At 43.2% G+C, this 288,358-nt stretch overlaps 1 protein-coding gene across 1 annotated transcript; it reads left to right on the top strand.

The window, feature by feature from the left end:
• The first annotated feature begins 63,815 nt into the window (after positions 1-63,815).
• Positions 63,816-226,509, top strand: LOC138665590 (microsomal triglyceride transfer protein-like). The gene is made up of 18 exons (XM_069753202.1): positions 63,816-64,197; positions 86,769-86,956; positions 99,316-99,435; positions 105,089-105,196; positions 109,665-109,781; positions 128,698-128,837; positions 130,187-130,337; positions 186,431-186,588; positions 189,936-190,104; positions 191,493-191,600; positions 198,699-198,911; positions 207,564-207,778; positions 208,003-208,100; positions 208,845-208,966; positions 212,937-213,161; positions 215,666-215,790; positions 218,161-218,331; positions 226,212-226,509. The coding sequence occupies exons 1-18, from the start codon at positions 64,137-64,139 to the stop codon at positions 226,375-226,377; spliced, it is 2,655 nt and encodes an 884-aa protein (XP_069609303.1). The 5' UTR covers positions 63,816-64,136; the 3' UTR covers positions 226,378-226,509.
• The last annotated feature ends 61,849 nt before the right edge of the window (positions 226,510-288,358 follow it).

Genomic DNA, 288,358 nt, shown 5'->3' with positions numbered 1-288,358 from the left:
AGATGGCACGCTCAGGACTGGCACACAAGCCCAAAGGCCAATATTAATCTCCCACTGTTTTTTTTTTTCAGGGAGAATTTATAAAACCAAAAAAAAAAAAATGATTTTTTTAAGGAAGAATTTAGAAAACAAATAAAAAAAAGTGATTTTTTCAGAGAGAATTTAGAAACCAAATAAAAAAAACAAACAAATAGGCTTTCTATGGCCCACTATTTGAGAGAGAGATGGCACGCTCAGGACTGGCACACAAGCGCAAAGGCCAATATTAATCTCCCACTGTTTTTTTTTTCAGGGAGAATTTATAAAACCAATAAAAAGAAATAAATAGGCTTTCTATGGCCCACTATTTGAGAGAGAGATGGCACGCTCAGGACTGGCACACAAGCCCAAAGGCCAATATTAATCTCCCACTGTTTTTTTTTATTTTTTCAGGGAGAATTTAGAAACACCCAAAAAAATGATTTTTTAAGGAAGAATTTAGAAAACAAATTAAAAAAAGTGATTTTTTTCAGAGAGAATTTAGAAACCAAATAAAAAAAACAAACAATTAGGCTTTCTATGGCCCACAATCTGAGAGAGAGAGATGGTACGCTCAGGACTGGCACACAAGCCCAAAGGCCAATATTAATCTCCCACTGTTTTTTTTTTTTTCAGGGAGAATTTATAAAACCAATAGAAAAAAAAAATAGGCTTTCTATGGCCCACTATTTGAGAGAGAGATGGCAGGCTCAGGACTGGCACACAAGCCCAAAGGCCAATATTAATCTCCCACTGTTTTTTTTTTTCAGGGAGAATTTATAAAACCAAAAAAAAAAAAATGATTTTTTAAGGAAGAATTTAGAAAACAAATTAAAAAAAAGTGATTTTTTCAGAGAGAATTTAGAAACCAAAAAAAAAAAAAAAAAGGCTTTCTATGGCCTACTATTTGAGAGAGAGATGGCACGCTCAGGACTGGCACACAAGCCCAAAGGCCAATATTAATCTCCCACTGTTTTTTTTTTTCAGGGAGAATTTATAAAACAAAAAAAAAAAAAATGATTTTTTAAGGAAGAATTTAGAAAACAAATTTAAAAAAAGTGATTTTTTCAGAGAGAATTTAGAAACCAAATAAAAAAAACAAACAAATAGGCTTTCTATGGCCCACTATTTGAGAGAGAGATGGCACGCTCAGGACTGGCACACAAGCCCAAAGGCCAATATTAATCTCTCACTGTTTTTTTTTTTTTCAGGGAGAATTTATAAAACCAATAAAAAAAAAATAGGCTTTCTATGGCCCACTATTTGAGAGAGAGATGGCACGCTCAGGACTGGCACACAAGCGCAAAGGCCAATATTAATCTCCCACTGTTTTTTTTTTTAGGGAGAATTTATAAAACCAATAAAAAAAATAAATAGGCTTTCTATGGCCCACTATTTGAGAGAGAGATGGCACGCTCAGGACTGGCACACAAGCCCAAAGGCCAATATTAATCTCCCACAGTTTTTTTTTTTTCAGGGAGAATTTATAAAACCAATAAAAAAAAATAAATAGGCTTTCCATGGCCCACTATTTGAGAGACAGATGGCACGCTCAGGACTGGCACACAAGCAGAAAGGCCAATATTAATCTCCCACTGTTTTTTTTTATTTTTTCAGGGAGAATTTAGAAACCCCCCCCAAAAATGATTTTTTAAGGATGAATTTAGAAAACAATTTAAAAAAAGTGATTTTTTCAGAGAGAATTTAGAAACGAAAAAAAAAAAAAAAAATAGGCTTTCTATGGCCCACTATCTGAGAGAGAGAGATGGCACACCCAGGAGTCAGGACTGGCACACAAGCAGAAAGGCCAATATTAATCTCCCACTGTTTTTTTTTATTTTTTCAGGGAGAATTTAGAAACCCCCCCCAAAAATGATTTTTTAAGGATGAATTTAGAAAACAAATAAAAAAAATGATTTTTTCAGAGAGAATTTAGAAACCAAATAAAAAAAAAAAAACCAAATAGTCTTTCTATGGCCCACTTTCTGAGAGAGAGAGATGGCACACCCAGGAGTCAGGACTGGCACACAAGCAGAAAGGCCAATATTAATCTCCCACTGTTTTTTTTTATTTTTTTAGGGAGAATTTAGAAACCCCCCAAAAAATGATTTTTTAAGGAAGAATTTAGAAAACAAATAAAAAAAAGTGATTTTTTTCAGAGAGAATTTAGAAACCAAAAAAACAAAAACAAATAGGCTTTCTATGGCCCACTATCTGAGAGAGAGAGATGGCACGCTCAGGACTGGCACACAAGCGCAAAGGCCAATATTAATCTCCCACTGTTTTTTTTTTTTCAGGGAGAATTTTTAAAACCAATAAAAAAAAAAAAATAGGCTTTCTATGGCCCACTATTTGAGAGAGAGATGGCACGCTCAGGACTGGCACACAAGCCCAAAGGCCAATATTAATCTCCCACTGTTTTTTTTTATTTTTTCAGGGAGAATTTAGAAACACCCAAAAAAATGATTTTTTAAGGAAGAATTTAGAAAACAAATTAAAAAAAAGTGATTTTTTTTTAAAGAGAAAATTTAGAAACCAAATAAAAAAAACAAACAAATAGGCTTTCTATGGCCCACCATCTGAGAGAGAGAGATGGCACGCTCAGGACTGGCACACAAGCGCAAGGGCCAATATTAATCTCCCACTGTTTTTTTTTTTTCAGGGAGAATTTTTAAAACCAATAAAAAAAAAAAAATAGGCTTTCTATGGCCCACTATTTGAGAGAGAGATGGCACGCTCAGGACTGGCACACAAGCCCAAAGGCCAATATTAATCTCCCACTGTTTTTTTTTATTTTTTCAGGGAGAATTTAGAAACACCCAAAAAAATGATTTTTTAAGGAAGAATTTAGAAAACAAATTAAAAAAAAGTGATTTTTTTTTAAAGAGAAAATTTAGAAACCAAATAAAAAAAACAAACAAATAGGCTTTCTATGGCCCACTATCTGAGAGAGAGAGATGGCACGCTCAGGACTGGCACACAAGCGCAAGGGCCAATATTAATCTCCCACTGTTTTTTTTTTTCAGGGAGAATTTTTAAAACCAATAAAAAAAAAAAAATAGGCTTTCTATGGCCCACTATTTGAGAGAGAGATGGCACGCTCAGGACTGGCACACAAGCCCAAAGGCCAATATTAATCTCCCACAGTTTTTTTTTTTCAGGGAGAATTTATAAAACCAATAAAAAAAAATAAATAGGCTTTCCATGGCCCACTATTTGAGAGACAGATGGCACGCTCAGGACTGGCACACAAGCAGAAAGGCCAATATTAATCTCCCACTGTTTTTTTTTATTTTTTCAGGGAGAATTTAGAAACCCCCCCAAAAATGATTTTTTAAGGATGAATTTAGAAAACAATTTAAAAAAAGTGATTTTTTCAGAGAGAATTTAGAAACAAAAAAAAAAAAAAATAGGCTTTCTATGGCCCACTATCTGAGAGAGAGAGATGGCACACCCAGGAGTCAGGACTGGCACACAAGCAGAAAGGCCAATATTAATCTCCCACTGTTTTTTTTTTCAGGGAGAATTTAGAAACCCCCCAAAAAATGATTTTTTCAGGAAGAATTTAGAAAACAAATAAAAAAAATGATTTTTTCAGAGAGAATTTAGAAACCAAATAAAAAAAAAAAAACAAATAGTCTTTCTATGGCCCACTTTCTGAGAGAGAGAGATGGCACACCCAGGAGTCAGGACTGGCACACAAGCAGAAAGGCCAATATTAATCTCCCACTGTTTTTTTTAATTTTTTTAGGGAGAATTTAGAAACCCCCCAAAAAATGATTTTTTAAGGAAGAATTTAGAAAACAAATAAAAAAAAGTGATTTTTTTCAGAGAGAATTTAGAAACCAAAAAAAACAAAACAAATAGGCTTTCTATGGCCCACTATCTGAGAGAGAGAGATGGCACGCTCAGGACTGGCACACAAGCGCAAAGGCCAATATTAATCTCCCACTGTTTTTTTTTTTTCAGGGAGAATTTTTAAAACCAATAAAAAAAAAAAAAAATAGGCTTTCTATGGCCCACTATTTGAGAGAGAGATGGCACGCTCAGGACTGGCACACAAGCCCAAAGGCCAATATTAATCTCCCACTGTTTTTTTTTTTCAGGGAGAATTTATAAAACCAAAAAAAAAAAAATGATTTTTTAAGGAAGAATTTAGAAAACAAATTAAAAAAAAGTGATTTTTTCAGAGAGAATTTAGAAACCAAAAAAAAAAAAAAAATAGGCTTTCTATGGCCTACTATTTGAGAGAGAGATGGCACGCTCAGGACTGGCACACAAGCCCAAAGGCCAATATTAATCTCCCACTGTTTTTTTTTTCAGGGAGAATTTATAAAACAAAAAAAAAAAAAATGATTTTTTAAGGAAGAATTTAGAAAACAAATTTAAAAAAAGTGATTTTTTCAGAGAGAATTTAGAAACCAAATAAAAAAAACAAACAAATAGGCTTTCTATGGCCCACTATTTGAGAGAGAGATGGCACGCTCAGGACTGGCACACAAGCCCAAAGGCCAATATTAATCTCTCACTGTTTTTTTTTTTTTCAGGGAGAATTTATAAAACCAATAAAAAAAAAATAGGCTTTCTATGGCCCACTATTTGAGAGAGAGATGGCACGCTCAGGACTGGCACACAAGCGCAAAGGCCAATATTAATCTCCCACTGTTTTTTTTTTTTAGGGAGAATTTATAAAACCAATAAAAAAAATAAATAGGCTTTCTATGGCCCACTATTTGAGAGAGAGATGGCACGCTCAGGACTGGCACACAAGCCCAAAGGCCAATATTAATCTCCCACAGTTTTTTTTTTTTCAGGGAGAATTTATAAAACCAATAAAAAAAAATAAATAGGCTTTCCATGGCCCACTATTTGAGAGACAGATGGCACGCTCAGGACTGGCACACAAGCAGAAAGGCCAATATTAATCTCCCACTGTTTTTTTTTATTTTTTCAGGGAGAATTTAGAAACCCCCCCCAAAAAATGATTTTTTAAGGATGAATTTAGAAAACAATTTAAAAAAAGTGATTTTTTTCAGAGAGAATTTAGAAACCAAAAAAAAAAAAAAAATAGGCTTTCTATGGCCCACTATCTGAGAGAGAGAGATGGCACACCCAGGAGTCAGGACTGGCACACAAGCAGAAAGGCCAATATTAATCTCCCACTGTTTTTTTTTATTTTTTCAGGGAGAATTTAGAAACCCCCCCCAAAAATGATTTTTTAAGGATGAATTTAGAAAACAAATAAAAAAAATGATTTTTTCAGAGAGAATTTAGAAACCAAATAAAAAAAAAAAAAACAAATAGTCTTTCTATGGCCCACTTTCTGAGAGAGAGAGATGGCACACCCAGGAGTCAGGACTGGCACACAAGCAGAAAGGCCAATATTAATCTCCCACTGTTTTTTTTTATTTTTTTAGGGAGAATTTAGAAACCCCCCAAAAAATGATTTTTTAAGGAAGAATTTAGAAAACAAATAAAAAAAAGTGATTTTTTTCAGAGAGAATTTAGAAACCAAAAAAACAAAAACAAATAGGCTTTCTATGGCCCACTATCTGAGAGAGAGAGATGGCACGCTCAGGACTGGCACACAAGCGCAAAGGCCAATATTAATCTCCCACTGTTTTTTTTTTTTCAGGGAGAATTTTTAAAACCAATAAAAAAAAAAAAATAGGCTTTCTATGGCCCACTATTTGAGAGAGAGATGGCACGCTCAGGACTGGCACACAAGCCCAAAGGCCAATATTAATCTCCCACTGTTTTTTTTTATTTTTTCAGGGAGAATTTAGAAACACCCAAAAAAATGATTTTTTAAGGAAGAATTTAGAAAACAAATTAAAAAAAAGTGATTTTTTTTTAAAGAGAAAATTTAGAAACCAAATAAAAAAAACAAACAAATAGGCTTTCTATGGCCCACTATCTGAGAGAGAGAGATGGCACGCTCAGGACTGGCACACAAGCGCAAGGGCCAATATTAATCTCCCACTGTTTTTTTTTTTTCAGGGAGAATTTTTAAAACCAATAAAAAAAAAAAAATAGGCTTTCTATGGCCCACTATTTGAGAGAGAGATGGCACGCTCAGGACTGGCACACAAGCCCAAAGGCCAATATTAATCTCCCACAGTTTTTTTTTTTCAGGGAGAATTTATAAAACCAATAAAAAAAAATAAATAGGCTTTCCATGGCCCACTATTTGAGAGACAGATGGCACGCTCAGGACTGGCACACAAGCAGAAAGGCCAATATTAATCTCCCACTGTTTTTTTTTATTTTTTCAGGGAGAATTTAGAAACCCCCCCAAAAATGATTTTTTAAGGATGAATTTAGAAAACAATTTAAAAAAAGTGATTTTTTCAGAGAGAATTTAGAAACCAAAAAAAAAAAAAAATAGGCTTTCTATGGCCCACTATCTGAGAGAGAGAGATGGCACACCCAGGAGTCAGGACTGGCACACAAGCAGAAAGGCCAATATTAATCTCCCACTGTTTTTTTTTATTTTTTTAGGGAGAATTTAGAAACCCCCCAAAAAATGATTTTTTAAGGAAGAATTTAGAAAACAAATAAAAAAAAGTGATTTTTTTCAGAGAGAATTTAGAAACCAAAAAAACAAAAACAAATAGGCTTTCTATGGCCCACTATCTGAGAGAGAGAGATGGCACGCTCAGGACTGGCACACAAGCGCAAAGGCCAATATTAATCTCCCACTGTTTTTTTTTTTTCAGGGAGAATTTTTAAAACCAATAAAAAAAAAAAAATAGGCTTTCTATGGCCCACTATTTGAGAGAGAGATGGCACGCTCAGGACTGGCACACAAGCCCAAAGGCCAATATTAATCTCCCACTGTTTTTTTTTATTTTTTCAGGGAGAATTTAGAAACACCCAAAAAAATGATTTTTTAAGGAAGAATTTAGAAAACAAATTAAAAAAAAGTGATTTTTTTTAAAGAGAAAATTTAGAAACCAAATAAAAAAAACAAACAAATAGGCTTTCTATGGCCCACTATCTGAGAGAGAGAGATGGCACGCTCAGGACTGGCACACAAGCGCAAGGGCCAATATTAATCTCCCACTGTTTTTTTTTTTTCAGGGAGAATTTTTAAAACCAATAAAAAAAAAAAATAGGCTTTCTATGGCCCACTATTTGAGAGAGAGATGGCACGCTCAGGACTGGCACACAAGCCCAAAGGCCAATATTAATCTCCCACTGTTTTTTTTTTTCAGGGAGAATTTATAAAACCAATAAAAAAAAATAAATAGGCTTTCCATGGCCCACTATTTGAGAGACAGATGGCACGCTCAGGACTGGCACACAAGCAGAAAGGCCAATATTAATCTCCCACTGTTTTTTTTTATTTTTTCAGGGAGAATTTAGAAACCCCCCCAAAAATGATTTTTTAAGGATGAATTTAGAAAACAATTTAAAAAAAGTGATTTTTTCAGAGAGAATTTAGAAACCAAAAAAAAAAAAAAATAGGCTTTCTATGGCCCACTATCTGAGAGAGATGGCACACCCAGGAGTCAGGACTGGCACACAAGCAGAAAGGCCAATATTAATCTCCCACTGTTTTTTTTTTCAGGGAGAATTTAGAAACCCCCCAAAAAATGATTTTTTCAGGAAGAATTTAGAAAACAAATTAAAAAAATGATTTTTTCAGAGAGAATTTAGAAACCAAATAAAAAAAAAAAAACAAATAGTCTTTCTATGGCCCACTTTCTGAGAGAGAGAGATGGCACACCCAGGAGTCAGGACTGGCACACAAGCAGAAAGGCCAATATTAATCTCCCACTGTTTTTTTTAATTTTTTTAGGGAGAATTTAGAAACCCCCCAAAAAATGATTTTTTAAGGAAGAATTTAGAAAACAAATAAAAAAAAGTGATTTTTTTCAGAGAGAATTTAGAAACCAAAAAAACAAAAACAAATAGGCTTTCTATGGCCCACTATCTGAGAGAGAGAGATGGCACGCTCAGGACTGGCACACAAGCGCAAAGGCCAATATTAATCTCCCACTGTTTTTTTTTTTTCAGGGAGAATTTTTAAAACCAATAAAAAAAAAAAAAATAGGCTTTCTATGGCCCACTATTTGAGAGAGAGATGGCACGCTCAGGACTGGCACACAAGCCCAAAGGCCAATATTAATCTCCCACTGTTTTTTTTTATTTTTTCAGGGAGAATTTAGAAACACCCCAAAAAATGATTTTTTAAGGAAGAATTTAGAAAACAAATTAAAAAAAAGTGATTTTTTTCAGAGAGAATTTAGAAACCAAATAAAAAAAACAAACAAATAGGCTTTCTATGGCCCACATTCTGAGAGAGAGAGATGGCACGCTCAGGACTGGCACACAAGCCCAAAGGCCAATATTAATCTCCCACTGTTTTTTTTTTTTTTCAGGGAGAATTTATAAAACCAATAGAAAAAAAAAAATAGGCTTTCTATGGCCCACTATTTGAGAGAGAGATGGCACGCTCAGGACTGGCACAAAAGCCCAAAGGCCAATATTAATCTCCCACTGTTTTTTTTTTTTCAGGGAGAATTTATAAAACAAAAAAAAAAAATGATTTTTTAAGGAAGAATTTAGAAAACAAATTAAAAAAAAGTGATTTTTTCAGAGAGAATTTAGAAACCAAATAAAAAAAAAAATAGGCTTTCTATGGCCTACTATTTGAGAGAGAGATGGCACGCTCAGGACTGGCACACAAGCCCAAAGGCCAATATTAATCTCCCACTGTTTTTTTTTTTTTCAGGGAGAATTTATAAAACCAAAAAAAAAAAAATGATTTTTTAAGGAAGAATTTAGAAAACAAATTAAAAAAAAGTGATTTTTTCAGAGAGAATTTAGAAACCAAATAAAAAAAACAAACAAATAGGCTTTCTATGGCCCACTATTTGAGAGAGAGATGGCACGCTCAGGACTGGCACACAAGCCCAAAGGCCAATATTAATCTCCCACTGTTTTTTTTTTATCAGGGAGAATTTATAAAACCAATAAAAAAAAAAATAGGCTTTCTATGGCCCACTATCTGAGAGAGAGAGATGGCACACCCAGGAGTCAGGACTGGCACACAAGCAGAAAGGCCAATATTAATCTCCCACTGTTTTTTTTTCAGGGAGAATTTAGAAACCCCCCAAAAAATGATTTTTTCAGGAAGAATTTAGAAAACAAATAAAAAAAATGATTTTTTCAGAGAGAATTTAGAAACCAAATAAAAAAAACAAACAAATAGGCTTTCTATGGCCCACAATCTGAGAGAGAGAGATGGCACGCTCAGGACTGGCACACAAGCCCAAAGGCCAATATTAATCTCCCACTGTTTTTTTTTTTTTCAGGGAGAATTTATAAAACCAATAGAAAAAAAAAAATACGCTTTCTATGGCCCACTATTTGAGAGAGAGATGGCACGCTCAGGACTGGCACACAAGCCCAAAGGCCAATATTAATCTCCCACTGTTTTTTTTTTTCAGGGAGAATTTATAAAACCAATAAAAAAAAATAAATAGGCTTTCCATGGCCCACTATTTGAGAGACAGATGGCACGCTCAGGACTGGCACACAAGCAGAAAGGCCAATATTAATCTCCCACTGTTTTTTTTTATTTTTTCAGGGAGAATTTAGAAACCCCCCCCAAAAATGATTTTTTAAGGATGAATTTAGAAAACAATTTAAAAAAAGTGATTTTTTCAGAGAGAATTTAGAAACCAAAAAAAAAAAAAAATAGGCTTTCTATGGCCCACTATCTGAGAGAGAGAGATGGCACACCCAGGAGTCAGGACTGGCACACAAGCAGAAAGGCCAATATTAATCTCCCACTGTTTTTTTTTTCAGGGAGAATTTAGAAACCCCCCAAAAAATGATTTTTTCAGGAAGAATTTAGAAAACAAATAAAAAAAATGATTTTTTCAGAGAGAATTTAGAAACCAAATAAAAAAAAAAAAACAAATAGTCTTTCTATGGCCCACTTTCTGAGAGAGAGAGATGGCACACCCAGGAGTCAGGACTGGCACACAAGCAGAAAGGCCAATATTAATCTCCCACTGTTTTTTTTAATTTTTTTAGGGATAATTTAGAAACCCCCCAAAAAATGATTTTTTAAGGAAGAATTTAGAAAACAAATAAAAAAAAGTGATTTTTTTCAGAGAGAATTTAGAAACCAAAAAAAAAAAAACAAATAGGCTTTCTATGGCCCACTATCTGAGAGAGAGAGATGGCACGCTCAGGACTGGCACACAAGCGCAAAGGCCAATATTAATCTCCCACTGTTTTTTTTTTTTCAGGGAGAATTTTTAAAACCAATAAAAAAAAAAAAAAATAGGCTTTCTATGGCCCACTATTTGAGAGAGAGATGGCACGCTCAGGACTGGCACACAAGCCCAAAGGCCAATATTAATCTCCCACTGTTTTTTTTTATTTTTTCAGGGAGAATTTAGAAACACCCCAAAAAATGATTTTTTAAGGAAGAATTTAGAAAACAAATTAAAAAAAAGTGATTTTTTTCAGAGAGAATTTAGAAACCAAATAAAAAAAACAAACAAATAGGCTTTCTATGGCCCACATTCTGAGAGAGAGAGATGGCACGCTCAGGACTGGCACACAAGCCCAAAGGCCAATATTAATCTCCCACTGTTTTTTTTTTTTTTCAGGGAGAATTTATAAAACCAATAGAAAAAAAAAAATAGGCTTTCTATGGCCCACTATTTGAGAGAGAGATGGCACGCTCAGGACTGGCACACAAGCCCAAAGGCCAATATTAATCTCCCACTGTTTTTTTTTTTTCAGGGAGAATTTATAAAACAAAAAAAAAAAAATGATTTTTTAAGGAAGAATTTAGAAAACAAATTAAAAAAAAGTGATTTTTTCAGAGAGAATTTAGAAACCAAAAAAAAAAAAAAATAGGCTTTCTATGGCCTACTATTTGAGAGAGAGATGGCACGCTCAGGACTGGCACACAAGCCCAAAGGCCAATATTAATCTCCCACTGTTTTTTTTTTTTCAGGGAGAATTTATAAAACCAAAAAAAAAAAAATGATTTTTTAAGGAAGAATTTAGAAAACAAATTAAAAAAAAGTGATTTTTTCAGAGAGAATTTAGAAACCAAATAAAAAAAACAAACAAATAGGCTTTCTATGGCCCACTATTTGAGAGAGAGATGGCACGCTCAGGACTGGCACACAAGCCCAAAGGCCAATATTAATCTCCCACTGTTTTTTTTTTATCAGGGAGAATTTATAAAACCAATAAAAAAAAAATAGGCTTTCTATGGCCCACTATCTGAGAGAGAGAGATGGCACACCCAGGAGTCAGGACTGGCACACAAGCAGAAAGGCCAATATTAATCTCCCACTGTTTTTTTTTCAGGGAGAATTTAGAAACCCCCCAAAAAATGATTTTTTCAGAGAGAATTTAGAAACCAAATAAAAAAAACAAACAAATAGGCTTTCTATGGCCCACAATCTGAGAGAGAGAGATGGCACGCTCAGGACTGGCACACAAGCCCAAAGGCCAATATTAATCTCCCACTGTTTTTTTTTTTTTTCAGGGAGAATTTATAAAACCAATAGAAAAAAAAAAATACGCTTTCTATGGCCCACTATTTGAGAGAGAGATGGCACGCTCAGGACTGGCACACAAGCCCAAAGGCCAATATTAATCTCCCACTGTTTTTTTTTTTTCAGGGAGAATTTATAAAACCAAAAAAAAAAAATGATTTTTTAAGGAAGAATTTAGAAAACAAATTAAAAAAAAGTGATTTTTTCAGAGAGAATTTAGAAACCAAATAATAAAAAAAAAAATAGCCTTTCTATGGCCTACTATTTGAGAGAGAGATGGCACGCTCAGGACTGGCACACAAGCCCAAAGGCCAATATTAATCTCCCACTGTTTTTCTTTTTCAGGAAGAATTTATAAAACCAAAAAAAAAAAATGATTTTTTAAGGAAAAATTTAGAAAACAAATTAAAAAAAAGTGATTTTTTCAGAGAGAATTTAGAAACCAAATAAAAAAAACAAACAAATAGGCTTTCTATGGCCCACTATTTGAGAGAGAGATGGCACGCTCAGGACTGGCACACAAGCCCAAAGGCCAATATTAATCTCCCACTGTTTTTTTTTTTTTTCAGGGAGAATTTATAAAAACAATAAAAAAAAAAAAATAGGCTTTCTATGGCCCACTATTTGAGAGAGAGATGGCACGCTCAGGACTGGCACACAAGCGCAAAGGCCAATATTAGTCTCCCACTGTTTTTTTTTTCAGGGAGAATTTATAAAACCAATAAAAAAAATAAATAGGCTTTCTATGGCCCACTATTTGAGAGAGAGATGGCACGCTCAGGACTGGCACACAAGCCCAAAGGCCAATATTAATCTCCCACTGTTTTTTTTTTTCAGGGAGAATTTATAAAACCAATAAAAAAAAAATAAATAGGCTTTCCATGGCCCACTATTTGAGAGACAGATGGCAAGCTCAGGACTGGCACACAAGCAGAAAGGCCAATATTAATCTCCCACTGTTTTTTTTTATTTTTTCAGGGAGAATTTAGAAACCCCCCCCAAAAATGATTTTTTCAGGAAGAATTTAGAAAACAAATAAAAAAAATGATTTTTTCAGAGAGAATTTAGAAACCAAATAAAAAAAAAAAAACAAATAGTCTTTCTATGGCCCACTTTCTGAGAGAGAGAGATGGCACACCCAGGAGTCAGGACTGGCACACAAGCAGAAAGGCCAATATTAATCTCCCACTGTTTTTTTTTATTTTTTCAGGGAGAATTTAGAAACCCCCCAAAAAATGATTTTTTAAGGAAGAATTTAGAAAACATATTTAAAAAAAGTGATTTTTTTTCAGAGAGAATTTAGAAACCAAATAAAAAAAACAAATAGGCTTTCTATGGCCCACAATCTGAGAGAGAGAGAGATGGCACGCTCAGGACTGGCACACAAGCCCAAAGGCCAATATTAATCTCCCACAGTTTTTTTTTTTTTCAGGGAGAATTTATAAAACCAATAAAAAAAAAAATAGGCTTTCTATGGCCCACTATTTGAGAGAGAGATGGCACGCTCAGGACTGGCACACAAGCCCAAAGGCCAATATTAATCTCCCACTGTTTTTTTTTTTCAGGGAGAATTTATAAAACCAAAAAAAAAAAAATGATTTTTTAAGGAAGAATTTAGAAAACAAATAAAAAAAAAGTGATTTTTTTCAGAGAGAATTTAGAAACCAAAAAAAAAAAAAACAAATAGGCTTTCTATGGCCCACTATCTGAGAGAGAGAGATGGCACGCTCAGGACTGGCACACAAGCCCAAAGGCCAATATTAATCTCCCACTGTTTTTTTTTTCAGGGAGAATTTATAAAACCAATAAAAAGAAATTAATAGGCTTTCTATGGCCCACTATTTGAGAGAGAGATGGCACGCTCAGGACTGGCACACAAGCCCAAAGGCCAATATTAATCTCCCACTGTTTTTTTTTTCAGGGAGAATTTATAAAACCAATAAAAAAAAATAAATAGGCTTTCCATGGCCCACTATTTGAGAGACAGATGGCACGCTCAGGACTGGCACACAAGCAGAAAGGCCAATATTAATCTCCCACTGTTTTTTTTTCAGGGAGAATTTAGAAACCCCCCCAAAAAATGATTTTTTCAGGAAGAATTTAGAAAACAAATAAAAAAAATGATTTTTTCAGAGAGAATTTAGAAACAAAAAAAAAAATAGGCTTTCTATGGCCCACTATCTGAGAGAGAGAGATGGCACACCCAGGAGTCAGGACTGGCACACAAGCAGAAAGGCCAATATTAATCTCCCACTGTTTTTTTTTCAGGGAGAATTTAGAAACCCCCCAAAAAATGATTTTTTCAGGAAGAATTTAGAAAACAAATAAAAAAAATGATTTTTTCAGAGAGAATTTAGAAACCAAATAAAAAAAACAAACAAATAGGCTTTCTATGGCCCACAATCTGAGAGAGAGAGATGGCACGCTCAGGACTGGCACACAAGACCAAAGGCCAATATTAATCTCCCACTGTTTTTTTTTTTTTTCAGGGAGAATTTATAAAACCAATAGAAAAAAAAAATAGGCTTTCTATGGCCCACTATTTGAGAGAGAGATGGCACGCTCAGGACTGGCACACAAGCCCAAAGGCCAATATTAATCTCCCACTGTTTTTTTTTTTTCAGGGAGAATTTATAAAACCAAAAAAAAAAAATGATTTTTTAAGGAAGAATTTAGAAAACAAATTAAAAAAAGTGATTTTTTCAGAGAGAATTTAGAAACCAAATAATAAAAAAAAAAATAGCCTTTCTATGGCCTACTATTTGAGAGAGAGATGGCACGCTCAGGACTGGCACACAAGCCCAAAGGCCAATATTAATCTCCCACTGTTTTTTTTTTTTCAGGAAGAATTTATAAAACCAAAAAAAAAAATGATTTTTTAAGGAAGAATTTAGAAAACAAATAAAAAAAAGTGATTTTTTCAGAGAGAATTTAGAAACCAAATAAAAAAAACAAACAAATAGGCTTTCTATGGCCCACTATTTGAGAGAGAGATGGCACGCTCAGGACTGGCACACAAGCCCAAAGGCCAATATTAATCTCCCACTGTTTTTTTTTTTTCAGGGAGAATTTATAAAACCAATAAAAAAAAAAAATAGGCTTTCTATGGCCCACTATTTGAGAGAGAGATGGCACGCTCAGGACTGGCACACAAGCGCAAAGGCCAATATTCGTCTCCCACTGTTTTTTTTTTCAGGGAGAATTTATAAAACCAATAAAAAAAATAAATAGGCTTTCTATGGCCCACTATTTGAGAGAGAGATGGCACGTTTAGGACTGGCACACAAGCCCAAAGGCCAATATTAATCTCCCACTGTTTTTTTTTTTTTCAGGGAGAATTTATAAAACCAATAAAAAAAAAATAAATAGGCTTTCCATGGCCCACTATTTGAGAGACAGATGGCACGCTCAGGACTGGCACACAAGCAGAAAGGCCAATATTAATCTCCCACTGTTTTTTTTTATTTTTTCAGGGAGAATTTAGAAACCCCCCCAAAAAATGATTTTTTCAGGAAGAATTTAGAAAACAAATAAAAAAAATGATTTTTTCAGAGAGAATTTAGAAACCAAATAAAAAAAAAAAACAAATAGTCTTTCTATGGCCCACTTTCTGAGAGAGAGAGATGGCACACCCAGGAGTCAGGACTGGCACACAAGCAGAAAGGCCAATATTAATCTCCCACTGTTTTTTTTTATTTTTTCAGGGAGAATTTAGAAACCCCCCAAAAAATGATTTTTTAAGGAAGAATTTAGAAAACAAATTAAAAAAAAGTGATTTTTTTTCAGAGAGAATTTAGAAACCAAATAAAAAAAACAAATAGGCTTTCTATGGCCCACAATCTGAGAGAGAGAGATGGCACGCTCAGGACTGGCACACAAGCCCAAAGGCCAATATTAATCTCCCACTGTTTTTTTTTTTTCAGGGAGAATTTATAAAACCAATAAAAAAAAAAATAGGCTTTCTATGGCCCATTATTTGAGAGAGAGATGGCACGCTCAGGACTGGCACACAAGCCCAAAGGCCAATATTAATCTCCCACTGTTTTTTTTTTTCAGGGAGAATTTATAAAACCAAAAAAAAAAAAATGATTTTTTAAGGAAGAATTTAGAAAACAAATAAAAAAAAAGTGATTTTTTTCAGAGAGAATTTAGAAACCAAAAAAAAACAAAACAAATAGGCTTTCTATGGCCCACTATCTGAGAGAGAGAGATGGCACGCTCAGGACTGGCACACAAGCCCAAAGGCCAATATTAATCTCCCACTGTTTTTTTTTTTTCAGGGAGAATTTATAAAACCAATAAAAAAAAAAAAAATAGGCTTTCTATGGCCCACTATTTGAGAGAGAGATGGCACGCTCAGGACTGGCACACAAGCGCAAAGGCCAATATTAATCTCCCACTGTTTTTTTTTTTTCAGGGAGAATTTTTAAAACCAATAAAAAAAAAAATAAATAGGCTTTCTATGGCCCACTATTTGAGAGAGAGATGGCACGCTCAGGACTGGCACACAAGCCCAAAGGCCAATATTAATCTCCCACTGTTTTTTTTTTTTCAGGGAGAATTTATAAAACCAATAAAAAATAAATAAATAGGCTTTCCATGGCCCACTATTTGAGAGACAGATGGCACGCTCAGGACTGGCACACAAGCAGAAAGGCCAATATTAATCTCCCACTGTTTTTTTTTATTTTTTCAGGGAGAATTTAGAAACCCCCCAAAAAAATGATTTTTTAAGGATGAATTTAGAAAACAAATTAAAAAAAGTGATTTTTTCAGAGAGAATTTAGAAACCAAAAAAAAAAAAGAAATAGGCTTTCTATGGCCCACTATCTGAGAGAGAGAGATGGCACACCCAGGAGTCAGGACTGGCACACAAGCAGAAAGGCCAATATTAATCTCCCACTGTTTTTTTTTCAGGGAGAATTTAGAAACCCCCCAAAAAATGATTTTTTCAGGAAGAATTTAGAAAACAAATAAAAAAAATGATTTTTTCAGAGAGAATTTAGAAACCAAATAAAAAAACAAAAACAAATAGTCTTTCTATGGCCCACTTTCTGAGAGAGAGAGATGGCACACCCAGGAGTCAGGACTGGCACACAAGCAGAAAGGCCAATATTAATCTCCCACTGTTTTTTTTTATTTTTTCAGGGAGAATTTAGAAACCCCCCAAAAAATGATTTTTTAAGGAAGAATTTAGAAAACAAATTAAAAAAAGTGATTTTTTTTAGAGAGAATTTAGAAACCAAATTAAAAAAACAAACAAATAGGCTTTCTATGGCCCACAATCTGAGAGAGAGAGATGGTACGCTCAGGACTGGCACACAAGCCCAAAGGCCAATATTAATCTCCCACTGTTTTTTTTTTTTTCAGGGAGAATTTATAAAACCAATAGAAAAAAAAAAATAGGCTTTCTATGGCCCACTATTTGAGAGAGAGATGGCACGCTCAGGACTGGCACACAAGCCCAAAGGCCAATATTAATCTCCCACTGTTTTTTTTTTTTCAGGGAGAATTTATAAAACCAAAAAAAAAAAAAATGATTTTTTAAGGAAGAATATAGAAAACAAATTAAAAAAAAGTGATTTTTTCAGAGAGAATTTAGAAATCAAAAAAAAAAAAAAAAATAGGCTTTCTATGGCCTACTATTTGAGAGAGAGATGGCACGCTCAGGACTGGCACACAAGCCCAAAGGCCAATATTAATCTCCCACTGTTTTTTTTTTCAGGGAGAATTTATAAAACCAAAAAAAAAAAAATGATTTTTTAAGGAAGAATTTAGAAAACAAATTAAAAAAAAGTGATTTTTTCAGAGAGAATTTAGAAACCAAATAAAAAAAACAAACAAATAGGCTTTCTATGGCCCACTATTTGAGAGAGAGATGGCACGCTCAGGACTGGCACACAAGCCCAAAGGCCAATATTAATCTCTCACTGTTTTTTTTTTTTTTCAGGGAGAATTTATAAAACCAATAAAAAAAAAATAGGCTTTCTATGGCCCACTATTTGAGAGAGAGATGGCACGCTCAGGACTGGCACACAAGCGCAAAGGCCAATATTAATCTCCCACTGTTTTTTTTTTCAGGGAGAATTTATAAAACCAATAAAAAAAATAAATAGGCTTTCTATGGCCCACTATTTGAGAGAGAGATGGCACGCTCAGGACTGGCACACAAGCCCAAAGGCCAATATTAATCTCCCACAGTTTTTTTTTTTTCAGGGAGAATTTATAAAACCAATAAAAAAAAATAAATAGGCTTTCCATGGCCCACTATTTGAGAGACAGATGGCACGCTCAGGACTGGCACACAAGCAGAAAGGCCAATATTAATCTCCCACTGTTTTTTTTTATTTTTTCAGGGAGAATTTAGAAACCCCCCCCCAAAAATGATTTTTTAAGGATGAATTTAGAAAACAATTTAAAAAAAGTGATTTTTTCAGAGAGAATTTAGAAACCAAAAAAAAAAAAATAGGCTTTCTATGGCCCACTATGTTAGGGGTCGAGTTCCCGCTTCTGCACTGGGGGAATCTCGAGCCACTTCCGCTGCGGTCTCCCATTCTTGTCCAGCTGCAGTGGAGCCTGCTCAGCAAGGACGTCGGTCCCAGCGTCTTGCTCATTCTCACTCTGTTCAGAGAGTTAGTGCTGCTTCTCCAGTCTCTGCCATTAAAGTCAGTACTGGTCAGCAGCGAGCGGACTTCTCTGGGACTAAGTCCTTGTCTGCATGTACTGAGCATGCCCAGCGTAAGGTCTCCCGTTGGAGATCGAGGGTCATGTGCTCAGGCTCTGCAGCACATTCCATTGGTCCTCTTGGCAGGTCCTAGAAGGGCAAAAGTGCTGTGGCCACTTCCTGTGCTGCTCCTATATAAACTGCGCATGACCGCACGGCCATGCGCTAGTATTGTCTTGTTATTATGTGTGTGTGTAGATGGATGTATGTCGAAGGATGAAAGCTCCTAAATATCCCTCCCTAGTGTTGTTGACTGTTCGCGGATGACGGTAGCTATCTAGCGCCCGACTTGCCATCTACACGATACACACATCTCAGCGTCCTATAGCTGTGCCTGCCTGTACGGCGCCGTGCGCTTGCCTTGCGCTTTCCATACCCGAGTCTGGGTGGTTAGTGGCGTCCGTTAGTGCGGCATCGCTCGCACTCTTGTGCACATATTTGTCCTAAGGTTCTCTACACACCCAGTTGCGGTGTTACGCCAGCAAGGGTCTAATCGGGCTTCAATCCCTTCTGGGGTTAAGTCCGCTGACCACTTGCTCGCGCTCTAGTGCGGTACTGCGGTCCTGTGAGTTAACAGGATCGCTTTCTTCACGCTGGGTGAGGTTTAACCCACGCGTGTATACTTTAGTGTACCGCCATATTGTCTGCCAATTACTAGCAGCAGGTCTCCACCTGCACGGTGGACCCCGGACTGCGAACGCACCTTTATCATCTGTCTTGGTGCGTTCCGCCAGTCCTAACAGAATACTAGCGCCAGGGTCTGGCTAGTAAAATGGCGGACGACCAGCGTTTACAGCGGTACATCCAGCAGCTGGAGGGAAGGTTGGCGGCTCTTGAGCGTACAACCTCAGCTGTGGATGTCACTGCTGTAGCTGTGCAGGCTGCAAGTGTAGCCGTAGCCAGTTTGTCCACTGCCACCCCTGCTCCGACTTTATCCCGTCTCCCACTACCTGACAAGTTTGCTGGAGAGAGCAAACATTGTCGTGGATTCGTGAGCCAGTGCTCTATCCATCTCGAGCTCCTGGCTGCACGTTTTCCTACAGAGCGGGCTAAGGTGGGATTTATTGTCTCGCTGTTGTCGGGCAGGGCGTTGGAGTGGGCTACGCCGCTGTGGGAGCGTGATGATCATGTGGTGCAGAGTGCTCCGTTGTTTCTGGGCACGCTGAAAAAGGTCTTTCTAGGACCTCAACTCACCCATGATACAGCGCTCCAACTACTGGCATTAACTCAGGGTGAGTCCTTGGTCAGCCATTTTTCCGTCCGATTCCGTACTTTAGCTTCCGAGCTGGAGTGGTCGGATAAAGCCCTTATCCCCATATTCTGGAGGGGCCTGGCTGACCATGTTAAGGACGCTCTGGCCACTAGGGAGATTCCTGCCACACTGGAGGAGTTAATATCTATTTCTACTCGTATAGACCTCCGTTTTAACGAGCGGAGGTTGGAACGAGCCCAGTGTAGGCAGAGGTTTCGGCTGGCTCCTACCTTCGCCAAACCTTTGAAATCTCCAGTCCAGGCATCTGAGTCACATGAGACCTTGGAGGTGACACGAGCGGGATCCAAGTCTCAGTCCGCTCGTGCACATAAGGTTCGTCATGTTTGCCAGCAGTCAGGACGTCTTGCCTCCAAGAGTCCTCAGCGGTCGGGGAAACGTCAGCGTCTAGTGGCAGTTGGAGGAGGTACACTAGACACGGCGACGTTTGCCTCAAAGTTGTCCTTCAAGGGGACAATTACTATAGGCCCATCCACTCTCACGGTCGAGCTATGCTTGGATTCTGGGGCAGAGGGTAACTTTATGTCCTCCGCCTTTGCCCAGCGTCACGCAATACCCTTGGTGATGCTCGCCCAGCCAGTGACCGTTCGAGTGGTAAATGGGTCAACACTACCTTCACAGATTACCCATCAAACCATTCCTTTCACCCTATCTGTGTCTCCATCACATCAGGAGATAATCTCCCTATTAGTCATTCCTGAGGGAATTGATGAGGTCCTGTTGGGGATGCCATGGCTTCGCTACCATTCTCCTCATATTGAGTGGTCCTCTGGGAGAATTTTGGGATGGAGTAAATCCTGTGAGGGTAGATGTCAGAGGGAGTGCGTTCAGGTTGCTACTACACAGGTACCCGCAGATCTTTCCTCTCTCCCCAAGCACTATTGGTCCCATGCAGACGTGTTCTCCAAAAGAGCTGCGGTGACCCTTCCGCCTCACCGCCCCTATGACTGTCCTATTGACCTCTTGCCTGGTGCTGAGCCTCCCCGGGGTCGAGTCTACCCGTTATCTCTCCCGGAGACGGAGGCAATGTCCCAGTATATTCAGGAGAATCTGGCAAGAGGATTCATTAGGAAGTCAGTGTCACCGGCAGGGGCTGGGTTCTTCTTCGTACAGAAGAAGACTGGAGACTTACGTCCATGCATAGACTACAGGGGTCTTAACGCCATTACCGTTAAGAACAAGTACCCATTACCCCTGATATCTGAGCTCTTTGATAGGCTACGGGGAGCAAAGGTATTTACAAAGTTAGATCTGCGGGGTGCTTACAACCTGATTCGCATCCGTGAGGGGGATGAATGGAAGACGGCTTTTAACACCAGGGATGGGCACTATGAATATCTAGTGATGCCCTTTGGGCTCTGTAATGCCCCAGCCGTTTTCCAAGACTTTGTGAACGACATCTTTCGGGATATGCTCACCACCTCGGTCGTAGTCTATCTGGATGACATTCTCATCTACTCTCCAGATATAGACTCCCATCGGAGAGATGTTCGCAAAGTCTTCGACCTCTTACGGGCAAACTCCCTCTACGCTAAGTTGGAGAAGTGTGTGTTTGAGCAGGAGTCCTTGCCTTTCCTTGGTTATATCATTTCTGCCCAGGGTTTGGCTATGGATCCTGCCAAGCTACAGGCTGTAATGGACTGGCAGGAACCCCATTCTCTTAAAGCGGTGCAGCGCTTTATGGGGTTCATTAACTATTATCGCCAGTTCATTCCACACTTCTCAACTTTGGTAGCTCCCTTGGTCGCCCTCACCAAGAAGGGAGCAAATCCCAAGTTGTGGTCAGAGGAGGTCTCCAAGGCCTTTCTCTCGATTAAGTCACACTTCGCTAGCGCTCCCATCCTACATCACCCCGATGTAGATAAACCATTCATCTTGGAGGTGGATGCCTCATCCGTTGGTGCTGGAGCAGTCCTTTTCCAAAAGGATGCTCAAGGTCGGAAGCATCCTTGCTTCTTCTTCTCCAAGACCTTCACATCAGCGGAGAGGAATTATTCCATCGGGGACAGGGAGTTGCTAGCCATGAAGTTGGCTTTTTCAGAGTGGAGACACCTCTTGGAGGGAGCTCGCTTTCCCTTCCAAGTCTTCACTGACCACAAGAACTTGGTGTATATACAGACGGCCCAGCGGCTGAATTCTCGCCAGGCTAGATGGTCCCTGTTCTTCTCCCGGTTCCATTTTACTCTCCATTTTCTCTCCGGGGAGAAGAACGTTCGTGCCGACGCTCTCTCCCGCTCCGTAGTGTCATCTGAGGAGGAGGAGGAGGAGCCTCGGCTTATTGTCCCTTCTGAGAGCCTGAGAACTGTAGCTCCGGTTTCGCTAGAGTCTGTGCCCCCGGGCAAGACTTTCGTGCCAGCTAACTTGCGACCGGAGGTTCTCTCTTGGGCTCACTCCTCCAGAGTGGGGGGGCATTTTGGGACCAAGAGGACATCAGAGCTTTTGGCGAGAACATACTGGTGGCCGCATATGGCCCGAGATGTCAGGGACTACATTCAGGCGTGCGTTTCTTGCGCCCAGAATCGGTCTCCTCGGCAACGGCCTGCTGGGTTGCTTTACCCTCTACCGGTGGCAGACAGGCCCTGGGAGATGGTCGGGATGGACTTTGTGGTGGGTCTACCCAAGTCGCGTGGCTGCTCCATTATTTGGGTTGTCACTGACCATTTCTCTAAGATGGTGCATTTGGTGCCGCTTCCTCGGTTACCCTCAGCACGGGCCTTGGCGGTGTTGTTCGTTAAACACGTTTTCCGTTTGCATGGTATGCCTGATAAAATTGTCAGCGATCGGGGTCCCCAGTTCGCATCTCGGTTTTGGAGAGAGCTCTGCCGTTTACTCAGCATAGAGTTAAACCTCTCCTCTGCTTACCATCCCGAGACGAATGGGTTGGTGGAGAGAACCAACCAGACTCTGGTGACATATTTGCGACATTTCGTCTCTGCTAGGCAGGATGACTGGGCATCTTTGCTACCTTGGGCGGAATTTGCCCTGAACAACGCCGTAGCCGATTCCACTGGTCAAACTCCTTTTCTCCTTAATTACGGCCAGCATCCGCGTGTCCCTGTGCCCATGCCCGTGTCCTCCACCGATTCTAGGGTGGCAGACTGGGCGGTGGAGGCACGTGACATCTGGGACCGCACACAGGATGCTATCCGGGCCTCCAAGGAGAGAATGAGGGTTTCGGCTGATACACACCGGCGCCCCGCTCCGGTCTTTGCTCCCGGCGACTTAGTGTGGCTCTCCGCCCGTAACATCAGGCTGCGAGTTGAGTCCACTAAGTTTGCTCCTCGCTACATTGGCCCGTTTAAAGTTCTGGAACAGGTCAACCCTGTGGTTTACCGTTTGGCCATTCCTCCACGCCTTGGTATCACCGATACCTTTCACGTTTCCCTCTTAAAGCCCGTTCGTTTGTCTCGGTTTTCTGAGTCATCTGCTGGGACATCGGGTTCATCCACGGATGAATTTGAGGTGAATGCTATTGTGGGAAGCAAGGTGGTACGTGGCAAAAAATTTTATTTGGTGGATTGGAAGGGTCATGGTCCAGAGGATAGAACCTGGGAGCCTGTGGAGCACATTCGGGCTCCGCAGCTCATTGCTGCCTTTGAACGTAGCGAGGCCCAAGGAGGGGGGGGCCCTAGGAGGGGGGGTAATGTTAGGGGTCGAGTTCCCGCTTCTGCACTGGGGGAATCTCGAGCCACTTCCGCTGCGGTCTCCCATTCTTGTCCAGCCGCAGTGGAGCCTGCTCAGCAAGGACGTCGGTCCCAGCGTCTTGCTCATTCTCACTCTGTTCAGAGAGTTAGTGCTGCTTCTCCAGTCTCTGCCATTAAAGTCAGTACTGGTCAGCAGCGAGCGGACTTCTCTGGGACTAAGTCCTTGTCTGCATGTACTGAGCATGCCCAGCGTAAGGTCTCCCGTTGGAGATCGAGGGTCATGTGCTCAGGCTCTGCAGCACATTCCATTGGTCCTCTTGGCAGGTCCTAGAAGGGCAAAAGTGCTGTGGCCACTTCCTGTGCTGCTCCTATATAAACTGCGCATGACCGCACGGCCATGCGCTAGTATTGTCTTGTTATTATGTGTGTGTGTAGATGGATGTATGTCGAAGGATGAAAGCTCCTAAATATCCCTCCCTAGTGTTGTTGACTGTTCGCGGATGACGGTAGCTATCTAGCGCCCGACTTGCCATCTACACGATACACACATCTCAGCGTCCTATAGCTGTGCCTGCCTGTACGGCGCCGTGCGCTTGCCTTGCGCTTTCCATACCCGAGTCTGGGTGGTTAGTGGCGTCCGTTAGTGCGGCATCGCTCGCACTCTTGTGCACATATTTGTCCTAAGGTTCTCTACACACCCAGTTGCGGTGTTACGCCAGCAAGGGTCTAATCGGGCTTCAATCCCTTCTGGGGTTAAGTCCGCTGACCACTTGCTCGCGCTCTAGTGTGGTACTGCGGTCCTGTGAGTTAACAGGATCGCTTTCTTCACGCTGGGTGAGGTTTAACCCACGCGTGTATACTTTAGTGTACCGCCATATTGTCTGCCAATTACTAGCAGCAGGTCTCCACCTGCACGGTGGACCCCGGACTGCGAACGCACCTTTATCATCTGTCTTGGTGCGTTCCGCCAGTCCTAACACACTATCTGAGAGAGAGAGATGGCACACCCAGGAGTCAGGACTGGCACACAAGCAGAAAGGCCAATATTAATCTCCCACTGTTTTTTTTTCAGGGAGAATTTAGAAACCCCCCAAAAAATGATTTTTTCAGGAAGAATTTAGAAACCAAATAAAAAAACAAAAACAAATAGTCTTTCTATGGCCCACTTTCTGAGAGAGAGAGATGGCACACCCAGGAGTCAGGACTGGCACACAAGCAGAAAGGCCAATATTAATCTCCCACTGTTTTTTTTAATTTTTTTAGGGAGAATTTAGAAACCCCCCAAAAAATGATTTTTTAAGGAAGAATTTAGAAAACAAATTAAAAAAAAGTGATTTTTTCAGAGAGAATTTAGAAACCAAATAATAAAAAAAAAATAGCCTTTCTATGGCCTACTATTTGAGAGAGAGATGGCACGCTCAGGACTGGCACACAAGCCCAAAGGCCAATATTAATCTCCCACTGTTTTTTTTTTTTCAGGAAGAATTTATAAAACCAAAAAAAAAAATGATTTTTTAAGGAAGAATTTAGAAAACAAATTAAAAAAAAGTGATTTTTTCAGAGAGAATTTAGAAACCAAATAAAAAAAACAAACAAATAGGCTTTCTATGGCCCACTATTTGAGAGAGAGATGGCACGCTCAGGACTGGCACACAAGCCCAAAGGCCAATATTAATCTCCCACTGTTTTTTTTTTTTTCAGGGAGAATTTATAAAACCAATAAAAAAAAAAAAATAGGCTGTTAGGAGTCGAGTTTCCTCTGCTGCACAGGGGGAATCTCGATCCGTCTCCGCTGCGGTCTCCCATTCCCCTCCAGCCGCAGTGGAGTCTGCTCAGCAGGGACGTCGATCCCAGCGTCTCGCTCAGTCTGACTCTGTGAGAAGAGTTATTGCTGCTTCTCCAGCTTCTGCCTTTGAAGCCTATTCTGGTCAGCAGCGAGCGGACTTCTCTGGGACTAAGTCCTTATCTGCACACACTGAGCATGCCCAGGGCAAGATCTCCCGTTGGAGATCGAGGGTCATGTGCTCAGGCTCTGCGGCACATTCCATTGGTCCTCTTGGCAGGTCCTAGAAGGGCAAAAGTTCTATAGCCATTTCCTGTGCTGCAGCTATATAAACTGCGCATGACCGCACGGCCATGCGCTAGTATTGTCTTACAATTGATATGTGTGTATGTGTGAGTGCAAGTCGTTCTTGGTTACCCCTTCCCTATTGAATGTCTGTTCGCGGAAGGTGTACGGCTGCTATCTAGCGCCCGACTTGGCCTACTACACTAAACACACATCACAGCGTCCTGTAGCTGTGCCTGCCAGTACGGCGCCGTGCGCCTGCCTTGCGCTTTCCATACCCAAGTCTGGGTGGTTAGTGGCGTCCGTTAGTGCGGCATCGCTCGCGCACTTGTGCGCTTATATTTCTGAAGGTTCTCTACACACCCAGTTGCGGTGTTGTGCCAGCAAGGGCCTAATCGGGCTTCAATCCCTTCTGGGGTTAAGTCCGCTGGCCACTTGCTCGCACTCTAGTGCGGTATTGCGGTCCTGTGAATTAACAGGATCGCTTTCCTCACGCTGGGTGAGGTTTAACCCACGCGTGTTTACTTTAGTGTACCGCTATATAGTCTGCAAATTGCTAGCAGCAGGTTCTCACCTGCACGGTGGACCCCGGACTGCGAACGCATCTTTGTCACCTGTCTTGGTGCGTTCCGCCAGTCCTAACATAATACTAGCGCCAGGGTCTGGCTAGTAAATGGCAGACGGTCAGCGTCTACAGCAGTACATCCAGCAGCTGGAGGGTAGGTTGGCGGCTCTCAAGCGCACAACCTCAGCTGTGGACGTTACTGCTGTCGCTGTTCAGGCTGCAAGTGCAGCTGCAGCCAGTTTGTCCGCTGCCACCCCTGCTCCGACCTTATCCCGTCTCCCGCTTCCAGACAAGTTTGCTGGTGACAGTAAGCCATGTCGGGGATTCGTGAGCCAGTGCTCCATACATCTCGAGCTGCTGGCTGCACGTTTTCCTACGGAACGGGCGAAAGTGGGATTCATTATATCTCTCTTGTCGGGCAGGGCGTTGGAGTGGGCAACGCCGCTTTGGGAACGTGGTGATCGTGTGGTGCAGAGTGCTCCTATCTTCCTGGACGCTCTGAGGCAGGTCTTTCTGGGACCTCGTGTCACCCACGATACCGCGCTCCAATTGTTGGCAATTACTCAGGCTTCGTCCATGGTCAGCCAGTTTGCCATCCTATTCCGGACTCTAGCTTCTGAGCTGGAATGGCCGGATAAAGTCCTTATTCCGGTGTTCTGGAGAGGACTGGCAGATCATGTGAAGGACGCCTTGGCCACCAGGGAGATTCCCGCCACACTGGAGGAGCTTATTACTATAGCTACCCGCATCGATCTCCGTTTTAACGAGCGGAGGTTGGAGCGGACCCAGTGTAGGCAGAGGTTTCGGCTGGCTCCCATCTTTGCCAAACCTCTAGAATCTCCTGTTATGGCGTCCGACTCCCATGAGGCCATGGAGGTTTCTCGAGCGGGATCTAGGTCTCAGACCGCTCGAGTACCTGTGTTATGTAAAAATTGCCAGCAACCGGGACATTTCGCTAATAAATGTCCACGGCGGTCGGGAAAACGATCGCGTCTAGTGTCCATTGGAGGAGGTTCACTGGACACCGCGGCATTTTCCTCAAAATTGTCCTTTAAAGGGACAATCCTGTTAGGCACATCCACTCTTACAGTAGAGCTTTGTGTGGATTCAGGAGCAGAGGGAAATTTTATGTCTTCTGCTTTTGCTCAGCGCCACGCAATACCTCTGGCTATGCTAGCCAAACCAGTAACCGTGAGAGTGGTGAATGGGTCGACACTTCCATTACAGATCACACATCAGACTGTCCCTTTCACGTTAGCCATGTCCCCATCCCACCAGGAGACTATTTCCCTTCTTGTCCTTCCCGAGGGAATGGATGAGATTCTGCTGGGAATGCCCTGGCTTCGTTTCCACTCCCCACATATTGAGTGGACCTCTGGGAGGATATTGGGTTGGAGTGAATCCTGCAAGGGCAGATGTGTGAAAGAGTGCGTTCAGGTTTCCACCACTGAGATACCCGCAGATCTCTCTACTCTCCCCAAACACTATTGGTCTTATGCAGACGTCTTTTCCAAAAAAGCCGCGGAGACCCTTCCGCCTCACCGTCCCTATGACTGTCCTATAGATCTCTTGCCTGGAGCAGAACCTCCTCGGGGACGTGTCTATCCCCTCTCTCTCCCGGAAACGGAGGCTATGTCCCAATACATCCAGGAGAATTTGGCAAGAGGATTTATTAGGAAGTCAGTGTCACCAGCTGGGGCAGGGTTCTTCTTCGTACAGAAGAAGAATGGAGAGTTGCGTCCTTGCATAGACTACAGGGGTCTTAACGCCATCACCGTTAAAAATAAGTACCCGCTGCCCCTGATTTCTGAGCTTTTTGATAGGCTACGGGGAGCTAAGGTATTTACCAAATTAGACCTGCGGGGAGCTTATAACCTGATTCGCATTCGTGAGGGGGACGAATGGAAGACGGCGTTTAACACCAGAGATGGGCATTATGAGTATCTGGTGATGCCCTTCGGGCTCTGTAATGCCCCAGCCGTTTTCCAAGACTTTGTCAACGACATCTTCCGGGATATGCTTTCCACCTCGGTCGTAGTCTATCTGGATGATATTCTCATCTTCTCTCCAGATATTGACTCCCACCGGAGAGATGTTGGCAGAGTCTTCGACCTCTTACGGGCAAACTCTCTTTACGCAAAGTTGGAGAAGTGTGTGTTTGAGCAGGAGTCTTTACCTTTCCTGGGCTATATCATCTCTGCCCAAGGATTGGCTATGGATCCTGCCAAACTACAGGCTGTGATGGACTGGCAAGAACCCCATTCACTTAAAGCGGTCCAGCGCTTTATGGGGTTCATTAATTATTACCGCCAGTTCATCCCCCATTTCTCAACTTTGGTAGCTCCCTTGGTAGCCCTCACCAAGAAGGGAGCAAATCCCAAAGTGTGGTCTGAAGAGGTCTCCAGGGCCTTTTCTTCTACTAAGTCTCATTTTGCTAGCGCTCCCATCCTACATCGTCCCGATGTCGATAAGCCGTTTATAATGGAGGTGGATGCCTCTTCCGTTGGTGCTGGAGCAGTCCTCTTCCAGAAGGATGCTCAAGGTCGGAAGCATCCGTGCTTTTTCTTCTCCAAGACCTTCACACCAGCGGAGAGGAATTATTCCATCGGGGACAGGGAGTTGCTAGCGATGAAATTGGCTTTCTCTGAGTGGAGACATCTCTTGGAGGGGGCTCGTTTTCCCTTTCAAGTATTTACAGACCATAAAAATTTGCTATATTTGCAAACAGCCCAGAGGCTAAATTCTCGCCAGGCCAGATGGTCCTTATTCTTCTCCCGATTCCACTTCACCCTCCATTATGTCGCTGGGGAGAAGAACATTCGAGCTGATGCTCTTTCTCGCTCTGTTGTGTCATCTGAGGAGGAGGAAGGAGAGCCTCGGCTTATTGTTCCTTCTGAGAGCTTGAGAACCGTGGCTCCGGTGTCGCTTGAGTCTGTGCCTCCGGGCAAGACTTTTGTGCCCATAAATTTGCGACCGGAGGTTCTCTCTTGGGCTCATTCCTCCAGGGTGGGTGGACACTTTGGGACTAAAAGGACATCTGAGCTGCTGGCGAGGACGTACTGGTGGCCGCATATGCTGCGAGATGTCAGGGATTACGTTCTGGCGTGTGTCTCATGCGCCAAAAATAAGTCTCCTCGACAACGGCCGTCTGGGTTACTCTATCCCTTGCCGGTGGCAGACAGGCCCTGGGAGATGGTCGGGATGGACTTTGTAGTGGGTTTGCCCAAGTCTCGCGGCTGTACCGTCATTTGGGTAATTACCGATCATTTCTCGAAAATGGTGCACTTGGTGCCGCTCCCACGGTTACCTTCTGCACGGGCCTTGGCAGCGTTGTTCATAAGACACATCTTCCGCCTACACGGCATGCCAGACAAAATTATCAGTGACCGGGGTCCCCAGTTTGCGTCTCGGTTCTGGAGAGAGCTTTGTCGTCTTCTCAGCATTGAGTTAAATCTCTCTTCCGCATATCATCCCGAGACGAATGGGTTGGTAGAGAGGACCAATCAGACTCTGGTCACATATCTGCGACATTTTGTTTCTGCCAGGCAGGATGACTGGGCATCTTTATTACCATGGGCAGAGTTCGCCCTTAATAACGCTGTAGCCGATTCCACCGGTCAGACTCCTTTCCTCCTTAATTACGGCCAGCATCCGCGGGTTCCTGTGCCTATGCCCGTGTCCTCTGCTGACTCCAGGGTGGCAGACTGGGCAGTGGAGGCACGGGACATTTGGGACCGCACTCAGGATGCCATTCGGGCCTCGAAGGAGAGAATGAGGTCCTCCGCCGATGCACATCGGCGCCCTGCCCCGGCCTTTGCTCCTGGCGACTTGGTGTGGCTCTCCGCCCGTAACATCAGGCTGCGAGTTGAGTCCACTAAGTTTGCTCCTCGCTACTTGGGCCCATTCAAGGTCCTCGAGCAGGTTAATCCCGTGGTCTACCGCCTGGCTCTTCCTCCACGCTTGGGTATCACCGACACCTTTCATGTGTCCCTCTTGAAACCCGTATACATGTCCCGGTTTTCCGAGTCATCTGCCGGGACATCGGGTTCGTCTACGGACGATTACGAGGTGAACGCTATTTTGGGGTGCAAGGTGGTACGCGGCAAAAAGTTTTATTTGGTGGATTGGAAGGGTTATGGTCCAGAGGACAGGTCTTGGGAGCCTGCTGAAAACATTCGGGCCCCACAGCTCATTGCTGCCTTCGAGCGTAGCGAGGCCCAAGGAGGGGGGGCCCTAGGAGGGGGGGTAATGTTAGGAGTCGAGTTTCCTCTGCTGCACAGGGGGAATCTCGATCCGTCTCCGCTGCGGTCTCCCATTCCCCTCCAGCCGCAGTGGAGTCTGCTCAGCAGGGACGTCGATCCCAGCGTCTCGCTCAGTCTGACTCTGTGAGAAGAGTTATTGCTGCTTCTCCAGCTTCTGCCTTTGAAGCCTATTCTGGTCAGCAGCGAGCGGACTTCTCTGGGACTAAGTCCTTATCTGCACACACTGAGCATGCCCAGGGCAAGATCTCCCATTGGAGATCGAGGGTCATGTGCTCAGGCTCTGCGGCACATTCCATTGGTCCTCTTGGCAGGTCCTAGAAGGGCAAAAGTTCTATAGCCATTTCCTGTGCTGCAGCTATATAAACTGCGCATGACCGCACGGCCATGCGCTAGTATTGTCTTACAATTGATATGTGTGTATGTGTGAGTGCAAGTCGTTCTTGGTTACCCCTTCCCTATTGAATGTCTGTTCGCGGAAGGTGTACGGCTGCTATCTAGCGCCCGACTTGGCCTACTACACTAAACACACATCACAGCGTCCTGTAGCTGTGCCTGCCAGTACGGCGCCGTGCGCCTGCCTTGCGCTTTCCATACCCAAGTCTGGGTGGTTAGTGGCGTCCGTTAGTGCGGCATCGCTCGCGCACTTGTGCGCTTATATTTCTGAAGGTTCTCTACACACCCAGTTGCGGTGTTGTGCCAGCAAGGGCCTAATCGGGCTTCAATCCCTTCTGGGGTTAAGTCCGCTGGCCACTTGCTCGCACTCTAGTGCGGTATTGCGGTCCTGTGAATTAACAGGATCGCTTTCCTCACGCTGGGTGAGGTTTAACCCACGCGTGTTTACTTTAGTGTACCGCTATATAGTCTGCAAATTGCTAGCAGCAGGTTCTCACCTGCACGGTGGACCCCGGACTGCGAACGCATCTTTGTCACCTGTCTTGGTGCGTTCCGCCAGTCCTAACATAGGCTTTCTATGGCCCACTATTTGAGAGAGAGATGGCACGCTCAGGACTGGCACACAAGCGCAAAGGCCAATATTAGTCTCCCACTGTTTTTTTTTTCAGGGAGAATTTATAAAACCAATAAAAAAAATAAATAGGCTTTCTATGGCCCACTATTTGAGAGAGAGATGGCACGCTCAGGACTGGCACACAAGCCCAAAGGCCAATATTAATCTCCCACTGTTTTTTTTTTCAGGGAGAATTTATAAAACCAATAAAAAGAAATAAATAGGCTTTCTATGGCCCACTATTTGAGAGAGAGATGGCACGCTCAGGACTGGCACACAAGCGCAAAGGCCAATATTAATCTCCCACTGTTTTTTTTTTCAGGGAGAATTTATAAAACCAATAAAAAGAAATAAATAGGCTTTCTATGGCCCACTATTTGAGAGAGAGATGGCACGCTCAGGACTGGCACACAAGCCCAAAGGCCAATATTAATCTCCCACTGTTTTTTTTTTTCAGGGAGAATTTATAAAACCAATAAAAAAAAATAAATAGGCTTTCCATGGCCCACTATTTGAGAGACAGATGGCACGCTCAGGACTGGCACACAAGCAGAAAGGCCAATATTAATCTCCCAATGTTTTTTTTATTTTTTCAGGGAGAATTTAGAAACCCCCCCAAAAAATGATTTTTTAAGGATGAATTTAGAAAACAAATTAAAAAAAGTGATTTTTTCAGAGAGAATTTAGAAACAAAAAAAAAAAAAATAGGCTTTCTATGGCCCACTATCTGAGAGAGAGAGATGGCACACCCAGGAGTCAGGACTGGCACACAAGCAGAAAGGCCAATATTAATCTCCCACTGTTTTTTTTTCAGGGAGAATTTAGAAACCCCCCAAAAAATGATTTTTTCAGGAAGAATTTAGAAAACAAATAAAAAAAATGATTTTTTCAGAGAGAATTTAGAAACCAAATAAAAAAAAAAAACAAATAGTCTTTCTATGGCCCACTTTCTGAGAGAGAGAGATGGCACACCCAGGAGTCAGGACTGGCACACAAGCAGAAAGGCCAATATTAATCTCCCATTGTTTTTTTTTATTTTTTCAGGGAGAATTTAGAAACCCCCCAAAAAATGATTTTTTAAGGAAGAATTTAGAAAACAAATTAAAAAAAAGTGATTTTTTTCAGAGAGAATTTAGAAACCAAATAAAAAAAACAAACAAATAGGCTTTCTATGGCCCACAATCTGAGAGAGAGAGATGGCACGCTCAGGACTGGCACACAAGCCCAAAGGCCAATATTAATCTCCCACTGTTTTTTTTTTTTTTCAGGGAGAATTTATAAAACCAATAGAAAAAAAAAAATAGGCTTTCTATGGCCCACTATTTGAGAGAGAGATGGCACGCTCAGGACTGGCACACAAGCCCAAAGGCCAATAATAATCTCCCACTGTTTTTTTTTTTCAGGGAGAATTTATAAAACCAAAAAAAAAAAATGATTTTTTAAGGAAGAATTTAGAAAACAAATTAAAAAAAAGTGATTTTTTCAGAGAGAATTTAGAAACCAAATAATAAAAAAAAAAATAGCCTTTCTATGGCCTACTATTTGAGAGAGAGATGGCACGCTCAGGACTGGCACACAAGCCCAAAGGCCAATATTAATCTCCCACTGTTTTTTTTTTTTCAGGAAGAATTTATAAAACCAAAAAAAAAAAATGATTTTTTAAGGAAGAATTTAGAAAACAAATTAAAAAAAAGTGATTTTTTCAGAGAGAATTTAGAAACCAAATAAAAAAAACAAACAAATAGGCTTTCTATGGCCCACTATTTGAGAGAGAGATGGCACGCTCAGGACTGGCACACAAGCCCAAAGGCCAATATTAATCTCCCACTGTTTTTTTTTTTTTCAGGGAGAATTTATAAAACCAATAAAAAAAAAAAATAGGCTTTCTATGGCCCACTATTTGAGAGAGAGATGGCACGCTCAGGACTGGCACACAAGCGCAAAGGCCAATATTAGTCTCCCACTGTTTTTTTTTTCAGGGAGAATTTATAAAACCAATAAAAAAAATAAATAGGCTTTCTATGGCCCACTATTTGAGAGAGAGATGGCACGCTCAGGACTGGCACACAAGCCCAAAGGCCAATATTAATCTCCCATTGTTTTTTTTTTTTCAGGGAGAATTTATAAAACCAATAAAAAAAAAATAAATAGGCTTTCCATGGCCCACTATTTGAGAGACAGATGGCACGCTCAGGACTGGCACACAAGCAGAAAGGCCAATATTAATCTCCCACTGTTTTTTTTTATTTTTTCAGGGAGAATTTAGAAACCCCCCCAAAAAATGATTTTTTAAGGATGAATTTAGAAAACAAATTAAAAAAAGTGATTTTTTCAGAGAGAATTTAGAAACCAAAAAAAAAAAGAAATAGGCTTTCTATGGCCCACTATCTGAGAGAGAGAGAGATGGCACACCCAGGAGTCAGGACTGGCACACAAGCAGAAAGGCCAATATTAATCTCCCACTGTTTTTTTTTTCAGGGAGAATTTAGAAACCCCCCAAAAAATGATTTTTTCAGGAAGAATTTAGAAAACAAATAAAAAAAATGATTTTTTCAGAGAGAATTTAGAAACCAAATAAAAAAAAAAAACAAATAGTCTTTCTATGGCCCACTTTCTGAGAGAGAGAGATGGCACACCCAGGAGTCAGGACTGGCACACAAGCAGAAAGGCCAATATTAATCTCCCACTGTTTTTTTTTATTTTTTCAGGGAGAATTTAGAAACCCCCCAAAAAATGATTTTTTAAGGAAGAATTTAGAAAACAAATTTAAAAAAAGTGATTTTTTTCAGAGAGAATTTAGAAACCAAATAAAAAAAACAAATAGGCTTTCTATGGCCCACAATCTGAGAGAGAGAGATGGCACGCTCAGGACTGGCACACAAGCCCAAAGGCCAATATTAATCTCCCACTGTTTTTTTTTTTTCAGGGAGAATTTATAAAACCAATAAAAAAAAATAGGCTTTCTATGGCCCACTATTTGAGAGAGAGATGGCACGCTCAGGACTGGCACACAAGCCCAAAGGCCAATATTAATCTCCCACTGTTTTTTTTTTCAGGGAGAATTTATAAAACCAAAAAAAAAAAAATGATTTTTTAAGGAAGAATTTAGAAAACAAATAAAAAAAAAGTGATTTTTTTCAGAGAGAATTTAGAAACCAAAAAAAAAAAAAAACAAATAGGCTTTCTATGGCCCACTATCTGAGAGAGAGAGATGGCACGCTCAGGACTGGCACACAAGCCCAAAGGCCAATATTAATCTCCCACTGTTTTTTTTTTTTCAGGGAGAATTTATAAAACCAATAAAAAAAAAAAAGATAGGCTTTCTATGGCCCACTATTTGAGAGAGAGATGGCACGCTCAGGACTGGCACACAAGCGCAAAGGCCAATATTAATCTCCCACTGTTTTTTTTTTTTCAGGGAGAATTTTTAAAACCAATAAAAAAAAAAATAAATAGGCTTTCTATGGCCCACTATTTGAGAGAGAGATGGCACGCTCAGGACTGGCACACAAGCCCAAAGGCCAATATTAATCTCCCACTGTTTTTTTTTTTTTCAGGGAGAATTTATAAAACCAATAAAAAAAAAAAAATAGGATTTCCATGGCCCACTATTTGAGAGACAGATGGCACGCTCAGGACTGGCACACAAGCCCAAAGGCCAATATTATTCTCCCACTGTTTTTTTTTTTTTCAGGGAGAATTTATAAAACCAATAAAAAATAAATAAATAGGCTTTCCATGGCCCACTATTTGAGAGACAGATGGCACGCTCAGGACTGGCACACAAGCAGAAAGGCCAATATTAATCTCCCACTGTTTTTTTTTATTTTTTCAGGGAGAATTTAGAAACCCCCCCAAAAAATGATTTTTTAAGGATGAATTTAGAAAACAAATTAAAAAAAGTGATTTTTTCAGAGAGAATTTAGAAACCAAAAAAAAAAAGAAATAGGCTTTCTATGGCCCACTATCTGAGAGAGAGAGATGGCACACCAGGAGTCAGGACTGGCACACAAGCAGAAAGGCCAATATTAATCTCCCACTGTTTTTTTTTCAGGGAGAATTTAGAAACCCCCCAAAAATTGATTTTTTCAGGAAGAATTTAGAAAACAAATAAAAAAATGATTTTTTCAGAGAGAATTTAGAAACCAAATAAAAAACAAAAACAAATAGTCTTTCTATGGCCCACTTTCTGAGAGAGAGAGATGGCACACCCAGGAGTCAGGACTGGCACACAAGCAGAAAGGCCAATATTAATCTCCCACTGTTTTTTTTTATTTTTTCAGGGAGAATTTAGAAACCCCCCAAAAAATGATTTTTTAAGGAAGAATTTAGAAAACAAATTTAAAAAAAGTGATTTTTTTCAGAGAGAATTTAGAAACCAAATAAAAAAAACAAATAGGCTTTCTATGGCCCACAATCTGAGAGAGAGAGATGGCACGCTCAGGACTGGTACACAAGCCCAAAGGCCAATATTAATCTCCCACTGTTTTTTTTTTTTCAGGGAGAATTTATAAAACCAATAAAAAAAAAAATAGGCTTTCTATGGCCCACTATTTGAGAGAGAGATGGCACGCTCAGGACTGGCACACAAGCCCAAAGGCCAATATTAATCTCCCACTGTTTTTTTTTTCAGGGAGAATTTATAAAACCAAAAAAAAAAAATGATTTTTTAAGGAAGAATTTAGAAAACAAATAAAAAAAAAGTGATTTTTTTCAGAGAGAATTTAGAAACCAAAAAAACAAAAAACAAATAGGCTTTCTATGGCCCACTATCTGAGAGAGAGAGATGGCACGCTCAGGACTGGTACACAAGCCCAAAGGCCAATATTAATCTCCCACAGTTTTTTTTTTTTCAGGGAGAATTTATAAAACCAATAAAAAAAAAAAAATAGGCTTTCTATGGCCCACTATTTGAGAGAGAGATGGCACGCTCAGGACTGGCACACAAGCGCAAAGGCCAATATTAATCTCCCACTGTTTTTTTTTTTCAGGGAGAATTTTTAAAACCAATAAAAAAAAAATAAATAGGCTTTCTATGGCCCACTATTTGAGAGAGAGATGGCACGCTCAGGACTGGCACACAAGCCCAAAGGCCAATATTAATCTCCCACTGTTTTTTTTTTTTTTCAGGGAGAATTTATAAAACCAATAAAAAAAAAAAATAGGATTTCCATGGCCCACTATTTGAGAGACAGATGGCACGCTCAGGACTGGCACACAAGCCCAAAGGCCAATATTAATCTCCCACTGTTTTTTTTTTTTTTCAGGGAGAATTTATAAAACCAATAAAAAATAAATAAATAGGCTTTCTATGGCCCACTATTTCAGAGACAGATGGCACGCTCAGGACTGGCACACAAGCCCAAAGGCCAATATTAATCTCCCACTGTTTTTTTTTTTTTTTCAGGGAGAATTTATAAAACCAATGAAAAAAAAAAAAATAGGCTTTCTATGGCCCACTATTTGAGAGAGAGATGGCACGCTCAGGACTGGCACACAAGCCCAAAGGCCAATATTAATCTCCCACTGTTTTTTTTTTTTCAGGGAGAATTTAGAAACCCCACAAAAAAAAAAACAGAATAAAAAATTAGGCTTTCTATGGCCCACTATGTGAGATGGCACACACAGGGATGGCACTCGAGCAGAAATGCCAATCTTAATCTCCCACAGCTTTTTTTTTTAGGGAGAATTAAAAAAAAAAAAAAAACAGGGACTGTCCTACAATTACTATCTCCCTGCAGTAATCTCAGCCAGGTATGACAGGCAGCAATAAGGAGTGGACTGCTGCACAAATTAAATAAAAAGTGTGGACAAACAAACAAGATAGCTGTGCAGAAAGGAAGGAACAACAGGATTTGTGCTTTGAAAAAAGCAGTTGGTTTGCACAGCGGCGTACACACAGCAATGCAGCTATCAGGGAGCCTTCTAGGGCAGCCCAATGAGCTACAGCGCTGAGGGAAAAAAAATGTAGCTTCCACTGTCCCTGCAAACAAAGGTGGTGTTGGACAGTGGAAATCGCTACAGCACAAGCGGTTTGGTGGTTAATGGACCCTGCCTAACACTATCCCTGCTTCTGAAGAAGCGGCAGCAACCTCTCCCTATGCTCAGATCAGCAGCAGTAAGATGGCGGTCGGCGGGAACGCCCCTTTATAGCCCCTGTGACGCCGCAGACAGCAAGCCAATCACTGCAATGCCCTTCTCTAAGATGGTGGGGACCAGGACCTATGTCATCACGCTGCCCACACTCTGCGTCCACCTTCATTGGCTGAGAAATGGCGCTTTTTGCGTCATTGAAACGCGAATTTGGCGCGAAAGTCGCGTACCGCATGGCCGACCCCGCACAGGGGTCGGGTCGGGTTTCATGAAACCCGACTTTGCCAAAAGTCGGCGACTTTTGAAAATGAACGATCCGTTTCGCTCAACCCTAATCACAAGGTCTAACACAATCAATTGTGGCCTGCAGCTTCCCAGGGTCCATCTTAAACCCTTCTACTGACAAAATAAACCCCAAGAAAGATTTCCTGAACAGAAAAAAACATATTTCTCTAATTTAGCAAATAAAGAATTCTCCCTTAATCTCTGTAACACAACAGAGACATGTTCCTGGTGTGTATAAAAATAGGGCAAGAAAATTAGAATGTCATCGAGGTAAATCACTACATATCTTCCAATGCAATCAGAGAAAATATAATTTTTAAATTTTTGAAACACAAGCAGGTGCATTAGATGCTCCAAAAATGCACTACAAGGTTTTCAAATAGATACTCTGACGTTAAAAATGCCGTTTTCCTCTCATCACCCTTCCGTTGCATATGAAATTGTAAGCCTCTCTAAGATAAAGTTTTGAAAACACCCTGGTCTCCAGAAGCTGATTATGTAGGTCAGAAATGAGTAGGAGTGGAAAAGTATTTTTAACCGTGATCTTGTTTTGTTCTCAGAAATCAAGGCAAGGATGGAGACCCCTATCTTTCTTTTAACCCCTTTCTGTGGGGACAAAGAAAATGCCCAGGTCTGAGGACCTTCTCGCAGTAGGGACATGATTATTTCCACCCGTTGGAACTCCTTCCCTGATGACCGCAGGTGCAGGGTAAAAAATACCTACATCTCACCCTGAATACCCTAAACTGGTCTTTCTCTAACGAAATTTTGTCAGGGAGGGATATTACAGGTTCCAGAGAGACCAACTGTATATCGGAGGGTACTGATGTCACAGCCACTGTTGGCAGTGGGGGGCTATGGGTGATCTTTATCAATTTATTTATCTGACCCTGCAACTGATATTGCGATGACTCCAGACTGTCATGGTCTGTATATGAATTCTGGTTTTGTGCTGCAGGGGTTAATGCTTTTGGCCTCTTTCGTTCTGGGAGGGCTTTAAATAGCCTCAATTGGGCTCTGTCCCGTTGTAAGTGATACTTTTGACCTCGGCTTAGTTCCTGACTCCTGTGTATCTGTGGATACTGTCTGCCTGTATATGCTTGCTCATGTATGACCTGGTCCGTTACTGTTTCTGATATTTCTGCCTGACTCTGTACTTGTTTCGCCTCTCTGTTATGACCTTTAACTGTCCATGACCTTTCGTTCCGTTACTCCAGCCTGTACCGCGCTGCTCTCTCTGGTTTCCAGACTCTGATTTGTGACTGACCTTGCCCCTGTCTTGCCCCTCTTGTTCTGTGCCATTTCCTGGTTTAAACCAGCGTCTGTCCGACTACTCTCTGGGCATTCCTAGTCCAAGCGCCAGTCTCTGGAGTGCCGGGGCTTGTCTCCGCCCCAGACACTCCCCGGCAGTTACGTGCTTCAGGTCCTGTTTGCCTGAAGCACGCATCTCCACTGTTGCCACCCCCGCTCCACAGGTATCTTTGAGCATAGTTTGTTCAACTCAGGACACGTGCACTGGCTCAGTGAGCAAGTGCAGTGCGGTGTTCCTGACAAAGACTCTGGCAAGCCTTAGCTAGATCCTGAGTCATCTGCGTCAAATTCGCCACCTGGTCACAAAGCATGTGAACAGGATCCATGTTGACAAAAAAGAAAAACGCATTGGCCAGACAGAATGTAACACTAGTCACTTCTCATGGCTAAGCTAAGTGAGTCAAAATGGTCAATGAGTTCAAGGTCAGAAGCCAGGAGGGCACATCATAAATGGAAGGAGGAGACAAAAGTGTGGTGAGGTAATGTTCCGAGGTCAGAACACCAGGAGAATAATGGATAAGAGCAGAATGGGTTAAACAGAACGAAGTCCAAGGTCAGTCAACAAAAGATCAAGCATACAGAACTTAAGGCACACACAGCACAAACATCACTAGCTATCATAACACAGCTGTCGAGTGACCAGGGACTAGGGGTTCCATTCCTGGCCCTTATACTAGGGGGTGCCCTAGCTCACATGCCAGGGCCCTGCCCTTGCCTTATCTCCTAAATTTGCTCTTCATCTGTCCCCTTCCCCCACCCACGGATGATGGGGCGCTACTGTGCACCACAGTACACCAACCCGACAAACAGGGCAACAAAGACAAGGAGAACATGAAGACTCCACACACACAAAACATTCACTCACATATAATAGAGGAATCCACCAGGGTGTGCAGGAAGGGGAAGAAAGCAAAACAGGGAAAGATAAGGAATTATCAAGCATACAAACCAAACAACAGTTGATTATAACTCCTCCAGCACTCCTTTTCATTCCAATTTCTCTCCCTCCTTTTGTCGTGCAGCAAGAGCTAACTCTGACAAGGACTTGGTAATAGAGCCCAGATTTTTCAGGGAAAAGGAGTGGCTAACAGAGCACAGCTGAACACAGGAATTTCCAACATGGCCGATTAACCTCTGTTCTGCTGGAGAAGTTTAATACACCGGAGAAGTGCTTGTTCTCAGTGGCGGAGTAGGAGCAATCAGACGCTGCAGTCTTCTGGCTCTGCTCCATTGCAGTAACTCTCTGACAGTACCGAGTCTTCTATGAGGGGCCTCCAGAACATCAAGGCCAGGTTTTTTCAGGGTGTGCCACATGAAAGGCCCGAACCAGTCTGGCCGCATGTACGTCAGAAGCTGGTACCCACATCCTCTCCTCGGGACAGTACCACTTCCAATGCATCATAGATTGAAGTGACCGACGAACAAGAGTCTAAGACCTTTGCTATCTGGAACTTCAGATTCAGATTCGATAATGACGGGAGAAGGTGGTAGAGGCAAAGGTACAGCAGATGCCATGTACTTCTTGAGAAGCGAACAAAAAACATTATGGATCTTAAAGCAAGGCGGAATGCTACTGGATTGACGAAGGCTATGATCTAATAAGGACCAATAAACCTGGGACCCAGTTTCCAAGATGGAACCTTCAACTTAATGCTCCTCGAAGGACAGCCACACCAAGTCACCAACACACAGGTCTGGACCCACCAAACAGATATTACAGGTGACCACATACTTATAGCCTTATGAGCACCTGGCCACCAAAAACGCTGAGTAAGTAGATCCATGGTGGCCTTATTCCCAGGACGTCCAGCCAATACGTATCATGATTTTCACTGAGGACTCTAAGATGGAGATTGACTGGAACGAACAGTTTACCAAGTGGACAGATAGAAGGGGCATCCCCCTGAGTGTCAACACCCTCTCTTTCCAGATTGGAGCATATAGATGTCATCACTACCCCTTTTTGAAGAATAGGAACTGGTTTGCACTTATCTCCTCCCCCAGGCAAGCAACGGGACAAGGCATCTGCCTTAACGTTTTTGTTCCCCGGCCTAAAGTTAACAAAAAATGTTAAACCTGGTAAATAATAATGCTCATCTAACTTGTCATGGTGTAAGATGTTTCGCCGATTCCAAGAGTATAAGATTTTTATGATCATTGTTACGCCGCTTTCTCATACTTACCTGTCTGGCCGACGTGCTCCCGATGCTCCTTCCTGCTCTCCGTCTTCCAGCTTTTCCGGCCCTCGTCAATTCTGTGGGCCGCACATGCGCAGACACGCTCCTTTCATCGCTGAAGCTTCTGGGAGGTCGCGACCCGGCGGCTCCGCCTCCAATATGGCGGCGCCCATCGGGTACTTCTTCCCAGCGCCAGCCCTACTCAGACGCCTTTGCGTCTATTGCGTTTGCTGGTTTTTGCCAGCATCTCTGTAGGCTCTTTGGCTCCGGTCCCTGCATCCTTGCTGTGACTCTTAGTAACCCCAGTCCTGTGTTCCTGCCGTTCTAGCCAGTCCCGTGTTCCTGCCGTCCCTGCTGTGTCTTCCAGTCCAGTGTTCCTGCTGTTCCTGTCAGTCCTGCCGTTCCTGCCGTGTTTTCTAGTCCAGTGTTCCTGCCGTTCCTGTCAGTCCTGCCGTTCCTGCCGTGTCTTCCAGTCCAGTGTTTCTGCCGTTCCAGCCAGTCCTGTGTTTCCTGTCATGCCCACCAGTCCTGTGTTCCCGCCGTATCTACTAGCCCTGAGTTCCTGCCGTGCCTTCCAGTCCTGTGTTCCTGTTGTGTTCTGTCAAACGAGTGTTTTCTTCTTACCGGTCAGTACTTTATCTTTGCTGCCGCCATCCGTCTTGTGCCTCCCGTCTTTCCCTCTTTCATATCCTTAGTCGTCCCTTTGGCTTCGGCAGTTGCGGCTTCACTCTCCTTGGGCCTGTACCTAACGCTCCCTGTACAGGGGGTGGCTCCATCTGGTCCGCTCACCCTCGGGGGCTCTGAAGCCATGACCCAGAGGGTCCACTTCTCTAGTCCTCATAATCATGATAACCATCACTGGGTGAACCCCTCCCTCCAAAAAATGAGGCCACTCCTTTAAAGCTCATTTAATGGCTAAAGGCTCCCTATTACCAATATCATAATTTCTCTTAGCTGGTGACAGTTTCTTTGAAAAGTAAGCACATGGTTGCCATTTACCAAGAGACCCACCTTGCGATAATACAGCCTCCACTCCCACCTCAGACACATCGACCTCCACAATGAAAGAGGCATCAGGCTGTATAAGGTTCGGCGCAAAAGAGCAAAACACCTTTTCATCATGTCAAATGCCTCCCTGGCAGGACTGGACAACTTGGAGAAGTCCGTCCCCTTCTTGGGCATAACAGTAAGAGGTTTGGCTACTACTGAAAAGTTCTTTATGAATGTTCTTTATGAATTCTTTATGAATACAGAGGTACCAGAGGATATCGGATGCAACCTGAAATAAAGTTTACAGGTCTCAAGGAATACAACAAACTTCTCATGCCCCCCAGAGAATCTATCCGGTAATGCGACCTTGGGCTCCACAATGGTTTGCCTGGATTGTGAGATCCCCACACCAGATGTAACAGAGTGTTGTGAAACCACTCAGAAGAGGCAATTTGCATAATATACAGGTCCTTCTCAAAAAATTAGCATATAGTGTTAAATTTCATTATTTACCATAATGTAATGATTACAATTAAACTTTCATATATTATAGATTCATTATCCACCAACTGAAATTTGTCAGGTCTTTTATTGTTTTAATACTGATGATTTTGGCATACAACTCCTGATAACCCAAAAAACCTGTCTCAATAAATTAGCATATTTCACCCATCCAATCAAATAAAAGTGTTTTTTAATAACAAGCAAAAAAACCATCAAATAATAATGTTCAGTTATGCACTCAATACTTGGTCGGGAATCCTTTGGCAGAAATGACTGCTTCAATGCGGCGTGGCATGGAGGCAATCAGCCTGTGACACTGCTGAGATGTTATGGAGGCCCAGGATGCTTCAATAGCGGCCTTAAGCTCATCCAGAGTGTTGGGTCTTGCGTCTCTCAACTTTCTCTTCACAATATCCCACAGATTCTCTATGGGGTTCAGGTCAGGAGAGTTGGCAGGCCAATTGAGCACAGTAATACCATGGTCAGTAAACCATTTACCAGTGGTTTTGGCACTGTGAGCAGGTGCCAGGTCGTGCTGAAAAATGAAATCTTCATCTCCATAAAGCATTTCAGCCGATGGAAGCATGAAGTGCTCCAAAATCTCCTGATAGCTAGCTGCATTGACCCTGCCCTTGATGAAACACAGTGGACCAACACCAGCAGCTGACATGGCACCCCACACCATCACTGACTGTGGGTACTTGACACTGGACTTCAGGCATTTTGGCATTTCCTTCTCCCCAGTCTTCCTCCAGACTCTGGCACCTTGATTTCCGAATGACATGCAAAATTTGCTTTCATCAGAAAAAAGTACTTGGGACCACTTAGCAACAGTCCAGTGCTGCTTCTCTGTAGCCCAGGTCAGGCGCCTCTGCCGCTGTTTATGGTTCAAAAGTGGCTTTACCTGGGGAATGCGGCACCTGTAGCCCATTTCCTGCACACGCCTGTGCACGGTGGCTCTGGATGTTTCCACACCAGACTCAGTCCACTGCTTCCTCAGGTTCCTCAAGGTCTGGAATCGGTCCTTCTCCACAATCTTCCTCAGGGTCCGGTCTCCTCTTCTCGTTGTACAGCGTTTTCTGCCACATTGTATCCTTCCAACAGACTTACCATTGAGGTGCCTTGATACAGCACTCTGGGAACAGCCTATTTGTTGAGAAATTTCTTTCTGGGTCTTACCCTCTTGCTTGAGGGTGTCAATGATGGCCTTCTTGACATCTGTCAGGTCGCTAGTCTTACCCATGATGGGGGTTTTGAACCAGGCAGGGAGTTTATAAAAGCCTCAGGTATCTTTTGCATGTGTTTAGAGTTAATTAGTTGATTCAGAAGATTAGGGTAATAGGTCGTTTAGAGAACCTTTTCTTGATATGCTAATTTATTGAGACAGGTTTTTTGGGTTATCAGGAGTTGTATGCCAAAATCATCAGTATTAAAACAATAAAAGACCTGACAAATTTCAGTTGGTGGATAATGAATCTATAATATATGAAAGTTTAATTGTAATCATTACATTATGGTAAATAATGAAATTTAACACTATATGCTAATTTTTTGAGAAGGACCTGTATTTCCCAGAGGAGCATTGCACGGCGAATAAGCCTCCTTACCTTGACAAGCCAGAGATGGTATATCATTCTCCATAAGGAGAAACGATACCCCTTAGACCCCAGTCCAGAGCCTCTCACCTAGCCAAATTAGTTCTCATGCTTCACACTGACGAGGGCCAACAACCCGAAACACCGTGTCTGCGAATTGAGATACTAATTTGGCTTTTATCCTAAGTCATATTGCACGACTCGTTAAAGAGTTGATTGTGACTTGTAGGATCGCTACTTCCAACAGGTGGTGCTTTAAAGTTTAAAGGGACTCTGTCACCTGAATTTGGAGGGAACAATCTTCAGCCATAGGGGCGGGGTTTTCGGGTGTTTGATTCACCCTTTCCTTACCCGCTGGCTGCATGCTGGCTGCAATATTGGATTGAAGTTCATTCTCTGTCCTCCATAGTACACGCCTGCACAAGGCAAGCCCACACACAGCCCCCATATATACCGTATGAGCCCACACACTGCCCCATATATACAGTATAAACCCATACATAGCATCCCATATACAGGATAAGCCTGACATAGCCTCCCATATTCAGCCTGAGCCCCACATAGCCTTGCATATACAGCATGAGCCCATCATCTCCCTATATAACCCCTTCATGACCCAGCCTATTTTGACCTTAAAGACCTTGCCGTTTTTTGCAATTCTGACCAGTGTCCCTTTATGAGGTAATAACTCAGGAACGCTTCAACGGATCCTAGCGGTTCTGAGATTGTTTTTTCGTGACATATTGGGCTTCATGTTAGTGGCAAATTTAGGTCAATAAATTCTGCGTTTATTTGTGATAAAAACGGAAATTTGGCGAAAATTTTGCAAATTTCGCAATTTTCACATTTTGAATTTTTATTCTGTTAAACCAGAGAGATATGTGACACAAAATAGTTAATAAATAACATTTCCCACATGTTTACTTTACATCAGCACAATTTTGGAAACAAAATTTTTTTTGTTAGGAAGTTATAAGGGTTAAAATTTGACCAGCGATTTGTCATTTTTACAACGAAATTTACAAAACCATTTTTTTTAGGGACCACCTCACATTTGAAGTCAGTTTGAGGGGTCTATATGGCTGAAAATACCCAAAAGTGACAACATTCTAAAAACTGCACCCCTCAAGGTACTCAAAACCACATTCAAGAAGTTTATTAACCCTTCAGGTGCTTCACAGCAGCAGAAGCAACATGGAAGGAAAAAATGAACATTTAACTTTTTAGTCACAAAAATTATCTTTTAGCAACAATTTTTTTATTTTCCCAATGGTAAAAGGAGAAACTGAACCACGAAAGTTGTTGTCCAATTTGTCCTGAGTACGCTGATACCTCATATGTGGGGGTAAACCACTGTTTGGGCGCACGGCAGGGCTTGGAAGGGAAGGAGCGCCATTTGACTTTTTGAATCAAAAATTGGCTCCATTCTTTAGCGGACACCATGTCACGTTTGGAGAGCACCCGTGTGCCTAAAAATTGGAGCTCCCCCACAAGTGACCCCATTTTGGAAACTAGATGCCCCAAGTAACTTATCTAGATGAATAGTGAGCACTTTGAACCCCCAGGTGCTTCACAAATTGATCCGTAAAAATGAAAAAGTACTTTTTTTTCACAAAAAAATTCTTTTAGCCTCAATTTTTTCATTTTCAGATGGGCAACAGGATAAAATGGATCCTAAAATGTGTTGGGCAATTTCTCCTGAGTACACCAATACCTCACATGTGGGGGTAAACCACTGTTTGGGCACATGGTAAGGCTCGGAAGGGAAGGAGCGCCATTTGACTTTTTGAATGAAAAATTATTTCCATCGTTAGCGGACACCATGTCGCGTTTGGATAGCTCCTGTGTGCCTAAACATTGGCGCTCCCCCACAAGTGACCCCATTTTGGAAACTAGACCCCCCAAGGAACTTATTTAGATGCCTAGTGAGCACTTTAAACCCTCAGGTGCTTCACAAATTGATCTGTAAAAATGAAAAAGTACTTTTTTTTCACAAAAAAATTCTTTTCGCCTCAATTTTTTCATTTTCACATGGGCAGTAGGATAAAATGGATAATAAAATTTGTTGGGCAATTTCTCCCGAGTACGCCGATACCTCATATGTGGGGGTAAACCACTGTTTGGGCACTCGGCAGGGCTCGGAAGGGAAGGCGCGCCATTTGACTTTTTGAATGGAAAATTAGCTCCAATTGTTAGCGGACACCATGTCGCGTTTGGAGAGCCCCTGTGTGCCTAAACATTGGAGCTCCCCCACAAGTGACCCCATTTTGGAAACTAGACCCCCCAAGGAACTTATCTAGATGCATATTGAGCACTTTAAACCCCCAGGTGCTTCACAGAAGTTTATAACGCAGAGCCATGAAAATAAAAAATAATTTTTCTTTCCTCAAAAATGATTTTTTAGCCTGGAATTTCCTATTTTGCCAAGGATAATAGGAGAAATTGGACCCCAAATATTGTTGTCCAGTTTGTCCTGAGTACGCTGATACCCCATATGTGGGGGTAAACCACTGTTTGGGCGCACGGCAGGGCTCAGAAGGGATGGCACGCCATTTGGCTTTTTAAATGGAAAATTAGCTCCAATCATTAGCGGACACCATGTAACGTTTGGAGAGCCCCTGTGTGCCTAAACATTGGAGATCCCCCAGAAATGACCCCATTTTGGAAACTAGACCCCCAAAGGAACTTATCTAGATGTGTGGTGATGACTTTTAACCCCCAAGTGCTTCACAGAAGTTTATAACGCAGAGCTATGAAAATAAAAAAAAAAATTATTTTCTCAAAAATGATCTTTTAGCCTGCAATTTTTTATTTTCCCAAGGGTAACAGGAGAAATTTGACCCCAAAAGTTGTTGTCCAGTTTCTCCTGAGTACGCTGATACCCCATATGTGGGGGTAAATCACTGTTTGGGCACATGCCGGGGCTCGGAAGTGAAGTAGTGACGTTTTGAAATGCAGACTTTGGTGGAATGCTCTGTGGGCGTCACGTTGCGTTTGCAGAGCCCCTGATGTGGCTTAACAGTAGAAACCCCCCACAAGTCACCACATTTTGGAAACTAGACCCCGAAAGGAACTTATCTAGATGTGTGGTGAGCACTTTGAACCCCCAAGTGCTTCATAGAAGTTTATAATGCAGAGCCGTGAAAATAATAAATACGTTTTCTTTCCTCAAAAATAATTATTTAGCCCAGAATTTTTTAATTTTCCCAAGGGTAACAGGAGAAATTTGACCCCAATATTTGTTGTCCAGTTTCTCCGGAGTACGGTGATACCCCATATGTGGGGGTAAACCACTGTTTGGGCACACGTTGGGGCTCGGAAGTGAAGTAGTAACGTTTTGAAATGCAGACTTTGATGGAATGCTCTGCGGGCGTCACGTTGCGTTTGCAGAGCCCCTGATGTGCCTAAACAGTAGAAACCCCCCACAAGTGACCCCATTTTGGAAACTAGACCCCGAAAGGAACTTATCTAGATGTGTGGTGAGCACTTTGAACCCCCAAGTGCTTCATAGAAGTTTATAACGCAGAGCCGTGAAAATAATAAATACGTTTTCTTTCCTCAAAAATAATTATTTAGCCCAGAATTTTTTAATTTTCCCAAGGGTAACAGGAGAAATTTGACCCCAATATTTGTTGTCCAGTTTCTCCGGAGTACGGTGATACCCCATATGTGGGGGTAAACCACTGTTTGGGCACACGTCGGGGCTCAGAAGGGAAGTAGTGACTTTTGAAATGCAGACTTTGATGGAATGGTCTGCGGGCGTCACATTGCGTTTGCAGAGCCCCTGGTGTGCCTAAACAGTAGAAACCCCCCACAAGTGACCACATTTTAGAAACTAGACCCCCCAAGGAACTTATCTAGATATGTGGTGAGCACTTTGAACCCCCAAGTGCTTCACAGACGTTTACAACGCAGAGCCGTGAAAATAAAAAATCATTTTTCTTTCCTCAAAAATGATGTTTTAGCAAGCATTTTTTTAGACTCACAAGGGTAACAGGAGAAATTGGACCCCAGTAATTGTTGCACAATTTATCCTGAGTACACTGATACCCCATATGTGGGGGTAAACCACTGTTTGGGCACACGTCAGGGCTCAGAAGTGAGGGAGCACCATTTGACTTTTTGAATACGAGATTGGCTGGAATCAATGGTGGCGCCATGTTGCGTTTGGAGACCCCTGATGAGCCTAAACAGTGGTAACCCCTCAATTCTACCTCCAACACTAACCCCAACACACCCCTAACCCTAATCACACCCCTAACCACAACCCTAATTCCAACCCTAACCCTAAGGCTATGTGCCCACGTTGCGGATTCGTGTGAAATATTTCCGCACCATTTTTGAAAAATCCGCGGGTAAAAGGCACTGCGTTTTACCTGCGTATTTTCCGCGGATTTCCAGTGTTTTTTGTGCGGATTTCACCTGCGGATTCCTATTGAGGAACAGGTGTAAAACGCCGCGGAATCCGCACAAAGAATTGACATGCTGCGGAAAATACAACGCAGCGTTTCCGCGCGGTATTTTCTGCACCATGGGCACAGCGGATTTGGTTTTTCATATGTTTACATGGTACTGTAAACCTGATGGAACACTGCTGCGGATCCGCAGCGGCCAATCCGCAGCCAAATCCGCACCGTGTGCACATAGCCTAATTCTAAAGGTATGTGCACACTGCGGAAAACGCTGCAGATCCGCAGCAGTTTCCCATGAGTTTACAGTTCAATGTAAACCTATGGGAAACAAAAATCGCTGTACACATGCTGCGGAAAAACTGCACGGAAACGCAGTGGTTTACATTCCGCAGCATGTCACTTCTTTGTGCGGATTCCGCAGCGGTTTTACAACTGCTCCAATAGAAAATCACAATTGTAAAACCGCAGTGAAATGCGCAGAAAAAAACGTGGTAAATCCGCCATAAATCCGCAGCGGTTTAGCACTGCGGATTTATCAAATCCGCAGCGGAAAAATCCGCAGAGGACCAGAATACGTGTGCACATACCGAAACCCTAACCCTAGCCCTAACCCTACCACTAACCCTAACCCTACCCCTACCCCTAGCCCTAACCCTAGCCCTACCCCTAACCCTAACCCTAGCCCTAACCCTAGCCCTACCCCTAACCCTACCCCTAACCCTAACCCTACCCCTAACCCTAACCCTATTCTAACATTAGTAGAAAAAAAAAATTTCTTTATTTTTTTTATTGTCCCTACCTATGGGGGTGACAAAGGGGAGGGGTCATTTATTATATTTTTTATTTTGATCACTGAGATATAATCTATCTCAGTGATCAAAATGCACTTTGGAACGAATCTGCCGGCCGGCAGATTCGGCGGGCGCACTGCGCATTCGCCCGCCATTTTTGAAGATGGCGGCGCCCAGGGAGAAGACGGACGGGACCCCGGCAGGATCGGTAAGTATGATGGGGTGGGGACCACGGGGTGGGGGGGGACCACGGGGGGGGGGATCGGAGCACGGGGGGGAATCGGAGCGCGGCAGGCGTGGAACGGAGCACGGGGGGGCTGGAACGGAGCACGGGGGGGTGGATCGGAATGCAGGGGGGGTGATTGGAGCATGGGGGGGTGATTAGAGCACGGGGGGAGCGGACAAGAGCATGGGGGGGAGCGGAGCACTGGACGGAGGGGAGCCAGAGCAGTGTACCGGCCAGATCGGGGGGCTGGGGGGGTGATCGGTGGGGTGGGGTGGGGGCACATTAGTATTTCCAGCCATGGCCGATGATATTGCAGCATCGGCCATGGCTGGATTGTAATATTTCACCCGTTATAATAGGTGAAATATTACAAATCGCTCTGATTGGCAGTTTCACTTTCAACAGCCAATCAGAGCGATCGTAGCCCCCTGGGCTAAACTACCACTCCCCCTGTCCCTGCAGATCGGGTGAAATGGGAGTTAACCCTTTCACCGGATCTGCAGGGACGCGATCTTTCCATGACGCCACATAGGCGTCATGGGTCGGATTGGCACCGACTTTCATGACGCCTATGTGGCGTCATGGGTCGGGAAGGGGATAAAGTATGAGCAACACATAGCCTCCTATAAACAGTATGAGCCCCCACATAGTCTCCTATGTACATACAAACATCCCATGCACATGAAAAAAAAACAATATCATATACTCACCTCGCTCCCGGTCTCCCGGCGCTCTGCTCCTGCCTCTGGTGCACTGACTATTCACAGAGCACAGCTGACACAATGAAAAGACATAATTACTTCTTTTGCCTCACACGCTGAGTGGTGGAAGAAAAGTCAGCCTCTCCTCCACCAATGTATTCAACGCTGTCTGCATACTGAAAATGCAGAGAGCGGTGACAGCGGGCGGTAGGTATGGGAGGGCATGGTGCAGCAATTCAGATCTCATCTGGCCATGCAAATCAATGAGTCCCTGAAAGACATCAGACTGCACTCAGATGACATCAAAGTATGTTGCGATTTTCATGGACTGACGATGAAGAAATATATTTTCCATCTTCTCGACATCATAGACTTGCATTGAGAGTTTGTGACCATTAGCTCTGAATTCCGGTCAGAAAGAAGTTGTAGTTACAACATTTATTTATTGCTTTATTTAGCACCATTATTTCCCGATTGGGACTCACACTCTAAATTCCTTATCAGTATGTTTTTGGAGTGTGAGAGGAACACAGAATAGGCTACTTTCACACTAGCGTCGGTACAGGGCCGTCGCCATGCGTTGGCCCGATGTACCGACGCAAACTGCAAAAAAAATGAACAACACATCCGCTGCCCCATTGTAAGGTCCGGGGAGGAGGGGGAGGAGTTCCGGCCGCACATGCGCGGTCAGAAATGGCGGACACGACGCACAAAAAAGTTACATGCAACTTTTTATATGCCGACGGTCCGCCAAAACACGACGCATCCGTCGCAAGACGGATGCGACGTGTGGCCATACGTCACAATGCATCGGCTAATGCAAGTCTATGGAAAAAAAAACGCACCCTGCGGGCAACTTTGCAGGATGCGTTTTTTCTCCAAAACTACGCTTTGCGACGTACGTCAAAAAACGCTAGTGTGAAAGTAGCCATACCTTGAGGAAACCCATGCAAATATGAGGAGGACATACAAACTCCTCAGGCTAGTTTCACATTTGCGTTCGAATCCACAGCGTTCAATCCACATCCGCAAGTGCAGGAAAAAACGCATAGAAACACATACAAATGCAGCGTTTTTTAGACGCATGCGGGAATGCATGCGGTTAATAAAACACCGCGTTTTCACGCTTTTCCATGTGTTTTGTCAAGCGTTTGCGTTTTTTGTACGCATGGTGGAAAATTTTACAGGAGAAAAATCTAGATAACCAGACACCGCCAATGGGACTACAGAGGGCATGTATTATGGGATATATATATATAGACCCTAGGACTGCTGAAATCGTAACAGTGTGCTCCTGTATCCTGTGTCATGATGGATCTTCGCATGGAGAGCTTTTATTTCAACCTGGATTTAAGCATCAAACTGTTTGTTGCCTGTGCGCTTGCTTGGGAGCAACACAGAAACCGTGAAAGATGGAGAAGGACACGGCATAGGAGTTTTTGGCGACACCCCATTATCGAACTACATGAGAGCTGTTGAGCCTATCACACGCTGTATGGCGAGCTTAATGCCAACCCGGACAAATTCCGGGAATATACAAGGATGTCGCAAGACTCTTTCTGGGATTTGCTAGCTCGTGTCCAAGGAGCCATCTGGAGACAGGACACCCAGCTCCGTAGAGCGATTCCACCAGAGGAACATCTGCTGGTTACATTAAGGTACGTAACAATTCTAAACAAATGCCAGTGCTAATATTTGGTGTTTTGACATGTATTCTTTGTATTTTCCTTTATGTCTTTAGCAGAACAACACCATAAATAGAATTGATTGTCATTTTTTTTTTTTTTATTTTCTTCAAGATTTCTGGCAACCGGAGAGAGTTTATCATCCCTCCACTTCCAATACCGGCTTGGAATATCCACCCTGTCCGCAATAGTTGCGGACACCTGCCGGGCTTTGTGGAATGTACTCCGGGATGAGTTTATACCCCTACCCACCGAAGACATGTGGATTGAAATTGCTGAAAAATTCTGGAGTGTGTGTGATTTCCCCAACTGTTTGGGAGCAGTTGATGGAAAGCACATCTGCATTATCAAACCAGCCAGAACAGGATCGGAGTACTTCAACAATAAAAAAATATTTTTCTGCTGTGCTCATGGCAATAACCGATGCGGACTGTCGCTTCATCGCCGTGGACATTGGAGCTTTTGGCCGTGGCAACGATTCCCAGACTTTCAAGAACTCGGATATGGGGCGTCATGTGTATGGCAAAAATTTAAATTTTCCACGGCCACGACCTCTCCCCAGCAGTCAAGGTCCACCGATGCCATTTGTTATGGTTGGGAATGAGGCCTTTCAGATGTGTGAAAACCTACTGAAGCCATATTCCAACTTTATTTTTTGGTATCTTGACCATGCCTCCTATGTATTTCCTCTACAAATAAGGCTGCAGTCACACTAGCAGTATTTGGTCAGTATTTTATATTAAGCCAAAGCCAGGAGTGGGTGATATATGTAGAAGTGGTAAATATGTTTATACTAGCTGAAGAGCCCGGCATTGCCTGGGCATAGTAAATATCTGTGGTTAGTTATCACACCTCACGTCTCTTATTTTCCCATCATGCCTCTCATTTTCTACCTTACACCTCTCATTTTCTCCCTTACACCTCTCATTTTCCCCCTCACTCCTCTTATTTTCCCCCTCACTCCTCTCATTCCCCCCTAACACTTGTCATTTCGACCTCACATCTGTCATTTTCCGATCACTCCACTATTTTCCCTCACTCCTCTCATTTTGCACTCACACCTTTTCATTTTCACCTCAGTATATACATGCTTGTCATCTCCCTTATATATAGTATACACCTGTATGTCTTCTCTTGTATATAATATATACCTGTATGTAATCTCCACTGTAAATAGTATATACCTGCTCTATGTCATCTCCTCCTGTATATTGTATATACCCATGTGTCATCTCTTCTATTATATACCTGTATGTCATCTCTTCTGTATATATTATATACCTGTATATCATCTCCTCCTATATATAGTATATACCTGTATGTCATCTCCTGTATATAGTGTATACCTGTATGTCATCTCCCCTGTATATAGTATATACCTGCTATATGTCATCTCCTCTATATACCTATGTCATCTCCTCTTTTATATAGTATATACCTGTATGTCATCTCCTCCTGTATATAGTATATACCTGTGTGTCATCTCCTCCAGTATATAGTATATACCTAACACAGTAACATAGTTAGTAAGGCCGAAAAAAGACATTTGTCCATCCAGTTCAGCCTATATTCCATCATAATAAATACCCAGATCTACGTCCTTCTACAGAACCTAATAATTGTATGATACAATATTGTTCTGCTCCAGGAAGACATCCAGGCCTCTCTTGAACCCCTCGACTGAGTTCGCCATCACCACCTCCTCAGGCAAGCAATTCCAGATTCTCACTGCCCTAACAGTAAAGAATCCTCTTCTATGTTGGTGGAAAAACCTTCTCTCCTCCAGACGCAAAGAATGCCCCCTTGTGCCCGTCACCTTCCTTGGTATAAACAGATCCTCAGCGAGATATTTGTATTGTCCCCTTATATACTTATACATGGTTATTAGATCGCCCCTCAGTCGTCTTTTTTCTAGACTAAATAATCCTAATTTCGCTAATCTATCTGGGTATTGTAGTTCTCCCATCCCCTTTATTAATTTTGTTGCCCTCCTTTGTACTCTCTCTAGTTCCATTATATCCTTCCTGAGCACCGGTGCCCAAAACTGGACACAGTACTCCATGTGCGGTCTAACTAGGGATTTGTACAGAGGCAGTATAATGCTCTCATCATGTGTATCCAGACCTCTTTTAATGCACCCCATGATCCTGTTTGCCTTGGCAGCTGCTGCCTGGCACTGGCTGCTCCAGGTAAGTTTATCATTAACTAGGATCCCCAAGTCCTTCTCCCTGTCAGATTTACCCAGTGGTTTCCCGTTCAGTGTGTAATGGTGATATTGATTCCCTCTTCCCATGTGTATAACCTTACATTTATCATTGTTAAACCTCATCTGCCACCTTTCAGCCCAAGTTTCCAACTTATCCAGATCCATCTGTAGCAGAATACTATCTTCTCTTGTATTAACTGCTTTACATAGTTTTGTATCATCTGCAAATATCGATATTTTACTGTGTAAACCTTCTACCAGATCATTAATGAATATGTTGAAGAGAACAGGTCCCAATACTGACCCCTGCGGTACCCCACTGGTCACAGCGACCCAGTTAGAGACTATACCATTTATAACCACCCTCTGCTTTCTATCACTAAGCCAGTTACTAACCCATTTACACACATTTTCCCCCAGACCAAGCATTCTCATTTTGTGTACCAACCTCTTGTGCGGCACGGTATCAAACGCTTTGGAAAAATCGAGATATACCACGTCCAATGACTCACCGTGGTCCAGCCTATAGCTTACCTCTTCATAAAAACTGATTAGATTGGTTTGACAGGAGCGATTTCTCATAAACCCATGCAGATATGGAGTTAAACAGTTATTCTCATTGAGATAATCCAGAATAACATCCCTCAGAAACCCTTCAAATATTTTACCAACAATAGAGGTTAGACTTACTGGCCTATAATTTCCAGGTTCACTTTTAGAGCCCTTTTTGAATATTGGCACCACATTTGCTATGCGCCAGTCCTGCGGAACAGACCCTGTCGCTATAGAGTCACTAAAAATAAGAAATAATGGTTTATCTATTACATTACTTAGTTCTCTTAGTACTCGTGGGTGTATGCCATCCGGACCCGGAGATTTATCTATTTTAATCTTATTTAGCCGGTTTCGCACCTCTTCTTGGGTTAGATTGGTGACCCTTAATATAGGGTTTTCATTGTTTCTTGGGATTTCACCTAGCATTTCATTTTCCACCGTGAATACCGTGGAGAAGAAGGTGTTTAATATGTTAGCTTTTTCCTCGTCATCTACAACCATTCTTTCCTCACTATTTTTTAAGGGGCCTACATTTTCAGTTTTTATTCTTTTACTATTGATATAGTTGAAGAACAGTTTGGGATTAGTTTTACTCTCCTTAGCAATGTGCTTCTCTGTTTCCTTTTTTGCAGCTTTAATTAGTTTTTTAGATAAAGTATTTTTCTCCCTATAGTTTTTTAGAGCTTCAATGGTGCCATCCTGCTTTAGTAGTGCAAATGCTTTCTTTTTACTGTTAATTGCCTGTCTTACTTCTTTGTTTAGCCACATTGGGTTTTTCCTATTTCTAGTCCTTTTATTCCCACAAGGTATAAACCGCTTACACTGCCTATTTAGGATGTTCTTAAACATTTCCCATTTATTATCTGTATTCTTATTTCTGAGGATATTGTCCCAGTCTACCAGATTAAGGGCATCTCTAAGCTGTTCAAACTTTGCCTTCCTAAAGTTCAATGTTTTTGTGACTCCCTGACAAGTCCCCTTAGTGAAAGACAGGTGAAACTGCACAATATTGTGGTCGCTATTTCCTAAATGCCCGACCACCCGCAGATTTGTTATTCTGTCAGGTCTATTAGATAGTATTAGGTCTAAAAGTGCTGCTCCTCTGGTTGGATTCTGCACCAATTGTGAAAGATAATTTTTCTTGGTTATTAGCAGAAACCTGTTGCCTTTATGGGTTTCACAGGTTTCTGTTTCCCAGTTAATATCCGGGTAGTTAAAGTCCCCCATAACCAGGACCTCATTATGGGTTGCAGCTTCATCTATCTGCTTTAGAAGTAGACTTTCCATGCTTTCTGTTATATTTGGGGGTTTGTAACAGACCCCAATGAGAATTTTGTTACCATTTTTCCCTCCATGAATTTCAACCCATATGGACTCGACATCCTCATTCCCTTCGCTAATATCCTCCCTTAAAGTGACCTTTAGACAAGACTTTACATAGAGACAAACCCCTCCTCCTCTCCGATTTTTACGATCCTTTCTAAACAGACTGTAACCCTGTAAGTTAACTGCCCAGTCATAGCTTTCATCTAACCATGTCTCGGTTATTCCCACTATGTCAAAGTTACCTGTAGATATTTCTGCTTCTAGTTCTTCCATCTTGTTTGTCAGGCTTCTGGCGTTTGCGAGCACTGTATGTCATCTCCACTGTATATAGTATATACCTGTGTGTCATAGCCCCTGTATATAGAATGTACCTGTATGTCATCTCCCCTGTATATAGTATATACCAGGTTGTCATCTCCTCCTGTATATAGTATATACCTGTGTGTCATGTCCTCCTGTATATAGTATATACCTGTATGTCATCTCCTCCTGTATATAGTATATACCTGTGTGTCATGTCCCCGTATATAGTATATATGTGTGTGTCATCTCCTCCTGTATATAGTATATACCTGTGTGTCATCTCCTCCTGTATATAGTATATACCTGTATGTCATCTCCTCCTGTATATAGTATATACCTGTGTGTCATCTGCTCCTGTATATAGTATATACCTGTGTGTCATCTGCTCCTGTATATAGTATATACCTGTGTGTCATCTCCTCCTGTATATACAGGTCCTTCTCAAAAAATTAGCATATAGTGTTAAATTTCATTATTTACCATAATGTAATGATTACAATTAAACTTTCATATATTATAGATTCATTATCCACCAACTGAAATTTGTCAGGTCTTTTATTGTTTTAATACTGATGATTTTGGCATACAACTCCTGATAACCCAAAAAACCTGTCTCAATAAATTAGCATATCAAGAAAAGGTTCTCTAAACGACCTATTACCCTAATCTTCTGAATCAACTAATTAACTCTAAACACATGCAAAAGATACCTGAGGCTTTTATAAACTCCCTGCCTGGTTCATTACTCAAAACCCCCATCATGGGTAAGACTAGCGACCTGACAGATGTCAAGAAGGCCATCATTGACACCCTCAAGCAAGAGGGTAAGACCCAGAAAGAAATTTCTCAACAAATAGGCTGTTCCCAGAGTGCTGTATCAAGGCACCTCAATGGTAAGTCTGTTGGAAGGAAACAATGTGGCAGAAAACGCTGTACAACGAGAAGAGGAGACCGGACCCTGAGGAAGATTGTGGAGAAGGACCGATTCCAGACCTTGGGGAACCTGAGGAAGCAGTGGACTGAGTCTGGTGTGGAAACATCCAGAGCCACCGTGCACAGGCGTGTGCAGGAAATGGGCTACAGGTGCCGCATTCCCCAGGTAAAGCCACTTTTGAGCTACAGAGAAGCAGCACTGGACTGTTGCTAAGTGGTCCCAAGTACTTTTTTCTGATGAAAGCAAATTTTGCATGTCATTCGGAAATCAAGGTGCCAGAGTCTGGAGGAAGACTGGGGAGAAGGAAATGCCAAAATGCCTGAAGTCCAGTGTCAAGTACCCACAGTCAGTGATGGTGTGGGGTGCCATGTCAGCTGCTGGTGTTGGTCCACTGTGTTTCATCAAGGGCAGGGTCAATGCAGCTAGCTATCAGGAGATTTTGGAGCACTTCATGCTTCCATCGGCTGAAATGCTTTATGGAGATGAAGATTTCATTTTTCAGCACGACCTGGCACCTGCTCACAGTGCCAAAACCACTGGTAAATGGTTTACTGACCATGGTATTACTGTGCTCAATTGGCCTGCCAACTCTCCTGACCTGAACCCCATAGAGAATCTGTGGGATATTGTGAAGAGAAAGTTGAGAGACGCAAGACCCACCACTCTGGATGAGCTTAAGGCCGCTATTGAAGCATCCTGGGCCTCCATAACATCTCAGCAGTGTCACAGGCTGATTGCCTCCATGCCACGCCGCATTGAAGCAGTCATTTCTGCCAAAGGATTCCCGACCAAGTATTGAGTGCATAACTGAACATTATTATTTGTTGGTTTTTTTGTTTGTTATTAAAAAACACTTTTATTTGATTGGATGGGTGAAATATGCTAATTTATTGAGACAGGTTTTTTGGGTTATCAGGAGTTGTATGCCAAAATCATCAGTATTAAAACAATAAAAGACCTAACAAATTTCAGTTGGTGGATAATGAATCTATAATATATGAAAGTTTAATTGTAATCATTACATTATGGTAAATAATGAAATTTAACACTATATGCTAATTTTTTGAGAAGGACCTGTAGTATATACAGTGGGGCAAAAAAGTATTTAGTCAGTCAGCAATAGTGCAAGTTCCACCACTTAAAAAGATGAGAGGCGTCTGTAATTTACATCATAGGTAGACCTCAACTATGGGAGACAAACTGAGAAAAAAAAATCCAGAAAATCACATTGTCTGTTTTTTTAACATTTTATTTGCATATTATGGTGGAAAATAAGTATTTGGTCAGAAACAAAATTTCATCTCAATACTTTGTAACATATCCTTTGTTGGCAATGACAGAGGTCAAACGTTTTCTGTAAGTCTTCACAAGGTTGCCACACACTGTTGTTGGTATGTTGGCCCATTCCTCCATGCAGATCTCCTCTAGAGCAGTGATGTTTTTGGCTTTTCGCTTGGCAACACGGACTTTCAACTCCCTCCAAAGGTTTGCTATAGGGTTGAGATCTGGAGACTGGCTAGGCCACTCCAGGACCTTGAAATGCTTCTTACGAAGCCACTCCTTCGTTGCCCTGGCGGTGTGCTTTGGATCATTGTCATGTTGAAAGACCCAGCCACGTTTCATCTTCAATGCCCTTGCTGATGGAAGGAGGTTTGCACTCAAAATCTCACGATACATGGCCCCATTCATTCTTTCATGTACCCGGATCAGTCGTCCTGGCCCCTTTGCAGAGAAACAGCCCCAAAGCATGATGTTTCCACCACCATGCTTTACAGTAGGTATGGTGTTTGATGGATGCAACTCAGTATTCTTTTTCCTCCAAACATGACAAGTTGTGTTTCTACCAAACAGTTCCAGTTTGGTTTCATCAGACCATAAGACATTCTCCCAAAACTCCTCTGGATCATCCAAATGCTCTCTAGCAAACTTCAGACGGGCCCGGACATGTACTGGCTTAAGCAGTGGGACACGTCTGGCACTGCAGGATCTGAGTCCATGGTGGCGTAGTGTGTTACTTATGGTAGGCCTTGTTACATTGGTCCCAGCTCTCTGCAGTTCATTCACTAGGTCCCCCCGCGTGGTTCTGGGATTTTTGCTCACCGTTCTTGTGATCATTCTGACCCCACGGTGTGGGATTTTGCGTGGAGCCCCAGATCGAGGGAGATTATCAGTGGTCTTGTATGTCGTCCATTTTCTAATTATTGCTCCCACTGTTGATTTCTTCACTCCAAGCTGGTTGGCTATTGCAGATTCAGTCTTCCCAGCCTGGTGCAGGGCTACAATTTTGTTTCTGGTGTCCTTTGACAGCTCTTTGGTCTTCACCATAGTGGAGTTTGGAGTCAGACTGTTTGAGGGTGTGCACAGGTGTCTTTTTATACTGATAACAAGTTTAAACAGGTGCCATTACTACAGGTAATGAGTGGAGGAAAGAGGAGACTCTTAAAGAAGTAGTTACAGGTCTGTGAGAGCCAGAAATCTTGATTGTTTGTTTCTGACCAAATACTTATTTTCCATCATAAAATGCAAAAAAAATGATAAAAAAACAGACAATGTGATTTTCTGGATTTTTTTTTCTCAGTTTGTCTCCCATAGTTGAGGTCTACCTATGATGTAAATTACAGATGCCTCTCATCTTTTTAAGTGGTGGAACTTGCACTATTGCTGACTGACTAAATACTTTTTTGCCCCACTGTACCTGTGTGTCATCTCCTCCTGTATATAGTATATACCTGTGTGTCATCTCTCCTGTATATAGTATATACCTGTGTGTAATCTCCTGTATATAGTATGTATCTGTGTGTCATCTCCTCCTGTATTAGACCGCATTCACACATTATTTGGTCAGTATTTTTACCTCAGTATTTGTAAGCTAAATTGGCAGTCTGATAAATCCCCAGCCAACAGGAAGCCCTCCCCCTGGCAGTATATATTAGCTCACACATACACATAATAGACAGGTTATGTGACTGAGAGCTGCAGTATTTCCTATATGGTACATTTGTTGCTCTTGTAGTTTGTCTGCTTATTAATCAGATTTTTATTTTTGAAGGATAATACCAGACTTGTGTGTGTTTTAGGGCGAGTTTCATGTGTCAAGTTGTGTGTGTTGAGTTGCATGTGGCGACATGCATGTAGCGACTTTTGTGAGATGAGTTTTGTGTGGCGACATGCGTGTAGCAACTTTCTGTGTGTCGAGTTGCATGTGACAGGTTAGTGTAGCAAGTTGTGTGCAGCAAGTTTTGCGGATGGTGAGTTTTGGTCGCGCGAGCGGTCACAGGGGCGGCCGCGCGACCAATCACAAGCCGCAACGTCACCACGACGTCACCGCAAGGTCCTGGAAGGCTGATTCTAAGGAAGGAAGGTTCCCGGTTAATACCAGGGCGTGTCAGAGGGTAAGTATTGCGATATTTTTTATTTTAATTCTTTATTTTACACTAAAATATGGATCGCAGGGCCTGAAGGAGAGTTTCCTCTCCTTCAGACCCTGGGAACCATGGAAACCCAATGCACTGCATTGGGTTTCGGGTTTCGGCCGACCCCGACCCCGACTTTTTTATAGGATCGGCCAATTTCACTCGACCCGACTTTTGAAAAAGTCGGGTTTCGTGAAACCCGACCCGATCCTATAAAAGTAAAGGTCGCTCAACCCTAATAGTACGCATTTTTTTTATTTTTTTTCCCTTTCTAGGATCGATGTGTTCTGGGAAGCCTCGGTGGGCTCATTTGTTGCGGCATGGTCGTGGTGGGTGACCTGTCAGGGTCCGGCTGCACTGTGCTTGTAGAGCATGCAGCCATGCCAGAGTCCATAGTGCTCGTAGAGCATGCAGCCATGTCAGAGTCCATAGTGCTCGTAGAGCAGAAGGCCATGCAAGGGTCCATTGTGCTCATAGAGTGGGCAGCCATACCAGAGTCCATAGTGCTCGTAGAGTGGAAGGCCATGTCAGGGTCCATTGTGCTCATAGAGTGGAAGGCCAAGCCTGTGTCCTGCTGCATCATGGTGGTGGTAGAGCGGAAGGCCATGCCTGGGTCCTGCTGCATCATGGTGGTGGTAGAGCGGAAGGCCATGCCAGGGTCCTGCTTCTGCATGGTGGCGGCAGTGGAGGAAGTCCAAGCAGGAGCAGCAGTTGTCATGGTGGTGGCGGTGGGCTGTCCAACAGCACTCGGCATGGTGGTGGTGCTGTAGTGGTGTCCGGCAGTGCTAGGAATGGAGGTGGCCATGCAGTGGTATGCAGCAGAGGTCGGCATTGAGGTAAAGCGTGACAGTGTAGGCACAGGTGGATATGCCGCCACTGTCTGCTGAAAATACCGACTCTGCTGCATAGCCTGCACGTAAGCAGCATTGCAGGCCTGCATGACACTAAGCTGGAGATCAGGAGTAAGGTGTTCCAACATGCCCTGTTCAATTTGGTTAAAAAAATGAAGTGCTGGCCTCTGGAGGTCGGCTTTTACTTGGTCAAGGCTTTTGGTGACCTCCTGGATACTTGTATTCATATGGCTAATGGCAGTATCCAGTCAGTCACCCAAAGCCTTGAATCCATCGTGAAAAACCGAGCTCAAGTGCAAAAACTCGGGCATGAGTGACCTGTCTGATGCCCTCTGCTGCTGCTGGGAGGAGCCCCCCAAAAAAGGGGCAGAGACAGAGGACAGGGAAAGGGGAAAACCTTATGGACCAGCTTCCTGGTCTCCAGTTAGTGTGGCAGGCCCACTTGCTGCAGCACTGCAGGATGGCTGGGACGGGTCAGTGGCTGTCTGATGAAGGACCGCTCCAGAACCTGGATCAACAGTGCTGCTCCATGTGCTGTGAAAAAAGGAAAAAAAATAATACCAAAAGCTAAAAAAAGCCAACTCCTGTTGAATAGAAACATACAGATTATGGCAATACAACACAACCTAATAAACAGGAAAAATACTTACGTTCTCTGGGCAAGGACCGGTCTTAAAAATGCCAGAATGCGGTGGTATTTATCCTTGCTCCAGAACCACTGGGAACACAGCTCTTTTGACGCAGGTCCTTGTTGAAGCGGTCCTTCATCGAATGCCAACGTGCTTTGACTTTGAGCACTGGTGAAAAAAAAAAAATAATGGTTAGACAATAGACACAGTTGTGTGAGCACGGCCAAGGTCTCTGCTGCTTCACACTGCATTGCAATACTTACAAAATGCATTTCGGACCCGAGTAGGGGCATTATCCCAGCCATCCCACATCGCTTTGGCCACCTCATTCCATAGCCGCCGGATCATCACGTTGTCCGAGTGCTGTGGAACCCGGGTGTCCCACAACGGGACTCGCTCATGGACCAGGGAGATGAGGATATCGTTGTCAATGAGGTCCTCATCCCATTCTAGAACCTAAAAAATAAATGAAGACATTAATGTTGGATACATTAACATAAGGAAATGAAAGAAATCTGAGGCTGAGAAATGGCATGAATAATGAAAGTCAAGATAAAAAAGGAGTCCAGAAGAAAAATGTAAAGAAAGAGGAAAGTAAAAGAAAGGAAGATTCAAGAATACTAAAGGGAGGATACAGTAAACAGTCAGCCAGGTATACTTACACTCTGCCGCCTTGCCACCCGACCGTGACCCCGCTGCTCCTGCTCACCCTCTGCTGCAGTGGAAGAAGTACTCTAAAAAAGTTTAAAAAAATTGTCACATGTGTAGATGTGACAGTGAATACTTACCAATCTGAGTACTCACTTCACTGACATGTTAGGCTTGAGAAGGCCCAGGATGTTGCTCCTCATCAGAAGAAGAAGACATTCTGATGCATGCATGCAGAAAGAAATGGCTAAAATTAGGACATGTAGAGACAGAAAATAGAAAATAAAGGCATTGGCTAGGATATACTCACATTGTTCAGAGTCTTGTTTCCTCCAAGGTGCTTTTGTCTGTCTGCTCTGTTTCTCTGTCTGCTGAGTAGTGACCTGCAAATGTCCACTCCCTCCCTTTATCACCTTGTATGTAGGGGGTGACTAATTAGTGTCTAGACATGTTTTTCTCTGGTGCAATGCATGCGTTCACAAGCGCAAGCAAACGCATGTGCTTGCGGTCGCATGTGTTCACATAGACAGCAATGCGTTTTTTTGCCGCATTCCATCTGCTAACACCCGCATACGTTACTAGGCGGCAAATTGACGCCTCTAAAATTACTACATGTAGCGTTTACCACGCCAAACCGCAGAAGACGAAACGATGCATGCGTCGTCAAAAGCGGCAAAACGCAATCAATCGCAGACACATGCGTATCTAATGTTAAATATAGGAATACACAACGCATGCGGATAATTGCGGAAGAAACGCTGCGGACACAACCGCAAATGTGAAACCGGCCTTACAGATGCTGTCCTTGGTGGGATTTGAACACAGGACCCACCAATATGGCAGAGTGGGACTGGAAAGCTGAAGGCAGCGGTTGATGAGTATAATACTAGGGACAGGGAACATTTATTAGTTATACCACTCCTGTGCTGAAATAAAATAAAATGCTGAAGTGGTGCTTTAATGAAATAGAAGTAGTTGCTCTGGCTTCATGTTTGGCAAATGCTAAACTCTGAGAAACGCAGCTTTAGTATCATGTGCAGTATAACCTGGGGTGGTGCTGTATTTATTCAGGAAGAAATGCACACACAATGCAGTGGATTTAACATCTGAGCACTGAAAAGCAGCAGGGAGAAGCCATGGAAATTAGGGAATGCCGTAAAAGGAAGTTGGAGTTTTCTCGGCCTTTTCCTCCCCCTGCTGATGAATAGAGGAGGGGAATGTCAGAACAGTCTTCAGGAGGAGGCCGCTCACTCATCAGCAAACACTAGTCACAAAGTTTCCAAAGTCTATGTGTATCTGAATCCTGTATTGATATGACGGAATATTAGCATTCACTGCAAAGGGGCCGGTGTGCGAACCGCAAGCGGCATCTCTCCTCGCCGGTGTGAGAGCCCATTGGACAGGATGGCTGGGATTTCTGAGAGCCCCCTCCTCCTCATTACAGCCTGCTGCTGCCTTTCACTGGGTAAGCTGCGCACATTGCTTTCAGATATTTTAGACATAGTTATAAATAGCAATATTCAGAGCTGACATTTTAGAATGTGTATTACATGTGTCAGTGCAGACTATAAAATGTGGTCTACAGGTCGCCACACAATGTTCTCATATGTGGGTTTCTGTGCATCACCTCTTAATCATTGATTTCAGGTTCTTTCATTCAGTCCCATCACAAGTATATAACATCCAGCCCCTGGCCATGCCGGCAGCCTTTACTGACATATGAGAAAGAATTGCTCATTCTGAAAAGCTCACTGATACCAGTACGATTCTATGATAGGAAACATCAGACTGTAAAATGTCTTCTATCGTATATATTACATGATCTCCTGTGAAGAGTGTTATTGTGGAAGCGTTTAGGAACAAGAGCAAACCACAGAACGTTACAGAGTGGGGTCACCGAGTGCGGAGGAGCAGTTACAGATTGGGGTCACCGAGTGCTGAGGAGCAGTTACAGAGCAAGGTCACCAAGGGCTGAGGCACAGTTACACAGCGGGGTCACAAGTTCTGAGGAGCAGTCACAGATCGGTGTCACAAGTTCTGAGTAGCAGTTACAGAGCGAGGTGATCAAGTTCTGAGGAGCAGTAACACAGCGGGGTCACTGAGTGCTGAGGAGCAGTCACAAAGCGGAGTCACTGAGTGCTGAGGAGCAGTTATAGAGCAGGGTCACTGAGTTCTGAGGAGAAGTTGCAGAGTTGGGTTACTGAGAGTTGAGAGCAGTTACAGAGTGGGATCACCGAGTGCTGAGGAGTAGTTACAAAGCAGGGTCACTGAGTGCTGAGAAGCAGTTACAATGCGGGGTCACTGAGTGCAGAGGAGCAGTCACAAAGCGGAGTCACTGAGTGCTGAGGAGCAGTTATAGAGTGGAGTCACAGAGTGCTGAGGAGCAGTTACAGAATGAGGTAACTGAGTGCTGAGGAGCAGTTACAGAGCAGGGTCACTGAGTGCTGAGGAGCAGTTACAGAGCAGGGTCACTGAGTGCTGAGGAGCAGTTACAGAGTGAGGTCACTGAGTGCTGATCAGCAGTTACAAAGCAGGGTCACTGAGTGCAGAGGAGCAGTCACAAAGTGGAGTCACTGAGTGCTGAGGAGCAGTTATAGAGTGGAGTCACAGAGTGCTGAGGAGCAGTTACAGAATGAGGTCATTGAGTTCTAAGAAGCAGTTACAGAGCGGGTCACTGAGTGATGAGGAGCAGTTACAGAGCAGGGTCACTCTTAATTCTGAGGAGAAGTTGCATAGTTGGGTTACTGAGAATTGAGAGCAGTTACAGAGTGGGATCCCCGAGTGCTGAGGAGTAGTTACAAAGCAGGGTCACTGAGTGCTGAGGAGCAGTTACATAGCGAGGTCACTGAGTGCTAAGGAGCAGTTACAAAGCGGGATCACTGAGTGCTGAGGAGCAGTTACATAGCGAGGTCACTGAGTGCTGAGGAGCAGTTACAAAGCGGGATCACTGAGTGCTGAGGAGCAGTTACAAAGCGGGGTCACTGAGTGCTGAGGAGCACCTACATAGCGAGGTCACTGAGTGCTGAGGAGGAGTTACAAAGTGGGATCACTGAGTGCAGAGGTGCATTTGCATAGTGGGGTCACTGAGTGCTGAGGAGCAGTTACAGATTTGGGTCACCGAGTGCTGAGAAGAAGTTACAGAGCGGGGTCACCAAGTGCTGAGGAGTAGTGATGAGCGAGCACTAAAATGCTCGGTTGCTCGGGTCGAGCAATTCGTAATACTCAGGTACTCGACCAGAACGAGCCAAATGTAAGTCTATGGGAACCCAGAGGGGGGGGGAAACACTGCTCAAATGACACTGGAACATCATGGGGCTCACCCCTGGAAGCATTTCTGACTCCCAGGTCACAGCTGTAAGCAATGTTGTCAAAGTCTTACGCCATTTTTACAGGCGCACCCAAAAACATACAAAAACGATACCAAAATGGATTTTCCTGGGAAATATGTAAAGGATCATCCTTTCCAGGGTAATGACTTTTATATAAGGCAAAATATTTAGCCCAAAACAAAAATGTTCCTCCACCACTTGGGCTATACACGTAGCGTTTTTGATGCATTTTTCAACTTTAGCATTGCTTTCAACCAATACAAATGCATTCACTGAGAAATGTCATTGTAACATTTAACAACATTAGCTGGCCATGTGGTGTGTGACACATCAGACACATGTTGTTTCATTTATGAAGGAGGGACTCTTAAAGTCACAAAGCCTATTTTTATAGGGGCATCAGGCGGCATTAATATTCTTAAAGGGCCATTATTAAACAGTGGGTCTCCTATACTGTTATTACCTATGCAGTGAGTGGCTGGGCTGCCAGAAATGTCGATGCACCCCAATACCCCTTTCACGAGACGTACAGGAGGGCCTCCTGAAAATGTTTTCCCATTATAGGAAAGTGGGTCTCCCTTAGTGTTTGCCTATGCATTGAATGCAAGGCCTGCCCTGCCCCAAAGTTACACGCACCCCAATAAGCCTTGGAAGAGACTTAGAGGTGGGCCTCCGGAAAACAATGTTCCCATTATTAGGAAGTGGGTGTGCCATAGTGTTTGCCTATTCAGTGAATGCAAGGCCTGCAAAAAATTAGGAGGCACTAGAATAATGTTTACTTATGCATTGAATGCAAGGGCTGCCTTGACCCAAATTTGCAAGCAACACTATCCCCCTTGGAAGAAATATGGAGGAGGGCCTCATAAAAAAATGTTCCTATTATAAAGGAGCGGGTTTCCTATAGTTGTAATGCCCATACACTAAAGGTACCGTCACACTAAGCGACGCTGCAGTGATACCGACAATGATCCGGATCGCTGCAGCGTCGCTGTTTGGTCGCTGGAGAGCTGTCACACAGAAAGCTCTCCAGCGACCAACGATGCCGGTAACCAGGGTAAACATCGGGTTACTAAGCGCAGGGCCGCGCTTAGTAACCCGATGTTTACCCCGGTTATCATTGTTAAAGTAAAAAAAACAACCACTACATACTTACCTACCGCTATCTGTCCAAGGCGCTGTGCTTTCCTGCACTGACTGTGAGCACAGCGGCCGGAAAGCAGAGCGGTGACGTCACCGCTGTGCTTTCCGGCTGCCCGGCGCTCACAGCCAGAGCAGAGAAGCACAGCGCCGAGGACAGACAGCGGTAGGTAAGTATGTAGTGTTTGTTTTTTTTACTTTAACGATGGTAACCAGGGTAAACATCGGGTTACTAAGCGCGGCCCTGCGCTTAGTAACCCGATCTTTACCCTGGTTACCAGTGAAGACATCGCTGAATCGGCATCACACACGCCGATTCAGCGATGTCAGCGGGAGAGCCAGCAACGAAACAAAGTTCTAGCCTTTCTGCCCCGACCAGCGACATCACAGCAGGATCCTGATCGCTGCTGCCTGTCACACTGGACGATATCGCTAGCCAGGACGCTGCAACGTCACGGATCGCTAGCGATATCGTCTAGTGTGACGGTACCTTTAGTGTATGTGTCCACGTTCAGGATTGCATCAGGATTTGGTCAGGATTTTATGCAGGTAAAATCCTGACCAAATCTGCACCTGAGGTCACGGGCAGGTCACCTGCATTGTCCTTGCGTTTTTTTTTCTGCAATGTAAGGACATGCTGCGTTCCTAAAAGACGCGCCGCATGTGCGTTTCCACGGGTATGCCGCATGCATCTTTTAATGCATAGTGGAGACGGAATTTCATGAAATCCCCTCCACTATGCTGTAACATCTGGACGCTGCGTTTTCTGACGCTGCGGCTCAACGCAGCGTCAAAAACGCAGCGTTTCCTGAACGTGGAAACATACCCTAAGTGTATGGGCTGACAAACATTTCCCCCTGGGGGTTCCTCTTTTTTTAATCAATTTTTGTTTCAACGGGCATCATAAACACCCATGTCAGAAAATAGTGACTTTTGCATCACAGGATACGTTCACCCTGGTGTTCTAGTGGTGGTGTCTGAAGAGACGTGGAGGATGTCCTCCTATGAATCTATTCTCAATACACTAAGTGTTATGGGCTGACAAACATTTCCCCCTGGGGGGGTGGACATTTTAAAAAAAATTATTTAAGGGTATCATCAACACCCTTGCAAAAAAATAGAGTGGCTGTAACATCACGAAACATGTTCACCCTGGTATTCTAGTGGTGTTATTGACTTTTATACCATCGGGCAGTGAACAAAAATAATTACATTATTACCATCAAAATTTTGTTTTAGCCACAGATTTTACATTGTCACACGGGGAAGTAGGAAAAATGTCACCAAAATTTGTCCCACAGGTTCTGCTGAATATGGCAATACCCCATATGTGGCTTTATAGCACTGCTTATCCATACGGCGAGATTCGGGAGGGACAGAGCGCTATTTGCCTCTTTGAGCACAGATTTTCCTAGAATAGTATGCGGACTCCATATACAAAGCCTCTAAGTGATAGAAGAGCAGAATCTCCTCTCAAGTGGCCCTATTTTGAAAACTATACCCCTTTGGGAATTTTTCAACCTGTGCTGTGATGATTTTGACTCCATGGGTGTTTCCCTCAAATAAGCAGCAGTGGATATTGCTGAGTGAAAATTGCTAACTGCCGTTGTAGTGACCAGTACATTGTAGTGCCCAGCTTGTGCATCTGGATATTTGCACCCGTAAATTAGGCAGGCTCTCAATGCTACAGAAATGCCAAACATGTAGATGCTAAATGTGGTTTAGGCACAATGTGGGGCTCCGAAGGGAGGGGTCACTTAGATTTGGGAGTGCAGAATTCTTTGGATTTCCTTTGGGGAGCCATAGTGCTTTTCCAGATCCTTTGTACTACCAGTAACGTGGAAGCTCCTATATTTCTGTTAACAGATGACACACCTGAGTGAGGACTTGCTTTTTTGTGGATTGAGTTGAAGCTTTTGTTGGGAACATTTTACGTAACGTTTGGGACACGTTTATCCTGCACTCTACGCTATGAAATTATATCAGGGTTTCCTTCTAAATCTCAGAGTGACGTGACTCCGATGAAACCCCTGAAGGATCCATTCACTAGAATGAGGCAGCAGGGATACTCTGGACTCCGTCTGGTCTCTGTTTAGTGGTGTCCTTTTTTTCAGAACGTACACAGAACTGTGGCCGATAGCACATTTATGCACACCTAAGAAGACGGATACTGCCTAATCATAGGCCAGACAACATCAACAGTGTCTCCACCTGCCTCATTATAGACCATCTTCTGCCGGGGGTTCCATCTGAATCACATATTTCACAGATTTACAAGTAAACGCCGGTGAAAGCGCTCAGTGCAGAGCACAGGATACATGTGAGACATCTTCACCGCTTTCAAACAAGCTACACTTGCCTTCAAACTAGCCCTCACTTCTGCTAAACAGACCTATTTCACTAAAGGTACCTTCACACTCAGCAACTTTACAATGAGAACGACAACGATCTGTGACGTTGCAGCGTCCTGGATAGCGATCTCATTGTGTTTGACACGCAGCAGCGATCTGGATCCCGCTGTGCCATTGCTGGTCGGAGCTAGAAGTCCAGAACTTTATTTCGTCATCAGGTCGGCGTGTACCGTCATGTTTGACAGCAAAAGCAACAATGCCAGCAATGTTTTACATGGAGCTAACAACCAGAGAGAACGATAAGTGAGTCGCCATTACGTCACTGGATCGCTCCTGCATCTTTCTGGAGTTGCTGTGTTTGACAGCGGCCTAAACAGCGACCTAAACAGCGATGCTCCAGCGACCGGCTCGTTGTCTATATCGCTGCAGTGTCGCTGAGTGTATTTTTACTATCCTACAACCCAAAACAACTGTTCAGCACATTAAACTCTCTCCTCCGTTCCCCACTCCCACTTCCCTCATCTCTTCTGAGGACTTTGCCATCTACTTCAAAAACAAGATCGACCAAACAAGGCAAACCTTTACTTTTCCACCACCCCAACCACTCCATATACCAGACCTCTGCCCTTCCCCAATAACCTCCCTCTTCAACATCACTGAAGGAGAACTTACACGCCTCCTTTCCAAATCACACCTCACCACCTGTGCACTTGACTCCATCCCTTGTTATTTTTTAACCCCTTTCTGACATCGGACGTACTATCCCGTCGAGGTGGGGTGGGCCCCTATGACCACCGACGGGATAGTACGTCCAGCGCGATCGGCGGCGCTCACGGGGGGAGCACGGCCGATCGCGGCCGGGTGTCAGCTGCCTATCGCAGCTGACATCCGGCACTATGTGCCAGGAGCGGTCACGGATCGCCCCCGGCACATTAACCCAGGGCACACCAAATGTGTAAAAAAAAATAAAAAAAAATATTCCTAAATAATGAAAAAAAATATATATTATTCCCATAAATACATTTCTTAAAATAAAAAAAACAAAACAATAAAAGTACACATATTTAGTATCGCCGCGTCCGTAACAACCCGACCTATAAAACTGGCCCACTAGTTAACCCCTTCAGTAAACACCGTAAGAAAAAAAACAAAAAACAACGCTTTATTATCATACCACCGAACAAAAAGTAGAATAACACACGATCAAAAAGACAGATATAAATAACCATGGTACCGCTGAAAATGTCATCTTGTCCCACAAAAAACGAGCTGCCATACAGCATCATCAGCAAAAAAATAAAAAAAGTTATAGTCCTGAGAATAAAGCGATGCAAAAATAATTATTTTTTCTATAAAAGAGTTTTTATCGTATAAAAGCGCCAAAACATAAAAAAATGGTATAAATGAGGTATCGCTGTAATCGTACTGACCCGAAGAATCAAACTGCTTTATCAATTTTACCAAACGCGGAACGGTATAAACGCCTCCCCCAAAAGAAATTCATGAATAGCTGATTTTTGGTCATTCTGCCTCACAAAAATCGGAATAAAAAGCGATCAAAAAATGTCACATGCCCGAAAATGTTACCAATAAAAACGTCAACTCGTCCCGCAAAAAACAAGACCTCACATGACTCTGGACCAAAATATGGAAAAATTATAGCTCTCAAAATGTGGTAACGCAAAAAATATTTTTTGCAATCAAAAGCGTCTTTCAGTGTGTGACGGCTGCCAATCATAAAAATCCGCTAAAAAACCCGCTATAAAAGTAAATCAAACCCCCCTTCATCACCCCTTTAGTTAGGGAAAAATTAAAAAAATGTATTTATTTCGATTTTCCCATTAGGGCTAGGGCTAGGGTTAGGGCTAGGGTTAGGGCTAAGGTTAGGGTTAGGGTTAGGGCTAGGGTTAGGGCTAGGGTTAGGGTTAGGGCTAGGGTTAGGGTTAGGGCTAGGGTTAGGGCTAGGGTTAGGGCTAGGGTTAGGGCTAGGGCTAGGGTTAGGGTTAGGGCTAGGGTTAGGGTTAGGGCTAGGGTTAGGGTTAGGGCTACAGTTTGGGTTGGGGCTAAAGTTAGGGTTAGGGTTGGGGCTAAAGTTACAGTTAGGGTTTAGATTACATTTACAGTTGGGAATAGGGTTGGGATTAGGGTTAGGGGTGTGTCAGGGTTAGAGGTGTGGTTAGGGTTACCGTTGGAATTAGGGTTAGGGGTGTGTTTGGATTAGGGTTTCAGTTATAATTGGGGAGTTTCCACTGTTTAGGCACATCAAGGGCTCTCCAAACGCGACATGGCGTCCGATCTCAATTCCAGCCAATTCTGCGTTGAAAAAGTAAAACAGTGCTTCTTCCCTTCCGAGCTCTCCCGTGTGCCCAAACAGGGGTCTACCCCAACATATGGGGTATCAGCGTACTCAGGACAAATAGGACAACAACTTTTGGCATCCAATTTCTCCTGTTACCCTTGGGAAAATACAAAACTGGGGGCTAAAAAATTATTTTTGTGGGAAAAAAAAAGATTTTTAATTTTCACGGCTCTGCGTTACAAACTGTAGTGAAACACTTGGGGGTTCAAAGCTCTCACAACACATCTAGATGAGTTCCTTAGGGGGTCTAGTTTCCAAAATGGTGTCACTTCTCGGGGGTTTCTGCTGTTTAGGTACATTAGGGGCTCTGCAAATGCAATGTGACACCTGCAGACCATTCCATCTAAGTCTGCATTCCAAATGGAGCTCCTTCTCTTCCGAGCCCTCCCATGCGCCCAAACAGTGGTTCCCCCCACATGTGGTGTATCATCGCACTCAGGACAAATTGGGCAACAAATTTTGGGGTCCAATTTCTCCTGTTACCCTCGGGAAAATACAAAACTGGGGGCTAAAAAAATAATTTTTGTGGGAAAAAATTTTTGTTTTATTTTTACGGCTCTGCATTATAAACTTCTGTGAAGCACTTGGTGGGTCAAAGTGCTCACCACACCTCTAGATAAGTTACTTAGGGGGTCTACTTTCCAAAATGGTGTCACTTGTGGGGGGTTTCAATGTTTAGGCACATCAGTGGCTCTCCAAACACAACATGGCGTCCCATCTCAATTCCTGTCAATTTTGCATTGAAAAGTCAAACGGCGCTCCTTCCTTTCTGAGCTCTCCTAACCGCCCAAACAGTGGTTTACTCCCACATATGGGGTATCAGCGTACTCAGGACAAATTGTACAACAACTTTTGGGGTCCAATTTCTTCTCTTACCCTTGGGAAAATAAAAAATTGGGGGCGAAAAGATAATTTTTGTGAAAAAATATGATTTTTTATTTTTACGGTTCTGCATTATAAACTTCTGTGAAGCACTTGGTGGGTCAAAGTGCTCACCACACCTCTAGATAAGTTCCTTAGGGGGTCTACTTTCCAAAATGGTGTCACTTGTGGGGGGTTTCAATGTTTAGGCACATCAGTGGCTCTCCAAACGCAACATGGCGTCCCATCTCAATTCCTGTCAATTTTGCATTGAAAAGTCAAATGGCGCTCCTTCGCTTCCGAGCTCCGCCATGCGCCCAAACAGTGGTTTACCCCCACATGTGGGGTATCGGCGTACTCAGGACAAATTGTACAACAATGTTTGGGGTCCATTTTCTCCTGTTACCCTTGGTAAAATAAAACAAATTGGAGCTGAATTAATTTTTTTGTGAAAAAAAGTTAAATGTTCATTTTTATTTAAACATTCAAAAAATTCCTGTGAAGCACCAGAAGGGTTAATAAACTTCTTGAATATGGTTTTGAGCACCTTGACGGGTGTAGTTTTTAGAATGGTGTCACACTTGGGTATTTCTATCATATAGACCCCTCAAAATGACTTCAAATGAGATGTGGTCCCTAAAATAAAATGGTGTTGTAGAAATGAGAAATTGCTGGTCAACTTTTAACCCTTATAACTCCCTAACAAAAAAAAATTTTGGTTCCAAAATTGTGCTGATGTAAAGTAGACATGTGGGAAATGTTACTTATTAAGTACTTTGTGTGACATATCTCTGTGATTTAATTGCATAAAAATTCAAAGTTGGAAAATTGCGAAATTTTCATAATTTTCGCCAAATTTCCATTTTTTTTCACAAATAAACACAGGTACTATCAAAGAATTTTTACCATTATCATGAAGTACAATATGTCACGAGAAAAGAATGTCAGAATCACTGGGATCCATTGAAGCGTTCTAGAGTTATAACCTCATAAACGGACAGTGGTCAGAATTGTAAAAATTGGCCCGGTCATTAATGTGCAAACCACCCTTGGGGGTAAAGGGGTTAAATTATTTTCTGATTTTTTTGGGGGAAATATTTTTACAACTTCTTTTTTTACTTACGGTAGTTTCACTATGGGACTTTCACTTTCAGCACTCTGATCACAGTTATAAAGCATAGCAATGCAGGAACATTGCTATGCTTTGTAACTGTCAGTTCTGCATCTAACTGACATGATATAACTAACTTGCTAGAGCCTGGTGACTCGGATGTCATCATGACAACATCGAGTCACTATGGTAACAATCGGGCTGGAGGGCATTACAAATAAACGATTATGCAAATAAGATTAAAATGTATAAAATATCCCAGTCAGTTACATCATAAGGGGCGTGCTTTAGTGGTGCAAATATGTAGAGCCTAATGGAGAAGAGTGGACGCAAAAATGCAGAGCCAGTCTGGAAAGGAATGCAGCTTAGTTGAGCAGCGCTAGAGGTTAAGTGAATTTTTCTGTGGTTTACTTGCTGAAAAATGCAGGTTTGTATAAGAAAGATCAAAACAAAAATACCCAGACTCATATTATTCAGTATGCCAAGCAATTGATGCCTAGCTACTTACATACCACTCCATGAAAATTGTATTCAAAAAGGAGAAACATTGAAGTTTTGGCAAAATTCTTATAACAACCTTTATTGAAACAGACCATCAAACATATATTTACAAACAAAGTTTAAAAGATGTGATTAAAAAGGACACCAACACTGTCCGCACTCAGTACCATATGTAATACTAATCCTAAGGGCTTCAATCAACATGATATTTTAAGGACCCCATCTCCTACAATGTCCATCCACCTGCTCCCAAAAGTTAATGGAGGGAGGACATTAATCAGTATAGCCCAGTGGCTGTTGTAAAATCTTCTATGCCATATGTAGTTGCTCATTGGTTTATATAGGGTTGACATCGAAAGAACTTTATAAGATAAGAGTGAGGGAGCATGTGCGGGACATTGGCGCAGCCCGGTCGGTGGAGGACCCTTCGGAATTAAAAACAATCCCGCGGCACTTTAGGTCGGTTCAGAATTGTGACCCTAGAGGACTTATGATAAGGGGGATTGATGTTGTCCACACAGGCATAAGGGGATGCTAATGCATCATTTTAGCAGCCGTATATTAAATGGCAGCCTCCAAGTTCGGTAGTGTTCACAAGGTGAATATAAATTAAATATAAAAGGGAGAGCTAAACACAGATAGTCAAATAAATTGTAATGTGCATAGTTCAAAGTAGCAATATCACTGATAGCGCTTTACAGTTTATAGTTATTTATAGATTAATTATACCAGAAGTCCTCTGATCGGAAGATGCAGACACATGTACAGGGTGGAGCGCGGTAATTTGCTGATTTGGGAATGAAATAAAAAAATTATGATCATTAGAAAAATTTATTTTATATTTTAATTATACTGAACAGTAATGGAATTTTTAAATTACATGGTTTTAAATAGTGTATCTGGCAAATGTCGACCTTCGCTATCCACACACTGCTGCATACGTTTTCTGAAGTTTTCATGAACTCTAACAAGCATGTCCACTGGTATTCTGCCAATTTCAGCTTCAATATTGTTCCTTAGGTCTTCCAAGGTGTTGGGACGGTAGATATACACCTTAGACTTCAGGTAACCCCAAAGGAAAAAATCGCATGGGGCTAAATCTGGTGAGCGTGCTGGCCAGTTCACATCTCCCCTCAAAGAGATAAGCCGTCCAGGAAACATTTGCCTCAAACAATTCATGGTAACCCTTGCTGTGTGTGCAGTGGCACCATCCTGTTGGAACCATGTATCCTCTAGTTCCATTGCCTCAAGAGCCGGCTGAAAATAATCCTGTATCATAGACAAGTACCGTTCGGAGTTCACAGTTATGGCACGACCATTATCCTGAAAAAAGTAAGGACCAATGATGCCTACTCGTGATATGGCGCACCACACAGTGACGCGGTCCGAATGCAGAGGTCTCTCGTGAACTTCTCTGGGGTTTGTTTCACTCCAGTAACGCATATTTTGTTTGTTTACACACCCACTGAGGTGAAAATGTGCCTCATCAGAAAAAAACACAATTGCGTCACGGGGTATCGTTGCTAACATATCTTCACAAGAGGTCCGCCGTGTCAAATAGTCCCATGCTGACAAATGTTGGACCACGCACATTTTATACGGGTGAAAATTCAGTTCATCATGAAGAATCCGGTGGAGAGAACGTCTTGAAATGCCAAGAGCAAATGATTGCTTCCGAGCAGAGCGTTTCGGAGATTGCAGTACTGCTGCTCTAACTCTCTCGATGTTTTGTGGTGTTGTAATCCTTCTCTCAGGTCCCCTTCGTACACATGACACATTCCCTGCTGTTCTGAATGCATTCACCCAATTTACAATTGATTGCCGTCCAGGAACACGTCCGCGTGGAGGAACAGCGAATTGTAAACGAAAAGCACGCTGCACTGCAATGATCGAGTGGGCATTTGAAAAATACGCTTCAACACAAAATGACCTCTCCTCACGTGTCCACTGCATGATGGCAACTTAAATGCAGAGGAATACAAATCTCCCATCAGCCACTGTAAGCCACACCCACTCTCCCCTCTCTTCGACCGACAGTGCCGCCACAGCATGCAGTGCAAAAAAGCAAATTACCGCGCTCCACCCTGTACATATAGCAGGGCCGGATTTAAGAGGTGGGTGGCCCGGGGCCCATTTAGGAGGGAGGCCCATTTTTCAAGGTGTTGCAATATGTAATGCAAAAACACAAAATGAAATGAAAGCAAGTTTATTTGCAGAAATCATTTATACAGAGTAATTCAGGTAAAATCATTTATTTTTACAATCCAGGCACGTTCCTTGATTTTCGTGCTGCAAAATCACTAATGATGTCACTAAACTCCAAGTCACGCAGTATATCTGACTCGATGCTCATGATAGCCAAATTTCCAAGGCGTTCCTGCTTCATGGATGTCCTTAATCGGTTTTCAACTAACTTCAGTTTTGAGAAGGAACGCTCACCACTGCAGTTTGTTACCATCAAAATTAGATATATCCTTAGAGCTATCTCAATATTTGGGAAAGTGTCCTGCACACCCTTTTCCATGATAAGCTTGTACATAAAAAGTTCAGTGCTGATTAGTGTTGAGCATTCCGATACCGCAAGTATCGGGTATCGGCCGATACTTGCGGTATCGGAATTCCGATACCGAGATCCGATACTTTTGTGGTATCGGGTATCGGTATCAGATCAATAGGGATGTGTTAAATAAAGAATTAAAATAAAAAATATTGATATGCTCACCTCTCCGGCGGCCCCTGGACATCACGCTGGTAACCGGCCGGCTTCTTTGTTTAAAATTAGCGCGTTTAGGGCCTGCGAATGACGTTGCGGCTTCTGATTGGTCGCGTGCCGCTCATGTGACCGCCACGCGACCAATCAGAAGCCGCGACATTATTCGCAGGTCCTAAATTCCTAGAATTAGGAGTTTAGTGAATGAGAATGACGTCACGGCTTCTGATTGGTCGCGTGGCGGTCACATGAGCGGCACGCGACCAATCAGAAGCCGCGACGTCATTCGCAGGTCCTAAACGCACTCATTTTAAACAAAGAAGCCGGCCGGTTACCAGCGTGATGTCCAGAGGCCGCCGGAGAGGTGAGGATATCAATATTTTTTATTTTAATTCTTTATTTTACACCTCACTATGGATCCCAGGGCCTGAAGGAGAGTTTCCTCTCCTTCAGACCCTGGGAACCATCAGGATACATTCCGATACTTGATGTCCCATTGACTTGTATTGGTATCGGATATCGGTATCGGCGATATCCGATATTTTTCGGGTATCGGCCGATACTATCCGATACCGATACTTTCAAGTATCGGACGGTATCGCTCAACACTAGTGCTGATATCTTTTGGCTCCTCGTCTGTGAATAAATTGGAAAATGTTACTAACTGACACAGTTCATCAATAAATGTAATGTCCAAGTCATCTGAATAAACCTGACGAGTTGCTGTGCTGTGGCCCTAAGCTCGTCTAAAGACAGTTCTTTCAGATGGCTAAAAAAGCTAAATTTTCTTTATATATCTTTATATGGTTGAAGACGTTGGTCAAGAGAAGCAATAAACTGATCAATGATAGGCAAGAAAGTTTCTGTTCTGTATATTTCAGATGGGCTGATTTGTACTTCTTCCGTATGGCCATAATCCAATGCATTGAGACACGTTTCGGCGCCTGTGTCAAGTTATCGTCTGAACATACTCAGATGAACAAGACAGCTCTTCGCCTTGCTTCTCATAAATTTTGAAGGAGTCACGCTTTGTTGCGACATAGTTTTTTAAGCTGGTCAGTGACGCCACAGCAGTGTTTAGATCGAGTTTTGCGTGTTGTAGAATTTTACTAGTAGCTTCTGTTCTTTGCAGGATATCACTCCAGAAGGTGATGTTAATACTAATTTCAAGCTAATTGATTTGTCTTAACAGTCCTTCTGCTTCCCACAGTACACAGCTTTTTTCTTCAAAGTCATCAGCAATCTGTTTAAGTACATCTTTAATCTGCTGATAGTCATGCTTAGGGGCCTTAGTAGCATTGGCTCTGCAGGACCAACGCATTGTTGTGACACGTTTGAGAGTCAATGCTGTTGCTAAGTCAATATTTTTCAAAGCCTCAGTCAGGAGCTGATGCCGATGCGTTGAAACTGAAGAACAGCAGCTTTTCAAGGAAGTAAAAAAAAAATGTACAGCACTCCAGCAGATTTCTACAGCATTTTTAGCAACCAGATTTAAAGAGTGTGCCGTACAAGGAATCCAGGATGCAAGATTGTTCTTCTCTCTCACTTTGGCTTGCAGGCCTTTGTATTTGCCACTCATTGCAGATGCATTGTCATAACTTTGACCTCGGCAATTTCCCAGGTCTAAGTCATGTCTCTTCAAAAATTCCAACAAGGCATTGAACATGTCTTGAGCGTCATGGCCTATGTTTGCCATGAATATTACAAAGACATGTATTTTACATGTTTTGGGATATGTATCTCTATGTTGGTGGGTGGCCCAGGGCCTGGGCCCCTTGGCCCCCCCTAAATCTGGGCCTGACATATAGCATGATAACAATGTAATTATGGGGGATAATGATATTTATATACACATACAGTATATGCTGGTCTGCATCTACATGTTAAGGTGCCCAGAACAAATCCAGCAGGAGAGATGGAGATGTAGTTAAAGATCAATCAGATACAGTATTGTTGTATAGTACAAAAGGAATCCCCATGTAATCTACTATATAATTGTCTAAGGGTCACTTCCGTCTGTCTGTCTGTCCCGGAAATCCCGCGTCGCTGACTGGTCGCGGCCGCCAGTGCTATGTACTACGTGGGCTGTGCAATATACTGCGTGGCTGTGTTATATACTACGTGGGCTGTGCAATATACTACGTGGCTGTGCAATATACTGCGTGGCTGTGTTATATACTACATGGTTGTGCCATATACTACGTGGGCTGTGTTATACACTACGTGGTTTGTGTTATACACTACGTGGGCTGTGTTAAACACTACGTGGGTTGTGTTAAACACTACGTGGGTTGTGTTATACACTACGTGGGCTGTGTTATACACTACGTGGGCTGTGTTATACACTACGTGGACTGTGTTATACACTATGTGGGCTGTGCTATACACTATATGGGCTGTGCTATATACTATGTGGCCGGCCGCGATTAATCAGCGATAGGCGCAGTCCAGCCGCGAATTGCAGCGGGATTTGAACCACGCTTCGCTAATTGGTCGCGCCCGGCCTGCCGAATCCTGTGTATTCAATGTATTATTCGAAAATCTTTATAAATTAACTACATACATATTCTAGAATACCCGTTGTGTTAGAATCGGGCTACCATATAGTAATAATTATAAACAAGAAATGATATTCACACTGACCTCACACTCCCAATAAGAAAAGAATCCTGTGTACAATCTGGTTGTAGGGTAGAGACTGGCCTCCATCTACAGAATGGGAGGAATAGAACTAAGCAACAGCACATGTGAAAAGGACTTGGGTACACTAAGGCTATGTACCCACGATACATTTTTTTCCGTGTGGAAATGGTCCAATTCAATGACAATCCTGAAGTGTTGTACACATCATGATCAGTAAATTTCGGTGCGTATTTGCAGTGCGTTTTTTACAGAAGCATGTCAATTCTCTTTGCAATTCTGCATACGTTTCTGCACCCATTGACTTCAATTGAGTCGGTGAAATCCCAGCAAAAATGCAGGCATAAAAATGTTTGCGGATTTGTTGAGGGTTTTTTTTGCATTTTAAGGGCTTCCTATGATATTTCCCACACTGTCATCTGTGTGACATCATGGGAAACACCGGAGCGGTTTTTCTTATCAGCGGTAATGCTACCGCCAGTAAAATAGCCAGTCAAAGCACTTCGGGGTCATGCAGTCAGATGTCAGCGTTATCCTGCAGCTGTGACTGTCACCCGTGGTAATGCTATTGCTGGTACTGTTGGTCACAGCACTTCGGGATCATGCTGGCAGATGTCAGCATGATCCCACAGCTGTGACTTGCGTAACATTACCGCTGGTACTGTCGGTCAGAGCACTGAAGGATCATGCTCTCAGATGTCAGTATGACCCCGCAGCTATGACTGTGAACCGCAGGCGTGGGTCGATGAGACTACTATTCCCATCGGCTACATCTGCTTTCACTGATAAGTGACAGCAGGTGCCGCTGATGGGAGATGTAGTCTCATGTGCAGGCACCTGGGTACACAGTTAAAAAAAAAAAAAAAAGTAAAACTACATATTCAAAAAAAAAAAAAAAAAACCATTATACTCACCTGACGCCAAATCCCAGACATCCATGTCTCCTAGAAATAATGTAAAATACTAAACCAACATATACTCACCTTTCCTTCGCAGTCCATGTAATCCCAAGAGTCCTATGGCGATCTAACATGTAGAACAGTCACATCAGGAGATGTGACCACTCTACCGCAGGTGATACACTGACAGGAGGTAATTGCTCCCGCTTTGTATCACTGAGCTGCCATGAGAATCTCATTTATGACACCGCTGCATGAGAGCTTTCCCACGCAGCAGTGTTGCCATAAGGGAGATCACCGGAGCTGATCAGCTGATGAACTCCGGTGACCTCTCTCACCTGAGAGCGTGATTACCTCCTGTCAGTGTATCGCTGGCTGTCTTTGAGAGCAGTAACATCAGTGACTGCTTTCAATGTGATCAGGATCGTTGTGGGACAATATGGATTATCTTCTCTGTGGACAGGTGAGGAATGTTGTGGTTAATTATTTTATTTTTTGTTGCAGGAGATGTTGGCTTCGGTGGATTAGGAGTTTGGGGAGTATGGTTTAATTAAGATTCAATGAAGGAGTCTGCCATTAATTCAAATAATCAATCTGGAAGTTTTGTGGTTAATATCTGTGCTGCTGTAATGATGGATGTCCAGACGTATTGCAGATAAAAAAAATGATGGATGATTCTTTCTCAATGCTTTTCAAAGTCACTATGACTTTTTCCTCAGATGATGCTTTAGACTGAATATCATGATTTGGTCCTGAGCTGACCCTGTGGATCTGCAGCAGCTGTTGAAACTCTGTTGAGTTTGCTGTGCGTTTTTTTCAATTAACAGATGAGTGCAATCTTATTCTTATTTCAAATAAAGAACTTTATTCTGGGTGTGTGTTTTTATACAATATTATTGTGGGGTTAGTAATGGATAAGTGTCTTACAGACGCCTCTAAATTACTAACCTGTGGGCTTAATGTCACCTGACAATACAAATGTGACATCAACCCCCCAAATATAACCCCACTTGCCACTGCTACAGAGCAAGTTGGAAGAGCGAGACTAAGTGCCAGAATTGGCACATCTAATAGATGCACCTTTTCTGGGGCAGCTTAGAGCTGATGTTTTTAGTCTGGGAGGGGCCAATATCCGTGGCCCTTTCCTAGTCTATTAATATCAGCCAACAGCTGTCTGCATAGTCTTTGCTTGTTATTAATCATAGGGGAATCCAACGTCATTATTTTGGTGGCTCCCCATTTTAATAGCCAGTAAAGGCTGATTATACAGCTATGAACTGATATTAATAGCCTGGGAAGCTCCATGGGTATTACTCCCTTCCTAGGCTATAAACATCTGCCCCCTATGTAAGTTTGTTCTGTTAATGCTCATACATAGGCTGGTGACAATGTGTGTGTAGGTTTGGTGTATTTGTGTGTCTGTGTTTCTGTTTACTTATCTGCTTAGTAATGAGCGTTTCGGCTGAAACCTTCTCATTATTAAGCACAGGTGTCAATGACAGCAGCTGACACTAAGCCCTAATCCCATTATTCTGATGCCACTGCATGGGCATGAAAAAGGTGAGTGGAACCAATAAATTACATCACAAAACTTTTTTTTTTTTAATCTTTATTTAGCTAAAAAAAAATTCATTGCTGTACAAAACCGCATACAAAAAACACAGCAAAAATACATGCAAAAATGCGCGTTTTTGCCACAGTGTTTTTCCTGCCAAGAGATGTAGATACCTTGCAGAAATTTCTGCAAGCAAATACTCAATGTGCGCACATAGCCTAATAGATCACAAACTGCACGAGTCATCAGTGTGATGCAGCAAAAAAGGCAAACACAGTTCTGGGATGTATTAAGAGAAGCATAGAGTCTAGATCACATGAAGTTATTATCCCCCTCTATTCCTCTTAGGTCAGACGAGGAACGGTTAAAGGTTCTGGGAATATTTAGCTTGCAAAAAAGAATGCAAAGAGGAGATTAGATAGCTGTCTACAAATATCTGCAGTCATGTCACAGTGTAAAGGAGTCATCCTTATTCTCATTTGCACATGGAATGAAACTGAAAGGGAGAAGATGCAGATTAGATGTTAGAAAACACTTTTTGACTGAGGGTGATCAGTGAGTGCAACAGCATACCTCCCAACCGTCCCGGATCCAGCGGGACTGTACTGATTTTGACAGTCAGCCCCGCGATCCCGGGCGGGACATTAATTGTCCCGCACTGGTTGGGAGGTATGTGAATCACCCGGTCGGTCAGCTGAGAGCTCCCTGCAACCGGCCAGCACAGCAGCGCATAATGGCTGCTCTGTGCACAGGACCTGTGATGAGGTCACAGGATGGGAGGAGTTAGGGGTCACATGATCGGATTCGGGAGGAGGACCTCCGTGTACAAGACTTTGCTGGTTGCCATGGCGCCGGAGGAGGGTAAGGCAGCGTATGTGTGAGGTCAGGAGGTGTTTACAGGGTGGATGTAGCAGAGCCGTGTGTGTACGAGGTGTATGGAGCTGAGCCGTGTGTGTAAGGGGTGTACGGAGCCGTGTGCATGAGGTGTACGGAGCGCAGCCGCGTGTGTACGAGGTGTACGGAGCCGTGTGTACGAGGTGTACGGAGCCGTGTGCATGAGGTGTACGGAGCACAGCCGCGTGTGTACGAGGTGTACGGAGCCGTGTGCATGAGGTGTACAGAGCGGAGCCGCGTGTGTACGAGGTGTACGGAGCCGTGTGCATGAGGTGTACGGAGCGCAGCCGCGTGTGTACGAGGTGTACGGAGCGCAGCCGCGTGTGTACGAGGTGTTATGAGCCGTGTGCATGAGGTGTACGGAGCGCAGCAGCGTGTATACGAGGTGTACGGAGCCGTGTGCATGAGGTGTACGGAGCGCAGCCGCGTGTGTACGAGGTGTACGAGGTGTACGGAGCGCAGCCGCGTGTGTACGAGGTGTACGGACGGAGCCGTGTGCATGAGGTGTACGGAGCGCAGCCGCGTGTGTACGAGGTGTACGGAGCAGAGCAGCATGTGAAAGGTGTACGGAGCGGAGCCGTGTGTGTAAGAGGTGTACAGAGCACAGCCGCGTGTGTACGAGGTGTACGGAGCACAGCCGCGTGTGTGCGAGGTGTACGGAGCGGAGCAGCGTGTGAAAGGTGTACGGAGCGGAGCCGTGTGTGTAAGGGGTGTACAGAGCACAGCCGCGTGTGTAGGAGGTGTACGGAGCACAGCCGCGTGTGTGCGACGTGTACGGAGCGGAGCAGCGTGTGAAAGGTGTACGGAGCGGAGTCGTGTGTACGAGGTGTACGGAGCCATGTGTATGAGGTCTACGGAGCACAGCCGCGTGTGTACAAGGTGTACGGAGCGGAGTCGTGTGTACGAGGTGTACGGAGCACAGCCGCGTGTGTACGAGGTGTACGGAGCGGAGTCGTGTGTAAGAGGTGTTCGGATGAGAGCAGAGTGTGAAAGGTGTATGGAGTGGAGCCACGTGTGTACGAGTTGTACAGAGCAGAGCCACGTGTGTATGAGGTGTGCGGAGCAGAGCCATGTGTGTGCAAGGTATACGGAGCGGAGCAGTGTGTGCAATGTGTATAGAGCGGAGCCGTGTGTGTACGAGGTGTACGGAGTAGTGCCGTGTGTGTACGAGATGTATGGAGAGGAGCCCTATGTGTATGAGGTGTACGCAGTGGAGCCGTGTGTGTGCAAGGTATACGGAGCGGAGCAGCTTCTGCAATGTGTATGGAGCGGAGCGGTGTGTGTATGAGGTGTACGTAGTGCCGTGTGTACGAGATGTATAGAGCGGAGCTGTGTGTGTATGAGGTGTATGGAGCGGAGCTGAATGTGTACGAGGTGAACGGAACGGAGCCGTGTGTGTTTGAGATGTATAGAGTGGAGCCGTGTGTATGGAGCGGAGCCGTGTATGCAAAGTGTACGGAGCGCAGCCGCGTGTGTAGGAGTAGCTATGTGTGGCCATTATACGGTACGAAGTATCATGTGCGGCCAATATACAGTATGGAGCATCATGTGCGATCATTATACAGTATGGAGCATCATGTGTGGCCATTATACAGTATGGAGCATCATGTGTGGCCATTATACAGTATGGAGCGATCATGTGTGGCTATTATACAGTATGGAGCATCATGTGTGGCCGTTATACAGTATGGAGCATCATGTGTGGCCATTATACAGTATGGAGCATCATGTGTGGCTATTATACAGTATGGAGCATCATGTGTGGCCGTTATACAGTATGTAGCATCATGTGCTGTCATTATACAGTATGGAGCATCATGTGTGGCCATTATACAGTATGGAGCATTATGTGTGGCCGTTATACAGTATGTAGCATCATGTGCGGCCATTATACAGTATGGAGCATCATGTGGGGCCATTATACAGTATTGAGCATCATGTGGGGTCATTATACCGTATTGAGCATCATGTGCGGCAATTATACAGTATGGAGCATTATGTGTGGCCGTTATACAGTATTGAGCATCATGTGGGGTCGTTATACAGTATTGAGCATCATGTGCGGCCATTATACAGTATGGAGCATCATGTGTGGCCATTATACAGTATGGAGCACTGTGTGGCCATTATACAGTATGGAGCATCATGTGCAGCCAATATACAGTATGGAGCATCATGTGTGGCCATTATACAGTATTGAGCATCATGTGGGGTCGTTATACAGTATTGAGCATCATGTGCGGCCATTATACAGTATGGAGCATCATGTGTGGCCATTATACAGTATGGAGCACTGTGTGGCCATTATACAGTATGGAGCACTGTGTGGCCATTATACAGTATGGAGCATCATGTGCAGCCAATATACAGTATGGAGCATCATGTGTGGCCATTATACAGTATGGAGCACTGTGTGGCCGTTATACAGTATGTAGCATCATGTGCGGCCATTATACAGTATGGAGCATCATGTGGGGCCATTATACAGTATTGAGCATCATGTGGGGTCATTATACAGTATGGAGCATTATGTGTGGCCGTTATACAGTATTGAGCATCATGTGGGGTCGTTATACAGTATTGAGCATCATGTGCGGCCATTATACAGTATGGAGCATCATGTGTGGCCATTATACAGTATGGAGCACTGTGTGGCCATTATACAGTATGGAGCATCATGTGCCGCCATTATACAGTATGGAGCACTGTGTGGCCATTATACAGTATCGAGCATCATGTGTGGCCATTATACAGTTTGGAGCACTGTGGCCATTTTTTTTGTTTATAATTATTCTTTATGACCAGTGTGATCAGCAGTGCTAAATGGGTGTGGTTGAGACGTGGATATGGGTGTGACTAGTGAATGGGTGTGGTCAGAGGCGTGGCCTAAAATTTGCCGCTTCAAAAGTTGGGAGGTATGCAACAGGCTGCCACGAGAGATGGTGACTGAGTTTTCATTTAATGGAAGTCTTGAAACAGAGTGTGGGCAGACATCTATCTGAGATGGTTCAGTGAACCCTTCATTGAGTAGGTGGTTGGACATCATTACCCTGGAGGTCTCGTCCAACTGTTAACATTCTATGATAGGCTTGGCGGTTAGTCCTCATGTCTTTAGTGCAGCTGTGAGCTGAGTTGGATAGCAGAAGTCCATGGGTACTATACTCGTTTTGCATGCACTAAACATGATACTGCAACATTATGCGGGAGACCAAGATAATGGAAATAATTTATTTTGCATGTCACCGGATTGAACAACAGACATCTCAACAAGCAACTTCTGTTTTTTTTGTAGGAAACCATATTCTTTCTGTGCTCCAGGTAATCTTTGATTAAAAATAGGTTTGTTACAGAGGCATTGCTTAAGACAATTGCTTGAAAGAGAGAAATTGATATATACAGACTGACCATGCAGTGCATTACGGACCAGTACATTACCCAATGTTGATACCAGCTTTTTCTAAGGCCATCGATATAAGTACTCATTTGTTTCTTCCCAAAACAAAACCGCGTTTTTCATGGTTGGCTGTGACTCTATATTTAGAGTGGATAAGCAGGTTTTAACATGTTGATGATGGTTACCGCTTTGCTGTTAGCCTTGCATTCAGTCACATGAATCCTAATATAATAAAAGAATCATATCGGCCATGTAGCATATTTGAATAATAATAAATTGCTTGCTTTTTTAATAGGTTTCTCAGAAGTACCATGTTTTCAACCAGAAACCTCCTATCAATACCACTACACATTGGATTTCTTTTTAGCACATTCTGCCCAATCAGCAATGCCAGCCACTAAGTTACAGATTCATGCCGCCATAGACACCTCCCTTCTGTGGAGAAACAAGGCTCAACCTCATGAGCAGCTTATCAATGTGCAGGTATGTGCTATTTATCGAATAGTTTTTCGGCAGAACTGCATCAACAATTGCCTTCACAAATTATCAATTTTTACTGTGTTATTGTACCAATGCTGCTTTATTTATTAAAACCTACTTATGTCACAATAATATACTTTAAGGCAGAGTTCCACAACTCCAGTCCTCAAGATCCACTAACAGGTCATGTTTTCAGGATTTCCATAGTATTGCCAGATGATCATTCTATCATTCCATCATTTCATCATCTGGGCAACACTAAGGAAATTCTGAGAACATGATCCGTTGGTGGCTTTTGAGGACTGGAGTTGGGGAACACTGCTTTAAGGAAACCAACTTGTGATGTCAAAATTAAGTGCATTTACACTGGACAACAATCAGTCAATCAAAACAGGCTGCCAATTATCTAATAAATGAGCAAAACACTTGTCCTTCAGTTGAAATGATTTTTAAGTTTGTTTAACCCTCTCCGCAGAAGTCAGTTTTAAATTTTTGTGGTAAGAACTCTGGAATGCTTTAACATATCCAAGTGGTTCTGGGAATTTTTGTCATGACATGTTGTACTTAAAGAACATAGAAAATTTAGGTCAATATGATTTGGGTTTATTTATGAAAGCATTAAAAAATAGGCAACAATTATGAAAATTTCATAAATTTTTGAAATTTGAATTTTTATGCCCTTGAACATTTACCATACCACATATCTACTTTACATCAGCATCATTCTTTTAAGAACTTCTTTAGTTAAGATACTAGAAGGGTTAAAAGTTTAGCTACAATTTTTCATTTTTTTCCAATCGAATTTAAAATAATCTACTGTATACTTGCAGAGACCACTTAACTTTCACTTTTAACTTGACATATAGGGGTCTATATGTCGGAAAACTCCCAAACACTGCATTTTAAAATCTGCACCTCTCATCATATTCAAAGCTGTATTCCGAAAGCTAGTTAACCCTTTAGGTGCTTCTCAAGAATTATTGCAAATTAGAAGAAAACATTTTTTTTCTCACTTAAATGTCGCTTTATCCCAACACTTTTCATTTTTCATAGATTAAAGGGAGAAAATTCACAATACAAATTGTTTGTGCAATGTCTCCTGAATACTTGAATAGCCCCACATGTGATCAGAAGTTTTTGTTTGAGCACACAACAAAGCTTGGAAGGGAAGGGTCACGAGGTGATTTTTGGAGTGTAAAGTTGGCTGGCATAGATTGTGGACACAACATTCTATTTACAAAGGCCCCGAGGTTCCAAAGTAGCAGAAACCCTGCACAATTGACCCCATTTTGGAAACTGCACTCCTCAAGGAATTTATTCTGGTGGTAAGCATTTTAATTCAACATGCACATTTGGGAATTTTCTAACATTGAGCTATCAAAATGAAAAATAATGTTTAATCCACAAAAAATGTTGCTTTTGCCCCAAATCTTCCCAAGGGTAAAAGAAGGAAAAAATGGATCCTAAAAATTGTTATGCAATTTCACCTGAGTACACCGATACCCCTATATGTGGTTGGAACCTATTGTCTGAGTGCAGAGCAGGACTGTTTTTTTAGTGAAATTTTTGATCCTCCCCCACAAATGACCCCATTTTAGACCCCTCAAGGAATTAATCTAGGATTCTAATGAACATCTTGAACCCTTTGGTGCTTCATAGAGTTAAATAATATTGGGCCATGAAAATGAAATATAGCAGTTTTTTTTCCATGAAAATGTTATTTTAGCCCCATATTTCACAAAAGCAACAGGAGAAACTGGAACCCATCATTTTTGTTGCCATTTGCTTGGGTATACTGATGCCCCATATGTGGTCAGAAACTACTGTTTGGGCAACTGGAAGTATTGGAAGGGAAGGAGAGCTAGTTGAATTTTGGTGTGTAATTTTTGCGATAATTGATTGTGAACACCATGTCACGTTTGCAGAGCCTCTGAGATGCTAAAACAGCAGAAATCCCCCATAAATGAACCCATTTTGGATAATACCCCATAGTTGGATAATTGCGGATAAGGCACATTGAGGGGCAAAGAAGGGAGGAGGGCATTCAGATTTGGGAGTGCAGATTTCACTTGATTTCTTTTTTTGGGGGGAGAGCAATGTGGCTTTTTCTGAACCTAATTTTAAAACCCCACTTATTGCCAATAACAGATGACGGACTTGTGTGGGGGAATTTTATTTTGTGGGTTGAGTTGAAAGTTTTATTGGTACTACTTTAGGGTGTATGATGTTTTGGATCACTTTTAAAGATGTGTTCATTTTTAGTCTGTGCTGTACACTAAACACCTAAATCAAGGTCAACATTAGTGTTGAGCGACTTTTAGGTTTTCAGGGTCGAGTCGGGTTTCACGAAACCCGTCTTTCTCAAAAGTCGGGTCGAGTGAAATCGGCTGATCCTATTGAAAAGTCGGGGTCGGGGTCGGGATCGGCCGAAACTCGAAACCTAATGTAAGTCTATGGGTTTTTTTTTTTACATTTCCTTCAGGGCGATATAGCAGAAAAGCCGGTAATTCAATTACCGGCTTTTCATTTCTCCTGCCAAAACCCGACATGATATGAGACATGGTTTACATACAGTAACCCTAGTGTTGAGCAATACCTTCCGATATAAAGAAGTATCGGATTGGATTGGCCGATACCCAAAAATATCCGATATCGCCGATGCCGATACCCGATACCAATGCAAGTCAATGGGATACAAATATTGGAATGTAAATAAGCCCTTTCTGTCCTTCTACATCCTGTTCCGGAGGAGGGAAGAGTATGGGCGGTGCGTGGGCGGACACTGTGCTTGTCTGTGTGTGCGGGCGTGGTCTGTGTGTGCCTGCTGGGGCTCTGTGCGGCCTGCCGGGGCTTTGTGCGTGCCTGCCGGGGGTCTGTGCGTGCCTGCCGTGGCTCTGTGCGGCCTGCCACGGCTCTGTGCGGCCTGCCGGGGCTTTGAGCGTGCCTGCTGGGGCTCTGTGTGTGCCTGCCAGGGCTCTGTGTGTGCCTGCCAGGGCCCTGTGAGGCCTGCCGGGGCTCTGTGCATGCCTGCCGGGGCTTTGTGCGTGCCTGCCGGGGGTCTGTGCATGCCTGCCGGGGCTCTGTGCGGCCTGCCAGGGCTTTGTGCGTGCCTGCTAGGGCTCTGTGTGTGCCTGCTGGGGCTCTGTGAGAGCCTGCTGGGGCTCTGTGCGTACCTGCTGGGGCTCTGTGTGGCCTGCCGGGGCTCTGTGTGGCCTGCCGGGGCTCTGTGTGTGCCTTCCGTCGCTCTGTGTGGCCTGCCGGGGCTCTGTGCAGGCTTGCTGGGGCTCTGTGCGGGCTTGCCGGGGCTCTGTGCGGGCTTGCCGGGCTCTGTGCGGGCTGCCAGGGCTCTGTGCGGGCTGCCGGGGCTCTGTGCGGCTGCCAGGGCTCTGAGCGGGCTTGCCGTGGCTCTGTGCGGGTTGCCAGGGCTCTGTGCGGGCTACCGGGGCTCTGTACGGGCTGCCGGGGCTCTGTGCGGCCTGCCGGGGCTCTGTGCGGGCTGCCGGGGGTCTGTGCAGGCATCGGACAATGCCTGCAACAGTGACAGTGATTGACACATTAGCCAATGATGGGACAGTAGTAGTCCCATCATCCGGCTAATGTGTTGAATGTAAAAAAAAAAACATACATACTACATACATTACATTCATACATTACATACAATACATACATACATACAGACATACAGAATATAAAACAGAGTACATACTCACCATTACTTGTCATTTTGATCCCCGAAGCCAGTGTCACCTGTAAAAAATATTAAAATAACAAACAACCAATATACTCCCTGTCCACAGAAATCCACGAGTGTCCCACGACGATCTCCCGTGGAGAACGGCAGCATCAGCTTATGCGACCGCTCTCCAGGAACACTATGACAGGAGGAAGATATCCTTCCGCACTGTATTCCTCTGCCGCTGTAAAAAAATAGTCCCTAGTCTCACTTTTGACATTGCTGTGTGAGAAATTTTCCCATACAGCAATTGCCATAAAGTGAGACTTTATGTAATGTATGTAATGTATGAATGTATTGTATGTAGTATGTAGGTATGTAGTATGTATATAAGTAAGTTTATATGTAGTATGTATATAGTATGTATGTATGTAGAATGTTGTATGTAGTATGTATGTATGTAGTATGTATGTAGTATGTATGCAGTATGTATGTAATATGTATGTAATATGTATGTTGTATGTAGTATGTAGTATGCATATATGTAGTATGTCTGTAGTATGTTGTATGTAGTATGTATGTAGTATGTATGTAGTATGTATATAAGTAAGTTTATATGTAGTATGTATGTAGTATGTATGTATGTAGAATGTTGTATGTAGTATGTATGCATGTATGTATGTATGTAGTATGTATGCAGTATGTATGTAGTATGTATGTAATATGTATGTAGTATGTAGTATGTAGTATGCATATATGTAGTATGTCTGTAGTATGTTGTATGTAGTATGTATGTAGTATGTATGTAGTATGTATGTTGTATGTATGTAGAATGTATGTAGTATGTATGTAGTATTTTTTATTTTTTTTTACATTCAACACATTAGCCGGATGATGGCACTTCTACTGTCCCATCAATGGCTAATGTGTCAATCACTGTCACTGTTGCAGGCATCGTCCGATGGGATTTGTAGTCCCATTGGACGATGCCTGCACAGACTCCTGGCAGCCCGCACAGAGCCCCGGCAGGCCGCACAGAGCCCCGGCAAGCCCGCACAGAGCCCCGGCAGGCATGCACAGAGCGCCGGCAGGCCACACAGAGCCCCGGCAGGCCGCAGAGAGCCCCGGCAGCTCGCACAGAGCCCCAAGAGGCACGCACAGACCCCCCCACGGTCATGCACAGACCCTGCCCACACACACACACGCAGTCGCTGCCCACGCACCGCCCACACTCCATGATAGTGCATCATTGCACTATGGAAACTTCCGATTCCGGTATCCGATATCGCAAAAATATCGGAACTCAATATCGGAATTCTGATACAGCGAATATCGGCCGATACCCGATATTTGCAGTATCGGAATGCTCAACACTAGTCACCATCTAAATCTCTGAAATACGTCATTCAGATGAAATGCTAATGGATCCATTCACTATAATGATGCGGCAGAGTTAATCCTCAATGCATCTGGCCTTTGTTCCGTGGTATCTACCTTTTCAGCTGTTCACAAAACTTGTCAACCATGCATTTGTGCACCAATGAAAAGATGGACACTGTGCTATTATAGGCCAGACACCATACACAATGTCTACATCTGACTATTTATAGTGAATCTTCCATCAGGGAGTTGTCTGAATTACATATTTTAGTGATCTACGCGGAAACTCCTGATGTAAGTGCTCAGTGTAGAGTTTAGGATGAATGTGAAGCAAGCTGTCATGATCCTTTCCAGGGTTTAATCCTGTCTGACCTTTTTCCGGGCGGATCATGTTAAGGGTTAACTTTGCTCTGCCACATTCTGGGTTCAGGTGTGCTATTTAGCTCTGATGCATCCTGCTGGCGGTGTCAGCTATAGTTCTGCCTTCGGCGTGTGAACCTGACTCTGGTAGCTCTTGATCTGTCCTGCTGTGATCCCTGTAGAAAAGCCGTGGAGACACCATCACGTGTTTCTCAACACAAGCAATAAATAGCCAGGTCTTTCACCGGGAAGGAACAACCACGGGAAGGGCAGCATCCAAAAAGGAAAACCACCTATGCCAAAACATGGTATCCATCCACAGACAGCTGTTTTGGGGTATTTGCCCCTCATCAGTGTGGAGTAGGAAACTGGCTATTAGGAGCAGTGCCTAGTAAAAGGACTATAAACATAAGGATGACTGACCTCAGGGAGATCAAAACATCCAACACCGCGGAGACACCATCACATGTTTCTCAACGCAGTGATCCAGAACACTGCTCCCATCCCTTATGGGGAATATGCAAATGCATGTAGAAAAGCTGCGGAGACACCATCACGTGTTTCTCAATGCAAGCAATAAATAGCCAGGTCTTTCACCGGGAAGGAACAACCACAGGAAGGGCAGCATCCAAAAAGGAAAACCACCTATGCCAAAACATGGTATCCATCCACAGACAGCTGTTTCGGGGTATTTTCCCCTCATCAGTGTGGAGTAGGAAACTGGCTATTAGGAGCAGTGCCTAGTTAAAGGACTATAAACAGAAGGATGAATGACCTTGGGGAGATCAAAACATTCAACACCGCGGAGACACCATCACGTGTTTCTCAACGCAGTGATCCAGAACACTGCTCCCATCCCTTATGGGAAATATGCAAATGCATGTAGAAAAGCCGCGGAGACACCATCACGTGTTTCTCAATGCAAGCAATAAATAGCCAGGTCTTTCACCGGGAAGGAACAACCACGGGAAGGGCTTTTCTACATGCATTTGCATATTTCCCATAAGGGATGGGAGCAGTGTTCTGGATCACTGCATTGAGAAACACGTGATGGTGTCTCTGCGGTGATGAATGTTTTGATCTCCCCGAGGTCATTCATCCTTATGTTTATAGTCCTTTTACTAGGCACTGCTCCTAATAGCCAGTTTCCTGGTATTGGTGTTAGTGACATACTGACACTGCTCACCTGTGCTTGTGTCCCTGTCATCAGTGTGCTGAATGCCAGTGACCAGAGTTACGTGTCGAGTGTCTACTACCAAAGCACTGCCAGCTATTTCTTGTCCAGACCCTACCGCAAACTATTCTTGCAAAATATGGGGTTCAAAACTTAAATTGGCACCTTCATTCTGACCCTTTTTTGTGGCCAAAGAGTATTTTACAGCCCCTAATGAGGTATTGTTGTGTTTTGGGTGAAATTGTGTTACAAATTGGAAGGTCCACTTTCTCCCATTACCACTTGTGAAAATGAGCAATTTGCAGCTCATATAACTTTTCAGTGGTAAAAATGTATTTTTTTATTTTCCTGGCTCAGTTGTATAAAGTTCTGTGAAGCACCTGTGTAGTTCAATTTTTCACTACACCACTAGACAATTTTTTTTGTAGGGAATAGTTTCCAAAATGTGGTTAGTTACCTGTGGGAATTTTAGCTGTTTCAGCAAAACAGGAGCTTAAAATAAAAGTGCCCAAATAGCAGTGCACTGCTATGCATTTCATAGAAATTGCATAACAAATTGTATGGTCTATTGTTAGTTCTAACCTTGTTAGAACAACTTAGGGGTTAACACTACTTAGGGGTTAGCACAACTTTTTTCTTAAAAGAAAAACATAATTTTGTTTTCAGAGGTCAGTGCTTATGAAATTCTGTGAAGCACTTGTGTGTTCAAAGTGCTCACCACAATCCTAGATGAATTCCTTAAATTATCAATGTGCTGTGCTCTGGAAAAATGCTTAATCTCCTACCCATCTCAAAAAATTCAGCAAATTCTGCACTCCCAAATCCAAATGCCCCCTTTCGTCTGATCCCCAGTGTGCCTTAGCCACATTATAGTCCACATGTTTGGCATTTCTGTAGTGGTGACAGCCCACCTACTTTACAGGTGCATGTTTGGAGAAACATGAATGGGCATTACAACATACTGGGCACTACAACGTACTGGTGACAACAATGTACTGGTGACTGCAACGTACTGGGCACTACAATGGCAGTTTGCAACATCCACTGCTGCTTGCTTCTGGAAAACTCCCATGGAGTAAAAAGTAGATAAATTCCCAAAGGGGTATAATTTTCAAAATGGGGTCACTTGAGGGCGGATTCTGCTCTTCTAAAATTTAGGGGCCCTGAATACGGAGCCCACAAACTAATCTAGAAATTGCACTCCCGGAGGAAAATAGCACTGCGTCCCTCCGAGTCTCGCTATATGGTTAAGCAGTACTGTACAGCCAAATATGGAGTATTTCCACATTTAGCAGAAATTGTGGGACACATTTTGGTGCCATGTATAACCATTTCCCAGTGTGAAAATGTAAAATCTGGGGCTAATACAACATTTTGGTGGTAAAAATGTATTTATTTTTTCTTCACTGCCCAATGATATAAAATTCTGTTACCCACCTGTGGTGTCAATATGATCACTGCACCTGTAGATGAATCCAATGAGAGATTTAGTTTGTAAAATGGGGTCACTTATAAGGGGTTCTGCTGTTTTGGCACCTCAGAGGCTCTACCAATGTGACATGGCTCTCTCATATCAGTCCAGCAAAATCTGAAATCCAATAGGGCGCTTCTTCCCTTCCAAATTTTGAGCTGTGCCTCAAAAGTAGTTTTCAACCACATATGAGATATTGATCTACTCAGGAGAAATAGTACAATACATTATGGGGTCCATTTTCCCCAGATACCTTGTGATAATAAAAAAATGTGGAGCTAAAAGAATTTTTTTTGTGCAAAAAAGTGATTTTTTTTATTTTATTTTCATTGCTCAACATTATAAACTTCTGTGATGCACCTTGGGGTTCAAGCTCAGCATACATCTAGATAAATTCCTTGAGGGGTCTGGTTTCCAAAATGGGGTCACTTGGGGGGTTTCCATTGTACAGGCACATCGGGGGCTCTCCAAATGCAATATGGCATCCGCTAATTAATCCAGCAAATTTTATTCATAAAGTCAAATGTCACTCCTTCCCTTCTGAGCTCTGCCGTGTTCGCAAACAGTGGTTTTCTCCCATACATGGGATATTGGTGTACTCAGGACAATTTGCACAACAAATGTTGGAGTAATTTTTTTCCTGTTACGCTTGCAAATATAAAAAAATTTTGGTCTAAAGTACATTTTTTGCGAAAAAAGTTGCCATTTTTTATTTTTATATTCCGTTAATTTCTGTGAAGCACATGAAAGGTTAATAAACTTTTTAAATGTGAGCTTGAACACCTTGAGGGGTGCAGTTTTCAAAATGGTGTCACTTTTGTCTATTTTCTGTCATATAGGCCCTTCAAAGTCACTTCAAATGTGATGTGCTCTCTAAAAAAATGGTTTTGTAAATTTTGTTGGAAAAATGAGAAATCGCTGGTTAACTTTTAACCTTTACAACTTACTAACAAAACAAATTGTTACAAAAATTGTGCTGATGTAAAGGAGACGTGGGAAATGTTATTACCGTAACTATTTTGTATGACATTACTCATTGATTTAAGGGCATAAAGATTAAAATTTAAAAATTGCTAAATTTTTCAAATTTCCAATATTTTCATAAATAAATTCAAGTCATATCGGACAAATTTTATGACTATGATGAAGTACAGTATGTCACGAGAAAATATGCTCAAAATTGGTGAGATCCGTTAAAGTGCCTCAGAGTTATTACCACATAAAGGGACAGTGGTCAGAATTGTAAAATTTGGCCTGGTCAGGAATGTGAAAACAGGCTTTGGGGTGAAGGGGTTAATGGGAACCTGTCGCCACAAAAATGATTTCCAATCTGCCAGCACCATGTGACTGATATATGCAGTGTCTTGCGAAAGTATTCGGCTCCCTGGAACTTTTCAACCTTTTCCCACATATCATGCTTCAAACATAAAGATACCAAATGTAAATTTTTGATGAAGAATCAACAAGTGGAACACAATTGTGAAGTTGAACGAAATTTTATTTATTGGTTATTTTACATTTTTGTTGAAATTCAAAAACTCTAAAGTGGGGCGTGCAATATTATTCGGCCCCTTTAACTTAATACTTTGTTGCTCCACCTTTTGCTGCGATTACAGCTGCAAGTCGTTTGGGGTATGTCTCTATCAGTTTTGTACATTGAGAGACTGAAATTCTTGCCTATTCTTCCTTGGCAAACAGCTCAAGCTCAGTGAGGTTTGATGGAGATTGTTTGTGAACAGTAGTTTTCAGCTCTTTCCATAGATTCTCAATTGGATTGAGGTCTGGACTTTGACTTGGCCATTCTAACACCTGTATACGTTTATTTGTGAACCATTCCATTGTATATTTTGCTTTATGTTTGGGATCATTGTCTTGATGGAAGACAAATCTCTGTCCCAGTCTCAGGTCTTTTGCAGACTCCAACAGGTTTTCTTCAAGAATGGTCCTGTATTTGGCTCCATCCATCTTCCAATCAATTTTAACAATCTTCCCTGTCCCTGCTGAATAAAAGCAGGCGCAAACCATGATGCTGCCACCACCATGTTTGACAGTGGGGATGATGTGTTCAGGGAAATGAGCTGTGTTGCCTTTATGCCAAACATATCGTTTGGCATTGTTGCCAAAAAGTTCGATTTTGGTTTCATCTGATGAGAGCACATTCTTCCACATGTTTGGTGTGTCTCCCAGGTGGCTTGTTGCAATCTTTAAATGACACATTTTATGGATATCTTTGAGAAATGGCTTTCTTCTTACCACGCTTCCATAAAGGCCAGATTTGTGCAGTGTACGACTGATTGTTGTCCTATGGACAGACTGTCCCACCTCAGCTGTAGATCTCTGCAGTTCATGCAGAGCAATCATGGGCCTCTTGGCTGCATCTCTGATCAGTCTTCTCCTTGTTTGAGATGAAAGTTTAGAGGGACGGCCGGGTCTTGGTAGATTTGCAGTGGTATGATACTTCTTCCATTTCAATATGATCGCTTGCACAGTGCTCCTTGGGATGTTTAAAGTTTTGGAAATCATTTTGTATCCAAATCTGGCTTTAAACTTCTCCACAACTGTATCACGGACCTGCCTGTTGTGTTCCTTGATCTTCATGATGCTCTCTGTGCTTCAAACAGAACCCTGAGACTATCACAGAGCAGGTGCATTTATACGGAGACTTGATTACACACAGGTTGATTATATTTATCATCATTAGGCATTAAGGACAACATTGGATCATTCAGAGATCCACAATGAACTTCTGGAGTGAGTTTCCTGCACTGAAAGTAAAGGGGCCAAATAATATTGCACGCCCCACTTTTCAGTTTTTGAAATTCCTCAAAAATTTAAAATAACCAATAAATTTTGTTCAACTTCACAATTGTGTTCCACTTGTTGTTGATTCTTCGCAAAATATTTACATTTGGTATCTTTGTTTGAAGCATGATATGTAGGAAAACGTTGAAAAGTTTCAGGGAGCCGAATACTTTCGCAAGGCACTGTAGATTAGTGAGAAGATTGAGTATAAATTGTGTTTTCATCATTTCAGCCTTTGCTTTTTTCGGTTTTGGTCCAGTAGGCGGTCATATCAGTGACTGACAGCTATCTCTGTGTGCAATTGTAATGTGTTAGGAAGTCGTGGGGTCGAGCTGCTGCTTTTGTACACTCTGGTATCCTACAGGAAAATGGTGTCCCAGTCCCGGTGTACTGCTGTGTGTGGGGTGCATCATACTTACTTGTGGCCCAAAGGCCTCCACTGGCTCCAGACTTTCATCTTCCAAACCTTCACAGCAAACAAACCAGGTGACACCAACATTTTTCAGTCTTTCCCACAGGTACCGGACATATCTTCAGCCCTAATTCTCAGTATGGGTAGAGCATCCCTCTTGCTAACTCCTGTAGCATTAGGAATTCTTCTCCACCACAAGCTGTGCACCTGGATTCCATCACCACCTGACTCAGAGTTTGTGTCCATCTTTACCTGCTGCTCCACAGGCTTAGTGCGACCAAAGCCAATGACATCCATCTTGAGGTCCCCAGGCCGACAGACTGATTTGCACTGAAGGGTGTTATGGCAATTCACTGCTCAGAGTAACAGGTTCATGTTGGCTGCCCTAGCAGCCTACTGCCTAACTTTACCCTCACACTGTCTCCATGCCTGCTGTGTTGCTGGGCAGACTTCACCTACATTCTATACAGTAGAAAAGGAAACGAGAACCAGCTCACCCTGTGCAAGGTGTGTGGAAGCATGGACTCCAGGAACTTCTTCAGAGGAAACCAATAAAAAAAATGTCCAGCTTCCAATGAAGACTTACATTTATTAGAAAATGTTTAAAATGGTAAAGTATCCATGACAACAGCAATGCGTTTCAAACACAAGCAGTGTTCGTTATCAGAGCTCAGTGATATCTTGTGATCATTACTAAGTACTGTAGCCCAGGGGGAAATTACCACGTTATCACAAGGAAACATATCAGGAACAAAACAATATTCACATCCTACATATTCTATACCACAGTAGCATTGATGACTTCAGGGGCAACACGGCAGCTGCTCCATCTCCTTACACAATCTTATGCAGAGATAGCTGTCAGTCACTGATAGGACCATCCACTGGACCGAAATTCAAGAAAGAGCAAAGGTTTAAATTACGAAAACACCTATTATACTGTATCTTTTCTCACTAAACTATATATTAATCAGGTCCGCTCCTCCTTCTCTTACACATGATGCCTGCAGATTGGACTGCATTTTCCTGGTTACAGGTTGCCATTAAAATATCTGCACTTATATTTAACTATTATATACATTCCCATTAGGTTAAAGATTTTACTGTTGAAAATAAGTCAACTTCTGGAACAAAAGAGTATATGGCCATCAGTGCAGAGAGGAGAAGCTGCTTGGATGCCCCCATTATTTTCCATTGGAGCTCGGGAAAGGTACGTTTATGTATCGGTAGAAACATTTACAGTCGCTAATGAATTAATGAATTAATGAATTAATAAATTGATGAGCAAGCACAAAAATGCTCGAGTGCTCATTGCTCGGGTCGAGCAAATTGGAATGCTCGGGTGATCTACCCGAGCAACGAGCCCAATGTAAGTCTATAGGAAACTCGAGCACTTTTGCAGCGACCTCTACCAGAGGTCTTTTGAGGGTCTAAAAACTGCGAAAATGCTCAAATGACATGGGAACAGCATGGGGAAGACCCCTGGAAGCACTTCTGACTCCCATGTCACTGCTGTGAACAATGTTGCGTTTTGAAATTTAGCAGAGAATATGTGTATCGGTCTGCGGCTGTCTGCATGTGTGTGCATCTGTCTGCGTGTGTATGTGGCTGTCTGCGTGTATGTGTGCGGCTGTCTGCATGTGTGTGCGGCTGTCTGCGTGTGTATGCGGCTGTCTGCGTGTGTATGTGGCTGTCTGCGTGTGTGTGTGCGGCTGTCTGCGTGTGTGTGCGGCTGTCTGCGTGTGTGTGCGGCTGTCTGTGTGTGTGCGGCTGTCTGTGTAAGTGTGTGGATGTCTACGGGTGTGTGCGGCTGTCTGCATCTGGGCGGGTGTTTGTGTGTGTGTGTGCGGAGGTATGAGTGTGTATGCGGGTGTCTGCGGGTGTGTGCGGGTGTCTGTGTGTGCGGTAATGCTACCGTCGGTACTGCCGGTCACAGCGCTGCGGGATCATGCTGGCAGATGTCAGCGTGATTCGCAGCTGACTGTGACCTGCAGTGGTGAAGCAGGCTTGGCCCAATGATACTATTGCTCTCATCCGGCTATGTTTGGTGTCACTAATAACAGTGACAGCAGGTGCCGCTGATGGGAGAGTAGTATCATCTGCCGGCACCTGTGTTCATTACTAAAAAAAAAAAAGTAAATTTACATACATATTCATTATTCACATAATCTACTATATAATTGTCTAAGGGTCACTTCTGTCTTTGCAGCATCAATAGTAAAAAGATCTAATGTTACAAATAATAATAATAAAAAAACGTTATTCTCACCCTCTGACGTCGCGCTCTGTTCTCGGCAGTGCAAGCGGCAGGTTCCGTTGCCAAGGATGCAATGCGAGAAGGACCTGCCATGACGTCACGGTCATGTGATCGCGACGTCATCACAGGTCCTGCGCTCATACCAACCCTGGGACCGAAAGCTGCCATGTGCACCGCACACAGGCGCCAGGACTACAAGGGGCCCTCGGAAGCTGAGTATATGTTTATTTTTTATTTTAAATCTTTTTTAACCTGTTACATACGTGGCTGGCCAATATACTACGTGGCTGTGCTGTATACTACATGGCTCTGTGCTGTATACTACTTTGCTGGGCAGTATACTACGTGGCTGGGCAATATACTACGTGGCTGGGCAATATACTACGTGTCCGTGCTGTATACTACTTCGCTGGGCAGTATACTACGTGGCTAGGCAATATACTACGTGGCTGGGCAATTATACTATGTGGCTGGGCAATATACTACGTGGCTGGCCAATATACTACGTGGCTGGCCAATATACTACGTCACTGGGCAATATACTACATAGCTGGGCAATATACTACGTGGCTGGGCAATATACTACATGGTTGGGCAATATACTACGTGACTGGGCATTATACTACGTGACTGGGCAATATACTACGTGGCTGGGCAATATACTATGTGGGCTGTGCAATATACTACGTGGATATGCATATTCTAGAATACCCGATGCGTTAGAATCGGGCCACCATCTAGTACATACATATTCACATAGAAAAAAAACACATTATACTCGCCGCACAACAAATCCCTGATGTCCTCGTCTCATAGAAATAACGTAAAATAATAAACCAACATATTCTACCTGTCCGCCAAAGTCCAAGGTAATCCAGATTGCCCAGCCAGTCACTGTAATACCACAACCAACATGGCTGCGACAGTACAGTGTGTGGCAGAAAATCCCTGCATGTTCACTGGCTCTCTAAAGAGCGCAAAACATGCAGGGTGGGGACCGAGCACCAGCCGAGCATCCCCTTTAATATTTAAAACCTCGAAGAGTATATACCATGCCTATATCCATGGCATTTCCAAATATTAAATAAATCAAAATATAAACGGGAAGCTATATTCCATAAAATTATACAAAGATTTTTATTGATACAATATTAAAGGTAAAAATCGGTCAATATGGGGACAACAATATGCAAAAAAACAGCCAAAAAAGGGGTACACAAATTACACGTGAATCATCACCTTTAAGAATGGAGCCGTTACTAGACTTAAAATAATAATTATGTATTTGTAAATTTGTGGAGCAATGAAGCTTCCCAAAATTTTTTTTATATATCATGCATAGTAAAGCAGTCAAAACATGACAAGCCCCATAACAATGCTTGTAACATCTGTATACATATCCCATAATTAATCAATATATCAGCAATTGCCTCCACATGATTCAGCCACAAAAAATGAAAAAGTTTTCAATTAATGCCTAGTAGTGACATATGCAGCAAAAAGTTCATGAGAATGCGGCATGATGGTGAGGAACAGGGATAAGGAACCTTAAAGATGGAAGTGGAGATGAACCAGTACTATACCTTTAAGTGACCGTGGCACCCCGACGTGCGTTTTGCGTTTAAGTTTTTTCCAAGGGAGTGTGTGTGATCAGTTGCTCTTTGGGATTCCCAGGTGTTGACTAACTTGAACCCACCATTTCTGCAAAACGTGTAACCCATTAACCATGCACCAATTAAAGGGATTTTCCAAGACTATACTATTGATGTCCTCCCAAAATCAGGTCAGTTAGAGCTGACTGACAGCACCCTCACTGATTAGCTTTCAGTGCCGGGTTCCCTTTATTGTTTACTAGGCACAGCTCGTTACTTCTACTAGTGGCTGTGTCTGATATTGCAACTAAAGTCTCATTCACTGAAATAGGACAGAGCCAAGCCTCCTTCGGTCACCTTAATGGCACGGGTGCCAGGGATTAGACCCCGCTTCTGACACTGATAACCTATCAGTACTTTAGTCTTTAGAACCCCTCTAAATTCTGATGTTTTTTTCTATACAGGGGTTGAATTTTGTATAAATCCTGTTTACTGGATGGAGATTGAGTAAACAATACAAAAATACAATCTTAATAATAAACAAGAGTATACCGGTAACTTGATCACAAACATGTAATTATTGATGACATGTCATTTATGGTAGATTTATGCTTAGTGACAAGATCTGCCACAACTTCCACTCATTAATATTAATTGCTAGTGTCAAAAAGATCAATAAAGAAAATGTATGATATATCAACAACAGTTTTAACTATACTTATTTATGAATAAAGAGGTATGTAAAGTAAAAGATGGGAAAGAGGAGGTACATAGGAAGAAGAAAAAGAGAGAAGGGGAGGTAATGAAGGAAGAGGGGGGAAGGTTATGTGGGACGGGGAACACGGAATTTAAATGTGCAGCGGTTGAATTTTACTTTGATAATATTAATGACACCAAACTCAATCCTTTAGATAGGACAATTTATTAATTTCTGGAAGGGAAATTTAACACATTTTACAGGTTATAGTCATAAGGATATGATTACCATATATCATTATATTACATTGGGTCAATAAAAAAAAATCCATACATATTGTTACACAGGAGCTCCATCAAACAGTTGTGATACGGCTGCAAAATCATATATAAACTGATGTCTGAACAGTGTTGATTTGACCACAAGATGGCAGTTCTACCATTTATAGAAGACAACGCACTAAACCAGAGCTTGTTCTCTTAGCTGAAAGTCGCTATTTCTCATTTCTTAAATCAGTGTTTCTCAGCTCCAGTCCTCAAGAGCCACCAACAGCTCACGTTTTCAGGATTTCCTTAGTATTGCACAGGTGATAGAATTAATGCTTGAGCAGGTGATGAAATTATTACCTGTGAAATACTAAGGAAATCCTGAAAACTTGACCCGTTGGTGGGTCTTGAGGACTGGAGTTAAGAAACACTTTCTTGTCAGCGCAGAATGACTGTTCAAACCAAATGCAGGAGCTCGTAGTATCATAGCAGAGTCAAGCATTTATAAACACCACCTTGTTTTCCCTGTGTATCCACATCCCTCTTCTTTGATTGACAGCTCTGGCTTCAGAGAAAGAGGGAGAACAAGCAGGTGGGAAGGTGTATAAATATGATTGGTCCCTGTGTGAAGCACCGAGCGCCTTTACTGGGTTTAAACAGTGATTTTGTGCTAACAGTCTGTTTAACCCCTTTACGACCAATGACATATAGGTACGTCATAGGTCGCTGCCCCCTCCTCAGCGCCGAAGCCCACACCTTTTCTGGCACAGGACAGCTGATCTGATTAGCTGTCGTGTGCCCCTAACAGCCGTTGGTGGAGTCGTGGTTCACTGTGGCTGTTAATACGTTAAATGTCGCTGTCAATCTCTGACAGCAGCATTTATCAAGTGAAAACCTGATGCTCGTCATTAGATCTGTTATATGACAGCGTGGCACCGATGGGTTGGCTTTGTCATTGCCAAACTGCTCCGAGCTGGTGAGAGAAGACTAGCTGCTATCATGTCTCCAATACACAGCACAGCACACAGAGAGGTATGCTTTCTCTTCATCTATTAGCTAACACACAGACAAAAGTAATGGAACCAAAGAAGAAACTAATATAAATATCTAAAGACTGACAATCACATCCGAACAGAAATCAGGTGGGTACAGGTACTTACTAAGAGTAGCCCATCTCTATATATAACCAACAAAATAAAGTAGCACCCTGTAGCATGAAAACATGAAATATATGAAATTTGAATTGCATTACTGCAGTAGAAAATATGAAAAATTGGGAATACTTAGCGTGTAAATTGGCCAAAGCATGTGTACCCGGCTGCCACGATAAGGCGATTCTCGTTGCTGGGACCTATGTTGTGGGGACTCCTCTCATGGGCTATTTTATTGGTCATAGAAGAAATTGTACAATAGTACAGAGCAGTGAAAAGCTGAACACAACAATCATGTGAGGTAAAAGACTTGTTTAAAAGCTCAACTTCATCTTTCTTTATCTTCATCTGCCTTATTTCTCACTCTGCTCCTCATTCCTCCTCCCACCTCACCTGTCCATAGAGTATAATAGAATGTGTAAACTGACACCTTACCAAGTTTAGAGATGGAAAGGGATGAAGTGGCTCATAAGGGGAGAAAGAATCATATAAGATGTATTACAAACTTTCTAATATTCTCTTGTATTATTGCTATCTGCAAATTTTGTGGGAAAAACAGCAACCCTTAAAGTAACATATCTGTAAATAAAGCACTTAAGGCTACATTCACATGAATGTATTTTCAGCCAGTGTGCAGGAACAATGGACAACACACTGACCAATCAATGTGCTGGTGCACATGAGCATGCATTAATCTCATCAATTTTGTTTGATAGCTTCAATGCTTCAGCCGCCTTCTGTGGTAATGATGGAGTCATGGAGCTGCATATGGACCCAGTCACATCCATAGACTGTGGAGGTGTCTGGCCCGAGAATTAGAATGCTCGTATGTTTGCAGACTTACTAAGATCAATTACCATCCGGCACTACATTTATCCTACTTCAATGCTTACTTTCCAGGTTATAGGCTTGTACAGTACATGTGAAAACGACAGTCAAGTGCTTGATATAAAGAGGGGACTTATCTCTCTGTTTCAATTTCAACCACTTTCTGGAACTCATTTAGAGGTAAGTGGCTATAAAAAGCCTTCAGCTAATAATAAGGGGTGATTTATTTGTCCCAATACTTGAAGGGAATGTTTGGGGATCATTTACTTTATTCACAAAACATTCTATAATGATATTTATTTCCTTAACACCAAATATGGATCTGCCTCCCCCTATCCCGGTATCAACCCATCATCACATCTGGTGTTCTGCTTGTTTGTCATTGTATCCTGTTTGTTTCACACTCAGACTTTTTTTACACCACTCTTCAGTTTTTTCAACCAAAGCCTGAAGCACATACCCTAATGGTGAGTGTCCATGGTCCGGATTGTCGGCGCTTTAGACGGAGCGGAAAACCCGCTCTGCCCAAAGCGCCGCCCCATTCTGTATGCACGGTGATTCCGGATGTGTTCATTGCACACATCCGGAATCGCCGCACCCTATACATAGGACCCTGTTATTTACATGCTTCGTTCTAAAAAGACGCACCGCTTGTCCGTAAAAATGCAGGGCCGCCGGATGCGTGTTCACACGCATAGTGGTGACGGGATTTCATAAAATCCCCTCCACTATGCTGTAGCATCTGGACGCTGCGGGTTGAACCCTGCGGTTTTATGCAGCATTCAATCCTCAGCTAATCCGGATGTAATCCGGCCCGTGGACACATACCCTTATATACAGGGGAGAATATATCATTGGTGCATTGGTGCAAAGCAGATGGAATTGGGCACGATCATGACCTATTGGACTGCAAAGGGCCCGTACATTGTTCATACACAGGAGCCTCTTCTGTCTGTGTCCGCCACTGCTTACACTGAATGTCTCTTTCCTGTTGGATTCATTTCTGGCATAAAATGCTATAAACCTTTTGGCATTTCTCAAAAATATTCTGTCTGTGAAACCACTGTTTGGATGATTTACATATTGTATTTTGTCCCTGTGTGCTTTATGTGCCCCACAAGAAAAAAATATGTGGGCTGAGGTCTGCAGACTACAGCAGCCAGTCCATAACCGGCAACTATAATGTCTGCGGTTATATACATGCTGTATGAAAACTTCTGAACTACTCTGTAAAATATAAAAGTAAATGTTTAACCACTTGCTGACATGCGGCGTTCATCTGCAGAACACGTCGAGTGCATGTCTATGTAACAATCCATGGCGGGTGCCGACTGTGTTATACAGACTGCAACTGGCTGTAACATCAGCAATCAGAGCCAGCTTCGATTGCTATTGTTTAACCATGTAAATGCCACTCTTTAGTGCTCTCTTTAGCACTCTTTCTGGTTTCCATTGGCCCCCGTCAAATACGATTGTGTCATGCCGATGAGTTGTGCCAACAATATAGAAAAATAGGAGTATAACATCCAATTTAATAGGAAAATGGAAATTTTATTAGTTACAAATAAATTGAACAGACTAAGATCAGGTAGTGAAGGCTACCAATGTCCGGACATGCAGATACACAAATGGGCAGTAAATAAAGTGCTTAGTGCATACTATTGCAAGGAGAACGTAAAAATAATGGGCAAAAAAGTGTAACACCAAAAGTAATGGTAAATGCGCGCTAAGTACATAAAGCCCAAATTCCCCCACATTAGCCTTGCTTACCCATAGTGTATCTGAGTCAGGACACGCGCCACGCCAACACCGACGCGCGTTTCGCTTATCTTTCTCAAGGATGAGTTGTACCAGTAGCCAGGGGCCTACTGAAGGCCATTTTTGAACTCTTATGGTACCAACCATAGGTTGGGCTTCATAGGATTTCAGTACAGTATTTCAATATATAGTAAAAATGATCAAACTATTGTAGATATATGTCCCCGAGGGGGGCTAAAAATAATAGTAAAAAATATTAAAATAGCATTGAAAATTAATAAATAATAAAGGATTGAAACACCCTCCTTTCCAAATAAAGAAATAAAGCCTAAATATATTTGGTAGTGGTCCATCCGCAAAAAGTCTGATTTATCTATATATAAAGTTATGCTTAAAGCAGTAAAGCAAGAAAACAATGAAAACACCAGATTTTCAGTTTTTTAATAACTGCACAACAAGAGCTGCAAAAACAAAATGACAGCTCAAAAATCTAAAAGACAAGGCCTCATACAGCTCTACTGACAGAGAAAATAAAAAGATATGGTCTGAGAAAATGATGGCAAAAATCCAAATTTATTTATTTTTTTTACAAAGTTCTGAACTATCTTTTACCACTGAAATACAAAAATACACATGCTTTTTCTCGACAGGTCATATTGACAGGTCATTTTATGTCACGCTGAATGGTGTAAAAACAAAAGCCCAAAATAAATGACAAGATTGCATTTCTCAACAACTTTTCTATCCGTTATCCATATATCATACGGTAAAAGAACTACAACTCATCCTGCAAAAAAACAAGCCCTCGTAAGGCTATTTGGATGCAAAAAATGAAAAATCATGATTTGGAAGAAGTGTAGAAAAAAAAAAAGAGCAAAAACAAAAATTGACCACGTGGTCCAAAAATATTCCTCAAAAATACTTATTTGCTATCAAAACTGGAAAAAAAAATCTTAAACTTTGCGAAGTGTTCTTCTATCTTTAATATTATGAATGAAAACTATTATTATGAATTAGGTGATACTGCAAACTGTCTGCATAGTACATCTCACATGAGAAACTATAGGAAGTATTGGAAGTATGTCTATAGACTTTTGGAAAATCTTCAGATACTGCAAATATACAAACTTATGGTGCAGCGATCTGCCGTACTCCTGTGTGTGAACATGCCTTTAAAGGAATCCTGACAGGCTACATGTATCAAACATAGGCTGCATGATTCCAGCCATGTATATTTTATTCTGAACGGCTGAGGAGTTTTACAGAAAAACGTAGTTTAAAACCCACTGGGGCCAAAGCTCCGGGAGAATAGTCAGACAGGCGGGTCTGGCAGCTTTTTCTCACCCGCTCTGCTTGAGTGACAGGTCTCTCCCGGTGTATGTGTGTAGGGAAAGACCAGAAGAGCAGGTGAGGAGAAGACGCCGAGGACCCACCTGTCCGATTAGTTACCCATGCGGCTCAGTCCCCAGATACTTTTACACTGTGTGTTTTTCTCAAGTCAAACATACATGGCTGTGTCTGATGAGTGGATCAGGCGGCATTTATCAGCTCTCAGATTCCCATTATCATTTTAACTCTCTAACAGATACAGCGACTTGTGAAAGTATTCACCCCCTTGATTTTTACATACTTTGTTACATTACAACCTGTGTTTAAATAGTTTTGTAATCCGATTTGTGTGTGATGCATCTGCACTAAATAGTCTGCTGGCTGATTAATGCCCTCCTTGCCCAGGCTGAGAGTTTTGGTGGGCAGCCCTCTCTTGGCAGGTTTGTTGTGGCGCCATGTTCTTTCCATTTGATGATAATGGATTTGATGGTGCACCAGGGGATAATCAGAGATTGGGATAGTTTTTTATAACCCAACCCTGACTTGTCCTTCTCAACAACTTTGTCCCTTATTTGTTTAGAGATCTCCTTGGTCTTCATGGTTTTGTTTGGTTTTTGATGCCTATTATTAATGGTGCTGCAGCCTCTGTCGCCTTTCAGGAAAGGTAAGGCTACTTTCAAACTAGAGTCGTCGTCGGCCCGTCGCAGTGCGTCGGGCCGATGTACCGATGCATCATGTGACAACGCAGCACAACTGGGGCAGCGGATGCATTATTACAACGCATCCGCTGCCCCATTGTGAGTTGCGGAGAGGGGGCGGAGTTCCGGCCGCGCATGCGCGGTCGGAAATGGCGGACACGATGCACAAAAAAAGTTACATGTAACTTTTTTTGTTCCGATGGTCCACCACAGCACGACGTAACCGTCGCACGACGGTTGCAACGTGTGGCAATGCGTCGCAATGCATCACTAATGTTAGTCTATGGGTAAAAAACGCATCCTGCAGCCAACTTTGCAGGATGCGTTTTTTCACCAAAACGACGCATTGCGACGTGCGTCGTACGACGCTAGTGTGAAAGTAGCCGAAAGTGTATATACTGACAGGCCACGTGATGCTTAGATTGCAAACAGGTGGACTTTCATTCACTAAGCATGTAACTTGTGCAGGTAATTGCTTGCACCAGAAATTTTACGAGGCTTCATAGAAAAAGAGGTGAATACATGAGCATTCCAGTTTTTAGTTATTTGATCCCATAAATTTTATTTCTGCCTAGATTTTTCCCACTTCATCAACTTGCACTAGTTAGTGCTGATGCTTCACACACAAATCGAATTACAAAAATATTTAAACACACCATGTAATGTAGCAAAAAGATAAAAAGCCAGGCGGATGAAGCCACTGTATGCCATTTTTGTGCAGGCTTTTGTGCAGGCTCTTTATACAAAGCAAAAACTGAAACAAAACTGCAATAAAAAAGGCATATATGAATGCAAAGGTATTCCCCCATAATCCATTCAGGCACAAGACACAGTAAATGATGTAATATTTCTGTATATTTTAGGAAGATGTGTCAGGGAGATGTCAAGTAACTTACAACACATCCAAAGATTTCATCAACAAGACAAAAGATTTTGAGAGCTGCATTAACTCACAATTTGGCCATGAATCAGATTATAAGGTGAGAATTTGTTATTTATGTTATTTGTCATACAAGGTACAGCAGTTAAACGGGTAAAACGAAAAAAAATGTAATTTTTGCCTATACGCTGTGTTGTTGCTTACTATGTGGTTGATATGCACTATCAGATACAGCCCATGCACAAGTGTAGTAATGATTATGGGAAAAAAATAATTTTTCTTTCTTGAACTGTAACAAAAATTGCGTTTACATTAAAGGGATTGTTCAAGAATCAAGATTAGAATAATATGGCTACCTCATTCAAATAAAAGTGCCTCTCCTTTACATAAGTTGTGTGTGATGTTGCAGCTCATTCACTTCCCAATATTGAAACTTGCCTCATCTCATTTTAAATATTTGTGTTATTTTTTTTCTACGAGAAATCAGCCATTTTTATTATCCATTTGAATGCTTGAAATTGTGTCCTTATATTTTTTAAACCCAAAGCCATGGTGCTCTCAAAAATTATATGCATACCAAACTATAAAAGTTTACCTGATAAGTTGGATTCCCTAAGACGTAGGTGAGGATGAACAGTACAGAATGCAGGGGATGTGCAGAGCAGCTTGGTAGGTCACTGAGGACCAAACAGAATATGCAGGACTGCGGACTAACAAGCAGAGCAAGTAGCACCACATGAAACTGAACCAGGTGTGCAGATGCATACGAGAACAGTAACTGTATAAGAAACTGGTAGCTTCCAGCAAGGATGTACTTAATTCCAAGAATACAGGAATGTATCTGCAATCTGGTATTTTTCAGCAGGGCAATCGTTAATAGCAGCAATTCATACAAACTGCGTTTTTTAGCAAGGAAGTAGTTAACCACAGTATTGCATGGAAGTATATGGAAACTGGAAACTTGTTTGAAGAGATATATTTCCTTGATTGCAGAAGCTAGCCAGGAACAGCACCGAGAACAGTTGTGAGAAGTTGGTAACTTGCTGAATAGTAGATATGGCCAACACTTACTAAGGCTGGTTTCACACTTGCGTTGGGCAGAGCTGCGTAGTTCCTCCGTTAAACCCGCCCACTGCTACACCTCTTCCATTCAGCTCCGCCTACATCAACATGCGTCCTGCGTGCCTATCTTTAAAATTGGGTACGCAAGCCATGTGAATGTATGCAGATGCCTCCCCATGCATCGTTTTGACGCTGCGCCGACCGCAACAAAACGCAGCATGTTGTGTTCGGTGCAGGGTCAAAACGACGCATGCGGAGGCATCTGCATACATTCGCATGGCCTGCATATCCAATGTTAAAGATAGGTACGCAGGACACATGCCGACATAGGCGGAGCTGAATGGAAGAGATGCGGCAGTGGGCAGGGCTTAACGGAGGAACTACGCAGCCCTCCACAGCTCTGCCCTACGCAAGTGTGAAACCAGCCTTAGCTGGACCCAGCCTGAAAATAACACTGCTTGTAGTTTGGAAGTGAGGAGTAGCTGAGGAGATAGTAAACACCTGATTTGGAGCTGAACCTAGTGGAGTAAAGGCAAACTCCTGACACAGTTGATTCAACTGTGGACAATTCTACTTGATATCAGAACACATAGCCTCTGTGTGAGATGGCCTTAAAAGGTCAAGGTTGATGATGTCTGAGGAGTTCACCTGGTGACCTGATAAATTCTGCAAGAGCTATGTAAAAAAGAAGCAGCCATAATACGAGAGAGTAAACCAAGGTGCTGGCAAAACACAAACTTTTAGTAAATTAATTACTGACCGTTAATGGGAATCTGTCCCCTGAAAACTTCTGACATCTCTAAAAAGCTGGTAGGTAAAGCAGTTCAAACATTCCTAAGTTGAGGACCATGCTATTTACATGACCTGGAAAAACAAGTTTTATTTCCATACTACGATTGCATATGTCACATGGGCAGTGGTGTAATGAGTTGTGACTTTATCAACCTGCACCACCCCGATGACTGGCAGGAAGCAAGCAGCTGCAGGGAAAATACAACTTTATTTCCACCCTGTAGTCACTGCACCAGTAAGCCAAATACACAGAATGTAAACACATTTTCGTATCGATTTCTCTGTGATGTTTGCCATTTTTTGCACCACTTTTTAAACGGGAAACCATTTTTAGACAAAAAAAATACCAGTAAAAAAACATAACTGTAGAAGCATTATGGATGGACATACTCATAAAGTATATTCAACTTTGAAAAGGCCCAGAAATTTATTTACTATTTATTGTTATGCTATTCCCACATAAAGGACTTTTTAGAAAGGTTAGTTAAGCTAAAACTGAAGATTAACAGATCTCTTTATAATTAAACTAAAAGTTGGTGGTCTCATTCTATATTCTTATCTATACCTCACCTTTGGAACGTCTGTGGTCTAGCAGCAAGGGTCAGGGGAAGCTGACAGGTGAAGTCCAGTACTTGCGTAAGCAGTTTCGTAATTTCTACATTCTAGGCAGTCATCCAATATGTTCCTCTGGCTCAAGTTTCTTCTCTCTTTTTTTTAAAATGTTTTATGGGAACAATCTCTGTTCATTGACTTTAGAAACTGGTTGGAATTTCAAGTAAACTACAGCTATCAGTTATATTCTCTTATTTATCGCAATATTGGCTTATAAATCCTTCTTTTACAATATTTTACACTTTTTATATCAATTTATGAAAAATAAATGGCATATCTGAGAAGAAAAATGGCAATATCTGATTTTTCCCTTAGTTAATTTTTTAAAACTTTTAAAGCATGTTTTAATGAACCATTTTGCTTAGAGAGTAGCATGAATACATGTTACAGCTGCTGCTCCTTCTGCTGTATTTACTTACCACTCCTGGCGTCGCGCCGCCTTCTCTCTAACTGCGGTCGTTCCTGCCTCTGTCTCCGCTTCTGGGTCCGCTGCTCCGCTTCCTCCCTGCCGCTCTAGTCATCTTGCCGCCGACTTCTCTGCTGTGGCCGCTGCCGCTGCTGTCCTCGGGCTTCCTGTCCCGCCTACTTCTCCTCTCTCCAGGCGCCACGCTGATCCTCCGTCCTCTCGTTCTACCACTAGGGGGTTTCAGTGTGGAGCTCTTTCTCATTAATTTTCCCAGCCTGTTTCTGTCCATATAGGCGCACGCTTCTCACTCATTTTAACCCTCTCTGCTTCCTCCCAGCAGCCCCTGCATTCCAATCAGTCTGCAGCACTGGATATATCAGGTGGCTGCACCATTCTGACTATGCCTGATTATCGTGTGCAGTCCATGTGTACTTCAGGCCCATTTCCGGACCCGCTTAGCTTATTTGGTTCTTCCAACCTTCTTGTTCAGATCTGTCTGTCTGTCTACACCCGAGTTCCATCTTGTTATCCCTTCTTCCTGAGCCATCCATCTTGGTTCCAGCTGTTGCAGTATCTGACTCCCTCAGGCCTCCTCCTCATGATCCCTGTATAGGGGTTGGTCTCCCAGGTCCGCTCGCCCGTGGAAGCATCAGTGCCATGACCCAGAGGGTCCACTCTCGTTTCACATCTCTCTCACCATTCTAATAGTATAATCAGGCCATGGACCTCGCTGGTTCCTCAGCCGCGACACAAAAATAATTATTCTTTTTGCGTGAGAATCAGACCCGGATCATGTCCATTGCGAAATCTATGGACACCAGGTTTTCTGCTTTGGAGTCCTCTGATCCTGGGAACACTCCTCTCTTGTCTGGACCCCAGCAGGAGCTCATGCAGCAACGGGATACTCAGTCCCATACACTTAGGTACATGGCGTCCGTCGATGACGGCTGCAGCAGTTTTGGTTCCTCCCCGTGATACTGTGTCTCACCCGCCGCCTTGTTTGGGTAAACCTTCTAGATATGCAGGAGATCCCAAATTATGTTGGGGTTTTCTGAATCAGTGCAGCCTACATTTCAAGCTTTTGCCCCAGCAATACCCTTCAGACAGAGCCAAAGTGGCATTTATCGTATCCGACCTCGAGGGGGAAGCTTTAGCCTGGGTGAATCCCTTGTGGGAGCGGGATAATCCAGTAGTCACTAATATGCAAAACTTTCTGGACACCTTCTGTAGTATGTTCGATGAACCTGGGCGCTTGTCCTCCACCACCGAGTCCCTTTTGAGTCTTCAACAGGGAACACTTACTTTGGGGCAATACGCTATCCATTTTCGAACTCTATCTTCAGAACTAGGGTGGAATAATGAGGCTCTCATTGAGGCTTTTTGGAGGGGACTTTTGGGTAAAATCAAGGACGAGCTCGCTGGTCGGGATACCCCTACCACTCTGGGGGATCCTATATCTCTGGCCACGTGAATTGATTTATGGTTCAAGGATAGCTCTCGAGAGACAGGTAGGGATAGGTTTCATCAGTTTTCTGTCCCCAGTTCGACCAGTATTCCCAGTGCTTCTGCCCCAGAACCCATGCAAGCTGACCGTATAAAGTTGTTGGAGCAGCGACGCAGGGATAGACTTGTGCAGGGGTTGTGCCTCTACTGTGGAGGAGCTAATAATTTCTTGCGTTCTTGTCCTGCGAGAGTGGGAAACTCCTCCACCTAGGTCAGGTAAGAGAGGCTGTCCTAGGTGACTTAAATTCCTCTCTACCTCTAACTTTTTCAGTTCTGATATCTTTAGGTCGGGGGCGTAGATCTTTGGAGGCATATGTGGACTCTGTTGTGGCTGGCAATTTCATTCGTTAAGAGGAGGTGGACAAATTCCGAATACCAATTGTTTCTCTTGAAGATCCGCGTGTGATTATTGCTGTGGATGGCAAACCGTTACCAGTTCCCGTCACCTCCGTTAATGCTCGAATTGGAGATGCAAGTTGGTGCCCTTCATCGAGAAAAAAATCATCTTTTATGTTTTGCCCCATTTGACTCACACCTTGCTCCTAGGTCTGCCCTGGCTCAGGTCGCATGAGCCACTCATTGATTGGCGCTCCGGGGAGGTTCTTCGCTGGAGTCATTCCTGTCATGAACATTGTCTCCGGTCTGTTACTCCTTCTACTTCCTCTCAAGCATCCATTGATCTTCCCAGTCTTCCTTTGGCACATCATTCGTTTGCTGACGTCTTTGATAAAAAGGAGGCGGAGTCTCTTCCTCCACATCGGGCTTATGATTGCCCCATCAAGCTTATTCCTGCACCACGCCTCCCAGAGGGAGAACCTATCCTCTGTCACCAGCAGAAACCTCGACCATATCCGATTACATCAGAGAGAACTTGGCCAAGGGCTTCCTCTGGAAATCATCTTCTCCGGCAGGGGCCGGATTTTTCTTCGTTTGGAAAAAAGATGGATCCCTTCGGCCTTGCATAGACTACCGGGGCCTGAGCAACATCACGGTCAAGAATAGAAATCCTCTTCCTCTTATTCCTGATCTTTTCGATTGCCTGAGAGGGTCCCGAATCTTTTCCAAACTGGATCTGCGGGGGCCTATAACTAGGTCCGAATACGTGCCGGTGATGAATGGCAGACTGCTTTTAACACACGGGATTGTCACTATGAGCACTTGGTCATGCCTTTTTGTCTCTGTAACGCTCCGGCAGTCTTCCAAGAGTTTGTCAATGAGGTCTTTCGGGATCTTCTGTATTCTTGTGTTGTGGTTTATCTGGACGATATCCTCATTTTTTCTCCCGATCTTTCCTCACACAGAAAGAGTGTCCGCCTGGTCCTGCAATGTATTCGGGAAAACCGTCTCTATGCCAAAATAGAGAAATGTCTATTCGAACAAACCTCTTTGCCTTTTTTGGGCTATATTATTTCAGACTATGGCTTGAAAATGGACCCCGAGAAACTGTCTGCCGTGCTTAAATGGCCACGTCCACTCGGGGTTAAGGCCATTCAACGTTTCTTGGGCTTCGCAAATTATTATAGACAATTTGTTCCTCATTTCTCTTCTCTGACTTAGCCGCTCTCCATCCTTACCCGGAAAGGAGCTAAACCTAATTTCTGGCCGCCGGAGGCTGAAGATGCCTTTTTCGCCCTGAAACGGGCCTTCGCTACTTCACCTGTTCTGCACCAGCCTATGGCCAGTAAGCCCTTCGTTCTTGAGGTTGATGCCTCCTCCACGGGGGCCGGAGCAGTCCTTTCTCAGAGGTCATCCTTGGGACGTCTAGTTCCTTGCGGGTTCTTCTCAAAATCTTTTTCTTCCACAGAATGCAATTATACCATTGTAGATCGGGAGCTCTTGGCCATAAAAATGGCTTTGGAGGAATGGCGTTATCTTTTGGAAGGGGCTGTTCATTCCTTTACGATAGGCAAGATTCTTGTGATCAGTGAATATCTCCAGTCAGCACACAGAGACTCAATTCCAGACAAGCCAGATGGTCTTTGTTCTTTTCTTGCTTCGATTTCAAGCTTCACATTATCGACCGGGTGGTAAGAATACTAAAGCGGATGCACTTTCTCGGTCCCTGCAATCCAAAGAGGGGGAGAAGGCTCCTTTGCATATTATTGATCCAGGCAAATTCCTCGCAGTAGCTCTCGTGAGTTTTCTTCCTGTTCCGCCTGGTAAGACTTTTGTCCCGCAAGACAAGAGACTGTAGGTACTACACTGGGCACACTCTTCCTAGATCGCTGGACATGTTGGAACCAAGAAGGCTCTCAACCTCCTCTCTCACTATTACTGGAGGTTTTCCTTTCATCAATATGTGTTTGACTTTGTAGCCTCCTGTGCAACCTGCGAAAGGAATAAAATACCTAGAAAATTGTCTTTCGGACTTCTGCATCCTTTGCCTGTACCGGAGGGTCCTTGGCAACATATCGCCATGGATTTCATCAGTGACTCCTCTGGATGCTCAACTATTTTGGTGGTAGTGGATTGATTCTCCAAAATGGCCCTTTTCGTTCCGCTGCCTGGTCTATCTTTGGCTCCAGAATTAGCCAAAATCTTCATTCTTCAGATTGCATGGACTACCTCTGCGAATCATATCTGATTGGGGATTCTGGAGAGCGCTCTGTAAACTTCTGGGTATATCTCTGGATTTCTCTTCTTCCTATCATCCACAAACCAAAGGGCAAGTGAAGCGTATTAATGAAGTTTTATGATCTTGTCTGCGCAACTTCACTAACGCCCATCAGGATGACTGGGTAAGTCTTCTTCCCTGGGCAGAGTTGGCTCATAGCAACCCTTCCAGTGAATCTACCACCAAGTCTCAATTCTTTGTGGTCTATGGTCAAAATCCTGGTGTGCGTCTTCCTGTGTCCCTGTCTTCTGACGTTCTTGCAGCTGATGTCCTTTCTCAAGAGTTCTCTCAGGTTTGGAGGGAGACTAAGGATGCTCTTGTTCTAGCCGCCTCTCGGATGAAAAGACATGCGGATAAGAGGAGGAGGGATCTGCCACCATATCATCCAGGTGACAAAGTGTGACTATCAACTAAACATATTTGCTTGAAAATCCCGTCCTACAAGCTGGGTCCTCAGTATATTGTCCCTTCGAGATTCTTGGACGCATTAACAACGTGGCTTATAAATTGAGGTTGCCTGCTTCGCTTCGGGTCCCTAACGCCTTCCATGTCTTGCTCCTTAAGCCAGTTTTTCTTAATAGGTTTTCTTCTGCTCCTACAGTTTTACCTTTGCCATTAGGGAATGACAATATTTTTGAAGTAATAGATATTCTGGCCATGAAGAAAATCAGAGTGAAGACTTTCTTCCTTATCGATTGGAAAGGCTTCGGTCCAGAGGAGAGGTCTTGGGAATCTCGAGAGAATATTACTGCTCCACATATTTTGAAAAAATTTCTGACCAATCATCGGAGGGGGAGATTTAAATGGGGGGGTACTGTTACGGCTGCTGCTTCGGCTGTATTCACTTATTGTTCAAGGCATCGCACCACCTCTTCTCCCATTGCGGTCATGCCTGCCGCTGTCTCTGCTTCTGGGTCCGCTGCTCCGCTTCCTCCCTGCCGATCTAGTCATCTTGCCGCGACTTCTCTGCTGCTGCCGCCGCTGCCCCCAGGCTTCATGTCCTGCCTACTTGTCCTCGCTCCAGGCTCCACGCTGATCCTCCGTCCTCTCGTTCAGCCACTAGGGGGTTTCAGCGTTTCTCTCTCTCATTCATTTTCACGGCCTGTTTCTGTTCCATATAGGTCATGGGTGCACGCTTATTTTAACCCTCTCTTCTTCCTTCCAGTAGCCCCTGCGTCCCAATCAGTCTGCAGAATTAGGTATATCAAGCGTCCCCACCATTCTGGCTATGCCTGGTTATCGTGTGCAGTCCATGAGTGCTTCTGGCCCATTTCTTGACCCGTTTAGCCTATTTGGTTCTTCCAACCTTCTTGTTTGGATCTGTCTGTCTGTCTACACCTCAGTTCCATCCCGTTATCCCTTCTTCCTGAGCCATCCCTCTTGGTTCCAGCTGTTGCGGTGTCTGACTCCCTCTGGCCTGGTCCTCATGATCCCTGTATCCCGGACGTTGGTCTCCCATGTCCGCTTGCCCGTGGAAGCATCAGTGCTGTGACCCAGAGGGTCCTCCCACCATTCTAGCAATACACAATGGAACACACTCAACTGAATGACACAGAACTATACAGGATAATATAATAAAAGTTGACATTATTATCAGAGCTGTTTAACCTCAAAATTAATAATCTGAGTGCAGAGTTAGGTGCATAGAAGGCCTATTTAGCAGTGTGAATTATTTTACATAAGTATTCAACTCAACATGCCATAATTACAAATAAACATGATATTGTTTTACCCCATGTACCTTATTAATATTTTTTAAAGGTGGTGTTCATTTCAAAAAGATTACCTTCAGATATGGTCCTTTTTTTGCTATATAGACTTTACCAATGCACTTTTATTTTCAGTGTTGTCTCTATTATATTAGCAGCAGTCAGGGTTCGTTTGCTCCTGTGTCGAAGTCTGATCAGTGATGTCACACAGCGCTGACTAGATGCTCATTACCAAAATCTAAGCCATGCCTTTCATCAATGTTTTCATTGACTGTGATAGAAAAAGTCGCTGGTTAATCTATTGACATGATTCATCAACCAGCCCCTTTTACACACAGCACTTATTTCATGCCAAATCGGGAAACATTTTTCTGTGTCGAGTGGAACCACCAAAAACTGGTGAAAATTCAGATAGGAAAACCTTCTGAACAAAAAGTATAATAATAGGTTTAAAATAATCATTTAAAAAATACAGAGAGTAGAGATGATTAAATCAATCCATGGAGGATCAACTTCTAGTCAAAGTTCTTTAAATTCTCAGGACTCAGCAAATTTGAATAGTTTTCCATTTTTGTGGATCAGGCAAATAAAAGTGCCTGACACCATTTCTCACACTACCAAAGAGTCACAGAGCAGTCTAATGACGTCTGGCATGGCCAGTAGAATTTCTCCGTAACTCCCTGCAGTGATCGCTTCACTGGCTTAGCCAGTATAAAAGAAGAGGACCGGCAAACTAGCACTACTTTAGGAATTGGTATACAAATATCACTGGTGCTCGCCACTAGTGCCCACTGGGTAAGTGGGAATGAATAGTAAAATCCCCCAGCTGCTGGTATCCCCAGAAATTGTGCCACTTCTGTCAAAACCAAATAAAATTGGTAATAACGATACCGTGCTTGGGTGATTAGAATACCACTAACTCTGGCCGCAGGAACACGACCTGAAAACCATGCATGTATGCAGCAATTAAATATAAAATACCAAACTGGGAGTAGTATAACTAATTGCTAACTAATATATAAGCTGCCAAACTGTTACTACCTCGCGGTGTATGTCGTGCCTCCAGGTACAGATGTTCACCGGCAAAAATAGACATACACAGGTATAATGCCCACAATTGCTAAAGGTGTCGCACTTGCGTGCTAGAATATGATTAGCAGTGAGAACTCTTACCGTGTTTGAAGTGTAGTCGGCAAGATGTCATGTGCTGCGCTGAGTTCCCACAAGGCGGCTTATGGAAGGTGCCAGGGGTACTAAGCAGCGTCTCACCGGTATCAGTAGTAGGTATGGAGGCGAAGTGATCCTGCAGGTGGTAGCGGTTGGGTGGGCGCACATGTGTTAGTGCTAGCCGCGACCAGCGTGAGGTATCGCTACTCAGTGTAGAGCCAGGGAACGTCCCGGCCAGAGGCGTCCCTAGTTACACTGAAAAAAATGGCCGACGCTGACAAGCAGCGAGTGACGTCACAGGCCTACAGAGCCTTCCTAGGGCAAAACAACTAAAGCTGGAATCACATATAACGATATCGTTAACGATATCGTTGCAACGTCACGCTTTTGGTGACGTAGCAACGATCCCGCTAACGATCTCATTATGTGTGACAGCGACCAATGATCAGGCCCTTGCTGGGAGATCGTTGGTCGTTGGGGAATGATCAGGACCATTTTTTGGTCGCTGATCACCCGCTGTCATCGCTGGATCGGCGTGTGTGACGCCAATACAGCGATGTGTTCACTTGTAACCAGGGTAAATATCGGGTTACTAAGCGCAGGGCTGCACTTAGTAACCTGATATTTACCCTGGTTACCATTATAAAAGTAAAAAAAAAAACAGTACATACTCACATTCCGATGTCTGTCACGTCCCCCGGCGTCCACAGGGTTTAAACTGCTTTCGGCAGGAGCGCTGCTAATGTGTCAGCGCCGGCCGTAAAGCAGAGCACAGCGGTGACGTCACCGCTGTTACTGCCGGCGCTGACACAGTCAGTGCAGGGAAGCTCTCGGCAGCAGCGCGTGCATTAGCAGCACTCTTGCCGAAAGCAGTTTTAACCCTGTGGACGCTGGGGGACGTGACAGACATCAGAATGTGAGTATGTAGTTTTTTTGTTTTTTTACTTTTACAATGGTAACCAGGGTAAATATCGGGTTACTAAGCGCGGCCCTGCACTTAGTAACCCGATGTTTACCCGGGTGCTACAGGGGGACTTCGGCATCATTGAAGACAGTTTCAACGATGCCGAAGTCATTCCCCTGATCGTTGGTCCCTGGAGAGAGCCGTCTGTGTGACAGCTCCCCAGCGACCACACAACGACTTACCAACGATCACGGCCAGGTCGTATCTCTGGTCATGATCGTTGGTAAATCGTATAGTGTGACTAAAGCTTAACCGCCGCGTTTCGAATGGATGCGCCCTTCTTCATCAGGGTTGAAGCCCTGTGTGCGAGCTCCTCTTATATACAGGTCCTTCTCAAAAAATTAGCATATAGTGTTAAATTTCATTATTTATCATAATGTAATGATTACAATTAAACTTTCATATATTATAGATTCATTATCCACCAACTGAAATTTGTCAGGTCTTTTATTGTTTTAATACTGATGATTTTGGCATACAACTCCTGATAACCCAAAAAACCTGTCTCAATAAATTAGCATATCAAGAAAAGGTTCTCTAAACGACCTATTACCCTAATCTTCTGAATCAACTAATTAACTCTAAACACATGCAAAAGATACCTGAGGCTTTTATAAACTCCCTGCCTGGTTCATTACTCAAAACCCCCATCATGGGTAAGACTAGCGACCTGACAGATGTCAAGAAGGCCATCATTGACACCCTCAAGCAAGAGGGTAAGACCCAGAAAGAAATTTCTCAACAAATAGGCTGTTCCCAGAGTGCTGTATCAAGGCACCTCAATGGTAAGTCTGTTGGAAGGAAACAATGTGGCAGAAAACGCTGTACAACGAGAAGAGGAGACCGGACCCTGAGGAAGCTTGTGGAGAAGGACCGATTCCAGACCTTGGGGAACCTGAGGAAGCAGTGGACTGAGTCTGGTGTGGAAACATCCAGAGCCACCGTGCACAGGCGTGTGCAGTAAATGGGCTACAGGTGCCGCATTCCCCAGGTAATGCCACTTTTGAACCATAAACAGCGGCGGAGGCGCCTGACCTGGGCTACAGAGAAGCAGCACTGGACTGTTGCTAAGTGGTCCCAAGTACTTTTTTCTGATGAAAGCAAATTTTGCATGTCATTCGGAAATCAAGGTGCCAGAGTCTGGAGGAAGACTGGGGAGAAGGAAATGCCAAAATGCCTGAAGTCCAGTGTCAAGTACCCACAGTCAGTGATGGTGTTGGGTGCCATGTCAGCTGCTGGTGTTGGTCCACTGTGTTTCATCAAGGGCAGGGTCAATGCAGCTAGCTATCAGGAGATTTTGGAGCACTTCATGCTTCCATCGGCTGAAATGCTTTATGGAGATGAAGATTTCATTTTTCAGCACGACCTGGCACCTGCTCACAGTGCCAAAACCACTGGTAAATGGTTTACTGACCATGGTATTACTGTGCTCAATTGGCCTGCCAACTCTCCTGACCTGAACCCCATAGAGAATCTGTGGGATATTGTGAAGAGAAAGTTAAGAGACGCAAGACCCAACACTCTGGATGAGCTTAAGGCCGCTATTGAAGCATCCTGGGCCTCCATAACATCTCAGCAGTGTCACAGGCTGATTGCCTCCATGCCACGCCGCATTGAAGCAGTCATTTCTGCCAAAGGATTCCCGACCAAGTATTGAGTGCATAACTGAACATTATTATTTGATGGTTTTTTTGTTTTTTATTAAAAAACACTTTTATATGATTGGATGGGTGAAATATGCTAATTTATTGAGACAGGTTTTTTGGGTTATCAGGAGTTGTATGCCAAAATCATCAGTATTAAAACAATAAAAGACCTGACAAATTTCAGTTGGTGGATAATGAATCTATAATATATGAAAGTTTAATTGTAATCATTACAATATGGTAAATAATGAAATTTAACACTATATGCTAATTTTTTGAGAAGGACCTGTATACCTCCGCTGCACATGGATGCCTTCCTCCCTGACCTCTCAATCCCGCCCCAGCTGCCTTGATCCGTGTGAGCCTAAAATAGCAGCCTATTGTTACCCCGCAATATCCGACTCCCCTATGATTGTTGCCCGATATTGCTCAGGACCCTATATAAAATTATATATGAAAAATTAAAAATACATTAACCACAAAAATATATGTATATAACTTGCTACCTTTATTATTAAAAATACTTAAAACCACAAACATAATGTTCTAAGAACACCCATCACATACTGACTGTGTGTCAGATAATGCACCGTTAAAATATATGCATTTGAAATATATATGCCATATACATACAGGTATAAATAATATAAATATAATATAAAAACTATTTACAAGGCTATCCCTACGTGTAAATGCATATACACCACGTGACACTAAAAATGGCAATTATTATGAGAACTGTCACATGGTCTCTAAAAAACTGACCTTAGTCACTTATTTGAAAGCACATATGTTAAAACCCAAACATAAAAATAAAAAAATAAAAAAATGTTTTAATTTGACACAAACCACCACATATCCCAATTAGAAGGCATATAGCTCAAGTTCATGGTTAAGGCCTTTAGGGGTAAGGCAATGAATATCCATTCCTACTCGATTTTAGACATCTGCTTCAGGAAGTTGCCCCCCCTTGGATTTTGCCGGACCTTTTGAATGCTGCAAAATTGCAATTCTTTAATACTCCTATCAGGGGTGGATTAAGGGTAGCCAGGGCCCCGGGCTGTTCAGACACTGTGGGCCCCCCCCCCCGGTCAGGTGACGGGGGTCATGTGACGGGGGTCATGTGACGGGGGTCATGATATACCCGAACCAGATTATTCCAGAAAAATGGCCGGGCCCTACTCTACTGTAACCTATTAAATATTTGGTAGAATCTGCAATACAATTTAGGTATATTTTGACCAATAATATCACATACAAGGAACAAATACCACCGCACCATGTCAAGACCACATATTACCACCACTTGGTGACCAAATATCACATACAAGGGACAAATACCACAACACCATTTCCAGACCACATATTACCACCACATAGTGACTGAATACTACAATACTGATCAGTAAAAAACAACAACACAATACTATCACCATAAGTGCCAGTATTCACAGGAGATCTGTACTTAGTATGCAGTGTCTGTGTAGAGGTAATACAGAGATCACTGGTGACATTATACACAGGACCTCTATATAGTATACAGTGTATAGTGTCAGTGTATAGGTAACACTGACTCACCAGTGACGTCTCTAGGTGAAGTCCTTCATCTTTCATCCAGCACAGACCGCCATCATTTCTTCCAGCCAGGACTCGTTTCTGCAGGAAATAACACAGTTGTCTCGAGCTCCGCTTGTAGAACACATTACTTAATTTTTCACAACTTCTACATTACACCACATGAAGAAAAAAAGGCGATATAGTGTCACTCTGCACAGTAACAGGACCGACCCCCATTTAAAACAGTATACTCAAAAAATAAAATAAATGCATCACTGCAGTAATAATATCCCTTAATTAGCCCCTATGGTAATAATATTCCACATCCTGGCCCCGTGTGTCTCATTCCTGGCTCCAGCCATATGTTCTCACATCCTGCCCCATATGTCTCCATCGTATCCATCCTGCCCCATGATCCAATCCTGCCACATGTCTTTCATTCTGCCCCGTGTCTCCAATCATGCCCCGTGTCTACATTCTGCCCATGCCTCCAGTCCTGCCCCCTGTGTGTCCAGCAATTTGCCCCAGTGTGTCCAGCATATTGCCCCAGTTTCCAGCAATCTGCCCCAGTGTCTCCAGCATATTGCCCCCAGTGTGTCCAGCATTGCCCCCAGACAGTGTGTCCAGCAATCTGCCCCAGTGTGTCCAGCAATCTGCCCCAGTGTGCCCAGCATATTACCCCCAGTGTGTCCAGCAATCTGCCCCAGTAAGTCCAGCATAGTGCCCCAGTGTGTCCAGCATATTGCCTCCAGACAGTGTGTCCAGCAATCTGCCCCAGTGCGTCCAGCATTGCCCCCAGACAGTGTGTCCACAATATTACCAACCGTGTGTCCAGCCATCTGCCCCAGTGTCCTCCAGCCATCTGCCCCAGTGTCCTCCAGCAATCTGCCCCAGTGTCCTCCAGCAATCTGCCCCAATGTCCTCCAGCAATCTGCCCCAGTGTCCTCCAGCCATCTGCCCCAGTGTCCTCCAGCCATCTGCCCCAGTGTCCTCCAGCCATCTGCCCCAGTGTCCTCCAGCCATCTGCCCCAGTGTCCTCTAGCAATCTGCCCCAGTGTCCTCCAGCATTGCGCTCAGTGTGTCCACCATTATAAAAAAAACAAGCAAAAAAAAAACCAAGCAGTCTCCTCACCTGTCCGTGCTCCAGGCGGCGAGCTCCCTGCAGCAGCGCACACTCGCCGGCGTCTGACAATGACGTCAGACGCCGGCGACGTGTGCACCTGCGGCCGACATCAGCCGCCAGCCTCCAATTGGCTGGCGGCTGTTGTTAACTATTGACGTGCGGGAGCGCGCCCGCACGTCAATAGGAAACCGCCGCAGCACCGGAAGGGGCCCGGTGAGCAGATGAGAAGGGGCCCGATGCGGGCCCCCTCTCTCTGCCCAACGGGTACGGCGGGGGCACATAAATGCCGGCGGCGGCCGCCGGCATTCACAGATGATTATCAGAGGGTCAATCTGTGCGGTAGCCCAGGGCCCCCCCAGACCACTGGGCCCTGGGCTACCGCCCATATTGACCCTCTGATAATTCGCCCCTGACTCCTATTATGTTTCTCTATAAAGCGACGAGATAGGGGGTGACCCAGGAACCCTTTCTGAATATTCCTCAGATGCTCCTTTATTCGTACCGTTAATTTCCTCTTCGTTCTACCAACATACAGTTTTCTACATGGACATTGGATCACATAAATTATTCCCGTTGAGAAACATGTAATCCTATCCCGAATCTTAAATATCTCAGTATTATCGGAATCCCTGAATGTAACTTGACACGGTTTTTTAAAACCTGTATGGACTCAGCAATCACTAGGATTCCTGCGGCCAGAGTTAGTGGTATTCTAATCACCCAAGCGCGGTATCAGTTATTAGCACTACTTTAGGATTTTACAGGGTATGGATAGAAAATCAGAGTTCACACCTCATTCCACATTGGGACAGAAAAGACCAAAATTGAATTGTTTTGTACTATGCCCTAGTGTTGAAGACCATTGAAAATGGGAGTATTAGTCGGTCTGAATAATAATCAATTCAAATGAGACTGGGAGGTGCTGTATATGCATAGTTATTGGGACTTTGATTTAATTGATCTGTGGTTTACTGCAGTAATTGTACAGCACCTTCAGTAATCTTCTCCTTTTAAAATCTTCATATACTATAATTGTAAAGCTAAAGGGAAGTTTAATATCCTGTGTCTTAATTTTGCTGGTAAACAAGAATCCTGAAACCTAGGCTTGTTTGTCACATATTTATACATGTACTGTATACAGATTTCTCTATTTTTAGTTCCAATCATAAAAGAAATTTCATACTGACAGTCTACTTCACAATACAGTGGCATGTTTCATGTACTTGCTTCTGGGCCACAAAACTAACAAGCTGTTCTTGTCCTGTTCATTTTTGAAGAGTACTGGGGTGCAATTTTTTTTTAAAATTTTTAATATATTTGACACATTTAACATTATTTAAATATTTGTTGTAATAGTCCAATTTATCAACTGTAAACCCGATGACCATAATGTAAATTGTTGCCGTATTCTTGTATCCAAGCGTGAACCTACATGTGCCTACTTTGCATCATAGCATTTGGCTTGCACAGCATTTTTTGATTTAAAGAGGAAAATTAAAAAGATTAAGGTTATACAACTGTTTTAATAGTTAATCATTCATACGTACCAGAACACTACCGTTGACGGCTGACGCAAATTACTTTCTGTTCTTGTACCTAACAAGTAGCATAGTAATTTAGTTTTAGGGATATGTACAGTCGTGTTCAAAAGTTTACATACCCCAGCAGAATTATTGCTTTCTTGGCATTTTTTTTTAGAGAACATGAATGATAGCACCAAAACTTTTTCTCCACTCATTGTTAATGGTTGAGTGAAGCCATTTATTGTCAAACTACTGTGTTTTCTCTTTTTAAGTCATATTGACAACCCAAAACATCCAAATGACCCTTATCAAACATTTACACACCCCATTTCATAATACCGTGTATTGCCCCCTCTAACATCAATGAGAGCTTGAAGTCTTTTGTGGTGGTTGTGGATAAGGTTCTTTAGTTTCTCAGATGGTAAAGCTACCCACTCTTCTTGGCAAAAAGCCTCCAGTTCCTGTAAACTGAACTGCGCTATTGAGATCTCCCCAGAGTGACTCCCATCAGCTGACATTTGCTGCCGCTAATAACAGTGAGAGTAGGAGCTCTGTAAGGGTTCCCCAGTATTTTTTTATAACCAGCCAGGCAAAACTCACAACTGGGGGCTGCAACCCTCAGCTGTCAGCTTCGGCATGGTTGGTTATCAAGAATAGAGGGGTCCCCATGCCGTATTTTTAATTATTTAAATAAATAATTTTAAAAAATGGCATAGGGTCTCCCCATTTTTGACAACCAGCCTTGCTAAAGCAGACAGCTGGAGGCTGTTATATCCAGGCTAGTAAGGAACCATGGATATTGCTCCCCTGCCTAAAAATAGCAGCCTGCAACTTACTAGAAAAGGCACATCTATTAGATTATTAGATTAGCTTTGCCCAGCTCATCCCACTTGCCTTGTAGCGGTGGCAAGTGGGGTTCATATTTGTGGGGTTGATGTCACCTTTGTATTGTCAAATGACTTCAAGTCCACGGATTAGTAATGGAGAGGCGTCTATAAGACACTTATCTATTGCTAATCCTATAGATGACACAGCCAGAATAAAGTCCTTTATTAGAAATAAGACTAAAAAACTATTTCCATTTTATTTAAAAATAACAAACACAGTTATATTCACCTAACGCCTAATTCCACCAAAGCCCTCGTTCTCCTGTAATAAAACTAAAATAAGAAATAACCATATTCCATAACTGTCTGTCATTCTATCAGGGGATTAATAATTTTCAACCTGGATGGTGCCAATGTGCGACCATCCAAGCTGAGAACCACTGGGGAATGGAGCCTCAGTGACCGGCGGTGACATCATCGAGGTTACATCCAGTCACTGAGGCAACTGTGCTGAACTGCTAGCACCATGGGAAAAAGTCACTCAATTCACCGCAGTTAAAGCACAGTGGCTTCACAGCAGATCACTGTGAGAATTTCTCACATTGATCTGTGGTGAAGTCACTGAGCTTGAACTGCATTGACTTCATCACTGACTTTTTCCCAAAGTGCTGAGGTCATGGCAGTTCAGCCCTGCTGAGTACGCAGCCTCAGTGACCGGAGGTAAACTCGATGACTTCACCGCTAGTCACTGAGGCTGTGTTCAAAGCAGTTCAGTCACTGGTGGTTCTCAGCCTGGACGGTCGCATCGTGGCACCGTCCATGTTGAAAACTATTAATCCCCCATAAATTGATTATGGCATGGGACAGGACAACAGACAGGTATGGTATATTGGTGTTTTATTATTTTAGTTTTATTACAGGAGAACGAGGGCTTCGGTGGAATTAGGTGAGGTCGTAAGTATGGTTTAATTAAGATTATTAAAGGAGTCTTTCAGATCCTCAGAGAATCCTTTGCCATGAGGTGCCATGTTGAACTTCCAGTTACCAGTATGAGAGCTTGTGAGAGTGAGAACACCAAATTTAATACACCTGCTCCCTGCTCACAGCTGAGCCCTTGTAACGCTAAAGAGTCAAATGACACTGGGGAGGAAAAATGGCTGATTGGGCACAATTTGTCCATTTAGAAGTGGAGGTGTATTGACATTTGTTGCCAGTGGTATAGACATTAATGGCTGTGTGTTGAGTTATTTAGCAGACAAACCAAATTTACACTGTTAATATTTCCAAAAATGTGAGAGGTGGACTCACTTTTGTGACATACTCTATGACTAGTCATAGGATCTGATCTAACACCGATTATTAATAAATATATATTGCTACCTTGTGTTGGAATGACATGTAGTAGTAAGTGGTTTATTTGATGTGACCCTTAAAGAAAATACAATATAAGCATTTTTCTCATGCAAAAGTTAAAAAAAATACCTTCAATCTGACGAAATGTTTGTTTCAAGGTACTGGGGGTGTTGTGGAATTCCACCAGCAGTGGATATATGTCACTTAATGGCTCCACATTCCAAAAAGCAGTTTCCGAAGAAAGTCATAACTTGTCTGCAAGTTTGAGATCTCAGCTTGGTGTTCACATCACATCCAGGTAAGTCAGAATTAATATGAAAATATGTAAATTTTACTGTTCTAATTGCTCTACTAATATACTAGTTACTATAATTTTACTAAGGACTAAGGATATGGTGACGTTTACTGTGAACATTACAGTCTTGCAAGTATTCCAATATTAATATCCCTATTCCATAAATTCTTTAAATAAATTGGAATGAAATTTTAGCAGATTTACTAAACAATGTGAAAAATATTTAGAATTGAGAGTCTTCAGTGGTTGATACCTTTTAATGGCTAACTGAAAAGATGGTAACAAATTGCAAGCTTTTGAGGCTACACAGGTCTCTTCATCAGGCTAAGTCACTAGTGGTTCTCAGCCTGGACGGTCGCATCGTGGCACCGTCATGTTGAAAACTATTAATCCCCCATAAATTGATTATGGCATGGGACAGGACAACAGACAGGTATGGTATATTGGTGTTTTATTATTTTAGTTTTATTACAGGAGAACGAGGGCTTCGGTAGAATTAGGCGAGGTCGTAAGTATAGCTTAATTAAGATTATTAAAGGAGTCTTTCATATCCTCAGAGAATCCTTTGCAATGAGGTGCCATGTTGAACTTTCAGTGACCAGTATGAGAGCTTGTGAGAGTGAGAACACCAAATTTAATACACCTGCTCCCTGTTCACAGCTGAGCCCTTGTAACGTAAGCCTGATGAAGAGACCTGTGTAGTCTCGAAAGCTTGCAATTTGTTACCATCTTTTCAGTTAGCCATTAAAAGGTATCAACCATTGAGGACTCTCAATTCTAAATATTTTTCTATCTACTGGCTAACACGGTACCAAGATATATCTTTCCTGTAAACAATGTGACAAATTCGGTCTCAAATTGAGTAAATCGTGCTACATATCATGTACCCATTTTACAGAAAGTTTTGAAACCTATGCATACTTATCTGAAAAGGTTTTCAAGTATCATTGAATATATTAATGACGTGCTATTTTTTACATACAATATTAGAGTATACAGTATGTACACCGTCCATGAAGTGCATAACATGCCTAGTGAATTGTACTAAACACGACTTTTTTGATACATTTTCTAAAAAGAAAAATTCAGAGACTCAAGGTTATGCTCTTGGTTCCAATACAAATTCTTTAACAGAGCCCCCTACTTACTATGTGCTGTTTATAAAAGTGATTTCTAATTTTAGGGGAGACCCTTCAGAAAAGAAGGACAACATATGACTGTTACACCTGCGTTTGCTCTAGTTATTCTCCAGAATTCACAACCAACTTGACAAAATTCTGAGTTGTACAACAAATTTCAATTTTAATTCACCAGAACCCCTTGTGTCTACACAATATATATTTTTTTATTAGACAGGAACTAGAGCTCATATCCTCCAATCCTGGCTCTCTAGAAATTCCAGGAGAGAGTATTGACAAGGTGTTTGAACAACTGAAAGAGAAATTCTACAAGATAGAACATATGAGCCACCCCCAGGACCGGCCTGCAGGAAATCACACCTTGGTGAGTTAGTAATTTGGATAAAATTAATATTCTTTTTATTATAATTATGCAGTACTTGCTTGGAAATTAGGGAAGATCTGTATGTATATATGGAAAGGTTTAAAGGGATTTCCACTACTATGATATTGATGACCCATTTTTAGCCTTAATCAATAATATGAGATGGATTGGGGTACAGCACCCATCACCCCCCACTGATCAACTGTTACCATCTCAAGCAGAAGCTGTAAGTAAACTGTGTACAGGGCGAAGAACGAAATCAAAACAGATCCTCTATCCACAGAATGGTTTCTGCGAGTATAATTCCTGGGACAACAGATTTAGGTTTTACAGTACACTGACAGTACATTAGACTCAATATATTTTTGTAACGAATGGAAACGGAGGCACAGAAGTTGAAGTTCACATTCGTTTTTATTTAGGTTTAATGTGGAACCTCGGGACCACGGTCCGGGGGGCTCCGAAGGGGGCGTGACTACGTGAGCCCCAGACACCCGTGGTAAGTCCCTCGAACAGGGACAGATTGGATTGCCTGGGGGACATAGGTGCTACCTCCAGTTAGACTCCGAACTCATGGCAGCTGTCCCAGCGGGACAATCGGACAAGCGGGGTTAGTGGGAGACATGAAGCTAACCAGGTGATACCAGGTGTACGGGTAGAATGCTAAATAAAAAGACTAAATAGCCACAGCCAGCTCACCGATCCACGCAGGTGCACGGAACTTCATCTCGGACCAGGATGAGTGAATAGCAGAAGGAATAGAAGAAAGGCGTTCCAGCTCCTTTAAAAATTTCAAAAACTTTATTTCTCCATTAAAATGCGAAACAGCAATCCTTGCCTTAGTGCGAAAATGTGAGTGCAGAGTACACGCGACGCGTTTCGATCTAAATGATCTTACTCAATGCATCTTTTTTTTTTTTTTTTAAATTTAAAAAACTTTATTTCTCCATTAAAATGCGAAACAGCAATCCTTGCCTTAGTGCGAAAATGTGAGTGCAGAGTACATGCGACGCGTTTTGGTCTAAATGATCTTACTCAATGCATGATGTTTGGCAAACTGCGGTGGCTATTAATATACAGATGGGCCAATCTCTTCACTGATACAAGTCACATGACTCATTACCACAGGTCCTATACATGTGAACTCCACCGCAGCTGCGAGAGATGAACAAACAAATAAGCCAAGGTAACGCAACATACTTAAAAAATGTAGATACACAATAATAAAAACAATAATACAATAAGTAACTAGCAGTAATGATACATGATCTCATTTTTACGATTTAGACCAAATGGGTGTCTTGTTCCCAAATTGAAAATCCAGAAAGCTTCTCTGGTCAGAAGCTGTCTTTTGACATCTCCACCTCGCTGTGATAAATTAATATGCTCTATGCCCTGGATTGTCATGGTAGATGTATTCCCTTCGTGGTGCACATTAAAATGCTTGGCGACAGCTGATATATTTTTACTAGCGATGTCATTTCTTCCTAAGTCCCTTAGGTGTTCAGATATCCTAGTCTTCAGCTTTCTGGTCGTGCAGCCTATATACGCTGCATTGCATTCAGTGCAATCGATTTTATAAACCACGTTCTTAGTGTGACAATTAATAAAACTTTTTATGTGATAGGTTTGGGTTTTATCTCTGTTCTGGAACATATTTTTTACCAGTGCATTACGGCAAGTGGTACAAGCGGCAACTCCACACTTATAAAACCCTTTACATTCAAGCCAGGTTTTGGAAACCGGCTGTGAAGAAAAGAAACTCGGCGATAAAGAGTTGCCAATAGTGGGCGCCCTTCTCGCCACAACGTTAAGAGCATCCCTAAGGATTTCAGAGAGAAAATCATCTTCTTTTAATAAAGGTAACCTTTTCAAAATAATATTTTTTATCTCCTGAAATTGAGTGCTATACTGAAAGCACACATACGGTTTTTTCTTTCTGGCCTCTTTTTCTTTGTTTTTTTCTTTGTCATGGGTCAAAAGACTATCTCTGGGCTTACTATCCACTATTTTTTGTGCTCTGCTGAGGGTCCAATCTGGATACCCTTTTTTTTTTAATTTAGTTTTTAACAAAGAAAACTCCTCTTTGCTTGCCGTATCTTTACTACAATTTCTTTTGAGCCGCGTGTATTCCCCAACGGGAATCGATTTGACGGTATGTTTGGGGTGGCTACTTTTAGCGTGTAGTACCGTGTTCCCACTGATGGGTTTGACATGCGTTTTACTATTGATGATCTCATCGTTTACACCCATTAGATCAAGATCCAGGAAGGAGATTTCATTCTGGTTCCATCTGTGGGTAAATCTAATGCCATAATCGTTCCCATTAATGTACTCCATGAAGTCCGGCACAGTAGATTGCATTGAGTAAGATCATTTAGATCGAAACGCGTCGCATGTACTCTGCACTCACATTTTCGCACTAAGGCAAGGATTGCTGTTTCGCATTTTAATGGAGAAATAAAGTTTTTGAAATTTTTAAAGGAGCTGGAATGCCTTTCTTCTATTCCTTGTACGGGTAGAAGCTGGTTCCAATGGTACTGGCGTTGTCCGGAGATGATGATGGCAGATTGGCGGGACAAGACTGGATAGCGTAGATAGAACAGTCGTCGTCCAGGATAGCCGGGTAACTGGTAGCTGATGATCTGTGGAAACAGACAGTATAAGCGGAGTACTAGAGAAAGCACTTCAGAAACAGGAGCACATGCAGACAGGAACCGGAAGAAAGCAACAGTGGATACTTGTTGCTCCGGCGCCCTCCCTATGGTGGAGGAGCTAGAAATAGCAATGAATAACACTCCATTGGCCAGAAGCATATTTTAAAAAATGCACGCTGTCTCTTTAAGAGACCGGGAACGAGCGCGCGTGTGCCCTAAGCACTCTTCCCGAGAACCTGATGGCAGCACGCCAGGAAGCAGGAGAGGAAGGAGGGGGAGAAGCCTTATCCTGACAGCGTGGAGCCAGCACAGAGCGGGAGTCCCGACGGGGACCCCGCAAAGGTACAGCGACCGGACCGGGTGTAACAATTTTCTTACTTGCCAAAGCACTTCTGCAAACAAACAACCAAATGCCTAGAAATTACTGTATTACTTTAAGCAAACTATTGTATAAATCATCAGTTTAGTGGACTACATTCATGTATGTGCAGTTATGCCAACAAGTAAACTCACAGTAACATACACATATTGGTTTCTCCTCTAAATGGAATCAAAAATAATGTCTGGTTTAGAAAATTATCTTGACATAGCCTTTTAGGAGATATTAGGAGCCCTTCATTTTTAGTAGTAAGAGGTTACTAAGAGTGTGTCTTTTGAGAACTTGAACCTTCATGCATTAAAGGTATTTTCCCCTTGCAAAAAATGTTTGGCTATAGGCTTCGGGAGTTATAAAGAAACAGACGTTTTAGTTTCCCTCTCTGGGTCCAGTATCAGCTCTTCCCCCTGCCCTGGTCTCCGTTATTTGTCTGAAACGTCACATAGACAGTGCTGCAATTGGAGTGCCCCATGGGGCAGTGGGGGTACTCGGTACTGGGTCTGACACGGCAGTTCTTAAAGGGGAAGGTCACGGTAGCAGCGAGTCGGTCTGTGGCCCTGGGTGTCCAATAATAAAGTGATGTTTTTGTGGTAAATGGGAATGAAGTTTATTTGGAGAAGGGGGAAATGTTCGTGACGCCACCCGTGGTGTTCGGCAATGAGGGGTGGCCGACGCTGCAGTTCAGATCTTCTGGGGCAGATAGTGATGCAGCCGAGTTGGTGCAGCTCTCCAGGGGTTTTGCTAACCCCAGGGCAGATGTAATGTAGCGATATAATATGGCGGTGGTGGCTGTGCTGGGCAGGTGCGATTGGAATAACGCAAAGGACACAGCAAGGTGCAGTTTCCAGACTTTTACTTACAGTTCTTTATAGCACCAAGCTGGGTGTGCTGTGTCCTCCGGGTCTGTGGTCCAGCAAACTCCAAGATTTGGATGCACCTCTCCAGGACTCCTTTCATATGCCTTTCTCTAGCTGTCTCCCTACGCTGGCTTTCACTTCTCCTGCCCAATGCCTTACCCACAATGTCCCAAGCCAGCAGCCACAAACCTGGTTGGGCGATGTCCCCTGGATTCTCTATGGCTGCCTTTTTGGCAAAATATTGGTGGATGGGGCTGTGACTCTTGCAGAAGCCACAGCCTCCGGTTTCTTAGCTAGACTTGCAGTTTCTCACTAAGTTGGGTCTGGTCCCCTTACTGCGGCTTAGTCCTGCCACGTCTGGATGCAGGCCCCACGGGTGGCTTCTGCACTTCCCGTGCACCTAGGACCCCCTTTGTCCTTCTGGGAGCTTTTTTCTGTCTCTATTTCACACTACTTCTGTTCTGTCTGTCAGGATCTGCAGACCCGCATGTCTGCTCAGCTCCACTTCCTCCCTCCTTCTCTTCTTACCTAATTGAAATTAACAACTGATGGGCCTCATTAAAATATTGAAGATTAAAAACACTATGTGCTGCTGTCATCTGGCGGTGTGGAAAAGTTGGGGCTAACTCAAGCATTGCTCATTTTTATCAGATTGAGTGTGTGTTTTGACCCACCCAGAGGCACTAAAAACCTGCCCAGACAAGACTCTAGCATCAGGTAACACAACACTTCCTAGGCTTAAAAAGACAGCTTATGCCAAATGTCCAGCTTTGAGACCCAATAGTATTAAGTCGCAGATGAATTTTGGGATTACGCTGGTTTTGTCTGGCAGGTATTGCATGACCATATTTAAAAACTTTTCCCTCATTGTCAAAAATACCCAGTCATCAGTGCCTGGATGCCGGGATGGTGTCATGAAATTGGCTCAGCATTTATCAGTGAACCCTATGCCCCTGAGTCTGCTGTACCTCGTGTGTCTTCCTAGCCTCTCCTCCTTGATTGAGCAAGGAAGTTTGCCCTCTGCACAAGCACTAAGGGAGTTGGTCATTTGGAAACAAGCAATACCTTGTAATAGTTTGGGACAGGTGAGTAACAGTGAGAAAGTACAGCTGAGAGAGCGAAGGTGAACCTGCACTGGCCAACCATATCCGCCAGCAATAGCCAATGGCAGCATGACAAAATTGTGTGACCTTTTTGCAATAGCGGGTAGGCCTGAGTTAGCTGTCTAAATTCAACCACATCATCCAGTCTCCTTTTAGGTCTAGATTTCTTTAATTCACTTTGTACAAATGATACTCTATACCATTTTAGCAAAGAACAAAGTAGAGAGGAACTGAACTTTATTGCTAATGGAGCGCCCCCAAGGGTAGGGGAAGTCGGTACCAGGCCCTTCGGTTCTCAAGGGGGATGTCACGGTAGCTGACCCGGTCCGTGGCCCTCAGGAGGTCCGCTGAAATAAGGGGAATGTCTTTAAAGGGGAAATGTTCATGACCCCACCTGTGGCATTTGGTCAGGGTGACCGACGCTGCTTAGGGGTCCGCTGGGGTGATGCTATGGCAGCTAGATGGTATACCTTCCCATAGGTGAAGTGTGTCCCCAGGGCTTCCCAGAGTGTAGATGGTGAATGGTGTGAGGCGCAGTGAAGAACGAGGACACAAGGGTGCAGTCTCTTTACCTTTTTACTGAAGGCTTCAGCGTCCACAGTCCAGAGCACCACATCACAGGGCGGGCAGAGTCCGGCCGGTCTGAAGGCAAATCCAGAGTCCCCTTATCCAGGTGGAAATCAGTAGCCTTCCTCTAGCACCTGGGTGTTGTAGTACCTTACTGCTGAGCCTCTCATAAGGTCCTCACAACTGTTGTAGATGTTATGTCTCTTTCTCTGTCCCCCAGATGGATAGGACAAACCCGTATGACTGGTGGCTTGAGGCTTTTTACAGGGACTCTAGCATGCCCCAGCCGCCACAAGTTGCCACTGTGCCTCCTGGGTATAGGGCGGGCAGGTAACGTGGAATTAGCTGTCCTGCCGGTCTCTGGAGCAAGGCATAGAGAACTGTTGCTCCCTCGGTGTTCCGGCTACCGGGATCCTGCGCCTTAGAAGGAGGCAGCATGTGCAGGGCAGAACTCTTTCTGGTTTCCTCTCCTTTTGCTATGACTTCTTGTCACTCTCTACAATACAATTCTCCTTCAGTGTCTCTTTCTTAGGATGCTGCCGCACGTCGGGCAGGCGCAGCTCCGTGGCCTTCTGTCTAGGCCTCTGACAGGATCTCACCTGTTGTGAATTCTGTGGCTGAATTCACTCCTGTGGTCACAAGTGGTACTGCAGCTTCTGAGCTTCCTCCCTCAGGTGTTCTGGTGAGCTCGTTAACTGCTTCATTACTTAACTCCGCCTGATGCTGCTATCCTTGCTCCTTGTCAATGTTTCAGTGTTGGATCTGAGCTTCTCCTGATTGTTCCTGTGACCTGCTGCTCTGTATAGCTAAGTGCTTTTTGCTTTTTTGTTGCTTTTTTTCTGTCCAGCTTGTCTTTTGTTTTGCTGGAAGCTCTGAGACGCAAAGGGTGTACCGCCGTGCCGTTAGTTCGGCACGGTGGGTTTTTTTTGCCCCCTTTGCGTGGTTTTGCTTTAGGGTTTTTTGTAGACTGCAAAGTTCGCTTTACTGTCCTCGCTCTGTCCTAGAATATCGGGCCCCACTTTGCTGAATCTATTTCATCCCTACGTTTTGTCTTTTCATCTTACTCACAGTCATTATATGTGGGGGGCTGCCTTTTCCTTTGGGGAATTTCTCTGGGGCAAGTCAGGCCTATTTTTCTATCTTCAGGCTAGCTAGTTTCTTAGGCTGTGCCGAGTTGCCTAGGTAGTTGTTAGGCGCAATCCACAGCCGCTTTTAGTTGTGTTTAGGATAGGATCAGGTGTGCAGTCTACAGAGTTTCCACGTCTCAGTGCTCGTTCTTGTATTTTTGGGTATTTGTCAGATCACTGTGTGCGCTCTGATCGCTAAGCACACTGTGTTTCTGGATTGCCTTCATAACACCTGTCATTAGCAAACATAACACTCACCCCTGTCAGGGACCAACTACCTAAGCGGAGCTCAGATGGCAGCTCACTGGGTGAAGCCCAGCCAGCTTCTGACTAATTTCCTTTCCAGACCACCAGTTTTACCTAATTGTGAAGAGTGCCCTAATAAATAGGAGCATAGCTCCCTCTGGTGGACTGGAGTGTGAAATGTGTTGTGTGTTTGTGGTACCTGGTAAGAGATCTCCTTTATTGCCTTCAAATGGAACATCACTTCCCCCTAGAGGAGAATGATATTACTGCAATGACCAGGACCCTGGGGCTGTACTAACGACCTGCAGAACATGTGGACTTTTTCAAACTTCAGCAAAGTCCCTGAATAAAATATTGTACTTCACACTGACAGCTCACAGTTGCTGCTTAGTCTGATCTGGAAAAAGAAGTTAGTGTAATGTTTCCATTGGTCAGAGGTCTTATTTAATCTCTTATGACTGAACCAATTTAAAAAATGAATGACCAGGTCAAATTTTTAAAATCTGACCGGAGTCACCTCATGTGGTAATAACTCTGGAACGCTTCAATGTATCCCAGTGATTCTGAAACTGATTTTTCATGACACATTGTGCTTTGTAAGTGGTAAATATAGGTTGATATGTTTTGCGCTTATTTGTAAAAATATCAAAATTTTTGTGAAAAATTCTAAATGTTCAAACTTTCAATTTTTATATCTTTAAACATGTTGTACAAAATAATTAATAAATAACATCTCCCATATGTCTACTTTAAATCTTCATCATCATTTTTCAAATGTGATTTTATTTTGTTGGGGATATTGGAAGGATTAAAAGTTTAGTAGCTGTTTGTCATTTTTTCAAGAAATTTATAAAACCATATTTTTAGGGACCTATCCAGATTTAAATGGACTTTGCGGATCCTGTATATTGGAAACTCCTCATAGATGATGCCATTTTAAAAACCGAGCCCTTGAATATTTCAAAACTGCAATCAGGATTTTTTTAACCCTTCAGGTCAGGGCCGTATTTAGAGTTTCTGCTGCCCTAGGCACTTTTAGTGCTGCCTCCCCCCTTGGTGAGTATGACACTATCGGCAGTGACTTTGGCAAGAATCGCTGTTGTCAAAATAGCCTTTTGCAGCAGATCGGGGCAGTTTTTTTGCATCTGTCGCGTAACGGATCACTTGCAGCAAAATTGCGTTTGGCCTCATTCATTCCCTATGGGATTTGTGGCACTTGCTGTGATCTGGCAAATGCGGTACCATACCTCCCAACTCTTGAAGGGAAAGAGGTATAAAGGTTGCGGCGCACTAAGTGCGCCGCGGCAAATTTTAGGCCACGCCTCTGACCACACCCATTTCACAACTAGTCACACCCATATCCAAGTCCCAACCACACCCATTTAGCACTGCTGATCACACTGTTTCATATACAATAATTATAACACCCCCAAAAATCGCCACACAATGCTCCATACTGTATAATGGCCACACATGATGCTCCATTCTGTATAATGGCCACACAGTGCTCCATACTGTATAATGACCACATATGATGCTCCATACTGTATAATGGCTCTATATGATGCTCCGAGTCCATACTGTATAATGGCCACATATGATGCTTCGCGCATAATGTTTAATGGCCCACCCCCTCCCATCCTGTATGCATGGCTCATACCCCCCATGCATGGCTCACCGGCTACCCGCCCCCATCATGCATGGCTCATTTCTCCCCCCTCCTGTATGCATGGCTCATCTCCCCCCCCCCCCCCGTATGCGTGGCTCATGATGTCCCCCTCCCTGTATGCAGGGGTGGCTCTGGCTCATCTCCCATCCCCCCATGCGTGGCTCATGTTTTGTCCCCCTCCCAGGCCTTCCTGTATGCAGGGGTGGCTCTCTGGCTCATCTCCCATCCCCCCCCCCATGCGTGGCTCATGTTTTGTCCCCCTCCCAGGCCTCTCTGTATGCAGGGGTGGCTCTGGCTCATGATGAGGCGTGGGAGGGGGACAAAACATGAGCCACGCATGGGGGGGGGATGGGAGATGAGCCAGAGAGCCACCCCTGCATACAAGAAGGCCTGGGAGGGGGACAAAACATGAGCCACGCATGGGGGGGGATGGGAGATGAGCGGCTCATCTCCCATCTCCCCCCATGCGTGGCTCATGTTTTGTCCCCTTCCCAGGCCTCCCTGTATTCAGGGGTGGCTCTGGCTCATCTCCCATCCCCCCTCCCTCCTGTATGCGTGGCTCATCGCCGCCCTCCTCTCCCCCCTGGCCAGCCGCCCCCAGGCTCCATCCTCCATGCATGGGCCCGCCGGGCGCCGCATCAGCATCACCATCATTCATGGGCCTGGGCGGCTCATCGGCTGAGGCTCCCCGACCCCGCCGCTCCGCGCTCCACTCCAGTCCCATGCATCCTATCATGGCTCGGCTCGCTGCTCCGCTCCCCATCCACGGTCGTCCCCCCGCTGTCCTCCCACTCTCCCATCAGACATTCATACTCACCGAGTCTCCGTCGGTCCGTCCGACTCCTTTCCACACCGCGCGGAATCCATCTCTGTCCCGGCGGCGGCGCAGCACCCTCGTCCTCCTGCGTGAGCGGTCAGGTGGTACCGCTCATTAAGTTCATGAATATGTGCATATACATGAACTTAATGAGCAGCGGTACCACCTGACCGCACCTCACGCAGGACGAGCAGCCGCCAGCCGACGCGGAGACCAGACCAGGCATCGCTGGAGCTAGCTAGGTGAGTATTTATGTACAGTATGATGATGACTCACCACCAGTGACACTGTATGATGTCTGGGCAAGGGCGGGCGACCACGGGGGGGGGGGGGGTATTATTAGGGACAGGGACCAGGTGACCCTGCCAGACCTAAAAACAAACAAACAAAAAAAACCCTTTGCTCTGGTGCTGCCCCCCGCATAGGCGCCGCCCTAGGCACGTGCCCTCGAGAGCCTAGTGGTAAATACAGCCCTGCTTCAGGTGCTACACAGGAATTAATGTAAAGTAGAATGAAAAAATAAATTGTAATTTTGTACTCTAAAATGTTGTTCATTGAAAAGTGGACCACAAAGTTTGTTACTCACCTTTCTTCTGAGCGTGGCAATACTTCACATGTAGTCAAAAAGTTTGTGTGTGCGGTGCAACGGTGTTCCGCTGGTGGTACTCCGCAATAGGTTGGTACCAGCAGCAGTTTCCATATTGAGACACCCATCACTTGGGTGTCCCAATATGGCGGTCGGTGAACTTCTGGGATACGGCGACATCTGGACAGAACAGGAAATGAAAACATTACAAGGCAATTATGTAAATAGATAATATATAAATATATAATAAAAAAGTGACATATTTGGTGTTCCTTTATTTTTCTCACGGTATTCGCCACAAAGAATAAATAACATGCCAGTTTTATAGATCATATCGTAAAATTTTTTTGTTTATCTTTACTTTATCACAAACGCTGCTTTTTAAGTGACAAATGGATTATAATGATTTTTGTGCTCTTTTTTTCCCTTTCTGTTTTTTTTGCACATTTTATTTTATTTATTTTCATTTTAGTCCCACTGTGAGACATGTAGAATGGTTGGTCTCATGCACTGCAGTTCTCATGTACTGCAGTGCCTCCAACCTGTGAGGGAGTCACTGATTGTGCCTATAAGGGCTCATACCCATTTGCGAGAAAAACGGACGAGTGCAATCCGATAATAAAATCGGATTGCAGTTGGACCAATGTTATTCAATGGGTGACATCTCATCTGCAAATTTTAGAAAAAAATCACAGCATGCTGCGATTTGCTGCGTATCTCGGACGAGATCTGCCAATGCAAGTCAATGCATGCGAGAAAAAAAGTGCACAGCACTCGCCCCATGTGAGTGCTGTCCATTTTATATGCACCGGTGTCCTTTGAGAAGCCGTTAATTCATATGCGGCTACTGTAAAAATCACACTGACAGGTTAGAATAGAATAGATAAAATGGATATATACACATAGAGTACATGTCAGTGGCACACATATGTGTATTTATATTGAACTGAAAGATAGGTAATAATAATAATAATTTTATTTATATAGCGCCAACATATTCTGCAGCGCTTTACAAATTATTGAGGGGACTTGTACAGACAGACATAACAGCATAACAATAATCACAGCTCAAAACAGATACCAAGAGGAATGAGGGCCCTGCTCGCAAGCTTACAAACTATGAGGAAAAGGGGAGACACGAGAGGTGGATGGTAACAATTGCTTTAGTTATTCGGACCAGCCATAGTGTGAAGCTCGGGTGTTCATGTAAAGCTGCATGAACCAGTTAACTGCCTAAGTATGTAGCAGTACAGACACAGAGGGCTATTAACTGTATAAAGTGTATGAGAACATGATGCGAGGAACCTGATTATGGTTTAAGTTTTTTTTTTTTTTTTTTTTTTTTGAATGGGTAGAATAAAAGCTGGTAATTCATCTGCCAGCTTCTATAAAATCTCTGTAGGAGCCTAAAGGATAGAAGAGATGGATTACATATAGTAAATACATATAGAATAGGTAGATATGTAGAGGTCAGTGACAAATACAATTAGTACAGAGTGTGTGGAAATTACTGGACATGTATTTAATTAATAAATGATAACTTATTGGAAAAAAATGGTGTGGGCCGCCGCGCAATTTTCAAAACCAGCAGAGGGAAAGCCAGCGACTGGGGGCAGATGTTTATAGCCTGGGAAGGAGGTAATACCCATGGAGCTTCCCAGGCTTTTAATATCAGCTCACAGCTGTATACTTAGCCTTTACTGGCTATTAAAATGAGGGACCCCCCGAAAAAATGACGTGGGGTTCCCCCATAATTAATAACCAGCAAAAACTATGCAGACAGCTGCAGGCTGATATTAAAAACCTAGGAAGGGACCATGGATATTGGCCCCCCTGGCTAAAAACATCAGCACTCAGCCGCCCCAGAAAAGGCGCATCTCTAAGATGCGCCACCAATTCCGGCACTTAGCCTTGTTCTTCCCACTTGCCCTGCAGCTGTGAAAGTGGGGTAATAAAGCTCACAGACACAAAAAAAGTTCCTCCATAAATTTGAAAAAAGTCACAGAGAAAGAAGTAGAGATGATTACCTGCTTAGGCCTCCAAAACAAATGCACTAGCAGGGTGCAGCGGACCCGATAAATGATGGCTGAAACACAGGTGCAATAATACCGATGAAACAACCACTTTCAATCCAGTGTTGGCTGTTTGGTATTTTAGTGCACAAAAAGATACTGGTCTGTATGTGGCATTATTCACACAGGCTAATGCATTTGTTTTGGAGGCCTGAGCAGGTAATCATCTCTGCTTTTTTCTCTGTTACTTTTTTCAAGTGGGGTAATAGTTGTGGGGTTGATGTCACCTTTGTATTAAAAGGTGACATCAAGCCTAGATTAGCAATGGAGAGGTATCAATAAGACACCCCCATTACTAATCCTACAGTTGGTACATGTTAAATAAAGACACAGCCAAAATAAAGTCTTTTAATGAAATAAAACACAACACAGTTTGATCATTTTATTGTTACTCCTAATCCATGCGATGCCCTTGATCTCCTGTAATAAAAGTAAAATAATAAACCAACAATATACTATACCTGTCCGTCATTTTGTCCCACACCGTAATCTGTGTCTGGGGTATATACAGCTTTCAACCAGGGCGGTGCCAAGATGTGACTGCTCCGGCTGAAAACTACTGGTGAATGAGGAGATGCTGAGAACAGAGCTTCAGTGACTAGTGATGCCGTCACTGAAGCTGTGCACCCTCACAGCATGCGCTGCGCTGAATGCCAGTTCATTTTCCCACGCTCCAGAGGTCATTCCAGTTCAGGCTGTGAGGCAGCACAGCATCAGTGACATCACCGCTAATCACTGAAGTTGCCACTCGCAGCCGTGCTGTCTATCTATCTATTTTTCTATCTATCTATTATATAATATATATGTGTTTTGACAAATTTTTCCTTTGAAAACGAAGTGTAAATTACATAGAGAACTGCTGTATGGAAAAGCTCATGTTAAAAATCGCATTGCAATCGGATAGCAACCACAATGTACTCGGATGTTGATCGGATGCTAGTGTGAAAATCGCATTGTACTCGCATGACACTCTCAAAGCACTCGCCCGTTTTTTCGGTCCAGAAATCAGACCGTTTTTTTCTTGCATATGGGTATGGGCCCTAAGGCCCAGCTTCAAAACCAGCCTAGGCCAATACCACAGGTTGTTAGTTATCACATGTTTTTATGTGTATTGACGGTCGTTAAGGGTTTAACTCCTTGCCTCTGCAGCCAATTTTCATTTTTTTTACATTGACTTAATCCAAAACTCTTTACTTTTTTTTAGTATGACTGTTTAAGTCATACTAATTTGGGGTAAATATTTTGAGGTGTGATGATAAAAAACAAAACACAATTCTGGTGTTTTTGACTTTTTTCTCTTCATGCCATTTACTGTATGGGTTAATTAATTTTATATTTTACAGTCCCAAAATGTTTATTTATCTTTTTTTACTTTTTTCCTTTTAATGAGTGAAAAGAGAGGTACATTTTTAGAATTTTTTCGGTTTATTTTCCAATTTCTTTTTTCTACTTTATTGTTTAGTCCCCTTAGGAAACTTCAGCCTGCTACAATGCTCAAAGGAAGGACAAACTTTTACTTATTGTAGTGACGAGTTTGACTCCATTGTAACCCTTCACCAGTCAATCAACCAATATCATAGACTTGCATTGAGATGCCTCCTTAGGAGAGTATTAAACATCCAAGCATAGTTCCTACATACAAACTTCTCTTTCTATCAACTGAATAGTAATTTCTTGTGCAAAAGCGGAAATCTGTATCAAAGATCATTAATTGACATTTCTTGCCAAACCAGCAGTGATGTTGGAATGAAAGGGAATATGTCATCTACAGAAACGCAATATAGCTGGCAGGTTATCTCATTGACTCACGTCCTTGACTGACAGCCAGCTCTGCAGCGGCTGTCCATAATGTTTTTGTAGACAGGCTCCCTTTAAAGTAGATAATAGTCATAATTAGCAAGGCCAAAAAAAAGACATTTGTCCATCCAGTTCAGCCTATATTCCATCAGAATAAATCCCCTGATCTACATCCTTCTAAACAACCCAATAACTGTAAGATACAATACTGTTACGCTCCAGTAAGACACCCAGGCTTCTCTTGAACCCCTCAACTGAGTTTGCCATCACCACATCCTCAGGCAAGGAATTCCAGATTCTCACTGCCCTAACAGTAAAGAATCCTCTTCTATGTCAGTGGAAAAACCTTCTCCTCTCCAGATGTAGAGAATGCCCCCTTGTGACTGTCACTTTCCTTGGTATTAACAGATCCTCAGCGAGATATTTGTATTGTCGCCTTATATACTTACACATGGTTATTAGAGTGCCGTTCAGTCGTCTTTTTTTCTAGACTAAATAATCCTAATTTTGCTAATCTCTCTGGGTATTGTAGTTCCCCATCCCCTTTATTAATTTTGTTGCCCTCCTTTGTATTCGCTCTAGTTCCATTATATCCTTCCTGAGCACCGGTGCCCAAAACTGTACACAGTACTCCATGTGCGGTCTAACCATAGATTTGTACAGAGGCAGTATAATGCTCTCATCATGTGTATCCAGACCTCGTTTAATGCACCCCATGATCCTGTTTGCCTTGGCAGCCGCTGCCTGGCACTGGCTGCTCCAGGTAAGTTTATCATTAACTAGGATCCCCAAGTCCTTCTCAATGTCAGATTTACCCACTGGTTTCCCATTCAGTGTGTACTTGTGATATTGGTTCCTTCTTCCCATGTGTATAACCTTACATTTATCATTGTTAAACCGCAGGTATGTTCACACATAGCATCTTTGCAGCGGTTTTTGGGCATGGCAGAAAATTCATAAAAAGCTTTTTTTCTTGACTGAATGTGAGCAATGAGTTTTTGCAGCAATTTTTACCCATTGAAAATAACAGCATTTTTGCATTTGCAGCATTTTTGGTGAATATAACTAACTTTACTAAAATGAACTGTAGACAAATTACACAGAAGAAAACTCAGCAAAACTGGCAACATTTCTGTACATTTGGAGAGTGCAAGTTCAGATATATCTTTCCTTAGGGGTTTTCCAGTCTAAAATTAATAGTCTGCAGTCATTCTATGTGACTGCAGACTTTTGAATCCTCACAATACACGCACTGTGCGCTGCAAGGATTCGCCATTCTCTGCCCTGGGAATGGCGGTCAGGTATGCGATATGCATACTTCCGGGTAGAACCCTTCTAGTAGGAGCAGTCTCTCACAATACAAGTGCATAGACTGCAGCCTTACCCATCCCTTGTAAACTCAAAAATGCTATGAAAAAATGTAAGTGACATAATGTACCTAATTGGTGAAGTAACATGTTACTATATCAGGGATGATTAATGAACTGTTTCACATAATCCCTTGATATCTATGTGTAGTACAGTTATTCTTCAGCACCCCAAACTCTTAACATAGTGGTCGGCTGAACAATGGTTCAGGCGATTGTTCAGCCGGCAGCTATTTTCTTCGACTCAACCATACACATGGGCACAATCGCTGCCTAATAATCCTGTGTTCTCAATGAGAGATATGTTGCCAAAGAGAACACAAAGGGTCTGCAGTCCAAAATCAGACTCGCCTGATCCTTATAGTTCCTGACAGTCATCTGTCTGGGGACACTATAAACGTTACTGTTGGCTGAACCCCTCAGTATCATCTATTAGTCTAATGTGCATGGGTCCATAAGTTTCTGCAAGTTTGAGCAAATGACATTCTTGAGAAGCAGTACCATTGCAGTGCTGACTTTTATGGAAACCATTAGTAATCTGGATTCAATCTCTTTGGAAGTGATAGATGAGAATTTTAATTTGTGCACTTGAGAATAAATATGCTTAAAATTCTGTGGCTCGATATGATACGCTCTGTAAATTACAGTAAGTGAAACTAACTAGCAATTGTAATAGACTAATAAAATATGGTGCATGAAGATTTCAGAATTGACTTTACAATTAGGCTAAAATGGGAATTGGAAATGTGATCATTGCTGCCTACAGAAAAAAAAGAGACGAATCGCAATTTGACACCTGGGCAGTCTACTCAGCAATAATTTTTCTCATTTCCATTTTTAACCTATGCTAGGCCCTTAATAGAATATAAACGTATATTCATGAAAATGAAAATTCTCCTGTCACAGGAATAATGTGAAAAAGAAGGGCCAAAATGCTGCAGTGTCTGGTTTCATGCACTCCTGCACTGGTTAGAAGTACTTTACCATCCTATTAAAGTGTACATATTTTTTTATTGCTATCAGTGCAAGGCTTAATCTGTACAGTTGAAGCTCCTGGAGCTTTCCTACCTGGATTATCTCAGCTGTTCAGTGTTGGACACTCCCCTCTGCTATATATGTTTGCCTCTGGCACTTAGGAATTGCCATTGTTTGTTCTGGATGGAGTTAGTGTTTGAAGATTGTTCAGGAGATTGTTGCTTGGAATTTTGTCTGTGTGCACATCCTCATCCTCTTCTATTTGGTTTCTCCTTTTTTTAACTCCCTTTTGTCCCATTCTGTTGTTTGGTGTGAGTGTGAGTATTTTGTATGGTTAGTATTTTCATTTATCACTGTTCATCTTCCATGCTTTGCCTGGTTAGTGTGTTCCTATACACTTCAGCTTCTTACTTCCTTGGATGGGGAAGGGAACAGAGAGTCTTGATATAGGAGCATAGCAATGTGTGAGAACCCAGCATCTCCACCATCAGAAGTAATCCGGGGGACATCGATATACCAGGGCGCCCCTAGTTCTAGGAACCTAGTTGGTGCCCAAAGTCCCAGCACCTTCGTGACAGCCCCACAGGGACGTAGATGAGCCATGTTCCTGGGGTGCCTATCTATCTAGGCTAGAGTATTTAGTTAAAGGGCAAGTCCATCTATGAGTTTGCCCCCCAACATCATGTACATGTCTTCTCTGACTGTTTTCAGTCAAACCAGTTCTTATCCTTGTTATTTTGAAGCAACACTGTTGTAAAAGTGTCACAGAATTCCACTAGGGACAAACAGCAGCTGATTTTTTTGTTAGTGCAGTATTTATAGAGGCAGAAAACCTTGTGTGAATATGGTCTTAAACATTGTCGTTAACTGAAAAGTAGGGAATCACATTTGCAGTCTCAATCAAAATTACTCAACCCTCATTGCAAATTAGGTTTATTTTTAAACATTTACCAATTTTCTACTGTTACAGGAACTGATCAGACAAGAACAATTTTAATGGGTTGAGATATTTAATATATCAAGCGGTTTCTCCAAATTTTAAACAAAATGACCCTTTTAACCCCTTTCTACCATCCGACACACTATTCCATCCATGTCACCTTGGACTTAATTCCCATGGGCGGAGTAGTACATCACATGTGATCAGCCGCGCTCATGGGTGAAGCGTGGCCGGGTGTCAGCTGATTCTCACAAACAGCTTCCGGCACTTTAACCCTCGGAGCACTGCGATCAAACAAGATCGCAGCGTTCCGGGGGCATAGAGAAGCATCACGCAGGGAGGGGGCTCCCTGCGTGCTTCCCTCAGACCTTCAAAACAACGTGATATGATCGCATTGCTCTGAGGTTCTCCCTGCCTGCAGACCCATGGATCCAAGATGCAGGGAGGTGGCTTCTCCATGCCTGCTGAGAGGAGGACCTGAGAAGCCTCCTTCACTGCCTGTCAGATCACTGATCTAAGTAGTAGAAATTCACCGCACACTCTAAAATGCTGGTTTGCAGACGTGTATTTACACTTTTATTCCAAAAGTTGTTTCAGACAGAAAAATAAACCACAAGCAGTGTAGAGATAAAGTGAGATACAACAACCCAACGTTTCGACCCTCCTGGGTCTTAGTCATGGGGTTACTTGGTAGGAGATGCCAAAGTAGAAGGTAGAAGATGTAGGACCCTTAGACTTAGGGTAACCGAAACTGCTGCAGGTGTGGTGTCCAGGGTGATAGAGCGGCGCATCCGCGTCCTGCTCAGTGTACGGCTGTCTGATCACTGATCTGACACAGTGTTGTGCAAAGTGTCAGATCAGCGATCTGACTTTATACAGTGATGTCCCACCCTGGGACAATGGAAAAACGTTAAAATATTATACTGTATAATAATATATTTTTTAAAATTCCTAAAAAAAAGAAAAAAAAATATTGTTCCAATAAATACATTTCTTTATGTAAATTAAAAAAAAACAATAAAAGTACACATATTTAATATCGCCATATCCGTTACGACCCGACCTATAAAACTGCCCCCATTAGTTAACCCCTTTAGTGAACACCGTAAAAAAACGAAGCAAAAAACAATGCTTTATCATCATACCGCTGAACAAAAAGTGGAATAACATGCGATCAAAAAGACAGATATAAATAAACATGATACTGCTGAAAACAACATCTTGTCCTGCAAAAAGTGAGCCACCATACAGCGCCATCAGCAAAAAAAAAAATAGTTATAGCTCTCTGAATAAAGCGATCCAAAAACAATTATTTTTAATATAAAATAGTTTTTATTGTATACAAAACATAAAAAAATGTAAATGAGGTATCACTGTAATCGTACTGACCCGAAGAATAAAACTGCTTTATCAATTTTACCACACGCAGAACGGTATAAACGCTCCACCCAAAAGAAATTCATGAATTGCTGGTTTTTGTTCATTCTGCCTCACAAAAATTGTAATAAAAAGCGATTAAAAAATGTTATGTACCCAAAAATTGAGCCAATAAAAATGTCAACTCGCCTCGCAAAAAACAAGACCTCACATGACTCCATGGGCCAAAATATGTAAAAATTATAGCTCTCAAAATGTGGTGATGCAAAAACTATTATTTGCAATAAAAAGCGTCTTTTAGCATGTGACAGCTGCCAAACATAAAAACCCGATATAAAAGCCCACCATAAATAGTAAATCAAACCTCCTTTTATCACCCCCTTAGTTAGGGAAAAATAATAAAGTAAAAAAAATGTATTTATTTCCATTTTCCCATTAGGGTTAGGGTAAGGGTTAGGGTTGGGGCTAAAGTTAGGGTTAGGGTTGGGACTAAAGTTAGGGTTAGGGTTTGGATTAGGGTTAGGATTGGGATTACATTAACGGTTGGGATAAAGGTTAGGGCTGGGATTAGGGTTAGGGGTGTGTCAGGGTTAGGGGTGTGGTTGGGGGTTAGGGGTGTGTTGGGCTTATGGTTGTGGTTGGGGTTGTGATTAGGGTTAGGGGTGTGTTTGGGTTAGGTGTGTGGTTATGACTAGGGTTGGGGTGTATTGGGGTTAGGGTTGGAGTTAGAATTGGGGGTTTCCACTGTTTAGGCACATCAGGGGCTCTCCAAACGCGACATGGCATCCGATCTAAGTTCCAGCCAATTTTGCATTGAAAAATCAAACTGTGCTCCTTTCCTTCCGAGCTCTGCCCTGCGCCCAAACAGTGGTTTACCCCCACATATGGGGAATCATCATACTCAGGACAAATTGGACAACAACTTTTGGGGTCAAATTTCTCGTTACTCTTGGGAAAATTAAAAATTGGGGGCGAAAAAATCATTTTTGTGAAAAAATATGATTTTTTTATTTTACAGCTTTACATTATATACTTCTGTGAAACAATTGGGGTTCAAAGTGCTCACCACACATCTAGATAAGTTCCTTTGGTGGCCTACTTTCCAAAACGGTGTCACTTATGGCGGGTTTCCACTGTTTAGGCACATCAGGGGCTCTCCAAACGCGACATGGCGTCCCATCTCAATTCCAGTCAATTTTGCATTGAAAAGTCAAACAAAGCTTCTTCCCTTCCGAGCTCTGCCATGCGCCCAAACAGTGGTTTACTCCCACATATGGGGTATAAGCCTACTCAGGACAAATTGCACAACAATTTTTGGGGTACAATTTCTCCTGTTACCCTTGGTAAAATAGAACAAACTGGATTATTTTGGTTATTTTCTATCATATAGACCCCTCAAAGTGACTTCAAATTTGATGTGGTCCTTAAAAAAAATGGTGATGTAAAAATGAGAAATCGCTGGTCAACTTTTAACCCTTTTAACTCCCTGAGGATATGTGCACACGTTGCGGATTCTCTGCGGATCCTCAGCGTTTTTTGCAGTGCAGAAACGCTGCAGATCCGCAATTGATTTACAGTGCAATGTAAATCAATGAGAAAAAAAAATGCTGTGCACACTTTGCGAAAAATCCGCTGCGGAAAGGCTGCGGTTTAAAAGAAGTAGCATGTCACTTCTTTTTTGTGAATATGCAGCTTTTTGTACCCATTCCATTATAGAAAACCGCAGGGGTTAAAAACGCAGCAAATCCGCAAGAAAACCGCAGCAAAAACGCACAAAATACACTGCGGAACCGCACAAAAAACACGACAAATCCGCAGGTGCGTTTTCTGCCAGGAGAGGCAGAATCCGCACCAGAAATTCCTAAGGCTAATCCGCAACGTGTGCACATAGCTTAACAAAAGAAATGTTGATTCTAAAATTGTGCTGATGTAAAGTAGACATGTGGGAAATTATACTAAGGCTATGTTCACACGTTGCGGATTAGAATTTTTCAGCCCCTTCTTGGCGTTTTCTGATACTTGGTTGAATCCATCTTGCTCTCTACACGCTTCAAATTTCCAGTTCCAAAATGAGTAAAGCAACCCCATAGCATCATTGAGCCATCACCATGCTTCACCCCACTTTTTATTCACATGGATGATGTTTCCATACAATCTGTATGAGAGTGAAAAGTGGAGAAGTGGTGGTTGGGCAGCGAGGTGGTGCTGAGCTCGATCAGGAGATGCCCACTGGATCACTCGGTATAGATTTAAAGATATGCCATGCTACTGTGGGGAAATAAAGGGGATGTGGAGACTTGCATTAATATGCATATGAGGTGTTGGCACCAGTTTGTAAAGAAAAAACAGCTGCTAGGTTTCATTTAAATGAGGCCACATCACAGCCACCTGAATGCAGACATAATTATTAATCATGTAGCATTTATATTATATCCCTCAAATGTGTATATGTATCTGTCTTGCTGATGGACTGTCTTCTGAGGAGCAGGAAAAACATAGAATGGTCACTTTTAAAAATGGATTAACCCATATTTTAAATATTCTTCATTTCAACGGGTGTATATTTGAATGTGAGTAAAAGCAGCCCCATACTGATCATATACAGTATGTGCTGAAATAACAATGATAAATCTTTGTGTGATGCTGGCCTTATGGCTGCACAGACACAGGCTTGGACTGGCCAACAGGGGAACAGGTGAATTCCCTGGTGGGCCCTTGTGTAGGAGTAAGCCGCTTACCGCTCGATATGATTCTCATTTGATTCACATGTACAGACAAAATCCGGATCTCATCATTCATCCACCTAACTACCCAGTTTATTTCTCTATAGAAGCAGTGATAAACTGTAAATGAGGACAATGTAACATTTGTATGTATGTGAACACTGAGCCCTTTAACTGGTGGACCCTTGCCACAAGAATCTGACAAGCACACATATTAAATAGAGAAAAAGGACCAGCACATCTAAGCTAGTGTGAACAGGTGCCAACCAAAAAGCATATCATTTCAAAAACTAAGGTTGCACCATGAATTACTAAGGATGATTACTCTAGAACATTGAAACATTGAAACTGTGTTACTACCATAGAGAATCAGGAAAAAGGGAAAAAAGGAACTCTATAATGTATATTTGAAATGTTAATCTGCAACATTACAGTAAAAATGAAGGTACCTAGCTAATAGTTTGTCCAATATACGGTAGTTATGCTCAAAAGTTTACATACCCCGGCAGAATTTTTGCTTTCTTGGCCTTTTTTCATAGAATATGAATGATAACACCAAAACTTTTTCTCCTCTCATGGTTAGTGGTTGGGTGAAGCCATTTATTGCCAAACTACTGTGTTTTCTCTTTTTAAATCATAATGACAACCCCAAACAACCAAATGACCCCAATCAAAAAGATATAAAGATATCCAAGGAATTGATACTGCCAGTCAGCAGCGTTCAAACTGTGATTAACAAATGGAAAATCAGGCCTCGCTGCATATTCTGATCCATTGGTGCTCATGCTGGAATCCTGGGCTCTTTACGCTGAGCCAGGATATCCACCTTTCATGAGGTTTGAGAGGGTTCTCTCCATGTACGCCCACAGTCACAGCACATGTTGTGATGTCATGGCCCTAGAGCAGGGGTGGGGAAGCTCAGGCCCCCGGGCCATTTACAGCCCTCGATGACCTTTTATCAAACCCCTGAGCAGATTCTCTGGGATCGCATTCTTGGGCAGGGAGGTGTATTTTGATTACAACCAGCTCATTAATTTCTTCTTGCTTTGTTAGCACACACAGGCAGTTTTCACTACTGAACACTGAAGGGCGTGCAATGGAAGATTACATCCTGAAACCAGTGCCACAGTCAGGAAACATTGGGTGGAGTCTGTACAGCCCCCGAAGGATGGTAGAAATATCCAAATGGCCCTTGGTAGAAAAAAAGATTCCCCACCCCTGCCCTAGAGCATAATATGGAACATTAAATTCCCGGGAAAAACCCCACTAACAGTCTAATTTGGATTTTGCCTGAACCATTCACCTCTATTCACTGTAGTCCGTATTATGGCACAAGCATAAATGGATGCTAAATAGAGCAGCAAAGTGGTCTGCCCCACAGAATCCAAATTCCCATGAGTACCACAAGATTCACTACCTGATAGCAGGGTGTGTACAACTTTAAAACTTAGCTTTTAATTAGACATGACAAAAATTTAACCTAAAAAATAAATAAATTCAAAAAAATCCCCAAACCTCTTACTAACAGTTTCTGACTACACACAGTCCACATCAGTGAAGAGGACAGTCAGTTAAGAATGTAATTAACAGTAGAGATGGCCGTTGTTCGAGTCGAACTGTTCACCAATTTCAAATTCGAGCTGTTTTGGGCGGTGTTCGAGTCGTTCGACGAACCCGAACAATTTGCTTAAAATTCGGCTGTTCGAGTTTCTGTTCGATAACTGTTCGTTCAACAAAAGCCTAACTTGATTTGCACATTAAAACTGTTTATCATTCTTAATAGACTGTTTCAGTTTATAGTGGGCGGGGGGGCGGGGGATAGATCTGTGCTGAGATAACGCCGATCTACATTTTTTTTTCTTTTCTGCATTTAAGCCATTTGGTTTAATGAGTCAGGAGGAGTCGTGACTAGTTGTAATATCAGCCCTTTTCAGGGTAGGTTACAGCAGTTCATAGCACTGTTTGCCAGGCAGGTCTGTGCCAGTGCTGTGCAAGTGTTTGTCACAGCATTTGGTGTAATCTAGCTCAGCCAATCCTTTTGGGCTAGTAGCATTGTCTGATAGTCATCTGAGTAGCCCGCCTGTGAAGCTAGCTACACCGCCTGTGTATCTCAATTTTTACTGCATCTAACTCAGTTAATAGTTTTGGGCCTAGGAGCAGTGTCTGCACGTCAGCAGAGTAGCCCGCCTGTGAAATAAACTATACCACCTGTGTATCTCAATTTTCACTGCATCTAATCCAGTTATTAGTTTTGGGCCTAGGAGCAGTGTCTGCACGTCAGCAGAGTAGCCCGCCTGTGAAACAAACTATACCGCCTGTGTATCTCAATTTTCACTGCATCTAATCCAGTTAATAGTTTTGGGCCTAGTACCACAGTTTGGCCACTCTGTTCTGCTCGGTTTTCATCCATCGGTTGCTGTGTGCCAACAACCATAGATACAGAGTTGCCAATTAGTTAAGCACTAAAATGAGTGGCAAAAGGCCTGCTGCTGGTGGAAAGGGGAATAGGCTTGTTGGAAAGGGAAAAAAAGGTTCTATCCGTGGGGTAGGTGGTAAAGCAACAGTAACATCTGCAGAAGAAAGACCATCTTCCAGCCAAAGTAAGATGTCTACTTCATTTCGTGGACAATCTGATATGATCCCTTTCTTACGACAATTGCTACAAGCATCGCCAAAAATTCCAGATGAGGCACAAAAACAGCAGGTGCTTGAACAGATATCAAGTGCTTGTTCAAGTGGGCTCTCCTCCATGTCAACTGTGCCTGCGCTACACCACCATGTCGCACACAACATCAACGCTTCCTTGAGAAACTCTGTGTATGAAAGGGTGCATTTCACCACAGACACTTGGATGAGTAGACATGGACAGGGGCGTTACATGTTGGTGACTGGGCACTGGTTAACTACGGCGACATCAGGAGAAGGGGCTGCTGCCAAGTCTTGCCGTCCCCACGAGTTGCTCGTCGATCCTCTGTATCTAGAAGTTCCTCCACTGCTTCTGCCTCCTCAACCTCATCTTGGTCCTCCACCTGCACCCAAAGCCCGTCTGGTAATGCCACCCGCGTTGTAATTGCACAGAGGAACCCTGCACACCTCCTCACTATGCTGTCATCAGGGCTCAATGGCATCAGGCAGTGTTTACATTGAAATGTCTGGGAAATGTGAGTCACACAGCTTAGGAGTTGTGGTCAGCTGTGGAGACCGAATTCCATCAATGGTTGTCTCCACTCAATCTGCAGCCAGGGAAAGCTGTGTGTGACAATGCTGCAAACCTGGGTGCGGCCCTTCGCCGGAGCAATGTCACACACGTGCCTTGTATGGCTCACGTTTTGAACCTGGCTGTCCAGCAATTTTTATCCCACTATCCCGGACTAGATGGGCTTCTGCAGAGGGCACGGTCGCTGTGTGTTCACTTCCGCCGTTTGCATCCCGCAGCTCGACGACTTGCATCTCTACAGAAGTCGTTGGGCCTGCCAGTTCACCGGCTGAAATGCGATGTGCCCACACGGTGGAATTCAACTCTGCTCATGTTGCAACGACTGTGGCAGCACCGATGAGCCCTGGTGCAATATGTTATGACGTATAGCCTGGGCCAATGAGATCAAGAGGTGGGGCAAATCACGCTGCAGGAATGGTCTCAGATCAGGGACCTATGCACCCTTCTGCACAGTTTTGAAATAGCAACGAAGATGTTTAGTGCTGACTATGCCATTATCAGCATGACCATTCCGGTGATTTACATGCTGGAGCACACCTTACACAGTGTTCGGAGTCAGGTGGTGGAACAAGAGGAGGAGGAACAGGAGGAGTCGTATTCGGAAGGGATCATATCTCCAAGGTCAAGAAGGTTGGCAGCACCAAGGCGGCTGGCATTGGAGGCTGGGGGAGAGGGATTACCGAGGGAGCATGGTAGCAGCCAAACTGTTAAGGAAGGTGCAGGAGGTGAGGAAGAAGTGGAGGACGAACTGGCGCTGGGCATGGAAGACTCGTCAGATGAGCGAGACCTTGATCAAATTTCTGTTGTGCGAGGTTGGGGGGAGAGGGCAGATGAAGGAGGCATGATTCTCACCTCGCCACCACCGAAACAACAAGAACTTGGTCCTCCTGGATGCGCAAGACACATGAGTGCCTTCTTGCTCCACTACCTGCAACATGACCCTCGGATTGTCAGAATCCGAAGTAATGCCGACTACTGGGTTGCCACACTCTTAGATCCCCAGTACAAAAAGCAAATTTGGCAAAATAATTCCTGCCATAGAAAGGGATTCACGCATGCAGGAGTATCAGCAGCGACTGTTACAGAATCTAACATCTGCTGTTCCACAAAACACCAGTGGTGCACGTAGTGAATGTCTGAGTTCTAACTTGCCAACCGTGGGACTATCAAGTCATCACTCAAACCGTAACAGTAACATCGTATCTGGTGGTAACAGCAATTTTTTCAATCATTTCAAGATTTTTTTAGACCATCCTTTGCAAGGCCACAGGAAACAAGAAGTCTGATGCACAGCCAACGCCTAAAGAAGATGGTACAAGAGTATCTCCAAGTTAACATCGATGCCATGACTGTGGAACAGGACGCTTGCTTATTTTGGGCTTCCAATCTTGAAAAATGGCCTGAGCTCGCCACTCACGCCTTGGAGATCTTTTCGTGCCCCGCAGCCAGCGTTCTCTCCTAACGTGTGTTCAGCGTTACTGGTGGTGTGCTGACAGATAAGCGCACGCGGCTGTCCAGTGACAATGTAGTCAGACTAACGTTCATCAAGATGAACAAATCCTGGATCCGCAAGGACTTTTCTACCCCTGTGTCAGCTTGGGGAGACTAAAAGCTTGATGATTTTTGAAAATCACCTCACCAACCATTTTAAAAAAACTCTGGCAGAATTGATGCCACTTAAAGGCACACTGTCACCTGAATTTGGAGGGAACAATCTTCAGCCATGGAGGCGGGGTTTTGATTCACCCTTTCCTTACCCGCTGGCTGCATGCTGGCTGCAATATTGGATTGAAGTTCATTCTCTGTCCTCCATAGTACACGCCCGCGCAAGGCAAGATTGCCTTGTTCAGGCATGTACTTTAGAGGACAGAGAATGAACTTCAATCCAATATTGCAGCCAGCATGCAGCCAGCGGGTAAGGAAAGGGTGAATCAAAAACCCCGCCTCCATGGCTGAAGATTGTTCCCTCCAAATTCAGGTGACAGTGTCCCTTTAAGTGGTGTCTGTGGCCGAATTTTTTGAAAAAATGGAGATTCTTTTATTTAGTCCCCTTGCTAAGTTTTACATGACGTTGCCATCGTCAATTCCAGGTGCGTGGGGTCGTCTGCAGAGTTGTTTCCTCATACTATGGCCTGGGATTCAGAGGTCTGCTCCAAAGCTTCAGTGTCTGCTAGTCAGCAGAGTAGCCCAGCCACCCACCGCCTGTTTACCTAAGTACTATTTTTAACGGCATCTAGCCCAGGAAATCCTTTTGGGACTAATAGAATTTGGTGCTACTCAGCAGCGTACTTCACCTATGAAGCAAGTTACACCGCCTGTTTACCGAAGTACTATTTTTTAATGGCATTTGGCCCAGGAAATTCTTTTGGGCCTAGTAGCAATTTCTGCTACTCAGCAGAGTACCCCACCCATGAAGCAAGCTACACCGCCTTCTTTCTTTCTCAATCTAACCCCTCGGCTCTGGGATGTCCACTCTCCCTCCAGCTCTCTCCTTCTCACAGGTGGACTACCGCGTGTTTTCACACTGTGGCGAATCTTTTGGGCCCAGGCATAAGAAGTCGTCGAGGTAATGGATAATATGTGCCGCCTTACAAACGTTCATGATGACACATTCGAGGAAGCAACTGAACGCCTCAAATAGTAAGCAGGATATGGAGCAACCAATGGGCAAACAGCGATCTATGTAGTATGCTCCTTCACGGAAGCAGCCCAATGGGAGGACACTATTCGGAGGCACAGGTAATTACCGGAACGCCCCCTCAATGTCTGTTTTGGCCGTTAGGGTGCCCCTTACCAACTTCTTGACCCGCCTGATTGCCTCGTCAAAGGAGGTACAGTACATAGTACTGTACTTGGTTCCGCATCGATGTTGTCGTTTACTGACCTGCCCCTTGGATATGACAAATGGTGGATTAGTCTGAATGTATTGGGTTCATTTTTTGGCACAACTCCCAACGGGGGTACCCCTACGTCTTCTAAGGAAAGTGTTCTGAATGGACCCGCCACCATTCTACCTAAAGATATTTCTTTTTTTATTTTTTTTTTGTCAAGACGTCTGGGTGTTGGTAGAGTGAGTTTAGATTTTTACTCCAGCCTTTCTTGATTTTAGAAGGGCATGACATGCCCATATCTGTGTCTCCTCTTCCTTTTACTCCGCCATCCCATATTTTATTTTCGCATGACTATATGCAGTTGTGACTTTTCCATGTGTTTGTTGTGTCTTCTGAGCAGTTCGTCAGCTTTTGGACACCTTTTAAGGTGTTTTCTATGTGTTTTCCATGTATTTGTATGTGTTTGTGTTTGCCTGCCATTGGTTTCAATGGGGTTCGACGGTGTTCGTCGAACGTTCGACGAACAATTCGTCGAACACGTCCCTGTTCGACGAACCGAACCGAACCCGAACACTAGGGAGGTGGCTCAACACTAGTTAACAGCAACCAGTGGGTTTATAATGACGGTGGCCAGTCTCTCAGAAATATTTTTATCATAGGACGATCAGTATCTATGTTGCTGAAACAATGCTTGGAAAGACATTTTATCATGAATAAATAGAAAAATGGAATGATCTCACCAATTTTTCTGTTACGGACCGAGTCCTTGTCAGGGACGAGGTCCAAAAGTCAATTGTCAAGTTGGCAGAAAACCTTCTGGTGTACACAGAGAGGGAGATCCAGGCCTGGCCCTGATGTGCCCTATTCAGCACTAGTTAGCCCTAGGTCCCCAAAATTCCCGCCCTAACATAGGCAGTCCACAGGTTACCCTAGTGGTCATGCAGACCTATAGAGCCCTAACATGCCTCCTGACGTGTTTCTCCTTCAATCGGTCATCAGAGGAGGATAGATGCAAGCGAATACAACTATTGGGCTCATTTTCTCCTGTCCCTCGCTAGCTGTATACTAGATGTGAGTGGCTACTCCACTTTATCTTTTAGACAAGAATGTCTCCATAATACAGCACCTTATCCAGGTTACATGCCACGGAAAATAAACTGGCTGACTCCATAGTGCACAGCTACAGGAACTTCATCTGCCTATGTGTCAAAGACATTGAATAGTTAATTTCTGGATAGACATATAAAATAAAGTTGCTACATAATTAGGGGTGTTCATGTCTGTATGTAATTGCTGTTTTCTGTATATTTTTCTGTATTAATTTTTTCTTCTGTTAGTGTGTTTTTCATTATTTGTCTTTTACGATAAGCTATGGACTTGAAAGGACATAGCAGAGGCTTCGTTTGTCAGGTGGTGACCTCAATATCTTACAAGAAGGTCATCTGTTTCTGGGTAATTGAAGGTTAGGCAGCGCTCTCAAGGCTTGTGATACATTAAGTCCAAAGAGATAGGCCACTTCTAGGACAAACTAAAATCCAGCAATTTTGGATCCGCATCCATTGCTGACATTTACAGCTGGTAAATTGGCTCCTGAATGTAATGTACTGAGGGATTTCAGATGATTCGCTGTAACAATTCTGCCTTTTTTCTCATTGCCAATTCACATCAAGGAATTGGACTTTAATGACTTCTGTATGTGCATGTCTACCTGGATGCATCTCATTAGAGGTAATTTAAAGAGTAACCATAGTAACCGTAGTATAGTGATGGACGAGCGTGCTTGGCACTGCTCAGTACTCGATCGAGCATCCTGGCGCCAGGCACTCAGGCGTCATGCTCGATTCCCCGTCCCGCATGTTTTGCGGCTGATTTTCAGCCACTAAACATGCGGAGATTAGCTGGCTGCATCACGTCATTTGGTCTATATAAGACCCGGTGACACGCTGCAGAAGGGAGTCGCTGTAGAAGGGAAAGTGAGTGTTCAAGGCCTTGCTGAAGAAGCCTAAAGCCAGCAATCCTTACCAGGGCTCCATCTATTGTATTCAATACTCCTGTGAGCTGTACTATTTAGTGTAGTGAAAGCTGGTGGACTAGGAATAGTGCATTACAGGTGTTGCTAAAGAAAAAAAAAACCTTATCAAGGTTCCATCTATCGTATTCAATATCGCCGTGAGCTGTAATATTTAGTAAAGGAATAGTGCATTACATTTACAGGTGTTGCTGAAGAAAAATAAATCCTTATCAGGGCTCCATCTATTCCATTTTAGTCCCTATTAATACTGCTGCTAGGTGCATGCCTAATTTAAAGGACAGGGAAATGAATGTGCTGCTGATGGTCTACATTATGTAGAGGCCAAGGCCTTGTACCAGTTGAAACTGTGCCTGCATCGAAAGCACAACAAACACACTCATCCATGAGATCTAGCTTCCTGTCCCACTTTGCAGGGGGACACAGGACACTACTCTTGAAGCCAGAACAGTGTGAACAGGTGGTCAGTTGGATTGCAGTTAATATTTTTAGTTAATTTTGCAGCACCACCACCCTGTTTTCCACATTTCCAGTCTCACTAGCTAAGAGCCTGGCCACAAAATCCACACCATGATCCTCCTTCCTCCCACTATTGCAAGTCCCAGATAGATAAGTGATCCCACACTTAGACACACTTGGAACTCTTTAGCATTCTATTTATGGCTTCTTCTGGCCTCTCACTGTGTATGTTTAAAGAGGAGCTTGAGGAGATTATATGCAGTGATGCCCAAATATTTGCGCAACCACGGTCAGAAGAAGCCGATAGTGCGGGACAGCAATTACTGTCTCAAGAGATGGATAATGATGATGAGACACATTTGCCAATAAGTTAATTCAAAATTACCAGCATGCTCAGGCACATGTCATCCAAGCAACTGACTAGGTGGGCAGAACGCATGGGTCCACAATCAGTTTGCGGGTGACACCACTGCCTCTTCCTCTTTGCTACATGCTTTCCAATCTCCTTGATGCAGATACGGATGCCTCCTGCCCTGCACCTGTCACTGCACATTTACAAGCACCATCAGAAACCACATCTACTTTCTTGTCCCTGTACAGCGTTCAGCCGTTCCTACCCTAGGTCTAAGAGCACAAGCAAAAGAATGCAGCCACCCACCTAAACATTAGATGGCCACATTTGCAGACTGTTTGCCCTGGAAATGTTGCCATTTAGGCTTGTGGATACTGAGGCTTCCGAAGCCTCATGCCGGTGGCTGTCCCTTGGTTCTCTGTCTCCAGCCTACACTATTTTTCCCGGAAAGTTGTCCCTTCCTTACACTAGCACGTGTTCCATAACATCAACCGAACCATGACCATAGCAGTTACTAGTAAAGTCCACTTAACCACCGGCACATGAGCAAGTGCTTTTGGCCAGGGATCCCACATTCCCTTGACTGCACACTGGGTGAACCTGGTGGAGGCCGGGACGGCACACGTGCTACCAACACCTAGAATTGTGGGCTCAAGCTCCATCAGGGTTTCCCCCTCCTCCTAAGGCAGTTCCCACACCATCTCCTCTTCCTCCTACATCTCAGAATTATCTTCCATATCAGTAGCAAGCTGGAAGCACTGCAGCACTGCCTCGATGAAACGGAAACAGGCTCTGCTTAAACTCATATCTTTAGGAGACAAAAGGCACACTGCCACAGAGTTGTTGAAAGGTCTAGCAGACCAGACATATCTGTGACTCTCGCTGCTGAACCTACAACCAGGCATTGTCTTGTGTTATCCTTAAATCGGTTTCTCTGAAGCTTAGCAAGTTCGCACATGTATCATGCCTGGCCTACATGCTCCACTTCAGTGCTTTTTGAAAATCTACCCAGATTTGCCTTATTTGCTTGGAAAGTACGTTGTATGTGTGCCCATTACCACAAGTCACCTACAGCTACCGCTTGTCTGACAGTGTTGTAGCAGCGCTTGATTGTGCCACCTCACCCACTCGGTTGAGACTTGCCAGCATGCTGGAACTCAGCATTGCATATGTTTGCAAGGCTTTGTGAGCAGTATAGGGCAGTAGTTGAATACCAGCTACAACATGTCTTTCGGTATTCCTGTCAGCCCCCGCACATAACAATTGACGAGTGACCATAGATGTCTGACATCTTTGTGGTTCTCCAAACTTTGAGGAATCAACCAAGATAGTTTGTGATGATGATGCCAAAAACAGGGTATCCATCCCACTTCTTTGTCTACTGAAACGCTCGCTGCTCACAATTAAAGATGAAGGTTTGCATGCAGACCAGGTGGTGATGAAGGAAGAAAGAACACAAGGTGGTACTAACCATCCCATCCTCATGTCATCTTCTCAGAATGGAGTGGGTGATATTGAGGAAGCTGAGAAGGAGGAACAGGAAATGGTTGCCTGCGCTACAGAAGGTACAGCCAACACCAGTTTCTCATCTGTTCAGAGTGGATGGCATGAAAAAGAGGAAGAGAAGGAGGAGGAGATGGAGCGTTGTCCTCATGGTGGGGACAGGGAAGTCTTGATTGTTGGGAGTCTGGCACACATGGCTGACTTTATGTCCTGCTGCCTTTCACGTGTTGTATGCATTTTGGTCACCACCAATCACTGGTTGTTCATCCTTCTCAACCCACGCTACAAGGAGAACTTTCCACCTCTCCTTCCTGCAGAAGATAGGGCTACTAAAATGGTGTAATACCAGAATGCCATAGTTGAAGAATTAGTCAAAAAATTCCCATCCTACAACTCTGGCTTCAGAGGTCAGACTTCTTTGGACAACAAAGGATTAGATAGGAGGGAGACACACACCAGGTTCAACAGAGGCAGGGGAACACTATTAAAAGTCTGGGACAGTATCATTAGACCCTCCCAGTGCCCAGGCCCTGATTTGCGGGGTACTGTGATATGGAGGGAAATGTTTTGCAAGATGGTGAAGGCGTACTTAGCTGACCAAACCAGCATCCTCCTTGATTCTTCTGTGCCGTACAACTATTTGTATCCAAGTTGGACACTTGGCATGAACTGTCTCTCTATGCCTAGGAGGTGCTGGTGTGCCTTGTTGCTGGTGTTTTGAGAGAATTGTCTTTTAGTGCTGGCACTATCTGCCTATCAAATGACTCATCAAAATGAACAAGTCCTGGATTGGCCCAGTCTTCGCAATCCCAGCAGCGGAACACAAATCAAATGTTCCTTTTTTTTTCTGATGTAGTCACATGCACCCCTTTCCACAAACAAGGGTATATCATTCATGTTTTTTTATTTAGCTTTTTAGCCTTGTTTTTATTGAATATAATTTTTTTACATACATCAATGCAAATATTACCTGAAGCATATATACTAAGGACAAGGATTAACCAAAGCCTACTGTCAAATGTATGTTACGCTGTTATGAGATGATGGGTAACAAAGTACCTATTCCAGGCATAATTACCGTACATTGATTCCAAAGGAAAATAAACCAAAAACTGGGAAGGGGAGGGAAAGAGGGGGAAGAGAATATGTCTGAAATGGGTGCATCTCTTACATATTGGTCAAACAACATGGGTGTGCAACATTAAAGTCTCTTTGAGAGTTGTGTAGGACCCACCGACATCAGAGTAGACCCCTAACACCTAGAAATGTCTATACGCAGTGGTTCTCCTAAAAATATTTCTATATAGGCACCTGTTCTAGCAGTAGATGCTCTTGATACCACACTGTTGGTTGAAAACAAGTTCTAATGTCATCCTGAATGTGTTGTGGAAGTGGGGAGATAAAACTTTCCCAAGTGTCAAAAAAGGACTGCACCCTTCCCTCTTTATGCAAGGAGCCTCAGCCTAATCCATCTGAAGCAGAAACAACAGTTTGTCTAGAAAGACCTTAAAAGAAGGAGCTTAGTTGTGAATGCATACTTGCAGAATGGCTTTAACCCCTTTCCGACATCGGGCGTAATAATACGCCAATGTTGTACACCCTCCCTTTGATGTGCGCTCCAGCGCTGATTCCACATCTTTTCCAGCACGTCAGCTGTTTTGAACAGAGGCCTAATGGGTTAACAGTTGCTGGAAGAATCGCAATCTACCCGTGGCTGTTAACCCATTAGGCCTCTTTCAAACATCAGTTTTTTAGAATCAGTCACAATCCGTCAAAGTGTTGAAAAGACAGATCCTGTGCAGATTGTAAAAAACTGATGCACTGGATCTGTTTTTTTGACGGATCCGTTGAAGCAGCTGCCGCAGGAATTTAAAGGAACAGAATTCTAGAGAGAGAGCGAGAGAGAGAGAGAGAGAGAAATATTTTCCCTGAATGGAAAAATGGGTGAAATTCTTCCAGGCATGCTCAGTTTCAAAAAATGGAATCAGTCACTGGATTCAGTCTTTTGACGGACAGCGACAGATCCTGCGCCCATAGGCTTCTATTATAGCCAACGACGGACGGAACAGGATCCGTCGCTGTCCGCCTTTTCGACGTACACAAAAAATTGTACTTTGTCTGTTGTCTCCGGCCGACGGACAAAGACTTTACGATGGATCCGTCAAACAACGGATGAAACGGAAGGCCATCCATCATAATCCGTCGCTAATACAAGTCTATGAGAAAAAAAGCGGATCCAGCAGCAATATTTTCTGGATCTGTTTTTTTCTAGAAAAGACAGATTGTGACTGATGGCAAAAAACTGATGTGTGAAAGTGGCCTTAGGCTACTTTCACATTTCTGTCTTTTGCAGACCGTCACAATGCGTCGTTCCGTGGAAAAAAACGCATCCTGCAAAGTTGCCCACAGGATGCGTTTTTTTCACATAGACTTGTATTACCGACGCATCATGACGTATGGACACACGTTCTGTACGTCGTGTACTGGATGCGTCGGTATTTGGCCCGCCGTCGTATCGAAAAAACATTTCCTGCTCACGTCACTCACAAATTCACAAACTTCCGTCGGTACGTCACGCCGACGCTTGGCGACGGCCGAGTACCGACGGAAATGTGAAAGAAGCCATAAATGCCGGTGTCAAACTCTGACAGCGGCATTTAACACGTGCTCTGGCAAGAGCGCCAGAAATCCCACCCATTGGTGCCCGTGTCACATGACAGCAGTTCGCCGGTGGGTTGGCATGACAAACAGGTTTCCAGCAGACCTCTATGGTTGTCACTGTCGGATTGCTATGAGCGTTGCCTAATGGCAGGCGCTCATTGCAAGTCAGCAATTCTGCTACATACAGGCGATCTGATCATCTGTATGTAGCAGTGCTGATCGAATTATAGCAGCTTCTAGTCTCCCATAGAGACTATTGAAGCATGCCAAAAGTAAAAAAAAAAAAATTAAAAAAATATATAAGTTCTAATTACCCCCGTTTTGACCCATTCAAAATAAAACAATAAAAAAATCAAACAAACACATATTTGGTGTCACCGCGCTCAGAATCTCCCAATCTATCAATATAAAGAAAAAGAATTAACCTGATCGCTAGAGAGCATAATGAGAAAAAAGTAAAAACGCCAGAATTACGTTTTTTGGTCACTGCAACATTGCATTAAAATGCAATAATGAGTGATAAAAAGATCATATCTGCACCAAAATTGTATCTTTAAAAACATAAGCTTGGCACGCAAAAAGCAAGCCCTCATCCAACCTGAGATCGTGAAAAATGGAGACCCTACTGGTATCAGAAAATGAGATAAATAAAGACCACACAAGGAACGATTAATAAAAAACTGCCATAAGGACCTAAAGCCCTGTGGAAAGGCCACAGACAAAACATTGAGAGAGGACACTCCAGAATTTATCAGAATTTTAACCCCTTAGCGACCGCCGATACGCCTTTTAACGGCGGCCGCTAAGGGTACTTAAACCACAGCGCCGTTAATTAACGGCGCTGTGGAAAAAGTAAATAGCGCCCCCCAGAGTCGGATTTTGTCCGGGATCTCGGCTGCCGGGGGTAGCCGAGACCCCAGAGAACATGATTCGGTTTTTTTTTAACCCACCCCGCATTTGCGATCGCCGGTAATTAACCGTTTACCGGCGATTGCAAAAAAAACCAAAAAAAAAACGCGATCTCTTTTTAATTTCTCTATCCTCCGATGTGATCGCACATCAGAGGATAGAGAAAAGGGGTCCCAGGTAGCCCCCCAATACTTACCTATCTCCCCCGATGCTCCTCGTGGCTCCCGGTGGGTGCCGCCATCTTGAAAATGGCGGGCGCATGCGCAGTGCGCCCGCCGGCCGGCCCCGCGAGAATCTTTGGGGTCTCGGCTGTCGGGGGTAGCCGAGACCCCAAAGAGCATGATCGGGGGTCGGTTTTAGCGACCCCTGTTTTGCGATCGCCGGTAATTAACTGTTTACCGGCGACCGCAAAAAAAAAAAAAAAAGAAGCTAAGTGTAATTCTCTGTCCTCTGATGTGATCGCACATCAGAGGACAGAGAAATAGGGGGATTCGGGGACCCTATCATACTCACCTGTGTCCCTGGATCCTCCTGCTGCTCCTCCTGGCCGCCGGCATCTTCTGGGCAAAAGAAAATGGCGGGCGCACGTGCAGTGCGCCCGCCATCTGTCTCCATCTGCCGGCCGGCAGGAGAAGAGCAGTTGGGGCTAAAATTAGGGTTAGGGGTAGGGTTAGGGGTAGGGTTAGGGGTAGGGGTAGGGGTATGGTTAGGGCTAGGGGTAGGGTTAGGGGTAGGGTTAGGGGTAGGGGTAGGGTTAGGGCTAGGGTTAGGGCTAGGGTTAGGGTTAGGGGTAGGGTTAGGGCTAGGGTCAGGGTTAGGGCTAAATTTAGGGTTAGGGTTGGGGCTAAATTTAGAGTTAGGGTTGGCGCTAAATTTAGGGTTAGGCTTCTTTCACACTTACGTCGGTACGGGGCCGTCGCAATGCATCGGCCCGACATACCGATGCACGTTGTGAAAATTGTGCACAACGTGGGCAGCGGATGTAGTTTTTCAACGCATCCGCTGCCCAATCTATGTCCTGGGGAGGAGGGGGCGGAGTTACGGCCACGCATGCGCGGTCAGAAATGGCGGATGCGACGTACAAAAAAAGTTACATTGAATTTTTTTTGTGCTGACGGTCCGCCAAAACACTGATCCAGTGCACTACGGACGCGACGTGTGGCCATCCGTCACGATCCGTCGGCAATACAAGTCTATGGGCAAAAAACGCATCCTGCGGGCACATTTGCAGGATCCGTTTCTTGTCCAAAATGACGGATTGCAACGGATGCCAAACGACGCAAGTGTGAAAGTAGCCTTAGGGCTAGGGTTAGGGTTGGGGCTAAAGTTAGGGTTAGAGTTGGGATTAGGGTTAGGGTTTGGATTAGGGTTGGTATTAGGGTTAGGGTTGGCATTAGGGTTACGCTTGGGATTAGGGTTAGGTTTGGGATTAGGGTTAAGGTTAGGGTTGTGATTAGGGGTGTATTGGGATTAGGGTTAGGTTTGAGGTTAGTGATGAGATTAGGATTAGGGGTGTGTTGGATTTAGGGTTTTGATTAGGGTTATGGTTAGGGTTGACATTAGGGTTGTTTTGGGGTAAGGGTTGGGATTATCGTTAGGGTTAGTGATTAGGATTATGGATCGGGTTGGGATTAGGGTTAGGGGTGTGTTGGAGTTGGGTTGGAGCTAGAATTAGGGGGTTTCCACTGTTTAGGTACATCAGGGGGTCTCCAAACACGACAGCCAATTTTGCGCTCAAAAAGTCAAATGGTGCTCCCTCCCTTCTGAGCTCTGCCGTGCACCCAAACAGTGGGTTACCCCCACATATTTGGCATCAGCATACTCGGGATGAATTGGACAACTTCTGGGGTCCAATTTATCTTGTTACCCTTGTGAAAATAAAAACTTGGGGGCTACAAAATCCTTTTTGTGGAAAAATATATATATATATTTTTTTTATGACTCTGCATTATAAACTTCTGTGAAGCACTTGGGCATTCAAAGTTCTCACCACACATCTATATAAGTTCCTTGGGGGGTCTAGTTTCCAAAACAGGGTCACTTGTGGGGGGTTACTACTGTTTAGGTACATCAGGGGCTCTGCAAACGCAACATAACGCCCACAGACCATTCTATCAAAGTCTGCATTCCAAAAAGGCGCTCCTTCCCTTCCGAGCTCTGCCGTGCGCCCAAACAGTGGTTTACCCCCACATATGGTGCATCAGCGTACTCGGGATAAATTGTGCAACAACAATTGCAGTCCAATTTCTCCTGTTACCCTTGTGAAAAAAAAAAACTTGGGGGCTACAATATCTTTTTTGTGGAAAAAAAAAATATTTTTTATTTTCACGACTCTGCATTCTAACCTTCTGTGAAGCACTTGGGCATTCAAAGTTCTCACCACACATCTAGATAAGTTCCTTGGGGGGTCTAGTTTCCAAAATGGGGTCACTTGTGGAGGGTTTCTACTGGTTAGGTACATCAGGGGCTCTGCAAATGCAACATAATGCCCGCAGACCATTCTATCAAAGTCTGCATTCCAAAATGGCGCTCCTTCCTTCCGAGCTCTGCCGTGCGCCCAAACAGTGGTTTACCCCCACATATGGGGTACCAGCATACTCAGGACAAATTGGACAACAACTTTTGGGGTCCAATTTCTCTTGTTACCCTTGTGAAAATAAAAACTTGGGGGCTAAAAAATCTTTTTTGTGGAAAAAAAATATTTTTTATTTTCACGACTCTGCATTATAAACTTCTGTGAAGCACTTGGGCATTCAAAGTTCTCACCACACATCTAGATAAGTTCCATGGGGGGTCTAGTTTCCAAAATGGGGTCACTTGTGTGGGATTTCTACTGTTTAGGCACATCAGGGGCTCTCCAAACGCGACATGGCGTCCAATCTCAATTCCAGCCAATTCTACATTGAAAAAGTAAAACGGCACTCCTTCTCTTCCAAGCTCTGCGGTGCGCCCAAACAGTGGTTTATCCCCACATATTGGGTATCAGCGTACTCAGGAGAAATTGCACAACAACTTTTGTGGTCTAATTTCTCCTGTTACCCTTGTGAAAATAAGAATTTGTGGGCGAAAAGATCATTTTTGTGTAAACAAAAGCGATTTTTTATTTTCACGGCTCTACTTTATAAACTTCTGTGAAGCACTTGGGGGTTCAAAGTGCTCACCACACATCTAGATAAGTTCCTTAAGGGGTCTAGGTTCCAAAATGGTGTCACTTGTGGGGGGTTTCCACTGTTTAGGCACATCAGGGGCTCTCTAAACGTGACATGGTGTCCGATCTCAATTCCAGCCAATTCTGCATTGAAAAAGTCAAACGGCGCTCCTTCACTTCTAAGTTCTGCGGTGCGCCCAAAAAGTGGTTTACCCCCACATATGGGGTATTGGCGTATTCAGGAGAAATTGCATAACAAAATTTATGGTTACATTTCTGTTTTTACACTTGTGAAAATAAAAAAAATGGTTCTGAATTAAGATGTTTGCAAAAAAAAGTTAAATGTTCATTTTTTCCTTCCACATTGTTTCAGTTCCTGTGAAGCACGTAAAGGGTTAATAAACTTCTTGAATGTGGTTTTGAGAACCTTGAGGGGTGTAGTTTTTAGAATGGTGTCACACTTCATTATTTTCTATCATATAGACCCCTCAAAATGATGGTGTTGTAAAAATAAAATGAGAAATTGCTGGTCAACTTTTAACCCTTATAACTCCCTAACAAAAAAAAATTTTGTTTCCAAAATTGTGCTGATGTAAAGTAGGCATGTGGCAAATGTTATTTATTAACTATTTTTCGTGACATATCTCTCTGATTTAAGGGCATAAAAATACAAAGTTTGAAAATTGCAAAATTTTAAAAATTTTCGCCATATTTCCGTTTTTTCATAAATAATCGCAAGTAATATCGAAGAAATGTTACCACTAACATGAAGTACAATATGTCACGAAAAAACAATCTCAGAATCAGCGGGATCCATTGAAGCGTTCCAGAGTTATAACCTCATAAAGTGACAGTGGTCAGAATTGCAAAAATTGGCCCGGTCATTAAGTACCAAATTGGCTCTGTCACTAAGGGGTTAAGAAGAGAAAAGCAACACGGTCCAGATAGCACCTAAAAAGGTATACATTTATTACAGAAAGCATCATCATTGCAATCATATAGGTACATGTAACAAAATGTAACAAAATTTCATATAAAGACAGTACAAGAGACAAGTTTACATAAGAGATCAGGTAGAGAATGGCATGTGCAACTTAGTCGAGCAATTACATAGTAAAGCGCATAGTGCAGTTCAATAGCTTGAAGGACAGGAGTAGGCTATTAAGACAGTCATTAATGTATAACACATTGGTGATAGAATTGATAGACAAAGTGCTCATAACAGCTATGCCTCCCCATGTCCAATAGGTTGCTGTGATGTAACAGGACACACACCACACAGCCCCAATGTGCGTTTTGCGTTTGCTTCCTCAGGGTGCTATGTCAATCGGTATTGGAAAATGGCGCAATTTTTTTTGTTAACAAACTTTGGAATTGTTTTTCACCGCTTAGATAAAAAAGAGCCTCAACATGTTTGTTGTCTATGAACTCTTAATGACCTGGAGAATCATAATGGCAGGTCAGTTTTATCATTTAGTGAACATAGTTAAAGAGCAGAACAAAAAACTATTGTGGAATTGCATCTTTTTTGCAATTTCACCGCACTTGGAATTTTTTCCCCATTTTCCAGTACACAATATGTTAAAATCAATGGTGTCGTTCAAAAGTACAACTCGTCCCACAAATAACAAGCCCTCACATGGCCATACTGAGGAAAAAATAAAAAAAAGTTATGGCTCTGGGAAGAAGGGGAGCAAAAACGAAAATACCCCCGGTCTTGAAGGGGTTAATACTAACACATGGAGCTTGTGTACAGCCCCATTTTATGACCTTTTTGCAGCGTTAACCCCTTAATCCCATATGACGAACTATCCCGTCAAGGTGACCTGGCTGGGACTTAATTCCCAGGCACGGGATAGTACGTCATAGCGATCAGCTGCGCTCACGGGGGAGCGCGGCCGATCGCAGCCGGGTGTCAGCTGACTATCGTAGCTGACATCCGGCACTATGTGCCAGGAGCGGTCACGGACCTCCCCCGGCACCTTAACCCCCGGCACACTGTGATCAAACATGATTGCAGCGTTTTGGGGGCATAAGGAAGCATCGCGCAGGGAGGGGGATCCCTGCGTGCTTCCCTGAGACCCTCGGTACAAGGCGATGTGCTCACCTTGTACCGAGCGTCTCCTCCCTGCAGGCTCGGATCCAAAATGGCATCGGGGCTACTTCCGGGTCCCGCAGGGAGTAGGCTTACAAGCGGCTTACAAGCAATCTGACCTTATAACATGATCCCCCCCCCTCCCCCGGGGCAATGTTATAAAGTAAAAAAATATTTAGATGTGTAAAAAAAAAAATTCCTAAATAAAGAAAAAAAAATATTGTTCCCATAAATACATTCCTTTATCTAAATAAAAAAAGTACATACAGTGCCTACAAGTAGTATTCAACCCCCTGCAGATTTAGCAGGTTTAATAAGATGCAAATAAGTTAGAGCCTTCAAACTTCAAAGAAGAGCAGGATTTATTAACAGATGCATAAATCTTACAAACCAAAAAGTTTTGTTGCTCAGTTAAATTTTTATAAATTTGAAACATAAAAGTGTGGGTCAATTATTATTCAACCCCTAGGTTTAATATTTTGTGTAATAACCTTTGTTTGCAATTACAGCTAATAATCGTCTTTTATAAGACCTGATCAGGCCGGCACAGGTCTCTGGAGTTATCTTGGCCCACTCCTCCATGCAGATCTTCTCCAAGTTATCTAGGTTCTTTGGGTGTCTCATGTGGACTTTAATCTTGAGCTCCTTCCACAAGTTTTCAATTGGGTTAAGGTCAGGAGACTGACTAGGCCACTGCAACACCTTGATTTTTTGCCTCTTGAACCAGGCCTTGGTTTTCTTGGCTGTGTGCTTTGGGTCATTGTCTTGTTGGAAGATGAAATGACGACCCATCTTAAGATCCTTGATAGAGGAGCGGAGGTTCTTGGCCAAAATCTCCAGGTAGGCCGTGCTATCCATCTTACCATGGATGCGGACCAGATGGCCAGGCCCCTTGGCTGAGAAACAGCCCCACAGCATGATGCTGCCACCACCATGCTTGACTGTAGGGATGGTATTCTTGGGGTCGTATGCAGTGCCATCCAGTCTCCAAACGTCACGTGTGTGGTTGGCTCCAAAGATCTCGATCTTGGTCTCATCAGACTAGAGAACCTTGAACCAGTCAGTCTCAGAGTCCTCCAAGTGATCATGAGCAAACTGTAGATGAGCCTTGACATGATGCTTTGAAAGTAAAGGTACCTTACGGGCTCGTCTGGAACGGAGACCATTGCGGTGGAGTACGTTACTTATGGTATTGACTGAAACCAATGTCCCCACTGCCATGAGATCTTCCCGGAGCTCCTTCCTTGTTGTCCTTGGATTAGCCTTGACTCTTCGGACAAGCCTGGCCTCGGCACGGGAGGAAACTTTCAAAGGCTGTTCAGGCCGTGGAAGGCTAACAGTAGTTCCATAAGCCTTCCACTTCCGGATGATGCTCCCAACAGTGGAGACAGGTAGGCCCAACTCCTTGGAAAGGGTTTTGTACCCCTTGCCAGCCTTGTGACCCTCCACGATCTTGTCTCTGATGGCCTTGGAATGGTTCTTTTGTCTTTCCCATGTTGACCATGTATGAGTGCTGTTCACAAGTTTGGGGAGGGTCTTAAATAGTCAGAAAAGGCTGGAAAAAGAGATAATTAATCCAAACATGTGAAGCTCATTGTTCTTTGTGCCTGAACTACTTCTTAATACTTTAGGGGAACCAAACAGAATTCTGGTGGGTTGAGGGGTTGAATAATAAATGACCCTCTGAAAAGACTTTTCACAATTTAAAAAAAAAATAAACAAAGAAATAACATTCTTTTTTGCTGCAGTGCATTTCACACTTCCAGGCTGATCTACAGTCCAAATGTCACAATACCAAGTTAATTCCAAATGTGTAAACCTGCTAAATCTGCAGGGGGTTGAATACTACTTGTAGGCACTGTATATTTAGTATTGCCGCGTCCGTAGCAACCCCATCTATAAAATTGTCCCACTAGTTAACCCCTTCAGTGAACACCGTAAAAAAAAAGCGCCAAAAACTACATTTTATTATCATACTGACGAACAAAAAGTGGAATGGCACACGATCAAAAACACAGATATAAATAGCCATTATACCGATGAAAACGTCATCTTATCCCGCAAAGAAAGAGCTGCCATACAGCATCATCAGCGAAAAAAAAAAAGTTATAGTCCTCCTCAGGACTATAATTCTTTTTTCTATAAAATAGTTTTTATCATATAAAAGCGCCAAAACATAAAAAAATGATAGAAATGAGGTATCGCTGTAATCGTACTGACCCGAAGAATAAAACTGCTTTATCAATATTACCAAACGCGGAACAGTATATACGCCCCCCCCCCCCCAAAAGGAATTCATGAATAGCTGTTTTTTGGTCATACTGCCTCACAAAAATCGGAATAAAAAGCGATAAAAAAAGTCACGTGCCCGAAAATGTTACCAATAAAAACATCAACTCGTCCCGCAAAATTACAAGACCTCACATGACTCTGTGGACCAAAATATGAATAAATTATAGCTCTCAAAATGTGGTAGCACAAAAAAATATTTTTTGCAATAAAAAGCGTCTTTTAGTGTGAGACAGCTGCCAATTATGAATATCCGCAAAGAAAAAAACGCTATAAAAGTAAATCAAACCCCCCTTCATCAGCCCCTTAGTTAGGGAAAAATAAAAAAATTAAAAAAATGCCTTTATTTCCATTTTCCCGTTAGGGCTAGGGTTAGGGTTAGGGCTAGTGTTTGGGTTAGGGTTGGGGCTAGGGTTGGGGCTAGGGTTAGGGCTAGGGTTAGGGCTGGGGTTTGGCTTGGGGTTAGGGCTAGGGTTAGGGTTGGGGCTAGGATTAGGATTGGGGTTGGGCTAAGGTTGGGGCTAGGGTTAGGGTTTGAATTACATTTACGGTTGGGATTAGGGTTCGGGGTGTGTCAGGGTTAGGGGTGTGGTTAGGGTTGGGGTTAGGGGTGTGGTTGGGTTAGGGTTTCAGTTAGAATTGGGGTTTTCATTGTTTAGGCACATCAGGGGCTCTCCAAACGCGACATGACGTCCGATCTCAATTCCAACCAATTCTGCGTTGAAAAAGTAAAACAGTGCTCCTTCCCGTCCGAGCTATTCCGTGCACCCAAACAGGGGTTTACCCAAACATATGGGGTATTAGCGTACTCAGGACCAATTGGACAACAACTTCTGGGGTCCAATTTCACTTGTTACCCTTGGGAAAATAAAAATTTGGGGGCCTAAAAAAACATTTTTGTGGGAAAAAAATGATTTTTTATTTTCACGGCTCTGCGTTATAAACTGTAGTGAAACACTTGGGGGTTCAAAGTTCTCACAACACATCTAGATAAGTTCCTTGGGGGTCTAGTTTCCAATATGGGGTCACTTGTGGGGGGTTTCTACTGTTTAGGTACATTAGGGGCTCTGCAAATACTACGTGACGCCTGCAGACCAATCCATCTAAGTCTGCATTCCAAATGGCGCTCCTTCCCTTCCGAACTCTGCCATGCGCCCAAACTATGGTTCCCCCACACATATGGGGTATCAGCGTACTCAGGACAAATTGGACAACAACTTTTGGGGTCCAATTTCTCCTGTTACCCTTGGGAAAATACAAAGCTGGCGGCTAAAAAATAATATTTGTGGAAAAAATAATACTTTTTATATTTCACGGCTCTGCGTTATAAACTGTAGTGAAACACTTGGGGGTTCAAAGCTATCACAACACATCTACATAAGATCCTTAGGGGGTCTAATTTCTAAAATGGTGTCACTTGTGGGGGATTTCAATGTTTAGGCACATCAGGGGCTCTCCAAACGCAACATGGCGTCCCATCTCAATTCCAGTCAATTTTGCATTGAAAAGTCAAATGGCTCTCCTTCGCTTCCGAGCTCAGCCATGCGCCCAAACAGTGGTTTACCCCCACATATGGGGTATCGGCATACTCAGGAAAAATTGTACAACAACCTTTGGGGTCCATTTTCTCCTGTTACCCTTGGTAAAATAAAACAAATTGGAGCTGAAGTAAATTTTTTGTGAAAAAAAAAATTATTTAAACATTCCAAAAATTCCTGTGAAACACCTGAAGGGTTAATAAACTTCTAGAAGGTGGTTTTGAGCACCTTGAGGGGTGCAGTTTTTAGAATGGTGTCACACTTGGTTATTTTCTATCATATAGACCCCTCAAAATGACTTCAAATGAGATGTGGTCCCTAAAAAAAATGGTGTTGTAAAAATGAGAAATTGCTGGTCAACTTTTAACCCTTATAACTCCCTAAAAAAAAAACATTTTGGTTCCAAAATTGTGCTGATGTAAAGTAGACATGTGGGAAATGTTACTTATTAAGTATTTTGTGACATATCTCTGTGATTTAATTGCATAAAAATTCAAATTTGGAAAATTGCGAAATTTTCAAAATATTTGCCAAATTTCTGTTTTTTTTCACAAATAAACGCAGGTAATATCATAGAAATTTTACCACGTTCATGAAGTACAATATGTCACGAGAAAACAATGTGAGAATCACCGGGATCCGTTGAAGCGTTCCAGAGTTATAGCCTCATAAAGGGACAGTGGTCAGAATTGTAAAAATTGGCCCGGCCATTAACGTGCAAACCACCCTCGGGGGTAAAGCGGTCAACATGCAAACCACCCTTGGGGTTTAAGGGGTTAAAATTTATTTAAATAATTTAAAGAAACACAGCGTGGGGACCCCTCTATTCTTTGATAAGCAGCCGTTCTGCTGCGCCCTCTGCTGGTTGTCCTCATATGAACTCGAGCCTGGGAGCTTTCTAGGAAAGTTCCCACGATCTAGGAACAGCCAGCAGAGGGCGCCTCATCGCAAATGAAGGTAAATATAGATCATTGACCTACTTTACCTTCATTTTCCGGGGTTTTTGCAGCCATGAGCATCATTGCATTAGCAAAGCTCGTGGATGCAAATTATTTTAACCCCTTCAGATGGATTTACATCGTTGGACGTTACAGATCTGCGGAGGGTAAGGATATTGTTGGTTTATTATGTTTTTTTTGTTACAGAACGAGGGTCTTCAGTGACTGGATTGGGCGTAGAATAAAATACTCCAACAACCATTGTTTTTATTTCATTAAAATAATTTTAAATAATGTGTTTGTGTTTTATTTAACCCTTTACTACAATTGGATTAATAATGGATAGGTGTCATAATTGACGCCTCTCCATTATTAATTAGGCTTAATGTCACCTTACAATAGCAAGGTGGCATTAACCCTTCATTACCCCATATCCCACCGCTACACGGGAATGGGAAGAGAGTGGCCAAGTGCCAGAATAGGCGCATCTTCCAGATGTGCCTTTTCTGGGGTGGCTGGGGGCAGGTGTTTTTAGCCAGGGGGGGGGGCCAATAACCGTGGACCCTCTCCAGGCTATTAATATCTGCCCTCAGTCACTGGCTTTACTACTCTGGCGGAGAAAATTGCGCGGGAGCCCACGCCAATTTTTTCCGCCATTTAACCCTTTAATTTAGTAGATAGAACGGCCAAATTTTGCAGATACACACTACTGACATTAGTAGTGTGGAATCTGCAAAAAAAATGGAGAGAAGACATGGTTTACTGTATGTAAACCATGTCTCAAATCATGTCGGGTTTAGGAAGGAGAAAGAAATAGCCGGTAATTGAATTACCGGCTTTCAAGCTGTATAGCGCTGGAATAAATATTAATATATATACATATATGTGTCTACTGACATATATATATATATATATATATATATATATATATTTTTTTTTTTTTTGGGACACATGGATCACTTCTATAGCGGTATGTTGGTTTTGCAAGCCTGCGAGAAAACCACGCAGTACGGATGCCATACGGATTACATACGGAGGATGCCATGTGCAAAAAACGCTGACACACCCTGCCTACGGAGGAGCTACGGACCACTATTTTCGGGACTTTTCAGCGTATTACGGCGGTAATATACGGACCGTATTGTTTTACGCTGTGTGTGACGCCGGCCTTATTAGCATCAGCAGGGATAGGCTGATGGGAGTAATAGTCTCATCAGCCACTGCCTGCTCTTTTATCACTTAAAAGTAACTCTCATCCTTCTCCCCTGCTCACACCGATCGCCTGCAGAGCAGGGGAGAATGATGAGAGCCATGTTCAGCACTCTGAACCGGAGAACAGCGTTTACTATAATGCCTGGCGCCCGTCCGTGTGGTACTGATGCGGCACACGAGTGCAACATGTGTACCACAGGTATTACACACATGGACACTGACATCTCATGTACCGGAAATATCAGGACGTGTGAAAGAGACCTTATAGCGAATTTTTATGTTTTGCTGCTGTCACACACTAAAGAGACGCTTTTCATTGCAAAAAATTGTTTTTGCATGGCCACATTTTGAGAGCTATAATTTTTCCATATTTTGGCCCACAGAGTTATGTGAGGTCTTGTTTTTTGCGGGACGAGTTAACCTTTTTATTGTTACCATTTTTGGGCATGTGACATTTTTTGAGCGCTTTTTATTCCAATTTGGGGAGGCAGAATGAATAAAAACCAGCAATTCATGAATTTCTTTTGGGGGGGTTTATAATGTTCGGTGTATAGTAAAATTGATAAAGCAGTTCTATTCTTTGCATCAGTACAATTACAACGATAACTCATTTATATTTTTTTATGTTTTTGCGCTTTTATACAATAAAAACTATTTTATAGAAAAAAAATAATTATTTTTGCATCACTTTATTCTGAGAGCTATAACTTTTTTATTTTTCCGCTCATGGAGCTGTATGGTGGCTTGTTTTTTGCAGGATAAGGCTACTTTCACACTAGCGTTAACTGCAATACGCTAAAATGCGTCGTTTTGCCGAAAAAATGCATCCAGCAAAATATTTTGCTGGATGCGTTTTTTCCCCATAGACTTGTATTGGCGACGCATTGCGTCGAATTGGCATACGTCGGTATACGTCTTTCGACGGATGCGTCGAAATTAGGCGACACGTCGTCTGGAAAAACGTAGATTGTAACGTTTTTTGGCTCCGACAATAAAACGTGTCTCGGCGCATCCTGCGGCATGCGTCTTTTGCTACAATGAAAGTCTATGAGCGACGGATGCGTCGAGACACGTCGTACGACGCAATGCAGCGCTGCAATACGTTTTTTTTCTACTGAGCATGCTCAGAAACAGGATTTTTTATCTAATTGGCCAGACATCCCCAAATCTATATAAACCTGGTCTGGGCCTTCAACCCCACATATGCCAGCAAGAAGCCAAGAAGAAAGAAGAAGCCTCCAGCCAGCCGGACACCAAGACCCCAGCCAGACACCAAGACCCCAGCCTGGACACCAAGACCCCAGCCTGGACACCAAGACCCCAGCCTGGCAGCAAGACCCCAGCCTGGCAGCAAGACCCCAGCCTGGCAGCAAGACCCCAGCCGGACACCAAGACCCCAGCCGGACACCAAGACCCCAGCCTGGCAGCAAGGACCAGACACACTCCAACAGTGTGAGTATATTGCCATTTGTGTGTGTGTGTGTGTGTGTGTATGTGTGTGTGTGTGTGTATGCATTTGTGTATGCCGTACTGACTACAGCAAGAGCTTTTAAAACCTGAATCCAACCTGAGGCCTGCCGTCGTCCTGCAACAGCCAGTGCCCTGCTACAGTCCAGATCTACCCTGAGGCCTGCCACTGTGAAGACATCAAGCTCCAGCCGGAGGACTGATGGCCGTGTGTGTGTGTGTGTGTGTGTGTATTTTTGTACTGCTGTGTGCTTTTGTATGTATGTGTTCATGTGCCTGCACCTTATTATGCCTTCGTCAATATTACGCCTGTTCATGTGTTATGCTTGCGTTATGATTCTGCTTGCAGGTATGTTTGTGTGTGTCTTGTTGGTTGCATGTGCATTTGTCAATGCTATATTAGTTAATGTTGTTTTTTGATGTATTTACTAAAGGTACCGTCACACTGAGCGACGCTGCAGCGATACCGACAACGATCCGGATCGCTGCAGTGTCGCTGTTTGGTCGCTGGAGAGCTGTCACACAGACAGCTAACCAGCGACCAACTATGCCGGTAACCAGGGTAAACATCGGGTTAAGCGCAGGGCTGCGCTTAGTAACCCGACGTTTACCCTGGTTACCATCCTAAAAGTAAAAAAAACAAACGCTTCATACTTACCTTCCGCTGTCTGTCCCCGGCGCTCTGCTTCTCTGCTCTGGCTGTGAGCACAGCGGCCAGAAAGCAGAGCGGTGAAGTCAACGCTCTGCTTTCCGCCCGCTGTGCTCACAGTGAGTGCAGGAAAGCACAGCGCTAAACAGACAGCGGAAGGTAAGTATGATTTTTTCTTTTTTTTTACTTTTATGCTGGTAACCAGGGTAAACATCGGGTTACTAAGCATGGCCCTGCGCTTAGTAACCCGATGTTTACCCTAGTTACCAGCGAATACATCGCTGAATCGGCGTCACACATGGCGATTCAGCGATGTCTGCAGGAAATCCAGTGATGAAATAAAGTGCTGGACTTTCTGCAGTGTCCAACGACATCACATCAGGATTCTGATCGCTGCTGTGTGTCAAAATGAACGATTTCGCTAGCCAGGACGCTGCAACGTCACGGATCGCTAGCGATATCGTTCAGTGTGACGGTACCTTTAGTATAGTGGTTTGTGTAGCATGTGGGGTTATTTTTTTTTTTAATTGGATGTATTATTGCAAAGCCTAGTGGTCTGCAGCTTGTGGTTAGAATGTGTGAGTGTTTTTTTTTTAAAAAAATGTTGATTTTTTTAATTAACTGTTGAAACCATTCCCAGTTGATGTACTTGTATTTAAAATAAAGAGCATTTCTGCTCCATTGTGATTTAAAAAAAAAACAAAAAACAAAAAAAATTATTAATAAAATGTTTATTAAAAAATTGTCCGTAGTATAATTTCATAAAGGTAAATTTAAAACAGGTGTATGTACCAATGGTTACACATGCAAGACAGAGTTGGTTGAGGGCTCACTTTTTACTAAAGGTTATCCTTTGAAAGGTTTTTTGGGGGAGGTAATTTTTTTTTTTTTTTTAAATAACTGAAAAATATTTTTAAAGGTGTCTCACATTTAAAAAATTTTTTTTTTTTTGGGACATGGAAAAGAATGGTATAACGTGCACCTGTTTTTGGGTTTTGGTGTTCACCTATTTCTCACATTTTAACAGGGTGTTTATTGGTAAACATTACCTATTTCTGCGGTGGTCTAACTATAAATCCATTATACTTATTATATTGCAGATAGAGTAGGGACCACAGTGACCGCCCGTAGCCACCAGGACCGCATCCAGAAATTCTTAAAAGTAAGTTTTGAAGACCCCAAATCTGCTACTTCAATGTGTAGAGCAGATTGCAAGTGTCTTTTAACTTACAGACCCACCAGGACCACAGCTACCAGGACCACAGCTACCAGGACCACAGCTACCTGGACCACAGCCACCTGGACCACAGCCACCTGGACCGCATCCAGAAATTCTTAAAAGTAAGTTTTGAAGACCCCAAATCTGCTACTTCAATGTGTAGAGCAGATTGCAAGTGTCTTTTAACTTACAGACCCACCAGGACCACAGCTACCAGGACCACAGCTACCAGGACCACAGCCACCTGGACCGCATCCAGAAATTCTTAAAAGTAAGTTTTGAAGACCCCAAATCTGCTACTTCAATGTGTAGAGCAGATTGCAAGTGTCTTTTAACTTACAGACCCACCAGGACCACAGCCACCGGCCTTAGCCAACAGGAACAAAATGTCCTCTTCTGACAGCCCTCCTCCACAGCAACAGCGCGTATCGGTAAGTTAATTTTTTTTTTTTTTTTAAATTTACATTTTTTTTTTTCACTACATGCATTTATTATGTTTAAACAGGAATCAGAATCCGATGAGGAGCTGTCAGAAGGGACCGAGACGGGTGGAGACATACAAGTGGAGGAGGAAGCAAGTGTAAGTAGTGGTGAAACACTGGCTTCACACATCACACTGCACCATACACTAAACATAATTTCATATATAACGTAACACAGAAAACATATACATACATTAAAGCTAATTTTTTTATCCTTTATTTCAGTCTCTTGCTGCTGCTGCTGAACTTCCAGCACAGCATGAAGGTTCTCCCAGGCGCTCCCAGAGTCGGCGGAATTGACGCCGCGGTCGGCCATCAGTGAGTTGTTTTTTTGTGGGGCTTCGATTGTTAATTTTTTTGTTTCAGTCTACTAATTTTTCTTTCTTTCTTTTTTTTTTTTTCTCACAGGCTTCACAGTGTGCTCCCGCAGAAGATTCAGATATTGAAATCGAAGCCCTCATCGAGGAGGTTCGTGAGCGGGAGCCACTGTGGAACATGGCTGACCGCAGGCATGCTGATACCAGTGTCACCCGTCGGCTCTGGTTGGAAGTATGCCGGAACATCTTTCCGAGGTGGGAGGACCTTCTTCCACAGCAGCAGAGCAAACTATGTAAGTATTCACTTTTCAGTGATGTTTAGAGCTGAATGTAATGTCTTGCATTTACCAATTTTTTTTTTCTTCATTCCTGTCTTCACAGGTGGCAAGGTTAGGAAGCGGTGGCGGTCACTGAGGGATCGCTTTAAGAGGGAATTTAACCAGGAGATGCAGGCCCCGAGTGGCTCAGCAGGAAGGAAGAAGAGGAGGTACAGATATGGCCCTGCCCTCTCCTGAGGCAAACCATGCTGAGTAGAGTGTAAGTATTCAACATCCCAGTAAGAACCTGTCTAATCACAAAACTTTTGTTTCAGTCCGGGCTTTTCCATATCAATATATTAATTTTTTTTTTCTTTCACAGCACCTTCTCCAGCCACCGTACGCCTGCATCTTCCTCTGCGCCCTCTGGAGCGATCCCTCCTGAGTCCGCCACCGGGGACCACATCGGTAGGCCCCACACCTCTGACCCCTTTGTCCCCTCCATTTCATCCACCTCAGGCACAGTAGCGCAGCCTTCATTACTCGCATCTGATGCTCAACAAATAGCGTTCCCTTTACCCCACCCCTCTGACCCTGCCACCTCTACACCACCGTTAGGCTCGTGGCGGCAGCGTCAGAGGGGTCAGGAAAGGAGCTATGCTCCTGAGTTCTTGCATCTAAATGCAGGCTTCCAAAGTTCTTTCAAAATTTTGGGAGAACAAGTGACTGCTGGTTTCAACATGGTGCAATCACGCATGAGTGAAACCCACCATGAAATCAGCAGTCGCTTGGATAGGCTGCATTTAGATGTAAGTCAAGCTCCGGCGAATCTTTTTTTTCAATCCATGCTCAGGAGCATGGAAAAGCTTTCTTTTGATCAGTAGATGCGGGTAATGAATAGCTGCCATAACGCTCTGCTCAAGGTCATAAACGAACCCCAATCTACCCCCACACCTCCCAGTCACCATTTCCACATCATGCCCCCCAATATCAGCGTCAGTCCCACTACCAAACCAGGCCCACAAACCCAATGTATTCCCCAGTATTTTCTTCTTCTTCCTTCCCCAGCTTTTCACCATTCAGTTACACAACTACCCCAACACAACCCCCCTCTGGTCAGCCTCCTGCTTTACAACACCCTTCTGCAGAACAAACAAGTAGGGTTTCCCCAATCCCACCTACCGATGTGGTCCAACATTCCAGCCCCTCCTCCCAAAGTTACTCCACCCGACAATACCAGGACTTGTAGTCCCACATTTGTAAAAGTTTTTTACATTTTGAAAAAAAAATTTTTTGGGAAAATAAAAACAAAATGTTTTTCTAATATGCTAAAAAAAAATGTTTTAAATAAAAATCTTACCGGTTTAAAATCTACTCTGTGTGTTGATTCATTAAGGTAATAGGGTAAATATGAAAGGTTCTAAAGTGAAAAGAAACACCAGACGTTTTAAAGGTATAACAAAATGGTTTTATATTAGCAAGCAAACCACACTTTGGTTTTTTTTTTTTGTTGCAAAAAAACCGCAATTTTGACATAAACAACAAAAGCCATGAAAAACATGTCATCCGCCCAACAGGTGACAAAAAATAATCCGCAAACTGGTCCCTCATCCTACTAACAGAACTGGTGGAGCGAACAGAGGCACTGCGGTAATCCCACAAGGTTGTCTCCAGTTCTTCGTCATCCAAGGTAACGGGCTCCTTTGAAATGACAAAATTATGGAGCACCACACATGCCTTGACAACATCGTCTACAGTTTTGGTTTCCAGTTTTATTGCCGTCAGCAGAACTCTCCACTTTGCCGTCAATATACCGAAAGAGCACTCTACTACTCTTCTTGCTCTGGTAAGACGGTAATTAAATACCCGCTTGGTACGGTGTAATTCACGGCTGCTGTATGGTTTCAGTAGGTGCGGCGACAGTTGAAAGGCTTCATCACCTACACACACATATGGCATGGCTGGTTCACTTGTTCCTGGGAGCGGTCTTGCTGGCGGGAAATTGCATGTATCTCCATACAGGCAACGACCCATTGGAGAGTTTTTAAAAACTTGGGAGTCGTTGGACCGGCCATACGCTCCTATGTCCACAGCAAGGAATCGGCAGTTGGCGTCTGCAATAGCCATGAGTACAATGGAAAAGTATTTTTTATAGTTATAGTACTCTGATCCTGTTCCTGCCGGTTTAGCAATCCTTATGTGTTTGCCGTCCACGGCACCAACACAATTTGGGAAATTGCAAATTCTCTCAAATTGTTCGGAACTTCTCAACCAGATTTCCATTGATGGTTGTGGGATATACTCCGGCTGTAAAGTGTCCCAAATCGCCCGACATGTGTCCTTCACAATTCCACCAATAGTGGAAATTCCCAGCCTGAATTGGAAATGGAGTGAAGTCAGAGACTCACCCGTAGCTAGGAAGCTGCAGAAAAAGAAAAAAATGTAAAAAAAAATTGCACAGACCATCAACCAAAAAAAGCAGTGGAATGGCCTCAAACAACCCAACAAATTCATGCTGCAGAAAATGGTGCGCAATGTGTCAGCGCAGTTTTTTCTGCAGCATGTAATAACATTCAATATGAGCAATGACACAAGAAAAAACAACCAGTGGAATGGCCTCAAACAAACCAAAAAATTACATGCTGCAGAAAATGCTGCACAATGTGTCAGCGCAGTTTTTTCTGCAGCATGTAATAACATTCAATATGAGCAATCACATAAAAAAAAGATGCTTACCGCAGTGTCACCAGGAGCCGCTCCGCCGGTGTGATGGCAAGCCTCATCCTTGTGTCCTGCCTTTGGATGACATCCTCTTGTTTTCCAACCAAATAATCGAAATGTTCCATCCTCATCCGTACATAATTAAAGAATTTCTGTGGGTTGCACCGCAACTCCAGATAGAGAGTGGACTGGACACCCCTGGTCATCCGCAGTTCATTGATCGGATGTATCCAGAATTGTCGCACTCTCCGTTGCATCCTCCGTCTTTCTGCTGCCGCCTCCTTCTCCCGCACTATGATATCCAGGCGATTCGTCTCAAATATAACCTCAGTAACCAAACTCGAAATCCTCCCAATTACACCATCCATCCTTGCCACTAAACTAAAACCCTCAAAGATGGCCTGTAAATACAGTCAGTATATAGATTTCCCTTAGTTTCCAGTAGCCAAACAAATTTTGGTGCCTCCCATTTTAACAACGGATCCGTCGTAAAAACGGATGCAACGGATGGTAAAAACGTATGCAACGCATCCAGCATTTCAACGCAACCGTTTATCGGATTTGCGACGGATCCGTCGAAATGCTGTATGCGTTGCATACGTTTTGCAGTTTTTTGACGCATCCGTTTTTTCGGGAAAAAGACGTTTTTGTGATGGTTTGCAGTTAACGCTAGTGTGAAAGTAGCCTAAGATGACGTTTTGAAGCAGTACCATCTTTATTTATATCCATCTTTTTCATTGCGTTATTCCACTTTTTTTTTGGCGTTATGATGATAAAGCATTTTTTTTGCCTTTTTTTTATAAAAAATTTTATGGTGTTCACTAAAGGGGTTAACTACTGGGACAGTTTTATAGGTCGGGTCATTGCAGACCATTGCGATACCAAATATGTGTACTTTTATTGTTTATATTTTTTTTCATTCAAATATTTATTTAGTGATAGAATATATAATGATTTTTTATAATTATTTTTAATTTAAAAAAAAAATATTTTTACAATGATTTTTTTTTTTAAATGTTACTTTTATCTAACTTTTTTACTTTGTCCCATTATGGGACCATCATTTTTTGCAGGCTGATCGCTTCAAGAGCATGCAGATGAAGCAGCATCTGCATGCTCTGGAAGATGTCAGCGCTGCACTGACAGGGAGACTTGCTGATCATGCACTGCGCATGACCAACAAGTTTCCTTGATCTGGTGACCTGGATGTCATCATGATGACATCTGCTCAACATGGCAACGATCAGGACCCCGCGTCACACCGCGGGGTCTCCCATCCAAAGTCAGTGGGGCTGTCAGCCCTGTGCCGGCTTCCGGAATGCTGTGATCGTGTTCATTCGCAGTATTTCGGGGGTGAAAGTGCCAGACATGCAGAGAAGCATCGATGAATAGTCGGCCTTGAATATTTCTAGCAGACAAAAAAAAAAAATCGTGTTGCTATGGAAACAAATATTAACTCTGACAATTGCACATGTTAAGTTTTCGCAGAAATGATTATGTCATTTTGAAATGTTGATTAAGAAAAGTTACCATGTCGGGTAAAGATTCGAACTTCAGCAAAAACTTTTCAAAGCCGTCCAGTTTCTGCAGATTAATGCGCCCGACCACAAGTCTCGTGTTGCCCTGTAAAAACTCAGCATTGATTTTGTTGATCACCTGCCGTATTTTCCTAATTTTGCTCCATCTGTTATCTCTCTATGAAACTGAAATTATCATTGAAAGGATGAAAATTTCCGACAAATGAGATGGTAATTGATGTTGTGGCGTCGTCGTTTGCAGAACAAGATAACATGTTTTTTGCACGACTCAGAAGTTCCCAACTACTCCAGTATGGCAAAAGCATGGGTAAAATGGGACAAGGCTAAACCCGCCAATCAAATTCACTATAGTGGCGTGACGTAGTCCAGAAATGTGCTGCGCTCTTTGGTGTAGTGCTGACCTCCTACAATCTTTACTAGACTGATAGATTTTGCATACCTGCTCTGAAGAACAGGAAGCTGGGTGACAATATAGGTGCCAGCAGATGGGTGCCTTTCCCCATGCAAAGCTATGGGTTCCTTGTGTACTTTCCATAGAACTGAATGTAAGGCGCTACGCTTATTCAAGGCCAGCCTATCTGTCCCACTCAGCATCCACGTGTGTCCGCATTGCCTTGTTGAACATGCGTCGGGGTACTTGGATATGCCACAACTGAGAAGAACCTTCTAACTACACATATAGATTACATGCATACTGAATGTGTATGTACATGCGCCAATGTGTAAGTGACCAAAGGCTTTATACTGTAAAGCAAATCAGGATGAAGCTAAAAGAAGCAATGTTTTGTAGATGAGTACTGAAATGTATGGGATTTATTGGCGGATTTAAAATTAAAAATCAGCGGCCGGACTCTTAGTCTCATGTGGAATATATAATGGCAGAGATATTTCTTATTTTAGATGTTTAGTGGTACAGACAATTTTGTAAAAAAAAATATGTGTGTGTGCTCTGAGCAGTGTCAATTACTGGCATGAAAATCTGAATGTCTGTATTTTATGGTTTTAGCTTAAGAGTTACTTGAAGACCTCCATGAGAAAAATGAAAAAGCTGACCTTTTCCAAGCTATCGACAATCCGATACTTTAAGAATGCTGTTAATACGTTCCGATCTGCGAAGAAGATTGAGGTGCTGCAGCTTCTGCAAACGGCGTCTCCTGATCTAGTGTGAGTCACTTGTAGTCTGTTACTTACTACAGTATATATGTTTATAAGCAGATACATTCATCAACCACTTTCTGATGTTCTGGAAATACAGCTCAATCGTATAGTGAAAAACAACGGTGTGGTCGCATACAGGTGTAATATCTGCCCTGGCTACCTACCGTACGGAACGAAACTTTATCTGAGCTACTACATAAGCAGCATAATCTTTCTCTTGTGCTGGAAGTTTGTTATAAAGTTTCAGTGTGGAGACCACGCTGTTTAACTTAACTTTTAAACCTGGTGACAGATTCCCTTTAAGTCTGTGCTGTTTTCAGCAACTAGATGTTTGCACCCAAAGCTATATAATGTAGACCATGTTTCATTTCCTTCCTTTGAGAGCTGTTTAGTGTTACTTTTCATTATGAAATAAGCAATGTTTTTTGTTGAAACCTTCCAAATCATGCGTCCATTTATAAACCGCACAGGACTCGCTTCCCAAGCTTAAAATGTTTGATATTGATGATTAAGATCAGATCGGACTGGCCAAATGTAAACCGTAAAATGAAACTCAACTCCTATTAAAGTGCATAGAAGCTGAGTTGTAGTACTTGTCAATGTCCACAACACAGTGTACAGAATTATGCTATTCTGGCTCTATTCACTTGTCACCTAAGGCCAAAAGAGGAGATGAAAACAGCTGAATGGTGGAGGTGCAGGGTGTCACCCACCCAAGGATCTGATATTGATGATCCATCAGACGGATGGGGTCATCTATATGATAAGCCTGGACATTCCTTTTACACCTGACAGTAGTAGGCAACATGAAATAGAAGGTAAGGAGAGGTGTCAAAGTCTGAAGAATTGCAGGACAGGCTTTTGGTGACCAACATTTGTTTTAGAAGCCATAATGTCATTTCTCCTCTGTAGCAATCTCATTGTAAATGTACAACTTAAAGGGGTTTGCAAAGAATGTCATAAAATGGCCCCTCACCACATAATTCAAATAGCAGCATGTCCTAATCAGGTGTTAGGATGGGCTGCAGTCTAAAGAAACAGTTGGGCCTCAACGGTAACTATGACAAGAGCAGTATCATGAGTTCACATACTGGTGGGCTGTTAGAGAAGAACTAGGACAGGAGAAGAAATAAACTTTCTTCTGGGCTGACTGCATACGGAGAATTGAAGCTGGAGAAAAACATCCTTTGTGCTTCATCAGCCGAACACAAGTTATATTTCTTTGCCTCTCACACAGTTCTCTGCCAGTTTCACTGTCACAAATCCACCACTCAGTGTCTTAAGGACACTGTGAGTGACAGCTCAACTGTCCTACTGGAACAGGGGAGTGTTGACCTCTTTGGGCGGCCAAGTTGTCACTCATAATCCTATCTGAAGCAGTCGCATGCTGAGCTGCCAGTATTGTAAATGACAGCTCACCTGTCCAATCTGGCCAGGCCTTTGGGGTTTCCTCCAGGTGTTGCCTGTTCTGGGTGATTACCTGGATATTTAACTGGCTGGCAATGATTAGAACATTGTCAGTTGTAGCTTAGATCCAGTGGTGTGTGTTTGCTCTGAGTTCTACTATTCTGATCTTTGTTGCCATATTTTGGATTTGTCTTAGACCATCCGTTTACCTAACCCCTTTGTCTTGTTCCATTACCTTCTTGGAATTCAGACCCAGGACAGTGACCTGAGTATGCCTTTGTCTAACTCCTCTTTTTCTGATGTACCCTCTTGGCTTATTACCTCAGACCTCTTGACTTTCCCAACTCACAGCTTGTTCTTGAGAAGTCATATCCGGTATCTGTGCTTATGATACAGCTCCTCTGTGTCACGATATATATAGTGACCCAATGGGGGGTCGGTCAGTGGACAGCGCAACACACTCACAGCAGGATGGAAATGGGGAGAGGAAGGCCCTACTGATAGGGAAATGGAGGATGGTCACCACCTGAGCTCAAACCTGAGCCTGTACCTGCACTCCCCTAATGCCCTAAGTGGGTCCTTTCCCCTACCTCCATCAGGAACCTCATCCCTCACTGTCACCTAGCACTGCCCTGGCTAGTGCATGGGCCGGCAAGGGGCCGTTGCCTCACCAATGCAGATAGTATCACAAAAGGGACGAGGAGAAAACACCACACTTAGCTTCCAGACTCCGCTGCCAGGCTCCACACCACAGATGACACAGAAGCCAGACACCAAACAGCAGAAATAGCAGACACCAGAGAGCTGCCGCTGCAAGGCTGGTCTCCATAGAGAAACTATATCACCAACAGTCAGCTGATGCTTCAGGTGACCATTTAAAAGATGGAGGGAGTGGTCACCACCGATATCAGCTGACCCAGCAACTCTACAACTGCAGTAGATTGCCAGCGAGGGAAAAACTGACATTAACCACCGCTGGTCCTGAAAGGAAAAAAGCTACATTTAAAACCGAGTGGAACCAGAGCTGCCACAAATCCAAAAATGGATCATGATACTCTGTCAACGAGACACAGCTCTCACGACCTATGTTTCTTCATATTGCTGCCCGTCCAGACACATGGCTAGGATAGGTTTCCATTTGAAGTACATGATGTGGACAATTTTATTACATTTTTATAAAACCTTTTTAAGGCAAGCAAGACACTGGTCATCCATCATACGCCAATCTACAGGTAAACAGAGCATTGGGGTTTAACAATAAAAGATTTTCTATGATAGATGAAATGTTAGAATTTTCCTAAATACTTTCTGACTCACTTTCTGGTCATGTTTTTCTAACAATCATTCCATGGGAAGTTTTGTGGTCATGTGATGGATACACAAGTTCTCAGCTCATTGCAATTTTCATATACAGTATGCAATCTTCATGTACTTATATTTCAAAACCACAAGAATCATCCTATTTGTGTCTATTGCATGGTCCCCGAAATTCTGAACTCCTTCAGGGCAGTGGTGCTCCAACACAGGCAGGAAGCTTTCCCCACCTCTTCTTACCTGCGATGTGTATGGAGAGGCCAACTGTCAGACTAAGTTTATTAGATGAACTAGCCTGGTTTCCATCATGGCTACATGGAGCTGAGAAAGAGAAGGAGGGAGACCGAGCTAAAGACCTGATCCAGGCAGGCAGCTCTTTCAGGATGCTCTTTGCTTGCATCTGAATGCCACAGTTTAGATAAAGCTTAGAACTTCTAGAACCACTGATTAAATAGGATGATCAATGCAGTTTTGAAAACTGAAATACATTATTAAGTATATTCATTTTAGATTTAAAGAATAATAACGAATAACTATGTTTTCTGCCACCTGACAACTTTTCATTGTGAAACCAATTTGCTGACCCCCCCTATAATTAAGACATGGTGGTGTTAATACTTATTCTTTTGCAGGCCTTTCTTCATTGATGCTGCAGTAGCGGCTCAATCTCATGCCACGTTAGCCGCTTTATCTGACTTCTTAAATTTTTCTAAAAAGAAACAGACGGCCTTACATGAGAAGTTTCTGTATGCTGCAGCCTTTACACCGCACCCTACGGTTGAGCTTCTTAACCTTGTTCTGGTACGGGATCTATCTGGTCTGGACTAGTGTTTATTACTTTTTATGTTTCTGTACATTTTAACAATAAGTAATGAAAATGTACAGGGTGGGCCATTTATATGGATACACCTAAATAAAATGTGAATGGTTGGTGATATCAACTTCCTGTTTGTGGCACATTACTATATGGGAGGGGGGAACTTTTCAAGATGGGTGGTGACCATGGCGGATATTTTGAAGTCGGCCATTTTGGATCCAACTTTATTTTTTCCAATGGAAAGAGGGTCATGTGACACGTCAAACTTATTGAGAATTTCACAAGGAAAACAATGGTGTGCTGGGTTTTAACACAACTTTATTCTTTCATGAGTCATTTACCAGTTTATGACCACTTATAAAATGTGTTCAAAGTGCTGCCTATTGTATTGGATTGTCAATGCAACCCTCTTCTCCCACTCTTGACATACTGATAGCAACACCGCAGAAGAAATGCTAGCACAGGCTTCCAGTATCTGTTGTTTCAGATGTTGCCCATCTCGTATCATAAGGCAATTGTCTATGCTGTGAAGATACGAGATGTGCAGCATCTGAAACAACGGATACTGGAAGCCTGTGCTAGCATTTGTTTCCCCCTCCCATATACTAATTTGCCACAAACAGGAAATTGATATCACCAACCATTTCCATTTTATTTAGGTGCATCCATATAAATGGCCTACCCTGTATATAGAGGCATGAATTATACCATTTACTCAGATTTTCAAGCAGGAGAATTTATCAACTTTTTCACAGTTCACGTTATTATGATCCATGGAGTTGCACATAGCCTACCATGTTATATGGAAGTAAAACACTTAAGGGTGTTAACACTATTGTTAACTGAACACTAGATAGTAAGATGCAGATGATGCACCTGGAATAGGACTTTTGGAGACATCTGGACAAACCCCTATTAGATCGGTCCTATCCTTATTTGATACTGGACGGAAAGAACCCAAAGGCGCTGTATAGGGGTACAGAGGTGGTATAGGGGTACAGAGGTAGCAGTTGTAACTGGGTTCTGGTGCCTCGGATAACATACATGCCCTTCCACAACATAGGAATACATCAGTATATAAATTGCACATGATTGTATATAAATTAAATAAGGTTTTTGGTATCAATTAAACTATGGAGAACATACGTTTGTTTTAGTTCATTTTTATTCATGTAATTTTTCATTTTAGATACATGAATATAATTATAGTTTGTTGGAAGGTACTATGTGACCTTGTCGTGTAGTCTATTTTTTTAAAGAATAGCGTTGGGAGACTAAATTAATTCATTTATAAGATTTATTCAATTCCTTAGAGTATATTTTAAGCATTGTTTAATGTTGCTTTTAATGCATTGTTTTCTTAATTTCTCAGGGAAAATTAAAAGGGAAGATTTCTGAACCTGCCATAATGGAGACAGGGATTATTATAACTGGAGCAATAGTTGGCAAATTGTGCAGGATGAATCTTTGTGAAGATGAGGTACAGTGTCGTAATCACTATGTATTAATTAATCTAATTGCATTTTGGAAAAAAAGTCAGGGCAAACAATATTGTTGACCGTGATTGCACAGAGAATGAGGCTTAATACATTTTGGACATATATTGTACATACAAGAATGTATGAATTAATTTATTAGAGGTCCCGATTTAGTGAGGCTTTGGCCTTCCTTGGGCATTCAGACCAGCAGCAATTTGTTGTAGCATTGCTCTAAGTCTAGAGATCGTTCTGGAGGACTTCTCACCCGAGTGGACAGGATGGATTCTGGCGCTTGTCACAAGTGGATGGACCTGCTCTGAACAGCCCACTCCACCATCTTTTATCCCAGAGATGTTTTACAGGATTAAAATTTGCGGACTGAAATCTAGAGCAGAAAGAAAAATGCTGTGTCCTGTTCCATACTATAATGATGACCCTTGTGGCATGGTCTATTGTCCAGCCGAAAGTGTCCTTTTGCCACAGAATAAACAGCTAAACCGCTGCTATGAAGGGTTTGGAGAGGAGCGGACTGTTCTTCACCAAATTTTCAATTCTCAATACTCGAAAAGGAAGTCTGAGGAAAAAAAGAGGGTGAGAAGAGGTGGGGGAAGGGGCAAAATACAATTCCTTTCAAGTTGATCTGTCTGCTCTGCTAAGGCTACGTTCACATTAGCGTTACGCTAATGTGCGTCGCTGTTGCATCGGCGACGCAGCGGCGACGCGCCCCTATGTTTAACATAGGGGACGCGTGCGTTTTTTTGTTTGCGTTTTTCGACATGTGCGTCGTTTTCGACGCTAGCGTCGGACGCACGAAAATGCAACAAGTTGCATTTTTCGTGCGTCCGATTTTCGTCAAAAAACGATGCACGCGTCGCAAAACGCAGCGTTTTTGCGCGCGTTTTTGGTGCGTCGCGCAACGCTAATGTGAACGTAGCCTTACCCAGTGGATCTGTAGACGGCATTCAGCTCTGTTGTACATATCACCAGTACTGTGCCCGACTTTCCTCATTGGAACCGCTGATCTCTGATGACCCAATGGTGCATTGATCACCATTGTACTAGATATTATGTGCTTGATAAACTAGAATATGATATCGTAGATGTAGGGTATTATGGGGAAACCAGCTAAGCCAAGCAAAACGACATTAGCCCACTCACTGAAGCTTCCACAGTGTAGTAAATGGTGCAAGGCAAGTTTTTTCTTTTTCAGTGGTACCGAACATTTCAGGACATTGGTCTCAAGCTCAATCCTCAGTGGATCGATCCGCTCATCTCTAGAAGGGATGAGCCTCGTTGACCACAACTTGAACTTCAAAACATCCATCTGAAACATTCCATGGACCCAGCGTGTGCCAAGAAAACTTTCTCCGCACCATTTTCCACCTCCGCCATATAGAACTGCTGACCCCTGACAGATAGAGCTCGATTAATGCTTCTAGCAGGAAATGCTGAATGGTGTAACAGAAATCTGCCCAGTTAATGTTTTCCCACTACTTAGTGATCACATTTCTGCAACCTTTTGCGCATTAACCCCTTAATGACCGCCAATACGTCTTTTAACTGACCTTACATATAAGAGAATAGTATCCCCATACTGGTGACAATCCAGTAGCTGTCAGCTGTACACTATAGCTGACAACTTGCTGCATCAGCCATGATCAGTGTTTGCACCGTACATATCTGTTTAACCCCTTAGATGCTGCTGTCAATAGTGACTACATCATTATAAATGGTTAACAGAGTGTGGGGGCTTCTTCTTTATCCCAATTGGTGCCCTCAGATCATGATTTTGTGGTCCTGATGTTTGCGATGGCAATTCACGACCAAATAGCGGCCTTAGAGTCTGCCGGCTGTTGTAACCTGTTCAGAAGTTACCGAGATTTAGGTGGTAAAAATACACATTTTCATTTCTGTCATGCCACTTTGCATTAATTCCTGTAAAGCACCTGAAGAGTTAATAAACTATCTGCCCGCAGTTTTCAATATGTCAGGGGGTGCTGTTTTTAAAATAGTATCACTTTTGGGGGTTTCCCAATATATGAGACCCCTAAAGTCAATTCAAACATCGATAGTTCCCTAAAATAATAAATGTTGTAAATTTCCTTGAAAAAATGGAAAATTGCTGCTTCATTTTTAAACCTCCTCAAATGCTAACAAAATAAAAGAACATTTTACAAATGATGCTTATGTAAAGCCGACATGTGGGAAATGTTATTTATTAATGGTTTGCTGTGGTATGACCATCTGGATTAAAGGGATAATCATTCAAAGTTTGAAAACTGCTAATTTTTTAACATTTTTCTCAAATTTTTGATATTTTTTATAAATAAACACAAAACATATTGACCTAAATTTACCATTATCATAAAGTATAATGTGTCACGAAAAAACAATCTCAAAATCACTGGGATTTGTTGAAGTGTTGCAGAGTTATTACCACATAAAGTGACACTGGTCAGATTTCAAAAATTTGGCTCTGTCACTAAGGGGTTAAAGTCTTGTCTTTCTGTTTCCATTGGACTGTAAACTGTTATCTGCTGGTGTAGGTCATCTATGCCAAGAAGCTGTGTATTTCAATATGTTAGTTGGAGCACTAGCATGTTTTTCTGCCAACGTTTCATGTCATGTAACATAACAAAATCAGAGAGTACTCACTGTCCACCAATGTGATCTCTGCACTACAGCCAAAACACTGAGACCAGAGCAGTGGGGGAGAGCAAAGACTGGACCAGGGCAGGGGGAGTAATCTGATCTTGGTATGGCACATCACAGGAAACATTTAGAGTCCAATTTTCTGAAAGTGGAAACCCATTCAGCCCTGTCTAGCTTTTACTCTATATGCATACTTGCCACTGGCAGACACCTGTAAGGGGGTCTAATCACAGGTAACTTACATTTGCCCCCTTAAATACTGTGAAGCATAGATACATTTTAAAGGGAGTCTGTTACCAGGTTTTTGCCATCTAACCTGAGAGCAGCAAAATGTCGAGACAGAAACCCTTATTCTTATTGGGCTGTTTGCTGTAGTTTTGGATTAAATTCAATTTTTTATCAGATTATATCACTAGAGGACTAGTAAACCTATTGCCACGTAGTCCTCCATATTCATGAGCTCTGTATAACCCCACCCCCACCACTGATTGTCAGTTTTCTGCCTATGCACAGTGTACACAGAAATAAGCCAATCAGAGGTGGGGGCAGAGTTATACAGAGCTGAAAATTCAAAGAGCTGTTAGATCAGCAGCAAAGAAAACTGTGAATTTATCAAAACTGCAGAAAGCAGCCCAGTAAGTGACACGTCATTGGAATCAGGACCTCTGTCTCTACATAATGCTGCTCTGGTGACAGATATCCCTTTAAGAAATGTTAATTTACTTATTCTCACAATACAACATAACAGCACAAGAAAAAATAATGTTAGTTCGCATTTGCACTTGCCTGCTGGACTGCATGCGGCAGTGCTGCCATATCTTTATCAGAGTAGTTGCTATCAGAAGCAAGGTTTCCATTATACTCGGTAGCTTGAAAGACCACCAGATTCCAGTCAGCAGGGGATACTGGCATGAGTAGAGGACTGTTCAGAGTCCAACAGCCAAAGAGCAAGTCCGGGAGTTGATATATGAGAGGCAGCAAGAAGCTTTGCATAGCTAGAGTCTGGAAAAGCTGCAGTGAGGAAGACAGTGCCAAGTAGTACAGGGACCGGTGGATCTAATGAGACCATGTTGGGCATGTGCATCTGAAGATAAATTATTTTGTGCTTTAGCCAGGAGTCTGCGCTGCATTCTTTTGGTCGACTGTTATCTATCACAACTCCTCCATATACATGAACACTCGACCAACTTGGACTAGCACCATAGCAGGGGATGGTCATAAAGTAATTCCACAAAGGGCAGTGGATTAGCTGTTGCAAGGATTATGGGAGGGTTTGGTTCCATTGTAGACAAGTGGCTTGTGTTGCCCAACAAGTAGCGTAAAGACAGATTGGTGCAGGGGGTAAATTACTAGAAACTCACACTGAATGCTTCACAAACCATGTCAGCCAACTTGGGTGCAACCGGACACTTGTTCGTAATTTGTGGCTTTCACAGTCCAAAATATTTATTGATTTCCCACCAAAAATGCATATAACCAACAAGCACAGTATGCCTCTCAAAGTGACTGCAACTGTAAAGGTTGTTGGAGTGCCCCCAGACGCAGGGCCGCGGGTTACCCAGTACCGGTCCTCTCTGTCTCGGTTCTAGGGTCGTCATGGTGGCTGGACCCGGTCCGTGACCCTGCTAAGGGGCGTCCAATGAAAGGTGACGCAAGTTTGTCAAGGTTTCGTGACGCCAGCTGTGGTATTCGGTCAGGGTGACCGACGCTGCTTGGGGCCCACTGGGGTGGTGTTATGGCAGCTAGATGGTATACCTTCCCACAGGTGAAGTGCTTCCCAGTAGTGTCGGTGGTGATGATGCGAGGTGCGGTTAATAACGAGGACGCAGGGTTGCAGTCTCTTTACCTTTTTACTGAAGGCTTCGGGATCCGCAATCCAGAGCACTGTTAACAGGGCTGGCTGAGACCGGCCAGTCCGAAGGCACATCCAGAGTTCCTTTTGCAGGTGGAAATCGTTGCCTACCAACTAGCACCTGTGTGTTGTAGTCCTTCCCTGCTGAGCAACACGGGATAGTCCTCACAACTCTCGTATCAGTTCTTTCTCTTCTCCATCCCCCGGGCTAGGACGCACCCGTATGACGGGTAGGCTCGGAGCTATTCTGGGACCCTAGAGACGCCCCTCTCCACGTTTGCTCCCTATGTCTGCTTATGTGATTTAAGGTAGACAGCCAACCTGTAATCAACTGTCCTGCCGCTGTTTGAAGTAATGCTTGGAGTCAGTTACTTCCTCGGCGTTCCGGCCACCGGCTATGTGCCTCAGTAGGATGTTGCCGATCTCGGAGCACGACTCCTACTGGTTCTATCTCCTTGTGCTGTGATCTCGTTTCTCACTTCTCCACAATATACTTCGCTTTGTGTCCTTTCTTAGGATGCCGCCGCAAGGTAGTGCAGGCGTGGCTCCGTCACGTTCTGTCCTTTCTGCTAGGTACCTGCCAGGAACCCACCCCTGACAGGTCCTCCCTGGAGCTCTCCCAGGTTGCGTTCTGATCTAACTTCCTATCCAACCCCCAGTTTTACCAGAGTGTGAGGAGTGGCCTAATACATAGTGCCTTTTGCTCCCCCTGGTGGCCGGAGTGTGAAGTGTAATGTGTGACTGTGATACCTGGTCAGGTGAACTCCTTTAGTGCAATCAGACATAACATCACTCCCCTTAGTGGCAGAGCGACATTACTGCAACGACCAGGACTCTGGGGTGCTGCACTATTGTGCTTACAAATGTGAAGCCCTTTGTTAAAGGGAATTTGTCAGCAGGTGCTTGCAATATAATTGTGGTGCCCCAGGTTCCTGGTTGTCACAGTAGCATTGCTTTCCTGACGGGGAGAGTGATGTTACGCTTGAAGGCAACTGTAACCAGGTACCACAAACATGCAACACATTCACACTCCAGGCCACCAGGGGGAGCTTTTGATCCTACTTGCTAGGTGACTCCCCATATATATATAACTGGTAGTCTGTAGGGAGTGTTAGTCAGTTTTCCAGAGGGTTCCTGCCAGGAAGCAGACAGAAGCCATCTGAGGGAGGCGAAGGTTTAACGGAGCTGTGTAGCCCCAGTGCAGCAGTTCCTGGAAAGAGACATTCAGAAAGCTGAATTGATTGAAGAGAGCATGCAGGAGAGCAAAGCACAGGAGTGTATATCAGAGGGAGACCAGCCGCGAGCAGGCTGCCTCCTTCTAAGTCGCAGGATTGGTAGCCAGAACAACGAGGTTGTAAGAACCTCTATGACTTACATCAGAGACTAGCAGGACAGCTGAACTTTACGTTACCTGTCCGACCTAACACCCAGGAGGCACGGTGGCATCCCTCAGAGGCCGGGGCGTGCTAGAGTCCCTATAAACAGCCTCAAAACACCAGTCATACTGGTTATGTCCTATCCTACCCGTGGGACAGAGAGATAACATCTGTGAGGACCTTATGTGAGCTTTTAGCAGTAAGGGACTATATCACTACGGCACTAAAGGAAGGCTTTTGATTTCCACCTGGGTAAGGGGACTCCTAACTTGCCTTCAAGCCGGCCAGAACCTGCCTGCCCTGTGATCTGGTGCTCTGGACTGCGGATGCTGAAGTCTTCAGTAAACCAAGGTAAAGAGACTGCAACCTTGTGTCCTCATTCTTTACTGCACTCCTCACCATCTACACACTGGGAACGCTCGGGATACACTTTAGCTGTGGGAAGTTATATCATCTAGCTGCCATACTATCACCCCAGAGGACCCCTTAAAGCAGCTTCAGTCCCCACTGACCGAATACCACAGGTAGCGTCACAAACACAAACATTATTCCCTTTAAGGACTTTTCCCTTTTACATGAGCGCTCAGGGCCACGGACCGGGTCGCAGCCACCATAACATCCCCCTGTGAACGCAGGACCTGGTACCGAGTATTCCGCTGCTCTGTAGGGGCGTCTCATAATTTCACAGCAGTATGATGTAGGGACAGAGACCCCGATTCTAGCAATGTGCAGAAGTTTTGTTATGATAGAATCATAGTTTTCTCAGTTGCATAATTAGCAGAGCTGAAATATTGAGATGTGTATAACCTGGTCTACACCATAGCTTTCGGTGTTCATTGGCAGTCACAATACAATCAGTGCTGGGGGCGTGGTTGGACTAGGAGGCACAAGGTCAGTTGTCCTGTAGTGATCTCCTGCTGGTAGAACACTGATTGTAATAAAATGGCAAAAGGCAGCCAAGTAAGTGACACATTGCTGTAATCAGGCTTTCTTCCATTACGTCATGGTGCTCTCCAATTACATAGCTAAAACCAGGAGACCGACTCCCTTTAAAGGAAATATCTGCTACCTCCTTAGACACTACACTTTATACATGTGTGACAAGAGATTAAGTCCCTTTGTGTTACTTACATATAAAATAAATCAATATTCATAAATGTAATCAGTAATATTTGCCTCGGACAGATCCCTTTTATTATTTCATCTATTTACTTTTGCAGGATGTTGAACTTGCAAAGGCCACGCTTCTGGAAGGACTGAATAATGCAGAAGATGAAACAGAGATGAAAATATTCCTTCTGTCTTTGAAGAATGCTCAGCTCCCTGAAACTATCCCCATTGTGCTTCAGTATGCAGCGGAGCACACAGGGGTAGTGTGCAGCACCGCACTGTCTGCTCTGCAAGGCTTCCCAGCGGAGATCCTGTCTACACAGGTATATAACCCCAACTGCATGTCAGGAACAGTCAGATTGTTCTGGTTGTATTAAAAATTATCCTTTCTTGTTCTGTGCTCTTCTTACTTCTTGCCAGGCTGGCACAACTGCGGAGAGTAGCTACTGAGCACTTTAAACCCCTCTGGATAGATTTATAGTGAATCTGTCAATCAAGAGCACAACCACCTTTAAAGTCACAGATCTGTCTAGCAGAGTGTTGGGGAACTTATAGTACAATTGATAATATCAAGAAAGTGGAATATTTTTCATCTGACATCTTTAAAATTCTGTAATGTTCAAGGATCGCTTGTCGGTGGATGGAAAAAACAGGAGGCCGACAACCCATAAAGACCTAACACATTTTATACTTCACAGTCTGTGTACAGTCAACAGCGTGAAATCTGTTTTATGTTGTGGCAACCTCTCGGGACAAAAAGACAGTTCTGTTCTTGTATTGAATTGTAGTTTGCCTTGAGAAGTGTTAGGTTTGTAGAGTTTTCAGCTCCTGGAAGTAAAATGTTATTTTCCAATTTATTAGCAGCAAATGGAGAACTTACAGATATTAACCCCTTTCCGACATCGGGCATAATAATACGCCAATGTCGGACTCCCTCAATTTGATGTGGGCTCCAGCATTGAGCCCACATCCTTTCCAGCACATGTCAGCTTTTTTGAACAGCTGACATGTGCCTCTAACAGCCACTGGTGGAATCGTGATCCATCCACAGCTGTTAACTAGTTAAATGCCGCTGTCAAACTCTGACAGCGGCACTTAACACGCACTTCCAACAAGCGCATCAGAAATCCCGCCTATTGGCACCCATGTCACATGACCGTGGGTCACCGATAAGTTGGCATGACTAGAGGTCTCCAGATGACCTCTATGGTTGTCATTGCCGGATTGCTATTAGCGCCGCCTGGTGGTCAGCACTCATAGCAAGTCAACATTTCTGCTACATACAGGCGATCTGTTCACCGCCTATATGTAGCAGAGCCAATCGGGTTTTGGCAGCTTCTAGTCTCCCATGGAAACTATTGAAGCATGGCAAAAGTAAAAAATAAATGTTTTTTTAAATAAAAAAATAAATAAAAGTTCAGAACAACCCCCTTTTGCCCCATTCAAAATAAAACAATAAAAAAACAAACATACACATATTTGGTACCGCCGGGTTCAGAATCGCCCGATCAATATAAAAAAGGAATGAACCCAATCTCTAAATGGCGTAATGAGAAAAAAAGTGCTTTTTTTTTAAAATTTAACCGCACTTAGAATTTTTGTCCCATTTGCAGTACACGATATGTTAAAACCAATGGTGTCATTCAAAAGTACAACTCGTTCCGCAAAAACACAAGTCCTCACATAGCCATTTTGACCCAAAAATAAAAAAGTTATGGCTCTGGGTAGAAGGGGAGCAAAAAATGAAAATGCAAAATCAAAAATACCTCTGGTCGTTAAGGGGTTAAAGGGGTTGTCCAAGACTAATTTATTTTTTCTACAGGCCTGAAAACTAACAGCTGCTAAGAGCGGCAACTACCTGCCTGTTTTTCCCAACACTGTCACATAGCAGTCCCCGACTGCTAATGACGGCCATTCATCTGCTAAACATTAAGGGTATGTGTCCACGTTCAGGATTGCATCAGGATTTGGTCAGGATTTTACGTCAGTATTTGTAAGCCAAAACCAGGAGTGGAACAATTAGAGGAAAAGTATAATAGAAACATGTGCACCACTTCTGCATTTATCACCCACTCCTGGTTTTGGCTTACAAATACTGACGTAAAATCCTGACCAAATCCTGATGCAATCCTGAACGTGGACACATACCCTTAGGCCTCCTGCACACGTCAGTGAATGGGTCCACGCACATATCATTGTATTTTTTACCTGCAGCACCAGCCAAGTCATTCTCCTCAGTTCTTCAGAGTGAGCCGGGTCGCCTCAGGCCACTGCTCATGCTGATAAGCAAATATAGCACAGATGGATTACAATGTGGGGCACTCTGGATTATTTCACATTTGGACAGGTGAGAGATATTGTTGTTGTTTTTTTTTTTGCTTGTTTACATGGGACAATGGCTTCAGGGGATTAGGTGTTGAGGTGAGTGTAATGTGATTTTTTATTTTATTCTTAATTTTACACTCAGTGTAGACAAAGGGGGCTGAATAAAACTCTCAAAACTGTCCCTTGTTCTCGCCGATGATGTCATTGCTGTCTTTAGCACTCGGCACCTGAGAACTGCGCAAAATGTGCCTGGTTTCCTCAGGCGCTGATACGTGTGATACTGATGTTGCACACGGTTGCCACAGGTATGTCACACTTAAGAAAAACACAGACATGGATATCTCCGCTACTGTTTTTATCAGTACCGGAAATCTGAGGACATGTGAAGGAGGCCCAGCAGGGCAGCTCTTCTTCTTCTTCTTCTGGGCTTCTCCTTCAATGGGGCATCACTGCTGACGTCATGCTGATTGACAGCTGCCTCCCCCAGTTTGACAGCTGGCTCTCCGCTGCCTATCAGTCTGACATCTGCAGTCACACCCTGTTAACATGTTGTGTTTTTACTGCATTTTCTTCTGAAATCTCATGCGTGTGCTGCTTATTTTTTCTTTGCGGATTTGAACCTTCGAAGCAATTTTTCAAATCTGCTGCCTTTCAATTCTTTACATATTTTTGTAGTGTTTTTCATCTACTCAAATGAATGAGAAAAAATACAAATAAACACATCAGCATGTGCACATAGCCTAAAATAACGCATCTGGAAAAGAGTTAGAAGGCTCATGGAGATAATAGATATATAATAATAATAATAATAATAATAATAATTTTTATTTATATAGCGCCAACATATTCCGCATCACTTTACAATTAAGCGGGAACATGTGCAGACAATAAATTCAGTACAAGTTAAGACAATTTAAACAGTGACATTTGGGGTGAGGTCCCTGCTCGCACGCTTACAATCTACAAGGAAATGGGGGGGACACAATAGGTGAAAAGTGCTTGTTATTTCAGGTCTGGCAATTATAATAAATAGGGATTTTCATATAAAGCTGCATGATCTGGTCATCAGCCCGTGTGTTTAAGTGCAATAGTCAAGTATCAAGTGCAGTTATCATCATGTGCATGGAGGGTGTGGAGACAGAAGAATAGTAGGGTGCAGATTCACATGCAGATAATATTTCGAAGGAGGGAACAGGACAAAGTTAGTTTACTGAGTAGTTGATGTGGTAGGCTTGTTTGAAGAGATGGGTTTTTAAAGCACACTTGAATAGGTCGGGGCTAGGTATCAGTCTGATCGTCTGGGGAAGTGCATTCCAGAGAGCTGGCGCAGCACGAGAGAAGTCTTGGAGACGGAGGTGCGAGGTTCGGATTACAGGGGATGTTAGTCTTAGGTCATTTGTAGAACGGAGGGCACGTGTAGGGCGATAGACAGATATATATATCCTGTATATTGTATATACCTATGTGTCATCTCCTCCTATATATAGTATATACCTGTATGTCATCTCCTGTATATAGTATATACCTGTATGTCATCTCCCCTGTATATAGTATATACCTGGTGTATGTTATCTCCACCTCTATATACCTATGTGTCATCTCCTCTTTTATATAGTATATACCTGTATGTCATCTCCTCCTGTATATAGTATATACGTGTGTCATCTCCTCCTGTATATAGTATATACCTGTGTGTCATCTGCTCCTGTATATAGTATATACCTGTGTGTCATCTCCTCCTGTATATAGTATATACCTGTGTGTCATCTCCCCTGTATATAGTATACACGTGTGTCATCTCCTCCTGTATATAGTATATACCTGTGTGTCATCTACCCTGGATATAGTATGTACCTGTATGTCATCTCCCCTCTATATAGTATATACCAGTGTGTCATCTCCTCCATCTAAAATTTTGTGGCTGTAGCTGCGACGCCTCCAACACTTTTCCTTTCACTTTTTTCCCCATTATGTAGATAAGGGCAAAATTGTTTGGTGAATTGGAACGTGCGGGGTTAAAATTTCGCCTCACAATGTAGCCTATGACGCTCTCGGGGTCCAGACGTGTGACTGTGCAAAATTTTGTGGCTGTAGCTGCGACGGTGCAGATGCCAATCCCGGACATACACACACACACACATACACATACACACATTCAGCTTTATATAGTAGATATATAAAGCTGAATGTGTGTGTATGTATGTGTGTGTGTGTGTATGTCTGGGATTGGCATCTGCACCGTTGCAGCTACAGCCACAAAATTTTGCACAGTCACACATGCAAAAGTTGCCTCACACAAAACTTGTACATACGCAAAACGCACCACACAAAAAACTCACCACACGCAAAACTCGCCATGCACAAAACTTGCTGCACACAACTTGGTACACTACCTGTCACATGCAGCTCGACACACAAAAAGTTGCTACACGCATGTCGCCACACAAAACTCATCTCACAAAGGTCGCTACGTGCATGTCACCAAATGCAACTCAACATACACAACTTAATACATGAAACTCGCCCTAAAACACACACAAGTCTGGTATTATCCTTCAAAAATAAAAATCTGATTAATAAGCAGACAAACTTCAAGAGCAACAAATGTACCATATAGGAAATACAGCAGCTGTCAGTCACATGACCTGTCTATTATGTGTGTGTGTGAGCTAATATATACTACCGGGGAAAGGGCTTCCTGTTGGCTGGGGATTTATCAGGCTGCCAATTTAGCTTACAAATACTGTGGTAAAAATACTGATCAAATAACGTTTGAACGAGGTCTAATACAGGAGGAGATGACATACAGGTACATACTATATACAGGGGAGATGACTCACAGGTATATACTACATGCAGGAGCAGATGACACACAGGTATATACTATTTACAGGAGGAGATGACTTACAGGTATATACTATATACAGGAGGAGATGACATACAGGTATATGCTATATACAGGAGGAGATGACACACGTATATACTATATACAGGAGGAGATGACATAGGTATATAGAGGAGGAGATGACAGACAGCAGGTATATACTATATACAGGGGAGATGATATACAGGTATATACTATATGCAGGGGAGATGACAAATAGGTATATACTATACACAGGAGATGACATACAGGTATATACTATATACAGGAGGAGATGACATGAGTATATAGAGGAGGAGATGACATATAGCAGGTATATACTATATACAGGGGAGATGATATACAGGTATATTCTATATACAGGAGATGACATACAGGTATATACTTTATATAAGAGGAGATAACATACAGGTATATACAATATACAGAAGAGATGACATACAGGTGTATACTATATATAAGGGAGATGACAAACATTTATATACTGAGGGGAAAATAAGAGGTGTGAGGTGAAAATGAGAGGTGTGGGTGCAAAATGAGAGAAGTGAGGGAAAATAGTGGAGAGATCGGAAAATGACAGATGTGAGGTCGAAATGACAAGTGTTAGGGGGGAATGAGGGGAGTGAGGGGGAAAATAAGAGGAGTGAGGGGGAAAATAAGAGGAGTGAGGGGAAAATGAGAGGTGTGAGAGGAAAATGAGAGGTGTGAGGGAGAAAATGAGAAATGTGAGGGGGAAAATGAGAGGCGTGATGGGAAAATAAGAGAAAATAAGAGAAGCGAGGTGCTATAACTAACCACAGTTATTTACTATGCCCAGGCAACGCCGGGCTCTTTAGCTATTATATATATATATATATATATATATATATATATACAGTTAGGGCCAGAAATATTTGGACAGTGACACAAGTTTTGTTATATTAGCTGTTTACAAAAACATGTTCAGAAATACAATTATATATATAATATGGGCTGAAAGTGCACACTCCCAGCTGCAATATGATAGTTTCCACATCCAAATCGGAGAAAGGGTTTAGGAATCATAGCTCTGTAATGCATAGCGTCCTCTTTTTCAAGGGACCAAAAGTAATTGGACAATGGACTCTAAGGGCTGCAATTAACTCTGAAGGCGTCTCCCTCGTTAACCTGTAATCAATGAAGTAGTTAAAAGGTCAGGGGTGGATTCCAGGTGTGTGGTTTTGCATTTGGAAGCTGTTGCTGTGAGCAGACAACATGCGGTCAAAGGAACTCTCAATTGAGGTGAAGCAGAACATCCTGAGGCTGAAAAAAAAGAAAAAATCCATCAGAGAGATAGCAGACATGCTTGGAGTAGCAAAATCAACAGTTGGGTACATTCTGAGAAAAAAGGAATTGACTGGTGAGCTTGGGAACTCAAAAAGGCCTGGGCGTCCACGGATGACAACAGTGGTGGATGATCGCCGCATACTTAATTTGGTGAAGAAGAACCCGTTCACAACATCAACTGAAGTCCAGAACACTCTCAGTGAAGTAGGTGTATCTGTCTCTAAGTCAACAGTAAAGAGAAGACTCCATGACAGTAAATACAAAGGGTTCACATCTAGATGCAAACCATTCATCACTACCAAAAATAGACAGGCCAGAGTTAAATTTGCAGAAAAACACCTCAAGAAGCCAGCTCAGTTCTGGAAAAGTATTCTATGGACAGATGAGACAAAGATCAACCTGTACCAGAATGATGGGAAGAAAAAAGTTTGGAGAAGAAAGGGAACGGCACATGATCCAAGGCACACCACATCCTCTGTAAAACATGGTGGAGGCAACGTGATGGCATGGGCATGCATGGCTTTCAATGGCACTGGGTCACTTGTGTTTATTGATGACATAAGAGCAGACAAGAGTAGCCGGATGAATTCTGAAGTGTACCGGGATATACTTTCAGCCCAGATTCAGCCAAATGCTGCAAAGTTGATTGGACGGCGCTTCATAGTACAGATGGACAATGACCCCAAGCATACAGCCAAAGCTACCCAGGAGTTCATGAGTGCCAAAAAGTGGAACATTCTGCAATGGCCAAGTCAATCTCCAGATCTAAACCCAATTGAGCATGCATTTCACTTGCTCAAATCCAGACTTAAGACGGAAAGACCCACAAACAAGCAAGACCTGAAGGCTGCGGCTGTAAAGGCCTGGCAAAGCATTAAGAAGGAGGAAACCCAGCGTTTGGTGATGTCCATGGGTTCCAGACTTAAGGCAGTGATTGCCTCCAAAGGATTTGCAACAAAATATTGAAAATAAAAATATTTTGTTTGGGTTATGTTTATTTGTCCAATTACTTTTGACCTCCTAAAATGTGGAGTGTTTGTAAAGAAATGTGTACAATTCCTACATTTTCTATCAGATATTTTTGTTCAACCCTTCAAATTAACTGTTACAATCTGCACTTGAATTCTGTTGTAGAGGTTTCATTTCAAATCCAATGTGGTGGCATGCAGAGCCCAACTCGCGAAAATTGTGTCACTGTCCAAATATTTCTGGCCCTAACTGTATATATATATATATATATATTTATAGCACCGAAAACCCCAATAGGCCTGCAATATGAAACTGCGGAAATAAGAAATATGACAACGACGTTGCCATGCATATGTGCCCTTAATAAAAATAATTTCCCCAAATTAATCACTTGCAATGAGACTACTTTCATCCAGTCTCATTCCAGGCAGAAACATTTTCGAGCCTTAATCTCTGGTTCAGTATCACAGATTTAACTTACAATTTTTGGAAGAACAAATTGTGTGACATCTTATTTATTACCTTCCACTGATGCCATACCCCATTTCTGCACAGTTATGCAGTGTAACACAAACCATTCTGTGTAAAAAGCATCATACACTATGTTGTCCCAATTAAAGGAGTTATCTGGGATTATTTTGCTAACTATTTGCTTATTGTGCTCGGCACCAATCTCTGCTGGCTCATGGTGGTCACGGATCGCTCTTGCTGGTGATTCTGCGAAAGAGCAGTGACTTCTCTTCCATTCTGCTGTGTTTAAGGCGCGTGACTGAATGTCAAGATGATTGACAGCTGACTCTTCCTGACTGTAGAGAGCCAGCTGTCAATCAGCATAACATCAGCAGTCACACCCCATCAGCTGAGCAAGGCAGAAGAGAAGCAGCTGCTCTGTTGACATTAAACAGCAGGAGTGGCCTATGATCGCTCTAAGCCAATGCCGGGCAGAACAAGCAGGTAGTTGGCAACTCCCTGACTGTCAGTTCTTTGCCCCTGGAGAAAAAAAAAAATAACTTCAGATAATCCTTTTAAGTACCATATACTATGTTGTCCTAATTACCGTGCTATACATTGACCCTTACATACAGTTACCTAAATAATGATACTACACTACAGCGCTTCCATCATCACACAAAGCAAAGAATACTACACTGCGCATATCCTGAGCATCAGTCTCATACACAGTCAGTAACCATACAACCTTACATAATATGGAAATGAAGGCTCAGAAGACAGACCAACATATATAGTATACAGTATACAGTGTACTATACAGCATATTGAGCGTAGTTTACAGTCATGAATACATTTACATTAGAAAAGCAAATAATAAAATAAATGCCTGGCTCTAAGTCTCAGCTGCTTGTTGCATAAAGAATATTAAATTATTATGTAAAATTCCTTGCTCGTTCAGCCGTGCATTGTGAAGGACACTTTGCTGGCAGTATAGTACATGATGTTTTTATGCACGCCATAATGAATCTTTTGATTATAGGAAGTGAAGGACACCTTAAGACAAATCCTCCATCAAGAGCATCAAGAGCATGATAAGAAGAGCCGGCTTCTGGCAGCAGAGACTCTTCTCTCCATAGATATTTCTATGGAGGACCTCAACAACATCTTAAAGGCTCTGGAATTCATGGACAACGAATCGTCCAAGCTACTTCTTTCCAAACTTCACCACAAGCTCAGACTCCATCATCAGTTAATGTAAATCTCACCTTACTATGGAATATAATATAGGTTGGGAGTTAAGAAGAGTCGGGATTCTTCAGGAACTGTTAAGTAGTTATAATTTTGGACTAGAAAGATCAGAAATAAGTCAAAATAGTGATAAAGATCTAGCGCCGAAATGCAGAATATGTTGTAGACTGCTATCACGTAGTATCACATTTATTTCACTCACCCAATGGATGTGCTCATTTGCTACCTAGGAAGACTATGAAGATCCCTTTTAAAGATAGATATCTGAATGGCTACTGGAGCATGTTAGGAGTCGGCAGATCCACTGTGTTTTCTGGACTTATATCTGGTATGTATTTTGTTTTCCAACAGTGGAGACAAGTTTGTAATTTGGTAAAAATCACCCATGTATCATATGCAGTTATAAATTGGCTTTCTAGAAAACCTACAGTAGGGGCAGCCGCAATGTACCCGTGCTCAGCCAGGGTTATTACCTCTGGATGGTAAAGTCATCGTTGGTGTATTGTAACTTTCTGCTTATCTTATGGCGACATATCAAAGAAAGAAAAGGTAGTTGAAGTCCCTTCTTCAGTCCTCTGTGAATTATAGGCCCCTATTTCACCATCGCAATTCATGATTGCAGTGGGAATGTTTCTCACTTCACAGATAACTTTACTTAATGGAACTGCTGTCATAATAGAGGATCCAGAATAGTAATGATAAGTGCCAGTGTAGGGTATGTCGGGACAAGGTGGAACTCCTCTCATTCTGCAACTTGCCTTATGTGAGGATGGCATTTTTTAAGATATAGCGAAAAAATAAATCCACACGGATATATAAGCATGGTGAAGATTTGAAAAGTAGCAACTAGCTATTTTATGATTTAGAAAAGCCACAAATTTTCACTTCAGATTTCACACTTTACAGCATATAAGGTGCAATTCACATCAAAATCCACTTGCTGGCTTAACGCTAGATTCTGTAAAGGCCGAACATCCATAGTCTGATATCTTTCTACCTCATTATTCCTTATTTTTTTGTTCCCTTGTTCTTCAACATTCATTTATTTTCCTTTTTATATTTGTTTTTACAGCCACAAATGAAACCGTGTCCACCTATGGTCTGGATCTTTTGTTCTCAGAGGCCGGGTTATTGAGGAAGAGTACATCTGATATCACCCTGTATAGTCACAACCACCAGCTAAAGGCCATGCAGGTCAGCTAGGATTGCAGATAGAGCTCGGCATACTCATTGTATCTCTTGAATATAACAGTACAGATTAGAATGACCAATAACTTTGTATTACTAGTAGATACATATATCCTAAAATGTCAATCAGTTAGGTCAGTAAAACATTCTCTATATCAGGAGTGGCCAGCTAACTGCCTAGTTCAACTGCTGAATTTGCCAAATATCTATTGCCTCGATCAGATTTTTTGGCAAATTTTTCAGATACAGGGATTTTGGAGCTATGCCACATATTATCACCCTTAGGCTACTTTCACACTAGCGTTAACTGCAATCCGTCACAATGCGTCGTTTTGCCGAAAAAACGCATCCTGCAAAAGTGCTTGCAGGTTGCGTTTTTTCCCCATAGACTTGTATTGGCGACGCATTGTGACGGATTGCCACACGTCGCGTCCGTCGTGCGACGGATGCGTCGTGCTTTGGCGGACCGTCGGCAGAAAAAAACGCTACATGTAACGTTTTTTGCTGCCGACGGACCGCTTTTTCCGACCGCGCATGCGCGGCCGGAACCCCTCCCCCACCTCCCCGCACCTCACAATGGGGCAGCGGATGCGATGAAAATCTGCATCCGCTGCACCAGTTGTGCGACGCTTACAACGCTAGCGTCGGTAACCTCGGCCCGACGCACTGCGACGGGCCGAGCCCGGCGCTAGTGTGAAAGAAGCCTTACTCTATGTTCCCTCAATTCTAGCAAAGTGGATAGGATTTATAGAAGTCTCATGCCCACGGTGCTTTTTTTCACTTAGCGTATACTGAGCTGTGATGCGTGTTTTAAATCCGCAGCATTTCATTTGTTTTGTGAGTATGTGGAGTTTTCTGTGTGGACTTTTAGTTTGTTTCCACGTCTGCTAAAGGTTTGTCAAAGCGGAATACCATGAAGTATCAAAAACAAAGCTGCTTTTTTTAAAGGGTGACACACCAAAAAGATACAAAGAACGCAGCATCAAAAACGCAATAAAAACACACATATATATATATATATATATATATATATATAACACACTGGAGCTAATTAAAAAAGGGGGGCCCTGAAGCTGCTGATATCAAGACAAGTTCTGTGCCAACTATGTCAAAAGGTTGAAGAATCAATGGATAAAGATAGATATCGCGCTAAAGGTAAAGGCCAGTATTGAACCAACTAATGTGCCATAAACCGCACTTGTGATGTGCCTATGCTTGATTATTTGCTTTGGCAAACCACCACGGTGATAAGCATTAACTAGCCGAACTATCATTAAAAATTGCTGCCAACCTCACACATTTAAGCGATATTCCAATTGTAGCCCGCTTTTCAGTGCTCTCAATGTATACCAACAGATAGATGCACTTTCCCGCAGTGCCAGCGCTAATGTGCAATGAGGCTGTTTGCAAATTATGTGAAAAACCGGGGACTCTTACCTAGCTTGTGCTTCCCAAAGACTCGAAGTAAGGTGGCATGTTGATAATAGTATTTAACACTCCAGTGTCTGGAACACGGTCGGCCATTTTTTCTGAACATCCAGTGACGCCGCCGACCGGGGCGCCTCTGGCTCTGCACTATTTCGTGTATTTCTTAGTCAGGCACTGGAGTGTCAAATATACACGTATATGTATACATTGAGAGCACTGAAAAGCGGGCTACAATTGGAATATCGCTTAAATGTATGAGGTTGGCAGCAATTTTTAATAATAGTTCGGCTAGTTAACGCTTATCACCGTGGTGGTGTGCCAAAGCAAATAATCAAGCATAGGCATTAGGCACATCACAAGTGCGGTTTATGGCACATTAGTTGGTTCAATACTGGCCTTTACCTTTAGCGTGATATTTATCTTTTTCCAGCAATAAAAACACATGTTAAAAAAATGCACAGAAAAACACAATGAAAAACGCAAGTAACCTAATTTAAATAATAGTTGAAGGAATGGTGCAGAAATTCTGCAGCGTCAAAAAGCTCAATGTGGGAATGTAACCCGAGTCTACATTCCCACAATGAGCTTCTAGTGAGTTTTTGATGTTGCAGAATGTATGCACTATTTCTGCTCCCATTATGTAAAATAGATTACATGCATTTTTTCGAAATTACACAGCATTAAAACTCACAACAAACTCCTGTACATGTTGAGTATTTGGTGAATTTTTTACCTCAGTATTTGTAAGCCAAAACCAGCAGTGGAACAGTCAGAGGAAAAGTATAATAGAAACACGTCACCACTTCTGGATTTATCACCCTCTCTTGGTTTTGACCTACAAATACTGAGGTAAAAAGCTCATATATATTTAAAATATCATACATATTTATAACTCAACATGTGCAAGTGGCCTTGGGCTCATCTAGACAACAGTTTTTCTCATACTGTGTTTTTCATGGATAGCACTCAGACTATTTTAGATATATGGGTAGTTCACGTGTCTGATTTTTCCTTGAAATGAGTTGTCAACACTAAAGCACAGAATTTTCCGATTTTGATCTGTGTCTTGGATCAAACTTACCTAGACAAGCCTATGGATTTGTGAAAAATAAGACAGCACTCGGATTCCATTCTTGTGCTGTCTCTTTTTCAAGGACTGGTTAGAGGTTTCTCAAGACTTCTCTTATCAATCGGTTAAAACTGATGAAACTCTGATTGCAAAAACTGATATTGACTCCAACTACGATGACACTATGATCAAAAACATTGATGAAGTTTGTAACTATTTTTGCGTACAAGATACTGAACAATACCAGCATCAAAAAATAGTATTATTGACAATACCAAAATCAAATTATAAGAATATCGCACAACAACAATATCCCTAAATTCTTGGGGATGGTCAGTAAAGAAAAGAACACCAAGAAAAGGTGTTATAACCAGAGTCAGATATGAAGCAAAAATCTGATGAAACAGATAAACATTAACAAAGTCAATTCAATATTACAACCAAGACACATACATTTCCAACGGTTACGGTCATTCACATAATGTCATAGTTACCAGAAAGGAACCCTTCACATAGTGCCTCCTGGTCGTGCCACCTTGGTGAGGCCCTCATTTCCTTGGCATATCCTCTCCTTGGTATGGTTTGCCTCACTCGAGGACTCAACCCTCAATGCCAACCTTCCTTCTGTCTCTCAGTCTCTCATTATCTTTCCTCCCTTGTGTCACACTTGGGTTATTAATATCACCCTTCAACCTAGAGACACTAAGTCTCACCTTGTGAACAAAGAACTGTATTGATCTAACTGTTCTTTCACAACAATATGCATACAAATGATTCTTCTTCATTAATACACTGTATTAAATTACCCAGTGACATGCTGACCAGGTGGTATCACACCTAATGGTGGTAATTCAGAGGTGGTATTCTTGTGGTCTTGGGCACTTTTGTAGTTTATGCTACTGTAAGCAATGATATGAGCATCCTGGTTACCATGTCAAAGACCACAAATTGAGCGAAAGCCTAACTTTTAGCTTCAGAATACAATATTATATACATATATAGAAAAGTTTGTAGCCAGCTCACCAGTAATCACCGCAGGTGCACGGAACTCCGCTGCAGGTAGACGTGACGATCATCAGGGAGAACAAAAAGATTGAGTTCCAGCTCCTTAAAACAATCCGTTTATTGAATCCAAGCATAAAATCCAAATGTCCATAGTGTACAGACTCCCATCGGTAAGTGCCCAAGGTGACAGAGACTAACGGCAACGCGTTTCGATCAAGATGATCTTTATCAAAGCCATCAGTATCATATCTGCATATCTTACAAGCCCTTTCACTGGATACTTGTCTGTTGTAGGATTGAAGACTTAAAACCCAAATGACCACAAGTGGGTCCTGGGTCACACCTGTTATTTATTGTTCTGAGATCACATAGAGAAGAAGTAAACCTAGATTGTTTTCGATGCTGTTTTGTCCTGGTAGTGGAGCTTTCCTTGATAATATTTTGTTATTTGTTTTAACGTCTTATCTCCACAAGGTGTCCATTGAAGCTCAAGGCCTGGAATCATTTTTGGGAGATGGAGAAGCGGATGGTGAAGGAGAGGACGTAATGGTTAGCCTGTCATCTGTCTTGTTAGGCGTTCAGTTGCGACCAGTTACGTTGTTTAATGGGTACATGGATATAGTGACTAAAGTATTTTCAAGCAGTGGAGAACCAAACCATGTAGTCAAAGGGAACATACTGCTGGTGGATTATCTTCAGGTATGTAATCCCAAATAAAGGAAAATCAAAGGAACTCTTATCTTAAAGGGGTTGTACAAGTTTAGAAAAGTATTGCGGATTCTAAAAACAGCTCCACAGCAACCCACAGCTGATATTTAATTATTCATATCTGAGCTGTAATAACAGTCACAAACCATAGACTGATGGGGCATTTGGAAGACCGCAGCTGTTTTTCTTTTCCTGGGCATCCCCGATAAAAGAAATATTCACCTTTGCAATCTTTTTGTTTATAGCTTGAATGCGTCATTGACATGAAATAATTTTGCAAAAAAGCTTTGATGTCCTAACATTTTTTATTTATTTATCACACTCATGATAGTTTTCTGGTGTCCAAATGTTGTACACATTTGAAAATGATTATTTGTTTGAAAATTGAGACCTTTGCTCCGTCTGACATACTTTTCGAAGTAGTAGGTGGGCTTCACAAAATTATCATGGTCAACCAACAAGCACAACCAATTTCCTATATCTGCAGGCCCTGTGGCCAAAGGTGAATCTAGTCAATGACTGAAGTTCAAATGTTACACGTTGGTCTCAGATCTAAGGTTAATCAATGTTAGTATAAACAATCAAATGTTACCCTGCTTCTGCAAGTTGTAGGATGTCATTGTCTTTGTCTTCTTATTTGTGTTTGTATGTGCCAGGGACTTGACTCTTATGGTCACATGCCTTCTTTGTTTGGGGGTCAAGTTAGTGAAAACCAACAGTGATCTAACATACTGGGGGATAATCTGACGTACCTAAGCAGACAGTCTTATTTCATTCTGATTTCCATGCGCTCTTGGGGCTGACCATTTGTAAAGAATCCTCCAGCTTTTGTGTCCTGCCCATGGATTCCTCTACTATATGCCAATATTCTACCAACACATGGCCTAAATTTCATACAGAGAGAAATTTGTAATATGGCAGGTGTGGAAAAAAAGTTTTCTCTAGAGACATTGATTTTCCTAGTGAATACAGTTCTTTCATGCTTTTTCGAGTGTTTACAGCGCTACAATACAGACCACATGGTCCATGTGCACATTATCACTTACTGTTTATTCTGCTTATTATCTATTACCAGATTGGATTATCTTTACATAATGTTTTCTGTTCAATAGCTCCATCAACTTCTTTCTTTGCATTTGCATTTTGGTGGAACGATTTTCTTACAATTTATGTTAGGAAGAATCTCCCCATGCAAATGGGCGTTTAGAAAGACGCGTCTTGGAACATTTGCTTTCTTCGTCTCCTGCTTCAGCCTAAAACCACACCAGTTTGCGTACGAAAAAACTCTAAATTCGAACTAATTTGCAGTTAAACTATATTCTGTATTTTTCTGCAGCAATAGCCTCTCACTTACCCTTTGAAGAGATTAGTCCTTCTTCAGAGGTGGCAGAAATAGGCTTAATTGTGTCCAATGGGCCAGCGTTTAATTGAATGTACCCTGTTGATTTATCATTTAAGGTTTTCCACGCTTGGGATATTGATGACCCATCATCATAAATCATAATCAAATATTTATTTATTTATTTAATTTACGCTCTTATATGGCGCCATTAACTCCACAAATCTTTACGGATGTCACCACTGTCCCCACTGGGGTTTACGATCTACATTCCCTTTCTGTAGATCTTTGGAGTGTGGCAGGAAACCAAATACCCAGAGGAAACCCCCATAAACATGGAGAGGACATACTTCTTACAGATGTTGTCTGTGGTGGGATTTGGACCCAGAACCCCAGCGCTGCAAGGTTGCAATGCTAACCACAGAGCCACCGTGCTCGCATAGGTCATCAATATCAGAACAGGAAGGAATGAATGGTTCAATCCATGGCACTCCCAGCATTCAGCTGTTTTCAACTTTTGCGACGGTTGAATATAAACGGTGAACGTAGCCGAATATGTAAACTCCGCTCCTATTAAAGTGAACCCACCGATATCTTAAGCCTGGAAACCGCCTACAATTACTAAGAAGGAATCCTATATGTAGCCCAGAACAAGTCATTGTGGCACAGTGGATTGTTTTTACGTCCCTGCATCTCTGTTTTAAAAACTCAGAATTATCTGTCTGTAGATATCCTGTATAATACATCTATATATATAATTGTCTAAGGGTTTTTCCGTCTGTCTGTCTGTCTGTCTGTCTGTCTGTCTGTCCTGGAAATCCCGGCTCTCTGATTGGTCGAGGCCGCCAGGCCTCGACCAATCAGAGACCGGCACAGCATCGACGTAGAAATCCCGCGCCTCTGATTGGTCGAGGCCGCCAGGCCTCGACCAATCAGCAACGGGCACAGCGACGATGATGTCATAATGGTTGCCATGGCGACGATGATGTCATAAAGGTTGCCTCGACCAATCAGCGACGGGCACAGTCTGCCGCGAATTCTGGAATCAGCATTGTCCATATACTACGGGGACATGCATATTCTAGAATACCCGATGCGTTAGAATCGGGCCACAATCTAGTCTATATATAATCTGTTTTTTTACTCTATTTTCCAGTGGTTACCTCTGCAATCTGGGCTCCAGGCCATTGTCCAGTATCAGGGTGCGCTTGGACTGGATATCTCATACAATACTGATATCAGCATATGGGAGCAGGAGTCAAAAAGCAACATCAATACCAAGTATGATTTATGTCATCATTGTTTGCCCTATGTTTTATAGATTTGCTTATAAGGGTAACAGTGTCCGATAAAGGAGACACCGGCCACTAAGAGTATATCTCTTTCTATAGGGTCGAGTACATTCTGACATTACACATGCTGTACTATAATTTTTCCTGCGGTGGCGTTGCAGAGAAATAAAAATCTTGCTGCCCGGCTTCTCCCCATATTTCATGGGATACCTGGGGTTTGTGGTCAGCTTATCTCCAGGAACAGTAGGATTGTCCATACCCTTCTTACATTCATGGAAAAGTCAGACTGCGATTTCTACACAGGTGGAACAATTGACAAAGCAGTCGCTAAATGGCCCAAAAGAATCAGAAACTTGGTTGAGCAAACCTTATTCCTTTCTGTAAGGAGACATTAGTGACTTTCCTATTTTGCAGCTGAAGAAGAGTCCGACAGATACTCTGCCTTAGCCCATGTATTAAAATATAGGGTTAGGACAGAAACTTAAGTCCATCCCAAGTGCTGGGCTGCTTAGATGCTTTGCTAATTGTAAGGGCGAGAAGGAGAAACCTGCATAAGAAAAATCCCGAAAGGTAGAACACACTGGTTTGCTTATTGAAGCGAATTCCACCAAGGCATTTCTATTTTCTTTTTTTCCCACAAGGGGGCACCATTGCTGCATCCGTGGAAGTTTTCCTGTTAAGGCTCTGAATTAAATTGATGGGAGCTGTAAATTAACATGCTGCTCTAGATGATCTTGGTGAGATTTAAACTTGAAAGTGAACCCATTAACTCACCAGTCGCCGCGTGATGTTTTATCTTATTAAATAATGTGTCAAATCTTTGTAATATATATATCATTGCAAAAGGCAGTTATAGGATAATGTTGACAGGCTGAGAGAAACTAAAGATGAGTGCTAGAACTAAAGGCAGGGGATCAGATGAAATGTTCTCAGCTTGGCACTTTCTGACCAACAAAAAGTTATTAAAAATAAGACTGATCTGAATTTACCAGTATCACGCTATACTTCACATCATGCACACATGTATTTACTTACATCAGCAGGATTTCGTTCCTGAAACTGTTAATATGGCATGTAGTGCTTTCAAAGACAAGTCCAGCAATTCCTTATAGCTATACACCAATATCTCACTTTTGTCACACGGGGTAGAGGCAGTCAGTCAACCAGGAGGAAGCGGCGCTGGGCTGGGAATAGAGCCGGAGTGACAGAGGTTTCAGATCTACAACCACATTTGCATGCCAATAGAAACACTTATTTTTGATTAAGGAGGAATGGACTGACCATATAGCTATTGCTGGACTTGTTTTTGAAAGGAATAAATGATTTGTGGTGTGAAATCCTGCTGACAGATTCCCTTTCAGTGGAATAGAAGGAATGGCACAAGATTAGGAAAACGTGGCTGCTTTCTTACATCATCATCGCTTAGAGCAGGATTCTCAGCGAGTGAGATGTAATAATACAGCTCTGATCTCCTGGTCTAACCTCCTTCATGCCCTTTAAATTCAGCTGCACTGCCCCTCCCACCAAACCGACTCATGCAGGAGGTTAGACCAGGAGATCAGAGCTGTCCTACATCTCACACACTGAGAAAGCCATGGTGGGGGCGTGTTCTTCTTTCCTTTGAATGTTGCTGCCTGCTTAGGATTGGTTAACATCATACAGGTAGATGAAGAACACGCCCCCCAGGGAAACATCTCTAAACACCCACTTGGATTTAGAAAATCAACTCATTATGTGCCAAATACTTGAATTGCTAATGTCTCCGCAACAGAAAGGTGTAATAAAAAAATAGTAAGTTTTATTCTTTCATGAAAAGTCCTGTTTAGCTGCACCATTTTCACAATAAATCTATATTTTGCTGTAGCATTTCTGTGACTGCAAGTCCACAGTGGAAATGCACGATATGCATGAACTTTTTGGGTATGGTCCAATAGGGCAAATATGTGGTAGGTTTTCAGCAGCAGATTAGTGCATGACATTCCTCATAATCTCATTTATACGTTGCTGCCAAAATCCTTAGATAAAAATTGATCAGCATTGTGGATTTGAAATGCAAAGGGAGAAATGTGCGGAAACAATTCTCCTTTTGTGCTAGGAAACAGTATTTTCCACAGTAGATTTCGCACGGGAGCGCGCCCCAACTCTCTACTTCTGGGGGTAGAAACAGACTAGGTCATGTGACGGCTGCATATTGGGGGAGCTTATTAAGTGAGAGCTCATGTAACAGATCTGCACCGAGCCAAACACCATAGGCCGGGTACGTGGCCTTCATCTGGAATTCACATTTCTGAAATCTCTTTTTGCTATAAACAAAATCAATTGTCATTAATGTTAATTATTTTTCTTTGTTAAACCCTAGAGCCGGTCTTGTCCTTGACTTTATGACAGAAATTGACACCTCCTTCCTCCATGTATGTATGAAAGCCGAGGCTGAAGCAGAAACCTCTGTGAATTTTGACTCATTAATACAATTTACGGGCTCTCCGATGCAGATGTGCCTCGAGCTAGGACAGGATAACATGCCATACAGGTAATGCATGCGCCACCACCAGCATCATTTTATTGGAGATCGCTGGGAGATCTGTGCACGCACCACCCGCAGCGAGAATGGTGTAGGAGTGAACTTTCTAACAGGAGGCAGTTCCACCTCCTCTTCAACTCCTAAGGCCGGGGTCACACCTAACGTATAAAAATACGGTCCGTTTTTTATGGCAGAGATAAGCAGAAAAGTTCCTGAACAGTGATCCATATTCAATGCGAGGATGCGATTTTTTTCTCCAAAAAGTATCCGTGTGTCATCCGTATAGCTTGCAAAATGGACATACAATGGATCCATGGGCTCAAATATTCGTGAACACATATACACAGTATATAAATAAATATATATATATATATACACAGTATATATATATATATACATATATATATATATATATATATATATATATATATATATATATATACACATATATATATATACTAGATGGTGACCCAATTCTAACGCATTGGGTATTCTAGAATATGTATGTATGTATATACACGTCGCCTGTGTTATATACTGCGTGGCTGCTATATACTGCGTGGGCTGTGTTATATATTGCGTGGCCTGTATTAACGCATCGGGTATTCTACAATATGTATGTATGTTTGTATATAGCAGCCACATAGTATATAGCACAGGCCACGTAGTATATAGGAGCCATGTAGTGTATAGCAGACAAATACGACGTGGCCTGTGCTATATACTATGTGGCTGCTATATACAAACATACATACATATTGTAGAATACCCGATGCGTTAATACAGGCCACGCAGTATATAACACTGGCCAGGTAGTATATAGCAGCCACGCGGTATATTACACAGCCCACGCAGTATATAACACTGGCCACGTAATATATAGCACAGCCCATGCAGTACATAACACAGCCCACATAGCATCTACCTGCCGGGATCCAATCCAGCGAAGCTCTGGCGCAGGCTGCCGCCATCTTCCGTTCCCAGGATGCATTGCGAAATTACCCAGATGACTTAGCGGTCTTCTGGGTAATTTCGCAATGCATCTCTGGGAACAGAAGATGGCAGAGGCCGCGCACGGCTCGGCGGACCTCGGAGGGGGAGTATAGCAGGTTTTTTGTTTTTAACATTACATCTTTTTACTCTTGATGCTGCATAGGCAGCAGCAATAGTAAAAATTTGGGGACACACAGGATTAATAGTAGCGGTAACGGAGTGCGTTACCTGCAGCATAACGCGCTCTGTTACCGCTGGCATTAACCCTGTGTGAGCGGTGACTGGAGGGGAGTATGCGGGCGCCGGGCACTGACTACAGGGGAGTAGGGAGGGACTAATCGGACTGTGCCTGTCGATGATTGGTTGCGGCAGCCATGACAGGCAGCTGGCGAGACCAATCAGCGACGCGGGATTTCCGTTACGGAAGTTGCAGACAGGAAGACGGAAGTACCCCTTAGACAATTATATATATAGACTAGATGGTGGCCCAATTCTAACACATCAGGTATTCTAGAATATGCATGCCCACGTAGTATATTGCCCAGTCACGTACTATATTGCCCAGCTACAGTTGTGGCCAAAAGTATTGACTGAATTACCGGCTTTTCTATAGGACACCGATGCGAATTTCTCGCAATCACACGTGTGGTCCATGTGTAATCCGTACTTTTCTCACCCCCATAGGCTTGCATTTGGAGGAATACGCTGACAATCGCAGCATGCTGCGATTTTCTCAGCCAGTAAAATATTGCCGAGAAATATACGGCTGATGGAAGCTGCCCCGTAGAGAAACATTGGTCCGTGTGCAATTCGTTGTTTTTTGTACCTCTCACTCGTCTCATTTCTCATATTGTGACCCTGGCCTTTCCCTGCTGCTCTGTTCCTCTGCTCTGCCAGGGACTTACAGTGATGACTCATGCAGGGAAAATTTACCTCTTGTTTCTACGTGGCGCTTAGAAGGTTCAACTAGTTTTTAATCACGTGATATCATAGAAAAAGAAAACCGGAGTATTAGCTGGGTAGAAAGGCAAAATGAGCAATTGTAAGTACACAGTGCTGTATAATATGATGGTTGCAAGACATCGAGATGATAAAAACTTTGATGAGTGTACTTCATTAGTATACTAAAGTAATGAGGCCATAGATCTTCTGCTGTACTGCTTTTTCTTGACCGTGTGACACCTGTTTACGCAGGACCATGCACCACCAAGAACCATGATCTTTTGAGCTGCACAAAAGATCATATTACCCGGTCATCAGGTGATCGTCAGTCTGTTTACACTGAAATATTATCATGAAATGAGTGTTGATACATCTTTCTTTTTAAAAGCTGCTTACGGGCTCATGCACACGACCGATCATATCAGATGAATTCTATCAGTGGTTTTTACAGATAGCCCTCTTACCCATGTTATTATTTCTGTGTAAATGTCTCAAAAATAAGTGACATGCAGTTTTGGTCCGAGCGTTGGATCAAAATTGGCAATGCAAGTCTACGGGTCTGTGGAAAACCTTAGGACACACTCAGATGACATTCGAGTGCAGTCTAATTTTCAAAATTTGGAGAATTTGGGAGAAGATGGAGAATAATGTGATTCCACTCTGATCAGAGTGTGATCTGAATAATCTGTCCGCTTTTATTTGCACCTACACCAAGTGTAAACAATGTTTTTTTTTACATTTTTTTTTAAATTTCAGCCTTTGGTGCTGCTCTTAAAAACGTTTCCCTGAACCACAGTTTAATGTGATCTGTTCCTTTAAGACTTGCAAGCGCTCCTTAGATAGCAGTTATTAAATAATAATATTTTTAATAAATGCCTTAAATCATAGCAAAAAAGGCCACTTTTATCTTTTGCATTATTTACGAATCCGTCAGTTTTCTGCTGTAATAGCCACCGCGAGTTATATCTCCTCAGACAAAATATGACTCATGCTCCTATTAGACCGCTGATAACACACAGATGAGAGCGCTCGGCTTTACCAATAGTCTGCTTCATCACCGCAGACAAGAACAGTTACTGCATAGAGGAATTCCACATCGCTCCCTCCTATAGCACCGGATGAAACTATATAAAACATAAACCCAACTGCTGTATAATAGGGATGCCAGATATCCACGCAGTGTCTGGTATTGGGATAGAAAGTATCAGATTTTTCATGAGCAATTCTAATTCTTTCCTTATGGCGTAAGCTAGGTCCAAAGTGTTAGGCTATGTGCACACGTAGGAAAAGAGGTGCAGAATTTTCTGCACAAAATCTACATCTCCTGTCAGAATCCGCAGCAAATCCGCATCGTGTGCACATAGCCTTAGGGGTTCTTCCTTTTTGGGTGTTTTTTTATTGCAACAATTTTTGCGACTTTTTAGAAAAGTGGTAATTGATGAATCCAGCAAAAAGCATCTGGAATTGCTAGACTCTGCAAAATGAAAAAACAGGCGAGCACGTACAATATAACACAGACTTCAGAAAAAGTGTACAGAGAATAATTAACTAATGTGCAAAACACACAAAACTAGACATAAGGAAGGTGAAAAGGCAATGATGAATCGAGGCCTTAGGCTATGTTCACACGCTGCAGATTTTCCTGTGTTTCCGCAGCGTTTCCGCAGCTGCGGGTCCACAGCGGTTTCCCATGAGTTTAAAATACAATGTAAACCTATGGGAAACGCAATCCACAGTGCACATGCTGTGGGAAAAACCATGCGGAACGCATTTCCGCAGCATGTCAATTCATTGTGCGGAATCCGCAGCGGTTTTACACCTGCTCCATAATAGAAAACCGCAGGGGTAAAACCGCAGTGGAAACCGCACAAAAACCGCTGTAAATCCGCAATAAATCCGCAGTAAAAACGCTGTGTTTTTGCACTGCGGATTTATCAAATCCGCTGAGGAAAAATCTGCAGTGGATCATTTTACGTGTGACCATACCCTTAGTGTTTTGGGGGTTCGTAGTGTGATAGTTCTTTTTTATAGTGTTATGCCAAGGCTAGCCTCATTCTTGTTTTTGCTTTCTGTAGGACTGTCTATTGCCTTGTCCCCTTATAGTGTACCATATAGTGCCCAAATTAGACTCTCATAGGCCAGTCTCACACGTCCAGATAATTCCGGTACTGGAAAAATCGGCCCCATGTGACCGCTCATACAGTAGTAGGTGCGGCCAGGACAGGAAGCAGCGCCAGCCAGCGAGGGAGCCGGGTGAGTATTTTAATAACAGCGGGGGGGCGCACAGGGGGGGTGAGGGGGGTGAGAACATGGACCTTTATTTTAAACACGATTATTCATATCTTCTCTACAGCAAACGCTGCTGCAGGGAAGATATGAATCGCGGCTTCAGCACCAGTGGGGGGGGACAGCGCTTACAGTAGCGCTGTCTCCTGCACGGCACACGGACTGCACACGGACAACGTCCGTGTGCGGTACGTGTTTTACACGGACCCATTGACTTTAATGGGTCCGTGTAATCCGTGCGCTCCCACGAACACTGACATGTCTCCGTGTTTGGCACACGGAGACACGGTCCGTAAAAAATCAATGACATCTGAACAGATGCATTGATTTCACTGTGTCTACGTGTGTCAGTGGCTCACGTACCGGAGCCACTGACGTGTGAAACCGGCCATACAGAGTACAAACACTAATGTAATGTAACAAAAACAGGGACTGAAAATCAATGTCCAATTAATAAACTTTGTGCACCTGTGCAGGGTAGAATCAGAGATGCAGGTTCTGGAGGCACAGGTCAAGGCCTGCAGCTGCATATAATGACAACCTTAAGGTCACATATGTAGCTTGCTTTTTTGTTTTCTGTCCAGCAAGTGACCATGTTGGTACATACTGATGCATATCCAATAATCTTACTTGAGACCACACTTATCTTTCCTATAAAACAAGAGAATATTTCATTAATTGTATTACATTTAATAAACAATACTTTTTTTAGTCAATTATCTGCCCAATAATGAATGATGATTATTATTGAGAGAATAGTAATGGTTAATGAAGTGATGTCGGACATCAGGACGATATATCACTGTGGTTAGGTGGTGAATCAGCTGAGATGTCATAATACAGGTCTGCAATGAGAAACTCTGATAATGTGATAAGAAGAATGAACATCATTAGATTAACCACTTAACGTCCCTGGAGCTTTTTTCAGTTTTACATTTTCATTTTTTGCTCCCCTCCTTCCCAGAGCCATAACTATTTTATTTTTTGCAGGACGAGTTGTACTTTAGAACTACATCATTGGTTTCACCATGTCGTGTACTAGAAAACGGAAAAAAAAATCCAAGTATGGTGAAATTGCAAAAAAAGTGCAATCCCACACTTGTTTTTTGTTTGACGTTTTTGCTAGGTTCACTAAATGCTAAAACTGACCAGTCATTATGATTCTCCAGGTCATTATGAGTTCATAGACAGCAAAGATGTGCAGGTTATCTTTTATCTAACTGGTGAAAAAAAATATTTCAAACTTTGCTAAAAAAAAATAAAAAAATTGCGCCATTTTCCTATACCTGTAGTGTTTCTATTTTTTGGGATGTCGGTTGAGGGCTTATTTTTTGCATGCTGACCTGATGTTTTTAATGATACCTCTTTGGTGCAGATACGTTCTTTTGATCGCGTGTTATTGCATTTTAATGCAATGTCTCGTCGACCAAAAAAAGGTAATTCTGGTGTTTTGAATTTTTTTCTCTCTATGATATTTAGCGATCAGGTTAATCCTTTTTATATTGACAAATTGGGTGATTCTGAATGCGGCGATACCAAATATGTATATGTTTGATTTTTTGTTTTGTTTTGTTTTGAATGGGGCGAAAGTGGGGTGATTTCAACTTTAATATATTATTTTATTTTTTTCATATTTTTTAAAACATTGCTCAGATTGCTCCTATGTAGCTGAATTCCTGCATTGCTATGGCCCTCACCACAATCTGGCATCAACAACCATAGAGGCCTTCAGGAGACCTCTGGTTGTTATGCCAACGCACCGCTGACTCCCGTTCATGTGATGGGGGTCAGCGGTGCACGCATTTCCATTCCAATGGCCAGGGGCACTTGTTAAATGCCGCTGTCAGCATTTAAAAGTGGCATTTAACTAGTTAATAGCAGCGGGTGGATCATGATTCCACCCACCGCTATTGCTGGCACAGATCAGCTGTTTAAAACAGCTGACATGTCCTGGCTTTGATGCAGGCTCACCGCCAGAGCCCGCATCAGAGCAGGGGATCTGCCATCGGATGTACTATTCTGTCCAATGGCAGAAAGGGGTGAAACTATCATGTTATGTTAAAGGGGTTATCCAGACTTGGGCTACAAGTCTGCGGTCAATCTACATGTACTGAGAGCTGTGAGAATTCTGCAGAGTCAGGAGCGTCAGGTGCATGACCATAAGTATGTGATTTGCATATATGCAGTCACATGCCAACTAGTCGTGTGCAGCCTTAATTAATGCAAATGCATTGAGAGAGGCCGAACACATCTAGTCGGAATGAGACCAAAAGTATTCAAATAAGCAAACTTGCAGTTTCATGACCGCACACTTCCAGCGCCACTGTGGCACCCCAGGGTCCTGGTCGTCACAGTGGTATTGCTTTGCCCTCGGGGAGAGTGATGCTACGTTTGGAGGCAAAGAAGGATAACTGCATCCAGGTATCACAAACATGCAACACATTCACACTCCACGCCACCAGGGGGAGCTTCTGCTCCTACTTATTAGGTCACTCCTCACATATATATAACTGGTAGTCTGTAGGGAGAGTTAGTTAGTTCCTGACAGAGCTCCAGACAGGAATTCTGTAGAACAAAGTGCCAGACAGTAGTCTGAGGAGAACAGAGGGTCAACAGAGCTGTGCATGCCCTCAGAGCTGCAGCTCCTAGAAAGAAACATTGAAAGGCAGAATAGTATTGCAGTGAGCGTGAAGGAAGTTGCAGCGAAGGAGAGGATACCAGAAGGGGACCAGCCCCGAACAGGCTGCCTCCTTCTGAGGCACAGAATCCCAGTAGCCGGAACACCGAGGGACTAAGGACCTCTACGCCGTATTCCAGAGACCGGCAGGACAGCTAATTGCAGGTTACCTGTCCGCACCTACACCCTGGAGGCACAGTGACACCATGCAGAGCCGGGTTACCTAAGAGACCCTATAAACAGGTCACGAGTCATACGGGTTTTGTCCTATCCTATATGGGGGGACAGAGAGAGCGAATCATCGCATCTGTGAGACCCTTATATGAAGCCATAGGCAGTAAGGGACTACACCATTGCAGCGCAAGGGAAGGCTACTGATTTCCACCTGGACAAGGGGACTCTGGACTTGCCTCCAAACCGACTGGACTCTGCCTGCCCTGTGATCTGGTGCTCTGGACTGTGGATGCTGAAGTCTTCAGTAAAGGTAAAGAGACGGCAACCTTGTGTCCTCGTTCTTCACTGCGCCATTCACCATCTACACACCGGGAAGCCCTGGGGATATACTTCACCTGTGGGAAGGTATACCATCTAGATGCCATAACATTACCCCAGTGGACCCCTTAAAGCAGCGTCGGTCACCCTGACCGAATACCACAGGTGGCATCACAAACATAAACTCTATCCCTTTAAAGACTTTTCCCCTTTTACATGGGCGCCCTGGGCCACGGACCGGGTCGCAGCCACCGTGACATTCCCATGTGAAGCAGTAGGACCCAGTACCGAGTACCCCTTACCTGCGGTGCCACTCACCACCACCAGAGAATGCTCACTGGGTGCAGTGCGTGCGATGAGAGGATTCAAATAGTGACTGCAGACAACCCCTTTAAGCAGTGTGTGTGTATAGACGTGTCATGATTGAGTAACCAGAATCAAAACAAAAAATGTAATTATCCAGATTCAAATGAACTGACACTTTTTATTTTCTTTGCAGAGAAACTTATATGAGTACAGAAACATTTCCAGCTAGCAACATAACACATACTGTAAGGAAAGGAAGAACGTCTACTCTGTGGGGGCGAGATTTTCCCTTTCATAATGCAAACTCTGAGATGTGTAAGAAATTGAAGGATACTGAGGATATTAGCGCTGGTTTCTGACAGCAGCAGGCGTCTATTACAGCTATTTTCCCAGAAACCGTACTAATTACCAGAGCTGTGGACTCAACGTGTCACACAACAGCAGGATGACTGTAATTTCAGGAGGTCAATAAAATCAATTTAGAAAGAAAATCAATGTCTGTTTGTGTTCTTCATGCAGATCCTCATGGTGCATTGTCTGAAGGCACAGCAATGTGTACTGTTCCAGGCTGCAGAAAGTGAAGGTGGATTGCCCACAAGAATCCATGCAGTGAGCTATTCTGGCGTGCCGATGATGGCTCTGTCCCCTGTCTTGTCTCACCATGGTTTTGCAGCACATATAAGTTTTAGGGTACGTGCAGACGATTCAGAAGTGGCAGTGCTTTGGACTCAGCACATGTTCGCTGCGTCCAAAGCACTGCCAGCTATTGAACGCAGGTGAATCCACATGTGATCACTAGTGTTGAGCATTCCGATACCGCAAGTATCGGGTATCGGCCGATACTTGCGGCATCGGAATTCCGATACCGAGATCCGATATTTTTGTGATATCGGGTATCGGTATCTAATTAATAGGGATGTGTAAAATAAAGAATTAAAATAAAAAATATTGATATGCTCACCTCTCCGGCGGCCCCTGGACTTCACGCTGCTAATCGGGAGGCTTCTTTGTTTAAAAAGCGCGCCTTTCGGACCTGTGAATGACGTCCCGGCTTCTGATTGGTCGCGTGCCGCCCATGTGACCGGCACGCGACCAATCAGAGGCCGCGACGTCATTCGCAGGTCCTCCATTCCTAGCATTAGCAGTTTTGTGAATGAGAATGACGTCGCGGCTTCTGATTGGCCGCATGCCGGTCACATGGGCGGCACGCGGCCAATCAGAAGCCGCGACGTCATTCTCATTCACAAAACTGCTAATGCTAGGAATGGAGGACCTGCGAATGACGTCGCGGCCTCTGATTGGTCGCGTGCCGGTCACATGGGCGGCACGCGACCAATCAGAAGCCGGGACGTCATTCACAGGTCCGAAAGGCGCGCTTTTTAAACAAAGAAGCCTCCCGGTTAGCAGCGTGAAGTCCAGGGGCCGCCGGAGAGGTGAGCATATCAATATTTTTTATTTTAATTCTTTATTTTACACATCCCTATGGTTCCCAGGGTCTGAAGGAGAGTTTCCTCTCCTTCAGACCCTGGGAACCATGAGAATACCTTCCGATACTTGATGTCCCATTGACTTGTATTGGTATCGGATATCGGTATCGGCGATATCCGATATTTTTCGGGTATCGGCCGATACTATCCGATACCGATACTTTCAAGTATCGGACGGTATCGCTCAACACTAGTGATCACTAAACCATGCGGATTCATGAGGAAATTGGCGTGCTGCAGTCTGGAGAGACGCAACACATATCAGTCTCCTCAGGTGAGCTGCGAGGATCTGTGGACACATAGTGGACGTGGTATTTCTTGAAATCCTATCCACTATACTGTAACATCTGGACGCTGCACAATTACGCATCGTTCTACCCACAGCATTTACTTATAGCCTGCAGACAGGTTTTTTGAGACAGTCAAAAGCCACAAGTTTTTCAAGAAAACAGCACTTTAGGAAACGTTCCTTCTTTGTGGCATTTTCCATGTGTTTTTTACCCTTAGTAACTTACCATTACGACCAATATGTTTCTAAAGTAAGTTACTAAAGTGGCATAACTTCATGAATTTGTTGGGCAGATGTAGCCAGGCCATGTCTTGCCCATGTTGGCGTAGCTGACAGACTGGTGTGTAAATGCCAAAAGTCACAAAATTTTTGTTCAATTTCTCAGTTGCGCAAAAATATTTAAACTTATTAAGGTATTTTGTGACAGAATTCTGGCACCTCATTGAATCGGGGCCTCAATATATGAACAAGTCATTTATCATTAAAAGTCACTAGTATGAGCCTTTAAAGCATTTTAAGTATTTTTTAGGTTGTTTTGGAATAAACCCTGCTGTAAAAGACTCCTCAAATAACTCCATGTTCTCATACCCTAAGGCTATGTTCCCACAATGAGCTTTTGGTGAATGTTTTATTTTGACGATTTTCTGCAACATTTCTGAACCTATTGAGTAAATTTGCATTACTTGCTTTTTTTTACGTGTCTTTATCGCGTTTTTGATGCTGCAGTTTTTGTCTTGTTGGCATGCCATATTTTAAATAAAGCTGCTTTGCTTTTGATACTTTCTGGTATATGGCTTTGATAAAACTTTATTCATGTAGTCATGTGCAGATCACATGCGTTTTTGATGCATTTCAATGGGAAACTGATACTTGCATGAGAAATTGACATGTTAGTGATGTGAAACATGCACCGCTGGTCAATAAAAGAAAAAGACCAGTGGACATGAGATCTCAATAAATCCCAACCACTGTGCTAGAACTGTAAGATGCTGTGTTTTTGAGGCAGCAAAACCTCATAGTGGGCCCACAGCCTTAGGCCTAATTTAGATGTCTGTATTCCATGCACGTGTTCTATCTGTTTTTTTCACGTATACAACACCCAGTACCCATTATAATCTATGGTGCTTTTCACATGACCGCATATCGCCAAGACTGGGTCTTCTCCGTACCCCATCTTTCTAACGACCCAATACCCCAGGCACCATTCACCACTCCTCCTGCCAAACATTAAAATCAAGACACAACACATAAATTTCTTTTGGATAATTTGGCCACAGCGGCCATTTTATTAAACAAACAATAACATGAATAATAACATGTATACCATATGTAAAAAAAACCTTGAGGGGAGGGTTCTTGGAGCTAAGAAATCTGGCTCAAAAATAGGCAGAAAGCCACCACCAATCTTGAAAACCAAACACTTTCTTTACCCTCAGCCGTGACCACCAGCTCGAGGGCACCATGTAACCCATTTCGGGCAAACCAAAACCCCAAAGCTCCCGAGGTAAACTCCCCGTCCAGAGCCCGTAAACAAAAGCCAGATAACCCCATAAAACGTCATCACCAACTCCAAGAACCCCACCCCCCGCCAACCTGCCACTGTGACAATGTTAACAAAAACTCCCGTTCAAAATCGACCTGACTAAACCGAAAAAACCCACACCCAGACTACCCCCCACCCATAGCAGTATACTCAAACTGATACGAAAAAAGGGAGGGTGGGTGGGCTTCTCTCCTCTGTAGTCACCGCCCAAGTGATTCTTCCCGCACTATTCCAGCCCCCGCCTCCTTGTCCCACTAAAAACGCCCACCCATACAAAATTCCCACCAATCCCGTGACGATCCCTGTTTATATTCAAACTACAACCCCTCCTCTCGGCAACGCAGTCATGTGGGGGCTTCCATCAAGCTGCGCCCATTACAGCCCCCCTCTTGCCACTGTTTTTCATGGATCGTGTGTTTGCGCAAAACACATAGAGACATGCCCATTTTTTGGGCAGCGCGGATGAAAAGGGCCAGTACACGTCTATGGGTCTATGAAAAACATGTACAGTCCATGAATGACATCCATGAACCATCTGTGGCGCCCCAGGGTCCTGGTCATCACAGTAGCATTGCTTTCCTCACGGGGAGAGTGATGTTACGCTTGAAGGCAAGAAGGGATAACTGCAACCAGGTACCACAAACATGCAACACATTCAAACTCCAGGCCACCAGGGGGAGCTTTTGATCCTACTTGCTAGGTGACTCCCCACATATATATAACTGGTAGTTTGGAGGGAAAGTGAGTTAGTTCCTGACAGAGCTCCAGTGAGTGAGTTCTTGCCAGGAAACAGACTGGATCAGTCTGAGGCAGAGGAAGGTTTTACAGAGCTGTGTAGCGGCAGTGCAGCAGTTCCTGGAAAGAGACATTCAGAATGCCGAATACATTGCAGACAGCATGCAGGAAAGCAAAGCACAGGAGAAGATATCAGGGGGAGACCAGCCCCGAGCAGGCTGCCTCCTTCTGAGGTGCAGAAACCGGTAGCCGGAACACTGAGGATTGTAAGGCCCTCTACGACTTACATCAGAGATCGGCAAGACAGCTGAACTCTACGTTACCTGTCCGACCTAACACCCAGGAGGCACGGTGGCACCCCTCAGAGGCCGGGGCGTGCTAGAGTCCCTATAAACAGCCTCAAGCCACCAGACACATGGGTTATGTCCTATCCTACCCGGGGGACAGAGAGAGATAACATCTGTGAGGACCCTATGTGTAGCTTTAAGCATTTAAGCAGTAAAGGTCTACACCACCACGGCACTAAAGGAAGGCTTTTGATTTCCACCTGGATAAGGGGACTCCTAACTTGCCTTCAAGCCAGCCAGACCCTGCCTGCCCTGTGATCTTGTGCTCTGGACTGTGGATGCAGAAGTCTTCAGTAAACCAAGGTAAAGAGACTGCAACCTTGTGTCCTCGTTCTTTACTGCACTCCTCACCATCCTCCATCTACACAACGGGAGCCCTGGGGAAACACTTCACCTGTGGGAAGTTATACCATCTAGCTGCCATAACATCACCCCAGTGGACCCCTTAAAGCAGAGTCGGTCCCCACTGACCGAATACCACAGCTGGCGTCACAAACACAAACTTTATTCCCTTTAAAAACCTTTCCCTTTAATGTTGATGCCCAGGGCCATGGACCAGGTCGCCACCGTGACATCCCCCTGTGAACCGCAGGACCCGGTACCTAGTACCCCACGACCCTGTGGGCGCATCATATCCATGTATAACATTGCAAAGGACATGAGAAGCTTTGTAATTTATTTTTTTATTTATCCATACCGTCAAAGCACTGATGACAAATTTATGGTAAAAACAAACATACGTATGACAATCTGATGGTAAAAACTGAAGCACTGATAACATTTTTTCACATACAGGTTTCAACACAGACATGTGAATGAGGCCTTACAGGTTCTCTTCTGCTTTTAAGTGCAGACTTCAAGACATACTGCTATTGATTTTTATTTAAATTTATCTTTTTGGAAGACTGACTAGTAGTGTTGAGCATTCCGATACTGCAATTATCGGGTATCGGCCGATATTTGCTGTATCGGAATTCCGATACCGAGTTCCGATGTTTTTGTGATATCGGAAATCGGAATCGGCGTGTGCGGTGTGTATGGTTCCAAGGGTCTGGAGGAGAGGAGACTCTCCTTCAGGCCCTGGGATACATATTCATGTAAAAAATAAAGAATAAAAATAAAAAACATGGATATACTCACCCCTCTGAAGGACCCTGGCTGTCACTGCTGCGAACGTCTGCCTCCGTTCCTAAGAGTGCAGTGAGTGAAGGACCATCGATGACGTCACGGTCACGTGAGCGGTCAGGTGAGCGGTCACCTGACCGCGACATCATCGAAGGTCCTTCACTCACTGCATTCTTAGGGACGGAGGCAGACGCTCGCAGCGGTGACAGCCAGGGTCCTTCGGAGGGGTGAGTATATTCATATTTTTTATTTTTATTCTTTAATTTTTACATGAATATGGATCCCAGGGCCTGAAGGAGAGTTTCCTCTCCTTCAGACCCTGGGAACCATCCAGGATACCTTCTGATATTTGTGTCCCATTGACTTGCATTGATATCGAGTATCGGTATCGGCGATATCCGATATCGCTCAACACTACTGACTAGATGTTTTTCTTAAAGCCTTAAAATGGTTTATTGCATTGATATCTACAAAAGCTGTGTGAACTTCTCATTCTAACCTGTCATTTTAACAATGTATCAAATTATGATAGAATTCTGTTCTCATTTTTGTTTCAAGGCGGACGCCACAGTTTTTTTTTTATTACAGCATTGGAGGGGTGCTACTAATCTAAGTTCCCTACACTTAGGGCTCTTTTCCATTTGCGAGAAACATGTCCGTGTCTCGCATGTGAAAACCAAGCTCTGGCGCCGGCACTCCAGAGCGGAGCGTGCGGCCGCATAGCAACACATGGAGCTGCACGTTCCGCTCCAAAGTGCCGGTGCCAGAGCATGGTTTTCACATGCGAGACACAGACGTGATTCTCACAAATGGAAAAGAGCCCTTAGTCTCCTACTACCAGCCACCATCTTCATCTGCTATCTACATCATTCACAGTGTTTGCTGAGCGATTCAGAAGTCACAACACATTGTATGGTCATGTTCAGACGTTCAGTGTTTTCCTTTACCATTTGTAAGCTAAAGCTAGTAGTGGGTGATAAAAGCAGAAGTGGTGCACGTGCTTGTTCCACTCCTGTTTTTGGCTTACAAATAATGAAGTGAAATACTGACCCAATACTGAAGGTTTGAATATGGCCTAAGGCCAGGATCACACATGCGAGAAACATTGCCGAGTCTTGCATGTTAATACCCAGCCCTGACGCCTGTGTAACACCCCAGGTAACCGGTTGTTACAGTGATGTTGCCTTCCTTTCGGGGAGGGTAATGTCACGTTTGGAGGCAAGAGAGATTCTTTCTATCAGATAAGGCACTCACATTCAACATATCTGAATCTAGGCCAGGAGGGGGAGCTCAGGACCCAGATTCAGGGGAGCTTCCTTAGACTTCATGTATCCTGGTCTGAAGGAGGAGTCAGCCAGTTGTAGAGAGTAATAGAGGAGTGAGGAGAAGGATGTCTGGAAGAGACAGAGGGGATGCACCGCCACGTAGGAGCTGTGGCCCCTGGAAAGAGTGAGAACTTGAAGGAGTTGAATAGTGGTGGAGCTTAGAGGAAAGAAGCACAGAGGAGGAAGAGGCTCAAGAGGGGAACAGCGGAAGGACACCCTAGGAGCCAGAGTGCAGAAACCGGGTACCGGGAGCCCGAGGTCGTGTTGTTCTCCAGGACACGCGACAGAACCGGAGGGCATAGGACTGTATGTAAATTGCCCGCATCAAGTCTGAGGTGAAGCAGTAACCCGAGAGCCCGGGTCATGATAGAGACCCTATAAACAGGCTCGCACTGCCTATCGTACAGACATCTGTCTTAGGACAGGAGAGAAGGGAGTTTGCAACCAAGCTTCAAGTGGCAGGGACCTCACCAACTAAAGTAGCGCTAGTATGAAAGGTTTACGGACCTCACCTGGGAGAGGGATCCCCTATTGCCTCCAAGCCGGCCGGACCACAGTTACCCTGCATTTGGTACCCTGGACTGAGGACTGCTATCATCAGTAAACCAGGTAAAGACTGCAAACCTGTGTCCTCGTTCTTTGCCATACCATCCACCACACCATCGGTGCCCTACACTTGGGAAGCCCTGGGGACCCCGCTTCACCTGTGGGAAGTGTCAACATCTTGCTGCATACCATCACCACAGAGGACCACCTTTAGCAGCGTTGGTCCCCACTGACCGAACATCACAGGTGGCATCACGAACAATAGACTTTATTCACAATACCCCTTAAACAACCTTCCCCCTTTAATGGGCACCCAGGGCCATGGACCGGGTCGCAGCCACCGTGACATCCCGTTTAAGATCGGACCCGGTACCTAGTGCCCCACGGCCCTTGCTGGCGTTCCACCTGCATTCCGGAGCATAACATGCGGCCCCATAGCAATACATGGAGCCGCTCGCTCTGCTCCGGTGTGCAGGCGGCATAGCCGGGTATTAACATGCGAGACTCGGCCGTGTTTCTTTCATGTGTGATCCCAGCCTAAGTTTATGAAAGCCAGAGGGGTGCAGTTTTTTTTAAATGGTTTCACTTTTGGGGTTTTCCCAATATATAGGTTTCTCAAATTCACTTAAAAACTGAGTAGGTCTGTCATGCGTCTGGGTTCGAACCCTTGAATCTGTCGTATGTGGTGGGCTTCACAGTTTTCCAGTTCAGTCAGGAAAAAAAAAGCAGGAAAAAAAGCAATAGTGTGTGTGAATGCTGAAATCTCATAGCTTTGCTGGTACTGTGAAAAGCAACTTTTAATTTGCATGAAAAATGCATAAAAATGCTGCAAAAATGCAACATGTTAACATAGCCTTTTTTTAATCCTTCTAAAACAAACAACATGAAAGAATGTTTGAAAATGTATGCTGATTTCTGACAAAGTAGACTTATGGAGAAAAAAATATTATCTAGTCTATGTGGTATGACCTTCAGATAAAGTTGTGAACTATTCAACCTTAAAAATCGCAAATTTTTCAATATTTTTATCAAAATTCAATTTGAAAAAAACAAAACATATTGTAAATTTTCCACTAACATAAAGTACAATAGGGCTGATTCATCAAAGTTTTTAGTCCTCAAAAGGTGGTGTAAAAACTTTGAAAAGTCGCACTTTTTTGTGCAACGCAGAGTTGTGCAAAAAAAGTATGACTTTTGATATTTCATGCCACTTTGGATAAACTCTGCTGAAATGGGCCAATCTGGGGTGGAGGTGGTGTGGTGCAAGGCCTAGTCACATCTGCCCATCCGATACATGAAAGTGGTTGTGTTTTTGACACCAAAAATGCTATACTATTTCCCAACTGGAAAAGCCTCTTTGGCACGGCGCACACCACTGAGGTGCCTAATTCCTTCTGTGGCCAGCGCTTTTTAATTCATTTGGCACCTCTTCTATTCCATCAAGACTAGCATAGCGAGAGTGTGCGCTTTTCCAGTCTCAATTATATATATATATATATATATATATATATATATATTAGTCCAAAAATGGAAGCAGTACACCACTGTCTGTGAATAAGGAGGTATTTTATTTAGCAAATGATGGCGACTTTTCTGTTCAGTGTAGCGAACCTTTTTCAAGCAGTGAACAAAGTGCACAGGATTGAATATTTAAAGCATGTGCATAATTAGAAATATTTAACAACATTAGTAAAAAAAAGGGTACATTGCCCTTCAATATGTGAAATACTAAGGCTATATTCACACCTAGAAAGGGGGCTGCGGGTTCTCCCGCGGGTTTTCCCGCAGCGGATTTGATAAATCTGCAGGGCAAACCCTCTGCGGTTATCCCTGCAGATTTATCGTGGTTTGTGTTGCGGGTTCCGCTGTGGGATTTACTCCTACTATTGATGCTGCATATGCAGCAATATCATATACATGTTAGTCCTTACCACTAACCCTAAATTTCTATGGGTCACACTCCGTATACATCTTAACAACACAGAACCAATGAAGGAACAAGGAGCGAAAATCTAAAATAAATCAAGTTTATTAAATATATATAAAAACATCAAAATATTCAACAAGTGTTTTTCAGTGCCTCAAGTCAAAACTAGAAAAAGACAGCAGCATTGACACAAAAAATTGATCCTAAGATACCTCAAAACCACTCTCTCTCTATAGGATGCAAAAAAGTGCATGTGCCATATCAAATGGATATAATCCTATTGTTCACAACACACAGAGTCCCATATTGGTTATTTCCCATACCAAGAGGGCATACAGATAGACTATCCCCATCTCTTATCTATCGCATAAAGCTGACACCAAAATTTTTTTGGGAGTGCATATCAGCTTGAGAATACCTGGATCTGCGTGTCCACCCTACTGTCTCACCCCGACGCTGCGTTTCGCCGATCCTTCTTCCGGGGGCGTGTTCCAGAAGAAGGATCGGCGAAACGCAGCGTCGGGCTGAGACAGTAGGGTGGACACGCAGATCTAGCTATTCTCAAGCAGATCTGCACTCCCAAAAAAATTTTGGTGACAGCTTTATGCGATAGATAAGAGATGGGGATAGTCTATCTGTATGCCCTCTTGGTATGGGAAATAACCAATATGGGACTCAGTGTGTTGTGAACAGTAGGATTATATCCATTTGATATGGCACATGCACTTTTTTGCATCCTATAGAGAGAGAGTGGTTTTGAGGTATCTTAGGATAAATTTTGTGTGTCAATGCTGCTGTCTATTTCTAGTTTTGACTTGAGGCACTGAAAAACACTTGTTGAATATTCTGATGTTTTTATATATACATTTAATAAACTTGATTTATTTTAGATTTTCGCTCCTTGTTCCTTCATTGGTTCTGTGTTGTTAATATGCAGCAATATGCAGCATCAATAGTAATGTTAAAAATAATAAAAATAATGATATACTCACCCTCTGACGTCCCGATCTCCTCGGCGCTGCAGGCGGCGGTCCGGTTCCAAAGATGCTGTGCGAGAAGGACCTTCGTGATGTCACGGTCATGTGACCGCGACGTAACGCAGGTCCTGGTCGCATAGCAAACCTGAGACCGGACGGCCGCGTGCAGCGCTGAGACTTCAGAGGTGAGTATGTCATTATTTTTTATTTTAATTCTTTTTTTTTTTTACACAAATATAGTTCCCGGGGCCTGGAGGGCAGTCTCCTCTCCTCCACCTCGGGTACCACCCGCACATTATCCGCTTACTTCCCGCATGGTGGGCACAGCCCCATGCGGGAAGTAAGCGGATCAATGTATTCCAATGGGTGCAGAATCGCTGCAATTCTGCACAAAGAAGTGACATGCTGCGGGTTGTAAACCGTTGCGTTCCCGTGCGGTTTTTCCCGTAGCATGTGCACAGCGGTTTGCGGTTTCCATAGGGTTTACATGTTACTGTAAATGCAATGGAAACTGCAGCGGACCTGCAGCGGCAAAAACGCCGCGGTTCCGCGGTAAAAACCGCAAAGTGTGAACATGGCCAAAAAGTGCACAGTAGTATACAGGTCACTAGGTCAGCATAAATCACATAAAGTGCCGTGCAAATGTGCAAACATACAGAGGCATATACAGTGCGTATCAAAGCACTAATTGACAATGAAAGCACAAATGTGTGACATTATAGTGAATCAACTCCATGACCTACCCCGTAGCATACGGTATATACAGCTCTGGCAGAAAAAGACCACTGCAAAATGTTCAATTTGTCTGATTTTTCTCTTTATAGGTATGTTATTGAGTACAATGTAAATTGTTTTTTTAATCTACAAACTTCTGACAACATGTCTCCGAATTTCCAAGCAAATATTTTTTTTCTGAAAAGGAGAAATGGTCAAAATTTAAAAAAAATTAAAAAAAAACAAACAAACAAAAAAAAACAGCGCTTTCAGACCTCAATTAATGCAAAGAAAATAAGTTCATAATTATTTAGGAACAACAATACTAATGTTTTAACTCAAGAAGAGTTCAGAAATCAATATTTTGTGGAATAACCATGATTTTTAATCACAGCTTTCATGCGTCTTGGCATGCTTTCCACCAGTCTTTCACACTGCTTCTGGCGCAAATATTTAAGCAGTTCTTCTACATTCCAGAGGTTTTCAATGAGGTTCAGATTGGAGATTGGGCTGCTCATGACAGGGTTTTGATGTGATAGTCTCTTAATTTTTACCAGAGATGGATGGATGGATGTATATATAGTCGAGAGCCATGCATAGTAAACAAAACTTGGTTATGGTCTGTGGGATGTTACAAATGTGAGCATGATCTGTAAGGTGTGTTGGTTTTTACCAATAAAGCTTATAGCTGCAAGAGTAAAATATGATCTAAGAATCTCACAATAATTGTAGCTCCGCCTATGCGGGTTAAACCTTCAAAATGGGATGAAGAAAGAATTAGTTTCTTGTTAAGTTATGTTCGCACATTGCCTTTTTGCTGATTCTTTTTTTCCCCCCCGCAGGCAAAACCTGCTCTCTCTGCAGTAAAGAAGCTGTTGCCAAAAAAGCAGGTTTTGCTGCATTTTCTGCTGCCTATTTGCTGCGTTTTTATTGTTTCTTGTGCATGCTGATAAGGTTTAGTAGTGCACCAAAAAAAACATGATGCAATTTCCTTAGGTTTTTCCCTAAAAATGCAGCAAAACCTGATACCTGCATTTTTTGCACTTACTCATTGCTTTCTATGGGTGAAAAAAATGCTGAAAGCGACATGCTGCAGTTTTAAAAAACACAGCAATTTTCCAATTCAGTCAGGAAAAAAAAAAAAAAAAAACGTATGTGAATGGGATTTTTGATACAGGAAAGATATATATCTTGGTACCGTGTTAGCCAGTGGATAGAAAAATATTTAGAATTGAGAGTCCTCAGTGGTTGATACCTTTTAATGGCTAGCTGAAAAGATGGTAACAAATTGCAAGCTTTCTAGAGTACACAGGTCTCTTCATCAGGAAAAGACTAAAAGAAATTCTGGAATCACATATTTATGCACAACGTATCACAAAAAAACAAACAAACAGAAAAAACCATGGATAAGACAGGTGACATGAAGCAGAATTACAATAAGTGATAAACAGTTGTGTCCATAAATATTGGACCAGTTCTTAGATAAGGAATGTTTTATTGTCCTCTGATTGGGGTCTGGCTCTGTTGTGATGACCCCATATGGTCTGAGGGGCAAATTCCTTGGTAATTCTGCTTCATGTCACCTGTCTTATCCATGTTTTTTTCTGTGTTTTTTCTGTGCTATGTTGTGCATAAATATGTGATTCTCCAGAATTTCTTTTAGTCTTTTCCTGATGAAGAGACCTGTGTAGTCTCGAAAGCTTGCAATTTGTTACCATCTTTTCAGTTAGCCATTAAAAGGTATCAACCACTGAGGACTCTCAATTCTAAATGAGATTTCTGAAATCTCATAGCTTTTGCTGGTTCTGTAAAAAGCAAAATGTCTGGGTGTCTGCGTCCAGTAGGCATATATGTCCGAAAATGATGCACATTAGAGCACACGTTTGACTCTGTCTGTACCATTATAGTCAATGGCTCTGTCAGCGCATAGACCTGAATCAAGTTTTGCTGCGAGGTTAGGACAGGACTAACAGATGTGGACAAAAGCACAATGTGAAAGGAGCCTAACCTCTGTGATGTAAGTCCTGGAAGAATGTGACGATCAGTGATGATATGTCACTGAGGTAGCTTGTTTGGATGAAGTTTGAGTCCAGAATTCATTAGTGACTGAAGAGCGTGTGTTGTGGGTCACTCCATACTCCAGACCTGACCAGACGCTTCAGGTGGAGCTAAGCCAGATTGATTAAAAGCAAACAACCAGAGAGCAGTGTGCCTAGTTTCTGCAGGACTGCGAGGGAAAGTTCAGCCTGGGAGTTAAAAAAGGTGAAGAGAACTGTGCAAATTGAAGGACTACTTTGAAGTGAACTTGCAAAATTTGATGATAAACCCAGATTTATGTGCAAGTCTGATATTAACCCCTTCATGACCAGGGGATTTTTCGTTTTTCCGTGTTCGTTTTTCGCTCCCCTCCTTCCCAGAGCCATAACTTTTTTATTTTTCCGTCAATTTGGCCATGTGAGGGCTTATTTTTTGCGGGACGAGTTGTACTTTTGAACGACATCATTGGTTTTAGCATGTCGTGTACTAGAAAACGGGAAAAAAATTCCAAGTGCGGTGAAATTGCAAAAAAAGTGCAATCCCACATTGGTTTTTTGTTTGGCTTTTTTGCTAGGTTCACTAAATGCTAAAAATGACCTGCCATTATGATTCTCCAGGTCATTACGAGTTCATAGACACCAAACATGACTAGGTTATTTTTTATCTAAGTGGTGAAAAAAAATTCCAAACTTTGCTAAAAAAAAAAAAAAAAAGAAAATTGCGCCATTTTCCGATACTCGTAGCGTCTCCATTTTTCGTGATCTGGGGTCGGTTGAGGGCTTATTTTTTGCGTGCCGAGATGACGTTTTTAATGATAGCATTTCGGTGCAGATACGTTCTTTTGATCGCCCGTTATTGCATTTTAATGCAATGTCGCGGCGACCAAAAAAACGTAATTCTGGCGTTTCGAGTTTTTTTCCCGCTACGCTGTTTAGCGATCAGGTTAATACTTTTTTTTATTTGATAGATCGGGCAATTCTGAGCGCGGCGATACCAAATATGCATAGATTTTATATTTTTTTTATTGATTTATTTTGATTGGGGCGAAAGGGGGGTGATTTAAACTTTTATGTTTTTTTTATTTTTTTCACATTTTTTTAAACTTTTTTTTTTAACTTTTGCCATGCTTCAATAGCCTCCATGGGAGGCTAGAAGCAGGCATAGCACGATCGGCTCTGCTACATAGCAGCGATCTGCTGATCGCTGCTATGTAGCAGAATTGCACGTGTGCTGTGAGCGCCGACCACAGGGTGGCGCTCACAGCGACGGGCAATAAGTAACCATAGAGGTCTCAAGGACCTCTATGGCTACAATGGAGACGCATCGCCGACCCCCGGACATGTGACGGGGGTCGGCGATGACGTCATTTCCGGCTGCCCGGCCGGAAGCGGTAGTTAAATGCCGCTGTCTGCGTTTGACAGCGGCATTTAACTAGTTAATAGGTGCGGGCAGATCGCGATTCTGCCCGCGCCTATTACGGGCACATGTCAGCTGTTCAAAACAGCTGACATGTCCCGGCTTTGGTGCGGGCTCACCGCGGAGCCCTGCATCAAAGCAGGGGAGCCGGCATCGGACGGTATAGTACGTCCGATGCCGGTAAGGGGTTAATGCAATTTGACTTATGCTTTTCTGCTGAAGTAAGCCTGATTCATATACTCTTACTTTTTGATTCATACAATAAATCCTGGAAATTTGAACTTTATGACCAGCGTGTGCCTGTTTGCTGGACCATCTGGAGGTTCCTGTTCTCACTAATATATATATGCAGGTGCTTCTCACAAGATTAGAATATCATCAAAAAGTTAATTTATTTCTATTTCTTCAATACAAAAAGTGAAGCTCATATATTTTATAGAGTTCTGCTGATGATTATGGCTTAGATCCAATGAAAACCTAAAAGTCATTATCTCAGTAAATTAGAATACTTTATAACACCAGCTTGAAAAATGATTTTAAAATCCGAAATGTTGGCCTGCTGAAATGTATGTTCAGTAAATGCACTCAATACTTGGTTGGGGCTCCTTTTGCATCAATTACTGCATAAATGAATCTTGGCATGGAGGCGATCAGCCTTTTGCACTGCTGAGGTGTTATGGAAGCCCAGGTTGCTTTGATATCAGCCTTCAGCTCATCTGCATTGTTGGGTCTGGTGTCTCTCATCTTCCTCTTGACAATACCCCATAGATTCTCTATGGGGTTATGGTCAGGCGAGTTTGCTGGCCAGTCACGCACAGTGATATTGTTGTTTTAAACCAGGTATTGGTACTTTTGGCAGTGTGGATAGGTGACAAGTCCTGCTAGAAAATTAAATTTCCATCTCCAAAAAGCTTGTCAGCAGAGGGAAGCATGAAGTGCTCTAAAATTTCCTGGTAGAGGGCTGCACTGACATTGGTCTTGATGAAACACAGTGGACCTACACCAGCAGATGACATGGCTCCCCAAACCATCACTGATTGTGGAAACTTCACACTAGACCTCAAACGGTTTGGTTTGTGTGCCTCTCCACTGTTCTTCCAGACTCTGGGACCTTGATTTCCAAATTAAATGCAAAATTGACTTTCATCTGAAAACAACACCTTGGACCACTGAGCAGCAGTCCAGTTCTTGCGATACAATAAATATACCAGGGTGTCTTCCCCATACCTTTCCCTGCCTCTTGATTTTTGGCCCCCTTTCTTCTGACATTTTTCATTCGATCTGCACCAGTTCTATGGCTGGACCTGGGACCTTTACCTACATTCCTAGTCCATGGTAATTATGTTCTTACACTAGGAACACTAGGTGCACTATTGTATTATCCATATGTGTTCTGGGCTTTTTATCGCTGGCTTCATTAGTGGGCTGATGTATGAGTGGGCACATTGCCATTGACCGTATATAGGGGCTTCTCTTATATTTGGCCTTACTTTTCCCCTATTTTCTGGCTTACATCAGGTTTTTCTTTTACTCCGCCCCTGTTAGGCAGTGTGTATATTCCTCACTTTTGAGGTTCATGTCTGTTCAAGAGGCTATATCAGATTAGGTATATTTTTTGCACTATATTCTGTGGCTTTATTGTATTATTGACATTATATATTACTTTTGTATTGTGCAGGATATGTGCTTTGTCTAGCTACAGTTATGTGTAGGGATTAGTATGGGGATTTGCATTTTTCATTGTTTTTAAATGTTTTTAATTGCATATCAATAAAAGTTTACCTTTTTACATTTTCCATTATATTTTGTGGTGTGCAGTGGTTACGAGTGGTTCTTTTTTCTTGTGGGTTTCAGCAGTCCAGTTCTTGTTCTCCTTGGCCCAGGTAAGAAGCTTCTGGCGTTGTCTATTTGCCATGAATAGCTTGAAACAAGGAATGTGACACTTTTAGGCCATGTCCTGGATACATTTGTGTTGTGGCTCTTAAACAATAACTCCAGCAGTAGTCCACTCCGTGTAAATCTCTCCCAAATTTTTGCATGGCCTTTTCTTAACAATCCTTTCAAGGCTGTGGTTATCCCGGTTGATTGTGCACCTTTTTCTACCATACTTTTTTTGTTCCACGCAACTTTCATTAATATTCTTGGATACAGCACTCTGTGAATAGCCAGCTAATTTAGCAATGAACTTTTATGGCTTACCCTCCTTCTGGAGTGTGTCACTGACTGCCATTTTGAACATCTGTCAAGTCAGCAGTCTCCCTCATGTTTGTGGAGCTACTGAACAGACTAAGGGACCTTTTATAATGCTTGGGAAGCCTTTGCAGGTATTTTTTTGTCAATTATTCTAATTTACTGAGATAATGACTTTTAGGTTCTCATTGGCTGTAAGCCATAATCATCAATATTAACAGAAATAAACACTTGAAATAGATCACTCTGTAATGACTCTATATAATATGAGTTTCACTTTTTATATTGAAGAACTGAAATAAATTAACTTTTTGATGATATTCTAATTTTGTGAGAAGCACCTGTATGTATGTGTATATGTTTATATTTATGCACATGGTGGCAGGTATGATATTATTTGTACACATGATCTAGCGATAATGTAGAAGTAATGACAGTGTAGGAACTACTGTACTGTCCTGCTCCATAAAACCAGTTATCATGAATAATTATGTGTACACATTGCATAGCACATTCTTATTTGACTGCATGCCAAAAGCAAAAGCAGTGTATTTATTGGGTTCACTATCCAAATACATGTAATTCAGATTCAATCTCATGGTAGCAGCAATGATAAAATACATATAAGGTAATTGCTGTAGCATGGAGGTAATTACTGTGCAAGAATACCAGTGTCTACACTTGTGGGTAATTGATGTTTATATATTGAGAATACATAAGTACATTGTTTAGCATATTATATTATCACTGAGGACTCATTCTGTCATTAGTGATTTTTAAAGGGAACCTGTCACCCCGTTTTTTCAGTAGGAGATAAAAATACCGTTAAATAGGGCCTGAGCTGTGCATTACAATAGGGTATTTTTTGTCCCCCAATTCCCTACCTATGCTGCCGAAATACCTTACAAAAGTGGCCTTTTTCACCTGTCAATCAGGCTGGTCAGGTCGGATGGGCGTGGTCACAGCGCTGTTTCTTCCCCCACATCTTGCTTATGTTCCCGTTGGTGGCGTAGTGCTTCTCGCATGCGCAAGTGCCGAATGCACTGCGCAGCTGTACTAAAAGTGCGCACTCGCCGCTATTCAGCGGTTTCTCAGTGGACGCGGCCATCTTCCTGAGGCCGCGCGTGCGCAGATGGAGTCTCCTGCTTCCCGGGGTTTCAGGAAAATGGCCGCGGGGTGCCGCGCGTGCGCAGATGGACATCGCGGCGGCCATTTTCCTGAAGCCGAGTTCGATTCTCAGCTACAGGAAAATGGCCGCCGCGATGTCCATCTGCGCACGTGCGGCACCCCGCGGCCATTTTCCTGAAGCCCCGGGAAGCAGGAGACTCCATCTGCGCACGCGCAGCCTCAGGAAGATGGCCGCGCCCACCGAGAAACCGCTGAATAGCGGCGAGCGTGCTCTTTTTGTACAGCTGCGCAGTGCATTCGGCACTTGCGCATGCGAGAAGCACTACGCCACCAACGGGAACATAAGCAAGATGTGGGGGAAGAAACAGCGCTGCGACCACGCCCATCCGACCTGACCAGCCTGAGTGACAGGCGAAAAAGGCCACTTTTGTAAGGTATTTCGGCAGCATAGGTAGGGAATCAGGGGACAAAAAATACCCTATTGTAAAGCACAACTCAGGCCCTATTTAACTGTATTTTTATCTCCTACTGAAAAAAACGGGGTGACAGGTTCCTTTTAACATCTGAGTGTCATCTGTTATTTTCATCGGTATGTAAGCATTTTCCATAAGTGCTGCATCAGTTAAAAAAATGCTTTTCTTATCCATCACAAACAATGTTTACCATGAACTGCAAACTGATGTCATCCATGTGCTGTCCATGATTTTCAGAGACCCATAGACTTGTAATGGTATGACACGGATTACAAAAATGGACCTTTCTGTGATTTACTTTTTGAGGATATGACAGCAGCTCTACAGATTATAATTCACTAGATGGCAGCCCGATTCTAAAGAATCGGGAGTCTAGAATCCATATATACTTTATTTATTCAAATGTAAGAATAATACAATTAATAAATAATAGTAAGAAAGAACAAAAATAATAGGCAGTATATGGAGAAAACACCAAACAAAAGTTCAAAATTGGTGTGAAAATGTCACTGAACCACTTCACAACTAAATATATATAGTTTTGGTAAATGGTATTATCATTTTTTTGACGAAATTCGGCAGGAGCTTGAAGAGCAACGTCACTGGGCCCGCCTCCATGCAGTAGAAACTTGCTGTGAGGTAAAAATTCAAAAATCACACCAAAATGGCGGGCGGAGTGTGTCACAGTACGGCACGTTTCTGATTGGTCGCTCGCAGCAGGCGGCAACCAATCAGACACTGGACACTGTTGACGTCACTTAGCTCCGGACATTAGCTCCGGACATTAGCTCCGGACATTAGCTCCGGACATTATCTCCGCACATTAGCTCCGGACATTAGCTCCGGACATTAGCTCCGGACAAAGCCACGGAAGTTGGCACAAATTGCAGGAAGTAGTATTCTAGGCAATTATATATTAGATGAAAACCTTGCCTAAAACATATACGAGAACAATGGACATCTGAATGAGGCTTAAGGTACCTTCACACTGAACAACTTAACAACGATATCGCTAGCGATCTGTGACGTTGCAGCGTCCTGGATAGCGATATCGTTGAGTTTGACACGCAGCAGCGATCTGGATCCTGCTGTGCCATCGTTGGTCGGAGCAGAAAGGCCAGAACTTTATTTCGGCGCTGGATCTCCCGCAGACATCGCTGAATCGGCATGTGTGACGTCATCGCTCTGCTTTACGGCCGGCCTGCGCTCACAGTCAGTGCGGGAAGCTGACGGCGAGGGGACAGACACCGGAATGTAAGTATGTACTGTTTGTTTTTTTTACATTTACAATGGTAACCAGGGTAAACATCAGGTTACTAAGCGTGGCCCTGCGCTTAGTAACCCGATGTTTACCCTGGTTACCAGGGGACTTCGGCATCGTTGGTCGCTGGAGAGCTGTCTGTGTGACAGCTCTCCAGCGACCACACAGTGACGAAACAGCGACGCTGCAGCGATCGGCATCGTTGCCTATATCACTGCAGCGTCGCTTATGTGACGGTACCTTTAAGCTACATGCTAGAAGCACTAATCGCCCAAAGCATCAAAGCTTTTTATGCCAGAAATCTCATGTAAAAGCTTTAAAAAGTCAGAAAATTTAGAAGCAACTTGCACATAAATTTTGCAACTTCTGACATCTCTTGAGGCCAGTTTCTCCCAGCTTTGCCAAAAATGAATGGAGCTGAGGTGGGATGAGGGCGTAGCGTCTGCGTCAAATTCATGAGTAATGGTGGCGATTGCTATGCCACAAATTTTTACTCAGGATTTTGTGGTGAGGTAAACATGGAGGTTCATACCATTTGCCCAACATTTCTGAGACACATACCTCTTCATGGATCGGGATTGTCTGATTCCACAACACCCCCACATCAACGCCGGCGCTGTTCACCCCAGCCCTTAGAGTACTTGTATTTAATGTTTATTATAGATAAGTACACATATATGACAATATAATTAACTACATGGTAGCAGCAATAATGGACTGTTTCTGGCGTGGAGAACGCTATTCCTCAGATGCTACAAAGACAAAACCGGTCTTGAGTCTGATGAATGTAGGCTATAGGGTTCATATACAACACACAACTGGTGGACTGTATATAGCAAATATTACTAATCTTAATAGTAGGGATAAACTAATTTATTGAGGGAAATAGAATTCTACTTGAACATATTAAAATTCTGCATCCAGACTTTTGTAAATTTAGTTTTCTGCAGATTCAACAAATTAGTAGCTGTCAAAAGTTTTAAAAAACAAATTATATTCACCCATCCAGCACCACTGCAGCTCACTATCCGCCTTCCGGGCCTAAGTACCTGGGGAAATGTGGAAAACTTGGTTGGTTTTGAGCATTTTTAAACGCTTCCGGCTTTCAAAGGATCCAGAAAGCCAATACAACAAAATGTACATGCCTGAAAACATGCCTGAAAACTAGCATGAAACAATATGTAAAGTCTCAAACTGTGTGCAAGGTGCGCTGTGACCTTACGCATGCATTTAGAGAACTGTCCTGGGTCAGGATTTTAGTGCAAGGGGTTCTGATGAGAAAAAGAAGATGCGTCAATGACCAGACAGGGCACGGTGAGGAGAGGAGGGCCGGAGAGGTGAGGGTAAAGTAAGCATAAGTATTATTTTCCTAATAAAAGTACCGTAAGTGACATTCAATTCACAGAGAATAACTTGTCTGCATATTGAATTTATTTGAAAAATCAACACAATCTGGCGTCTTTCTGTGGTGACAGGCATTCATGCCACCCATCGCATGACGCTGATGCCGTGCGGCGCCAAGGTTGGCATAGCGTCATCTTCGGCCGGTGACGTCACTTCTGGTCAGGTAGTGCCGAAACATACGTTGGGGCGGGCACACACACCCCTCTGTACCCTCACCAGGAGCTGCGCACTCTGCACTTTATTTCCAGGTAATTTCTCTGCACTCTGCCACTTTCTACTGTTTTTTTGTTCTCACCAATAAATGTTTTTTTCTTGCATCACTTGAAAATCCTCAGAGTGTGCGGTGAATTTCTACTTTATTATTAACAGGTAATATACCATGGATTATTATAATAGATTTTTAGTGGCAGGATTATAAATTCCTCACAGGCTCCATGATTGTTATGAGTCTCATGCTCAGTGGAGTTCTATATTGTTGCGCAAGGTGTAATAAGGGATAAATTAATTATTGATATATTTATTACTGATTGAATTGTATCCCTAATGCCCACATTGCTCTGGGTTGGGGTTTCATGTGGGGTGGGTGTGCCCCTTTTTGCAAACGGCATTTCCCGTTCCCATTGTCTACTTGTGTCAATTTCTATCTTTTTTGTGATAATAAAGTATTGATGATTTTCTAATTTTGGACTTGTACATCATTGCCACCTTTGGTAGCAGGTTTAGTGTATAATTTTGATGTGTCCATATAAGTCAAATATTTCACATGAAGTCTATATATTCCTAGATGTACTGTATTATATTTTTTTTCCTAACTGTATCATGTAGTATTGTTGACTGAGTATTTTGTATCTAGTCTTTACTGTGTTTTTGCACAGATTCTTCTTCCAACATGGACCATAAAGCCAAAGAAGAAACTTGGCTTTCCCAAATTGACCAGGTGTTTGGTAATGGAGGGACTACGTCTTCACTGACAAGTGATCAGGGATGGGATGAACGTGCTTCAGTTTTACAGAATATGTTCTTCAAGAGGACCAAACTCTGGTGGACTCAGGCCTTTTTGAATAAGTATCTTGCAAAGAAATTGATTCCAAGGTGGCCAAGAGTGTGTGTTATTCCTACCTTTCCGGTTGATGATGCTGATATTGTGGTTAAATGGCAGAAGGTGTGTAATGGCTGTTCCAACACACTAATGCAGCTGCTGTGTGATTTGAACACAAAGACTATTTCTGATTTGGAGGTAAAGATTAGTGGAGCTGAGGAGGTAGTTAAAGTTAATTGCCCTCTGGAGAAATTTCAAAATTTGAACATTCAGATGAAGAAGGCTATAGATGTGGCGGCTAAGAAAATTAATGCAACACAAACTGCTAAATTTAATAGAGACCTGCGGGATTATCAAAACATTCAGGTCTATGCTTGAAGAAAATCTCAAACGCAAGATCGACAGATCCCACGTGCTGAGTCGCATTCTTCTACACCGTGTTCCAAATTATTATGCAAATTGCATTTAAGTGTCATAAAGATTTAATTGCTTTGTTTTTCAAATAAACTCATGGATGGCATTGTGTCTCAGGTTTCAATGGATCACTGAAATCAATCTTAAACACATGTGATAAGTAGTTTTCCAGGTTGTTCTAATTAAAGGAAAACTACTTAAAAACGATGTTCCACATTATTAAGCAGTCCACAGTTTTCAAGTAACATGGGAAAGAAAAAGGATCTCTCTACTGCCAAAAAGCATCAAATAGTGCAATGCCTTGGTCAAGGGATGAAAACATTAGATATTTCCAGAAAACTTAAGCATGATCATTGTACTGTTAAGAGATTTGTGGCTGAATCTGAGCACAGACGTGTTTGTGCTGATAAAGGCATAACGAGGAAGGTTTCTGCCAGTCAAGTTCATTAGATTTTTGAGAGCAACAGCTAAAAAGCCATTACAAACCAGCAAACAGATATTTGAAGCTGCTGGTGCCTCTGGAGTCCCTCGAACCTCAAGGTGTAGGATCGTTCAAAGGCTTGGTTTGGTTCATAAACCTACTATTCAGCCACCCCTAAAGTGTTCACAAGCAGAAATGGTTGCTGTGGGCCCAGACATATATGAAGACTAATTTTCAAACAGTCTTGTTTACTGATGAGTGTCGAGCAACCCTGGATGGTCCAGATGGATGGAGGAGTGGATGGTTGGTGGATGGCCACAATGTTCCAACAAGGCTGCAACATCAGCAAGGAGGTGGAGTCGTCCTGTTTTGTGCCGGAATCATGAGGAAACAGCTGGTAGGGCCCGTTAAGGTTCCTGAAGGTGAGAAAATGACCTCTGCAAAGTATATAGAGTTTCTGACTGACAACTTTCTTCCATGGTATAAAAGCAGAAACGTGCCTTCAGGAGCAAAATAATGTTCATGCATGACAATGCACCATCTCATGCTGCAAAGAATACCTCTGAGTCATTGGCTGCTATGGGCATAAAAGGAGATAAACTCATAGTTTGGCCACCATCTTCCCATGACCTCTACCCTATAGAGAACCTTGGGAGTATCATCAAGCAAAAGATCTATGAGGGTGGGAGGCAGTTCACATCAAAACAGCAGCTCTGGGAGGCTATTCTGACTTCATGCGAAGGAATACAAGCAGAAACTCTCCAAAAACTCACAAGTTCAATGGATGCAAGAATTGTGAAGGTGATAACAAAGAAGGGTTCCTAGGTTAACATGTAACTTGGCCTGTTAGGATGTTTTGGAGTTAAATAGCTTTTTTGTTCAGTGAATGTGACCTCCTAATGCTGCAAATTCCACAAATGAGCATTTTCAGTTCTGTGAATGTGACCTCCTAATGCTGCAAATTCCACAAATGAGCATTTTCAGTTCTATAAAACATTTGGAACAGTGCATTTTGAGTTTTTATTCATTTTGGAGATTATACTGTTATCATTGGGAGGTTTCTTCAATAAAATTTGATGTATACTCTAACAGGTGATGACTTTTATTAGACTGACTGTCATTTGCACCAACCATTTAGGAAAATCCTAGAAAAATATCATTTGCATAACAATTTGGAACATGGTGTATATCATCCCTCAGTGATCAATCTGAGGCATCGAATAACTCAATGAGTACTAGGGCTATATCGAAGAAATCGAGGGATTTGAATTTTCATCCTTACAGACGCCATGAATTTAAATCACTGGAACACATAAGGCACGATAATAAGGTAATACATTTGAGCACGCATATTTTTTCATCTGCTGATCTTTCTCTCTTAAATAGGGGATTATCTTTCTCCCCGCACATTTGAAGTGTTTACTGCCATAAAAGATCTCCATTCGTTCACTCGGTCACTGTGGTTCAAAAGATAATTTTTTATACTAACTTGTCTCAATTATTCCCTACAGAGGAGGAAAAAATAACCTTGCGCACCTTAGAGGAACTATCTGTTGAGCACAATAGTACAGAAGGAGGTAATTTCCTCCATCTACTAGACCTCGCTCTAGGAAATTCCCCCCTCTCCTCCTGTTCTAACATAGATCTGTTTGCTCAGATTGTCACTAAAGATTTATTGGAAATTCCACCACACATTTATCATGATAATCTAACAACGGAGGAGCGGGGGCGTCTGCGCGTTCTTGTGAATCTGCCTGATGTAGTGTTTAAATAGGCAGACAAGGAGGGTAATATTGTGCTTTGGCTTAAGATTAATTATGAGAAAGAGGGTTATCGACAGCTAAATGATAAGGTCTGCTACAAGAAACTTACTTTTAACCCCTTGGTTGCCTATATGGCTCAATTAAAAAACATCATTCATAGAGCCAGGTCCAATGGTATTATTACCAAAGACCTGCCTACTGCTTTGATGGTGGATGAACCCACAATTGCCACCTTTTTATTGTTACCCAAGATTCACAAGAATGTGCAGTCCCTCCTGGTCGTCCGATCATTTCTGGGTGAGGGAACTACTTAACCACTTGGAAAATGTTAATCAATGGATAGATTCCAAATTACAGCCCCTGGTGGAGGAGCTACCTTAGTTCCTCAAAGATATAGAGGCGCTTCTTCACAAGGTAGACAGTATACAATTAGATAGTGATGCAATGCTGGTGAAAGCTGACGTCGAATCGCTGTACACAAGCATTCGACATAAAGATGGTTTAAGAGCCATTGATTTTTTTCTAAGTGCATCAGTCCTCCCTGTAGATATTAAAAATCTGCTACTGCAATTACTGGAGTTTACATTAACTCATATTTTTTTGTTTTTAAGGGGTCCTTCTTCCTGCTGCTCCAGGGGACAGCAATGGGGGCGACTTATGCTAATTTCTTCCTGGGGCTGTGGGAAAGGGACCTCCTCCTGTCGGATCAGCCATCATCAATGTGCCGCGTCCTGTTGTGGATGTGGTACATAGATGACATATTGTTGAACTGGCAGAGGTAAGTTGAATCTCTCCATGAATTTTTTCATTTTTTAACAGCAATGATTGTAATATTCATATGACTTACCAGGCGAACAATGATGAGATTGAATTCCTGGATGTCAAACTTAAGAGAGATGGCAATGATGAGGTACAGACAAATATTATTTCGTAAAGAGACTGCCACGAACATGCTATTGCATGACTCCTCCTCCCACCCAAGGCACATCATTCGGTCGGTCCCCACGGGACAGTTTCTGCCTCTCCACAGATTGTGTTCCACTGAGAATGATTTTCTTGTTCAAGAGGATGCTCTTAAACTCCGCATAATTGAACATGGTTACAGCAAGCGGATGATAAAAAAAAGTGTTTATTAGGGCAAAAAATACCCCGAGACAAGACCTCCTTTATAAAATTTCAGACTAAAAAAGACAGTGATATTGTTTGGTTTATAACTGATTATCATTCACAATTTCCATTTAATCCTGGCCTATTCTAAAAGCCAATCTCATCATTTCGAAGTTTCATATGTATGCCGGCGGTGCACCCCCTGCCTGCACACACGTGTCGGATCTGCCTGCTTTCCACCTCCTGACTTTCGGCATCTTTCTGCGGTGACAGGTGATTCTGACCATATCTCTTGCATTGAGGCTGCCCCTCCTGCCTCTCAGCGGTGACCTGTGCAAGCCCCCCTGGGCTGTTCAGGTCACAGCTGTGGGAGGAGATCACGGCCATTTTTTTGTGGGCTTTATTTTTCCCTGTCATTGCACACACTGCTCAGTGCGTGCAATGACAGGAGCTGCCGGTAAGACCACCTGTCAGAGTTCTGTGGGATCATGCTGTCACATGTCAGTATTACCCCCGCAGCTGTGACTGTCACCCGCAGTAATGCTACCACCGGTACTGTCGGTCACAGCGCTGCAGCATCATGCTGGCAAACCTTTTTGGCTCCTACTGCATTCCGTACTTGTCTCTGATACCACGTGATCGCGCGAGTCACCTGACTGGAAATGTCACGCAGGTCCTGCAAGCACACCGTTGAGGATATTCACGTCTCCTGCTTATTGAGCATCTGTCACCGGCCAGTACAGCGCTCCTGGACTTATTTAAAACTGACAACTGAGGACTTCTTCCGCGACCAGCAAAGTACCATGTCTTAGTGCTATCCATTTGGACTCGGGCACCAGTTCTTTGAACGGCACATTCCCCTATCACCGTACAGGTAATAACCAACTAGCATTACCTAGAAGGGTCTTACTTCCAGACAGTGTCTTTATAATATTTATTTGCCATATCACCTGAGGAGCACACATTGATATCATGTGCTTTTTTGTATAGAACATATTCTCGAGCCCTGTTGCATTGACACTAACTAGCGCTTCTCTTCACCTTAGCTTGATTTAGAATATCACAAATCTGATTCTGCTCCTTTACTACAGGCATATGAATGCCCAACTAACATCTAACAGGTATTTTATATTAATCAGTATCGTAAATCTATATGCACTCTGACTCATAGCGCAAGTATACTGACTTTTCCTATGTGGTTTAGGATCTCACTTGCAGCTGACTCAATGTGCTTACACTAGCGCCGCTATACACATATTTTTTTATTTTTTATATTAATAAAAATAATTAAAAAAAACAGATACAGACAGCACATGCATGACAAGTGAAAAAATCATCCCATTATTCTGAACTGAAAATAGGTCAATTTTGTTTAGACGCTTGTGTGACCCCAGCCTTAGAGTTCGCTCACAGTGTATAAATCGGATGACTGCAATGTGACAAAAAAATCTGATTTTTTGGACCAATGTTATTCAATGAGGCAGTTAAGATCTGCAAATTTTTTCTCAGCTGTATTTGTCATGAGAAAAAAAATAGCAGCATGCTGAGATTTCACTCCGAGTTTGGTACAGTGAGAAAAAAAGATTGTATGCCACACGGACCATCAGCATGGCATTCAATTTTTATGGATACATTACAATTCTGTAACATAGGAAACTATACATTGTACTGTAAAAGATGAATAGCTGCTGAGTAAAAAAAAAAAGACAGCACGTGGATAACCAGAGAGAATAAATTGTCCCACTTTTTTTTTTTTTTACACAGCAGTATAAGCGAACACTTTGACTGACATGCACCCCATTATACGTTGCTTCTTACCTATCTAATACGCTTTCATAGCTGATGAACCCTTTATCCATTTTTAGACCTACAGATGACATTGTAACCATCATCAACTGCTCACATTGCTCTAGACCAGTGTTCCCCAACTCCAGCCCTCAAAAGTCACCAACAGGCAGGGTCGAACTGGCCATCTGACAGTTTTGGCAAATACCAGATGTTCCGGTCCAGCCATGGGTCGTATTACCTGCTATTAATAATTATGGCAGAGCACAACTCAGGCAGACCACGGGCATCCTTCTGCAGGGGCCTTTTGGAGGCCGTGGCACGCAGGTCACTTACAAAGGCGGGCAGTGGGTATTTCTTCTGCCAGGGTCTTGCTGGAGGCTGCTGCACGCAGGTAACATCGGTGGTACGAAGAGGTCACTGCATTGCACCGCCAGCATCCACTGAGAGACAGGACAGAAGAGGAGACGGATGCCGCGAAGGATCAGGAGGTTTGTATATCGTGGTCTGTTGTGCACCTCCTACTATATATTAGGGGCTGTGGTGGATACTATAATATCTGGGGGTTGTGGTGACCATCTTAATATGTGGGGTGCTGCACCATACTTTGTACAACCCCTGGCAAAAATTATGTAATCACCGGTCTTGGAGGATGTTCATTCAGTCGTTTAATTTTGTAGAAAAAAAGCAGATCACAGACATGACACAAAACTACAGTCATTTCAAATGGCAACTTTCTGGCTTTAAGAAACACTAAAAGAAATCAAGATCAAAAAATGTGGTAGTCAGTAATGGTTACTTTTTTAACCGAGCATAAGGAAAAAATGATAGAATCACTCAATTCTGAGGAAAAAAATATTATAATAATGCACAGGGGGTGTTTATATTATTAAAAGGAGGTGCATGGTTACTATTGTAAGGAGCCAATGGGAGTATTATTAAAGTAGGCACAGGGGAATTATTATATGGCAGGCTGGCAGCATAAGTGGATATTATTACTGTATGTTGCTGTATAGCTGTAAGGAGGCACAGGAGAATTGTTATCAGGCAGCATAAGTTGTGTTTTGTGTAGAGATTTGAGGAGAGTCCTGGAAAAGCAAAGATGTATCTATGTTAATTTTTACAGGGACAAATTATGGACAGCAGAAGCAGGCATGGCGCTCTGGGTCAAATGAAAAAGAAAGGGGAAAATGAATGACAACAATTAGCGAGAACGTCACTGGTGAGAACCTGCACAACACACACATATATAGACTCTGCAGAGCACTGGTATAGACCTGATATCACCATTATACGGTCACTGAATGGTGCGGATATCAGTTCTAGTAAAGGGGTTGTCTTGGTTTGATGCTAAAGTCTGCAGTCACTCTGTGTGACTGCAGACATGTGAATCCTCACAATGTGTGCATCGCACGCTGTTAGGATTCATCCTGTGTCGGGAGCTGCCAGTCATGTGGCCACAAGTATACAATTTGAATTCATGCGGTCACTTGCTATCTAGACATGCACGGCCGTGCTCCATACAAGTGAATTTAGCAAAGCAGAGGTGTAGAAATCCCATACTTGGGGTCACATGATGACCGCTCCTAACGCCGACACTAGAGAATCCTGACAGTGCGCGTGGTGAGGATTCTGAAGTCTAAAGTCACATAGACTTTAACCCTAAGCCAGAACAACTCCTTTAACAATCATTATGGTGGTATTATCTCCACAGTGTATGCTGACATTCGGTTATGGTTTGTTGGTATTTGCCTGTTATATTGCAATGTTCTTATTGTAGTATTGTTATTATTATTAAATGTTATATAGCAGTATTATTAGAAGTATTAGAAATGTTGATTTCCTTCAGGCAGGGTTAGTGATAGCTATCCCCATCTGAGGTTCAGGGGTGGGGACATCATGGGCCTGTGTGCTTTAAAATGGCAGGAACGGCCCTGCCAACGGGTCATGTTTTCTTGATTTCCTTAGCATTGCACAGGTGATGGAATTATGCCTGTGCAGGTTCTGCAACTATCACCTGAGCCGTACTAATCCTGAAAACTGGGCCTGTTGGTGGCTCTTCAGGACTGGAGTTAGGGAACGCTGCTGTAGACCAAGGGAACTAAGAGTTTAAATGGTTGGGACCAGGACTAGCTCAGACCCTGCCATTGCAGAAATGTGCCAGCGATTGTTATAACTGCCACCAGCTGTTTATGGCTTAGGCCCAGCTCCTGAGCTTGTGCCATCATTATCCCATAATAATATGGCATTTACTGTCTATACAATCATCAAGTCATTATATTCTCCTATTGCAACATGAACAATAATTGCGAGTAAATAACCCAATATTAAGCGATATCTGTTTAATAGCTTATAATCTTTCCATTTTCCTATCCTAACAGAAAAGGAAAAAAACCACAAAAATATATATTTTTTGTCAACATGAGAAATAGCATTTAGTTGCAGCAATACAAGATCAATATAATATTATTATACAACATACAGTAGTTTCAGTGGCTCCAAATGCATCTCGCAGAGGTTTATGGTCAGAGTTCATACTGGCAAAAGTATCCCACGCGTCTGAGTCTACGATTTAGGCTGGAATCGAACAAATTCTGTAGACTTACATACACAACCATTTCCCTCATCTCACACCATGTGTCCCTGGCTTGTTTGAGCTGGGTAGACATAACACATTACTTCCGCTGACGTAACCTCACACATTAGTATATGAAATGTGGATATGATACATTGGGGTATAGTCACTGGAGATGGAAAAAAGTCTGGCTGTCAGGTCAGGAGTGACCTTCATTCTTTTATTTTTTTTCTTTCTTACTTACTTTCTTTTCTACTATTTTTTTTGTAAAATGTTTTTGTAAGGAAGGAAGCAAATTGAAAAGGCATTTGCCAACATGTACAGTATAATATAATTTAGTACTATTTAGAGTTAATGACAGTAAACACTGTCCATTTTTTTTCTAAAGATGCTTTTATTTTAATTTAATCAGAAGAAACATACAAGACACAAAATTAATTTATATTTTCAATTTGCCATTAAAGGTTCCATGAAAAGTAAAGTGAGTGGTAAAGGCACTCCCTAGTGTAATACTGTGATTATTAGGGATGGACGAAGCCGTGGATGTTCTGGTCCATCGTGTTCTGCCGAGCTTTATAAAAAAATTTGGTTCGGATACAGATCGATACCCAAACCCCATTCAAGTAAATGGGGGGCCCAAACAGCCAGCGGTTTTCATGTGGTCCTCTGTGTGACAGTGTGGGAAACAGCGGCTCTGAATGACAGTAACTTTACTGAAGTCACCGCCAGTAACACCGTTGGATATCGCGGACCGCTGCGGATTCCCATGCTGTCACACAGAGGATAACGTGTGAACCAGCGGCTGTGATCGGCATCTGACTACTGTCATCAGTGTCGCTTACTCCCATTTTGATAGCAGCAAGAGCAGGAGACGCTGATGAGAATATTCATTGGTACATCATGGTAGCTTTACTGCTATCCACAGGTGATTTAACTGACAATATAAGCAGTGCCTTGGATTCCTAAACCAGTGCAAGTTTTGGCATGGCTGTAATTGATCAGAGCAGAATGATAAAAAAAAATAATTATAAAAAGAGATGTAGGGTCCTCTCAACTTTTTGATAATCAGCCAAGATAAAGCAGACAGCTGAGGGCGGCAGCCCGCAGCTGTCTGCAATACCTGTGCTTGTTATCAAAAATAGAGGGGACCCTACATATTTTTTTTAAATGATTATTTATTTTAACATGATGTGCCGATCAAATATAGCGATGCCACTTCTTGGTGCACTGGTTTAGGAATCTACGGCACTGTTTAAGGTGTCCATTAAATCATAGTGGGGCTGATACACAAAGATTAATACCATGAGCATAGGTTGCAAGACTTGGCTGCTGCAATATGGGTTGGAGCAATTGAGGCATCTATAATCGGGGCATCCAACCAAATATTCACAGACAATAGATAGGACAAAGTTGTCATAAACAAGACTGGATTCGGAACCTGCTCAGACAGGTGCGGCTTCAGGGTTCAAGGACCGCAGGTGCGGCTACAGAGTTCAGGTACTGCTGGAGCAGCTTCAGAGTTTAGGTACCATCAGCGTGGCTTCAGAGTAGTACACATTATACAGGAACAGGATTTAGATAACAAACTAACTTCACTAGATTAGGATGAGGGACCTGACAAGATAAATGTGCACACACAATGTGGAGAAACTACAGGGGATGCTCAGGTACCTCCCTACCAGGGAGGTTATCTTTTATGCAAGATGCCCCCCAGCTATTGGGCACACTGCCACTTTAAGAACAGGGGAGAGCCTACATTAGGCACATCATCAGAAAGCCTGTGAAGTTTGCACAGGAAGCAGGAGATGGGGCGGTCACTGCTCATCTGTGGTGGTTTTTTCAGCATCCCTTCATGGAGGGGAAAGGGGAACCATGCAGGGGTGCTGGCATTGGTGTTAAACCAACACTAAATAGCAAGTATTTGTGCAGTGTATAGGAAATTATACATGGTTTACTAAGTACCATATTTTTCAGACTATAAGACGCACTTTTTTCCCAAAACTTTTGGGGAAAATGGGGGTGCGTCTTAAATTTGGAAAGTACTTATAGTTAAGTGTGGTGGCAGCAGAAGTCAGGTGATTCTTCCAGTGGTCCGAGGCTGCAGGGCGATTATCTCGCTCCCATCCCAGCCTGGTGTGGCAGGTTCGGTGGTGCTTGGTGGTGTGCGGTAATGCGGAGGACTCTGGTGACATTTTGTGAAAGTCTGGAGCCCCTGAATTTCAATTGCCTGGATACAGTGGCCTCTGGGAAAATGGCATGATGCTGCCACCATCATGTTTCACTGTTGGGATTGTATTGGTCAGGTGATGAGCAGTGCCTGGTTTTCTCCACACATACCACTTAGAATTATCGCCAAAAAGGTTTATCTTCGTTTCATCAGACCATAGAATCTTATTTCTCATAGTCTGAGAGTCCTTCATGTGTTTTTTTTTTAGCAAACTCTATGCGGGCTTCAATATGTCTTGCACTGAGGAGAGGCTTTCGTCGTGCCACTCTGACTTAAAGGCTCGCCTGGTGGAGGGCTGCAGAGATAGTTGACTTTGTGGAACTTCCTCCCATCTCCCTACTACATCTCTGGAGCTCAGCCAAAGTGATCTTGGGGTTCTTCTTTACCTCTCTCACCAAGGCTCTTCTCCCATGATTGCTCAGTTTGGCTGGACGGCCAGGTCTAGGAAGACTTCTGGTGGTCGCATACTTCTTCCATTTAAGGATTATGGGGCCCACTGTGCTCTTAGGAACCTTGAATACTGCAGAAATTCTGTTGTAACCTTGGCCAGATCTGTGCCTTGCCACAATTCTGTCTCTGAGCTTCTTGGCCAGTTCATTTGACCTAAAGATTCTTATTTGGTCTGACATGCGCTGTGAGCTGTGAGGTCTTATAGAGACAGGTATGTGCCTTTCCAAATCAAGTCCTATCAGTTTAATTAAACACAGCTCGACTTCAATGAAGGAGTAGAACCATCTCAAAGAGGATCACAAGGAAATGGACAGCTTGTGACTTAAATATGAGTGTCTGAGCAAAGGGTCTGAATACTTATGACGATGTGATATTTCAGTTTTCTTTATTAAATTTGAAAAAAATTCTACATTTTTGTTTTTTCAGTCAAGATGGGGTGCAGAGTGTACATTAATGTGAAAAAATGAACCTTTTTGAATTTACCAGATGGCTGCAAAGAAACAAAGAGTGAAAAATTTAAAGGGGTCTGAAAACTTTCCGTACCCACTGTATATGAGCTATATAGAACTCTGGTGGCATCTGTTTGCCTTTCAATAGTAACTTACAATATGTTTTAATGTGTGGGAGAAGGATCTCACAATATTTTTTGTAACATATAGCAGTGATAACATCAGGTCCTGGGGCTTTGCCCCCTTCAAGATGTTTAATTGTTAAGGTAATTTCTTCGGTTGTAATAGGAGATTTAAGTTGTTGAGCTGTTGACAAGGCCTGATTGGGACTAAAATTCAGCCCTGGCATTTGAAGTTACCCAGGTCCACTTGTCACATGGTGACTGTATAATATCTTTGTACACTTGTAAGTTACAAGAAGTGAGGGGAGTGTAACACGACTTTATAACATATAATCAGAGCTGTATCCAGCATTACAGCTCAGTCCTATTTATTGCTTTTAGTTGCAGTACCAAGAAAAGCCGCTACTTTACCTACATAACTGGATCTCGCAGATAATGAAGGGATTGAGACAACGAAAGGCTATAGAACCTCATTCTGATGCTCCATAAACTTTGCCTACAGCCACTTTTGGTTCTGCTGCGCAGCACGAGACCCGGTGACTCTGCAGAGCGGTTACATCAGTAACATCACCGCTCCTCAGATATTCTCGATCTTGCGCTGAGCTCGGTGACTGTGAAGAGCGGTATTCTTACTACCGTCACCGCTCTTCAGAGTCGCTGGGTCTCGCCAGGTCTGGGATAGTAGTGGGGGTGTCTGATGGACACGTCTCCATTACTTACACCAGGGATTGATAGCAGCTGACATTACGCAGCTGACATCAACCCTAAATATCATTACACATACCAGAATTAAATGCTCTTGCGGCTGGGAAAAGCAGTAGAGGTAGCACTATTCTCAGGCGCCGGGTGCTAACTACAACTGTCATCATCCTTGCCTGGTCTCCCTGCGAAGCATTTCTGCTGTATTTACATGCGCTGATCTCAGGCCGCTAAATGAGTGTGATCTACAATACTGAAGTCGTTCGCTTGTTTCCCAGCCTCTTTACACCAACTGAGCAAGAATGAAGGGAACAGAACAATCACAATTAGATCAATCTGTCCCCATACAGTATCATGTTATCAGCAGCACAACTACAGTTTACACCGGCGATGTGCTGCTGAGAACAAGGATTTCTGTTCCTATATAAACAATCCAATCACTTGATGATTAGGCAGCATTTTGCTTGTTTAGTACAATACATCCCATAGCCCTCCATATATTATCATGTGCACCTCAGTCCTCCATATAGTATAATACACTCCTCAGTCCTCCATATAGTATAATACACTCCTCAGTCCTCCAAATAGTATAATATACTCCTCAATCCTCCATATAGTATTATACATTCCACATAGTCCTCCATATAGTATAACACACCCCTTATAGACCTCCATATATTAAAATACACTGCAATTCCTCCATATAGTATAATACACTCCTCAGTCCTTCAAATAGTATAATACATTCCTCATAGTGCTCCATATAGTATAATGCCCCGCCATTGTCATCCATGTAGTACAATTCACTTCCCATAGTATAATGCACCCCATAGTTCTTTATATAGTTTAATGTATTCCCCATAGTCCTTGATACAGTATAATGCAGCCCACATATAGTATAATGATGCAACCCCAGAGTATAATGCAGCCACCCCACAGAATATATGCCACCCCCTGAGAATAATGTAACCCCCAAAGAATGTAATGCAGCCAGCCCCCATAGAATGTAATGCAGCCAGCCCCCCACAGAATGTAATGCAGCCAGCCACACATAGAATGTAATGCAGCCAGCCCCAATAGAATGTAATGCAGCCAGCCCCCATAGAATGTAATGCAGCCAGCCCCCATAGAATGTAATACAGCCAGCCACCCATAGAATGTAATACAGCACAGCCCCCATAGAATGTAATACAACACAGCCCCCATAGAATGTAATGCAGCCAGCCCCAATAGAATGCAATACAGCACAGCCCCATAGAATGTAATACAGCACAGACCCATAAAATGTAAGGCAGCACAGCCCCCATAGAATGTAATGCAGCTAACCCCCATAGAATGTAATACAGCCAGCCCCCATAGAATGTAATACAGAAAAGCCCCCATAGAATGTAATGCAGTCAGCCCCCATAGAATGTAATACAGCACAGCCCCCATAGAATGTAACGCAGCACAGCCCCCATAGAATGTAATGCAGCCAGCCCCCTTAGAATGTAATACAGCAGAGCCCCCATGGAATGTAATGCAGCCCCCCCAATAGCCCCACAATCCAGTTATCACTCAATGATATATTTAAAAAACAAAAACAAAACACTTACCTCTCCTCATGGCCCGTGCTGCTCCTGGCTCCGGTCTCAGCAGCTGCAGTCTGCCCAGTCACACAGCAGGTGCGCGATAATATGACGTCATCGCGCACCCGCAGTATCAGCGCCAGGCAGAGTGGGGAATGATGGGAGAGGGAGCGTCAGCAGACACTATCTCCTCCATCATTGCATTCAACTGTACCAGCGTCATAGATGCCGGTATAGTTGAATGCGGCGGCGCTGGCGGGGGGGGGGGTGAGTCGGCGGCGGGGGGGGGGGGTGAGTCAGGGGGAGTTGGCACTGGCGAGCAGACCACAACTGCCACCGGCCCTTCTGGCATACAAGAAAAGGAACCCCTGACCTTATAGTCCTGATTTGTGTTTGGTACACGGACTATATTTGTTGGTAATATGTGGGTACAAGTTTAGCATTTTTTATTGTTGCAGGGGAATGTGCCAGTCACTGATGGTGATGAGAGGACACTTCTGACAAGGAGATTCCTTAAGTTAGGGGGCTGTTTGTAGGAGAGAAGTGGTAGTTCAGGGAATATGTCTTTCAATTTTTGGTCTCTATGGAATATGGGTTGGAGATCAGCACCAATTTTCCTTAGGATGCTCTTGTACATCCTCCAACGTGGTGTACATGATACAATGTACGAGGCAGGCCCGGATTTAGGGGTGGGCCCAAGGGGCCCGGGCCCTGGGCCACCCACCAAGCGGGGGCCTCCCACCAATATAGGGATAAATATCTCAAAACATGTCAAATACACGTCTCTTTGCTGTGAACCATTTCTAATGATAAGGAATATTTAACAAAAGAGAAACTACTGAAAGTGTAGGGACCTGGCTACGGTCCTACATCTCAGTGGCTGGTGCAGAGTGGCAGAGTCATGGCACCTGACCTGCGTCAGCATCCACTGACCTAGCTAGCCTAGCCAGACTTCCTTAGTACCCTCCCTGTACCTCATGCTTAGCTCATGGTATGCGGCAGCCTTCTCCGATCCCAACAGAAGCTTCTAGGCGCTACCTATTCAGCTCTATGATCGCTCCCTCGGATTAGATCAGATGAGAGTTTGTTCAGCTACCTTTGAGGAAGGAGGCGGAGCCACGATGTCAGTGCGAGAAGAGGATTCTCCACCGCAGAGCGCGGCAGGACTTCACTCTGATCTTCTGTCACTGAAGATCCAGAGGTGAAGTGGTTCAATCTTCACAGTGTCGCGGTAGGTGAGTATGATCTCTGTCAGTGTGTGTGTCTATGTGTGTCTGTTTGTGTATCTTTCTTGGAGCTCCTGTCCTACACAGTACCATACTGTATATACAAGTCCACACTATATCCTGCATTACAGTGTGTCTGTGTATACTGTATGTATATAGTGTGGACCTGTTTACAGTATATTGCTGTGTATACACTTTATACAGCCCCTCAGCCTCTATTCTATATACAGCCAGCACAGCAACAGCCTCTGATATATATAGCCCGGCAGCAGCCCCTCATATATATACAGCCCAACAGCAGCTTCTAATATATACAGCCCAGCAGCAGCCCTATATATACAGTCATGGACAAAAATTTTGAGAATGAGACAAATATTAATTTTTCCAAAATCTACTGCTTAATTTTTTCTAATGGCAATTTGCATATACTCCTGAAAGTCAGAGTGATCAGCTTAACAGCAATTACTTTACTTGCAAAGTCAATATTTGCCCAGAAAATGAACTTTAACCCCCAAAACACATTTCAACATCATTGCAGTCCTGCCTTAAAAGGAGCAGCTAACATCGTTATAGTGATTGATCCATTAACACAGGTGTGGGTGTTGATGAGGACAGGGCTGGCGATCAATCAGTCATGATTAAGTAAGAATGACATCACTGGACACTTTAAAAGGAGGCTGGTGCTTGGTATCATTGTTTCTCTTCAGTTAACCATGGTTATCTCTAAAGAAACACGTGCAGCCATCATTGCACTGCACAAAAATGGCCTAACAGGGAAGAGTATCGCAGCTACAAAGATTGCACCTCAGTCAACAATCTATCGCATCATCAAGAACTTCAAGGAGAGAGGTTCCATTGTTGTCAAAAAGGCTCCAGGGCGCCCAAGAAAGACCAGCAAGCGCCAGGACCGTATCTTAAAACTGTTTCAGCTGTAGGATTGGACTACCAGCAGTGCCGAGTTTGCTCAGGAATGGCAGCAGGCTGGTGTGAGTGCTTCTGCACGCACTGTGAGGCGGAGACTCTTTGAGCAAGGCCTGGTTTCAAGGAGGGCAGCAAAGAAGCCACTTCTCTCCAGAAAAAACATCAGGGACCGACTGATATTCTGCAAAAGGTACAGGGAGTGGACTGCTGAGGACTGGGGCAAAGTCATGTTCTCTGATGAATCCCCTTTTCGATTGTTTGGGACATGTGGAAAACAGCTTATTCGGAGAAGAAGAGGTGAGCGATACCACCAGTCTTGTCTCATGCCAACTGTAAAGCATCCTGAAACCATTCATGTGTGGGGTTGCTTCTCAGCCAAGGGAATCGGCTTGCCTAAAAACACAGCCATGAATAAAGAATGGTACCAGAATGTCCTCCAAGAGCAACTTCTCCTAACCGTCCAAGAGCAGTTTGGCGCCCAACAATGCCTTTTCCAACATGATGGAGCACCTTGCCATAAAGCAAAGGCGATAACTAAATGGCTCATGGAACAAAACATAGAGATTTCGGGTCCATGGCCTGGAAACTCCCCAGATCTTAATCCCATTGAGAACTTGTGGTCAATCATCAAGAGACAGGTGGACAAACAAAAACCAACAAATTCTGGCAAAATGCAAGCATTGATTATGCAAGAATGGACTGCTATCAGTCAGGATTTGGTCCAGAAGTTGATTGAGAGCATGCCAGGGAGAATTGCAGAGGTCTTGAAGAAGAAGGGTCAACACTGCAAATATTGACTTGCTGCATTAACTCATTCTAACTGTCAATATAACCTATTGGTACTCATAATATGAGTGTAATTATATTTCTGTATGTGATATAAACATCAGACAAACACTAATAAAAACCAGAGGGCAGCAGATCATGTGAAAATATAATTTTGGTGTCATTCTCAAAACTTTTGGCCATGACTATATATATATATGTACATATATATATATATATACAGCTTAGCAGAAGCCCCTCATATATACAGCCCAGCAGAAGCCTCTCATACATATACCGCCCAGCAGAAGCCTCTCATACATATACAGCCCAGCAGAAGTCTCTCATACATATACAGCCCAGCAGAAGCCTCTCATGCATATAGAGCCCAGCAGAAGCATCTGACATATAGAGCCCAGCAGAAGCCCCTCATATATATACAGCCCGGCAGAAGCCTCTCATACATATACAGCCCAGCAAAAGCCTCTCATACATATACAGCCCAGCAGAAGACCCTAATACATATACAGCCCAGCAGAAGCCTCTCATACATATACAGCCCAGCAGAAGCCTCTCATACATATACAGCCCAGCAGAAGCCTCTCATACATATACAACCCAGCAGAAGCCTGTGACATATAGAGCCCAGCAGAAACCTCTGACATATAGAGCCCAGCAAAGCCCCTCATATATATATGGCCCAGCAGAAGCCTCTCATACATATACGGCCCAGCAGAAGCCTTTCATACATATACAGCCAAGCAGAAGCCTCTCATGCATATACAGCCAGCACAGCAACAGCCTCTGATATATACAGGTAAACAGCCTCTGATATATACAGCCCAGCAGAAGCCCCTCATATATATACAGCCCAGCGGAAGCCCCTCATATATATACAGCCCAACAGAAGCCTCTCATACATATAGAGCCCAGCAGAAGCCTCTGACATATAGAGCCCAGCAGCAGTCTTTGATATAGAGAGCCCAAATTTCTACAATATACATAGATACATATGTACATATTTTAATCTTTAACGCCCTTTCAGGACTTCAAGGGCTGACAAGGTCAGATATACTGCGTGAATTGAACTTTAGTGACATCATTAGTGATTTTGCAGCACAAAAATCAAGGAAAGTGCCTGGATTGTAAAAAATGAATGAGTTTACTTAAATTAGTCTGCATAAATGATTTTTGCAAATAAGCTTGCGTTCGTTTCATTTTGTGTTTTTGCATTACATATTGCAGCACCTTGAAAAATGGGCCTCCCTCCAAAATGGGCCCCGGGCCACCCACCTCCTAAATCCGGCCCTGGTACGAGGTGCCCTGGAAGTATTAATATTGGGGAACCTATGCAAAGACTACAAACTAGGATGAATTTACAAATACACACAATCAGGAATGAAATGGACACACCGGTGGGAAAACATTTCTCTGGACCTAGACACAGTATGACAGATTTAAAAGTCTTAATACTAAAAGGTAATTTTAAGGACCACCGGGAAAGAAAAATTTGGGAATACAAACTAATTAATGTTTAATTCGTTGACACTAGAACTCAATTTAACACCTGGATTTATGAGTCACTACATGGATACAATTCACACCTCCACCTGACATGCTCCAGATAACTAAAGGTACCTTCACACTAAGCGAGATCGCTAGCGAGATCGCTGCTGAGTCACAAGTTTTGATCTCGCTATGTTTGACACGTAGCAGCGACCAGGCCCCTGCTGTGAGATCGCTGGTCGTGTCGGAATGGCCTGGACCTTATTTTGATCGTTGAGGTCCCGCTGGGTAGCACACATCGCTGTGTTTGACACCTTACCAACGACCTCGTTGACGACTCAGACACCGACACATAGGCGTGCAGTTGCGTTGCCTTTTCCGCACCCCTCCGCTCCGATTGGTGGTCGCTACTGCGTTCTGATTGGCGGTCATGCTTTCAACAGAAGGCGACATAGTAGCGCTTCCATCCTTTGTTCCTGACCGCGTGGTGGTTTGCAGATCGTTGTAGAGTTCTCCGGCCTGCGACTCCTCTTCGATTTATCTATTCTTCAACGGTTCTTCTGACACCTTTTGTGCACGGTAGGTATCGTTTGGGGTCTCAAATGCGTTCCCACCGAAGGGCTATTGTGTCGCCTCATAAGGCAAGGCCGCCACCAATCAGAACGCAGTAGCGACCACCAATCGGAACTGAATGGGCGCGGAAAAGGCAACGCAAATGCACGCCTGTGTGACTACATAGGACGTCCTTCATTGAGGTCTGAATCGTCATAATAGCTGCCATGTGACAGGGTCACAACGACCAACAACATCGTTGTACAGGTCGCTACAGGTCGCCGCATCGCTGCTACGTCGTTGGGAAGATCTCACTGTTTGACATCTCACCAGCGACCACATAGTGACGCAGCAACGATCCCTGACAGGTTGTATCGTTGTCGGGATCGCTTTAGCGTTGCTAAGTGTGACGGAGCCTTAAGAACATTATTCCCACTGCCTCTCCATTTGTAAGAAAATGCCTAATTTGATTACCTTGGCTTATCTATGGACTCATCACACTTCCCACCCCCTAACAAATGTCCTACTGTAGTATTTGTGGCACCCCTAGGGGTATTTGCCACAAAAATAGTTACTGACAGTAAGTACAAATACTAAAATAGCAAGACTGCACTACCACCTCCGGCCAGAAGGGGGAGCTCCAGAGACTCCCCTTGATCCATTCTGGTCTGAGAGAAGAAATGGCAGTTGGGCCAAGGAGCTGATGGTGAGAGGTCATACAGTTGAATCTCTAACAGCCCTGTGACTGTTACCAGGCCTAAATCACCGGCCTGAGGAGAAGAGGGATAGAGAAAAAGGACATTGTGAGAACCGGGTAGCATTAATCACTACCCAGAACAGGCGCAAAGACGGATACCGGATCCGTGGCTGTATTCATTATATATAATACAGCAACCGGAAAAACGTGAGGTGATATCAGCTTCACTAGGGTCGGATGCAGCAACAGACACAGAGTTCAGCGGTACTCCCAGAGGGGGTAAACCGATAAAAGGACTCGGGTTGCCCGTCGAACCAGGACCCGGAGGGGACAGATTGGGCCGGCAGCCAGTTCACATACAGCAGCAGGGCCACACAGAAATTGCGCACAATAAGAGGCGAAGACCCCGGCAGGGTCAAAGTAACTCAGAGTTCCCATACAGACTCCGGTGACAGGACTGGTTGTAAATCCTTTTATGTTAAAGTAAACTGGTTAAACATTTCAGTGCCTCAGTCTTTCATTTGGACAATAGCCATCTATCCAGGATCAGGATCGTCACCGCTGGGAGAACCTGCTGCTGATCAAGTAAGTGCCTGTCCCCTCATGATACCCCTTACACTGTGCATTGCCTGAGGCCACAGCACCGGGTCAAGCCACCCGTGATATCCCCCTCAAGAGACAGACTCCATTGGTCCGGTGCTGGGTATCCCGGTCTCCTGGGCGTCACAATTGGCGTCACGAACAGGATCTAGCCAGCCCATATACCGGGTATTGTGTGCCGTGATTGGAGCCCAAAACTGTGAAAACTGGGATGAAAAATCTTGAAAATTGACTTTATTAAAGAAAAATCCATTCCCCATTGAAAACTATTGAAAGTGACTTTTCCCCATTGGTTATAATGGAGTAAAGATGGCCGCCATCCCCTGAGGTAATCACTTCATAACCGTTAGACACGAGACTGTTAATTGAGCTACGCCATCACCTGAGCCCCAGTCTAACTGAAAAACTTCAGAATCCGCCATTACAGAGCGCGGTGGGTGGGAGCAGCAGGGGGCGTGTCATTGTGGGCGGCACCAAGCTGAGCGCTCTGACATCAGAGCAAGGGGAAAATCGATCCTGCTGCACAGCGGAACGAATCTACACTATCCCGACGGAAGCGGAGGACCGGAAGGGTCCGGATTAACTAAGGGGGCACAGTATGTCGCAGCACGGAGATGCCGCAGCACTCGGCAACGCTAATGCAGCTGAAAGACAGAGTGTCAATAGAGAGTCCGGCAGCGCAGCGGTGCAAGGAGTGGCGCCCATCATGCCGGTGCTGATGCCATATACCCCGGGTGGCCCATGGCTTCCAATGTATGAAGGTGAGCCTTATACCCTTGACGATTTCAGAGAAAAGATGCTGGCCCATTTTGACATGTTCCCTGTGGGTGAAGTTCAGCGTGTTAGTCTCCTGATGATGCAGTTAAGTGGCCATGCTAAGCGAGAAGTCACAGCATGGGCAGCTGATCTAAAAGGCACTGTTGAACGCATATTTGCTGGATTAAAAGCTACATTTGAAACCACGGCCAGCAGCAAAGCTAAAATACGATTCTTTAGTTGCAAACAAAAAGCTAATGAGGGCGTGAGAGACTTTGCCTTAAACCTGCAGGAAGCCCTTAAATAACTTACACTGGCTGAACCCATTTTTAACACCGGAGCGGATAAACTGCTAAGAGATCAATTTATTGAGGGACTCTACACCCCTTCTCACCGGGGGCATGTGAGCATGCTTGTTTTTAAGAACCCTGAATTGACATTTGCCCAATTAAAGGAGAGCGCTATACGTCTCCAGCTGGCAGAGGCACCTCGGGATCAGGATCCTGCGCAACCCATGGCAGAGGCACCTCAACAACAGGGAGTGCCAGTGACATCAGCTATGTCTGGGGCCATTGCTAAGCCCCTGCGGCCCAGTACTAATGAGGCTCTTCAACAAAAGCTTGACTCTTTAGCTGATGTTGTTGCTTCAATGGCTGAAACCATGCAGGAGATGAGAGGACATAAGATGGAGTTGGCAAACTGTAGAGAGGATGTTCCATGGATGAGACCCCGGAGATACCCGACATGGAGAGGACGACCCCGCGACCGCTACCAACCGGATGGACAGCCCATTTGCCGCCGTTGCCAGCAGCCGGGCCACTTTGCACGAGATTGTGATTTAAACGGGAATCCCCTGGGAATGCGGGCCGCTTCGCAGGAATGAACTTTCAAGGCCCAACACCCTGGCACGACAGGTACATCGGAGGACGACCCATTATCCCTATCGTGCTGGACGGAATTCCCCTCAACGCTTTGCTGGACACAGGTTCCCAGATTTCATCTATACCGTATATCCTTTATAAGAGGTACTGGGCTGATGCAGATATTGATAAAGGGCCCTCTGATGTTGAACTAGATATATGGGCCAGTAATGGTAAGTTGGTACCGAAACTAGGATTCAGGGAGATGACCATAAAGATTGGTAAAGTAGAACTGAAGAAACAGGGTATAATTGTTGTTGATGTTGACCGGCGGAACTGTGAACCAACTGTATTGATAGGAATGAATGTGTTAGAGAACTGCTTTTCCGAAGTCATTTCTGTCTTACAGCAAATTGCTGAAACTGCCCAATCCTGCCAGCAGAGAGTTCTCCGGAGGGAAATAAAAGTATTGATGTTAAGGCAACAGGTAGAAGTTGCAGGTGGAGAAATCGGCAGTGTGAGGGTAAGTGATCCAACGTCTATTGTAATCCCACCAAAAACAGAAATGCTGGTGTGGTGTAGAGCAGCCATTGGTACTAAGGGACGAGATTATCAAGCCTTAATAGAACCAGTGTACATCGACAGCAGGCCCACTATACTCACAGCACGAGGGATAGTCGAGGTACACCGGGGACGAGTGCCGGTACGACTTTTGAACTGTGGAGAGGAAGAGGTCACTTTGCCAAGGTATGCTACAATGGCAAAGCTATATACTGTTGACAACAATGCCATCACAACCATTGAGCCCTTAGAACCAACCTGTCAGGTGGAAGGCAATGGCTCAGATGGAGAAATGGAGGATTGGTGCCAACAGCTACACGTGGGCATAAATTCAACACCTACCCATCAAAAACAAGGGGTGTATAGGCTAGTGACGGAATATGAACAAGTCTTCAGTAAACACCCATTGGACTTCGGACGGATAGAAGGGGTAGAACACACAATCCCCACAGGTGACCATCCCCCAATAAAAGAAAGATATAGACCCATACCGCCCGCTCACTATCAATGTGCAAAAGATATGCTGAGGGAAATGAAACAGGCCGGGGTAATAAGAGACAGCTGTAGCCCCTGGGCGGCCCCTCTAGTGATTGTCAAAAAAAAGGACGGAACCATGAGAATGTGCGTAGACTACCGGAAGATTAATAACATCACCCATAAAGACGCCTACCCCTTGCCTAGGATAGAAGAGTCCTTAACTGCTTTGAAATCTGCTAATTATTTTTCCACCTTAGACTTAACAAGCGGGTATTGGCAATTCCCTGTGGCTGAGAGAGATAAGGAAAAGACGGCATTCACCACACCAATGGGTCTATGTGAATTTAATCGCATGCCGTTCGGACTCTGCAACGCATCCGGTACCTTCCAGCGGCTGATGGAATGCTGCCTCGGACACAAGAACTTCGAGACCGTCCTCCTGTACCTAGATGATGTAATCGTCTACTCAAAGACTTACGAACAACACTTAATAGACCTGGCAGAAGTGTTCGAAGCCTTATCCAGGTATGGCATGAAAGTCAAGCCATCCAAATGTCACCTTCTCAAGCCAAATGTACAGTACCTGGGACACATCGTGAGTTCGGAGGGAGTAGCACCAGATCCCGAGAAAATAAGCGCCATAAGGGATTGGCCAAGACCTACCAGCGCAAAAGAAGTGAGACAATTCCTGGGATTGGTGGGTTACTATCGCAGATTTATAAAAGGATTTACCAAGTTGGCAGCACCCTTGCAAGACACCTTGGTAGGGCAGACGAAGAAACCTTCAAACCGAAACCCTCCTTTTCAGTGGAACGACGAAAGGGAAGACTCCTTTGAACAACTAAAGAAGGCACTAACCGGAGAAGAGGTTCTGACATACCCAGATTACCATAAACCTTTCATCCTCTACACCGATGCCAGTAATGTGGGACTAGGAGCGGTGCTGTCACAAAAGCAAGAAGGTCGGGAGAAAGTCATCGCCTTTGCAAGTAGAAAGCTCCGGCCTACTGAAAGAAATTCAGAAAATTACAGCTCCTTCAAATTGGAACTACTGGCAGTAGTTTGGGCTGTGATGGAGCGTTTCAAACACTATCTGGCCGCTGCAGAATTTATTGTCTATACTGACAACAATCCGTTGACCCACCTGGACACAGCCAAATTAGGTGCGTTAGAACAGCGATGGATAGCCCGGTTATCTAATTACAACTTCATAATCAAGTATCGAGCAGGTCGCAAGAATGGAAATGCCGATGCCCTATCCCGGATGCCACACTTGAGAGATGTAGAAGAGGAAACGGGGGAGCTTGAAGAAATTGAACTACCAGCCTTCCATCGTCCCAAGGCAAAACATCATCAGTCAAGTACCTATCAGAAACAACAAGAGGTGAATTTTAATCCGTTAGCACACCATAGATGGGCTGACACCCAAGACAGCAATCCGGCTGTGAAGTTGGTGAAGGAACTGTTGACTGAGCAAAGTGCATATCCCTATGAGGATGCCCCAGAAGAGACGCATCAACTCTGGAAAGAGAGAGGCAAAATGTTCCTGTATCAAGGGAAGCTCTGTAGAAGATACACCAATCCGAAAACACATGAATTGGTTTGGCAGATTATTGTGCCTAAACAAGATGTGAAGATGGTCCTCGAAGCTTACCATAATGGTGCTGGTCACTTCGGTTGGAAAAAGTTAGAAGTACTTCTAAGAGAAAGATTTTATTGGGTCGGGATGAGAAAATCAATCGAACAGTGGTGCAGAAATTGTGGCCCGTGCAACCTCAGAAGAAACGATCAAAAGAACCAAAGAGCACCACTGCAGCCCATAATCACCAAACAACCACTTGAACTTGTAGCCATGGACCACGTGAAGTTGACACCAAGCCGGTCCGGCTATGTCTATGCCTTGACCATCGTGGACCATTATTCACGTTTCTTGGTAGTAGTACCCGTAAAAGATCTGACAGCAAAAACAGCAGCCAAAGCATTCCAAACGTACTTTTGTAGACCCCATGGATATCCGGAACAGGTTCTCACCGACCAAGGTACAGCCTTTGAATCAGAGATCTTCAGAGAATTCTGTAATATGTATGGTTGCAAAAAGATCCGGACGACGGCCTATCATCCACAAACAAACGGCTTATGCGAGAAGATGAACCATATTGTAATAGACCTACTAAAGACTTTACCTGAGACAGAAAGGAATCAATGGCCAGAGAAATTGCCTGACTTGGTGGATCTGTATAATCATGTCCCGGTGAGCTCCACCAACTGCACCCCAGCTTACCTTATGCGTGCAAGACCCGGCCAATTACCAATCGATCTAGAAATGGGAATTCTGAAACCAGACGCAGAAGTTCAAGACTCCAATTGGGATATCATACGGCAAAAGCAGTATCACCAAGTGCAAGAGAGTGTGGAAAGAAGCCTTCAGCAAACTAGAGAAAGACAAGAGCGAACTTTCAACCAGAATGCTCTAGCGACCCCATTAAGACCGGGTGACCAAGTGCTCAAGAGAAATCGTCGAACCAATAAACTGGACAATCAGTGGGAAGCCGTACCCTACACAGTTTTACCAACAAGAGTGGATAATCCTAAAATGTGTCTCATTAGCAAAAACGGAGGCTTAACATCTGTACTAGTGTCACGAGACAATCTTAAATTATGTCCGGAAGCATTGAAAGAGCCAGACGTTGTCCAGCCAGAACCAGAAGTTATTCAACCCATACAGGTTCAACCAGTAAAGGAAAAAGAAGAGGAAGTGTATCACACCTGTATAGGAGACTTTCCCAAAACCCTACTAACATACCATGGTGCAGTAGTGGTTCCCATGGTGGCCTTTTACCCAACACCGAACCCAATACCAGAAGTCCCAAGACAGGAAGAGGCTGACCCCGTACTACAGGAGGTTCCAGGCCAGGAAGAACAGATTCCTGGTCAGAGTAATCCCATTCACGGTGGACTTGCCAACTCCATAGTCGTGGAATTATCTTTAGCAGAGCGGGCAGATACTACATCCGCAGTAGACAGTAGTACACCACATGAAGAGACACCGCTATTACGTAGATCACAGCGTAGTACCCAGGGTCAATTACCGGCCAGGTATGCAGATTACCAACTATAAAGCTCATAATGTGAATTGTATATATGTTATGCCGTATATAGTTAAACAGAAAATGTAGTATAGTCATTGCTATCAGTCTGCAACGTTTAAGCCCAGTGCCTACAGAGACTTGTCTGTATGAACTTATTGCATATTCTTGAACTTTTTATCAGCCCGGAGGCACTAAATCAAAGCTCCGGAAAGACTGCTTTTTGAACTTTGCTTTTTGCTCTTTTTGAACTTTCTTTAGACTTTATATTGATAACTCCGTTGGAAAAATGGAACTAAATTCCTGGACACTAAGTACAGTGCCGTTCCTAATACCTTCAAGGATAGAACTGTATTAATGGACGCTATTTGAAGTGACTTTTTACAGAACTCTATTTTTGTTTCCTTGAGTGGTTTTTGTAACTTTTTATTTTTAAGACTCTGTACATATTAATTGTTATTTCAAAATGTTATTGTCCCACAGTCCCGGAGTACTGTTCTTAACTAAGGGGGAATGTGGCACCCCTAGGGGTATTTGCCACAAAAATAGTTACTGACAGTAAGTACAAATACTAAAATAGCAAGACTGCACTACCACCTCCGGCCAGAAGGGGGAGCTCCAGAGACTCCCCTTGATCCATTCTGGTCTGAGAGAAGAAATGGCAGTTGGGCCAAGGAGCTGATGGTGAGAGGTCATACAGTTGAATCTCTAACAGCCCTGTGACTGTTACCAGGCCTAAATCACCGGCCTGAGGAGAAGAGGGATAGAGAAAAAGGACATTGTGAGAACCGGGTAGCATTAATCACTACCCAGAACAGGCGCAAAGACGGATACCGGATCCGTGGCTGTATTCATTATATATAATACAGCAACCGGAAAAACGTGAGGTGATATCAGCTTCACTAGGGTCGGATGCAGCAACAGACACAGAGTTCAGCGGTACTCCCAGAGGGGGTAAACCGATAAAAGGACTCGGGTTGCCCGTCGAACCAGGACCCGGAGGGGACAGATTGGGCCGGCAGCCAGTTCACATACAGCAGCAGGGCCACACAGAAATTGCGCACAATAAGAGGCGAAGACCCCGGCAGGGTCAAAGTAACTCAGAGTTCCCATACAGACTCCGGTGACAGGACTGGTTGTAAATCCTTTTATGTTAAAGTAAACTGGTTAAACGTTTCAGTGCCTCAGTCTTTCATTTGGACAATAGCCATCTATCCAGGATCAGGATCGTCACCGCTGGGAGAACCTGCTGCTGATCAAGTAAGTGCCTGTCCCCTCATGATACCCCTTACACTGTGCATTGCCTGAGGCCACAGCACCGGGTCAAGCCACCCGTGACATCCCCCTCAAGAGACAGACTCCATTGGTCCGGTGCTGGGTATCCCGGTCTCCTGGGCGTCACATATTCTATAAATGTTGTGCTTGTTTCTAATTAATCTATTTGTAATTTGCCGGAAGAAGAAGCCACTGTGCTCTGAAAGCTTGTAAACTTATTTTCTGGTTAGCCAATAAAGGTATCACTCCTAGAATACTTTTGTCATCAATGGGCAGAAAAGTATTCACATCGATTTCTCTTTGAGGCAAAGTTAATTAGTGTGCCTGTTATGACTTTTTTTATGTGCCATCCATACAAACCCAGGTGATATATTTTCAGTGCAGCTAGTTAAGAAGTATTCCTAAATATTTGTTTTAACTTGCATGTTCAATAATGGATCTGTAATGAGTGATTAATTAAATCTCCATTTATATACCCACGTTTAAGCCACTTCAAATTTAAACATTGTAAGAACTACATCATGGTTGCACTATGGGGATAAAATGTGACGTGAGAATAATACTGATGGCATGGGTGATGAGTTTGTAACAATCAGGTCAATTCTTAAATGTTTTATGTATTGGAGAAAAAAAAAAAATATATATATATATACAGTAGAGACCACATTAACACATGTGGAATTATATACTTAACAAAAAAGTGTGAAACAACTGAAATTATGTCTTATATTCTAGGTTCTTCAAAGTAGCCACCTTTTGCTTTGATGACTGCTTTGAGCACTCATGGCATTCTCTTGCTGAGCTTCAAGAGGTAGTCACAGGGAATGGTTCTCACTTCACAGGTGTGCCCTGTCAGGTTTAATAAGTGGGATTTTTTGCCTTATAAATGGTGTTGGGACCATCAGTTGTGTTGTGCAGAAGTCTGGTGGATACACAGCTGATAGTCCTACTGAATAGACTGTTAGAATTTGTATTATGGCAATAAAAAAGCAGCTAAGTAAAGAAAAACGAGTGGCCATCATTACTTTAAGAAATGCAGGTCAGTCAGTCTGAAAAATTGGGAAAACTTTGAAAGTGTCCCCAAGTGCAGTTGCAAAAACCATCAAGCGCTACAAAGAAACTGGCTCCCACGAGGACCGCCCCAGGAAAGGAAGACCAAGAGTCACCTCTGCTTCTGAGGATAAGTTTATCCGAGTCACCAGCCTCAGAAATTGCAGGTTAACAGCAGCTCAGATTAGAGACCAGGTCAATGCCACACAGAGTTCTAGCAGCAGACACATCTCTACAACAACTGTTAAGAGGAGACTTTGTGCAGCAGTCCTTCATGGTAAAATAGCTGCTAGGAAACCACTGCTAAGGACAGGCAACAAGCAGAAGAGACTTGTTTGGGCTAAAGAACACAAGGAATGGACATTAGACCAGTGGAAATCTGTGCTTTGGTCTGATGAGTCCAAATTTGAGATCTTTGGTTCCAACCACCGTGTCTTTTGTGTGACGCAGAAAAGGTGAACGGATGAACTCTACATGCCTGGTTTCCACCGTGAAGCATCGAGGAGGAGGTGTGAGGGTGTGGGGGTGCTTTGCTGGTGACACTGTTGGGGATTTATTCAAAATTAAAGGCATACTGAACCAGCATGGCTACCACAGCATCTTGCAGCAGCATGCTAATCCATCCGGTTTGCGTTTAGTTGGACCATCATTTATTTTTCAGCAGGACAATGACCCCAAACACACCTCCAGGCAGTGCAACGGCTAATTGACCAAGGAGGAGAGTGTTGGAGTGCTACGCCAGATGACCTGCCCTCCACAGTCACCAGAACTGAACCCAATTGAGATGGTTTGGGGTGAGCTGGACAACAGAGTGAAAGGGAACCTGTCACCTGAATTTGGAGGGAACAATCTTCAGCCATAGGGGCGGGGTTTTCAGGTGTTTGATTCACCCTTTCCTTACCCGCTGGCTGCATGCTGGCCGCAATATTAGATTGAAGTTCATTCTCTGTCCTCCGTAGTACACGCCTGCGCAAGGCAAGATTGCCTTGCGCAGGCGTGTACTATGGAGGACAGAGAATGAACTGCAATCCAATATTGCGGCCAGCATGCAGCCAGCGGGTAAGGAAAGGGTGAATCAAACACCTGAAAACTCCGCCCATATGACCGAAAACCGGTCCCGCCAAATTCAGGTGACAGGTTCCCTTGAAGGCAAAAGGGCCAACAAGTGCTAAGCATCTCTGAGAACTCCTTCAAGATTGCTGGAAGACCATTCCAGGTGGCTACCTCTTAAAGCTCATCAAGAAAATGCCAAGAGTGTGCAAAGCAGTCATCAAAGCAAAAGTTGGCTACTTTGAAGAACCTAGAATATAAGACATCATTTCATTTGTTTCACACTTTTTTGTTAAGTATATAATTCCACATGTGTTAATTCCAAGTTTTGATGCCTTCAGTGTGAATGTACAATTTTCATAGTCATGAAAATACCGAGAAATCTTTAAATGAGAAGGTGTGTCCAAACTTTTGGTCTGTACTGTATATATATATATATATATATATATATATATATATATGTATGTACACTGCTCAAAAAATAAAGGGAACACTTAAACAACATAATATAACTCCAAGTAAATCAAACTACTGTGAAATCAAACTGTCCACTTAGGAAGCAACACTGTTTGACAATCAATTTCACATGCAGTTGTGCAAATGGAATAGACAACAGATGGAAATCATTGGCAATTATCAAGACACACTCAATAAAGGAGTGGTTCTGCAGGGGGGGATCACAGACCACATGTCAGTACCAATGCTTTCTGGCTTATGTTTTGGTCACTTTTAAATGTTGGTTGTGCTTTCACACTCGTGGTAGCATGGGAAGGAGTCTACAAACCACACAAATGGCTCAGGTAGTGCAGCTCATCCAGGATGGCACATCAATGCGAGCTGTGGCAAATTGCTAATTATTCCAGAAAGCGTTTTTCTTCCACATATGGGGTATCGGCATACTCAGGAGAAATTGCACAACAAATTTCTCCTGTTATTCTTGTGAAAGTACAAAAAAATTGAATTTTTTCTTTTGAAAAAAGTTAAATGTTCATTTTTTCCTTCCACATTCCATTATTAGCTGCCACAATTGCTTTCCCCACCTTGAAATGAAGCATTATCAGTGGCATCTGTGTTGTGAATTCTGTTGTAGAACTCCCTCCTGTGGTCGTGAATGGTACTTCGATGAGTTCTGTCTATGGACTCCCACTGGTGGCTGTGAGTGAAGCTGCTGCTTCTGAGGTTCCTTACACAGGTGACGTGGTTTATCCTTTGGTTGGCTGCTCTATTTAACTCCACTCAGATCGTTACTCCATGCCAGCTGTCAATGTTCCTGCATTGGTTCAGTTCGCTCTTGGATCTTTCTGGTAACCTGTCTTCTCCAGCAGAAGCTATGTTCCTGATAGTTATTATTTGTTCATTGTTTCCTTGTCCAGCTGGTTATCATGATTTTGTCTTGCTAGCTGGAAGCTCTGGGATGCAGAGTGGCATCTCCGCACCGTTAGTCGGTGCGGAGTTCTTTTTGCACACTCTGCGTGGTCTTTTGTAGTTTTTTGTGCTGACCGCAAAGATACCTTTCCTATCCTCTGTCTGTTTAGTAAGTCTGGCCTCCCTTTGCTGAAACCTGTTTCATTTCTGCGTTTGTGACTTTCATCTTTACTCACAGTCAATATATGTGGGGGGCTGCCTTTTCCTTTGGGGAATTTCTCTGAGGCAAGGTAGGCTATATTTTCTATCTCTAGGGCTAGCTAGCTCTTAGGCTGTGAAGAGGCGTCTAGGGAGAGTCAGGAACGCTCCATGGCTATTTCTAGTTGTGTGATAGGATTAGGGGTTGCGGTCAGCAGAGCTCCCACATTCCAGAGCTTGTCCTATGTGAGTTTAACTATCAGGTCGTAACGGGTGCTCCTAACCACCAGGTCATAACAGTACAGCTGGCCCAAAGTATTAATGCATCTCAATAGTGGGATAAGAGAAGTTCTGAGACCATTTTTTTTTCTTTGCACTGTGTTTTGTCTTTCTTTTCCCCTAAACCTTTGGGTGGTTCAGGACACAGGTGTAGATATGGACATTCAAGGTCTGTCCTCTTGTGTGGATCATCTCACTGCAAGGGTACAAAACATTCAAGATTTTGTGGTTCAGAATCCTATGTTAGAGCCTAGAATTCCTATTCCTGATTTGTTTTCTGGGGATAGATCTAAGTTCTTGAATTTCAAAAATAATTGTAAACTGTTTCTAGCTTTGAAACCCCGCTCCTCTGGTGACCCCATTCAACAAGTAAAAATAATTATTTCTTTGTTGCGTGGTGACCCTCAAGACTGGGCATTTTCCCTTGCGCCAGGAGATCCTGCATTGCGTGATGTTGATGCGTTTTTTCTGGCGCTTGGATTGCTTTATGATGAACCAAATTCAGTGGATCAGGCAGAGAAAATCTTGCTGGCTTTGTGTCAGGGTCAGGATGAAGCGGAGGTGTACTGTCAGAAGTTTAGAAAGTGGTCTGTGCTTACTCAGTGGAATGAGTGTGCCCTGGCGGCAATTTTCAGAAAGGGTCTTTCTGAAGCCCTTAAGGATGTCATGGTGGGATTTCCCACGCCTGCTGGTCTGAATGAGTCTATGTCCTTGGCCATTCAGATCGATCGGCGCTTGCGTGAGAGCAAAGCTGTGCACCATCTGGCGGTATTCTCTGAGCATAGGCCTGAGCCTATGCAGTGTGATAGGACTTTGACCAGAGCTGAACGGCAAGAACACAGACGTCGGAATGGGCTGTGTTTTTACTGTGGTGAATCCATTCATGCTATCTCCGATTGTCCTAAGCGCACTAAGCGGTTCGCTAGGTCTGCCACCATTGGTACGGTACAGTCTAAATTTCTTTTGTCCGTTACTCTGATTTGCTCTCTGTCGTCCTATTCTGTTATGGCATTTGTGGATTCAGGCGCTGCCCTGAATTTGATGGACTTGGAGTTTGCCAGGCGCTGTGGTTTTTTCTTGGAGCCCTTGCAGTATCCTATTCCATTGAGAGGAATTGATGCTACGCCTTTGGCCAAGAATAAGCCTCAGTACTGGACTCAATTGACCATGTGCATGGCTCCTGCACATCAGGAGGATATTCGCTTTTTGGTGTTGCATAACCTGCATGATGTGGTCGTTTTGGGGTTGCCATGGCTACAGGTCCATAATCCAGTGTTGGATTGGAAATCTATGTCTGTGTCCGGCTAGGGTTGTCAGGGGGTACATGGTGATGTTCCATTGTTGTCAATTTCGCCTTCCACTCCTTCTGAAGTCCCTGAGTTTTTATCAGATTACCGGGATGTATTTGAAGAGCCCAAATCCGGTGCCCTACCTCCTCATAGGGATTGCGATTGTGCTATTAATTTGATTCCTGGTAGTAAGTTTCCTAAGGGCCGTCTGTTTAATTTATCTGTGCCAGAGCACGCCGCTATGCGGAGTTATATAAAGGAATCCTTGGGGAAGGGTCATATTCGCCCGTCGTCGTCACCATTGGGAGCAGGGTTCTTTTTTGTGGCCAAGAAGGATGGTTCTTTGAGACCTTGTATTGATTACCGCCTTCTTAATAAGATCACAGTCAAATTTCAGTATCCTTTGCCATTGCTGTCTGATTTGTTTGCTCGGATTAAGGGGGGCTAGTTGGTTCACCAAAATTGATCTTCGAGGGGCGTATAATCTTGTGTGAATTAAACAGGGTGATGAATGGAAAACAGCATTTAATACGCCCGAGGGCCATTTTGAGTACCTAGTTATGCCATTCGGGCTTTCTAATGCTCCATCTGTGTTTCAGTCCTTTATGCATGACATCTTCCGAGAGTACCTGGATAGATTCATGATTGTATATTTGGATGACATTTTGGTCTTTTTGGATGATTGGGAGTCTCATGTGAAGCAGGTCAGAATGGTGTTCCAGGTCCTTCGTGCGAATTCCTTGTTTGTGAAGGGGTCAAAGTGTCTCTTTGGAGTTCAGAAGGTTTCATTTTTGGGTTTCATTTTTTCCCCTTCTAATATCGAGATGGACCCTGTTAAAGTTCAGACCATTTATGATTGGACTCAGCCGACATCTGTGAAGAGCCTGCAGAAGTTCCTGGGCTTTGCTAATTTTTACCGTCGCTTTATCGCTAATTTTTCTAGTATTGCTAAACCGTTGACTGATTTGACCAAGAAAGGTGCTGATGTGGTCAATTGGTCCTCTGCGGCTGTAGAGGCTTTTCAGGAGTTGAAGCATCGTTTTTCTTCTGCCCCTGTGTTGTGCCAGCCAGATGTTTTGCTCCCGTTTCAGGTCGAGCTTGATACTTCTGAGATTGGAGCAGGGGCTGTTTTGTCGCAAAGAAGTTCTGATGGCTCGGTGATGAAACCATGTGCCTTCTTTTCTAGAAAATTCTCGCCTGCTGAGTGTTATGATAAGATAATTCAGTACCACAATGGACATAGAGGTCAGAGCACATACAGTGACCTGACAATAACCCAAAAACATAGATCGAGCTCTGAGACGTGGGAACTCTGCTGACCGCAATCCCTAATCCTCTCCAACAACACTAGAGGCAGCCGTGGATTGCGCCTAACGCTCCCTATGCAACTCGGCACAGCCTGAGAAACTAGCTAGCCTGAAGATAGAAAATAAGCCTACCTTGCCTCAGAGAAATACCCCAAAGGAAAAGGCAGCCCCCACATATAATGACTGTGAGTTAAGATGAAAAGACAAACGTAGAGATGAAATAGATTTAGCAAAGTGAGGCCCGACTTTCTGAACAGAACGAGGATAGGAAAGGTAACTTTGCGGTCAACACAAAACCCTACAAAAACCCCGCAAAGGGGGCAAAAAGACCCTCCGTACTGAACTAACGGCACGGAGGTACACCCTCTGCGTCCCAGAGCTTCCAGCAAGCAGGAAAAAACAAATAGACAAGCTGGACAGAAAAAAACAGCAAACAAAATAGCAAAGCAGAACTTAGCTATGCAGAGAAGCAGGCCACAGGAACGATCCAGGAGGAAACAGGTCCAATACTAGAACATTGACTGGAGGCCAGGATCAAAGCACTAGGTGGAGTTAAATAGAGCAGCACCTAACGACTTCACCACATCACCTGAGGAAGGAAACTCAGAAGCCGCAGTACCACTTTCCTCCACCAACGGAAGCTCACAGAGAGAATCAGCCGAAGTACCACTTGTGACCACAGGAGGGAGCTCTGCCACAGAATTCACAACAGCTGAGCACAATTATGATGTTGGCAATCGAGAGTTGTTGGCCATGAAGTGGGCATTCGAGGAGTGGCGACATTGGCTTGAAGGAGCTAAACATCGCGTGGTGGTCTTGACGGATTACAAGAATTTGACTTATCTCGAGTCTGCCAAACGGTTGAATCCTAGACAGGCTCGATGGTCGCTCTTTTTCTCCCGTTTTGATTTTGTGGTTTCATACCTTCCGGGATCTAAGAATGTGAAGGCTGATGCCCTGTCAAGGAGTTTTGTGCCTGACTCTCCGGGTGTTCCGGAGCCGGCGGGTATTCTTAAAGAGGGGGTAATTTTGTCTGCCATCTCCCCTGATTTGCGGCGCGTGCTGCAGAAGTTTCAGGCTGATAGACCTGACCTCACTTTAAGTTCAACCGATTGGTTCGACCCTCCACAACAGTGCCAGTTTCTCATGTGGCTCCTTTGGAAAATGAATTGCCCACCCCTGTTATAAGACATTTAAGTCTCCTCATACTGTCATGCCAGATCTGACTTGTTGCTCCCTACAAGGAGAAACATTACCCCTTAGATCCAAGTATTAGCCTCTCACCTAGCCAAGTCAGATCTCATACTGTGCATAGACGAAGGGTAATACCCCAAAACACTGTCTGCAAATTAGATTTCTCGTTTGGCTTTTTTCCTAAGTCATATTGCAAGGTGTGCTAAAGCATTGATATTGACTTGCAGGATCTTTGCTTCCAACAGGTGGCACTAGAGTTCAAGTCATCTTCCTCTCCGCATAGACAATTTGCATATCATAATTCGGTTTAACTCAGTTAACACAAGCATGCAACCTAAACGATTGTACTGACTAACAGACGGAGAGCTTTAATAAATCAGTTCCATGGTGTTGCTCCTTTTTTTCTATCACCTGATAGCAATTCTTTCCTGTGTTTTCTTCTGGCGGTTTCACCTACATGATCTACGTTATTGTCCATTGAGGACAACCCCATCTCTTCATTTTCGGATAGGCATAGCAATTTTCCTGCACTTAAAACTTATTGGGAGAATAATTTATAATCATGTACTCCTCTAGCTGAATCGTTTTTACAGTATGTTGGGCAACCTCAAATCCAGAAACTGGAAACCCAACAAATTATACTTACATTGGTGTTTGAAAGTTTTTGAATCCTTTATAATCTTCCATAGTTCTGCTTACATTTGACCTAAAACCTACATCACATTATCACACAAGTGATAAAATAAAGAACACACATTAAATAAATTTGTAAAAAATGTTACTTCGTAATTTATTTCAATGAAGAAAATTATTTGATATCACTAGTGATGAGCGAATAGTGAAATACTCAGATTCAGGAAAATAGGCACAAATAATTTCTCATATCTGTGTATTCGTGCCTTATAATGAATCCAATGCAAGTCAATGGGAAAGCTGAATATTTTTCTGCTGGACCCAGCAAACTGATCTGGGGCCCTGACAAAAAAAGCTGAAATGAATGGGAAAGAGCTAAAACTAAATGGGAACAGCATGGAGAAGATGCCCGCTTGCCTTTCTGACTCACATATGGTATCTGGGAATAATGTTGTCAGACTATTGCGCTGGTAATTTTTTTTAAATTGAAAAATGCTAAGAAACATTCTCAAACTAGCAGAATATATATATATAGAAAATGTATCATTACTCGTATTATTATTCCGTGTAAGGCTGAATCCTGAAGAATTGTGAGGAGCATGCTAACGCATTCATGTTTCAAAATGTCCAAGTGCAGACCCAAAGATCAACATCAGGCTACCAGATACATGCTTAAAGAGACCATGAGAAGGGCAACACAATAAAAAATTATAATAATGGAATATATAGAGATTGAGATTAGAAATTCGACCTTTGCACAATGTCCAAAGGTTTCAAAAAATTACCCCAAAGGGTCTGCGTCAGACCAGCTGAATGACGCTGTGATGGGGACTAGAGTTGAGCGACCTTGACCTTTTTAGAGTCGAGCCGGGTTTTGCGAAACCCGACTATGTCCAAAGTCGGGTCGAGTGAAATCGGCCGATTATGACGTAAAGTCGGGATCGACCGAAACACGAAACCCAATGCAAGTCAATGGGGCAGCATAGTCGGCAGTGAGTGGGGGCCAGGAAAACACCTAGAGTGGCCATTTTAATGTCAAAACCATCCATTCTTCTTAATGAAGCTTGTCAAGCGTAATTTACCTTATAATAATTGGAAGGCATTTGAAATTGGGGGTCATTTGGCTAAAGTTGTGGGGGGTAGGGCTGGTTCAAGTAATTAGTGGGCCCAGGAAATCTGGACCACGTCACGGCAGTGGAGCAGGGAGAGGTAAGTATTTCAACTTTGCAAGTGCTGTGAACCTGAGCAAGCAGGGGGGGCCCACTCGTTGGCATTGGCACTGGCACAGGGCCCCTCAAAGTACAGCGGTGTGTTTGCACGGCGGGGGCGCCTCCCACCGGCAGCAACACTTTTGCGTACTATGAGAGGCCCTGTGCCAGTGACGTCGCCAACTAGTATTCCTCCCCCCACCTGATGAAGGAACCTGCACTTTCATCTGCACCTTCCTCTTTGTCCCCGTGTAAGGTGGTATGGTATGCGGGAAGAGCAACCTGACTTTCAGCAGGGTCACAATGTTGTTGTGTAGCGTGCACGGGGAATGTTGCGTTATGGGTCAATGTACCAGCAGACTCATCTATCACTGGCTGGGCAATGGGCACGATGAAGTGGAAACACAGATATAGGCCCAAAGAAGAAAGTGGGCTAAATGCAGTTCAAAATTGGTAACACAGGAATAACCAGGGGGCATTGCAGTGGAGGACAACTGGAATGAGAGGCTGACACAGAGAGTAGGGCCAAATCAGTAAGTAGTCGAAATGCAGTTCAAAATTGGCAACCGTAGTAAACAGGCGGCACAGCTTTGTTCAGTGGAGGAGAACAGCAAGGAGTGGCAGACACCGATAGTAGGCCCCAACCCAACTAGTAGGCCAAATGCAGTCTAACATTAACAACTACTTAACGAGAGGCTGAAAATGGTATTTCAGGACAGGAAACCAGGAGAACAGCAAGGAGTGGCAGACACCGATAGTAGGCCCCAAACCAACTAGTACGCCAAATGCAGTTGTTCCATTTAACCACAATTTAATGAGAGCCTGAAGATAGAAGCTCAGGAAAGGCAACCTGGGGAACACCTTGGAGTGTAACACACCATCTCTCTCCACCCCATACCCATTTTGTAGGCCTAATGCTGTGTACTTTTCTACAACTACTAAACGAGAGTCAGAAGACCGAAGCAATGGCAAGGAAACCTGGGGAACACCTTGGAGTGTAACACACCATCTCTCTCCACCCCATACCCAATTTGTAGGCCTAATGCAGCCTACTTTCCGACACCTACTAAACGAGAGCATGAAGATCGAAGCTCAGGAAAGGCAACCTGGGGAACACCTTGGAGTGTAACACACCATCTCTCTCCACCCCATACCCATTTTTTAGGCCTAATGCAGTGTACTTTTCTACAACTACTAAACGAGAGTCGGAAGACCGAAGCAATGGCAAGGAAACCTGGGGAACACCTTGGAGTGTAACACACCATCTCTCTCCACCCCATTCCCCATTTTTTAGGCCTAATGCAGCCTACTTTCCGACACCTACTAAACGAGAGCATGAAGATCGAAGCTCAGGAAAGGCAACCTGGGGAACACCTTGGAGTGTAACACACCATCTCTCTCCACCCCATACCCATTTTGTAGGCCTAATGCTGTGTACTTTTCTACAACTACTAAACGAGAGTCGGAAGACCGAAGCAATGGCAAGGAAACCTGGGGAACACCTTGGAGTGTAACACACCATCTCTCTCCACCCCATACCCAATTTGTAGGCCTAATGCAGCCTACTTTCCGACACCTACTAAACGAGAGCATGAAGATCGAAGCTCAGGAAAGGCAACCTGGTGAAAACCTTGGAGTGTAACACAACCTGTCTCTACACCCCATACCAAATTTGTAGGCCTAATGCAGCGTAGTTTCCACCAACTACTAAACGAGAGCCGGAAGATCGAAGCTCATGAAAGGCAACCCGGGGAACACCTTGGAGTGTAACACAACCTCTCTCTACACCACGAAAGGGCTGATTCTTAGGAAGGAAGGCTGTTGTAAATAAGCATTGCGCGTCCGAGGGTGATTATATTCTTATTCGGTATCTACTCACCCTCGGACGCGCCATGCTTCTTGATTTGTAATTAATGTTTATTTGCAATGTGCTTTTGACTTACTCAATTATTTTTTTAATTATTGATTTTATTAAATTAATAGTTTAACATCTTATTGGAAATAATTTAAAGGAGACGCGACAGGACAACACTCGGTGGATGCCATATCTGTGTTAACAACTCCAAAAAACTTTCAGTTAACTTCTTGCAGGAGAAATAAATTGTAGCTGTTGGACCTTTGTAGTACAGTTCCAGATATTTGTTGTGTGTTTGTTTTGATTGTTAAAATGTCTGCATTTGAGATCTCAACACGATCTTATTTTTTATAATCAAATTAATTTTTTAAATATTTTATTAGGTTGGTTCAAGGGGTACACGGGCCGCAGTAGACAGGTCAGTGGAGGCCTAGTGGAAGGAGGGACCGCAGATGCGCCACTGTTTCACCCATACACAATTAGTAGGCCTAATGCAGCGTAGTTTCCAACAGCTACTAAACGAGAGCCGGAAGATCGAAGCTCAGGAAAGGCAACCTGGGGAACACCTTGGAGTGTAACACAACCTCTCTCTACACCACGGAAGGGCTGATTCTTAGGAAGGAAGGCTGTTGTAAATAAGCATTGCGCGTCCGAGGGTGATTATATTCTTATTCGGTATCTACTCACCCTCGGACGCGCCATGCTTCTTGATTTGTAATTAATGTTTATTTGCAATGTGCTTTTGACTTACTCAATTATTTTTTTAATTATTGATTTTATTAAATTAATAGTTTAACATCTTATTGGAAATAATTTAAAGGAGACGCGACAGGACAACACTCGGTGGATGCCATATCTGTGTTAACAACTCCAAAAAACTTTCAGTTAACTTCTTGCAGGAGAAAGAAATTGTAGCTGTTGGACCTTTGTAGTACAGTTCCAGATATTTGTTGTGTGTTTGTTTTGATTGTTAAAATGTCTGCATTTGAGATCTCAACACGATCTTATTTTTTATAATCAAATTAATTTTTTAAATATTTTATTAGGTTGGTTCAAGGGGTACACGGGCCGCAGTAGACAGGTCAGTGGAGGCCTAGTGGAAGGAGGGACCGCAGATGCGCCACTGTTTCACCCATACACAATTAGTAGGCCTAATGCAGCGTAGTTTCCAACAGCTACTAAACGAGAGCCGGAAGATCGAAGCTCAGGAAAGGCAACCTGGGGAACACCTTGGAGTGTAACACAACCTCTCTCTACACCACGGAAGGGCTGATTCTTAGGAAGGAAGGCTGTTGTAAATAAGCATTGCGCGTCCGAGGGTGATTATATTCTTATTCGGTATCTACTCACCCTCGGACGCGCCATGCTTCTTGATTTGTAATTAATGTTTATTTGCAATGTGCTTTTGACTTACTCAATTATTTTTTTAATTATTGATTTTATTAAATTAATAGTTTAACATCTTATTGGAAATAATTTAAAGGAGACGCGACAGGACAACACTCGGTGGATGCCATATCTGTGTTAACAACTCCAAAAAACTTTCAGTTAACTTCTTGCAGGAGAAAGAAATTGTAGCTGTTGGACCTTTGTAGTACAGTTCCAGATATTTGTTGTGTGTTTGTTTTGATTGTTAAAATGTCTGCATTTGAGATCTCAACACGATCTTATTTTTTATAATCAAATTAATTTTTTTTATATTTAATGATGTTGGTTCAAGGGGTACACGGGCAGCAATAGACAGGTCAGTGGAGGCCTAGTGGAAGGAGTGACGGCAGACAGGCATCAAAGGCCTAACATTGGGCTGGCTGTAGGCAAGTTAAAATTGGTTCCAGGGGAACACGGCCATCAGTGGCCTGGTCAGTGTAGTTGTAGTTGAAAGAACGGGACGCAGACAGGCTTCGAAGGCCTAACATAATAACATAGGGCTGGCTGTAGGCAAGTTAAAATTGGTTCCAAGGGAACACGGCCATCAGTGGCCTGGTCAGTGTAGTTGTAGTTGAAAGAACGGGACGCAGACAGGCTTCGAAGGCCTAACATAACAAACTTGGGCTGGCTGTAGGCACTTTTAAATTTGTTCCAGGGGT

The sequence above is a fragment of the Ranitomeya imitator genome, chromosome 2, assembly GCF_032444005.1.
Source record: "Ranitomeya imitator isolate aRanImi1 chromosome 2, aRanImi1.pri, whole genome shotgun sequence".
NCBI classification, from domain to species: Eukaryota; Metazoa; Chordata; class Amphibia; order Anura; family Dendrobatidae; genus Ranitomeya; species Ranitomeya imitator.
This window is presented reverse-complemented; position numbering and strand designations above follow the sequence as displayed.

Bases quoted from the DNA above. Each gene is read 5' to 3' on its own strand.
- LOC138665590 (XM_069753202.1), top strand. From the start codon at position 64,137: ATGGCTGGGATTTCTGAGAGCCCCCTCCTCCTCATTACAGCCTGCTGC. The intron at 186,589-189,935 runs GTGAGTCACTTG...ATTCTTTTGCAG, and splicing joins ACGGCGTCTCCTGATCTAGT to GCCTTTCTTCATTGATGCTG. The intron at 213,162-215,665 runs GTATGTAATCCC...TCTATTTTCCAG, and splicing joins TGCTGGTGGATTATCTTCAG to TGGTTACCTCTGCAATCTGG.